We start from the raw sequence: 237,553 nt of genomic DNA on the forward strand, positions 1-237,553 counted from the left end.
ATTGACATTCCCCAATCCAGATTATATTTTGTGATCTGTAACTAGAAGCAGCCTTTTTTTTGTTGATTTTAGTATTTTGACCAGAGAATGAAAAAAAAAATTAGGATTCAATTTCAGATGACCCCTATGGGACAATCTGTAAACTCTTGCCATGTATTATAAATTTAGCTGTGAATAAAATTTCATAGTCATATATTTTATGCAGTATAAATCTTTATTGCTACTTTGGCTGAACAAGTAATCAAAAATACAGATGGATCCTCCAGAATCTATAGCAGCATCTTTAAGAAACATCTTCTGGTATCTAAGGGAACCAATGAACCACATAAATCCTATCTTCAGTTCTCCAAAGTGCTTCAGATCTGTACAATGATGTGCACAGAGAAACAAATACACTAATAACAGAACAGGATTTCATTATTACATTTTATGCACAACTCTGCATGCTAAAATACATATACATTAAAATATTTTATATATTTCAGTCCTGATTGAACCATGTGCAAAATGACCACTGCATGAATTAAAATTACATAAATTACAATCACAGTAGCATTAATTGCATGCCCCACTTGTGTAAATTTCCAGGATAATAGCCACATGAAGGCAAAGTGTACTGAGAACAAAGAATATATTTTTAAAGAAATTTCCCATGAAATCAAAAATCAAAAATTATCTTATACACTGAGCAGTATACAAATAAATAAAAGCAATGTGGTAAATAACTTTACCTGTACTGTAAAAAATGAATAACTGATATATTCATGTGTTTATATATAAAAGTCTGAGTATTTGAATTGTTCCAAAACTGAGGGTAAGAGGAGGTGGTGGTCAACAAGTTCTGCTCAGTGCAGGACAGCAAAAAGCATTTGCCTGAAGCAGCATCAATGACGTTTAATTCTATTAAGTATATATTACATTATTTAGCTGACCACATTAGAAAGCAAGAACTTCACAACTTAAAAGTAGAAACTTAACCTATAGAACTGAAGGATTTTATCTATTCTGTACCGATTTTAATGATAAAAACTAAATTGTGTAATATATACTTAAATGTTACAGAAATATCTTGCTTCCTGCATTATGTATAGATGGCGATTTTACATTTTCTGCAGTTTAGTCATTGTTTTCTCTTAAGCAAACACAAGTAGTACAACTTCAAAAAATGTACCATGAACATTTCCACAGCTGTCGATTAATTTGTTTAATCGCTTCTCCTTTCTGTTGAGTTTAACATTTATCAGAAAATAAAAGGCAAGTTCCCTCTCCTGGTAGCAACTTATTCCTTAAACTGTTATCCTGCTTTCTTCACTGTCACCTTCACCACACAAGAATCTCAGATTTTTTTGACAACTCTGACTGAAACCAAAACTGTATTGAACTACCTCAGCCTGAATCAAGCCTAAAATCCTCATCAGCCTTCAGCTCTTTCCAATCTCTCAAGATCTTTTCACAATCATTTTGTCCGCTAGCATCTCCAGTACCTTTGTCCCCCCCAGTAGAAAATTAAAATTCTCTATGTCACCCTAACATTCATGCTATATTCTTCCTCTCAACTAAATTTGAACTTCACTACCACAACACTAAAATGACCCTAATCCAGGTATAAATGGCATCCTATGAATGTGATCATGGTGTATTTTATCCCCTTTCCTCCCTGAAGTCTATAATTCCCCACTTCTGGCCTGTGTAACTCCCTTTACCTGATTTACCCAATTAAAACCGTAACTTTAATCATCTAAACTTCACACACACTGTGAATGACCTGTCTAAACCTTATCTCCTCCATTTAATCCTCCTGAAAATTCATCTACATGGCCAAGTTTTTATTCACTCCTAATAAATTCTATCTTCTTGTCCAATTATATTTTTATAAAACAACAGATTTTTCTATTTTTAAAGCATTATACAAATGCCAGTAAAAATTTGAATTCAGTGATGTTTTTTTAAAAAAAATCACCATTACCTACCAACTAATAAAACAAACCTTTTACTATAATGTCTACAGCAGCTGTGTGTAAGGCACATTAGTGATAAAAGTAGGTATCTTTAAACTGAGAAAAAGTAAACAAATTGGCACAGTCCCAATATCAAATTATCTGCACAAAATATTACGATTCATGGATGTTGTGTATTTGCTGGATATTTTAAATGAAAGTCAAATTCTGGAGGAATTTTTATATTAATATTCATATTCTTTAATAATTTAAGAACAAATTTGTCTGCAATGGATTAGATAGCAGAGAATTCTCCGATCCAATTGTTTTTCCAACTGAAGTGGGTTTATATACATGGAATCAGGAACAGAAAGCAATACACACAGAATATGGCACTATCAAAATGATGCATTTTAAAATATTACAACAGAAAATTGGCAAGTTGGTATAAATTGTAATCAAAACATTTCTTGCACATTAGCAGGTCATTTTAAAAGTTGATTGAGAAACATGCTTTATTATTTTATTGACAAAGAAAGGAGGACTTGGAAAGTCATTTTACACATCTCTGTTCCAGCAAAAAGTGAAATCTGTGTTCAGAAGTGTCAAAATAATCTATAGCTCCAAGCAATCCAACGTTGCCATAAATCTGTGAATTTTGAGGTTAACCTCTTCATAGTGCAAACCACTTACAAGAAACACTACATGTCAGAACATCCTTCCAAGTACAGTTAATGTATTGTACACATGTTTGTATTGTTCTATAAAGAAATTATCTTATTTTAATGTAAGTTAGCCTTATTATACATAATATCACTGACAGAATCCAAAGGCACTCAGGCCAGATAAATTGAACTGGCAGCTCAAAGGTTCGCAACAGACTTATGACCACCAAAGTGAAATGATAGTGTGATAATTTGTGTTTAATGGACATTAATTATGACTTTTTCCATCACAATTGCCTGCATTTATAAAAACCTTTAACAGTGAAAAACACCAATTGATATAACTTCTCTCTTACATCATACACACAAGTGCAGCAAAATCAGGAGGGTGGACTGGAGGCATGAGATAAAGTGAAATAATTACAAAAAAAATTAACATCTGGTTACTGTTATCTCAGCATCACCAATATAACTGCAAAAAAAAAACATTGCAAAATTTGCTTCATGCCATTTGGTCATCCAAAGTGGTCAAATGTAAGCAGCCTGAAGTTTCTCACCCACAGGGATGCCTTCCCTGAACATTTGTTTAAAGGCTTAATTTTTAAAATTGAGTTCAATCTGCATTGAAATCAAGTGCTAAAGTTTCAGAAGAGAAAGAGTTTTTGAAGAATTAATGTAATTTAAATTGTCAGTTTTTTTAGCTCCTTCAAATACTCGTTTTCTGCATTACTGAGAAAAATTACTAGAAATGATAATTGTGGGCTTCTGTTTAATTTTAGTAAATATGTACTGTTGCAACAGCTTGATATGTGTGCATTTAACCTTGAGTAAACATATTGATCACTTATTAAACTACTGAATAATTTATAGGAATTATTTTAAACCAAGAAGTTATGAAATCAGTACAGAATACTAATTGAGTGGATGGTTGATGTGCTACATCATGGAATTGTCCCCTCATCAACCACTGGTTTACATAACTCTGCACTAGCTATTAGTGGCACAATTATCTAAACCTCCAAAATGCAGCATCTCGCATGTTCACTTTGGAACCAGAAACCCTTCTATCCTTTCATTTGTATCATAACACTACTTCCACTTAACTGGATGCAGTCAGTAAACTTCATCCATACATTTAAAAAATTCATTAAAATTTCAGGTTACTAAGAATACCATTTGTAGGTAATTACTTAAGTATTTCAGTTTGGGATATTTGTACAAAACATTGTCTAAAGAGCAACGTAATTTCTATAGAAATAATTTCAAGAAATCTCCCTAGTAAATGGCAAATTAATTCTTACCCGATCTGATTGTCTCAACTGGAAACATTGTCTGAAGTACTGCTAATTTTCAAAATTAACAATGTACAAATAAACAAAAAGCACTTTTAAAAACGAAAAAGATTTTAACACTTGTTTGGACTGAGCAAAGTGCTGCCTTATTCACAGTAAAATGCTTTTGAATTGGCTACATTCTCTCAGAGAAGATTAGTAAATTTGTGTGACTAAGTCACAATAAATTTAATCACTCCTAGGAGTTATGTTTTTCCTTTCATAGTTTGTACAAAAAATGATTAAGCAGAATGGTTTAAATGTTAATTGTTATTACACACGAAGAAATTAAGGGCCGAACAAAAGCTGTTTTCAATCTTCGATTCTTTCCTGTGAAGCCAAACTTTACATTTTGCATATTTCATTCAATTTGCACATGCATAATATCCTGAAGCATTTTCAGTTCAGTGTCCAGGGAAGAATGAAAGTAAAAATCTGATTAATAAGAGAAACATACTTTAAATTTCACATGATCTGGATAGGAGAAACATCTAGCAGGTTCTGACAGTAAAAGAAAAGGAACAAAGGTCAAAAATAATTGCCTTTGGAGCCAATACTACAAACTTAAACAATACTGAACAAAGCTTCAAAATTGATGAGACTTTCTTCAGACCTAAGAGCTGTTTGGACAAATTAACACATTTTAAAATTAGTACTTAAATTCCAGTGCTTTGTACCATTCTGCAATTCAGTACAAGGACTAAACGTCTACTTCAAAATTGTGAATGACAAACTTAATACATATCATCTTCCTGCTTTGGTTAGCAGAAAGTTTGCTTGAATTAAATACTATTAAATACTGTACCTTATAAATCAATACTCAATATATAATTTATATGGGCATATTCAGTATCATCTGAATATGCTACAATATGTACAAATTAGTTTTAGATACAATAAGATTTGCTGCATAAAAAATTAGAAATTTCATTACATTTTGTGTACTTTGTATTTACAATGAGTTTTGGAATATGCTGTTGCATTACACTTTAATAAAATTGACCATCATTCAATTTGTTTTATAACCCAGTGCTAAACATTTTGTTTCATCGGCAGATTATAATGGGAAAGCTTTTGATTCCTTGATGCTATCAATGTCTATGGTAATGTAAAACACTTCAGACTATAGACTCTCAGTTGTCAAAATAACCTCTCTCTGTGTATACACTTAAGACCCATTGAATAAACTAAGTTTAATGCAATGTATAAGTGAAAATGTTTGTAGGTGCACAGATCTAACCCAGCATATATAATTCCTATGAGGATAGGTAATACAGAGGGTTATAAAGCTACAAATTGGAGTTCATTTGAACCATTAATGTCTTTCCCCCTGCAGAACGTCAAATTATGTGCACTTTAAATAATGGCTATTTTATCCATCAATTAAATTCTTCCTCATCCCAGATCCAAATTTGCCAGATCATCCTACCCTGCACAAGCCATGGTTCCTGCTAGATGCAACATTCAGTGCTGGCAGTCACATATACAGTATAATACCTATGTAAGAAAAAATCTCAGTGCTCAGAACGATTAACAAAAATGAACAAAAGCTTAATTGTCATGAAAAATTTAGATTAAAAATCAAGTAGGTGGGATTTACAAGATCTTGGATTAATACCTATGTTTCAGCCTGCAAATATCACATTAATACAAGACAATATTCATTTCTTAATAATATTGTGCTGCTCTATTTTGTAAGGCAGGCTCTTCAATTTTTTTTCAAGAAGGCAATTGCATCCATTTGATTTGGTCCAACTACCTTTTATATGCCATAGATAGACTCATGGAATTAGACACATTGTGCAAATTTAAACCTCAATGGAAACTTATAAAGGTACCACAACTATAAGTTTCATTAGCATTCACTCTGATTTATTTTATCCTAAATTGTTTCCATAATTTTTCTACTGTAGATGACAAAATGCGATGTCATACCCTATTTATCTGTAGTCTGTTAATTCTTTGATCTTCAGATACAAGTTTGTATATTTTGAATCTGAGGCAGAAGTAAGGTGTCACCAAACTATATCTTCTTACCAGGGGAACTGGTTGAATAGTTATCAAAAGTTGGAAATCAAGGATTTTTTTTCTTCTTAGTTTAGAATAGAGAGACCAATTGTATTTGATTCAGTAAGTACCTGGAACCAAATATTGTCAAATTTTTTTAGGAGGTACATCCATGCAGTTATGCAAGGACTTCATGTAAAGCAGAAGGGGAATGGGACTATGAAATTCTTCTGGTAGGAGCTAACATAGTCCTTATGAGGCAAATAGCCCCCTTCTTTGTTGTCACGAGGAAATTTTACCCTTCAACCAGCTGACTACCCATCTTCCCACATATCTTGGAACTGATGATCATCCTTTTTGGTACTTCCCCTCCTCACTATTGAAATTGTTATCTCAAATGAAAACACTCTTAATGCCTTCATTTAAAACTGAGGTACAAAGAAACTTCTCTGAGGGCAGTGGAAAAAATTCTCTGCCCTGAGGGGTTGCAGAACAGGTGTGTATTTACATATAGTTAAGACTGCAAGCAGCCTCTTTAGGGCATCATATAAAAACCAAATTAATTCCTGCACAGATACTGACAACAGCCCTGGTGCTACCTCACCACCCATTCCCTGAATCCACTCAAAAATTTGTAGAACAAATCATATTAAATGAGCAAAAATTCATAGTAATTAAGGATTAGAAGTTTAAAACAATTCTAGTCTCTCTCTGAGGCCAATTGTTCATAACCATGAATTCTGTTGCACCTTGGTTCAGATTCTGATCATCACGAGGATCTGTTCCTCTGTATGTAAAAGGTCTGTCTTTACATAGTTCAGTTCACCTGCTGCTGAAATCCTTTAAATCTCTCCTGCCCTACCAGTTACCTTTTGGTGAAAAAAAATCAAAAAAATTTAATTTGTGAGAAATTGACAGGAGTTCATGTTCAGAGGACATTGTTTCTGTACACATCAATATGCTGGAATTTGGATACAAATTTATACATTTCATATAGAGGCAGGTTAGACCTGATGATGTGTTATGTAATACAGCTGAACAACTCCTTAAATGTTGGTCTGCATTCCTCAAATCCATTGTGACTGCATGTGTTTCCTTTGGATACGCCAGTTTCCTCCTACATCCCCAAGATATGCTGGTAGGTTAACCGGTTGTTATAAATGACCCTTTAGTATAGGTTAATAGAAATAAATTCAAAGGGGATTTGATGGGCACGTGAGAGAGAACAAATTGCAAATCATGCATGAATTAAAGATTCCCCTGCGACATGAATTTGATATTCACACTCTTGCACCTTGATTTAAGAGGCTTGCATTTTTTTGCAGGTAAGCAGCGCTAATCATAGCATCTGTGTACTTGACTGCTTTATCAATCTACAGTGTGGAGTATGTGGGGGGGGGAGGAATACTCAGCACTGTGCTCCTCTAACTCTAATGACCTTGATTCCCCCCCCTTCCTATTTTCCCTCATCATTTCTTCACAGCTGTGAGCTCAAGGACAAAATCTGGTGCTGCTGCTGCCTAACTGCACCAAAAATGGGTGGAATACTTTTTCAAGGTTTAACTTCTGGCCACTGTCATTTTATTAACATTATAAACTGCAGACAATTCTCAATTTTCTAGATTAAATAATCCTATCAGACTTATTACAGAAGCAAATTAATACCAGAAACAGAAATTAGTTTTGCTCCGTCATTGCTAAGCACCCGGCACATTGTGACAGTAAGTGTCAATTGTTTCTCATTGGTTGGGCATTCAGAGCAAGCAGATCAAAAGGAAGGTCACGTGGGTAGTTTGGCTCTTGCTGGTCTCTTACATATAGGCTAACTATGAACTCCTAATTGCCTGTTCAATGAATTTTCCACTGCACAGCTACTCTGCAGCTGGTTGTCTTTAGTCTCCTACACTGTTCCAATGAAGTACATCTCATCTTCTGGCTGGGCAGATTACAGCTCTCAAGACTCAGTATCAAATCCAGCTAATCAGTTTTTGCAAATTTGTATCTCACTTTACCAGCTGACTTTTCCCTCTTGTAATTTCAGATTTGAGAAGGTTCCTCCAATGTAGACCTCACCACAGATCTTTTGTTACTCCACAGTCTTACCTTGCTCTTTCAGCCAGGATCATCACCACTTCTATCACTTAATCTTCATTTGATCTCTCTTCCCACCCAATTTTCTCTCCAACTTAAACTTTGTTATATTCATGTTTCCTCAGTTCTGATAAAAGGTTATAGACCCAAAATAAAAACAGTACTTCCTGATGTTATTTCACAATCTCATGCACAGTTGGTGTTAAGGATCTCAGCTTTTCCCTGCACGCAAACAAAAACAGCCATTGTATCAATCAGCCCATAAAAGCAAAATTTTACCTTGCTAAAGCAAATTCTCCTGATGTGGAAAACAGAAATAAAATCTGAAAATGCTAAAAGCTTTCACAGCTAAGCTAAAGCTTTCACATGGGCAGTAAAATAAAGTTAACTTTGCTTAAATAACTCTTTGATGATATTGCACAAAAACATCAGATGATGTTGTCACCTACATTAGAAATAAAGTGTTGTCTGAACAAAGTTTAAGTCTTGCTTGCCTAGTTTGAACGTGTAGAAAATAAGATTTAAGTACAATTAAATATAGTAAAGACTATAGTCAAAATGTCTTTGCTCCTCTACCTCAGCATGTTTTAAATAGATTTGTTTAAAATGATTTTAACTGACAAAACCTCTGTGACTCAAGAACATTTCTTACCCTCTGATAAATATATTACAAACTACATGATATGTGCCACCAATTAAATTATGCTTAATTATACAAAGCACATGTGTCTAATCCTCTGAGCAGACCTACAGACTTCCTGACAAATAACGATGAGTAAGAACAATTGCAGTTTCTCTAACATGTAAATTATAGCCAAGTTTTCCTTACCAGCTATAATCAGAGGACAGATTTTTCCAGGAAAATTGTGAGCCAAATTGCACTGATTGGTTGCAATATGAAATAATAAAAACAAAGCATATTCTAAAGCCAATTTGTACACAGATGCTTCTCTGCTCCTGGAAGATGTTTGTATTTTAAATTCAAAGCTGCAGTATTAATGTGCTTCAACTTAGATTTAAGTTTACAAACATTAAGCCCATCTTTCCTAAACCAGGAGGAATGAAAAGGTTGCTCAGTTCTTTGGAGAGCTTAGCAGCAAAAATTATAAGTAGGGCAGAGAGAGCCATGCAACCTTGACAGACATTGCAACCAAACATCTCAAAAGATCTAAGACAGGTTACGGTCATTTTGCATTATTGATTTTAAAATCTGCAGATTTCAAGCTGTTTATTTTGGTTAAAGGTAAACTGCCTACCCGAGATGAAAGGATGCAAGTCTTCTCACCAAAGTGCAAAAAAAACTTAAACCACTGAAAATGTCACTACCTACTTAGGGAAGCTGCTACTCTTTTTTAATTTAACAAAATGGACTTCGATGCAGTTCATTTATAACTCAAGGAAACTTTGTAAACATTTTACACAGGCAACCACAACTATAATTGGATGCCATCTTTTTTAGAAAACTATTTTTAAATACTTGTTCATATTATGAGAAGGATAATGCAGCTTTAATTGAAAATGAAAACCTAAAACCATCACAAGATAACAATCTCAATAGGTCAAAGCCAACACCACACAATAGATTTTGTTTTTTGACGAATGCTGAAGCATCTTGTAATCTATTTTATGTACAATTTAAATAATATTTAGTGATGATGTGATTATATTTTGCACAAATATCTAATATAGTACTATCCTAACCCTCATTTTGACATCAGTGTAATTCCATTGAAAGAATACTGTGTTACAGTGCTGTGTCATAGACCTCCTGTTGAGTAAATCTAGGGTCTCTTTCCGATTCAGCTTCTGAAATAGGATCTTGATGCTGCTTCATTTGCTCTTTCACCTCCTCTTCCAGGTCTGGCGGCACAATTAATTGGTCCTCTGGGTCTGGCTGTGCAGGTGCAGCAAAATATCCAAATTTTTTCTTTGGTGCCTCTGTAGCCACCTCAATAATGTTGTGGCTTTTTTCAAGAGGGACCACAGATCCATTTGAAAATTTCTTACCCTGTAGGTTTGATGCAGATGAAGACTTCTTCATATCACTTCCTTCCTTGTTACTCACTAACAACGACCCACTGTTTATATCATTTTGTTTTTGTACTTTTACATATGACTGCGGACTGTCATCCCCAGAAAGGTTGACAAATAATCCCTCATCATGACCTTGTGAAACGTTGGAGTTTCCTGGAACTTGGAAATGGACACAATGGATATCCACCTCTACTTCCAGCTTACTGCCATTAGAGAATACTCCCTCTACTGGTTGGTCATCATCACTATCAAGGCCATTATCTGAGTGGTTGCTGGAGAATGTTGCACTAGATAGCTGTCGCTGGAAAACACTGGTGGAAGAACTCGGATGGAGGCTGCAGCGACGTTCGGCACGAGGGATTGTAGAAGCTTCCAGGCTTGTGGCTGGCTGCTCATCTGATGCTGTAGACCCCACTTCACTGCTCACTTCAGAAGCAGACATCTCACTGTTGAATTCAGATGCTATCCCACTGCTGGATGATGGGGTGCCAGAAAAATGTGTACCATCTTTTACTGACATGTTAATAGGAGCAAATACAGTTGGACTAGCTAATGGAACTCCTTGAACTTCACATGTACAGTTATCATCCCCAACATTCAAGTACACTACCACAGCACCAACATTATCATGGCAGCCATAGCTCTCAGCGAGGGTGCAAAGTTTTTTGGCTGCAGCTAAAGGATCAGGCACAGTCCTAACAGCTTCTATTGCCTCAGCATAGGACAAATTTTCCCAGAGTGTCTTGTTACCCAAGATAAGGAATTCATCCTGAGCGGTAAGTGATATGGTGCGGACGTGAGGTCTGGGAAGGACCCATGGGAAGAGGTAGGTGCAGCCCAAAAGACGGGTACAAGAAGTAACACCATTCACTTTATTGTCCTAAGGGGAAAATGCATAAATATGTCACTGTAAATGTTTTACTGCTAATAAAACAATTCAACTTCATCAGCTTTCATTTGCTTAGCATCTTCAAAAAAGCAACACATCTTCAAATCCTATACAGAAATATTTCCAAACTAAAATTGACACTGAACCACACTATAAGCTATCAAAGAGATATGTTTTACAGAGCACTTCAAAGAAAGAAGGGAAGATAGAAGGCAGAGAGATTGAAGGATAGCATTCCAGAAGTTAGAGTGCAGGCAGCTAAAGACAAAATAGCAATTGTGTTGCAAGTAAGTTCTGGAATTCTCAAGTCAGAATTCAAAGAGCCAAAAAACTCGAAGTATAAGGCAGAAGGGAAGCTTTGAAAACAAGGATAATAATTTTAAAATTGAGACTGTTTAAAATGTTGCTAGTGTAAGCCAATGATCAAAGGTGTGATGGGCAAACGAGATTTGATGCAAACAACAACAGGAATTCTGCAGATGCTGGAAATTCAAGCAACACACATCAAAGTTGCTGGTGAACGCAGTAGACCAGGCAGCATCTCTAGGAAGAGGTACAGTCGGCGTTTCAGGCCGAGACCCTTCGTCAGGACTAACTGAAGGAAGAGTTCAAATCTCTTACTAACTCTTCCTTCAGTTAGTCCTGACGAAGGGTCTCGGCCTGAAACGTCGACTGCACCTCTTCCTAGAGATGCTGCCTGGCCTGCTGCGTTCACCAGCAACTAAGATTTGATGCAAGATAGTTACACGAGTAGCAGCTATCATTAACCTCAAATTTATGTAGAGCAGAAAGAGACAGGCTAGTCAAGAGTGCAAAGGATGTGGCCAAAAGCAATGACAAGATTTTCAGCTCCAGCTGAGTTGACAGAAAGACGACTAGAGACTATTTAGCACAATTTAAAGGGATATCAGAACCTGTATCAAACAGCATTACATAATACAATGTTTTAGATGTAAATGAAATGCAACACAAATACTGGAATTACTTTCTCTCTCATTTTGATACAGCATCTCCAGCCTGCAACATCAGCTGTTTCTCTTTCTACTGATGTTGCCTAACTGATTAATGCTTCCAGTTTTTCTTTTCTATTTTAGATATTAATGTTAATACAGTACATTATACATATTCCAACATTAGCAAAAGGAAGGCTGCATTAAAAATGTAGCTGTGTCAGGTTAAAAATATTGGAAATATTGAAACTAACCTCAGTTATAATGGCTTTTTGTTGCTTCACTCTTCCAAGTTCCTCAGCACACTGTCCAAGACTGAACAACTTTGAAAGTGGCAGTGGCTGCCCATCTCTGCATAACACTACTTGGCTATTGCCCACATTAGCCACAGTAAGAGTGAAGTAGCTACTGTGGTCACTGGGATCACGACGAATGTGACACAACACAGACGAAGAACTCAACTTCTGTCCCACCATCCCTAGTTTTCTTAAAAATAAAATAAAGCATTACAAGGGGAACTGTAGTAATGTTTGTACAAGATCTCCGATATTAAACAGAAAACGAAATGTAGCTTTGGATTCAGTGGTATATTAGTTATTTAGCTTTGGGATACAATATTGCCCATAATAGGTAGAAACATAAGAGAAAAGAGTCAAAATAAAATCAGTAATAGAAATGATGTGATATAATCTCTAAAAGATTGATTAAATTAACAATGTTTCATCTCCTTACTTAAAGAAATTAAAAGTTAATGTCACACCCTGGAACACCAATTAATGGCACAATGTAATTGAAAAAAATCATTCAGTTCCCAGTTATACTGTAGGTTTAGACTCTGGCTAAGAAACTCAGTAACTCAATTGGTAGCAGCTGGTTTTTAAACACACAACTACATGAAAAGAAAGTAGTTGATACTGTGTTGATTTATATCTGATAAATACATTCTACACTATGGTCTCCCATCATATTTCATAACATGAACTGCTTTGTCTACTACACTGCCACTGTTCAATAGCAAATTCCAGAATTATTCACAGCATCCAACTCATATCTTCAGCACTTTACAGACAGAATGTATCAAATTTATTTCTAAAGGTCAGGAATGAAAAGTATTTTACAATTAAAAGGTTCTCTATTTAAGATACTGTAAATGGAATAGATGGATCTTGATATCAGATGGTGCAAATGCATATTTCTCACCTGTGTGAGACGAGGAATGTGTGAGTCATGTAAACAGTGTCCACGCAGGACTGCTGCAATTCTTCGGCTAATACATCTCCCACAGTGCACTGCAATAAACGAGGAATTTCCATGTTCTTGTCTCCATCAAACAGTCCGTATAATGCTTCTGGGTTATCCCCAAAACTATCCAGGGCAAGAACTGAAAGACAGAGTCTGGAAATACCAAAGTACATGTTTAATAAAAATATTAGTTACTAATCAATAGAGTAGAATAAAATCTTAACACTTCCCAAATACTGATAGAATAAAACTTCCATTACCTGCACCTTTGTTATATTGGTAATTCTGGACAAAACTTTCCAGACTACTGGATGTTTGTGCCATTGAATGTTAGTCGGATTGGTATCCGAACAGATTATTTCATATTAGTGAATTATAAGCATTCCAGATCCCAACTCTACTGAAAAACCATTCATATTACTGATAGTCTGTGTTCCAGATCCCAATCCTAACTGCACTTGGGATTCCTGGCTCACATTACAGACTAATGAGTGAACCAAACCATCAGGATTTATGAACAGTCTGATGTCAAACTGTCAGACTTCTAATATATTTTGGAATATTAATACTAGGTTTTGACACAATTTGATTTCCCATTTCACTGAAAGATTATTCAAAGTTTGATTTATTTGTTTTACTTAAGTTTAATGCCATTAAAGTAACAAAATATATGTACTGTAGAGAAACTAACTGTTCATGCAACTTGAACATGCTGTGTAGTGAGCAACTTATTTGTGACTATAAATTATGAATAAAAATTGTAGTTTCAATTCTTTTGTATCACTGCTTTAAAGTTCCTTCTGATCTTTTGTACTTCACAAGTTTCTGCATATATTATTCGCCTGAACATAAATTCAAAGCATAACCGACCAGCTGAAAGCAAGTAGTGGCTCTTTATGATAGCATTAGACATATAACCTCTGACTATAATGTGTTTTACTCATGCTGCTCTCAATTTTGAGGATGATGTTTTGTAACACACCCCTAATGTATAAGAATATGTTTCTGTTTAACTTCCATATTTTGTCTCAATCTGTTTTATTACTTCATCTGTCCTGACAGAGGCCAGTAATACTTTCCATATATATTGGTACTGAAGGCTGCCTGAACAAATGGACAATGTATCCGAAGACTTGCCTTTGCCGTGAGCATACAGACTAGTTATCAGCTTAGAATGAATAGAACGCATAAAACGTTATCATTTCAACTTTGATTGAAAACCTTTGTACATATTATGCAGGATAAAAATGTTAAAATTTATTAATTTACTTCATTCTTATAAACAAAAATAGTTTTAAAATACAAAGTCACCAAATAAAAAAGTGGGTACACCTGTTAGAATGACAGAAATTGCTCAGGATTACAGAGTCTCTCTTGCCAGAAGACCCACTGGCAGAAGAAATGACTTGTATCTACTCACATTGAGAAAATCCCTCGAAGCTCTGAAGATCTGCTCTAAACTTCTCTGCCAGTGGGTCTTCTGGCAAGAGAGACTCTGTAATCCTGATTAAAAACAATCTGAGCTCCAATCTCTTCATGTATCTGAAAGTTCTGCCTTTATTGGTATCATTCTACAAAAATTTCTTGTTTTCTCTCTCCAAAGCTTCGAGATGCTTACAAATCTGGTGCTCAGTATTATAAACAATAGTCTAAGATAATTTTGAACATGGTTTCCTTGTTTCTAAATTAAATGCTCCTATAAGGCCAAATGTATCATAAATGTTAACAATTTGATCTGCAAATTTTCCAGGATTAGTGAACGAGTACCTTCAGTTCCCTGTTCTCGCTCACCCATTGAAAGCATGCCATTTAAATTAGCTGTCCCTATGCTGTCTTACTGAAATGCATCCATTATCTTATGATATTAAACTGAATATGTAGACAGTAGGTAGATATTGACCTTGAAGAGACTAGGAAGAATAAGGAAATGAAAACTGCAACTTGGGAGGTTTCAGCAGAAGTTTGCAATAGAAAATTGAAAAATGAGGGGGAAAAGAATGTCCCATAGGGCAATGGCAAACAAACCAGCAGTACTGAAAGAGCAAACCGTAACCAAGCTTATTGCTGATGTACTTACTTATTTCGGTGCCCTGCCATTTCAGAATACCCATGATTCCAGAGAGTCGAAAGTCCAACTGAATCATTACATGCAGGAGGCTTCTGATCAATTTTCAGGGTGGTGATATGACTGCAATATCAAAATGTACACTTTTATATCAATTTTTCATTACCATACTTTTCTATACAGCATTCAATACACAATGTTCTTTTGCAGAACATTTCAACAGAAGTCATACATCTGCAAGTTATTGCAGTCAAGGACAAAGTGCAGGTAATTCTAAGTTACCAAAAATACCTGGAGGCCAAACACAAATTTAATAATCCATTCATCTGGTAAACATATCTCTGATTCATTACATTCAAACGTATTGAGTATTTGCTTATTTCAAACATGGAGAAAAAGGAAAAAAAATCTCCACAGTGTTACAATTTTAATTCCAAAATTACTGTAACATTTCTGATTTATTCCAAACACAAATTGGACTAAGCCAAATTTTTAAAACAAATAGATTTAAGGAAAGTAACTCTCCCAAGTGTATCAAACTTGGTTGAAGACAACAAAGGTGTTATCACAGCAACTGAATTACAGATGTGTTAATAAGAGTTGGGGTTTCTTTAATTTCCATCAAATGGTGACTCTGTACAGTATAATAATGGAAAGATTCATCAGGGCTATTCTGAGTGGAATTCAAGTTTGAATTCAAGAAGATTTAAGTTTATACTTATTGAGTCAATCTCTTGGTACTTGGTATATGGTCCGTACCACGATTTTTATGAGTTAAGTATGAGTTCCACACAACGTATGTCCTTTCATTCTCCCCCCTCAGCTAATATATTGTAAACATTTATATATCCTTGAACCTGTTTTATTTCTATAGATGTTACTTAGGTTATGTAATCAATCCCATCCTTTTGCAAATAACAGACTCTCACTTTTTCTGTTTTATGTCTACGCTTTGTTTTGTTTCAAATAACTTTATAGATTTTTTAAAATTCTAATGCTTTTTGGTACTACTGAAAATTCATGAAGATGAAATGTCACCTGCAACCAACTCACTGAATGTTTCCAGACTATATTTTTATTTTTGCTTGAACCTATACTTGGGAATGAAAATTATTACACTTACCTGAATATTTCTAAGGTCTTGTGGTCAAGAACAAGATTTGGGTTGCCAGCCAAGTCCAGTTCCTGCAATGTGGCTGGAAGGGTCTCAGGTATCATTATCTCTGTAAGATCATTGCAACTGAGGTCAACCAACTAAAATGGGATGAAGGAAATTGGATTAAGCAGATTAGTCAGGACGTTTGTACCAGATTTGAGCAAATAATAATGTTTGCTTAACCAACTAGTCACAGAGCAGCAAGAGAATGAATGACCAACAGACAAGCTTGGCACCTATTTAATACAAGTTCAGACATCCCACCTCTCCCGGAACTTCCGGGAGTCTCCCGCATATTAATAGTGGCTCCCTGATGCCCGCAAATTATATACAATATCACGGAAATCAATTTTTTTGAGAGCGAGAGAAAAGCAAGAGAGAGCGCGAGAGTGACCACAAGAGAGAGCACATGAGAGAGCGAGAGAGAAAGCAAGTGAGAGTGCGCAAGAGCGAAGGTGAGCGAGAGAGAAAGCAAGCGAGAGCGTGCGAGTGAGAGAGGGAGAGAGAGAGAGCAAGCAAGAAAGCGAGAGCGCTTGAGAGCGCGCCAGTGACAAGAGAGCGAGGGAGAGCACGCGCACACGCCATGGCAGAGTGTTCCAAAAAAATATAAAACGTACGTCACCCCAGACTACACTAAAGTGTACCCCTGCCTAATAGGGGTCAAAATAATGACAGTGTTGCTCGCTATGCTGTTTGCAACAATGACTTTTCTATTGCCCATGGTGGGTTAAGACTGTAAAAGACATGTTGAGGTGAGTTTAACAGGTGTCATTCGTTCATTAGCACAGCTAACGTTATTTAAACTAGCTGGCCAGCTGCTAAGGAGCGACTCTATTGCAGACATCCCACCTCTCCCGGGAGTCTCCTGCAAATTGATGGTGCTACCTCCCTGAAATGAGTTTTTGCAGAGTGGGATGTCTGCAAGTTATTACAAATAAGTAACTTAAAAGGAAAACAAAATAGAATACTTGAGGAATATTGACTTGAAGTGCATATTATTGTAGGCTGTCATGATTATAGTTTTGCTGCCATTTTACCATTTAAATCTTCTGCAGAGAGAGGTGCTTTTAGTTTTCACTTGCATCAGACTGGATAATAATGCAAATGCAAATTATATAAGAATATTATGTCTTTCAGAAAGCCATCATGCACAGTCCTCAACTGTGATGAAAGATTGAAACAGGCAGTAACAATCACCAAGCAGATAATTAGAAACTAGAAGGGATCCAATATTGTGAAGTGTAAGGGAATGCTTTTACCTTTGTGTGTCCAGCTAGCAAACTAAACAATTAGCTTATAATACATGTCTCTTCAATAGAGATAGACTTTGTTAATGGTCAAATGTCATGGTATACAGTACTATGCAAAAGACTTATGCACCCTAGATTTTATTCAATATAAATTTTGTTTCATGTTTATTTTTGCCTTCTGCATTAGCACGTCAGGAGAAAAGAGCAAATTTTACATTTCAAGACATTAATTTTCCAAAAAAATTAAATGTTAAGAGAATTTTTTTGCATTTCAATAAAGAAAGTAACATCTTAAGTAATAGGCCACTTCTCAAATAAAAACTTGACTACTTTGTAGGTATATGGCCCTGTGAAGGTGTGTTTAGACATTTTTAGTCTCTCCCTCTCCCAGTGTAGAGTGCCGTCCTGCTTCAAAACATCCACCATAGTCCCTGTACCTAAAAAGACCAAGGTAACATGTCTGAATGACCAGCATCCTGTCACACTCACCTCAATAATAAGCAAATGCTTTGAGAGGATGATCAAGGACTACATCTGCAGCATGCTACCACCCACACTGGACCCCCTACAATTTGCCTACTGCCACAACCGATCGACAGATGACACACAAGCCACAGCTCAACACACCATCCTTACACATCTGGAGAAGAAGGATGCTTATGTGAAAATGCTGTTCTTGGACTACAGTTCAGCATTCAACACCATAGTTCCCTCCAGGCTCGACAAGAAGCTCCGAGACCTTGGCCTTCACCATGCCTTGTGCAGCTGGATCATGGATTCCTGTCAGATCGCTGGCAGGTGGTAAGAGTGGGCTCTCACCTCCAACCCTCTGACCCTCAACACAGATGCTCCACAGAGCTGTGTCCCAAGCCCCCTCCTTTACTCTCTGTATACCCATAACTGTGTCGCCACCTACAGCTCCAATCTGCTAATTAAGTTTGCTGATGATACATTGATCGGCCTAATCTCAAATAATAACGAGGCGGCTACAGCGAAGAAGTCATCACCCTGACACAGTGGTGTTAAAGGAAACAGCCTCCCCCTCAATGTTGCAAAAACAGAGGAACTGGTTGTGGACTACAGGAGGAATGGAGACAGACTAACTCCTATAGACATCAATGGATCTGGGGTTGAGAGGATGAACAGCTTTAAGTTCCTCGGCGTACACGTCACCGAGGATCTCCCGTGGTCTGTACATACTGGTTTTGTGGTGAAGCATAACAGCACTTCTTTCACCTCAGATGGTTTGAAGAAGTTTGGAATAGGCACCCAAATCCTAAGAACTTTCTACAGGGGCACAATTGAGAGCATCCTGACTGGCTGCATCACTGCCTGGTATGGGAACTGTATCTCCCTTAATCGCAGGAGAGTGGTGCGGACAGCCCAGCACATCTGTGGATCTGAACTTCCCACTATTCAGGACATTTATACACACAGGTGTGTAAAAAGAGCCCGAAGGATCACTGGGGACCTGAGTCACCCCAACCACAAACCATTCCAGCTGCTACCATTCTGGAAATGGTACCTCAGCATAAAAGCCAGGACCAACAGGCTCCAGGACAGCTTCTTCCACCAGGCCATCAGACTGATTAATTCACACTGATACAATTATATTTCTATGTTATATTATCCTGTGGTATATACTATTTATTACAAATGACTAAAAACTGCACATTGCATACTTAGACAGAGATGTAGCTTAAAGATTTTTACTCCTCGTATGTGAAGTATGTAAGTAATAAAGTCAATTTAATTCAATATTGAATGACACGAGTTGAATGAATTAAACTGATTAACTGAAACAGAAACGGGTGTAGGAGGAATCAAACCGGGCAAAGGACTGCTGCAGAAGTAACAGCTTAACTTTCAAATCATCTATTCTTACACCATGACAATAGTGAGCATAGCACCAAGACAAAGTGGTTATTCTGCATCAGCAAGGTCTCTCCAAAACAGAAATTTCAAAGCAGACAGGAGTTTCAAGATGTGCTGTTCAAGCTCTTCTGAAAAAGCACAAAGAAACACGCAGGGTTGAGAATCTGAAATGTGGCAGTCAGCCATGGAAACTGAGCACAACAGACAGATACACCAAACTGATGTCCCTTGTAAATCTGAAGTCCAGCACCGCTATTAGTTCTGTGGCAGGTGGAATGCAGTATTGGGAAATGTATGATAATGCATTTGGTAAAAGGAACAAAAGCACAGACTATTATCTAAATGGGGAGAAGATTCAAACATCAGAGGTGCAAAGGGACTTAGGAGTCCTCGTGCAATACTCCCAGAAAGTTAATTCACAGGTTGATTCTGTGGTAAAGGAGGCAAATGCAATGTTGGCATTTATTTCAAGGGGAATAGAATGTAGAAAAACAAGGAGATAATGCTGAAGCTTTATAAGACACTAGTCAGGACACACGTGGAATATTGTCAAGAGTTTTGGGCCCTTTATCTCAAAGGATGTATTGTCATTGGGAAGAGTCCAGAGGAGGTTCACGAGGATGATTCCAGGAATGAGGGGATTAAAATATGTGGAGAGTTTGGCAGCTTTGGGCCTGTACTCACTGGAATTTAGAAGAATACAGGGGGATCTCATTGAAACCTACCGAATGTTGAAAGGACTGGATAAGGTGGATATGGAGAGGATGTTTCCTCTTTTGGGGGCATCCAGAACTAGAGGGCACAGCCTCAAAATTGATGGGCACATGTAAGGAGGAATTTTTTTTTTTAGCCAAAGAGTGGTGAATCTGTGGGATGCTCTACCACAGAATGTGGTGGAGGCCATGTCCATGAGTATATTTAAAGTGAAAGTTGTAGTTTCCTGATTGGTCATGGCATCAGGGGATATGGTGAGAGGGCAGGTGTATGGGGTTGAATGGGATCTGGGATCAGCCATGATGAAATGGCAGAATGGACTCGATGGGCTGAATGGCCTAATTTTCCTCCTATGTCTTATGGTTTTATAAGGAACTACAATATCTTCAGTGAACAGCTTGTATGGCCTCCACAGAGACCTGATCTCAACAGCATTCAGACCTTCTCAGATTAGCTGGAGAGAAAGCAAGCAAGCAAGACAGCCACAGTCTGCAGCAGAAATGTGGCAAGTACCCCAAGATGCTTGGAACAACGTTCCAGCCAATTTTTCTTTATATATAAAACTGCACTAGGCATACCTAAGGGAATTGATGCAGCTTTAAAGGCAAAGGGCGGTCTCACCAAATACTGATTTGATTTAGTTTTTTTTTTAATTGTTTACTGTTCTTTACAGATTTTTTGATATTTAGAAACTTTGTTACTTTTGAAAGCATCTTCACTCTACAGAATTCTTTTACGTTCCTAAGTCTTTTGCACAGTACTGTATATCTACAAATACTGTATAGCTATTAAAAATTCCAGTTTCCAACTTATAAATGCATCTCTGCAATTATATTTAATACATGTTAATATGCCATTATGCATTATAGGCCATTTTTTAACCAAACTTTGGATCCATGATTAGAAAACAACAATGACTATAAAAGAACGTTAAATGATATCTGTGTAAAATTATACCAAGCTCTGGGTAAACAAATAGCCATGGTGGGTTGAATACGGTATCATTAAACACTTGTCAGAACAATTCAAAACATATTTTGCACCTTGATCTCAGGTAATTGTAAGATCTCTGGAAAGACTGCAATGTTATTGGAGTGAACAATGAGTGTGTGCAATCGCTTGCAGTTGGTTATGGTGGTAGGAATAGCCTTCAGTTTGTTCCCACTTAGATTCAGTTCTTCTAGTAACTCTAACTTTGACAGTTTACTATAAGAAAAAAATAGAAGTAGTTAATAGATTTGAATACCACTTTTTTAAAATCATTAAATCATTACCAGCTATTAATGATTTGTAAAGCATAAACTCAAGAGATTTTGCAGATGCTAGAAATCCAGAGTGATACACACAAAATGCTGGAGGAACTTAGCAGGTCAGGCAGCGTCTATGGAGGGAAGTGTCCACACTTTATTTCTCTCCATAGATGCTGCCTGACTTGCTAAGTTCCTCCAGCATTTTGTGTGTGATTAGTAAGTGGTTGCTTTACATTTGAAACTTTACATTGAATTCACCCCAAACAACAAATGAACTTCGTGGTGATTTGTCTCAACTTATTATACCACTAAATATTCTATTTATTATCCACAGAGCTCCTAGCAATAGCAAAGGTGAATACATCCAAGACTGTTGGCAACAAGATTAAGACATCATAACATACAACAGTCAAACCGTTAATGGATATAACAAATTCTTTACAAGCTGCAGTGGCATGTTTCACTACTTGTCAGGAAACACTATATCAAATGCAACACATATCACGGCAAAGAGGATTTAATGAAGACCACGTGTTCGGACATGATATATCTCACCATTCCTAGTGATACACAGCTGACCTTGCGAATACACATTTCTACAGACAAGTCAGGAGATATTGAGGACTTGGTGTATTTTTATATTTATCTTATGCAGGTCTTCAAGCAGCAACTTGATTCATTAAACCAATTTCCATCTTATCAATTAGGCCTGGTCTTCTGGCTGGTAATGGATTAAAGGGATGTATTTAGGAATCTGAGGGAAGTATTGGAGGATATCACAGGAATACTGACGGTAGTCATTCAATGTTCTTTGAATAAAGCAGGGGTGTCAGATGACCAGAGAGTGGCAAATGTTACTCTCTTTTTCCAAAAATAGAGGAAGGATGACCCAGCTTAACTTTACTGGTGGGAAACCTTTAAGAAACATTGATTCTGGACAGGATTATTCACCATAGTGAAGAAAATAGATTAATTAAGGGAAGCTGATATTTATTAAACAACTCATATCATGTTTAACCAATTTGATACAACTTTTTTTTTGATGAGGTAACAGAGTGGATGAGGATAATGCAGGTGTACAAAAATTGCTAGAATACTTTTGGTAAGGTGCTGTTTAGCAGGCTTTTCAGTTAAGTTGAAGTACATGGCATAAACATTGCATGGATGCAGATAAAAGTTGCTTTGAGAAAAACTGAGAGTAACGATGAATAACTGTTTTCCAGACTGGAGAAAGGTGAAAAGAGGTATTTCTCAGGAATGCAAGCCATAAGTTCCAAATTTGCAGATGCCACAAAACCAGGCAGTCGTGTTAGTAACAGAGGACAGCAATAGATTGTAGCAGAATACAGACAGGTTCATCATACGAGCAGATGTGTGAGAGTTGAAGTTTCATGCAGATAAATCTGAAGTGAGGTATTTTGGTGAGAAAATGAGAAGTAATATAGAATAATGGATACATTCCAAAAGATGTGCATGATCAAAAGGAACTTGGGACATTTGGTGCAAATCATTGGAAGTGGCAGGGAGATCAAGAAAGTGGAAAAGCTAGCATAATTCTGGGCTTAATCAACCGATACAAAGAATACAAAAGAGAGAAATGATACCGAATCTTTATTAAGTACTAGTCAGATCTCAGCCTAGTCATTCTCAATTCTAGTCACTTCATTATTGGAGATGTTGGAGAGGATCCAGGGGAAATTTAAGAGAATGTTTCTGGGATGAGAGACTATGATTATAATGACAGATTGGAGAGGCTGGGATTATTTTCTTTGGAAAAGGCAGAGGGGTAATGCGATAGGGTTAAGATGTTATGTTACAACTATACAAGACATTGGTGAGACCACATTTGGAGCATTCGGTGCAGTTCTGGTTGCAAAGCTTCAAGATGAACAATGACAGAACTTCCTTGGGCAGTTCTACACTGTGGGTCACTATCTGCCACTGTGCAACAAACCTGCCCTGTCGCCACTTCCAGGGTATAGCTCAATCTACTTAGCAAGAGGTATTCCAGGATGTAATATAATTGAGAGCAGTATAATGGGACTTCAGCTGCATGAATCATCAAGAGTCATCTCTGGCTTGGTAACGTAGACTGATGTCCAGAATCTATTGGCCCAATAACATACAAGGTCCTGGAATGTTTTCTGCTAAATAAACTCAGCTATGCTCTGGAAACAATTCTATTATCTGTTCAGCTTTATTTGGCATGCTGAAGCTGGGCATATAATTCACTGTCCCCAGCTCACTTCACTGCTCCTTCTCCATCACTCCCTATGATAATTACTATGACAATTTCAATCTCTAACATGTTAATTGTTACATAATCTACACCAGTATAGTCTACCAGTTATTCAGACATGGAAGCTATCAAAACACTGTTATTCAATATTACACAAAATTACATTGAATTTACAGTAATAGTGCTTTAACCCAAATTGTCTATATCAATGTTTATCTTTCAAACAATCAACAGCCACTGTTAATTTGAACCTTACAGCGTGTCATTCTGTTCTTTATTTGTCCCCTCATGTGCATATCATATTATATGAACATTTTTGCTTTGAAGTTACTGATCAGCTACCTATATTCAATAATTTAATTTAATTTCTTTCAGTTAGCTTCCCATAGCCAGGCAGAAAACAACTGGGCTTGAACTAAAGGATTATTGACTAATGACATCCGTATTTGGGAACAGCCTATCCACTCCTTCAAATTGACGCATGTTATTTACTTTATGTTTGGATGAGTTTCAAACCTAAGACTGAGGATTCTGTCAATATTGGTTAAACAGCCACTGAGTGCTGGATGTATGAAGAGAAATAGTGCTTTACCTGGCTGGGAATGACTGAAGTTGGTTGTAAGCCAAATGGAGTACTCGAAGGCGTGGATGTCCAGTCAGTGTTGATACATACTTATCAGTCAAGTTGTTTCCAGTTAAGTAAAGTTCTTGCAGCATACTGAGACTCTCTTCAGTATCACTGCTAACAGGCAGCGATTCCAGATTGTTTGCAGACACGTTGAGACATCGTAAGCTAAAAGAAATAAAATATATATTTTTCAATGGAGTATTAAAGGATGCAGTTAAGTTTATTTTTTATATTATATTATTCTTGGATGTGAACATCCAAGCCTATGAAAAGTGATGATGTGCTGACTTTTGGTACTGCTACATTCCATGTGAAAAAGGTATCCCCATAACTCTGATCGTTAGGGAGTTCTTGGAATTTCCAAGGTAACAATAAAAGAATGATTATTTAAATTCAAGTCAGCTCGTGTTCATTTGGAAGAAAGCATAAAAGTGACAGGGTTCTCGTACAGCTTTTGCCCTTGACCTTTAGTTGGGAAGATAGAAGTTTAGGGAGTACAGAGGAAAAAATCCAAATATTCTGTGGAGCATCTTGCAAACAGGACACAGAGCAACTCTAGTATGTCAGTGGCAGAGAGGGTGGGCATTCAGGTTAGTAATGAAGCAAAAGTAAAATCAACTGTATTTACACTAGATAACATCATTCCTTCTCATGTGAGGTGCCAGTAGACTGGAGGGTACTGAATATTGTGTCTTTATTTAAGAAGGATGGAAAGGGCTATAGGGCTATTAAAACAAAAACTTCACGCCATCTTAAACTTCTTCCCCTGGGCGGTTAATCTGACAAACAATTCTAGTCAGTGCCCTCAAACCCCACTCTAATACTTCAGTTACTGCACCATAAACACTTTAACCCACTTCTTATAATGTTGTTTACATTGTAAATACATGCTGCTATTCATGTATTTATGCACATTTTATTCCATATCTGTATTTTAACCTTAATTTTTAATGTATTTCTTTGTTCTGTATAATTGTTGAATGTTGTTTTTTGTTGTGTATTGTGCCAACACATCACAACAAATTCCTAATACATTAAATGTACATGGCACATAAAGTTGATCCTTCATCCTTGATCCAAAGAAAAACCTGGGAACTATAGATGAGTAGGAACATGGAACAAACATTACAGCACAGTACAGGTGATTCAGCTATGATGTTGTACCAACATTTTAACCTATTCTAAGATCAGTCACAATCCTTTCCCTCTCACAGAGCCCACCATTTTTCCATCATCCATGTGCCTTCCTAAATGTCTTTTAAATGTCCTAATGCATCTGCCTCTACCACCACTGCAAGCAGTGCATTCCACACACCCACCACGCTGTGTGTAAAAAAAATCTACCTCTGAAAACCCCCTTTATTTTCCTCCAATTACCTTAGAATTATGCCCCCTCGTATGAGCCATTTCCTCTCTGGGATAAAGTCTCTGGCCATCCACTTGACCTATGCCTCTTATTATCTTGTGCACCTCTATCAAATCACCTCTCATCCTCCTTTGCTCCAATTAGCTCCAGCTCATTTAGCCTGTCCTCATAGTCAGGCTCTCCATTCCAGGTAGCTTCCTGATAAATCTCCTCTGCACCACATTCTTCCTATAAGGAGGCGACCAAAACTGAACACAACATTCCAAGTGTGATATAACCAGGATTTTAGAGCTGCAACATTATCTTGCAGCTCTTGAACTAAATCCCCCAACTAATGAATGCCAATATCACCATACACCTCAACAACCTTATCAACTTTGAGGAAGCTATGGACACAGACCCCAAGATCCCTCTGTTCCTCCACAATGTCAATAATCCTCCCATTAACCCTGCATTCGGTTTTTAAATTCCATCTTCCAAACTGAATCACTTCACATTTTTCAAGGTTGAACTCATGTGATAGATGGATATAAAGGAAAGACCCCTGGAAAGATAGGTAGTCAGCATGGCTTTGTACATGGGAGGGTTGTCCGATGAACTTGATTGAGATTTTTGATGATGTGACCAAGATCATGAGAGCACGGCAGTGGATGCGATTTATATGGGCTTCAGTAATGCCTTTGATAAGGTTCTATATGGGAAGCGTCTCTGGAAGGTTAAATCATATGGAGCAGAGATGAGTTGGCTAACTGGATACACAACTCGCTTCATGGTAAAACACAGAGGGTGATTCTTGGATTGAAAGTGCATGAGTGTGTGCCTCTGGAGCTGAGGTTAGGCTCATGGTAATTGGCCTTCTGTGGAGAGGATGTTTCCTAAGGGGAGAGTCTAGGACCAGAGGACACAGCCTCAGAACAGAGGGACATCCTTTTAGAATGGAGATGAGGAGGAATTTCTTTAGCCAGAAAGTGGTGAACCTGTGGAATTCTTTGCCATAGGCAGCTGTGGAGGCCAAGTCTTTATGTATATTTAAGGCAGAGGTTGATAGATTCTTGATTCTTCAGGGCATGGTGGGATATGGCAGGAGATTGGGCGCCGAGAGGAAAATTAGATCAACCATGATGAAGTTGTGTAGCAGACTCGATGGGCTAAATGGTCTAATTCTGCTCCTCTATCTTATGGTCTTATATCAATGATTTAGGTAGGAATGTACAGAGCATGGTCAGCAAGTTTGCAAATTACAGTAAAGTAGGCAGTACAGTGGACAATGAAGGTGGTTATCAAAACTACGTGGGAATCTTGATCAGCTGAGTAGGTGAGCCGAGGAATGGCAAATGGAGTTTAATTCATGTAATATGTGGTGTTGCATTTTGAAAAGTCAAACTCAGGTGGAAAAAGTCAATTTCCACAGTGAACAGCAGGATCCTGGGAAGTGTTGTAGCACAGAGGGAACTTGGAGTACAAGTACAAAGCTCCCTCAAAGTGGAGTCACAGGTAGACAGTGTGGTGGAGGTAGTTTTTGGCATACTGGACTTCATAAGTCAGGTAGTAAATAGAAAAGCTAAGAGGTTATGCTGCAGTTGCACAGGATGCTAGTGGACTCATGCATTTGGAGTTTTGTGTTCAGATTTTTTGAAATTTTGATTCAGAAATATGTCTTTGCACTGTGGGAGAAAACCAGCACCCGTGTATTTCCAGGGAGAACGCACAATTCCTTGCAGAGGATGACAGAATTGAACTCCAAAATCTTGACACCCCAAACTGTAATAAACTTCACGCTCACTGCTACGCTTTGGTTGTCCTGTTATAGAAGGGATGTTATGGGTGTAGACAGAGTAGAGCAGTGGGCTAAGCACACATCCTTGAGGTGCACCAGTATTGATTCTCAGCAAAGAGACGTTATTTCCGATCCGCACAGACTGTGGTCTTCTGGTGAGGAAGTCAAGGATCCAGTTGCAGAGGAAGGTACAAAGGCCTGGTTTTTGGAGATTTTCAATCAGAACTGTAGGAATGATTGCATTCCAGTGACTTGGCCTCCACAGGCATCTGCAGCAATGACTTCCATAGGTTCACCACCCTCTGGTCCTCTGCTCTTCCACCATTAGAAAATCCTCACCACATTAACCCTATCTAGGCCTTTCAAAATTTGGTAGGTTTTGAGGCCCCCTTATGCTTCTAAACTTGAGCGTACAGGCCTAAAGCCATCAAACGCTCCGTATACGTAAATCCTTTCATTCCCAGCATTATTCTCATAAATCCCCTCTAGATTTTCTACAATGCCAGCACATCCTTTCTTAGATAAGACACCCAAACAGCTCACAGTACTCCAAGCACGGTCTGACCAATGCCTTATAAAGGCCTCACCATTACATCCTTGCCCTTATATTCTAATTCTCTCGAAATGAATGCTAACATCGCAATTGCTTCCCTTACCACTGACTCAGCGTGCAAGTTAACCTTTAACCTGTACCAGTATTCCCAAGTCCCTTTACACCTCCAATTTCTGAATTTGTTCCCTGTTAAGCAAATAATCTACACATTTATTTCTTCTACAAAGTGTATGACTATACACTTCTCTACACCGTTTTACATCTGCCACTTTTTTGTCTAATTCTCCTAATTTGTCCAATTCTCTCCACAGAGCCCCTGCTTCCTCAACTCTGCTTGGTCCTCCACCTACATTTGCATCACCTGCAAATCTGGCCACAAAGCCATCAATTCCATCATCCAGATCATTAATATATGATGTGAAAACCAACTTTGAGGCTTGCCACCAGCAGCCAATCAGAAAGAATTCACTTTACTTCCACTCTGTCTTCTGCCAGTCAGCTACTAGTATCTTTCCTGTAATACCCACAGGCTCTTTTGTTGTTTAGCAGCCTCATGTGTGGACACCTTGTCAAAGGTCTTCTGAAAATCTGAGTAAACGATATCCAATGAATAAAAATAAGTTACCCTAAAAACAAGATGTACAAGATTTACAAGTTAAAGATTACAAGATCACTTCCCTGGCTATAGGCTGATCACTATAGTGCCTGATAGCCGAGGGTAAGAACGACATGGCTAAACAGTCTGCTTCCGTATTGTAGAACTCTATGAGTGATGAAATTCTACAATACCAATGCAGAAATTAGATTATCCACACTAGGATGATTTTAGACTAGGATGCTTAATTCAGTTTTCAAATTGGGATTGTTTAAATCATAAATAACTACTGTTGGACTGTCACTCTGGAAGCAAGTTATTTTTAAAAACAATTCCGTGCAAATGAATTTCTAGACCTACATACTGTAGAAATGCTAAATAATTCACGACAGACAGTGAGCAAATCTATTACAGATGGGAGCCTGTATTCATATCTGTTTACTTCATTGATCTGAGGAATTTGTAGAGAACTAGCCTTTAAAAAAAAACAGCTGTAGCATTTAGCCAGTTGAACAGCTAGATGCTGGAGTTATGCCCCAGATCTAAAACTATCATGTAGCGAAGTCACATACCAACAAACTGACTCAATTTGGCACTTCATATTTACAAGCATGAAAAATATTCATTTTAATAAGCAAGACAATCTCATTTTCATTATTTATGCTGTTGGTACATATTTTAGAAGGAAAAAATATGAAGAAATGTCTCATGGGAACACATGTTAAAAGTCCAGAAAAGGAAATTAAATTTTAATTACTTTTATTAGAATTAATATTTTACTTACGCACTTACAAAGGCAAGAAATGATACCAGTCATGCAGTCCATTGAAGTTTACTACATTACACTACAGAACAACAGGTCACAGGCTCATTGTGGGGATCCTTCAGATAATAAGGATTTATGACTTTAGCCAAGCCACACTCGCTCTTGTAAGACTTCTTGAAAAGAGGTACTGATGAGCTGTGCTGTGACCCGTGGAACTAAATTGCCAATAAATTTCTTCAGGAAAGATCATGTTGGAGGGTGAAAAGAAACTTCTGGTTCTTTCAGGAACAGTAATTTTATAGACTTTTTTTTAAAAAAGGAAACTGCTGAAGAGGATGCATTATGCTATGCAGCAGTTTTCTTGTCATTTAGAACAGTCCATTTATTTCCAACCTATTCTTAATTATTTTTAAAGTATTCCCATGCTTTGAGTTTTTTCCAAAGCAAAAATATCCAAAATGAACAATTATTGTTCATATTACTCTATCCCAACCAACCAAAAGTTTCTAATAGCCAATGAGCTATGCATTTTACAGTGAATGTTATTAGTCTTATTAAAATTTTCTAGATTTGAGAAACCAACTCAGTGGAATAAGCAGATGTTTTCTTATTATTCTATTAAGAAGAATCATAATTGCACTATCAGGATACACAAGTTAAAATTTCCACCTTCAGTACTGGGGGAAAAAATAGCAACCCAGACTGAAACATTTAAACTTCGTAGAAATGGGCCAGGCTGGAAAAGAAAACGTCATAGAACTCAGAACCTACTCTGCAATTATTCTAACCCTTTCCTCCTACACAGTCTATAACTCTCCATTTTTCTTACATACATGTGCCTATTTAAAAGTCCCTTAAATGTCCCTATTGTATCAGTCTCTATGACCATCCCTGGTAGTGTGTTCCAGGTACATATCATACCCTGTGCAAAAAAGAAAACTAGCTCTGACATCTCCCCACTCATTTTAAATGGATGTCCCCTGGTATTGGCCATTGCCACCTTAGGAAAAAGATGCTGGCTGTCCACTCTATCTATGCCTTGCAATCTTATACACCTCTATCAAGTTGTCTCTCATCTTCCATCACTCCGAGGAGAAAAACCCGAGATCGCTCAATCTTTCCTCATAGGATGTGTTCTCTAATCCAGGCAGCATCCTGGTAAATGTACTCTGCACCTCTCTAGAGTTTCCACGACCTTCCAATAAATGAAGTGAGCAGAACTAAACACAATACTCTAAATGTGGTTTAACCAAAATTTTATAGAGCTGCAACATTACCTCATGGCTCTTGAACTCAATGATGGCCAATCTCATTTACCTTCTTAATCACTCTATTAACCTGTGTAACAATTTTGAGGGATCTATGGATTTGACCTCAAAATACATGCAAGAACTTTAAAAAAAGCTCCACAGTTCTGTTTGCCTCTCCTTTTTTCATATCCTTAACATTGTTAAAGTTTTCAATCAGTATTAAATAAACAATTTACAGTGTGTTCACCTAGAGCACATAACCTACAATTACTCAAACATTTTTCAGCAAAAAACAAACCACCGGAGCAATTCATCATCTGTGGAGGCAAAGGGATAGTTAAGTCTACGTGTTGGGTTGAAGTCCCTACATATGGTACTGATGCAGGATCTCAATCTGAAATGTCAACTAACTTTTGCTTCCACACATGCTGCCTGACCCACTGAATTCCTACAGTAGTTTGTCCATATTCCAGCATCTGGAGTCTCTTGAGTTTCCATCCAAATATACTTACTTTAAAGCCTTAAGGAAAAGGCATTCTGGAAGCTCATTGAGCTGATTGTGTTGTACGTCAAAAACCTCCAGAGGTATGTGCTCCAACTGATTTGGCAGACTGTGAAGATGATTATGTCCAACGAACAGTTTCTGTAGGCTCAAGCTGCACAATAATCTGTGATACACAATGGAGAAAAATAAAATTATTTTTAATTTGTTGCACAGAAGATGCAAACGGCTATGTTGTTCCTGAGCTGATCACATCCAATTTTTAGCTTTAAGATATTGGATTCATGTGTCAATACAGTTTTATGGTCTGTGTTGCCCTATGACTTGCAAGATAACATATGCATAAGGGCAAGTCCAGTGAGTAATAACCAATACTAAAATATATCATAGTACTCTGCAATAGGTAGTGTAAGAAGCCAAAGTCTGCTTTGCCTTCTGGCTTCACACTTTAGCTGCTATGTATGCATGAAACATCTTTTTTTTGTTCGGATTTTAAGATGATCCCAGGGAACAGGGGTAGCAAGCCATAAGGCCCATGGAATTTACACCACCTTTCAGTGAGATCATGCTGAATTTTAAGTCAATTTGGCTTTCTCACTGAGTTTAAACAAATCTGACAGGAGGGTGGGACCCAAAGCAGTAGTGACCACAAGTACACTAGAAGGACAGATAGGAACAGGACAGACAGCAAGGAAGGTTTGATACACTAAACCACATTTATTTTAAAGTAAAAAAAAACCTGACAAGTAAGGCAGATTAAGTCAGTCTCCCCAATAGTCAGCAGGAATTAGAGGAGCAAAAATGTAGGGAGTCTGCAGATAGCTATATGAATAATAAGGCTGTAAGAGTAAGTGATTTTAACTATCCTAATACTGACTGACACTGCCATGATGCTAAGGCTTGGAAGGGGCAGAATTTGTTTACTATGTCCAGGAACAGTTTCTCAGCAATATGCAGATGGTCCTACCGGAGAAAAGGCAACACTGGACCTCAAATTGGGAAATAAGCCAGGGCAAGTGACTGAAGCTTCACTGGGGGAGCACTTCAGAACCAGTGACTATCATTATAATTCTTTTTAAATAGTTCTGGAAAAAGATAGAACAGGGGGAGGAATTGAAAGGGAAGTTGTTAAGGGGGGAGTACAAGTATGCCAAACAGATGAGAGTATTAATGTGGGGGAAACCGGTTGGATCTTTGTCTCAAAAAAACTCAGAGACTTTGCACTTTGTCCTCTTATTGGTCACTGCTACAAATCTCAAAACAGCTTAAACTGGAACACTGAAATATTCAGTACTACATTAATTACAGCCTGCCAATTGAAAATGGTTCATTTATTGCCACTTTTATTTTCTGTTCGCTAGCTAATGTTCAAGCTATGCTAATCTTTTAAATCTTAATTTGTGTAATCCATGAGGCACTACATCAAATGCTTTTATGAAAATCCAAACATGTGACATCTGATCCTGTTATTTTATCCAATGTCATTGGCCTGCAAAATTTGCAACATACTTGTAAGTTCATGCTTCATTTGAAAGACATCACATACAAAATGCTCTTTCCCATTAAAGGATAGCTAGATTATGACTTCATGTTCTATACCTGTCTGAAATTGCAGTAGGTTTCATGTGCAAAATGAATGAAAAATTCTAAGAAGGCAGTATTGGCAAAGCTAGTTAGAACTTAGCTTTCAAGGTCAAAACACTGTTCACAAAACTAATTGCAGAATCTTAACAAGGGGAAAAAATGTGGTTCATCACCTCAGAACTGAAAATTTGTCAATCCCACAAACTATGCATCAGCAATAAGATCTCAAATCTACTAATCTTCCCCACCTCATAGGTAATTCTGTAATCTGGTTATGACTGACATCCAGAAATTCGAGTTTCTTGGCATCACAGACCCAATCAGGTACAGCTTCCAATTTGTTTCTATTAAAGTAAAACAATATGATTATAATAAAATAAAAAATTACTTGAATAAAATGTTTTGTGAAATAATTTAATAATAAGTAACCCAGTTTTCTGTGATATTTTACCTTTATGGGTATAGTATACAGTACATATTGTGACTGTTTTTAGTTTTACAAGCACAGTATATGAATTAGAATTAGAAGTTCATTTCTTACATTCATCTCACAATGTGAAAGAGTAAAAATATTTATGTTGCATCTCCGTCGCTATGTGCAAGCAATAAGGAAGGGAAATGTGGGAGTATCTATTATTGTTTTTCTGTCCAGGTACATATAATTAGATACCTGCCTACCTTGAGAGATCAATGTGAACCAGTTGTCCAGGAAGTGGATATATGCTCAATGTTGTCAACTCTAAACAAACACCCAAAATAAATTATTAGGACATGGCATCTTTAAGAAGAAATCCTGATCGATCTCAGGGATAAGTATGAATTTAAATATACAGCTATTATTTTCAATCATACTGATCCAATAAAAATGATGTACAACAGCACATAGCCTGTCCTTTACCACTCATCTTTCTTTCTGATATCTGAATTTTCACTGATTCAATTAACATTTTTAAACACTTGATTCACTAACTTTCTTGTTAAAATTAGATAATTTATTTTCAAAATAATTATTTAAGGAAGAAATATATACATTTCCCCATTTTCTCTTGGTAGGTTGACCTGCACAGTAGGGTGGAGTTACAATAGTGCTCGAAAGCAAATCCAAGTTCATCAGCAGAAACAACTTAATGTCTCTCTTTTGTTTTTTCAGGGAGAATGGATTCTGTTGAAGAAACTAACCTGGGGTTACACTCAGACTTCTGTTCTTTGTGGTGGTGGGACCTGAGACAGGAGTGGGGGCGCGAGACAGGGGAGAGGGAGAGTGCGGTATGTCGAATTGTAGAAAGAATGATTTGTTTTTGTTGTACTGCAGATCATGGTCTCTCTTGGGGCCTTTGCTATTGCTTGCTTGGTGGGTGGAGAATGCCGACACTTTTTGCTGAAGTAGGTGGGGAAGGGTTGTTGCTTTGCTGCTGTTTATGTATGGGAGGGATGAGTAAGGGGGGCTTTGAGGTTTTTATTATCACTCACTCTTCTGTTTTCATGGATGTCTGCGAAGAACAAGAATTTCAGGATGCACATTGCAAACATTTCTGATATTAAATGTAATTATTGAAACAATGCTTCTCTGTACTTCAGATATGGCCGTTTTACTACCAATCTTGCCCCCTAGAGATGTCATGTTTTATTTCATCCTTCATGTCTCAGGTACAATTTCTCAAAGACAACAGTCATTCCAGATGCCAGTGTATCCTTTGCAAAACATAAATTGAATGGCTTTTTTCCCTAAATTACCTCAGTTTGGTAAGCACTAAATTGCAATATAATTGCATACTATTCACATCATAACCATCAATTTAGGCTATAGAAGGAAATGTCAATTTACAGGAAGTGACCAAAAACCTGTTTACTTACGGTTGGAGCCAACATATAATGTCCTCAGAGAAAAGCCACTTAAAGTAAGGGAGGACAGATTGTTACGTTCACAATGCAGATGTTCAATACTTGCAAACACACTCAAGTCAAGTTCAGTCAGGAGATTGTCACGCAGATCCAGATAAGTTACATGGTTAATAGCTTCCAGGTTGCCCATCATCACTGACTCAATTGAATTCAACCTAATAAAGAAACAAACATAGATTAGAGCCCAATTGAACAAATGCACAGTTATTAGTACACCAACTAGTAAAACTTGAAACACAAAGTGAAAACTCTTTGCCTGCATATAACAATTACTAAAGAGAAATAAATGTCTAAATTACAAATAATAAATTGCACTAATTGACAAAAAAATTAGTTTATGAAGACATTAGCATGGCAATAAAATATCCACTATTTCTTTAAAAAAATCAAAATTCTGTAAGTTCTGCGTGATTAAAACAAACAGCGGAATACGAGAATAAGAAAGAATCTGAAGAAATTTAAAATTGGCAATACAATTTCAGTAGAGAAAGAGTTACGTGGAATTCTTTTACTAATCAGTACTTAATTTTACACTTTCCATTTTGCTAATACCTTAGATAGGGAGGGAAAACACATAAATCCTTTCCAACTTCTTAAGGTTGATAGATAGACAATTTGAAACCATTGATATTCAACTGGAAAGTAGTAAAATTATTTAAACTTTCTCATTAACCTTTGCTGAGCTCACTTGTAGTTCAGATATTTTCTATAACGATGAATAATTTAGTAGAATATTGGCATTAAAAAGACTTACATCAGATATACTGCCAGATAATATCTTCACAAACAGCATATTATCTTTGAAATGTAATGATTGTAGGCAGGTGATTTGTAGAATGTAAAGTTATCCAAGGCAGCTAACGAACAAGCTGTCAGTTTGTTTTTGATAATGAACAATTAAGAGGACACCAGAGAGACGACTCTAATGGAAATAGCTATCCTCTGCTTACCGGCTTGGGCTGGTTGCCAGAATTTAGAAGATCGCAGGTTCAATTTCATACCTTATTTGAAAAACACCCTTAGAAACACATCCTTAAATATCCTCACAAAGTCTTTTGTGAACAGCTATAGGCCTGGTGATGGCATTCACAGTCTCGTATCAGGGAAGTAGTTTCAGGATTTTGACGCATCAATGATCAAGGAAGAGCTTTACATGCCCAAATGAAGATAGTGTAAAACTTGGAGGGGTACATGTAAGTGTCAAAATTTCCTTTTGCCTGCTAAACCTGTCCTATTTAGTGGTAGAGACTGTCAATTTTGGAGGTGCTGTTAAGTTTCCTTGGAAAGCAACTGAAGATCTGTAAAAGATAATGAAATCAAGTGGCACACACAAAATGCTGGTGAATCACAGCAGGCCAGGCAGCATCTATAGGAAGAAGCACAGTCGACGTTTAGGGTCGAGACCATTCGTCAGGACTAATGGAAAAAAGAGATAGTAAGAGATTAGAAAGTGGGAAGGGGAGGGCGAGACCCAAAATGATAGGAGAAGACAGGAGGGGGAGGGATGAAGCTAAGAGCTGGGAAGTTGATTGGCACAAGGGATACAAGGCTGGAGAAGAGGGAGTATCATAGGAGGAAATCAAGTGGGCTGTTTTGTCCTGGATGGAATTGTATTAAAGAGCGGTACAGCACAAGAATAGACCCTTCGGCCTATCCAGCCCATGCCCAACTGTTATTTTACCCAATGACCTGAACCAGGACCACACATGGCCTCAATACTCCTCCCATCAACGTACTTATCCAAACTTCTCTTAAATGTTGCAACTGAACACACATCCATAACATCTGCTGGCAGCTCCTTCCACATTCTCACCGTGCTTGTGAAAAAGGTTCCTGCCAGAGTCTCCTTAAATATTTCACCTTTCACTCTTAACCTGTGACCTTTACTTCTAGTCTCACTCCACTTCAATAAAAAAACCCTGCTTGCATTTACCCTTTCTACACCCCACATAATTTTGTATCATCCTTCTATTATGACAGAGATGATCATAGTCTTTCCATGACCATGATTGTTCTTGGCAAATTTTCTACAGAAGTGGTTTGCCATTGCCTTCTTCTGGGCAGTGTCTTTACAAGGCAGGTGACCCGAGCCATTATCAATACTCTTTTAGAGATTATCTGCCTGGCATCAATGGTCGCAAAGCCAGGACTTGTGATATGCACCAGCTGCTCATACGACTGCCCTTCACCTGCTCCCATGGCTCCACGTGAACCTGATCGGGGGTGGGGAAGGTGTGCTAAGCAGGTGCTACACCTTGTCCAAGGTTGACATGCAGAGGAAAGAAGTGCCTTGCACCTCCTTTGGTAAACTTTGATACTTATCTCCACCTCATCACCCACATTTTGTATATCTCTATCAAATCTCCCCTCATTCTCCTACACCTCAGGGAATAAAGTCTTGATCTTTTCAACCTTTTCCTATAACTCAGATACTCAAATCCCAGCAGCATCCTTGTTAATCTTCTCTGTACTCTTTCAATCTTATTAATAATCTTTCCTACAGGAGAAATATTTCCTTTATTGATGGTACTGCCCACATCCAAACAAGTTGCAAGTATTTCTCCAGGTCCTGACCTATCCCTTTAAGAGATGGATAGTAAAATGAGTGACTTGCTGCATGGCACCCACTGTCTGACTTGCTCTTGTAGCCATAGTATTTATGTGACTGGTCCCAATGCATTTCTGGTTAACAGTGACCCTCAGGTATTGATGGTCTTGAACTTCAAGAGGGGAAAGAAGTTAGGAAGACTTGGACAAAGAACATGGGAAGTATTCTACAATGCCAAAATGGTTATTTTGATAATCACTTACAAATTAGACAAAGTAGTGCTACTTACTTCAGAACTGTGCAACTGAAAATACACTTTTCGTGAAGTGGAATGTGTTAACGACTATATCTAGATCACCATGCTTCATTTAGAAATTTATCTACTCTTTCTGGCATTATCCAAGCTTGCACAGTTGATGGAATTTTTTCATCAGATGTGCATTAAATATCCATTTTCTAAGCCATATTGACTTAGATTGCAGTATTAGGTTTAGACTCAATTAATGGAAGTCTCAAAGTCAAAGTTGAGTTTATTATCATACACAAGTACAAGCATGCACAGGTGCAATGAAAAACTTACTAGCAGCAACACCACAGGCATAAGGACTGAGTCTTCAGGCTCCCACCATTGACATCCCCTCTGAGCCGAACTGTGCGTGACACCCAGAACCACTATCTTAACCTCCTAGAATCAACATCTTACCTCCTGATCAGCTCTACAATTCCTGACGTAACAATCTCTTGTAGGTCACACTGTTCACCCACTCCACAGCCACAACCACATTACTCCTGACCTAATCCCACAACCCTCATCAGGATCACCAGCACTGAAACCCATCACAGCCTGCTACTTATCTCACCGAGACGCGAGGAACACAATGTTCAGTGATTACAATCGCGGCCTGAATTAAATCTTAGGCAGACAAGTGGTTGAGGCAGGGGAGAAGGTGAGCATCATTAACTCCAGCAAGAGATGAAAAGTCATGTTCCTCATCAAGTGATGAGGCAGAATTATAAGTGCATGAGGAAGGTAGAATAATCAGAGTCAGAAGAGAACAGTGGTTGTAATGTATTAGAACCTGAGCCAGATAGAGGGGAGTTCAGTGCTCCCCAATCCCCCCTCTCCTGACCCCCATGGAGTGGGAGATCCAGTAGATTAAAGCATGTCATGGACCTTGCACTACCTGAGGTCTAGTCTACTGCTAAATTTTGAAAGCCCAGTCTCTCCTGGAATGCCCAATGATGACCTCTCAGGGTCCTGGAATGACCACAGCACAAGAGGAGAAGGTTTGTAAATGTGTTTGCAGTAGCAGGATTGAAACCATAATGTTTATATTATGCATAATCATCAGAGCATACTAGAATTTCTAAGCCTGTTGGATAGTTGGGGAGTGGAGTGGGGTCAGAGGTAAAAGGGGGTGAAAAGAGAGGAAAATGTGCATTTGTATTACTTGACACAAACAGTTTGAAAATGATGAAAAATATTTCATTGGATATACATACACCCTGACAACTGGATATCATTTTGGATTAACTTATTTCTCCCACAAAAATATTCAACCCTAAAGATGCTCCTCCAAGACCACACTGTTACTTGCTGAGGGTCTTACTGCCATCTTTTGGTGACCTGTGGTATCATAATACATTTCCCATCATGCTGGAAATCAATTCTTTCGTGCATCTGAAATAGAAACAGAAAATGCTGGAAGTTCTCACTAGATTTGCCAGAATTTACACAGAGAGCAAAACAATTATTGCTTCGGGTTAATGACCTTCCATTAATATTAACTACTCTGCCTTTCTGTCTTAGGCATTCTGCCTGACCTGCTGAGTGTGTCCAGCATTTTCTATTTCCATTTCAGAATTCCAGCATCTGCCATTTTTTGCTTTTCATCTGTACACCTACTGCATTCAACAGTCACCAGACTTTGAAGCATTCCACAGCAACAAACTACATTCATGCAGAAAGTATAATGTACCAAAATACCCTGTTGAAGTGCTATCTACAGAATTTAACACTACCACAAAATGAGATTTTTAAACAGTTGAATTTTATGGTACTTTAAGGGCATGTGGGGGAGAAACTTGTACAATGATTTTAAATGGCAGAGTTCAACAGACACAACACCAATGTGGTAAGTTCAAGAACGTACAGGAAGCACAAATTATGAGTGCAGCGATCTCAAAGGTCATTGTGCTGGAGGAAGTTTCAGAGCACTGGCTAACAGCAAGGCCATGGAGGAGATTAAAAAGATTGATGCAATCTACAAATAATGGCAATTGCTAGCAACATTCAAAATCCAAACAATCTACAGTACAGTGAATCAGATCTGGCATGGGGAAGTGGGAGGGGGGAGGGGCAAACAAGGACAGATTAAAAGAGAAACCAATGGCCAAGTTTTTCTGCACAGAAGATAGTGGATGTATGGATTTGTTCTTTCCAGAGGAAGTGGTAGAGGAAAATACAAATACATAGTTTAAAATACGTCTGCAAACAACAGAAAATCTGCAGATACTGGAAATCCACGCAACACACACAAAATGCTGGAGGAACTTAGGGCCAGGAAAAAAAAAAGACAAGTAGATTTAAAAGGTGAGGTGAGGGGAGAGAGAAACACAAGGTGATAGGTGAAACTGGAAGGGGAGAGAAAGTGAAGAGCTGGGAAGTTGATTGGTGAAAGAGATACAGGGCTGGAGAAGGGGGAGTCTCATAGGAGAGGACAGAAGGCCATGGAAGAAAGAAAAGGGGGGAGGAGCACCAGCAGGAGGTGATGGGTGGGCAAGGAGATAAGGTGAGAGAGTGGTGGGGGGTCGGTGGGCATTACCGGAAGTTCTGGAAATTGACGTTCATGCCATCAGGTTGGAGGCTACTCAGACTGAATACTGTATGAGGTGTTGTTCTTCCAACACGAGTGTGGCCTCATCGCGACAGTAGGGGAGGCTGTGGGTTGACATATCGGAACATGAATGGGAAGTGGAATTATAATGGGTTGGGGGGGGGAGAAGAGGAAGAGGTGTGTTTGGTGGTGGGATCCCGTTACAGAGAATTACATATATTGTGATGGGTTTGAGTACTGGTGATTCTGATGAGGATTGTGGGATGAGGTCAGGAGTCAATAATGTGATTGTGGCCGTGGAGTGGGTGAACAAGAGATTGTAATGTCAGGAGCTGCAGACCTGATCAGGAAGTAGGATGGTGATTCTGGGAGGTGAGAAGGCCGTTCTGGGATGCTAGGCACAGGTCCACTCAGAGGAGACGTCAATGGTGGGAGCCTGCACTTAATTCTGAGATTAAGTGCTTACGCCTGTGCAGTTGCTGCTCATAAGAGAAACCCTTATAAAGGAATAAAACAAAAGCTGCTTAAACTGATGAGAAGCCAGCAATGTTGTCAAGTATCTGATATGCCACAAACACATCACTGAAATCAAAACGACACATCATTCCTCAGGTCAAAGTGCCTCATCGACCTCTCTGATGATCCAGCAAAAAAAAAAATTGGAAAAGTACAGTATGCCCAGTACCATGATGTCCCAACTCTTGTACTTAACATCCAATGCTGCTGCTGCCTGGAGCACTCCTAGGACCAAAGAGCTGAGAACTACCTTAACCTCCACAGAGGTTATCCAAGTATGCAGTGGCATGCAAAAGTTTGGGCACCCCTGGTCAAAATTTCTGCTACTGTGTATAGCTAAGCGAGTAAAAGATCAACTGATTTCCAAAAGGCAAATGGACTACCTCAAGAGGCGCAAGCTGAAGGTTTTGCCATGGCCCTCACAGTCCCCTGACCTAAACATCATCGAGAATCTGTGGATAGCCCTCAAAAGAGCAGTACATGAAAAACAGCCCAAAGATCTCACAGAACTAGAAGCCTTTTCAAGGAAGAATGGGCGAAAATCCCCCAAACAAGAATTAAAAGACACTTAGCTAGCTACAAAAAGCGTTTACAAGCTGTGATACTTGCCAAAGGGGGCGTTACTAAGTACTGACCATGCAGGGTGCCCAAACTTTTGCTTCGGGCCCTTTTCCTTTTCTGTTATTTTGAAACCGTAAAAGATGGAAATAAGTAAGTTTTCTTGCTTAAAATATTAAAGAAATGTGTCATCATTAACTTTATGCCTTTTGGAAATCAGTTTATCTTTTACTTGCTTACCTATTCACAGTAACAGAAATTTTGACCGGGGTGCCCAAACTTTTGCATGCCACTGTAAGCACATAGCCAAAGGTTGCCCTTTGTTCTCACTGACATCTTCCAACATCTCCCTGACCAGCACCATCGTCCCTACGTGCTTCAAGGCTGCCACCATCGTCCCCGTACCAAAGAAGTCTTCAGTGTCCTGCCTCAATGACTACCGCCCGTTGCTATCACATCCATCATCATGAAATGTTTCAAAAGGCTCATTATGAGGCACATCAAGACCCTGCTGACCCCTCACTGGACCCCCTGCAGTTCACGTATCGTCCCAACCGCTCAACAGATGACGCCATTACCATCACCCTCCACCTGGCCAAAAAAGACATACAAGTTCGAGTGCTGTTCATAGACTTCAGTTCAGCATTCAACACAATCATTCCTCGGCACCTGATTGTAAAGCTGAAACTGCTGGGCCTGAACAACCTCCCTCTGCAACTAACTGGGAGACCTCAGTCAGTCTGGATCGGGAGCAACATCTCCAACACCATCACACTGAGCACGGGGGCCCCCCAGGGCTGTGTGCTCAGCCCACTGCTGTTCACTCTGCTGACCCACGACGGTGCTGCAACACACAGCTCGAACCACATCATTAAGTTCGCTGATGCCACAACCGTGGTGGGTCTCATCAGCAAGAACGACGAGTCAGCGTACAGAGAGGAGGTGCAGTGGCTAACAGACTGGTGCAGAGCCATCAACCTGTCTCTGAATGTGAACAAAACAAAAGAGATGGTTGTTGACTTCAGGAGGACACGGAACGACCACTCTCCGCTGAACATTGACGGCTCCTCCATTGAGATCGTTAAGAGCACCAAATTTCTTGGTGTTCACCTGGCAGAGAATCTCACCCGGTCCCTCAACACCAGCTCCATAGCAAAGAAAGCACAGCAGCGTCTCTACTTTCTGCAAAGGCTGAGAAAAATCCATCTCCCACCCCCCATCCTCATCACATTCTGTAGAAGATGTATCGAGAGCATCCTGAGCAGCTGCATCACTGCCTGGTTCGAAAATTGCACTGTCTCGGATCGCAAGACCCTGCAGCGGATAGTGAGGTCAGCTGAGAAGATCATCAGGGTCTCTCTTCCTGCCATTACAGACATTTACACCACACGTTGCATCCGTAAAGCCAACAGCATTGTGAAGGATCCCACGCACCCCTCATATAAACTCTCCTCAGTCCTGCCATCTGGCAAAAGGTACCGAAGCATTCGGGCTCTCATGACCAGACTGTGCAACAGTTTCTCCCCCAAGCCATCAGATTCCTTAATACCCAGGTTCCAGACTGACATCTACATCATTTATTATATTGTAATTTGTCCTCTACTGTGCCTATTGTCTTGTTTATTAATTATTGTGCTGCCCTGCACTGTTTTGTGCAATTTATGTAGTCCTGTGCAGGTCTGTAGTCTAATGCAGTTTTTCTGTTGTTTTACATCGTCTAGTGTAGCCTTATGCTGTCTCACATAGTCTAGTGTAGTTTTGTGTTGTTTCATGTAGCATCAGGGTCCTGCAGGAACGTTGTTCCATTTTTACTGTATACTGTACCAGCAGCTTATGGTCAAAATGACAATAAACTTGACTTGAACTTGAACGAAATTAATATTTTAAAAGATTGCTCCTGAAGTGTTCTCTCTACAGAGGCTACCTGTTCAGTTAAACATTAAACAGTCTCGACATGTATGTACATGCATCTATCTCCAAACTTCTGCAGATATGTCATCTTAGTTTTGACCAACTATTAAATATTTCTGTAAATTTCATAACAAATCCTACCAAAAATATTTAAGATACTACTTCCGAAGTGACCACAAGAATCAGAAATACAGCAGCAATATTACATTTCTTAATTTCAACAGCACATATTTACAGAAAAACACCATACATGTGCAATCAGGCACGTTCATTTCCATTCTCATCAAATAAATCAAAGATAGCGTGCAACAGAGATGATAGAAAGGACAGCAGGAGATGAGGCATACTCTCAGCCAGTGGGATGAGTTACAGGGCAATAGAGGCATGGTTCAGTTAAAACAGAAAGCAACAAATACCGGACTGTAAGTGTTATATTTGAATGTATGCAGTATAAGAAATAAAGTGGACGATCTTGAAATTCAGCTACAGATTGGCAAGTATGACATTGTGGCCATCTCTGAAACTTGGCTAAGGGATGGCTATCATTGGGAGCTGAACGTCCAAGGATATACGGTGTATCAGAAAGACTGGTTAGTAGACAGAGGGGGTGGTGGGGTCCTTTCTATCAGAAATAATATTAAATCATTAGAAAGGGATGACATAGGATCGGAAGATGTAGAGTCTCTATGGGTTGAGTTAAGAAATGGCAAGGGTAAAAGGACTCTAATGCCAGTTGTATATAGGCCTCCAAACAGCAGCCCGGATGTGGATTACAAATTACAGCAGGAGATAGAAAAGGCGTGTCAGAAGGGCAATGTCATGATAATCATTGGGGATTTTAACATGAAAGTGGAAAACAAGGTCAGTACTGGACCTCAAGAGAGAGAATTTGTAGAATGTCTAAGAAATGGCTTTTTAGAACAGCTTGCTGTTGAGCCCACTAGGGGATCGGCTGTGCTTTATTGGGTGTTCAGCAGTGACCTGGAGGTGATAAGAGAGCTTAATGTTAAGGAACCCTGAGGGAACAGTGATCACAATATGATTGAGTTCGCTTTCAAATTTGAGGAGGAGAAGCTAAATTCCAACGTGTCAGTATTTCAGTGGAATAAAAGAAATTACAATGGCATGAAAGGAGAACTAGCCAAAGTTGACTGGAAAGGGACACTAGCAGGAAGGACAGTAGAGCAGCAACGGCTGGAGTTTCTGCAAAAAATGAGGGAAGTGCAAGACGGATATATTACAAATAAGAAGAAATTTTTGAATGGAAGGAGGACACTACCACAGCTGGCTGATAAGTGAAGTCAGAGCCAAAGTAAAAGCAAAGAGAGAGCATACAAGGAAGCCAAAGCTAGTTTAAGATAAGATAAGCTTTTAAAAACTTGTGAAAGAAAACTAAGAAGGTAATTAGGAAGGAAAAGATGAATTATGCAAGGAAGCTGGTGACCAATATTAAAGAAGATACCTAAAGCTTTTTGAAGTATATAGAGGGTAAAAGACAGTTGAGGGTAAATATAGGACCAATAGAAAATGACGCTGGAGATATTGTAATGAGAGGCGCAGAGATGGCAGAGGAACTGAATGTGCATTTTTCATCAGTCTTCACAGTGGAAGATGTCTGCAGTATACTGGACATTCAAGAGTATCAGGGAAGTGAAATATGAGCAGTAAAAATTACAACTGAGAAGGTGCTCAGGAAGTTTAATGGTCTGAGGATGGATAAATCTCCTGGACCTGATGAAATGCACCCTCGGGTTCTGAAGGCAGTAGCTGCAGAGATTGCAGAGGCATGAACAATGATCTCTCAAGAGGGATAGATTCTGGGATTGCACCAGATGGCTGGAAAATTGCAAATGTTACTCCGCTATTTAAGAAGGGTGGGAGGCAGCAGAAGAGAAACTATAGACCTGTGATAGCCTGACATCAGTGGTTGGGAAGTTGTTGGAATTGATTATTAGGGATGAGATTACAGAATACCTGGAGGCACATGACAAGATAGGCCAAAGCCAGCATGGTTTCTTGAAAGGAAAATCCTGCCTGACTAAACTACTGCAATTTTTTGAGGAAATTACAAGCAGGGTAGACAATGGAGATGCAGTGTACTTGGATTTTTCAGAAGGCCTTTGACAAGGTGCTACACATGAGGCTGCTTGGCAAGATAAGAGCTCATGGAATTACAGGGAAGTTACTAGCATGGGTGGAGCATTGGCTGATCAGCAAAAAACAGAGTGGGAATAAAGGGATCTGGCTGGTTGCCGGTTACCAGTGGAGTTCCACAAGGGTCGGTGTTGGGACTGCTGCTTTTTAAATGTATGTCAATGATTTGGACTGTGGGATTAATGGATTTGTGGCCAAATTTGCTGATGATACAAAGATAGGTGGAAGAGTGGGTAGTGTTGAGGAAACAGAGAGCCTGCAGAGAGACTTAGATAGTTGAGGGGAATGGGCAAAGTAGTAGCAAATGAAATACAATTTGGAAAGTGTATGGTCATGCACTTTGGTGGAAGAAATAAACAGGCAGACTATTATTTAGATGGGGAGAGAATTCAAAATGCAGAGGTGCAAAGGGACTTGGGAATCTTTGTGCAAGATACCCTACAGGTTAACCTGCAGGTTGAGTCAGTTGTGAAGGCGGCGAATGCAATGTTGGCATTCATTTCTAGAGGTATAGAATATAGAAACATAGAAAATAGGTGCAGGAGTAGGCCATTCGGCCCTTCGAGCCTGCACCGCCATTTATTATGATCATGGCTGATCATCCAACTCAGAACCCCACCCCAGCCTTCCCTCCATACCCCCTAACCCCCGTAGCCACAAGGGCCATATCTAACTCCCCCTTAAATATAGCCAATGAACTGGCCTCAACTGTTTCCTGTGGCAGAGAATTCCACAGATTCACCACTCTCTGTGTGAAGAAGTTTTTCCTAATCTCGGTCCTAAAAGGCTTCCCCTCTATCCTCAAACTGTGACCCCTCGTTCTGGACTTCCCCAACATCGGGAACAATCTTCCTGCATCTAGCCTGTCCAATCCCTTTAGGATCTTATACGTTTCAATTAGATCCCCCCTCAATCTTCTAAATTCCAACGAGTACAAGCCCAGTTCATCCAGTCTTTCTTCATATGAAAGTCCTGCCATCCCAGGAATCAATCTGGTGAACCTTCTCTGTACTCCCTCTATGGCAAGGATGTCTTTCCTCAGATTAGGGGACCAAAACTGCACACAATACTCCAGGTGTGGTCTCACCAAGGCCTTGTACAACTGCAGTAGTACCTCCCTGCTCCTGTACTCGAATCCTCTTGCTATAAATGCCAGCATACCATTCGCCTTTTTCACCGCCTGCTGTACCTGCATGCCCACTTTCAATGACTGGTGTATAATGACACCCAGGTCTCGATGCATCTCCCCTTTTCCTAATCGGCCGCCATTCAGATAATAATCTGTTTTCCTATTTTTGCCACCAAAGTGGATAACTTCACATTTATCCACATTAAATTGCATCTGCCATGAATTTGCCCACTCACCCAACCTATCCAAGTCACCCTGCATCCTCTTAGCATCCTCCTCACAGCTAACACTGCCGCCCAGCTTCGTGTCATCCGCAAACTTGGAGATGCTGCATTTAATTCCCTCATCTAAGTCATTAATATATATTGTAAACAACTGGGGTCCCAGCACTGAGCCTTGCGGTACCCCACTAGTCACCGCCTGCCATTCTGAAAAGGTCCCGTTTATTCCCACTCTTTGCTTCCTGTCTGCTAACCAACTCTCCACCCACACCAATACCTTACTCCCAATACTGTGTGCTTTAAGTTTGCACACTAATCTCCTGTGTGGGACCTTGTCAAAAGCCTTCTGAAAATCCAAATATACCACATCCACTGGTTCTCCCCTATCCACTCTACTAGTTACATCCTCAAAAAATTCTATGAGATTCGTCAGACATGATTTTCCTTTCACAAATCCATGCTGACTTTGTCCGATCATTTCACCGCTTTCCAAATGTGCTGTTATCAGATCCTTGATAACTGACTCCAGCAGTTTCCCCACCACCGACGTTAGGCTAACCGGTCTATAATTCCCCTGTTTCTCTCTCCCTCCTTTTTTAAAAAGTGGAGTTACATTAGCCACCCTCCAATCCTCAGGAACTAGTCCAGAATCTAATGAGTTTTGAAAAATTATCACTAATGCATCCACTATTTCTTGGGCTACTTCCTTAAGCACCCTGGGATGCAGACCATCTGGCCCTGGGGATTTATCTGCCTTCAATCCCTTCAATTTACCTAACACCACTTCCCTACTAACATGTATTTCGCTCAGTTCCTCCATCTCACTGGACCCTGTGTCCCCTACTATTTCTGGAAGATTATTTATGTCCTCCTTAGTGAAGACAGAACCAAAGTAATTATTCAATTGGTCTGCCATGTCCTTGCTCCCCATAATCAATTCACCTGTTTCTGTCTGCAGGGGACCTACATTTGTTTTTACCAGTCTTTTCCTTTTTACATATCTATAAAAGCTTTTAAAGTCCGTTTTAATGTTGCCTGCCAGTTTCCTCTCATAATCTTTTTTCCCCTTCCTAATTAAGCCCTTTGTCCTCCTCTGCTGAACTCTGAATTTCTCCCAGTCCTCAGGTGAGCCACTTTCTCTGGCTAATTTGTATACTTCTTCTTTGGAATTGATACTATCCCTAATTTCTCTTGTCAGCCACGGGTGCACTACCTTCCTTGATTTATTCTTTTGCCAAACTGGGATGAACATTTGTTGCAGTTCATCCATGCAACCTTTAAATGCTTGCCATTGCGTATCCACCGTCAATCCTTTAAGTGTCATTTGCCAGTCTATCTTAGCTAATTCACGTCTCATACCTTCAAAGTTACCCCTCTTTAAGTTCAGAACCTTTGTTTCTGAATTAACTATGTCACTCTCCATCTTAATGAAGAATTCCACCATATTATGGTCACTCTTACCCAAGGGGCCTCTCACGACAAGATTGCTAATTAACCCTTCCTCATTGCTCAAAACCCAGTCCGGAATAGCCTGCTCTCTAGTCGGTTCCTCGACATGTTGGTTCAAAAAACCATCCCGCATACATTCCAAGAAATCCTCTTCCTCAGCACCTTTACCAATTTGGTTCACCCAATCTACATGTAGATTGAAGTCACCCATTATAACTGCTGTTCCTTTATTGCACACATTTCTAATTTCCTGTTTAATACCATCTCCGACCTCACTACTACTGTTAGGTGGCCTGTACGCAACTCCCACCAGCGTCTTCTGCCCCTTAGTGTTACGCAGCTCTACCCATATCGATTATAAGAGCAGGAATGTGATGTTGAGGCTCTATAAGGCACTCGTGAGACCACACTTGGAGTATTGTGTGCAGTTTTGGGCTCCCTATTTTAGAAAGGATATACTGACATTGGAGAGGGTTCAGAAAAGATACACAAGAATGATTCCAGGAATGAAAGGTTTACTGTATGAGGAATGCCCGGCAGCTCTTGGACTGTATTCCCTGGAGTTCAGGAGAATGGGGCGGATCTCATAGAAACATTCCGAATGTTAAAAGGTCTGAACAGATTAGATATGACAAAGTTATTTCCCATGGTAGGGGAGTCTAGGACAAGAGAACACAACTTCAGGATTTAAGTACATCCTTTTAAAAGAGATGCAGAGAAATTACTTTAGTCAAAGGGTAGTAAATCTGTGGAATTTGTTGCCACAAGTGGCTGTGGACGTCAAGTCATTGGTGTATTTCAGACAGAGATAGATGGGTTCTCAATTAGTCAGGGCATCAAAGGGAATGGGGAAAAGGCAGGGGAGTGGGGATGACTGGAAGAACTGGATCAGAATGGTGGGCAGACTCGATGAACTGAATGGCCTACTGCTGCTCCTTTACCTTATGGTCTAACATCTAAAAACACAATTCATTATGCAACTTCCACAGAGGATGCAAAACTGTTATAAATGTAATCTAGTGGATCTGCAAGATTCATCCAGTGGTCACATGGAAGAAATTGCACAAGTGTGCAAAACCATAGTTATTTGCCGTGGATAGGCAGATAAATACATAGCTTTTCAGTGGATGATAATAGGGTATTTTAGGCATTACAATACAAAACATACGCTGATTTATATAAACATACATGGGGATTTCAGTAAATCTGGAATTAATTACATACTTAACTAAGTTCCTAAACTTGTGACTTCAACATCACATTCAGTCTGCACAAACAGTCCATTCCTTCGAAAATAATAGAAAAAGGCATGCCCTAAGATCGACAAGTCCGGTTTTCAGAAACTTGAGAAAATTATCTTTAATTCAAAGCATAATGATATGTAATTTAGTTATTAGTAGATTAAATTACTGCAAATTCATTTGAGTATAAACTGAACCCTTTTTGATTATATTTGGTTATAGATTAGTTCTCAGTGATCTTAATACACTGAGTATTTGTTTGTTTGATGATGTGCCAAACCAAATTGCAGAGACTGTGTCAGTTAAGTGAATTCACAGAGCCCCAGGCTTCGACTTTAATAAATCCTTACCTAAGATCCAGGTGCTTAATATGAGTCATCTGTCCCAGTGTTTCCAATGTTAAAGTCTGCAAATGGTTTCCAGCCATGCTAAGTTTATCTATAGCTGTCAAAATCATACACACTGCTGGGATCACTTTGAAGTCATTGAAGGACAGGCCAAGATGAATTAGCTGTTGCACAGTTCCCAATTCTGAGGGCAAACTCTGAAGACAATTCCCATCCAGAATAAAAGTCTGTAGACTGGGAAAGAAAAGAAATTATACATTTTCTCTATAAATTTACATTAAATAACACCCTAACTTGTTGAAAAGCACAAATGCTGATACAGTTCAGAAAACACCGGCGTGAGGGGTGGGGTGGGGGGAGGGGAAGAAGAAACACCTGAAGCGCTGGTTTAAAAAAAATTAGTAACGGGTTCCTTTTAATCAAGAACAGTTTCAAAACTGAGTGAAAATAGATAAAGGTATTGGTAACATTTTAAATTAAAATAAACAGAAGGCAAGACAATAAAGATCTATATGAAATACTTCCACTTTTGAGGGTATCTAAAAGTACAAGCTGGATCATGCTCAGCATTACCCATGAGATCCCTACGGACGTGGTGTGGCCCTGAGATAGTATTAAAAAATTGAAATAGATTTCTAAAAAAATAAATGAAAATCAAAAAATTGTTAATTCAAAACATGTACAAAAATTTAATTCAAAACATTGATATGAGTTTAAACTACAAAAAAAGAAACCACCTATTTTTCACATCTAGGTCAAACGAATGGAAGTGTGTTGAGTAAGCCAGTTAAAGGGCCACAAAAGACAGGCCCATCTCGAAATTCAGTGCTGCAACCAGCAGCACTGCAGGATCACAATTTGTTCAATAACTCCATGGTGCAATGTGTAATGCTGTTTTCCAGAGGTTCCCTCCAGAACCACTGGCTGAAGCAGTGCATATCCTGGCCAATACAAAATATTCAACAAGTCATTACTATATGTGGATGACACAAATATAAGTGCTGTTGCAAGTAGTGTATAAGATTATAAAAAATTACATTGGGATCTTGATCAGCTGGGTATATGGGCTGAGGATGGACAAATGGCTTTTAATCCAGATATATGTCCAGATATATATTAATCCGGTTACCAGTGGTGTTCCACAGGGGTCCGTGTTGGGACCGCTTCTTTTTACATTGTACATCAATGATTTGGATTATGGAATAGATGGCTTTGTGGCTAAGTTTGCTGATGATACGAAGATAGGTGGAGGGGCCGGTAGTGCTGAGGAAACGGAGAGTCTGCAGAGAGACTTGGATAGATTGGAAGAATGAGCAAAGAAGTGGCAAATGAAATACAATGTTGGAAAGTGTATGGTTATGCACTTTGGCAGAAGAAATAAACGGGCAGACTATTATTTAAATGGGGAGAGAATTCAAAGTTCTGAGATGCAACAGGACTTGAGAGTCCTCGTGCAGGATACCCTTAAGGTTAACCTCCAGGTTGAGTCGGTGTTGAAGAAGGTGAATGCAATGTTGGCATTCATTTCTAGAGGAATAGAGTATAGGAGCAGGGATGTGATGTTGAGGCTCTATAAGGCGCTGGTGAGACCTCACTTGGAGTACTGTGGGCAGTTTTGGTCTCCTTATTTAAGAAAGGATGTGCTGACGTTGGAGAGAGTACAGAGAAAATTCACTAGAATGATTCCAGGAATGAGAGGGTTAACATATGAGGAACGTTTGTCCACCCTTGGACTGTATTCCTTGGAGTTTAGAAGAATGAGGGGAGACCTCATAGAAACATTTCGAATGTTGAAAGGCATAGACAGAGTGGATGTGGCAAAGTTGTTTCCCATGATGGGGGAGTCTAGTACGAGAGGGCATGACTTAAAGGATTGAAGGGCACCCATTCAGAACAGAAATGCGAAGAAATTTTTTTTAAGTCAGAGGGTGGTAAATCTATGGAATTTGCTGCCATGGGCGGCAGTGGAGACCAAGTCATTGGGTGTATTTAAGGCAGAGATTGACAGGTATCTGAGTAGCCAGGGCATCAAAGGTTATGGTGAGAAGGCAGGGGAGTGGGACTAAATGGGAGAATGGATTAGTTCATGATAAAATGGCGAAGCAGACTCGATGGGCCGAATGGCTAACTTCTGCTCCTTTGTCTTATGGTCTTATGTGAGGTATTGCTTTTAGATCAAACCAGGGGAGTACTTATAAAAAACAAGAGATTCTGCAGATGCTGGAAATCCAGAGCAACACACACAAAATGCAGGGCGAACTTACCAGGTCAGGCAGCATCTATTGAAATAAATAAGCAATGTTTCAGGCTAAGACTATACCTCTTCCCACCCTGTCTCCTGTAAAACTGCCATTTCCTCGTCACTGTCACATCTGTTCCCAGACTGAGGTATCCTTTTCAGGACACTGCAGATATCATCCTCCTCCTTCAAAGAACAGGGTTTCCCTTCACTCACCACTGATGTTGCCCTTGCCTACATCTCCTCCATTTCCCAGACATCGAGCTCACCCCATCGTCCGCTGCCTTAACAGGGATAGAGTTCCTCCTGTCCTCAGTTACCATTCCATGAACCTCTGCATCCAATACATCATTCTCCACAACTTCCGCCATCTTCAACAGACCCTAACTGCAAACACACCTTTACCTCCCTCCAACTCTTCATTTTCCTCAGGGATCGTTCCCTATGTGATCCCTTTGTCCATGTGTCCCTCCTCAATAATCGCCCTCTTGGCACTTATTCTTGCAATGACAGAAGTACTATATCTGCCTATTCACCTCCTCCCTCACCTCCACTCAGGGCCACAAGTAGTCTGGGGAGGGGGGAGGGGGGCTCTTTGTCAAGCACCTCTGCTCTATCTGCAAAAACTGAATTTCCCAAAGGCCAACCATTTTAATTCTTATCACCATTCCTGTTCTGACATGTTGGTTCATGGCTGCCTCTTCAGCCATGATAAAGCCACTCTTAGGTTGCAGGAGCAACCTTTACATTCCATCTAGGTAGCCTCCAACCTAATGGCATGAAGATTTCTAATGGTTGAAGATTTCTCCAACTTCTGGTAATTTTTTTTTATCTCCGTTCCCTTCTTTTTTCTTCAACTTCCTACTCTGGCTTCTTACCTCTTCTCCTCACCTGCCTACCACCGTCCCATGGAGCCTCTCCTCCTTTCTTTTCTCTCGTGGTCCACTCTCCTCTATCAGATTCCTTCTTCTCTAGCTCTTTGCCTATCCACCTCTCACCTCCCAACTTCATACTTCACTACCCCCCCCCCACCCATCTGACTTTACCTATCAACTTTCTAGCCTGTCCTCCTCCTCCCCACCACCACCACCACCTTCTTATTCTGGTATCCTCCCACTTCCTTTCCAGTCCTGATGAAAGGTCCTGGTCCAAAATGTCAACTATTTATTCACTTCCATAGATGCTGTCTGACCCGTCGAGTTGCTACAGCATTTTGTGTGTATTGCTCAAGGTAGTACTTATGCAGTGAATGATAGGATCCTGGGGAGCTATGGAACAGATGGACCTAGGAGTCACGGGTACGTAGAGAGGGTGGTGAAGGTGGCAGGCCGGTCTTCTTCATTTGGAGCTCTGACAATAGGAGTTGGGAAATTATGAGCTATACAAGATGTTGTCAGGGCTGCATCTAGAGTATTGCGTACAGTTATGGTAACTTGTTATAGGAAAAATGCAGAAAGTATTTACCAGGATGTTGCCTGGATTTGGGGCCTTGAGTTGCCAGAAGAGGTCTAGGACTTTATTCCCTTGAATGTAGGGGCATAGGGTGAAAGCACAGTCCTTTTCCCAAGGGGATGTGCTAAAAACAAGAGGGCATAGGTTTAAGATCAGCAGTAATGAATTTATAAGGGATATCAGTGCAGCTTTTTCACATAAAGGGTGGTATCTATTTGGAAATGAGCCGCTAGTAGTGTTTGAAGCAAGTACATCAACAACATTTAAAAGCTACATGGATGGAGAGGTTCAGAGGGCTATGGTCAAATGAGAGCAGATGGGACATTGGGCAACACTGGGCTAGAACATTTCTTTCCATGCAATACAATTTGATGACTCTTAGTAAATCCAATAGCAAATTAAGCAGCTTTCCTAATAGGTGGTCCACTGCAGAATGTGCCATCACAAAATAGTTGAGGGAATCAAAAGAAGGGAGGCTAATAAATACATAAAATCAACTTAAAGATCCATTGAGAGTGGTGGTTAAAAAAAGAGATTATGTGAAATCTATATTTAAATTGTGCATTTATTTATTTAGAACTACAGAGCTGAATGGGCCCTTGCGACCCAACAATGCCTAGCAGCCCACCTAAACACTAGCCTAAAAACAGGACAATTTACAATGACCAATTTAACCTACTAACTGGTACCAGAGCATCTGGAGCAGGGGTGGCCAACATTTTACATTCCGTGCGTCAATTTTTTCACACACAAATTCAGATGTGATTTTTTCACGCACCAGTTCTATATTAACATATTTTTAGATTGAATGGGGGTACAAGGGTTGTATGGCGCATCTGAACTCGTGAGTGAAAAAATTGACACATGGAGTGTAAAAGGTTGGCTATCCCTGATCTGGAGGAAACCTATGTGGTCATGGGGAGAATGTACAAACTCCTTACAGATGGAGCTGTAATTGAACTCCAAAACTGCTACCCTATCACGGCACCAAGAATGATAGAATGGCCTTTTTCTGTCATAATCGTATAATTCTTAAAAAAATAAAAATAAATATCAGTAACTCAGTATCAATTACAGAAAAAAGCTGAACAATAGACATAAAACTGGTAGATTCTGTTTCTTGTTTTGGGCTCAATAAATTTAAGATATTACAAAGATAAAAGAAGAGAAATTGATGTTTGAACATGTATGTGGTTATGCACTACTGGATGACTTATGCAAACATTTCATAGGCTTTGAAAATTTAGATAACCATAAATTGAGGAATAAAAAATACAGTGGCTTGAAAAAAGTATTCCGCCCCCACAACTACTTACACATTTTACTGTCTCATTTTCTAAATTTAAAATACATTGAAGTAGGGTTTTTTGCGCTAATCTACAAAACATTGTGCATTATGTAGAATCAAGAGAAAAATTCCAATTTAGTAAATGTCAACAATTTACTAAAAATTAAAAACCAAAATTGAGGCGCTGAAAAAATATTCATCCTCTTTGTAATTACTATATTTACTTTCCTCAGGTGCAATACTGTATATTACCTTACAAAACTCACACAATATGTTGATGTAGAAAATTGGAGGAACATCTGAATAAGTACCCCCTTTCTCTGTAAGGTCCAATAGTATGGTAGATTTTCAACAGATCAAACCAAAATGAAGACAAAAGAGCATTCAAGACAACTCAGGGAAATGATAATAGAGGAACACAAATCTGGGGAAGAGTACAAGGCCATCAGAAAGGCACTGAACATACCTCAGAGTTTGGTGCAGTACCTCATGAAAAAGTGAAAAAAACATGAAACCACGGCCACATAGCCCAGGTCAGACCGTCACTCTACACTTAGAGGGAATGTTAGCACCACAGTAGCCTCTCCTACTATTGCCATTGTTCTCCACAAACTGACTGAGCTGCACAAGTCAGTGGCCGCATCTGGAGATAAGTTTTGTGGCTCCACAATCTCCAAGGCCATGCACAAAAAGGATATTTATGGAACGTTTTGGCATCAACACTAAGCAGTATGTGTGACACAAATCTAACAACATACATCAGCCAACTAACACCATTCCTGGCAGCATCATGATATGGGGACGCTTTTCAGCAGCAGGGACTGGAAATCTGCTCAGGTTTGAAGGGAAGATGAATGCTGCGAGATCCTGGATAAAAACTGAGAAAGTTTTCTACCCAAGTGGCTTCAAACAAAGAAAATTTATGTCCTTGAGTAGCTTTGTCACAGTCCTGACCTCAACCCAATCCAACATCTGGCAAGACCTCAAGATTTCTGTTGACTGTCGCTCCCCAAATAAGTTGGCACAGCTTAAGCAATTTTGTAGGGAGGAATCTTGCTCCATCATGCTGTGCAAAGCTAATAGACTTACAGTACCAAAAAAGACTACTGTGTGTAATAGCAGCAAGAGGTGGTTCAACTAAGTACTGAGCAAAGAGGGATGCATACTTTTGAAGTGACATTTCAGCTTTTGAATTTTTAGTTTCTCATACTTTACAATTTTCCCTGTTTTTTGGGTTCTACAGTGAAAACAAGAGCATGTGATTCAAAAATAAAAGCTCTCAGTTAAATTAATCAAAATTCCTGATTGTAATATCCACTTATGTGAACAAAGGGCTGAATACTTTTAGAAGGCACTGTAACTGTTTTCATCAGAAGTTAAACCAAGATGTGAATTAGCATATAAAACAAATTATCTAACTTCTATATGTGAATTATTTTACAATACTTACTTCTTTAAGTTTCCAATCTCTTCGGGAATGTCATGTATCCTGTTACAGGAGAGGTTGACTTCGGTAAGAGTTGCAATTTCACATAAGGATGCTGGAAATTTTGTCAGTTTATTATTCGACAGATTCAGGCTTTTCAGTTGAGTGAATCTACATTAAAAAAAAATTGAAGGACTTAGACCCTAGAATATTCCAACAGTCCACACTTACTTCTTGCTACTCTATCATTTTAATCACATACTTTTAATTGCTCTATGACATGGCTCCAAAACTCAAATCAATATGGAGGGTTGTGCCATACATGAAAGTAGTGTACTGACAGTTAAGATCTCCTAAAGCCTGATTTATTGTGTAGGGAGTCAACGTGGAATTTCCCAAATATTTGAATAAACTGGCTCTACAATTTCCCCTTTGGCTATTTGTTTCACATTGAAGTATGATTGGATAATGGCTAAATGGTAAGGGTGTCATTCTCATCTGTATGGAAGAAATCTTCTTCCGCCTTTTAACTTTAGTATGTTAAGATACATCACACATTCTGTTGGAGATCAAGACAATACAGTCAAAATAGTAGCACACTGTTCAGTCGTTATGTGCTGTGTTATATAATGTGGGAGATCATGGTCTTGCCATGACCATGATTGTTCTTGGCAAATTTTTCTACACAAGTGATTTGCCATTGCCTTCTTCTGGGCAGTGTGTTTATAAGATGGGCAACCCCAGCCATTATCAATACTCTTCAAAGATTGTATGACTGGCGTCAGTGGTCGTATACAGTACTTGTGATATGCACAGCTGCTCATACGACTATTGATCACCTGCTCCCATGGCTTCACGTGACCTTGATCGAAGGGCGAAGCAGGTGCTACACCTTGTCCAAGGGTGACCTGCAGTCTAGCAGAGGAAAGAAGTGCTTCGCACCTCCTTTGGTAAAGACTTAACTCCACCCTGCCACCCAAACGGTAGTATTACAAAGGCATTTAATTTTAATACTACCTTTATAGTATATCTGAAATCACATGAATTAATCAGCCAGTTTGAGCCCTTTGCAAAATGCCAGAGGATCCCTTAACAGCAGTCACTGCAAAAGCAGAGGATCTCACCACAGTAATCATTATCAAGGACCATGGGAAACATCATTACTTCACTTCTGACTGCAAACACTGGGCCTCAGTTCAATTCAGAATCGAACAACGGGACTCATTATTTTTCACTGCACCTGTACCTTATGTGTACACGTACAAAAAACATTAAATTCAGCTTGAATTGTTTTTATGATCAGGGCATGTTCAATTTTCAAATACAGTACATAGTTTTCCTCAGAGTAGCTGTACAAAATTATATTTTGAATAAATATTATACCCTAATAATACATGATGGCTCTCATCATTATACATACTTTAATCAGATTACACCATCCCCCACTCACCAATGCTCCAGAGAAAACAAAACAAGTTTGCTGAGCCTCTCCTTAAGACTAATACTCTCTTAATCCAAGCAATATCCTGGTGAGCCTCATCTGCATTCTCTTCAGAGCTTCCACATCAGTCTTGATGCCAGAATTGCATACAATACCCCAACTGCAACCGAACCAAAGTTTATACAACTGCAATGTGACTTCCCAACTTTTGTACTCAACACCTCAATCAATGAAGACAAGTCTGCTGAACACCTTCTTTACCAATATCTGCTTGTGTTGCCATTTTTAGAGATCTTGCACCCCAAGATCCCTCTGCACATTAACGATCCTTAGTGTCTTAAATTTACTGTATAGCTTCCTCTTACATTTGATCTGCCAAAGTGAAACACATCACATTTGCTCTGATTAAACTCTCTCTGCCATTTCTGTCTACACTTCCAACTGGTGAACATCCTGCTGAATCCTCGGACGTGCATTTGAAGTATCTACAACTGGCTCACCACACTAAAGGAAGGACAGGATTACACTGAAGACAATGCAGAGGAAATTTGTAAGGATGAAGCTTTTCAGTTAGGAGAGATGTTGGCTTTGTTTTCGTTAGAGTGGAGAAGGCTGAAGGTGAATTAATAGGGAAATACAAATTTATGAGGACAAAGACTGGATAGATGGTTGGAAACTTTTTCCCACAGCAGACTGTTAAAAACTAGAAGACGTAGGTTCAGGGCAAAGACTGACAAATTTGAAGGGGATGTGAGGAAGAACTTTTTCACCCAGTTGATGGTCAAAATATGGAATGCACTGCCTGAATAGATGCTAGAGGCAGGTCCAACATCTAACAAGCATCTAGATAGGTATTTGAATCACTAAAGAATAGAAGGCTCCAGACCATGTGCTGGTAAACTGGGTTAATATAGATAAATACCTGATGGCTGGGCTCAATATCTTGTTTCATGCAATGTTGTAAGTTCTGCTTCATGATAAACTCAGAACAATTCTGATCAATTGTCAATTAGATCAGATCCTGTACCTTCAAACGCTGTTAAGACCAGAAAATTAGGCTGATATGAGGTTTGTTTCAGAAGAAGGTAGCACCATCAAGATCTGAAATGTACACCACTTTGAAAAATAAAATACATGCCAACGTATTGCGGAAGAACGCAGATCCAGCAATCTACCTCTTATGCAGTGATACTGTCGTGAGGTCCTAAAAACTGAAGAAAATCCAGTGGGGATTCAAATGGAAAATATGCTCCCAATATACCACGAACTTGATTGATCATTCTTCATTCCCAATGCTGTCACTCAAAAATGTAGTTTAAAGCTTAAAGTCGCTCTTTTAATCAGGTTTAGAAAATAAAAATTATTTGATTCATTATATCCAGGATTGTGCCACGTTAAAATGATCCAAACTTCTTTCACTACTGTTCATCTCCTTACCCCTTTATTTATAGCATTGTTGGTGGGGAGTTTTCAGGTTTAAGTCCAGTAACAATAAAAGGATGGTGATATATATTTAGCATGCACTCTGGAAGGAAACCTGCAGGTGGCAGCATTCCCTGGTGCCTGTTGTTGACAAAGATTGCTGGTTCGGTTGGTATTGCTGAGGAATACAAAAAGCATTCTGCGATTTCACACTGCAGCCTGATTTCCTGGAGGGAATAATGATCATGGTGGTAAACAGAATGTCAAGGCCATTTTCCCTGAATGATGTTCACCTCCTTGGGATGGTTAGAGCTGCACTCATCAAGGTAAATGAAGGGTAGCATGGTAGTTAGCACGTCGTTTTACAGCCACAGCTGTAAGATAGGGATCCGATACCCGCCACTGTCTGCAAGAGGTTGGTATGCTCTCCCCGTGACCATCCGTGTTTCTTCCCACATTCCAAAGATGAATGGTGAGGATTAGTGAGTTTATAGGCATGCTATGATGATGCTGGAATCGTAGTGACATTTGCAGACTGCCCAGCACAATCCTTAATGATTTGATTCAAACAATTCATTTCATTGTATGCTTCGATGTACGTGTGACTTTAAAAAGCTGATCCTTCTTGCTTTTAATGTTTTCATTCATTTAATCACTGCCGTCTTCTGGTTTGTAGACGGTGGAATGAGTACATGGAATCATGCAGTGAATCACTCACAGCTGCTTCTGACCAGTTGTTACAGCCAGAACAGTTATATCATCAATGTTGATGTTGAAGGGAGTGGTAGGTGATGAACTCAGTGTTGCTAATAAATGTGTCGACTAGTTTGACAGATGCATTCTGCTTGGAGATAGTTACTGCCTAGTATTTGCATGATGCAAAGATTACTTGCTGTGTAGGTTTTGCTACCTGGAGGAATCAGTTGCTTCATTTTCTGAGGAGTTACAAATAAAACCGAACATTTTGCGGTGAATAATGAACAGCACCACTTATATTAGGTCACTGATGATGAAAATGGCACAGCTGAAAATGGCACATCCCTAGGACTCCACTCCAAAGTGTTTCTATAATAATGGCAGTAATTAGCCAGATTTGATTTGTCCTGTCTTATGTGAACACAACACATATTTGCAATGTTTGACTTTGTAATGCAGATGTGTCAGAGTTGTAGCTATAATGAAACAGTTTAAATGGTGCATATCTTCATGCACTAAAATTGGAACATTGTCAAATCCCATTACCATCACTACATCCAGCCTATTCTAGAGTTTCTTAAATAACACACAGACTGGAAATTAGCTTCTATGATGATGAGGACCTCCTCAGAAAAAAGTTAGGGGAAGAGGCTGCAAGTGCTTTAATCTTTCATTGGCTCTCTTGTGCCGACTTCCAACATAGTTAAGCAAAGGAATGGTCTTAGGGACCTTTCTTCCAATTAACTGTTTAATTGTTCGCTATTTATGACTTTGTTGAACTCTTATCCAATCTGATCAATCACTTACCCACAGCTTACCACACATGCAGTCTTGTGTTGTAGCTTTGCCAAGTTGATATCTAATTCTTAGGTTTACCTTTCTATACTCATTGATCCAAGGTTGGCTTGATGGCAAGGGGAGCGCAAGGGATGTGCCTGAACTAGCAATTTGTAGCGGAAGACTGTCCTACTCTTCCACTTCCTTTCCAGTCCTGATAAAGGGTCTTGGCCTGAAACATTGACTCTTTATTCATTTCCATAGACGCCACCAGACCTGCCAAGGTCATCCAGCATTTGCAGAATCTCTGAAACTGAAACTATGCAATCTAGCTCAACAGGCTAGAAGGCGTCCAATATATGGAGATAAGACTTTGTCTCTAAAACAACAGGTGCAGTGTTCACATTTCTGAGATTTTCAACGTTGGCTGATGAGAAGATCAAGTAAAATTACCTTCATTGTGGTTCACACAGCAGTTCCAATCTGGAAGCTATACCCTTCGATATTCACCCACCTCAATGTGACATTGTTTTTCCTCTGTGCCTTGCGGTGGGTGCATCAGGCGACAACCTTGCCATTTGTTTGTTCTTTAACATGGCTGGGTTGTTAACTCTATGCTTAATCCAGCACGGATGGAAAGCGTTCAACGAGCCAGCTGGATTTGAACCTGGGACCACTCAGCTCGAAGCCCAGTAATGCCACTGAACCACCGGCCGGAAATAAGTGATATTGGTACAAAATTAATCAATTGAAAGTCTCCATCCAGAATACATTCTGTATGCTTGCCACTCTCAGTGATTCTTCGAATGCTATTCAACATGCACCAACTAGTATGAACAGATAAAATGAGACAAATGCCATCTTCCCCGAGCTAGGAAAACTCCTGTTGATGAATACTTGCCATTTCTTGCGATGTATGACCTGCTGTTATGGGATCCCAAGTCAAAGATGTTGACTGCCAGTGTAACTCCTTCCTGATTATGCAATACTATGCCTGGTGATTCTGAACAGTCACTCGAACAGGAGATGTTCAGGTTTACAATGGAGGAATCTGCCATGTTGACTGAGGGTTAATCATCTTTCAGTATAACTTTACTGAGCTGTTTCTGTGGGACAGCTCTCCAAATTTAAACACCAGCCCTGAGAAATTTGTGAGGAGAAAATTGGTCTAAGATGTAGGGAACTTTAGAGTGGAACTGATTTTGGTGCATCTCCATTCAGCAGAAAAACAGATTTTGGAATACAAAGTAAATAGCAAAATTCTGTCATTAACAAAATTAAGTTTAGTGGTACATGCATAACATATGGTAGAAAGCCAGAAGTATTGCTCATGCAATGGACATTGAAGATACACTCCAGTTAAACAAGATTCGTAATCAGCAAATCTAAGTGGGTTTTTGTTCTATACCTTGAAAAAAAAGGAAACCATTTAAACTATCGAGTCCAGGTTGACTGCCAACAAGGCAATCCCATCAATCCTACTCCCTGCCTCCTGAATTCACGGCAACATTGCAATTTATTCTTAGTCACATGTAGACTTATTAGCTTTGAATCTTTTTGCTACTCACTAAAGGATAATTTAAAATTACTCAATTTACATGTCTTTCGAAATGTGGGAAGAAACAGTAGCACATAACAGAAAATCATGCAAACTTCAGACAGCATCCAAAGTGAGGATTAAACTGAAGCTCTGGGTGAACATCACTAACCAATGCATCACTATGACTGTCACTGACCAAAATAAAACTTTAAAATTCCATTATTTTCCTAAATGTTTGCATATTTTATATAAAATTTGTTCAGAACCACCTTCAATAATTAATGACCAAACAATAAATTTACATCATTTTTAGAAGTTTTTTCCCCAATGGATAATTTCTTTGCATACTGGAAAATTGATATTAAGATAAAACAAATAGTATAAAATTGTTCTCTTAAGACATTATTACAAAATTGAAGAGCTGTAGTATCTACAGTTTGAGATTTTAAAAAATGAAAATCAATTTAAGATCTTTCCTTATAATGAGAAATATTCTGTGTTTTTTCTTCACTCAGTGGTTAAGTAAAGTAACATTTTTCCCAACTACAAGAAAATCACCTTTGATAAATTTGCTAGAGCTGTTCCATAATGTAACAAGCAGACATCCAGAGTACATTTGATAAGGTGCCAAATAAAAGGATCTTTCTCCAGCTGGAACGATGCAGCCAGAGGACTACCGCAAGGATTGGGTCAAGACCCACACTAATGGCTTGGAGGAGCAGAAAGAGTGTAAGTTGCTCAAAAATGTGACAACATGAAAACAGACGAGAAAGTATACAGTGATGAGGATAAGTGGACTCTGCAACAGGGGACAGAATGGCTGAGTGAGCTGCTAGAACTTGGCAAATGTAATTTAACTTTGCAGAAGTGTGAGGTCTTGCACTCCAGTGGGAGGAATAGGAAAGCAGATTATTTTCTGAAGAAGAGAATTGCAAATGAGTGGAATACAGATGGATCCAAATGTTCTTATTAATGTGTCAGTGCAGCAAGTGGTTGGAAAGACAAATAGCACATTGGTGTTCATTATAAGGTGGCTAAAGTTCAACACTAGAGAAGGATTATTCCAATCATAAAGGTTATTTGTGAGGTCACACCTGGAGTAGGTACTAGTACTGTGTACAGTTCTGGCTCGCTGATTTAAGAAAGAATATATTAGCGTGGAGGTTACCCAGAAAATACTCAAGGATAACTCCTGTGTTGTCCTACCACAAGCAGCTAAAAAAATATGTAGGGAGGGTATGGCAGGGCAGATTCCAGATGTTTCAACTAGTGAGAGGGGCCTGAATGAGGGGACATTAAAAAAAAAGATAAGGGATTGGTCATTTAAAATTGATATGTACAGAATTTTCATCTTAAGGACAGTAGCAAAACTCTGAAATGCTCTATCCCAGAGAATTATGGAGGGTGAACACTGGTAGTACTTAAAGAGGAGGTAGATAAGTTTCAGCAAATCGTCGACTAAATGGATCTGACACAGAAGGGGAGTTGAGGTTTGAGTAAGGTCAGTTGTGATAATACAGAAGAGTGATGCAGTATTATTAGACGATAGACCATATGATACAGGAGCAGAATTAGGCCATCTGGCACATTGAGTCTGCTCCACCATTCAATCGCGGCTGATCCTTTTGTTTCTCCTCCTCACCCCAGTTCCTGCCCTTCTCCCCATAACCTTTGATGCCATGTCCAATCAAGAACCTATCAATAGCTACCATAAATATGCCCAATGACCTGGCTTCCACAGCTGCATGTGGCAACAAATTCCACAAATTCACCACCCTTTGGCTAGAGAAATTTCTCCACATCTGTTTTGAAAGGACACCCCTCTATGCTGAGGCTGTGCCCCCTTGTCCTAGACTCTCCCTCCATGGGAAACATCCTTTCCATATCTACTCTGCCTAGGCCTTTCAACATTCGAAAGGTTTCAATGAGATCCCCCCTCATCTTTCTGAATTCCAGCGAGTACAGATCCAGAGCCATCAAACGTTCCTCGTATGATAACCCTTTTATTCCTGGAATCATCCTTGTGAATCTCCTCTGGATCCTCTCCAATACCAGAACATCTTTTCTAAGATGAGGGGCCCAAAACAGTTCAAAATACTCAAGGTGAGGCCTCACCAGTGCATTATAAAGCCCCAGCATCACAAACTTGCTCATGTATTCTACACCTCTTGAAATGAATGCTAACATGGCATTTGCGTTCCTCACCATGGACTCGACCTGCAAGTTAACCTTCAGAGTGTTCTGCACAAGGACTCCCAAGTCCCTTTGCATCTCAGATTTTTGGATTTTCTCCCCTTTTAGAAAATAGTCCACACGTTTATTTCTACTACCACAGTGCATGACCATGCATTTTCCAACATTGTATTTCATTTGCCACTTTCTTGCCCATTCTCCTAACCTAAGTCTTTCTGCAGCCTACCTGTTTCTTCAACACTATCTGCCCCTCCACCAATCTTTGTATCATCTGCAAACTTGGCAACAAAACCATCTATTCCATCATCTAAATCATTTATATACAGCATAAAAAGAAGTGGTCCCAACACTGACCCCTGTGGAACACTACTAGTCACCGACAGCCAATCAGAAAAGGATACTTTTATTCCCACTCACTGCCTCCTACCAATCAGCCAATGCTCTAACCATGTTAGTAACTTGCCTGTAATACCATGGGCTCTTAACTTAGTAAGCAGCCTTGTGTGTGGCACCTTGTCAAAGGCCTTATGAAAGTCCAAATATACAACATCCACTGCATCCCCGTTATCTATCCTACTTGTAATCTCCTCAAAGAAATCTAATAGGTTCGTCAGGCAGGATTTTCCCTGAAGGAAAACATGCTGACTTTGTCCTATCTTGGCCTGTGTCACCAAGTACTCCATCACCTCATCCTTAACAATTGACTCTAACATCTCCCCAACACTGAGCTCAGGCTAATTGGTCTATAATAGTCATACTTTATTGATCCCAGGGGAAATTGGTTTTTGTTACAGTTGCACCGTAAATAATAAATAGTAATAAAACCATAAATAGTTTAATAGTAATATGTAAATTATGCCAGGAAATAAGTCCAGGACCAGTCTATTGGCTCAGGGTGTCTGACCCTCCAGGGAGGAGTTGTAGAGTTTGATGGCCACAGGCAGGAATGACTTCCTATGACGCTCTGCGTTGCATCTCGGTGGAATGAGTCTCTGGCTGAATGTACTCGTGTGCCCAACCAGTACATTATGTAGTGGATGGGAGACAGTGTCCAAGATGGCATGCAACTTGGACAGCATCCTCTTTTCAGACACCACCGTCAGAGAGTCCAGTTCCATCCCCACAACATCACTGGCCTTACGAATGAGTTTGTTGATTCTGTTGGTGTCTGCTACCCTCAGCCTGCTGCCCCAGCACACAACAGCAAACATGATAGCACTGGCCACCACAGACTCGTAGAACATCCTCAGCATCGTCCAGCAGATGTTAAAGGACCCCAGTCTCCTCAGGAAATAGAGACGGCTCTGACCCTTCTTGTAGACAGCCTCAGTGATCTTTGACCAGTCCAGTTTATTATCAATTCGTATCCCCAGGCATTTGTAATCGTCCACCATGTCCACACTGACCCCCTGGATGGAAACAGGGGTCACCGGTACCTTAGCTCTCCTCAGGTCTACCACCAGCTCCTTAGTCTTTTTCACATTAAGCTGCAGATAATTCTGCTCACACCATGTGACAAAGTTTCCTACCGTAGCCCTGTACTCAGCCTCATCTCCCTTGCTGATGCATCCAACTATGACAGAGTCATCAGAAAACTTCTGAAGATGACAAGACTCTGTGCAGTAGTTGAAGTCCGAGGTGTAAATGGTGAAGAGAAAGGGAGACAAGACAGTCCATTGTGGAGCCCCAGTGCTGCTGATCACTCTGTCGGACGCACAGTGAACAAGCACATGTACTGTGGTCTGCCAGTCAGGTAATCAAGAATCCATGACACCAGGAAAGCATCCACCTGCATCACTGTCAGCTTCTCCCCCAGCAGAACAGGGCGGTTGGTGTTGAATGCACTGGAGAAGTCAAAAAACATGACCCTCACAGTGCTCGCTGGCTTGTCCAGGTGGGCATAGACACGGTTCAGCAGGTAGACGATGGCATCCTCAACTCCTAGTCGGGGTTGGTAGGTGAACTGGAGGGGATCTAAGTGTGGCCTGGACATAAGCCGGAGCAGCTCCAGAACAAGTCTCTCCAGGGTCTTCATGATGTGGGAAGTCAATGCCACCGGTCTGTAGTCATTGAGGCCGCTGGGGTGCAGCATCTTCGGCATAGGGACAAGGCACAGGAACCCTCCGGAGCCTCAGGACTTCCTTTCTGCTGTCTTCCTCCTTTCTTAAAGACTGGAGTGACATTTGCAATTTTCCAGTCCTCTGGCACCATGCCAGAGTCCAATAATTTTTGAAAGGTCATTTCTAATGCCACCACAACCTCTAATGCTACCTCTTTCAGAACCGAAGGGTGCAGTTCATTTGGTCCGGGTGACTTGTGTACCTTAAGGTCTTTCAGCTTTTTGAGCATCTCCTCTCTTGTAATAGTAATTGCACCCACTTCTCTTCCTTCACACACATCAGACATACTGTTAGTATCTTCCATAGTGAAGACTGATGCAAAATACTTATGTAGTTCATCAGTCATCTCCTTGTCCCTCGTTATTTCTCCTGCCTCATTTTCTAGCAGTCCTATATCCACTCTCATTTCTCTTACTTTTAACATACTTGAAAAATTTTTACTGTCCACTTTGATATTATTTGCTAGCTTGCTTTCATATTTCATCTTTTCCTTTCTAATGATTTTTTTTTAGTTGCTCTCTGTAGGTTTTCAAAAACTTCCCAATCTTCTATCTTCCCACTAAATTTTGCTTTGTTGTATGCCCTTTCTTTTGCTTTTACAATAGCTTTGACTTCCCTTGTGAGCCATGGTTGTACTATTTTACCATTTGAGTATTTCTTCATTTTTGGAATACATATGTCCTGCACCTTCCTCATTTTTCCCAGAAATGCACGCCATTGCTGCCCTGCCAGCAGCTCCTTCCAATTTACTTTGGCCAACTCCTGTCTCATACCATTGCAATTTCCGTTACTCCACTGAAATACTGCTACATCAAACTTTACTTTTTCCCCTATCAAATTTCAAATTATTAAGCCTACTTATTCTTCAGTTTTTTATGCTAATGCTTCAATGGCCTCATGTTTCAGGTGAAATTTGCGCCAAAGTCCAAAAATATAAAGGCATTTAAGACGCCAATAATTTATCAAACATTTGCAGGAATATATGGCATTTTAAAAATAAGGCCTAAAATGCTCATTATTCCATTAAATTTACATTTTGCTAAAACATTTTCAGAACTTGTTTACTTAAATTTGAAAAGAATTATTCAACAAAGTATAATCATACAAATTAGAGTGTAGAATACTACTCAAATTGGCAGAAGTGCACAGCAGGTTACAGACATGTCTTTTTCTGATTACTCGTATTGATTATGATAACCAGTCAGTCATAAAAGTTAATTAGCTGAACTTCAAGAAGGTGGGGTGGGGACACCTGACATATTTGATGTTCGTACTTTTCAAATGTAATGCAAATCCTCACGAGTTTAATACGTTTACTTCTCCTTGTAGTCCTTGTATGTCCTACAATGGTGTACCAACCTTTTAACTTACTCCAAGATCAATCTAACCCTTCTTTCCAACATAACCCTTCATTTTTCTTTCAACCATATGCCTAACCAAGCAGCTTTTAAACGTCTGTAATGTACCTGCCATTACCACCACACTGGCACAAACTTACCCTTATTTTTGGGGGAAAACTACCTGTTACATCCCCCTTATACTTTCCTCCAAACAGCTTAAAATTATTCCCTCTTGTATTCGCCATTGCTGCCCTGGGGAAAAGGTTTTGGCTGTCCACTTTGTCTATGCATCTTATACACCTTTATCAAGTCACCCCTCATCCCCCTTCACTCCAAAGAGAGAAAGTCCCAGCTCACTGAACCTCCCCTCATAAAGCATGATCTCTGATCCTGGCAGCATCCTGATATCTCCTCTGCATCCTCTTTAAAGCTTCCACATCCATCTTGGTCCATGCTTGAACCAAGGCCATGATGAAGTCTGTTTTAACACATGAATTAATGAATCACTTAAGAACATAGGATCTGGTATCTTTGCACTAACTACAGGACTTATTTTGTTGATTTTGTGCTTTCCTTTTATTTTCAGCTAAATACAGAGTTTTCATTTGCATTAAATGTATAACTTAATATTAATTTAGATGTTACGAGTCCAAACTGATTCTTGCTTCAAATCACTACAAAGCCACATTAAAATTTCTATTTATTTTTTACAAACAGAAAATGCTGCCCAATTATTTTTAGTATTTTTATTTACAAACTAATTAGCTGTCTTCCAACCATCCAATAATTAATTTTGGAACCTCCCAAAAGCAAAGAAAGTGCACCCAAAGAATCTTCATTTTTGTTTTGAAGAAGAAAGTCACTTGCAGGCCTTATCAGTAATGAAGTTCACCAGACTAGTAATTCATAACCACCTTTTTATTACACCAACATACATCCTGATTTATCTGTTGTTTATGCATGTGGGTTCAACTTTTTGGTTAAATACAGAAAATGTTAACCATTCTATTTGCCACTTCATAAAAGAGCTGGATTTTTTTTTTAAAAAGGCAGATAATTAAAAAGTAAACCACTTTATAATGTCTTTCTAAATTCTCAAACAGAAAACAAAAATTTTGACCAGCTCTTATTGTAATCTCTAAGCACAAATTGGGACAGCACAGTGAAGTAATTCACACTTAACAGTTGACTTAGCCAGCAGTTCCTTACCACATCTTGCCAAAAGGTGCAAAATATTAAGATTGGCAAAGAAATGCTGATTGGAATATCATAATGGGATAACTTAAAAAAAACCCACTGAAATGTTTAGATACCTGTTAAGGTTGCAGAGACCAGTGTCAGCATGCATAAAATTATGCCGTAGATTAAGATGTGTGATATCTTGACTGAAGTAGAGATATTCAGGAAGCTCCTCAAGGCTGTAACATGACAGATCAACTGTACCAATTCGCTGTGAGACCACCTGCAAGTAAACCAACTGTTACTGAGCTGGTACAAATTGGAATGGCAGCTAATACAAGAAATTGGACAAACAGTTCAACAGAGGAATGCAAGTCTAATAGGAATCCTTATTTCTAATTGGACAAGGCTGTGTGCTTTGACCCCTGCTCTACTCATTTTGTACTTATAACTGAGAGGCTAAGCACATCTCCAGTTCTTCATCAGCAGATTCAAAGGTGGTGACGAATCAGCATATAGGAGGGAGATTGAGAATCCGTCTGAGTGATGCCACAACAACAATCTCCCACTCAATGTCAGCAAGACCAAGGAGCTGATTATTGACTTCAGCAGGAAAGTGGAGGTCCATAAACTGTCCTCATTGGAATCAGAGGTGAAGTGGGTCAGCAACTTTAAATTCCTCAGGGTTATAATTTCAGAGGATACGTCTTGGACCCAGCACGCAAGTGCAATTATGAAGAAAGCATGGAAGTGCATCTACTTCCTTAGAAGGTTGCGAAGATTCAGCATGACAGCTAAAACTCTGACAAACTTCCATTGACGTGTGGTGGAGAGTGTACTGACTGTTGCATCACGGCCTGGTAAGGAAACACCAATGCCCTTGAATGAAACATCCTACAAAAAGTGGTGGATACAAACCAGTCCTTCACAGCTAAAGCCTGCCCCATTATTGAGCACATCTACATGAAGCACTATCACAGGAAAGCAGCACTTATTGTCAAGGACCACCAACACCCAGACCATGCTCTCTTCAAGAAGGAGATAAAGGAGCCTCAGAACTTACACCACCAGTTTGAAAGACAGTCATTACCCCCCCAACCATCAGGCTCTTGAACAAGAGGGACACTCCACTCGCCGCATCACTGACCTGTTCCCACAACCTACTGACTGACTTTTAAGGACGTTTCATCTCATGTTCTCTTACGTAAGTGTCCAGTTTGTTACCCTTTGCATATTGATTGTTTGTCCGTCTGGCTGGGTGGTTTTTTCATTGATTTTATTGTGTTACTTGGATTTACTGTGTATGACCGCAAGAAATCAAATCTCAGGGTTGTATATGGTAACATAAATCTACTTTGTTAATAAATTTACTTTGAACAAGTAACAAAGACACATCAAATGAAGTGGACAAAAGAGCAAAAAGGAATACAAATGGTAAAGCTAGCCATATCCAATCCTGCAGAAAAAGCTAACAAGTCAAATGTTGTTGCATGACTCCTTGTGCTGTGTGACTTTCATTGTTGTGATGGGGTAGCAAACTCTTGATAGGTAGGATTGGAAACACAAACAGTGTCTGCATTCAAGCTTCCAAAATATTGATCAGATGAAGACACTGAATACGGTGTGAATATTGATATTCTTCACGTTTATGTATATAATAAAAACTGAAAATGTTGCAGGGCTCATGATGTGATTCAATTAATTGTGGGGAGAAACAAATTTAATAAAGTTGTTAGGTTTCATTGGACTTGCCATAAGCTTTTGAAAAGTCAGTGATCTAAAAATTTTTAACTCCTTCCCTCCTTACAGATGATGTCAGACGAGCTGAATATTCAGTACAGCACAGCACAGGCCCTTTGGCATAATTCCATAATTTTCTGCATTTATTTCAGAATTTCAGCACCCTCACAACTGTACATTTACAACTATAACTATTTGACTAGTTAAGTGGCTTCAGATTGGTGCCTTTCTAATCGCAGAGCACCATGCCAATAACTCTTTCAATTGCAGACCCACAGCATTTGAGCTGACTTAATAGGCATTGCAATCGTTGCAAATTCAAACATGCTGTGCTGGTGCAAAACCAAGTCCAGCTGAGATTAAAGCAGAGAGGTAGGGGAAAAAAGCCAGTAGTCAAAGGCTCCATAAAGCCACAGAAATAGTGGGAGAGTGGTTATATTTTAGGGTCAAATCAGCATTCAGTTAAGAGGAAGAAATCAGAAATTACTGGTAACACTTGAAAGGTCAAGCAGCATCTATGGAAAGAGACCTTTCATCAGAACTAAAATTAATAATCCAGTATGTTTATGTTGCAGAGTAAGTGGGAAGGTAGAAAGAACGAAGTGAATGTCTGTGAAAGGGTGGAGATCAAGAGGGATGCAAAAAAATGGTGGTGCTGGCTTGTTAATTGCAGAGATGAGATGCGAAATAGAAGAATACGAATGAGAATAATGAAGGAAAAAAATGGGGTAGTGGGAGTGGAGGAACGGTGTGCTGGAACTGTGAGATACAAAATAAATATTGCAGCTCCCGCAAGTATGAACTAAAATGAATGCTGAAATACTAAGACAAATAAGACTAAGCTAATATTACCAGCTCTGACAAAGGGTCCTTGACCCAAAACATCGACTCACTTTCTCTTTTCACGATTTTGTTTACTGTTTTAGACTTCAGCATTTGCAGTTTTTATTTTCATTTAATGTTACGCTCTACAGATTCACTCAACTTTCTTCCAAATTAATGCTCTTCCCTTGTTGAGTATTTGTTGGGATTGAGATGACTTGGTCCTACTCCAGTTGAGTTCTGACGTGAATAACGTGGAAACTACAGGCCCTTCTGCAAATGGGAAAGTGCTCAACAAAGCAGGCTGGTACAGCTCAACTTGTTCACTCCTTTCACCATCTATGCAAGATTTCTGTGTACTTAAAGCACATTGACTTAAGGTTCTTAATTCCATCTCAAATGTTCATTCTGCACTTTGATTATAGACTAACATCTCCCAGAAGATATTAGAATATAGCTTTCAACACATCACTGAATCTTATCCTCTGACAAATACCAGATATTAATGTGATTAAGGAATGGTCTTGTATGCTGCTCTCTGCACTTCTCTTGGAGTTGTAGTGCATTGAAGATTATGTCCATCATGCCCCTTTATAGATGGTATCCAACTTTGAGAAGGAAAAGCAGCCCTTCAGTGGGAGAAGCCAGTGAAGACAATCTTTGACTTTCCCTGCAGCAGACATCATATGGACCCCTCAGTAACACACAAAATGCTGGAGGAACTCAGCAAGTCAGGCAGCATCTCTGGAAGGTAATAAACAATTGACCTTTCAAGTCAAGACTATTCATCAGGACCAGAAAGGAAAAGGGATGAAGCCAGAATAAATTGTGGGGAGGGGAACTTAATCCAGAACACTTAAATTCATGGTTAATTAGCTTTTTGATCTCCTGATCATTCTCATCATGGCACCTTCCTGGCAGGCAGCCATGTCTGTCCCAGATTCCAATTATGCTGGACTTCAGGGCACACTTTACCTGTCTATACTTTATGACCCTTGTTAGCTGGGAATGAAAAGGTTTCCTGTGAGGCACTGTCTGAGAAGAGTCACCTTTATGCATCCTTGAATATTTCAACATTTCAAAGCTGAAAGTTCAAAGTAAATTTCTCATCAAAATACATGTCACCATCTACAACCCTGAGATTTGTTTTCTTGCAAGCATGCTCAGTAAATCCAAGAACCATAATAGAACCAATGAAAGTCTGCACCCAACCAGATGGACAAACAACCAATGTACAAAAGACAAACTGTGGAAATACACAGGAAAAAAAAGCAATATTACTAACATGAAATGAAGAGTACTTGAAAGTGAACAGCCATATTTCTGTGGATGGAGAAAATAGGGGTGACTAGGTGGTCAGTCCAGCAGTCAACAGTACAGCCATGGCACAGGTGATGAAGTACCTTTACTGTCACTTGTTTGATAAAACAGCCAGGGCTTTGCGCTTGACCACTAGACACAAGACCATGCTCCAAACATTTTACTGCATTAGGAGGAAGACTCTGTTGGAGTTGCCATTCTTCACACCTTCCAAGCCAACTGCATCTTTTCCAACCTTAGTAGTGAAGATTCCAGAGAACAATTTGTCTCCCAATGAGATGCTATGACTCATGAAAGCATCCTAAATTGGGGCATACACTCTGAAGACCCAAAATGTGCTGGTTCCTTGTTAGAGACCCTAATTCTGGAGGGGTGTTGCTGAGAACAATAACTAGCTATTTCATGTCAAAGGCTACCCTGTGAAGAGAACATTACTCCTTTGGTTTGCTACTCAGAGAATGTGTACCCACTGCCTTGCCTTTAAATTGCCCTCTCTTGCCTATCATGTCTCACTCAGAGAAACTTTGGCAACAATGTACCATGAGCAATTGCAACAGTACCACATTCAGATCTGTTATTACTGTTATTATGCATGAGCAACCTGACAACAATAGTCTCAAATTTTATGTTGTAAGGAGAACGATACTTTTGCATGCTTCTTTTAAGGTGTGGACTTGACAGAGTGAAATAATGGTATAACGGGGAAGGGAAACCAAGATGACTAGAGTTCAGGCTCTGCTGCAAGGTTGTGAACAATAACACAAAGGCAAGCACATACTTGGCTGCCCTTTCTTCTCATAACTTTCATCCACAATCTCAGCTATACTTCTGTCTGCATCTCTCCTTCTTACTTTTTTTTTTTTCTTTTTTCCCCCCAAAAATACTTTATTCAGAAATATTACAAAACAAAGTTATTCTCTCCTCCTTGGTCTCTCACCAATGGTATCATGGGGGTGCGGGGAGGAGGAGTGCAAGGCGACCAGAAGGAAAATGAGGTAGACATAGAACTTACCATTGTGTGGCTTTCAGTACGTTCTATCTTGCAAAGACCTAGTTGCCTTGGAAATGCTTAGCAACAGTCATCACCAAGACAATGGGGATGACTTTCCCCAATGAATTACATAATTTTATAACATAGTACAGCACTAGAGAGGTCATTTAGCCCATGATGTTGTGCTGTACCTGAAATGGAAATTGTGATAGATGTGCAAGGGTAAATCACATTGAGATACTCAAATGAGTTTCCAGTTGAAGAAAAACAACCTAGAAGTTATTCTCCTGTTTCACTGTGACATATGTTTTAAATCTGGTATTGCTGAAATAACAGTAATTTTTATCCTAAATGGTACAAGACAAAGATTACTTTAATCACTTTGCATGCAAGATATGTAGATTGATTTTGTTGCATTAATACAGCAAAGTAACATTGTACCTACACTACCAAATTGACTTGGCAATATAAGGCAAACAGCTGCAAATCCTTCTGAAAGATACAGTCTTCTACAAATAAAAAGTGTGTTTCAGTAAACTGGCACCTTTCTCCTATATGCCTAATACTCTGTACTTAATCTCTTCCTTTCAAATAAACAGCTGTTTTGCAGATACGAACACTTATGGAATGGGAATCACCAAAATTAAACTCTCCTCGTTTCCTCAAACATCTCTCATAGCATCTAATAATGCCTTGAATAATGTTCATGTTTTAGTTCAACAACATAGCTTAGATTTCTATCCCCAAACACCTATCACTGTATTTTCACTCGTTTTCATGAGATTCTTCTGGTCTTACAATGCTGAACTATTTTAAAGCAATAATTTCTGTCATTTTATCGTTTTACACAGTTGCAAGAAAAAGTTGTGAACCTGATTTTCTGAATTACTCAAAATGTAGTCTGATCTTCATCTAAGTCACAAGTATAGACAAACATAAATCTGCCTTAAACTAATAACACACAAACATTTGTACTACGTTCCGTCAATACTTAGTACATCATTTAAACAATTACAGTCTAGGTTCAAAAAAGTATGTGAACCTCTGGGGTAATGCCTTCAACAAAAGCTATTTGAAGTCAGATGTTCCAACCAATGAGATGAGATTGGAGGTGTAGGTTGCAAAGATGCCCTGCCCTATAAAAAAGACACACAAAGTCAGGTTACTGACAGAGCCTGCTCTTCTCAAGAAAGGTCTGTTTATGAGCACCATGCCTCAACCAAATCAACTTCCAGAGGACCCTATACAAAGAATTGTAGAGATACATGAACCTGAAAAAGGCCATAAAAGAATTTCTAAAGACTTAAGTATTCATCAGTCCACATTAAGAGAAGTTGTCTACAAATGGAGGAAATTTAGTACTGTTAATACTCTTCCTCAATGTTGGCATTCTGCAAAGATCAAACCAAGAACACAATGTGCAATGCTGAAGGAGGTGAAAAAGAGCCCAAGGGGAACAAAAGACCTGCACAAATCTCTGAAACTTGCTAAAGTCTCTGTAAATGTGTCCACTGTAAGCAAACCACTGAAGAAGAAAGGTGTTCATCGAAGAACACCACAGAGGAAGCCACTCCTCTCCAAAAAAAAATTGCTACATGTCTCAAGTTTGCAAAAGAGCACCTGGATGTTCCACAGACCTTCTGGGACAATGTTCTGTGGACAGATGAGACAAACGTTGAACTTTTTGGCAGAAATGCACACCATGTTTGGAGAAAAAAGGGCACTGCACACAACACCAAAACTTCATCCCAACAGTGAAACATGGTGGAAGCAGCATCATGGTTTGGGGTGCTTTGCTGCCTCGAGGCCTGGACAGCTTGCAATCATTGAGGGAACAATTAATTTTAAATTGCATTAAGACATTTTACAGGTGAATGTCAGGGTAGTGGTCTGTCACTTGAAGCTTAATAGAAGTTGGATGATGCAATAAGACAATGATCCAAAACACAAGAATAAATCAAAAACAGAATGGTTTAAAAAGAAGAAAATTTGTGTTTTGAAATGACCAAATCAGAGTCTAGACCTTAACCCAATTGAGATGCTGTGGCATGACCTGAAGAGGGCTGTTCATGCAAGGTATCCCAGAAATATTGATGAACTGAAACAGTTTTGCATGGAAGAATGATCTAACATTCCTCCTCATCGATGTACAAGTCTGATCAGCAGCTGCAGGAAATGTTTGGTGGAGGTTACTGCTGCTAAAGGAAGTTCTACCAGTTACTAAATACAAGGGTTCTCATACCTTTTCCAGCCTGGACTGTGAATGATTAATCAACATGTTCAATAAAGGCATGGAACGTACAATTGTTTATGTGTTATTAGTTTAGGCAGATTGTATTTGTCTATTATTGTGACTTTGATGAAGATCAGATCACATTTTTGAGTACTTAATGCAGAAAACCAGGTATTGGAAAGGGTTAAAAAACTTTTTCTTGCAATTGTATATTTCAATTACATTGCTTCTAAACTACCAGAAGCCTCAATTGCAAACCCAATGTTTCCCCAATTGCTCCTCACTAGGATTTTCTTTAGCATTTCCTTGGAACAATATTTCTTGCATCCTCCTGCACTCTTTCTTGGGGCAAAAAGCACATACTGTGAGGGCAAAATAGTGTGGTCTTGCCAGTGCCACTTATTTAAGGCTATATGTTAATGCATCTGAAGCATTTAAGGAAAAAATTCACTAATATCTAACATGGCTAACTATCATAAACAGAAAGACTGGAAGAGATGAACCTTGAGAGATCTTGACAGGGGGAATGTGGAGAGGATGCTTCAACTTGTGGGATAATCTAAAACTAGGAGTCACTGTTTCAAGATAACTGGATAGGAGACATTCATTTAAGACAGAGATTCTCTCACAGTAGTGCCTCTATTGTTTATGATGCATATAAATAATGTGGATGAAAAACTAAATGGGTGGGTTAGTAATTTTGGAGACAATACAAAAATTGGTGGAGTTGTTGACAATGTGGTGGGCTGTCAAAGCATATAAAAGTTAAAGATATGGGTTGAGAAATGGCAGATGGAATTTAATCCAAGCAAGTCAGAGTTGTATACTTTGGCAGGTCAAATCTAAGGGGAAGCTATACAGTTAATAGCAGGACCCTTAAGAGCATTGACATACGGAAGGATATTGGGGTCAATAAATAGCTCACCAAAAATGGTCAAAAATAGATAATTAGATAGGGTGGTTGACAAACAAAGAGTATTGTATGCTTGCCTATGCTTGCAGGGACTGAATACAAGAATGGAGAAGTCATATTACAGCTATATAATACTTTGGCTAGGCCATAGTTTGAGGACTGTGCACATTTCTAGTTGTCCTATTATAGGAAGGATGTGGATGATTGGAAAAAGTGTAGAAGAGTATTCACCCCACACAGGAATACAAAATAATGAGGGATATAAAGAGGGCAAGATATACAAAATCACGAGAGGTATAGATAGGGTAAATGCAAGTAGGCTTTTTTGGCTGAGCTTGGGGGAGGCTAGAACTAGAGGTCATAAATTAAGGGTGAAAGATGAAATATTTGAGGGGAGCCTTAAGGTGGCGTGAGTGTGGAATGAACTATCAGTGAAGGTAGTGAATTCAAGTTTGACTGCAACCTTTAAGAGAAGTTTGGATAAGTGTATGGATGTAAGGGGTATAGCATGCTATAGTCCAGGTGTGGGTTGATGGACCCAGGCAAAATAACAGTTTGTCATGGACTAGATGGACTAAAGCACTTGTTTCTGTGCTGAAGTGCTATAATGATTAACAGATTTGCTACAATGCTGCGTAGATTAGAGGGTATGTGCTATAGTGAGAGGTTGGGCAAACTTGGGATGCTTTCTCTGAAGCGTCAGAGGCTGAAAGGAGACCTGATTGAAGTCCATAAAGTGATGAGAGAAATAGATGGGGTAGACAGTCAGAATCCTTTCTCCCTCTAGGGTAAAACTATCAAGTATTAGAGAACATATATTTAAGATACACATTGTCATAATACAACACAATTCACCTTGGATGCCTGTCTGAACCACCGTAAACATTCTGGATATGAATCAAAGGTCACATAGTATGTTTGTCCTTGCTGCCCAGCAGAACTGAACATGAGGCAGTATTGTCTTCTTTTTACTTCTTCCACCTACACAGGATATTAGAAAAGAAAATAATTTCATTTCTTCAATGAAAAAAATTACTATATCATTTTCAGTTTAGATGACATTGTTCAACTCTGAAGACACTGGTGATGCCCATTGCACTGGGAAAATTAATCTTTGCACACTGGTATTTTAATTCCAACCACTATCATTGCCCACACCACAGCACTAGAGGTACAACTTATCTTATTTTAGTGCATATATTTATTGACAGAAGCTAAATGAGATTCATGTGTTACCAGCAAATCCAATTACATAGCAGGGACCAAAACTGATATCAAAGTTAGCAGATTTCTTGAGAGAACAGAGTGAAAGATGGAAAAAGAGTGGAAAGCCTGATACAGCACTGAGCATTTTGACAGACGTTCAGATGCACTATCTATTCACTTAACCCCGACTCAGAAGAACATTCAATGCACAGGATCTGCATTGTCGAGAAATATATCATCTCCATTCTACTAAATATTTATCAGAAAAATAAGTATGCACTGAATGTGTGGGGATGGGGGCAGGAATGTGATGATATTAGGCTATGTTGCAATCTCAACAAAAAATGTAATATGATCTCTAAGAAATCATTAGGTTTATTGAACGCCATCAAGTTGGAATCCAGCCTCTAATAAATTATACTCATACACTATTCTGAATTTGGGATCGGTGGTTTGAGATTTCGCTGTGATACAGTATAAACCCATTTCAACATCCTACAGTATCCTTACAGTAGAATTTCAAACAAAAGCAAATCCTGTGTCCATCAAACATTGTTTTTGCTGAAATACCATATACAATCAATCTTGTACCCTTGAATAATCCATATTTCATGTACATTTGAATAACCCTACACCTTGCATAATTTAACTAATTTGTTCACATTATGACAGACTAAACTGGCCTTAAGTAGTAGAGACTTCAGAAGACCAGCTTCTTCAGAATAGACAATTTCTTACCTTGCCTCCAGTGAGAGGAAGTACATGCATTTTTCCCATCTGGCACTCCTTTACTGAAGACACAATTAGGCAGGTACCACAGAGAATGACTTGGCGTTCTGACCACTTGTGCAACTGCGTTTTCCCTTTCCGTACACTGAACACACCAGAGAGAAGGATCTGATCCAGTTGCTCTATGCTACTTGGCTTTCCTTAAGTGATACAGAGAAAAAAATGTTTTTATTATCTTACAAAATTATGAAGGGAATAAATGGTATAGAATATGCAGCTTATTGCCAAAAGACTGATAAAAACAAACATTAAACCTTAATAGATTTCACAGACATATACCAAGATCAGATTGTTGTTAGCTTTCATTAAAAAAAAATCAGGATCCAAATGTTTCGTGAACTGCAGCATGGTTATTAAGTTCATTAAAAACCTGACAATCATAGAAATCTCAAATTAATTAACAGCCTCAGATGAAAAGCTTTGACCTAGATTATTAACATTTCATCTTTACACATGGAAACTTTTGTGGTGAACTAATAACATCCCCTGGTGAGTCACGATCTCATGTACTCAAACCTAAACTGGCACTTCAATGTAGTTAAAAAAAAATCTCACTCCACATCCACTGGCCTGTTTCCGTACTGTAATTGTTATATGGTTATATTGGGCTAAGTGCAGGTTGGTGGGACTAGGTGAGATTAAGAGTTCGGCACGGACTAGAAGGGCCAAGATGGCCTGTTTCTGTGCTGTTATTGTTATATGGTTACATTATACAAAAATCTCTCTTTAAAATTAGTGATGCAGTACTAATCTACTTTGACAATATTTAAAATTTGCACAGCAGCTTAGTAAAACATAATTCCTGTGCCAGATTTCAAGTCTCTTAACTTTTATTTAAGCTGGGCCTAGTGACCAACTATATTAACTAGTGCATTTTCATTGTAATACTATGATTCCAGAGTTCACAATTTCTTTTTCATTTAAAAGATACATAATCCCTGGGAAAGCCAACATCTATTGCCTGTCCCTCACTGCCTTTGTACCACTGTAATCCTTCAACTGTATGTATTACCATAGCCACACTGGGTGGGAAGTTTTAGGATTTAGGTCCAATGGAAAAAATATTGTAATTTGTATTCAGGTGCTGGGGATCACTTTCCACGTTCTTCTTTATAGTATAAGATATAGGCTTGTTGTGTCACTACAGTATATTTTACAGTGGTAATATTTTAGCCATAATGCTAGAGGTAGTATGACTGAATATTTATGGCTCCTAGTCCAATACTAATCAAGTGGGCTGCTTCGTCCTGAAAGGCTCCTGGGTAATCTGAAGGTGCACTCTCCAAGCAAGGAGAGTGTGTACTACAGTAGTACACACCGGACATACGCCTTGTAAAGGCTTTAAAGTCAGAGGCAACACTCAACCTCACATCTGCTCTGAAAAAAGCTCTACTATGTTTGTGGTACAGTTCAATTTCTGGTTAATAGTGACAACCAGCCCACTCCCAATTGCCAGGATGACAATGCAAGAAATTCACTAATAGGAATTCTGTTAAATGTCAACAAATGATCAGACTCCCTCCTGTTTGAACTAACATTGCCTGGCATTCGTGTGATGTAAATACTATTTGTCACTTAGCAGCTGAGGACTGAATACTGCCTATGTGCATGTCTTCTTGCATGCTGGCATTGGCTGCTTCATTTTCTGAAGAGTTTTCAATAGAGTTGGGGAGAGGTGGGATGGAAGAAGAGAGGGAGGTGGTGGGGGAAGAGGGGAGAGAACATTGAACTGTACTGCACAATGCAGGCTCTTTGGCCCATTATATTGTGCAACCTTTTATCCTACATCAAGGTGAATCTAATGCTTCTCTCTCACATAGCTCTTTTTCCTTTCATCCACGCGTCTAAGAGTCTCGAATCTCCTGAATGTATCCCCGTCTCTCACCATCCCTGGCAGTGCATTCCATGCACTTACCATTCTCTGCTTACAAAAACCTACCTCTTGACATCACCCTACACTTTCCTCTGGTCACTTTAAATTACACCCTCTCACATTAGCCATTTCTGCCTTGAGAAGAAAGCACTGGCTATCCACTCCATCTAAGAACCTCTATAAAGTCGTCTCTCATTCTCCTCCTCTCCAAAAAGAAAGCCTCAGCTTGCTCAACCTCTCCTCATTAGATGATCTCTAATCCGGGTAGCACCCTGGTATATCTCCTCTGCACCCTCTTGAAACCTTCCACACCTTTCCTATAATGAGGTGACCAGAACGGAACACAATACTCCAAATGTAGTCTAACCAGTCTTACAGAGCTGCAACATTATGTTGTGGTTCTTGAACTCAAGCCCTTGACAAATGAAGGTCAACACATTACACACCCTCTTAACCACCCTATCAATTGAGCAGCAACTTTGAGGGATCTGTGGAGGTGCACCCCAAGATCCCACTGTTCCGCCACACTGCCAAGAATCCGGCCATTAATCTTGTACTCTGCCTTCAAGATAAACCTTATCACTTTATACTTATCCTGACTGAACTCCATCTGCCACTTTTCAGCCCAGCTCTGCATCCTGTCACCGCCCTGTTGTAACCTACAACCTTCTATACCTTCTATACTATCCAGAACACCACCAATCTTCGTGTCATCTACAAACTTATGAAGCTTCTACTTCCTTATCCAAGTCATTTATATAAAAAAAAATCACAAAAAGCAGAGGTTCCACAACAGATTACTGTGGGACATCACTGGTTACTGCTAAGCAGAATACACTCCATCTACTCCCAACCACAGTGCTCTGTGAGCAAGCCAAAAGAGAGATCTTAGGAGTGATCTAGTTTCCTTTCATATAATGAACAGCAGCTGTCATGGACACTACTTTTGGAACTCCACAGGTGCTGCCTAAATACACTCTCAATATGCAGTTTGATTTGTTTTCATTTGATACACACAGACACCATAATATCCACATTTGATATTTATGGTTTGATATGTTTGATCTTAATCATGGTGCAGGCAACAGACATGCAATTCACTATCTAATTAAAGGAGATAATACATGTTTTTAGTATTTTGGGTCTCTGACTAGATTAATTTCCAAGTTACTTGAAACATTATCTATTCAATTTCATTTCATAAATTTTAGTTAAATCCACATACTTTAAAAACATATACTTTGTAAAATATAATAGGATTTCATAGTTTTTAAAAAATAAGGAACCTGTTTGATTTCATAACATCTGTTAAAAATACTGTAAACAATGACCCTGACAGTACAAATCTTAGCCACCATAAATATGTAATTTAACAGGCCTCCATTAAAAGCCTCTCAAGTCTAAATAAAAGCTTGAGGTGCTTAGTTTTACTAAGTCTTATTCTCCAACAGTGAAAGGAGTTTACCTGAACTAATATTTATCGAGTAGAGCATGTTCCAAACAATTAACACACAAAATGTTGCCTCCATTTGTTAGTGAAAATGGGTACACCCTCCATTTCTTTTAAACCCCATTCTCACTAATTGCCAGCATTTTCCACATATTTTACAACTCATAATAGAGGTTCTTATGAGATGTTTGGGTCAAACTTGCACCCATGATGCTATGTGCCAGTTGTCAAGTCACATTCCCATGGATTTCTTTATTTCAAAATTTGCAAAAAGGTCTGCACCTGTACTGTTGCAAAAGAATCACAAAAGGGATCATGACTATGTGCGTTGCTGTTTAACATGTGGAAATGTGAAGTTATCCAATCAAATATGAGGAGAGACAAAAAAACACTGCTGTATAGCATCTGGACAACTATAGATTGTATTACCCTATGAGCTAACTGTTAATGAAATCAATTACATAGAATCAATTAAGAAAACATAAGATTGTGGGGTACAATAGATTAGCAACTTACCCTTTTAGAATGTCACTTCTTCATAGATTAACAAATCTGGCATCAAATTGGTTTAGTAAATTTTATTTTTGATTTGGATCACAAGTCAAATTGCAAATAACAGCAATATCTGAAGACCACAGATGCATTCATCAAAATGTGAAATGTCCCAGATGCTAACTGAAATGCATTCTTATGCAAATTTGTTACAGACACTTTAACACAGAACCACTGATGCCAAAAATACAGAAAAAGTGATTATCAATAAACTATTGAACTCTGAAGGAACGATGCCATACTTAACTTGAAAGGACATATCATCATCATCAGGTGCTGTGCCCAGTTTGAGCTTTGACTGCCATGGCCCACACACTCCTGTTTCGGGTCAAGTGGATCAATTCATTGGTATTCATTTCCAGTTCTCTGACTGCTGTCTCTATCATTTGTCTTTGCTTTCCTCTTGCTTTCTTCCCTTCAATCTTTCCCATAATTACCGTGTATTCTAACTCCTCTTTCTTTATCACATGTCCAATGAAGTCACGTTGCCTTTTCATGATCTCATACATTATTTCTCTTTTTGTGTTTGCTCTGTTCATGACATCCTCATTAGATATTCGTTTCATCCATGATATTCTTTGCATCCTCCTCAAAAACCACATCTCTGCTGCTTCAATTCATTTCCTCATGTTACTAGATATTGCCCAACATTCTGAACCATATAACATAACTGGATAAATATAACATTTCAGAGCTCTGAGTTGGGTTGTCATACCTAGCTTAGTGTTGGTCAGTATACTCTTCATTCTCGTAAAGGTGTCTTTTGCCATCCCTATTCTTCTTTTGATGTCCATGTCGCACCTGCCATCTGATGTCACCCAGCTTCCTAAGTAGCAAAAGTTCTGTACTTGTTTTATGTCTTCCCCGTTTATTCTCAGCCTGCAGATAGGATTCTCCTTCTTTTTGGATATCACCATACATTGTCTTTTTGCAATTGATAGTGCAAAAATGGGTCTATCTTTCTTCAACAACTATATCAATTCAGTTTTGTAGTTCTTCCTCTGTACTTGCAATTAACAGTGCATCCGCATATCTAAAATTATTGATATTTTCACCACCAACTTTGATTCCCAAGATGTCTCTTATTTTTTGTAATATTGTTTCACCGTACACATTAAATAAATTAGGGGAGAAAACACAACCTTGTCTAACGAATCTCTTGATTTTCGTAAACTGACTCACTTCTCCATCTATTCTTATAGTGGCAGTTTGTTCCCAGTACAGATTTCTGATTCGGCGGAGGTCTTTCGAATCTATATCTAGAGTTTCCTGTAATATTTTGAATAACTTATTGTGCTTCACTTTATCAAATGCTTTTGTGCAGTCGATAAAACAAACAAATCTTCTTCCACTTGAATAGCTCGTTCTGATAGTATCCTTAACATCAATATCGCGTTTCCTGTACCTTTGTCTTTCACAAAACTACATTGTTCTTTACCTATTTCAGCTTCCATCTTACTTTTAGCTCTTGTCATCAAAATTCTTAGAAGTACCTTAGTGATAAGACTCATTAAGCTTATGATCCTATGTAATTCACATTCTATTGCTCCAGGTTTCTTAGGAAGAGTGATAAATAATGATTTTTTTCATCTCTTCTGGTATTGTTCCAGTCTCATAAATGTCATTGATTAAAAGGCACATAGGTAACAATTTTGGCTGATTTTCCTCATTTGCATTACAAGAGTGGTGCAGAGCAGGTGCTTATTCACAGAAACAGGACATCTTTGTACTCAGTGATCAACCTGGGATTCAGTTAAATAGCTGAGAAACATTCTTAGGTGGTTCTGAATGTTACTATGTTTAATGTAAGTTTATTCTTTCTTGATTGTTTTCTTTACATCACATGCTCCATTAACCGAGTTCTGAAAATCGGACAAAAATATCTGAAAGCTATTACTTGACCAGATGATTTTTGGAGCAACAATCTACTAGAGGAATATATTAATCCTGATGCATGGTTTCAAAGTGAAACATTGACAGTTCCTTTCCCCCATAGATACTGCTCAACCCTCTGAGCTCCAATAGCAGACTGTTTGTTGATCCAGATCCAGCATCTGCAGCCTCGTGTCTCCTGATTATTTTCAGAGTTTTCTATTTTTATTTCTGATTTTCATCTTCTGGGGTACCTAAGCTGTTATTTTATTTCAAGGTATCTAAAACTAAGAAACTAGCATAAACTGGGAGTGTACAGATTAATCAACCATCAATGTTATTCCTCAATCTGATGACAAGGTCAACCAGGAAGAAGCTAAACTTAATCCCCTCTCCTAGAGCATACTATTATGCATAGCACAGCAGTAAGATTATAGGAGTGGAATGTAGAGGTCTGTTCCTGTGATTCAGAGCACAAGTTTGAATCCTATCACAGTAGCTCAAGAGCAATCATTGGATTGTGATATACAAAAACATCTTGTTCACTAACATCCTGCTAGCAAAGAAATCTGCCATCCTTATTCAATCTGCCCTACAAATGACTCGACCCTTACAATAGTGTGTGTTTCTTTTTAACAGTCCCCTGAAATGATTTAATACGTTCCAAAGGCAATTTAGGATGAGCAGTAAATAGTGGTCTCACCAGCATTGCCCGCATCCCAAACAACAAATTAAGGACTCTACAGTGGTAACATCTTTTTCTAAAAGATGTTTCAGTGAACCAACAAAGAAATAACTCATCTACAATAGGCAAACAATCTCTACAGACCAACACTTAGCAATTAAACTCCAAGCATGTTGTTAAAGATTATGTGTTCTACTACTGAATCAAGTTACAGGAATACTTGTACACAATCAACCACTGACTGGTCTACTTTGTATTTTTTTTAAAACAGCAAAAATGAGCCCACGCATTTTGCTCTTTAGAAAATTAAATCTTACCATGAAAATATCTGATCATGCAGCTCAAATCAGCAATAGCAGCTTCCTCTTGTATTCGAAGCGGGTCCTGAAAACCTAATCCAGATAGATAATCATAAAGGATTTGCAGAGGCCTCTCATCTGGATTCAGTCTCCTGTAACAGATGAAGTGCTCAATATCAGAATCAAGAATATTTATAATTTAATGACAGGCAAAAACAAAGTTTAGAAAGGAACCACTATACAGATCCAAGAAAATCTTAAATGCAATTTCTTGGGAGAAAGAAATTCATTTCCAGTAATCGCAGATGAGGCACTTGTTCTTTTCAAAGACTGTATAAATTGCATGTGCATAAAAGTTGCTCTATTACAAAAGAATTCAATTTCTGGAAAATGATTTTTTTTTAAAATCCCTATTACATAAACACTTCTAAAGAATTTTCCAATGGTAGAAAAAGTGGGAAAACTTGTCCAGACTGCAAGCTTGCTTACAACGGAAAGAATGATGCTTGTGTCCTTAACAGAGTACCCACAAATAAAGCAACTAGAGAGGAGAGGCAGGTCCAACATCTAGGCAACAGTGCAAACCCAATGTGCCCAAGCGGATTTAGAAAACAGTAGGTTGGGAAGACACAGCATTATAAATATTAGCATATGTGCAAGTTACTCCTTGTGTGGATGCTTCTCCCTTCCAACAATATCCTTATGATTTTGTGCTACAATAGTGACAGTGTTTGAACTACCGTACTAGTAATCCAGATACCAGAGGTCAAATCCCACAATGGCAGCTGTTAATTTTAAACTTAATTAATAATTTGAAATTTAAAGAAACAAATTAGTCAGTAATAAATTACCATCAAACTAGCAAATTGACATTAAAAAATTATTTGATTCACTAATGAACTTCAGGTGAAGCAATTTATCAACTCCTACTTGAGGAGCAATTTGGAACTGCTCCAGTTTACCAACTGCGACAACAGGTCACAGCTGATGCCATTTCACTGGCTCTTCACTCAAGCCTTGAACATTCATAGTCATACTTTATTGATCCCAGGGAAAATTGGTTTTCGTTACAGCTGCACCATAAATAATTAAATAGTAATAAAACCATAAATAGTTAAATAGTAATATGTAAATTATGCCAGGAAATAAGTCCAGGACCAGCTTATTGGTGCAGGGTATCTGACCCTCCAAGGGAGGAGTTGTAAAGTTTGATGGCCACAGGCAGGAATGACTTCCTATGACGCTCTATGTTGCATCTCGGTGGAATGAGTCTCTGGCTGAATGTACTCCTGTGCCCAACCAGTACATTACGTAGTGGATAGGAGACATTGACCAAGATGGCATGCAACTTGGACAGCAACCTCTTTTCAGACACCACCGTCAGAGAGTCCAGTTCCATCCCCACAACATCACTGGCCTTACGAACGAGTTTGTCGATACTGTTGGTGTCTGCTACCCTCAGCCTGCTGCCCCAGCACACAACAGCAAACATGATAGCACTAGCCACCACAGACTCGTAGAACATCCTCAGCATCGTCCAGCAGATGTTAAGGGACCTCAGTCTCCTCAGGAAATAGAGACGGCTCTGACCCTTCTTGTAGACAGCCTCAGTGTTCTTTGACCAGTCCAGTTTATTCTCAATTCGTATCCCCAGGTATCTGTAATCCTCCACCATGTCCACACAGACTCCCTGGATGGAAACAGGGGTCACCGGTACCTTAGCTCTCCTCAGGTCTACCACCAGCTCCTTAGTCTTTTTCACATTATGCTGCAGATAATTCTGCTCACACCATGTGACAAAGTTTCCTACCATAGACCTGTACTCAGCCTCAACTCCCTTGCTGATGCATCTAACTATGGTAGAGTCATCAGAAAACTTCTGAAGATGACAAGACTCTGTGCAGTAGTTGAAGTCCGAGGTGTAAATGGTGAAGAGAAAGGGAGACAAGACAGTCCCCTGTGGAGCCCCAGTGCTGCTGATCACTCTGTCGGACACACAGTGTTGCAAGCACACGTACTGTGGTCTGCCAATCAGGTAATAAGAATCCATGACACCAGGAAAGCATCCACCAGCATCGCTGTCAGCTTCTCCCCCAGCAGAGCAGGGAAAGGAACAGTGAAGATGCTTTTCATTGACTACAGCTCTGCATTCAATACCATCGTCCCCTAAAAACTGATAAGCACTAAGACCTAGGCCTCAATATCTCCTTGTGCAAATAGATCCTTGATTTCCTAACCTGCAGATTCCAGTCCATTCAGGTTGAGCAGCCGCCAATCGGAGATTGGAAGCATGAGAAGATGTAACCCACATAGGTTCTCCAACTGAGTAGAAAAGGGATCAACTTGCGACAGTTTGGTGTTTTGAGCAGAGACCAATCAGTGCTCTGGATTGATTTGCAAGAACAAATTAAAATAAGACAAGGGCAAGCAGAGTGGCCATTGTTGGATTGGACAGAGTTAGAGTGGGTTTTTAAAAAAATTTTAAACTCTTTCAGGCTGCAGCAAGGAGAGGGATGATTGAAAGAAAGCAAAAAGTTGGAAGGAGATTTTATTCCCCAGTGTTTGTTTATTGTTCTTCCTTTATATTTGGTCAGTTACAACAGTAGGGATGCCAAGCAAGATTGTTGAATGCTCCTTTTATGGGATGAGGGAAGGCAGGAAGACCACCAATGTCCCTGACGACTATACCTGTGAGAATTGCATCCAGCTGTTAAAGGAGTTGGAGCTGGAGCTGGATGAACTCTGGATCATTCAGGAGGCTGACGGGGTGATAGATGGGACATTCAGAGAGGAAGATATACTCAAGGCGGAAGACACAGAAAACTGGGTGACAGGAAGGGGAAAGGGGTTAAATAGCCATTGCAGTGTACCCTTGAGGCCATCCCCCTCAACAGCAGGTATACCACTTTAGATACTGTTTTTTGGGGGGGGGGGTGAAGAAAGGGAGGCATGACTTAGCAAAAGAATATCAGCGATCAGGATTGGCACTGGGTCTGGCTCTGTGACTTGGAAGGGAAGGGAGAGAGAGGCATACTGTGATGATAGGAGATTTGTTAGTTAGGGGAACAGAAAGGAGGTTCTGCAGGTGAGAATGAGATTCCTAGATGGTATGTCGTCTCCTTGGTGCCAGGGTTCGGGACATCTCGGATTGAGTCCTTAGCATTCTTAAGTGGGAGGGTGAGCAGCCAGACCGTGGTCCATTTAGGTACCAACAACATAGGTAGGAAGAGTGACAAGGTTCTGCAAAGTGAAATCAAGGAGTTAGGTGCTAAGTTAAAGGGTAGGACCTCTAGGATTGCCACCCATGTCACATTCTACTGAGGCCAGAAAGTGGAAAATTATACAGTTTAACATCTGGCTAAGGAATTGGTGTAGGAGGGAAGGCATAAGATTTTTGGATCATTTGGCTCTCTTCTAGGGAAGGTAGAAGATTTTTGGATGATTGGGCTCTCTTCTAGATGGGAATCAGAGTACCAGAGGTTGTGGAGACAGATGTTGTTCAGACCTCAAAGTCAGGAATCAAAAGGTTTAGCTTGGTATGACTAATGCCCTGAGCTGCATATATAGCAAGTAGTATTGTAGGAAAGGCAGATGAGCTCAGGGCATGGATCAACACATGGAATGATGATATTATAGTCATTACTGAGACTTGGTTGCAGGAGAAGCAGGATTGGCAGCTCAGTATTCCAGGGTTCTATTGTTTTAGAGCAACAGAGCAGGAGGGATTAAAGGAGGAGGGGTGGCATTACTAGTCAGGAAAAATGTCAGTGTTCAGTCAGAACAGACCGGAGAACTCATCTAGTGAGGCATTATGGGTACAACTGAGAAATAAGAAAGGGATGATCACATTAATGGGGCTACATCCAACAATCCGAGGGATTTAGAGGAACAAATCTGTAGAGAGATTGTAGACTGTCGCAAGAGACATAAGGTTGTTGTAATAGATGACTTTAACTTTCCACGTGTTGACTGGGACTTCCATAATGTAAAAGAACTAAATGGGATGGAGTTTGTCAAATATGTTCAGAAAAGTTTTCTTAACCAGTATGTACAATTCACAACAAGTGTGAGATACTCGATCTGCAATTAGAGAATGAGGTAGGGCAGGTGACAGAAGTTTGTGTACAGAACACTTTGCATCTAGTGATCATAATGATTATGATTATGAGGACACATAATTATAACATACAGTTACAACAGTGTAAAGCAATACCATAATTTGATAAGAACAGACCATGGCACAGTAAAAGTCTCAAAGTCTCTCGGAAGTCCCATCATCTCACACAGATGGTAAACCTCCAGCGCCGCCAACTTGTCAATGCAGCATCCTGGAAGCATCCGACCGCAGTCCGACTCCAAGTCTGCCCAAAAACTCCGAGTCTCCGATCACCTCTTCGACACCGAGCACCATCTCTGCCAAGTGCTTCGACCCCGGCAACAGGCGATAGGCAAAGCCGAGGATTTGGGACCTTCGTCTCCGGAGATTCTCGATCACACAGTAGCAGCGGCAGCGAAGCAGGCATTTTCACAAGTTACTCCAGATGTTCCTCTGCCCTTCTCACGGCTGACTCCATCAAATCCAGATTGTGCATGGCCCCTAGTTACACATAATCGATATTCATTCGGAACGGCAGTGCACGATGTGTCACATCGCCATCGTAATGCTACTCGTTTCAAAGTAAATATGGAAAAACATAAATCTGATCCACGGGTTGAGGTTCTGAATTGGAGAAAGGCCAATTTTGATGGTGACAGAAAGGGTCTGGCAAGTGTGGACTGCGACAGGCTGTTTCCTGGCAAGGATTTATTTGGCAAGTGGGAGGCCTTCAAAATTGAAGCTTTGAGAGTACAAGGCTTGAACGTGCCTGTCAGAATAAAAGGTAAAGATAACAAGTTTAGGGAACCTTTGTTTTCAAGAGATACTGAGGAACTAGTTAAAAAAAAGGCAGTGCACAGCAGGCACGAACAAATGAAATGCTTATGGTGTATAAGAAATGCAAGACAACACTTAAGAAATCAGTAGGGCTAAAAGAAGGCATGAGGTTGCTCTAGTAGACATGAAGGAAATTGCAACGGATTCTACAGATATGTTAAGATCAAAAGGATTCCGAGGGACAAAGCTGGTAATCCATGTGTGGAAACAAAAAAGATGGGGGAGATGATTCGTTTTCATTTGCACGTAATGCCCTGATTAAGTTATTTACTGCTAGATTTTTATTTTAGTAGTTTTCTGCAAAAGCAGTGTGCCCTGCTAGTAAGTGTATTGGCTTTGGTTAAAGATAAGAAGCCATGTTGTCCAACTTAGGAATGTTGTGTCAGTCAACCAGGATTGTCGTAGTACATGTTGTAACTTCCTTTAGTTTTCTCAGGAAGTAAAGGCGCTGGTGGGCCTTCTTGGCAGTGAACTGTGCTTGGTTGGACCAAGTCAGGTCATTTGTGATATTGACCCCAAGGAACTTAAAGCTTTTGAGCTGTTCCACTTGCGCACCACCGATGTAAATTGGGTCGTGCAGTCCGCTACTCCTTCTGAAGTCAACAACCAATTCCTTCATCTTGCTGACGTTGAGGGATAGGTTATTGTCTTCGCACCATGCCACCGGGTTCTTAATTTCCTCTCTGTACTCAAACTCATCATTACCCGAGATACGGCCTACAATTGTTGTATCATCAGCAAACTTATATATTGAGTTTGATGGAAACTTGGCTACACAATCATGGGTGTACACTGAGTACAGCAGGGGGCTGAGTACACAGCCTTGTAGGGCACCGGTGCTCAGAGTGATAGTAGAGGAGAGCTTGTCCCCTATTTTTACAGCCTGGATCCTGTCTGTGAGGAAGTTGAAGATCCAGCTGCAGATCTGAGTGCTAAGGCCCAGCTTCCGGAGCTTAGAAATCAGTTTATTTGGAATGATGGTATTAAAGGCAGAGCTGTAGTCAATGAAAAGGAGCCTTATGTATACGACTTTATTCTCTAGGTGTTCTAAGGAGAAATGTAGGGCCAGAGAGATGGCATCTGCCGTTGACCTGTTGCTCCGGTAGGCGAATTGCAAAGCGTCCAGGTTGACCGGTAGGCTGTAGTTGATGTGTGCCATAACCAATCGCTCGAAGCACTTCATAGCAATTGATGTCAGAGCCACGGGTCGATAGTCATTCAGGCACGCCACCTTGCTCTTCTTCGGCACTGGGATTATCGTTGCCTTCTTAAAACACAAGGGGGTTTAAGGGGAACATGAGGGGAAACTTCTTTACTCAGAAGATCGTGAGAGTGTTAAATGAGCTGCCAGTGCAAGTGGTACATGCAAGCTTGATTTCGATGTTTAAGAGTAGTTTGGATGGATGGTAGGAGTATGGAGGCCTATGGTCCTGGTGCAGGTTAATGGGAGTAGGCAGTTTAAATGGTTCAGCAGGACTAGATGGGCAGAATGGCTGTTTTTGTGTTGTATTTTTCTATGACTACCTCCTCCACAATCACCATCACCACAAGTGCACCACAATGCTGTGTTTAACCCCCGCTCAACTTGCTTTACACTTATGTAATACTATGTTATACTAAGCACAGCCACCTCCAATGCCATATTTATGCTGGCTGATGACACCACTGTTGTTGGCAGAATCAAGGATAGTGATGAATCAGCATGTAGAAGGGAGACTGAAAACCTAAGTAGTGCCACAACAACAACCTCTCACTCAATGTCAGCAAGAGGCAGTCCTCTGCTTTCTTCGATGTGTGCAAAGATTCGGCGTGTCATCTAAAACTTAGACAAACCTTCAAAAGATGTGCAGTGGAGAGTGTACTGACTGGTTGCATCACGGCTGGTATGGAAACACCAATCTGCTTGAATGGAAAAGCCAAAAAAAGTAGTGGTTACAGCCTAGTCCATCATGGGCAAAACCCTCCACACTATTGAGCACATCTGCAAGGTGCAATTTTGCAAGAAAGCAGTATCCATCATCAAGGACCCCACCATGCTCTTTTCTCAAGTGCTGCCATCTGGAAGGAGGTACAGGAGCCTCAGGACCAGCACCACCAGGTTCACAATTATTACCCCTCAACCTATCAGGCTCTTGAACCAGAAGGGTAATTTCACCCAACTACATGCACCCCAACACTAAACTGTTCCCGCAACCTTTGGACCCACTTTCAATGACTCTTAATCTCATGTTCTTGAGATTTATTGCTTATTTATTATTTTTTTCTTTTTGTTTTTGCACAGCTTGTCGTCTTTTGTACATTGGTTACTTGTTCCTCTTGTATGTGGCTTTTCATTGATTCTATTGTGTTTCTTTTTGTATTTACTGGGAATGACTGCCAGAAAATGAATCCCAGAGTTGCATATGGTGACATGTGCACTTTGATAGTAAATTCTGGTTAATTGGTACAATAGGGATAATTGGGATCAGTACATTTTGGCCCAATTAAGTGGCTACCACGATTAGCTGAAGTTTCATGGAAATAGTTAAAAAGATATAAAATAGACAACTACCATTTAACTGAGGAACAAATTATGTATTTAAATACAGAATGAATTAGAACACTACTAATACTACTACAGTACATAATATAAAACTGTGTACGAGTTCCTATTAGTTATCGGAGGAATTTATCCAGTGTATGCTGCCATATTCGTTTGATTGGCTGTAAATGAATAAAATCAGCACAGACACCTGGTGCACACAATAGACTGCCCTTATACAATGACAGCTGCATACTGCAAATCACAAACAAGAGAAAATCTGCAGATGCTGGAAATCCTGCCGAAGGGAATCGGCCCAAACTGTTGACTGTGCTTTTTTCCATACCTGCTGCCTGGCTTGCTGAGTTCCTCCAGCATTTTGTGCGTATTGCATCCTGCAAATCTTCATTTGCATTGTAACGTTCAAGATGATTGCCAATACCCTCAAATTCTTTGTAGTTCCTAACTAGTTGAATTAGTGAAATTATTTCATTTTCACCCCTGGCTGTTTCTGGCATCTCCAAGCCTGAATGCTGGAGCAAAACAGTTCTGAATCACTGCTTAAATGCTTACTGCTTATTTGTCACCAACTATTAGTGACAAAAATCACCACTTTTTGAAGACACACAACTGACACCATTTAAAAACTGTTATCCCTAAAGCAGGGTGTAGTGTCTAACGGCCACGTAAGCGCAAGCGCCTGATGCTAGTTAGAAACTGTTTGACAACAGTCACCTGTTCTAATTAAGCAGCATAATGTCCCAAACAAACCAAGAGAATGCTGGCTATTTTCTTGAGTAGCTTTTGTTCTTTACCAGTTGTCCCACATAAGTAGCTGCCCTAATTATCCAAAATCAACTGCATACACATCTTATTGTAATTCATAATTTGTTTTTATGTAGTACTGTAGTGACAGATCAACAAATTTCACGACATATGTCAGTGATATTAAAACTGATTCTAATCCTATCATGCAGGTTTCATTGAGGGCTGATTAACAGGAGCATTCATTTACTATTTTACTCTGCATTGTTACAATGGTAGAGAATGAGAATTTCCACACCTGATAATTGGTCTCAATGGTCTTGAAACACTTTGAATTATCCAGCTGCTCCTATTCCATAATTCTGATGTCCCAAATAATCGGCAACACTATGCCGTATAGCAGTACAACCATGCCGAATAGAATGTACTTAGAACAAATCTGTCAGTTTTAAACTGAGCACCATACATCACCAGCTTAGTGGAAGCATATATCATTACAATCTGCAACCTCACAGAGTGCCACTTCCCTCATTTTACTATTATTAGCTTGGTTCAATGATGAATGCAATAAAGCACACTGGAGTAGAACCAGCCTGACCTAAAAATGAAGGACAACACAAGACTACATGCATGCTAAAATGCAAAAATAGCATGTCAACAGACAGAATTATGCAATTTTGCAATCAATACACAGATTAAAGTTGTACAGTTCTCAGAGCTTGCATTAAGTTGTGAATGATGGTGGTCAATTAAAAAGCTAAAGGAAGAGGAAGAACATCCCCATTCTCAAAGGTAGAATCACAAAATGGGAGAACTGAAGCCAAAGCTGACATACACTCAGCCACTTTATGAGGTACACCTGCTCATTCATGCAGATATCTACACAGCCAATCATGAGGCAGCAACTCAATGCATAAAAGCATACAGACATGGTCAAAAGTTCAAACCAAACTTGGGATTTTCGCATAAGAGTCTCTAATGCTTACAGAACGGTGCAATAAACTAAAAAAAAATCCAATGTGCGGCAGATCCATGGGCAAAACGTCTTGTTTATATAAGAGGTCAGAGGAGAACGGTCAGACTGATTCAAGCTGACAGGAAGGTGACAGTAACTCAAATAACCATGTATTACAACAACAGTATGCAGAACAGCATCTCTGAACACACAACACATTGCACCTTGAAGTGGATGAGCAACACCAGAAGACTACACTCCTGTACCTAATAAAGTGGTCACTGAATGTCCATCATTCCTACACTGTCTCTAGGTCAAAACCCTAAAACTCTCTTCCTAAGAGCTTCTCCCCAAACTCAAAGACTACAATGGTTCAAGAACGCAGCTGACCATCACTTTTTCAAGGGCAATTAAGGATGGGCAATTAAAGCCTGTGAAGCCCACGTTCCTTGAATGAATAGAACAGCAGTTGGATTCATACCATGCACAATGGAAGTTGGCCATGGTTTTTGAAAGTCAATCATCCCAGTCCCGGGAATAAAGCTCCACAAAGCAATGCCTTGATACTAACCACAACTCTCTTTCCATCATAAGGTTATTGCACAATGTTTAATCTCATGCATAACTTCTCAGCAAATGAAGGAGGCTACACATGCATGCAGCAAGATTTCAATAACTTTCAGGCATGGAATCGTAAGAGATGAGCAACAGAACTTCAGACACAGGAATACCAACAGCTGCATATTCCCCACCAAATTTCACACTATTTACTAATACGTACTACACCTTCAGTAGATGCAAATCCTCAACTTCCTACCCAACAGTATTGTGGAGTACCTTCAAAGGATAGTAGCAATTCAATACAGCACCTCACAACTTCATGGCCAATTCAGATTAATTTATCACATGTACATATCACTTTACATATCAAATAGGAATCAGCAAAAAGTGCTGGCCATGCAGTGATAATGTAGTCCTTTGAAACAAATTTGGGCAAGTAGTAAGACTAAGTGGAGACTTTGGGGGAACAATGAAGTTCATGTTCAAAGTAAATTTGTACGAGATTCATTTTCTTGCGGCCATTCACAGTAAATACAAGAAACACAATAGAATCAATAAAAATCCCACCCAACAAGATAAACAAAGTGCAAAAGACATTAAACTGCAAATTCAATACAGAAAAAATAATAAATAAGCAATAAATATGAAGAACATGCGATGGAAACTCCTTGAAAGTGAATCTATAGGTAGTGGTAACAGTTCAGTGACTGGGCAAGTGAAGTTATCCCCCTCTGGATCAAGAACCTGATGGTTGAGGGGTAATAATAGCCCCTGAACCTGGTTGTGCGGTCCCAAGGCTCCTTTACCTCCTTCCTGATGACAGCAGCAAGAGGAGTTCATGGTCTGGGTGGTGAGGGACCTCGATGGATTCTGCTTTTGCTGTGGAAGCACTCCATGTAGGTGTGCTCAATGGTGTGGGAGGCTTTACCCATGATGGACTAGGATGCATCCACTACTTTTCTGTAGGCTTTTCCACTCAAGTGCATTGGTATTTCTATACCAGGCCATGATGCAACCGGTCAATATATTCTTCACCGCACATCTATAAAGTTTTAAGTTTCAGATGACATACCGAACCTTTGTAAGCTTCTAAGAAATTAGAAGTGCTGCCATGCTTTCTTCATAATGGCACTAACTGGTGCCAGCTGCCAACTTGTGAAGCTGGTTAACACACAAATATTCTAAATCCATCTGATAAATTCTGAATTCTCTAATCCAAGCTAGGCTATCATCCAGGGCAGTCAATTTGATCTCTACAGACCATTGACTTCTGCATATCTGAAGGAAGGGGAAAACAGACAAGGTATTAATACCCAACTGTCAACGAGTGATCTTTGCTATAGGTGCAATTAGCCTTTTTTTGTTATTAATAGGTTTCATTATTTTTAGATATGTAACATTTTCATTGTGATGCTATAATGATGCTAGAATTTTACTAACATGTTCAATTACTGTTTGAATCAGAATGTGTACAGCTCAGGTTTTGATTACTTAATTAACATCCAGTAGTTTATTTGACTTCCTGTAGTTTATTGAAGGAATGGTGCATCACCCATAAACAACTATACTGATGGGAAGTCAAGAGAAACTCTCTCAGTTTTTACTTGGACCAGGAGTTGGATCAGCAATAAACCACCCTGACAATTTTAACTGCAAAGCCTCACTTGACTGATCCAAACTAGCAGGAAGTTGTAACCAGAAAGCACATGGGGATGCAATGTCTGGCTGCAGAAGTCCGTCACCATGGATCAAATAGGAAGAGCTGGCAGAGCTAAGCCTTGGCAAGGATGTTTCAAGGGAACTGCACAGCTCAGGTTATCAGCAGTCTAATGTGGTACAGAACAGCTCTTAAGGTATTATTACAGAATGACAATTTTCCCATGAAAACAAACAAAAGAGGTGGAATGCAATCTAGAATTTACAAGACTATCAACTCCTTTAAGCGAAGTAGATGGTGACATTACCACCCTGTTCAACACAAATGTCTAAGAGGAATGTTGTAAACCTTTTGTCTGGGTAGTCTTCAACCTAATGCACGAATATCGATTTCTCCTTCCTGGAGAAAAAAAAATACTCCCATTCTCTTCTATTCTCCACTCTGGCCTCTTATTTCTCAACTGCCTCTAACCCCTCCCACTCTCCTATGATCCACTCAATCTGATTCCACTCCCCCCGCTCTTTACTTTTCCTACCCACCTGGCTTCACCTATCACCTTCTAGCTATCCCCCTTCCCTCCTGCCACCCTTTTATTCTGGCACCTTCCCCCTTCCTCCACAGTCCTGAAGAAGGGGCTCGGCCCAAAATATTGTCTGTTTATTCATTTCCATAAATAATGCCTGACCTGCTGAGTTCTTCCAGTATTTTGAGAGTGTTGGTTTGAATTTCCAGCATCTGCAGAATTTCTTGTGCTCAGAAAATGATTCTTTTGAGTTGACAACTCTGCCACTTCCTCCACCCAGTTTTTACTCTCAGTGGAGGCAGGAATTTTAAGGGGTTCTCAGATGAAAATGATGCTACAAATATTAGTTGATGGCACACATGGAAAAAAGTGCCAAATTTCCTAACTTAGAAGAATGGGAAACGCTTGCTTTAGAGCAAAGTGTGAACAAATAGTCTAGTCTAAATAAAGACAATTGCTCTTATGTGTGAATGAATGTACTAATGCCCACCTTGAAGAAAGTCATATTTTCAAATTGTGGTCAAATTTCAGGATTCTGTATTAAACTTTCTTTTCACTGTTTCATTAAAAAAATGTCATACAATGTCTGTAGTTACAGACATCTTGGTCCACTGCGCTTGCATTACTCCTGGGACCTTGTTATACAGTGCCAACCACAACATACCCCACCTAGAAGTGTCCCTATTGCTTGAACACAATATTGTCAAACCCACTAATAACTTTTTACCTAGAATTTCCTTATGGCAGACTCAGAGGAATACTACTACTATACAGGGTTTTTTTTTTAAGAAACAGGGTTAAGATTATGTTTTTCTGTATTCTCTTCTTGGCCCTGTATCTGTTTCCTGCCACACGAGCCCGGAGGAAAAGTCACATTGCTTTGCAAGTCTGAACCAATATCAAAATAACAATTAAGAGCACAATGCATCCACCCATTCCTTTGTACCCTTTGTGAAGCAATGAAAACTTGACAGCTTTTAGAATATGGGCATCTTCACTACGGCATATACAACACATACCAAGCCAAAATAATCTCCTAAATACTTGAACCACCGATAAACTATGTATAAAACATTCCTTATTTGAAAATAAAATTGACAAAATTTGTTTCAGCTTCCATGAAACAATCTAACATCTTAAAATGCAATAATAATCAAGTATGAACATGACTGGTAGCCTAATGGTTTTTGCTACATTGTATTGCAGTTAAAGATTTTATTATCACCAAGAAACACTCAAACAACTGTGCTCAGACTACCTAAAAATTACAAACATATTTCTGATAACACAGTATATATTGTTGCAATACTTGATTTTTTAATTTGAAAAAGGTCTAGCTGCACCAATCATATGAAAAAGCTTTCGCTGACTGCTTTTTGGAATAATCATAAATCCATTAAGTATACAAAAAATCATTACACTGTGCAATAAAGAAATGCTATTTCATTTCAGATAATGATGAATGCATAAGATTCCAATTGCTACGCGTAAATTATCAAATTTGTGTTCTTTTTTCTCTAGAAAGTGCTATTCTATAAGGTTATAATTCAATGCCTGCACTCAGATAACTTATTCAAATAAACATTCTCAATATGCTGAAACAAAACAGTAAATGATACTTATTTGATATCATTACCCACTCTAATCCTGTGTTTGGACAATATTTACACAGACCATTTACACTACATCTTGATTAATAATTTTCCTTTCATCATCCAGCATTCTAAGACCAGTTATCTTGATCCCACAGACACCCAATTCTACTCAGCATAAAAAGGAATAGCTCAAACATCTTCTTGGTCGTAATACATCAAAAGAAATTCCATTATTAAGTCAGTGAAGGACAAAATTTTAGCCACTAAAATTTTGAAAGGTAAATTGAAAGTAAACTCAGCATCTTATTAAACTCAAACAGCATTGTCCATACCATGCATAGCAATTACCAGCAAAGCAGAGAATGTCAAGCATTATACCTAGAATATAAATAATCAAAATTATGCAGTTTTTTTTTCAAACCATTCCATAATATACACTTTGTGGTTCCTCTCGCTAAGGATACATTCAAATGCTGAATAGCTACAAGGTTAATTCTTCCGCATAACATCAGAAGAACACAACCTATTCTTGCAAGGACAAAAGTAATTACTTCTGAGGAACACCCACACCTCATTTATCAAGCCAGGCACTGATACTTTGAACAGGTGGCAGCATGTCTGATAGAAATATTTGCTTGAAAACTTCTTGGCAATTTCAGTTTTTGATTCTACCAGCATTTGATATGTCATTTTACAAATTAAACAGCCCTTTGCAATTTATACCTACGGAACTGGCATTATTTACTCTTATTATTTTAATTATTCCAATTTTCTCTCCAAATTATATTCAGTGACTTGCATCTAATTTTATTTTTATCCACTTCTTCATACATGACAGGACTAAATGAATTTCAGTAAAATACATTCCATGCATATCTGATTTCAAACTGGATGTATTTTTCTAATCCCTGTGGAATTTTTAAACCAACAGATTAAATGCCACTTTTTACCACTGTTTCTGTCAAAACTTGTCTAAAATTTAAGTGTTGTATTTGAGGAGGTCAAATGTAAGTTTTTCTAGCAGCCCAACTGAATTGGGAGCGAGAGAAGGCAGTTCATAGGTCCATGAGTGAGATTTTAAAAAGCAGCACTCGGAGGCTTTCGGCATTTTTCTGGTGGCCCAATCAAATTGGGAGTGTGAGAGAAGGCAACACACAGGTCTGTGAGAGATTTTTAAAAAGCAGCGTTCATGAGCTTTCAGCATTTTCTGGAGGCCCAATCAACTAACAATTTTAGCAAGGGTAAATAAACATAAGGAAGGGACAAGCGGAACAGCTATTGTGCGAGTGGACGAGTGTCAGAGTGAAGAGGCTTCGGCAAGAACAGGCTTGGACAAGGTGTGCATCTAGGACATTTCTTCTTCATTCTTAATTTTATGTCTGTTAATCCATAGTTAGAGCAGTGGAGATGGCTACGGGGCTGTGTTCTGTTCTTGGTATGAGATGAGGGAACTCTGGGAGATCTTCACACTCCAGATAGCCACATCTGCACTGAGCTGCGGCTCCTCAGAGAATGTGGTAAGAACTGGAGTTGCAGCTTGATGAACTTCGGCTCATACAGGAAATTGAAGAAGTGATAGATGGGAATTACAGGTAGGTATTCACCCGTAAGTTACAGGAGGCAAGTACCTAGGTGACTGCCAAGGGAAGGGAAGGAAATGTTTCGCAAGTGCAGAGTACCTTGTGGCCTTTTCCTTTAATAATGTATGCCACTTTAGATACTGTGGGGGGGGGGGGGGTGAAACAAACTACCAGGGAGAAGCTGCAGCAACAGTTTCTCTGGCACTGAGTCTGGCATTGTGGCTCAGAAGAGAAGTTGAGGGGGGAAGAAGAGGACTGCAGAAGTGGTATGGGATTCCATAGTTAGAGCAATAGACACAAGATCCTGTGGATAGAGACACCCAGATAGTGCGTTGCCTCTTTGATGCCAAGGTCCATGGCATTCCAAGGGGGACGGTGAGCAACCAGAAGTCTTGGTATATACTGGCACCAATGACATAGGTAGGAAAAGGGAGGAGGTCCTGAAGAGAGATTTTAGGGAGCCAGGTGAAATCTGAAAAGCAGGACCTCCAGGGCAGTAATCTCTGGATTGCTGCCCATGCCACTTGCCAGTGAGGGCAAGAATAGGACGATTTGGCAGATGAATGTGTAGCTAAGGAACTGGTGCAGGGAGCAGGGTTTCAGATTTCTGGATCATTGGGATCTCTTTTTGGGGAAGGTATGACCCATACAAAAGGAACACACATCAAAGTTCCTGGTGAACGCAGCAGGCCAGGCAGCATCTCTAGGAAGATCTCCCCCTCCCACTTTCAAATCTCTTACTAGCTCTTCCTTCAGTTAGTCCTGACGAAGGGTCTCGGCCCGAAACGTCAACTGTACCTCTTCCTAGAGATGCTGCCTGGCCTGCTGCGTTCACCAGCAACTTTGATGTGTGTTGCTTGAAATTCCAGCATCTGCAGATTTCCTCGTGTTTGCACCTGTACAAAAGGGATGGGTTACACCTGAACCCGAGGACGAAGAAAATCCTTGCGGACAGGTTTCCTAGAACGGTTTGGGAGGATTTAAACTAAGTTTGCAGAAGGATGGGAAGCTGAGGATGGGGCAGTTGGTATACAGGCAGAGGCACTCTGTGGTGAAACTGTCAAGTTGTTCAGGCAGATAATAGGGCAAGATTTCAGACACTGGGATGAGCTACAGTGCAAGCGAGGGACAAAATCAAAAAGGATGACAAATACAGCACTGAAGGTGCTATATTTGAATGCATGCAGTATACAGAATAAGGGAGATGATTTTGTAGTGCAGTTAGAGCTTGGCAGGTATGACGTTGTGGGCATCACTGAGTCATGGCTGAAAGAAGATTATAGTTGGGAGCTTAACATCCAAGGATACACATTGTATTGAAAGGACAGGCAGGTAGGCCGAGGGGGTGGGGTGGCTCTGTTGGTAAAGAATTAAATTAAATCATTAGAAGGAGGTGACGTAGGATCAGAAGATGTAGAATCCTTATGGGTAAGGTTAAGAAACTGCAAAGATAAAAAGACTCTGATGGGAGTTATATACAGGCCTCTGAACAGTAGCCAGGATGTGGGCTACAAATTCCCATGGGAGACAGGAAATGATGTCAAAAGGACAATGTTACAATAGTCATGGGAGATTTCAATAAGCAGATAGATTGGGAAAATCAGGTGCTGATTTTGAATTCTAAGACAGAGAACTTGTAGAATGCCTATGAGATGGCGTTTTAGAGCCACTGGTGGTTGAACCCACTAGGGGATCAGCTATTCTGTAAGAATAATGAACCAGATTATGAATATAACCCTACAATTTGAGGAGCTAAAGTCAAATGTATCAGTATTACAGTGGAATAAGGAGGCATGAGAGGGGAGCTGACCAAAGCGAAGATGAACAAGCAGGGATGGCAGCAGAGCAATGGCTGGAGTTTCTGGAAGCAATTGGGAAGGCGCAGGATAGATGCATCCCAAAATAGTAGTATTCTAAAGGCATAATGACACAACCTTGGCTGACAAGGGAAGTCAAAGCCAACATATGAAGGAGGACATTTAATATGAGAAAAATTAGTGGGAAGTTAGAGGGTTGGGAAGCTTTTAAAAACCAAAAGGCAACTAAATATCTATAAAGAGGGAAAAGATGAAATATGAAGACAAGCTAAATAAAGCCAAAAGATTTTTTCCAGATATATAAAGAGTAAAAGAGAAGCAAGAGTAGATATCACAACTAGAAAATGATGCTGGAGAGGTAGCGGGGGTGGGGGGGGGGGAGAGACAAGGAAATGGTGGACGAACTGAATAAGTATTTTGCTCCAGTTAAGGATGAGGTTTCTAGGTACTTGGAGGCATATGGTAAAATAGGTCAAAATCAGCATGGTTTCCTTCAGGGGAAATCTTGTCTGACAAATCTGTTGGAGTTCTTTGAAGAAATAACAAGCAGGATAGACAGAGGAGAATCGGTAGATGTTGTGTACTTTCATTTTCAGAAAGTCCTTGACAAGGTGCCACAAATGAGGCTGCTTAGCAATTTAAGACCCTATAGTATTGAAGAAAATATACTAGCATTGGCTGATTTACAGGAGGCAAAAATGAAGCCTTTTCTGATTGGCTATCAGTAACGAGTGGTGTTCCGCAGGGGTTGGTGTTGGGGCTGCTTCTTTTCAAATTGTTAGCCAATGTATTGACATTGGAGAGGTTTCAAAGGAGGCTCACGAAAATAATTTTGGGAATGAAAGACTTATCAAATGAGGAGTGTTTGGACACACTGGGTCTTTACTTGCTGAAATTTTGAAGAATGGTGGGAGGGGATCTCATTGAAATCCATCAAATGTTCAAATGTTGAAAGGCCTAAATAAAGCAGATGTGAAAAGAATGTTTCCTATCGAGGGGTTGTATAGGACCAGAGGGCACAACCTCAAAATAAAGAGAAGTCGCTTTAGAACAGAGATGGAGGAATTTCTTTATCCAGAGGATGGTGAATCTGTGGAATTCGTTGCCCTAGGCGGCTGTGGAGGCCAGTTCATTGGGTGTATTTGAGGCAGAGGTTGGTAGATTCTTGATAAATCAGGGCATGAAAGGTTACAGGGAGAAGGCAGGGCAATGGGGTTGAGGGGGAAATGGACCAGCCATGATTAAATGGTGGAACAGACTCAACAGGCCAAATAGCCTAATTCTGCTCCTATGTCTCTTGGTCTTAAGATCTAGTACACAGTAAATATGGAGCATTAGTTATACAGAAGGAACTTAACATACAATTCCATAGCTCCGTCAAAGTGGCAACAAAAATACATAGGGAGGTGGCACTTGCTTTTATTGGTCAGAGCACTGAGTATAAAATATGAGAAGACATGTTGCAGCTTTATAAAACTTCAGTTAGATCACATTTGGAATATTGTGTGCAGTTCTGGATATCATTACAGAAAAGATGCGGACACTTTAGAGAGAGTGCAGAAGAGCTCTACCAGAAAGTTGCCTAGATTAGAGAGTACCAGTTACAAGGCTAGGAAGCAACACTAAAAATGGCACTTAGACAAGCATGTGAACAGGCAGGAGTTGGAGGGATACAGACCATGTAAGGCACGTTTTAATTTGGCGTCATGGTCAGCATGGACTCTGAGGGTTGAAGGGTGTGTTCTATGATGTATTGTTCCATGTACTGCATATTTTTTTTAAAAAATAAGGGATCAGAGCTGAGATAAAACATTCACTTAGAAGTTCACAAATCTTGGGAATTCTCTTCTTCAGAAGGTAATGGAAACAGAGTCTTCACAGCTAAACAGTAACACAGGATAGAGTTTACAATGTGATCAGCCATATTCTTATTAAATGAAGTAGGCTTCTGGGTCTGAGTGGCCCTACTGCCCATCCTAATTTTGGAATAAACCAGAAAAAGCAATAAATACTCATCAAATACATCACATAGATACATACAAGAACAGTGAAAACCATCATCAGATACCCAGAACAAAGGCGCTCTGACACAAGCCACTGAACAAACAAGAATACCAACCCTTTAAGATAAGCCATTTTGGGTTAACTTGATGCAGGGGAACTATAATGGTGTCACCCTGAAAAATAAAGCAGCTACAAATGAGTATGAGAAATGAAAACTCAGGACATCTGAGAGGAATCTCCAGAGCTTTCTCATACTGATAGAGAGCATGTCGTGTCTCTAAAAATGTTTAAAGATCAAAACATAGAACTATAAAGTTATAGAACACAGAAAACCTACAGCACAATACAGACCCTTCGGCCCACAAAGCTGTGCTGAACATGTCCTTACCTTAGAACTACCTAAGCTTACTCATAGCCCTCTATTTTCCTAAGCTCTATGTATCCATCCAGGAGTCTTGGCTGGCATAAGGGCAGAAATAGCTGCTTGATGTTCTAAGTTTAGATATTTTGAAAGGGAAAGGAGGTAAAAAGAGGTTGAGAAGTGACATTGCTATCAAGGATAGTACCACATCTCTAGAAAGGAGGACACTGTGCAGGGATAATTTACCAAGTCAGTGTGGGTGGAAGTCAGAAACAAGAAAGGAGCAATCACTCTACTGGAACTATTCCGTAAGTCCTCTGATAGCAACAGGAAGATTGGGGAGCAGATCAGTAGGCAAATTTTGGAATGGTGCAAAAATAACAGAGTTGATGTCATGGGTGACTTCAACCTCCCCAATATTGATTGGCACCCAAGTCAAAAAGTTGAGATGAGGCAGAATTAGGCAGGTGTGTTCAGGAAGGATTCCTGTCACGGTATATGGACAGGTATGTGAACAAGCCCACAGGAGGAGAGGCCATTCTGGATCTAGTACGAAGCAATGAACATAGTCAGGTGACAGATCTCTTGGTGGGTGATCATTTAGGAGATAGTGATCACAACTGTTACTATGGCCATGGACAAGGATAGGAGCAAACAATAAGGAAAAATATTTAGTTACAGAGCTAATTACAGTGCTATGTAGCAAAAATTTAGAAGTGTAAGTTGGGAATAGAAGTTTTCTGGGAAATGCACAGAAATGTGGAGGTTATTTAGGGATGGAGTTCTGAACAGGTCTGTCCCATTGAGACAGGGAAAGGATGATTGGTTGAACTTGACATGAGAGGTGGAACATTTAGTCAAGAGGAAGGAGGAATCATATTTAAGATGAGGAAACAAAAATCAAAGCCGGCTCTTCAGAGTTTTCAGGTAGCCAGGAAGGAGAGTTGGGAGACATGGGAAGACCTTGACGAGTAGGATTAAGGAAAAGCCCAAGACAATCTACATGTATCTTAAGAACAGGATGATGACTAGAGCAGTGGTAGTATGACTCTGAAATAAAGGAGGAAACGTAATGCCTGGAGTCAGAGATGGTAAGGGACGACCTTAATGAACATTTTGCTTCAATGTTGACCAGCGAGAAGGGCCTTGACAAACGTTACGTCAGCATAGGACAAGTTAACACGCTACAGCCGCCAAGGTTGAGAAAGACGCAGTGTTGAAGCTTTTGAAAAACATTACCATAGACAAGTCTCCAGGGCTGGACAGGATATACCCCTGATTACTACAAGAAGTGAGGGAGGACATTGCTGGGTGTAAACGATGATCTCTGCATCCTTACTGGCCACAGAAGTAGCACCAGAAGATTGGAGGTCGGCAAATGCTGTTCATTTGTTCAAGAAAGGTAATGCGGATATTCCTGGAAATTAAAGACTAGCGAATCTTATGTCAGTGGTGGAAAGGATTGGAAACTAACGGAAAGGATTCTTAGAAAGAACATTTATCATTTGGAGAAGTATTGTCTTATTAGGGACAGTTAGCTTTGCTAGGGGCAGGTCGTGCATCACAAGCTTGGCTCAATTTTTCAAGGAAGAGACAAAACAAATTGGAGGTAGAGCAGCAGATGTGGTGTAAAAGGATTTTTTTTAAGATGTTTGACAAAGTTCCCCATGATAGTCTCGTTCAGAAAGTGATGAGGTAGGCAATCCACGGAAAATTGGCAGAGTATATTGACTTGCTCACAGAATTCAGAGAGTTGTAGTAGACAAAACAATCTGCCTCGAGATCAGTGACTTGTAGTGGTCTGCAGGGATCTCTTCTGGGAGCCCTACTCCTAATTTTTGAAAATTACTTGTTTAAGGAAGTGGAAGGGAAGGTTAGTAATTTTGTATATGACACAAAGGTTGGTAGTGTTGTGAATAGTGTGGAACGTCATAGGTTACAACGGGACATAGGATGCAAAGCTGAGCAGAGAAGGGGCAGATGGAATTCAATCCATGAAAGTGTGAAGTGAGCTACTTTGTAAGGTTGGATTTGAAGGCAGAATACAGGATAATGGAAGGATTCTCAGCAGTGTAGAGAAACAGAAGAATCTTGAGGTTCAAGTTCGTGGATCCATCAAAGCTACTATGCAAGCAGATAGGGTGGTTAAGGAGGTGTGTTGGCCTTCATTAGCCAAGGGACTCAGTTCAAGAACCACAGGATAACGCTGCAGCTCTAAAACCTAGTTAGATCACACTTGGAGTATCGTGTTCAGTTCTGGCCACCTCGTTATAGGAAAGACATGCAAGTTTTAGAGGGTGCAGAGGAGATTTACCAGGATGCTGACTGAACAGAAAACATGTCTTTCAAGGAAAGGCTGAACAAGCTAAAGCTTTTCCCTTTGGAGTGAAGGAGAATGAGAGGTGACTTGATAGAGGTGTACAAGATGATGAGGCATAGAGTGGACAGACAGTACTACCCTCCCCCGGCCCCCCCGGGGCAGCAATGGCTATTACCAGAGGACATCCTTTTAAGTAGATGGGAGGAAAGTTTGCAAAGATGTCAGAGATAGTTTTTTTTAAATATATACAGAATGGTAGGAACATACAAAAGACTCAGGCATATAGATGAAAGAAAAATGGATGGTTATGGACAGTGTAGGAGGGAAGGGTCAGCTTGATCTTGGAGAATGCTAAAAGGCTGGCACAACATTGTGGGCTAGAGCCCTTACTGTGCTATATTGTTCTATAATCTCAGCAAACCACATCAGGACCAGAATGGCTATCCTGGGAGCAAACTACAACGTCAGCAGATTGAGTTGGATGGGTGATAGAAAGTGAAATCCACAAACAAGAAAATCACTATGTGGCAGACAGACTAAAGGCAATTGTTTCAAATGTGGTTAACAAACTCTCTGGCTTGAGGTTGCTGCAATAGAATAGGTAGAGGAATTTAGGAACTGTGGAAAACTGGGGCACACAAATAGAACAGAAAAGGGAGTAAAAATGACTCACTGGACTCTGAGGACGTGGGCATTCTCATACATGATGCAGGGAGTAGAACCTATCAGGAAATGATTTACACAAATAATACTTTAAAAGCCAAATGGCACTAAAATTATTGGTATAGCATACAGGAATCTAAATTTAGTTTGTGTGGGAGTGTCATGTTTGCCAGGGCAATCCTTGTGCAAAAATTCATTTTTAATATCTAATGTTGAAGGAGTAGACAATAATGAATTGAGCGTCCAAAAGCCATAAAGCCTTTGTAGCCTTATCTTTTTCATTGCAATTGTTCATTTCTGAACCAAAAAATTTAATTTATATTTTTATTAATCTGTCATGATAATGGCTTTTAACTGATTTAAATAGAATTATTACAACTCAGGTTCATGACTTCAGGTAATATTCAAATGTTGGCAAGCTTTTGAACTCCTAACTCATTACTTTCTAAATTGTACAATGAGAAGGACTTTTCCTTACTTTTAAGGCAGTAGACACACCCTTGAAAGAAATTTTAAACCAAAGACTAATAATAGTTAGAATTGCAGACATCAGTATCTTTCCTCTTAACCAATGGCTGTCTTGTCCACCAGGGGAAATAAGGCAGTAGACCATGAAGACAAAATTTAAAGTTACAATATCTGATTTAAGTCAATGGAACATTTTTTAAAAAACATTTTAACTTGCTTACAGTTAAGAAAAGACTTGCCCTTCATGCAGGTTAAATTAAAAATAAGTGGTAGAATTAGCACCCGGACAATCAGTACCGGTGTCCCCCAGGGATGTGTGCTCTCCACACTGCTCTTCTCCCTTTACACTAATGACTACACCTCACAGGATCCATCTGTTAAACTCCTGAAGTTTGCAGACGACACAACTGTCACTGGCCTTATCCGAGACGGTGATGAGTCTGCATACAGACGGGTGGTGGAACGGCTAGCCCTCTGGTGTGGTCAGAACAATCTGGAGCTAAATATGCTCAAGACAGTGGAGATGACAGTGGACTTCAGGAGGAGCCCCCCCAATACTCCCCCAAATCACTATACTCAACAGTATTGTGTCTGCTGTGGAGACCTTCAGGTTTCTGGGTGTCACAATCTCCCAGGACCTGAAGTGGACATCCAACGCGGACACTCTTATCAAAAAGGCTCAGCAGAGGTTGTATTTCTTACGTCAACTCAGGAAGTACAACCTGCCTCAGGAGCTGCTAATTCAATTCTATTCAGGAATAATCCAGTCTGTTCTCTGTTCGTCCATCACTGTCTGGTTTGGATCAGCTACCAAACAAGACAAGAACAGACTCCAAAGAACCGTCAGGGCTGCGGAAAGGATTATTGGTGTGAAGCTGCCCTCGATCCAGGACTTACAGGCATCTGGAGTCAGGAAGCCAGCAAGCAGCATCATTGTAGACCCCATCACACCCTGGACATCACCTGTTCCAACTCCTTCCTTCTGGTAGGCACTTTAGATCACTGTATGCCAGGACAAATAGGTATAAGAACAGTTTCTTTCCATATGCCATCATTAGTTTATTATAAACTAAGTCCACCTGTACATACACAGGTATAACTCATTGTATATAGTTCACGATTATTTGCACTATTGTTTTGTTTGCTTTTTGATTCTGTACAGCGAGAGCTCAGGGAAACAGGCATCAAATTCCCTGTATGTGTCCACATACTTGGTGATAATAAAGGATACTGATTCTGATTCAGGTATTAATTCCAAAATATTATTGAAGTGCAATTAAATTCAACTACCACAAGTCTAAGCACTAGATTTGTGATTGACTACTCCCATATGCACAGACAGAGGTTTTGTCAATGAGAAACCATTAACTTGAATAAAAAGGAATTAATTCAAGGTGACAAACATAGAATAAGGAAAAGATTCTGCTCTTTCCCGGTTTTGGTACCATTATCAGTAATTGTTTTTCCCAGGTTTTTTTTCTGCTGATTATTTTTCTCAATGAGCTAAGGAAATCCAAGAGCCCCTGATAAAAAAAAAGACATGCTGTAATTTACTGAATTTGTTCACAAGCTTTCCACATCTCCAGTTCAGTTTTTGGTCTCGTGTTCTGGCTTTATCAATTGAGTAATGATCTGAAAACTGAATGATTAAGGATTTGATTTCCACAATGTACCAACGGAATTTGTTACAATATTGCAAATTATGGTCAATTATGGATATGAAATTACAATATATAAAAATGGCAGCTGCAAATTCTCATTTTGGGGAATCGTTTGGGAACTGAGATGCAATTTCACATATCATCTTTCTTAATAAATATTTTATTTCCTTTGGTTAACAATAAAATTAGTTATGATTTAGAATGCCCTGTTCAATTTTGTATTCTTAAGATAGACTATGTGAGTTTAACAGTCAACAGTATTTGAAATAAACAGCTTATTGCAATTTTTGTTGGATGAAATGCTGCCAGTCTGGACAGGTTTAAAATGAAGTTAACTCTTCCACAAGTGGCTCTTTTGTTCAAGTTCTATCATTTTAAATTGTTATTTTTCTGACATTGTTAAATTACACAGAGCTACAAAGGACTCTGTTCTATCCTTTAAACAATTGACGAGCTGCAATAGATCCAGCTGAAGATCCAGTGCCCGCAACAACTTGAGAACTTTTCTGCAAACCTCAGACACAGCACAAATATATTTTGGACTTCAGGCTGTACTCGTCAGAGGACAACTTTATACAGCATTGGTTACCCACAACTGGAATACGTGTGCAGTTCTGATTTCCATGCTAGAGGAAGGACATGATTCCACCGGAGAGGGAGCAGAAGATATTTGCCAGGATATTACGCGGCAGGCCAGGCAGCATCTATAGGAAGAGGTACAGTCGACGTTTCGGGCCAAGACCCTTCATGACGAAGGGTCCCGGCCCGAAACGTCGACTGTACCTCTTCCTAGATGCTGCCTGGCCTGCTGCATTCACCAGCATTTTTTGTGCGTGTTGTTTAAATTTCCAGCATCTGCAGATTTCCTCGTGTTTGCCAGGATATTGTTAGGTATGTAATGTTTCAGTTAAGAGGAAAGGACAGGCTGGGTTTGTTTTCCTTGAAGCAAAGGAAGCTGGGAGGTGGAGGGGGTGTGGTGGGTGGGGGGGGGGATCTTCATGGAGGTAGACAAACTGGATTTGCATTTAAAAGCCTCACATTAAAAAAAGTTTTTAAAAATGTGGTAAAACATAGTTTAATCAGGATTTTTCTGGGACTTAAATAATCAGTATTAGTAACTTAATATTTTAAATGGTGTACTTAGTATTGATGAAAAGTACAATTGTTTGTGTGTTATTAGTTTAGGCAGATTTTTTTCATCTATTATTGTGACATAGATGAAGATCAGATCACATTTTATGAGTAATTAACGCAGAAAACCAGGTAATTGCAAAGGGTTCACAATCTTTTTCTTGCAATTGTACAACATTGGATGATAGCGTCAAAAAAAACAAATTGGTAATTTTAAAACCACACACACACACACAAAATGCTGGAGACTCTGTAGGTCAGGCAGCATCGATGGAAATGAATTTCCATTTCAGGCCGAGAGCCTTCTTCAGGACTAGAAAGGAAGGGGGAAGATGCCAGAATGAAAAGGCTGGGGGAGGGGAAGGAAGGAAGAAGCCAGGTGGGTAGAAAAGGTAAAGGGCTGGTGAGGAAGGAATCTGATAGGAGAGTGGACCATAGGAAAAAGGGAAAATGACGACACACGGGGAGGTGATAGGCAGATGAGAAGAGGTAAGAGGCAGAATGGGGAATTGAAGAGGGGAAGAGAAGAGAAAAATGTTTTTAACAGAAGGAGAAATCGATAATCATGCCATCAGGTTAGGGGCTACGCAGAAGGAATGTAAGGTGTCGCTCCTCTATTATGAGGCTGCCCTCATCACGGCACAAGAGGATGTCATGGGCCGACAGGTCAGAAAGGGAATGAGAATCAGAATTAAAATGCTTGGCCACTGGAAAATACCACTTTTGGCAGATGGAGTAGAGGTGCTCAACAAAGCGGTCCCCCAATTTATGATGGATCTCACCAATGTAGAGGACACCACATCAGGAGCACCACACACAATAAATGACCCTAGCAGATTTGCAGGTGAAGTTTTGCCTCACCTGAAAGGTCTGCTTGGGGTCCTGAATGGTGGTGAGGGAGGAAGTAAATGGGCTTACAGGGATAAGTGTCAGGAGAGAGATTAGTAGGGACGGATGAACAAACAAGGGAATCACAAAAGGAATGATCCTTGCAGAAAGTGGTGGGGGGGGCAGGGGGAGGAGGTAAAGACATGTTTGGTGGTAGGATCCCATTGGAGGTGACAGAAGTTGTGAAGGATCATTGGGTAGTAGGCATGGACAAGAGGGAAGTGGAGGCTCATGGATAGCAGGTAATTTCAATGATATCCTCAATGACAACATCTTTCACCAAATGGATAACTTTCCCAAATTGTTTTAAATGAGATAAAATTATATTACATTTTGATGTTCCAGATAAGAAAGATGAAGTCAGGTACAGTTAGTTAATGACTTTCTCTTGGAGAAGTTTGTGTCCTTGTCTATGACCATAGATTGTTTATGAGTAATGCAATAAGCCTGCAGAAAAACATGGAAAACTTGCAATGAAGCATAGCTCTCACATGTGCAATAACACACCATTCAGAAATATCCAAACCCCTTGTATTTGCTGCTACCTCAAATTAAATTTGCATGCTTACAAAAACAGTAATGATTTCCAACAAAGGATACATATAACTGCTTCTAAGAGAGGTCAAATGCACCAGCTATAGTGACTAAGCCTACTCTAAGTTGAGTTGGACAGCATTACAATATCTAGAAAAGTAGTAACAAAGCTACAAAAGGTACAGGGAGGTAAAAGTTATTAAGGACCTAACGCTCACAATGTGGGAAAAAAAAATCAAATAATTTCTGGACCATCCTGAAACTGAAAATCCTGCTGGTAACTTGTAATCACTGTTGTCAGATATAGGTTTCCAGGGTCAAACAGGAAAGACTGATGTTAAAACATAAAGTTATTGAAGTTTAGTAATTTTGTCTGGGTTAATATGACTAGTCAAGTGAAAGTTGTTTTGTCTTTGAGATGAGTTCTCAGCATACTTATAAGACAAAGGTGCACAAGACACAAAGACATTGGACAAATAAGAAGAGAGTCTAGCCAGTCTCACCAATTGCTAATACGTAGACTTACTGTAAATTATGTTCCATTGCCTTTGGTATGCTTTCCTCTGCATGTTTGCAGTAATGAATGTGGCTTCAGCTTGCTCTGATTCCGTGTATTATCATCCCACAGCAACTCCCTATAACTAGCCTTTGCAAATTGTCCACATGCACACAAGCTTAAGACGGAACAAATCTAAGCTAGACTGCCACTTTCTCCCGCAAAGTCCATGCACAAATCCCCTATTGTTTAATGTCCTGGCTCATTGGTGAAATTCAGCTGTTTTATGAATAATCAAAATGGCTGTTGATAGTTATTGAATCATATCCTTGAATCAATCAACACCTTAAAAGGAAAAAAGTAATTATAAACTATATTGCATCTCATCTCTTCAAAATATTCTCAATCAGACTTCATTTTGCTAAAATGGTAATTAATCAGTCACAGACTTCTTGAATCATCCAGCAAAAGGCAGGCCTCAAGAGGCTTATAAAGGATAGACGTTTCTGTGTTACCAGTACAAAAAAAAGGTCAATATGCTGATAGCCAATGATAAACCCTGCCTCCTTTCCGCCAGAAATAGTCGTCAGAAAGGTTGGGTCCTTCAAAATGCCCATCAAAAAGATAATTCACACAGTACTTTGCAAAATATTCTATTTAGGATTATTCCAATAGAAACATAGAAAATAGGTGCAGGAGGAGGCCATTTGGCCCTTCGAGCCTACACCACCATTCAGTACGATCATGGCTGATCATCCAACTCAGAACCCTGTACCTGCCTTCTCTCCATACCCCCTGATCCCTTTAACCACAAGGGCCATATCTAACTCCCTCTTAAATATAGCCAATGAACTGGCCTCAACTGTTTCCTGTGGCAGAGAATTCCACAGATTCACCACTCTCTGTGTGAAGACATTTTTCCTCATCTCGGTCCTAAAAGGCTTCCCCTTTATCCTCAAACTGTGACCCCTCGTTCTGGACTTCCCCAACATCGGGAACAATCTTCCTGCATTTAGCCTGTCCAATCCCTTTAGAATTTTATACATTTCAATCAGATCCCCCCCCTCAATCTTCTAAATTCCAGAGAGTATAAGCCTAGTCGATCCAGTCTTTCATCATATGAAAGCCCTGCCATCCCAGGAATCAATCTGGTGACAACAGGAATTCTGCAGATGCTGGAAATTCAAGCAACACACATCAAAGTTGCTGGTGAACGCAGCAGGCCAGGCAGCATCTGTAGGAAGAGGTGCAGTCGACGTTTCAGCCGAGACCCTTCGTCAGGACTAAATAGGACTAAATGAAGGAAGAGTGAGTAAGGGATTTGAAAGTTGGAGGGGGAGATCCAAAGTGATAGGAGAAGACAGGAGGGGGAGAGATAGAGCCAAGAGCTGGACAGGTGATAGGCAAAAGGGGATACGAGAGGACCATGGGACAGGAGGTCCGGGAAGAAAGACGGGGGGGGGGGGGGGGGAAGAACCCAGAGGATGGGCAAGAGGTATATTCAGAGGGACAGAGGGAGAAAAAGGAGAGTGAGAGAAAGAATGTGTGCATAAAAATAAGTAACAGATGGGGTACGAGGGGGAGGTGGGGCCTTAGCGGAAGTTAGAGAAGTCGATGTTCATGCCATCAGGCTGGAGGCTACCCAGATGGAATATAAGGTGTTGTTCCTCCAACCTGAGTGTGGCTTCATCTTTACAGTAGAGGAGGCTGTGGATAGACATGTCAGAATGGGAATGGGACGTGGAATTAAAATGTGCGGCCACTGGGAGATCCTGCTTTCTCTGGCAGACAGAGCGTAGATGTTCAGCAAAGCGGTCTCCCAGTCTGCGTCGGGTCTCGCCAATATATAAAAGGCCACATCGGGAGCACCGGACGCAGTATATCACCCCAGTCGACTCACAGGTGAAGTGTTGCCTCACCTGGAAGGACTGTTTGGGGCCCTGAATGGTGGTAAGGGAGGAAGTGTAAGGGCATGTGTAGCACTTGTTCTGTTTACACGGATAAGTGCCAGGAGGGAGATCAGTGGGGAGGGATGGGGGGGACAAATGGACAAGGGAGTCGCGTAGGGAGAGATCCCTGCGGAATGCAGAGAGAGGTGGGGAGGGAAAGATGTGCTTAGTGGTGGGATCCCGTTGGAGGTGGCGGAAGTTACGGAGAATAATATGTTGGACCTGGAGGCTGGTGGGGTGGTAGGTGAGGACCAGGGGAACCCTATTCCTAGTGGGGTGGCGGGAGGATGGAGTGAGAGCAGATGTACGTGAAATGAGGGAGATGCGTTTAAGAGCAGAGTTGACAGTGGAGGAAGGGAAGCCCCTTTCTTTAAAAAAGGAAGACATCTCCCTCGTCCTAGAATGAAAAGCCTCATCCTGAGAGCAGATGCGGCGGAGACGGAGGAATTGCGAGAAGGGGATGGCGTTTTTGCAAGAGACAGGGTGAGAAGAGGAATAGTCCAGATAACTGTGAGAGTCAGTAGGCTTATAGTAGACATCAGTGGATAAGCTGTCTCCAGAAACAGAGACAGAAAGATCTAGAAAGGGGAGGGAGGTGTCGGAAATGGACCAGTTAAACTTGAGGGCAGGGTGAAAGTTGGAGGCAAAGTTAATAAAGTCAACGAGTTCTGCATGCGTGCAGGAAGCAGCGCCAATGCAGTCGTCGATGTAGCGAAGGAAAAGTGGGGGACAGATACCAGAATAGGCACGGAACATAGATTGTTCCACAAACCCAACAAAAAGGCAGGCATAGCTAGGACCCATACGGGTGCCCATAGCTACACCTTTAGTTTGGAGGAAGTGGGAGGAGCCAAAGGAGAAATTATTAAGAGTAAGGACTAATTCCGCTAGACAGAGCAGAGTGGTGGTAGAGGGGAACTGATTAGGTCTGGAATCCAAAAAGCGTAGAGCTTTGAGACCTTCCTGATGGGGGATGGAAGTATATAAGGACTGGACATCCATGGTGAAAATAAAGCAGTGGGGGCCAGGGAACTTAAAATCATCCAAAAGTTTAAGAGTGTGAGAAGTGTCACGAACATAGGTCGGAAGGGATTGAACAAGGGGTGACAAAACAGTGTCGAGGTATGCAGAAATGAGTTCAATCTGGTGAACCTTCTTTGTACTCCCTCTATGGCAAGAATGTCTTTCCTTGTACAACTGCAGTAGTACCTCCCTGCTCCCGTACTCGAATCCTCTTGCTATGAATGCCAATGTTCCAGTCAGTCAGCTATCTGGTTAGATCTATCAATTAATGATAAATCAACATTTGTAGATCAGAAAGACTCCAAAAATTCGACTCTTATCATAAGATACACTTGTCATAAACAAAGTGCAATGAAGATTTACCAAAATGGTTCCAAGGGTAGTATGTTTCCTCATGTAGAGAAATTGAGAAGACCTTTAACTAAGTATAAAGGAATGTGAGGTGATCTCATTAAATCTTACAGCATATTTTGTAGGGGTCAAAAGGATGGATTCAGGAAGGATAAGTCCCCTCAATGGAGGATCTGGAACAGTGGGGGTGGGAGAAATCATTGAATAAGGAATAAGCTATTTAGAACTGAAATAAAAGAAATTACTTTACTCAGAGGGCGGTAGGCTTTTTAAGAATTCCTTTCAGTCATTGTCCATTCAAAATGAAGAGAATCAAGGGAAACTGCAATGGTGTAGGAAAATGAAGCCAAGGTAGAAGATCAGTTAGCACTTGACTGATGGAAGCTCAATCCTGCTCCTAATTCTTGTGTTGGTATGCTCATTGTTACTAATTACCATCTACACCTTCCCATTTAGCCTGCTGAACTATTACAAATGATTGGCTCTCCTGAACAGTAAAAAGCAATACTGTAAAATTATCCAAGGATATAATACAACTCAAAGATAATGATCACATTATGTTGGAAAAGGGGGAAATACATCCATTGGTAAACATAGGAGCAAGACCAAATGTAAAAAACAAACCTCTATAATTTTCTAAATCCGATTGCATAATAACTTATATGATCTGTATTCAAAATAATGCTTTTCTATCCTGGAGAGTTTGATTTTACACTTCGGTTCATGCTCTTGAAATATCTAGTGTTCTTAACATTCATTTTGTTCTTAGAAATCTAACAATGCTATTTAGGGATAGGATTACTGCGACTTGATGGGGCACTGACACAAAGTGCTGCAGAGGTTCTAATACAATGGTGCACATGTCATGTACAAATACTGCCTAGCAGCTATTATATAGTTTATCCAATTTTAAACAGTATACTGTATTAGCCTTAAAGCTAACAGTGAATTAAAACGGAGTTCAACAATCAATCATTTACACCCTGAGGACCTTTTTCCTCATATGCAAGAACATCAAATGGGACTTTTGAACTCTGAGACAAGAATCCAAAGTGCCATTAAGTAGATGAACTTTGAGCACGGATAGCAGAAGATAAGAGAGAAAAGCAACAATAAACAAGATTTGTAGGATAACCAAGAAAATAAAGAAAACAAAGGTTATAACCAAGGAGACAATTAATGCCTGAATCAGTAAACTTGTCATGGGTAAGGGGACTCTCTGTTGAGCCAAGAATATCAAGGCAGAGGAACCAACTGAAATGGGGAACTTCAGAACAAAGCCATTATTCAGCAATGCAATCTTGTATTATGCTTAGGAAGGCAAAACACTTAAGGTCATCTAAAAAGTTCTTTTTTTTTGAGTTGTAAGGAACATTAAATAAAACGAATAATGGAATTTAAATCAATGATGGCTGGTTCCTAACTCTGAGTCACACCGAAACCTGAACAGACCTATAGATACTAGCCAATAGTTTGGACAACTGTAAACCCTGTTAATTCACTTAGTTTAAACAGTACAATATGCATGTAATCCACAATTTGGAGCAAGAGGACTTTGCACTGTGCTCATGATCAAATTCAATATGTTTCAAAGATGACGGGTAATAAAGATAGCAGGGAGGAAAAATATTCTGTTTTCATATATAATCAATACTCAAGAAACAATTCTGGAGATGTTAGAGAAGAAACACCGTAACACGATTTAAAATATCTTTGCAAGAAACCTTAGTTGGGCCTCACCTAGAATAGAATGACCACTAATTGTGAATGTTTTGTGAAAAAGCACCTTAGCTTATCATGGGCTCAGGGAGCTGGCTCTCATTGGCTCTGCCCTGCTGCAAGCAATTATGGATTGCTTAATTTCCTGAGTTAGGTAAGGAAGTGAATACTGTATAATCTGCAGTTAACACCCTCCGACCCTATAGTGGAAGGAGGTAATTGATGAAACAACTGAAAATGTTTAGTTTGAGGTTTGAATTACAAATACATGTTGATTAACTCTTCTCACCATTCTTACCTTCTCAGTCAAAAATAACTCTGTCCTTCATTAAAATTCATAGCCCCACAAATGATCTGTTGTCAAAATGCTATCACTGATTCCTCCAAACAGCTAGCACGTAAAAAATACACAATGATAAAATTCAGTGGACTATCTGCCAAACCACTGCATTTCCTTAGAGGTTTGTTCCTACCTGATGAAATCACCATGGAGCTGCAGATACAAATCATCACTATCCTGAGTGCACAGCTCTGCTGTCGTTGTTTCAGTGCTGCAGAGTACCAACTGAAGATCTGGGCCAGATGATGAGGAAGTGGATGATAGCGAAGTACCAGACGAAGAGGTGGAGGAAGAAACATTTGCTGATACCATCTCCTTTCCATGAATATATATGCAACCTCTTCTTATATCTCCTTTGAGCCACTCTCTCTCCCGTAAACCCAAATTACTTTTCTTTCCAAGGCAACTCCTACTGGCATTGCGCTTCATGTTCCTCTAAGGAAGGAAAGATGGATAAATTCTATCAGAATACAAGTGAACAATTTTTGAAGACAGAAACACGCAAAGCTCAAATGAACATGGCAAAATCATGTACGTACAGAATGAGAAAAGTTAAATGCATTCAGAGTTTACTAAAGGTATAAAAGTTGAATTGTGAAATATTGAATAGAAGTGGCATAACAGTGTAAACATTTAAGTGAAATATAATTCATATGAGCTGTCAGGTAAAATAACTTATTTTCAGTAATGAAATTTAAGGGGTCAAAGATGAGTAGGGAAAATAAATAGTTTTCAGGATTTTAAAATGCATGAAGCATAAAATGCATATATTCTAGCTATTCAAAAGAAATTTCAGTGCACCTCAAATGTTCTATAATGACATCTTTAAAATGTTAAAATCTACAAATCTTATTCATCCTCGCTATAGAAGCAAAAATGATCTTTACTTCAAGTAAATGTTTACAAAGTTTTAAGTGCTCAAAGTTAAAACAAACATTTTCTCAAAGATTTTTCTTTCATAAAAAATGGTGTCTTTAAAAATAAGATTGTGAAATCTTGGTAGGAATCAATAGAATAATCTGGAACAAAAATTACACCACAGAACCAAGTCTCCAAGAATCTCTAAGAGTTTCCAATCAACAGAAATTTGTTTTAAACCTGAATTGATCATAGTTTATTTTAAAAATGTGAAAGTCATGCAGGCAAAACACCCAGATAGTTCTCTTTACAGCTCACACACTGTGCATTAACACATCAATTGGTCAAATAAACAACTACAACAACAAAACTCTTTTGTCCTTCTGGCAAAACTGAAGTGTTAATTTTGCAGAGCAGTTTAATTTCATTACAGCATAGTATTTAACAAATCCAACAATTCCACATAACTTCAGTTAACAAAATTCTTTAAATACGACAGCATTCCTGCAAGTTAAGAATCATTATGCAGGACACATTGACCTACATTGAAATAAATGTAAAGCACATTCCATTTTACAAGGACATTAAAGGTGCATTTCAGGCTGCTCAGCAACTGCTTTCTGCACTGTGGCTAAATAAATACAAAAGCTCAGGCAAACAAAACATGCTTCATGGTAGATGTCAATACATAAAGTCACTGACCATTCTCTGATCTTTAGATTCAAAGTAATCCTGATCAATTGACAAGTGCAACTTTCTGCTGACACCAAAGGTCAAAGATAGTGTGTCAAGCATATAGTAAACATGGTAGTGCATTTTAGTTTATATAATATCTACCTTCACAAATCCAAAATTCAGTGTGTCAGAATTAAATCAATGGCGAACATGGTTTTACTCATCTAGTGTAACACAAGAGGTCACCATTGGGTCAACTGGCCCCATATCAGCTTCCAGCAGAGCTATCCCAACAGTCCTATCAACAAGCCTCATTCAAAACCTGGGCCTCTGTGTCCTCCTCTGCAACTGGAATAATAAAACTGATTCTGAGATCCTTGACTTTCTTATCAGGAGACCAGTCAGTGCAGTTTAGTAATACCATCTCCTCACCGACAATCAACACAGGCACGCCTCAAGGATATGTGCCAATTATTCTACGCTCAATACACTCATGACTAAGGCCAGGCACAGCTGATACAGCATAATTCACTGATGCTACGGTTGTTGGCAGAATCTCAGATGGTGACAAGGAGACATACAGGAGTGAGATAAATTGGCTGGTTGAGCGGTGTCACGACAACAACAAGCACACACTCTGAGCAAGACCAAGGATTTGATTGTGGGCTTCAGAAAAGGGAAGTCAGGAGAACACACCCGTCGTCATTGAAGGGTCAGTGGTGGAAAGGGTGAACAGCTTCAAGATCCAGGCCATCAACATCTTGGAAGGTCTATCATGGGCCCAACACATTAAAGCAATCATGAAAGTGGAACTCCAGTAGCTATACTTCATTATGAGTTTGTGGAGATTTGGTATGTCACCTAATGCTCCTGTAAATTTCTATAGATGTACGGTGGAGAGCATTATGACTGGTTCTATCACAGCCTGGTATCAGGGCTCCAATATCCAGAATCGATAAAGACTGCAGAGGACTGTAGATTCAGCCAGTTCCATCACAGACAACCTTCCCCACCAATGAGGACATCTTCAGGAGCTGGTACCTCAAGAAAACAGCATCCATCATCAAGGACCCTCATTATCTGGGACATGTCCTCTCCTTCGCATTACCATCAGGAAGAGGAAAGGGGTGGGAAGTTCAAGGGGGATATTAGAGGAAGGTTTTTTACTCAGAGGGTGGTTGGTGCGTGGAATGCACTGCCTGAGTCAGTGGTGGAGGCAGATACACTACTGAAATTTAAGAGACTACTAGACAGGTATATGGAGGAACTTAAGGTGGGGGGGTTATATGGGAGGCAGGGTTTAAGGGTTGGCACAACATTGTGGGCCGAAGGGCCTGTACTGTGCTGCACTATGTTCTATGTTAAGACCCACACTCAATGTTCTAGAAACAGCTTTTATCCCTTCTGCCATTAGATTTCTGACACTATCACTTTATTCTTCTCCCACACTATTTATTAAAAATTTTTAAGTCTTGCACTGTACTGTTTCAGCAAAATAACAAATTTCACAACACACTTCAGTGATAATAAACCTGATTCAAATTCTATTCCTCCTCCCCTTAATCACACAGTAGCCCCACCACTTTTATTCTCTCTCACATGCCAATCAACCCCCCCCTTCCCCCTCCCAACCTCCACACAGAGAGACTCAAGGTCAGGTTCCAATCCAAGTCACTGTAGCTACAAGGCAGCAGCACTACCTACTGTGCCAATGTGCTGAATAAAAGTTATGTCATTCTTTATTATACTGGAAATCCAACTTTCAGCTAGCTTTCAGTGCCGCTAGAACCCTCATCATAATGATGTCATTGTGGGAGACCATACACATTATTTGAAGTTTGTTCAGTCGCAAGGCAACATAAAAAATCACAAGAAAAATGGTGATGAAGAAAAGGAATGAGGGAGCAATGAATACTAGTCCAGCACAAGCTTTCAATCCACAGAATATTCAATAGTGGCAATAGTGCAACTCCTTGAAACATTCCAATAAAACTCGCCAGGCTTTAATGAAATAATCCTAGCACTACATTGCCTGAATCTCTTTGCTACCACACCAATCACAAGAATAACATTTTAGCACACATTTTAAGTCAGAAACAAATCAGAAATATTACACAACATTCCATAGTTCTTAAGGACTCCATGAATAGATGAGCTTTAAATAAACAAAACACTAAGTAAGTAACAGGCCAATATAAATCTGAAATAAAATAGAAAATGCTGGATATTCACTGTGGGCCAAGCACCATCTAAGGAAACAGCTGATGTTTCAGCCCACTGACCCCTAACCAACGCTAACTTTTCAGCTTTCCTGAAGTGGGCCTTAGGAGCTGCCAGAGGAAATGGTTGCGGCAGATACAAATTACATTTAAAAGACATTTGGACAGGTACATGAATGGTAAAGGTTTCGAGGGACATGGTTCAAAAGTAGGCAAATGGAACTAGCTCAGATGGGCTGGGCATCTTGGTCGGCACTAGCAACTTGGGCTAGAGGGCCTATCTCCACGCTGCATGATTCCGTGACTTTATAAATTGTAATCTGTTCGTCACAGATACATCAATACCCCAAATATATATTCCGAAGTGTTTTGTAAGGTACTACATATACAGTTTTTAAAATGACAGATAAACGTTCCTGCGCATCTTGGACATCTGATAACCTAGTCATTGGGTGGTTCCTACAGGTTTCGCTGTTCAGCAAGACATTAGATAACATTAGGAGATTTGTATAAAAGTGTCCAGGCAATAGCATTTACTTTAAAATTATTTTAGTATCAGTATTTGTGCAATAAGTTATATGGAAATAAACCCAATTTGGAAATGATATTCATTTTAGTATTGCAGATCTGTATTTCTAATATTCAAAAGACTATTAACAGTTAAATTAAAGGTAGCGCGATCGCAAATTTTCGCTGCGTTTTCTCTGTTCAAAGACTTGATATCAGCAGCACTGCAAACGCAATATTTTGAAATAGTGCGGCATAATCACTATTTAGGCTAATTATGCCTTAATAACTTTACAGAAATATTTAAAAGCAAAGCACGTTTCTTTTAAAGGCATGAGATCAAAAGGAATTTTTTTAACCAGCTATCAATAAACCCCGGCCATAGTTTAAAAAATACCTTTAAGACGCGCACTCCCCTCCCTGCAACCGCCGAGCCCGAGCTGCATGCGGTGCCGGGCTTTGCTTGAGGGCAGAGCGGCTCCATCACCACTGCGGCGCCGGCAGCCGGAGCGTTTGCGAGCTGGCACTTGGACTCCACATCTCCGACCAGCCCCGCCGAGCAGGGAGCTCGCTTTCCCGCCTCCGTCTCTGCTGCCGGCGACGATACCTCAGCCATTGCGGTTAGAGCCGCATCCAAAATAAGATGAGGAAGAGCCAAGAACGTCAGCGTGAGGAGACGGGCAGTGTGGAGTGATGCAGTTTCCAAGGGCTCCTCAGCTTGCGCCCGTCGCCATGATGACAGCGTTGCGCCGGAGAGAGGCCGTCGCGTCGCCTCAGCGCTAATCTGAATATGCCTCATGCATTATTCATCAGATCGTGCGTTATTTGCATAGTAACCCGTGTTTTTCGCTCCTTGCTTTCACAGTGCGTCATTGAGCGAACACGGGAACACCCCAATCTGAATTAGCTTGAATGTGTAGTGCAATGATACTGTTCTTAACGGAGTTTTGGTCATAGCTGGCTTTCGATATTTGCTATGATCAAGCTTGATCTGTAGGGATGCGAATTTAACAAAAATAGGTTATGGTCTCGTCAACGTTATGGGTAGGCTGATCTCTTCTGCTTGATGGATTCTGGGTGCACCCCGAGATTAATACTGAAAATTCCAGTGACTAAATTGGTGAAGATTTGAAGCCATTTTTCAAATTCAGTTTTTTCTTGTATTAAAGGATGACGTCGAAGCTTTTCTTCATTGTAACTACTCCATCACTCCTATTATTAAAAATAGAATATGCTGGAAAGTCAGTGACTGGTAAGCCAACGTGGGAACCATAGACCTCCACCAATACAAATACAGAAATTGAAACGTGATGCATTTGAAAAGGGCCCTGAGACAGTATCTGGTAGTATCGTGTACGGGTTTAGTTTTATCTCTAAGCAAGGGTATATTTGTGACAGAGGGAGTGAAGCAAAGGTTTGTCAGATTGATGGGCTGTTTGTTATATGAGAACATCAACAGACTAGACCTATGCACTCAAAAACAGCTGCTCAGAATCTATCAATCTCAATCTACTCAGCCACTGAGCATCCAGAGAATTCAAAGAATTCACAATGCTCAGAAGAAAATGCTTGGTGTTGTGAATGGCCCATTCATTAAGCTACAACCAAGCTGACCATTTCCAAATTCTCCAGTCTCAGCATCTAAACCAGTAATTTCCAAAGTAAGCAATATCACCGCCCTGGGGCTAGTGGGAGTGTGTAAGGGAGCGATGAAGTCAAAGGGGTGATGAGGGCACTCAGTGGCAAGGGGGCAGCTGAGGGATTACAGGCTTAATTTAAGAAATGATTTATTTGATTCTCAGTGCTTCATAATGATCACGTAATCATCTTTTACTAACTCACTGTTCTTAGACCTTGCTTTTCAGCAACTATAACACACTTGGAGCAATGTGACTCTTCTATATTTGGCATATCAAGAGAAATCTGGATTGAAGAAATCGTGATATTTCTACACATTATCGCTGCTCACTATTGTACTACAGTGTTAGCTAGTTTGATTTCCATACTCTAATCACACAGTGACGCAATTCCTGAGGGCTTAGGGTATGACATTCAATGACGTAAAGTTCAGAATCTAACCTTCTGAATGGTCTTGGCCGCATTTCTCTCACCCACTGCCAAACCAAGATATCGCTGCCTCACTTTATGTAAGTTTGCCGTAGCTATGATGACATGATAACTTTCCACTTTATGGATCTTAAATAGGTGATTGATTATGATCATTAATCCATAATGAAAATGGCAGAAGCAGACCAAATGAAAAAGCATAAAAAGTATAGAGTATGAAATATGGATTTATACCAGTACCAAGTGACCAACAGCAGCCAATGGATCTGTTGTGTGAAAGATCTTTTTCCCCCCCAATGAGGCAACAAAATCGTCCAGGCTCCTTGAACACTTGAAGAGAATACATTGATAAATCAAATAAAAACTTGACTTATTTTCAGATACTTCATGAAGATTTTCAGAAACAGAAAGCATTTTAAGAACATGCTTGCCAGCACTTCACAACAAAACAGTGATGGTTTGCGAGCTTCAGGCAACATTTCATTGCTAAATCTGGAAAGCCCCATACAACTGAAGAACTGATAAAGCCGGTAGTAAGGGAGGATCTGAGTATGGTTTTGCATCAGTCACCAAACCAAATTATGAATGTGATTCCACGCAGCGACAACTCTGTTCAAAGATGAATAGATGAAATGTCTGGGAACGTGGAAGATGCACTGTGTAACATACTTAGGACAACAGAATTTGCTCTGCAGTTAAATGAGTCAACTTTGCCAGGCAACAAATGTTTGCTTCTTGGTTATGTTGGCTTCATGAAAGCATGGTTCAAGAGATGTTATTTGCAAGGGAACAAGAAATAAATGTGAAGGAGTCAATATTTCACATTGTTGAGCAGCTTTTCAAAAAGAAGGACATTCCACTCACCAACATTCTTGCATATGCAACAGTTGGGGCACCGTCAATGACAGGACCCCACATGGAGTTGTTACTTGCTGGGGAAAAAAGCTGTACCTAACGTTTTTACCATTCACTGTGTAATTCACACTGGTAACATCTGCTTGCGAAAAAAGCTAAGGGTTATTGGTTGCACAAAGCACTAAATACTGTAATCACAGTGGTAAATAAAATCAAGTCCCATGCTCTCAATTCTTGACTATTTCAAGAGCTTTGTGTTGAGACTAATGAACACTTCGAATGCTTGCTGTCGTACACAGAGATCAGATGGCTCTCAAAAGGAAATTCCTGAGACACTGCATTTTTTGAAACTGATAAAATTCTTTGGAGATTCAAATGCTTCATTCGATAATCTGCTCAAGAATATTAGGCATGACATTGCTTATTTGCCAGAATTATTTGTAAAGTTTGATGAAATGAATCTTCAATTGCAAGGTATAAATAAATCTTGCTTCCTCTTGTTCTCCAACATCGTTCGAATGTCAGCATTTGCCTTCATAAATTCCTTTAGCCCATGACTCAGCACACTGAGTTCCATCTGAACATTGATAGTTATTTGGTTGTCAGAATTTGAATCTTAGTTCTGCCTAAAGTGAATATCATCTCATTTTCCCCACATTATACCCCACCTGTTGCCTTCCCACCCACTTAGTTAACTTTTCAATGTCCTTCTACAACCATTTCACATGTTCCCCATTGTTCACTTTCCAATCCAGTTTTGTGTTAGAACTATTGATGCATTATAGAGCCTGGGTCCAACTAATTGATACATATTCTGAACAGGCAAGGTACGTAGCAGTGCACATTTGGTTCAAAGATGGCATAATTAAAGAGATACTCATTTCTTGCTGCTCAGATGGGAATCAAATATTCCTGCTCAAGATTACTACAGCTCAAGTCCACAGTCACAGGCATGGGTACTTAACATCGTTTTAAGTAGTTTTTTAAAAAAAATGCACTGATACCCAAAATCAATTGATTCCAGACTGCAGACTCAGGTCGCGAGTCCCTTTAAGGATAAGGAAGGGAAATATGCTGGGCTGCAAGTAAGATTGAAATGCAGAGGCTTTAGACTCCCACTCCCAACTATCCTTCTGGAGAATGTACAGTCTCTGGAAAATAAAATTGAAGACTTCAGAACGAGATTGTTGTACCAGAGGGACATTAGGGACTACTGTGTACTTTTCTTCATGGAAACATGGCTCAAACCCACCATATTGGACATAGCACTGCAGCACAATGGCTTCGCCATTCACCATAAAGATAGGACAACTCAGTCTATTAAAAGCAGAGGGGGTGGAATATGCTTCATAATTAGTTTATCATGGTCCAGCTCACTTGACCTGGAACATCCGGTGGTTAAGTGTCATCCACTTTATATATCAAGGGAATTTTCCATCATCATCCTGGTAGCAGTGCACATTCCATCTCAGGCCAGCGTCAGGCACTGGAGGAGCCAAGTTCTGTAATCAGCAGGCACAAAGCAGCACACCTGATGCCTTCCCTGTCATTGTGGGGAGGATTTAAACCAGGCCAGACTGAAGAAATCTCTCAACAACTACCACCATATTATCTGTGGAACCAGAGGAGCCAACACATTGACCACTGTTATACCACCATCAACAACGCTGACTGTCCCACTCTATGTCTACACTTCAGAAAGTTCGATCACCTGGCTGTAATTCTACTCCCAGTGTACAGGCAGAGACTAAGGACTACAGCACCAGTGGTGAGGACAAAGGAGGTATGGTCAAGTGAGGTTGAGCAGCATTTTCAGGACAGTTTTGAGTTGCTGGAATGGACAATATTTAGGGATTCATCAAGTCTGAATGGATACACCAGTTATTGCCAACTTCATCAAAACCTGTGTGGATGAGTGTGTGCCTTCAAGAACATAACAGGCATGCCCAAAGAACCATGGGTGAACCAGGAGATTCATAGTTTGCTGGTCGCCTATCCAGAACTATACAAGTAGTCCAGTTACGAGCTACGGAAGGCTACCTTAAGAGCAACTAAACAATTCAAATTGACGTGAGAGATGGAATTGGAGGCACGTCAGCTCTGGCAGGGTTTGCAGGCCATTACTTCCTATAAAGCGAAATCTAACATCATGAATGACAGTGATGCTTCACTCCTATATAAGCTCAATGCCTTTTATGCACGCTTTGAAAGGGAGAATAAAACTACATCTGTGCGAATCTCTACAGCAGCTGGTGACACTGTGATCTCTGTCTCGGAGGCTGACATAAAAACAACTTTCAAGAGGGCAAAGCATCAGGGCCTGATGATGCACCTGGCAGAGCTCTGCAAACCTGTGCCGACCAACTGGTAGGAGTTTCCGAGAACATCTTCAATCTCTCACTGCTGCAGTTGGAGGTCCCCACCTGCTTCAAAAGGGAGAAATCATACCAGTGTCTAAGAGCAGGGTGATCTGCCTTAACGGTTACCACCCAGTGGCACTCACGTCCACTGTGATGAAATGTTTTGAGAGGTTGATCATGGTTAGACCTAAGTCCTGCTTAACCAAGGACTTAGATCCACTGCAATTTGCCTATTGCCACAATAGGTCTTCAGCCTGTGCAATGAGTTGTTAATAGTGGGATTTTCCCTAGCAGGCTGGTCTTTGGTGAAAAATCTAATTATTATGAAGGATATACAGTGTAGGTACTATACCCAGAACACATCACAAACTCCTGGAGTTTAACCAGTTTTGTTTAAGCTGCAAGTAAAAAGAAACCTTTTTTTTTTTGGTACTACTATCCAAATGTCCGCAATCCATTAGTCTTTGATCATTTCTGGAATTCCAAAGCCTGATAAGACTTGCTTGCTTTGAAATTTACCAATTGAACGAGTTTAATAAGGATGACTTCTCATTTGCCTTTATTAAGATCCAGTTACCACAGATTTGCCTCATCCCTCAATATTTTAAACTTTACAAGTCTAATTCTTCCATTCAACCTTTATTTAATCCATGAATAAATGCATATATAGCTTTACATAATTGTTTATAATACCTGAATCAGCATTATCGATGTTTCACAACAAAACTGTATCCGATGCTTACATTGTCCATGCTTGTCAAAACTTCACCTTCTGTGTTCAAAACTTTGAGATGGAAGCTATCCAGTGCCAAAAATGTTGACACTTTTGTGCCATTATTTTGCTTATATTAATTTTGGCAACACCTCAATCTTATTTTAATCCACCTAATCAAAACTTACCTTTCGCTGGCAGATCATTCAGCATCAAATCCAGCAGCAACGTACTTGTGTGCTGAGAGCAGGTGCCCAGTACACTTCACAATCTTGTCTTTTCAGCTCCTTGCCATGATTTGCTGCTGCAAGTATTGCAACTCTTCATTTGAGTGTCATAATTGATCTGTGGGCGAAAAAAAAATCAAGGCAGTTGTGTGTCAAAGGCTGTTGAAATTTTCGCAGGAAAATCTCAACAATGTACTGCCTGTGGCTTATTTGCCTTTCTGAGCCCACTATGTACCCTTGTTCCTGAAATAGCCAAGTGAGCATGTTACTAGCGACCTACCTGCTACTGATGATCCAGCCCACTATCAATTTTCTTGGTGCATCTTGGATTTTGTCCTCTATTTTTTCCACTGTAAATACTGATGTTAGAGTTATTTAACACGATGAAGGAGCTCCACACTTCTCCGATCACTGTTTCTCAAAATGTATTCATCTTGACATCCATTATTTCTTTTTTACTTTGCATCTCATTGTTACCAGGTTCTGTGCTACTTTTTTTTGCCTGTTTGTGCGCTGACTTTATTTTACTTTATCCCTTTAGGAGCCAATTCCAAACTCCCAGCTCTCTGGCCACTGGTCCACAGGTCACAGCTTTAAGTAAACATCCAAGTGTTAGTTAAATGCATTGAGGGGTTCTTCATCTAATTTTCGATCAGGCAGAATTCCAGACCCCAACACTTGCTGGTATAAAGACCACAAGACATAAGAGCAGAATTAGGCCATTTGGCCCATCGGGTCTTCTCTGCCATTTCATCATGGCTGGTCCAATTTTCCTCTCAGCCCCAATCTCCTGCTTTCTCCCTGTATACCTTCATGCCCTGACTAATCAAGAATCTATGAACCTCTGCCTTAAATACTCATACAGTCTTGGCCTCCATAGCTGCCTGTGGCAATGAATTCCACAGGTTCACCTCTCGCTGGCTAAAAAGATTCCTCATCATTTCTGTTCTAAAAGGAAGCCCCTCTATTCTGAGGCTGTGTTCTCTGGTCTTGGACTCTTTTGCCATAGGAAACATCTTCTCCACATCCACTCTATTAAAGGGGAATAATATGGTGTAAAGATGACTGAAATATGTAACATATTAATAGCCAAGAACACACTTCTGTTTTGCTTTTCATTTAGAAATATACATGATATCAATACATCAGAGAAAAATTCAGTCGTTGATGAAATGTGTCCATCTCCCCCCAAGTATTTTTGTCCTTTCCTATTAATCTTTCCTCTTGACATCTAGTATTTAAGGCATTAGAAAATGAAATAGGACTGATGCCTAGTTTTCCAATAAAACATTTGAAATTTCTGTTGATAACACTATGCCAGCTACAAGCCCAACTTCACCATTCCACAGTGCCCCACCAAACTGTGTTCATCACTGTCACTACACATGGTCTCACAAGTCTTAAATTCTCTCATCAAAGGTCATGACAACTGTCTCCCTCACCAGATTGTACATTATCCAATCATCCTATTAGCAACATTACTCAATGACCTGGTTATATCCACACAATCTCGCCATGCCTGTTTGTATTCTAGTTTACAAATTATTCAAAAGTAATATTTTAGAGGAAGCCAAAAAATGCAAATAGCAATGTATAGCATGCATTTAATGTAAATAATGTAAAAAATAGTACATGGAAATAATTATTACTTTCAAACATTAAATACAAAATATCAGCCATTCAGCCAGAGACTCATTCCACTGAGATGCAACACAGAGCGTCATAGGAAGTCATTCCTGCCTGTGGCCATCAAACTTTACAACTCCTCCCTTGGGGGGTCAGACACCCTGAGCCAATAGGCTGGTCCTGGACTTATTTCCTGGCATAATTTACATATTACTATTTAATTATTTATGGTTTTATCACTATTTAATTATTTAAGGTGCAACTGTAATGAAAACCAATTTCCCTCGGGATCAATAAAGTATGACTATGATTAAATAAGTAGTGTATGGGAATGGCTATTAGATTTTAAAACCATTATGTACAGAAACAAAAACAATCCATTCAACATTTTGTAACTCACTGAATGTTGTTTTATAAAGATTAGAACAACTTGCTTTGAACAATGTCATGGAAGATTTGCTAGTTTCTATAAACACAAATAAATAATCATATGAGATCACTGTACCTTAGAAATAGTAGCAACTGTAGCAGAAAATGGTCAGAGCACCAATGTGAGCAGAGCAGTCAGGATCTCAAAATGCAGCATTCTCCCTCTTGCTTTCCACCCAATCCAAATAATATACTGCAAGCAAGGAACAAGTTTACCATTCCAGAATGCCCTACCAAATTGTATACATGTTCTTTTACCATATCTGGGCTAATACATGTCCTAAACTCTTAAAGACTCCACAGGTCATGGCATCAGTTTCTTCACCAGAATCCTTTATCCAATCTGTCTTCCCAGTTGCAGCTCTCTAATGACCTGGTCCCTAACTTCAGTACCAGACCCACACAGTATGATCTTTTACAAATTTCTCAAATGATAACATTTTAGAGCTGAAAGAGAACTGCTTCATCAAAATAAATTTCACTGAAAGTAACTCACCCGAACCCCAAGTACTTCCATATTTAATGTTCAATTGGTGTTCCAGCCCAGATATCGCACTATTTACATCTTAAATCTCAGTCCAGTGAGATACATTTCACAGATATTTTCCTCACAAAAGTTTATAATAAAACTTAATATTGTGAATATTAAACAGTATTTAAAATGCAGATACAAATTTAACTGTAGAACAGAAAAGATCCCAGTGGACACTTGTCACTCTCAACTAAAATCAGTGCAAAGTATAATAGGTTGGCATTAATGGAAACACAATGTAATAGCATTTTATAAGTGGAAAGTAAGATGGCTTAGCAATAAGATTAAAAATAAGCTTTCCTATGGTTCAAACAGAATGTTGCCGAATTGCATTGTAGGAGCTGTGGAATTAAATGGGAATACAATGATATAACTTCCTTGATACGCTTCCCTTCATCTGGTTCAATTTTAAACGTGGAGTACAAGAGGTGAAGCACACGCAAGCCTGTTTGCTGCTCTCCACATGAATCTGCAGCTTGCCTACACATCTTGTGGCTCTTCAACCAGGTTTCAAAATTGGCAACCACAAGCTTTCTGATGATCTTTTTTAAATCATTGCTTTGGTTTTCTGTCATGTTTCCATTTCAACTTTGAAATGTTACTGGAGTAATCTATAAATAAGATCATAAAAGATTACACAGAGGCCATGTGAATGTTGCATTAAAGCAGTAACAAGGTCATTGCAGAGCTGTGTCATTAGCAATTGGAAGAGGGGGATTATGTGCAGCATGATTTCCTTTAAATAGTTTACTGAAAGTATATTTAATGATAATAACATTTTGAAAAGGAAAGTTATTATCTATGTAGCCCCCTTCATGCCTTCTGAATATCCAAAAATGTTACAATAATAAATGCAGAAAGTACCAAAAATATCTCAACATATTAGGCAGTTTCTGTGGAGAACAGAATATTTTCAGCCAACGGCCTTTAATTCAAACACAGTACATCAGAAGTTGTTTTATTACAGATTCCCAGCATCTTTTTATTTTCAATTGCAATCATTAAATCTCAGTGAGTATTTAAGTTTTTCTAAGGATCATACAGAAAATATATTTATAGTACAGTACTATGCTTTGATGACAAAAGACATTCAAATGACATTTAAAGACAAAACATATAGTCACTGCTCCGAAACCACAAAATTATACAAATTCACTTTTTTCTCCCAAAAGAATTCTGCAGTTTCTCCAAGGCTACAATATTATGTATATGCAAATCACAAGAGCAAAATATTGCAACTGGATATCTCAAAGAAAAAGATTGAAAGCAGGGCCGGCAGTACCTACGGAGAGAGTGGACATTACAAATTGATAACTTTTAATCAGAATCATTAGGATGTAAACAAAAGGTAGAAGCAATTCACACTGACACAAACAAGTGCAGAGTTTTTGTTAAACTATCACCAAAAGAAAATGAAAGTAGCATTGTACCATGAGAAGATGAGATGAGGATTGTAGGTGAGAAAATTAGCTTATTTTAACCTCAGTTTAACACTGGTGAGAAGAAGAACTCATGTAGCAATAGCAAACCAATTAAGTTGATTTCCAGTGACAGTTTGTGAATGACTGAATGGACAGCTGAGGGTGGTTATGACTATTTTTAGATTAATATTAAAGTTTTGCCACCATCATGTGTCTTCCTGTAAATCCAGAAAATCTATGTAAGGCATTTCCAGAATTACAAACCCCACAAACTCAAATCTGGAAAGATAAGTTGAGGTATTTTCCCCCAAGTTCAAATTTCAAATTCATTTCAAAACAGAAGAAAAAATTCTAGGATTGCATTAAAATGAAACTTTTGCTCTAATGACCTGAATTTAGAGGCTTGGTTGTTACTATATAATATAGGACAATGTTAACAAAAGGAACATTAATCTTCAGTTATTCTCTCACTGATTCCTTTTTAATGGAATAGTGAATGCCTCCTGCTCAATACTTAGAACAGGTTAAAAACTGAGGTAATAATTTATATTTTGCTATAAATAGAGATGGTATTTTAGGTTTCCTATGACCAAGAACACATACGAGTAGATAAAAATTAGTCTAAGATGAAAGATGGTAAAGATTTTGACTGATTTCCAAATTAAATACTTGTTTGATTTGCTGTTAAAAAATCCTTATGATCTGCTTTCTGAGATCATTCTACACTTTACTAAAATGTAGATGTACTTCCCATCCTGCAGTCTTCAATGGATTCAGTTCTAAGATTTATGATCTTGAATATGTTATTAGAATCCAATTATCTCTTTTGAAATCTTGGAGAATGTGGTACCTATTCATAACATACATCAATGTAGATCTTAATATGTTTGAATAATATTCAATTATTTTTGCTTTACATTTTTAACACTTAATGTTGCAGCTATTGGGCACTCCATTGGTTGGGGTCACCCATGGATTTTACGTCCCAGCTGTTTACATGATATGTAAGCCAGGGCAGTATGATATGGAAAGCAGGCTGTTGCCCATGTAGCAAGTTCCCCCTCTCCACGTAGCTGATGAATCCAAAGGAATGGCAGAGACCAATATAGCTTGGCACCAACGGCGCCACTGGAGTTGCCAGTCAGCATTGACCTCAATGTAGGACTGCCCAAGTGAATCAAGCTCGAGTCTTTTCCTTGTGGTTTGCTCCTGAAGCCTTCCCCAGGTAGCTGAGGTTTGAGATCAGTTTTTTTTCCTCCTAGATGATCTGTCAACCATGGCTGATGAGCTCCATCTGCCCAAAGTAACTGGTTTTAAGGCGCCGTTAATCCCCCCTTTCTCCTGTCAGTAAAAACTGTTCCGCTGGGCTTAGTAGCTAAGCCACACATGAAAGCCAGGAGCTGGATTTGGTTGTCAGAGGCCATTTGAGACGTATGCCATTGATAGCATTTAATAGATAATGGGAGCTTATCCCCAGAACCACCCCCGGCTAGAACAAAATTAAGGAACTGCAACATTTGGAAAGCAGCAAAAATTGCACAATACGTACTCACAGTACTTTAAACATTCTATTCAATTCAATCTTATGTATTTAAATTATTCTTAGCTTTCAACAGGTTTTTTTAAATTATAGTCACAAGGAAAACAACAGTGATAACACCAACTATTCAACACACTTGTTACTAGTACAATTGTAGTGGCAGCATCTCATTGAAAGTTAATTCTCCTGGACCCTTCTGTTTTTTTTAAAACCTAACTTGCATCTTCAGTACAGCAATCTACTTTAGCATGAGTTTAAACATGATTGATGAGATTCGACAGTGAAAGCATTACTGATCTACTCTTTCAACCCCAAGATGGAACAGAAAATTAAAACTTAATATTTTTGATTTTTTTTATATAAGTAGCTAAATGATTCTGAACCATTGAAATGTATTGAGAGTTTACTGAACTCAGAACTCTGGATATTTACTCTTAATTTGAAGACATAGCTGAAATACCAAATGGAGAACATGTTTATGTGGACTATTTGGACTTCCAGAACATTCAATGAAGTTGGAGCTCATGGAATTAAGATAACTTATTGATCGATTTAGGAAATTGGGCGAGCAGCAGAAAACAAAGTCAGGATAATGGACAAAGTTCTCCAAAAGCCAGATGTTCATTGTGGCATCTCAAAAGGATCCATTTTACACCCTCAGCTTCTAAATTAATTTAATAACATAGGCAATATTTTATCCACATTTGCCCACAACAAAGGCGGCAATAATAATCAGTGAAAGTGAATGCAAAAAGTTAAAGATAGTAACAGAACGTTCAAAACAGGTAAGCAAGCACAACCCGGTGGCAAGAACATTGATTTCTCCAACTTCTGGTACTCCCTCCACCCTTTACCTCTTCTCCTCACGTCTTTCACCTCCCCTTGATGTCTCACTCCTTCCCTTTCTTCCAATATCCACTCTGTTCCATTAAATTCCTCCTTCTCCTGCCCTTTCCCTTTTCTACTACTTACCTCCCAGCTTATTTCATTCCTCCTCCCCAACCATCTGACTTGTCACCTTCTAGCTTCCTCTCCCCCCACTTTGTTATTCTAGGATCTTCCTCCTTCCTTTGCAGTCCTGATGAAGGGTGTCGGCCCAAGATATTGACTGTTTATTCATTTCCATAGATGCAGCTGAGCTACTGAGCTCCGGGGAAGGGGGAGGGGGTAGGAGGAGTTCCATATCAACCTTTGATTCAAAAATAAAAGATCTTCTTTCTGCACCTAAATTCAAAGATGATCTTGTTTGCTGTATTTGTTATTGTGATTAATAGTATGAGAATTGGAATTAAACAGATGCCCTTCCCAGATTGCCCTGATATATATACACATGCATGATGTCACTTTAGCAGCTCTGGCAATGCTGTTCAACCTGTAGAGGCCAGGGTCTTTGATCTGGTGCTCCTACTAAATGCCACACTTTGCACTAAAAGGTTATGCATTTACTTATTTATTGTGATACAGTGCAGAATAGGCCCTTCTAGCCCCTTGTGCTGCACCACCCAGCAACCCCCAATTTACAATGAACACTTAGCCTAGCAACAGATATGTCTTTGGACTGTAGGAAGAAACCAGAGCACCCAGAGGAAACCCACACTGCCATGGGGAGAACGTACAAACTCTTAATCGGCAGCTGCAGGAATTGAATCTGGGTTGCCAGTACTGTAAAGCGTAGTCTTAACCACCACGCTACTATGCCGCACCAGTATTTTGAAATATTACACAGAAATCATATTTTAAGAAATCCATTTTCATTCAATATTGTTAAAGAAATTAGGTCATTCATTGAATAATACATCTTGCAATGCACTCAGAAACATCATCATTGATGTAACCCAGGGTCACAAGGTGTTTCGGGTCTTTCAACATCAGACACCCTTGCCTGGGCGAGGGTGCAATTCATGAAGGCAGTGTACAATATTTCAACTGCATTTTAATTTCATTAGGCAACTAGTTCTTCGGCACATCCCTCAGCCAATCCCTCAGTCATTTATGTAAATAAATGAATTCTTTTAAACAGGTCAAGGATGGCCTGTAGAATAATACATATAATCCAAGTTTAGATATGACATAGGAGTTTGCAGCTTCGTCAGAGTCATAACCATTTGATAACACTCCCTAAATCTCATATCATCGAGAGGCAATGTGGATTCGGTGTAATTAACTGGCATACTTGAATTCAACCTCATAATACATCTAAGATGGCCTAAACAGGTATTTTAAGACTGTATAGATGGAGGAGAAGTTTCCACCCCATTAAATAAATTTAGATTTGTATATATAATTTAGATTTGGATATAGACTCTAGAGAGCTTCAAATGCTAAATTTATTTAATACATGTTACTGGGCAAAAGATTATTACATAAATAATAGTGCCTTTACTGGTTTAAATATTTCTTCACAATTTGTGCAACGGAATCTTTTATTAACATTCCTGTTAGGAATTGCCATTGTGTTAGTAAATGATAAGCTCAGTCAAATTTAAGCGAGATGTTCAAAGGTGATTTTTTTTTAAAAACACATTTACCTGCTGAGCAAGTTTCATTTAACAACTGATAAGCCAACTCATAGCTTAAAATAACCCACTTCTATTAAGTGCTTCAATTTAACAATCTTTATTCTATACATAAGCTCTGACAAAGTCCACACACTATATTTCTGAAGTATCATTAGCCTGAAATGTTAACTTCTTTTTCCAGTTGTTGACTGATGTGCTGAATACTTCCAGCATTTTTTTTAAAACTTCAAATAACTGCATTTTTATTTTCAGCTTCACAATTACATTTAGTTGTCAAGAGTGGACATCAGTAACAAATTTTCACGCATAACTTTGGCAACTTTTTTCACAAAAGGGTATTAATTAATACTTCTTAAGATCATGGATTGACAGGAATATTTGTGATGGTAGAAATGAGGCACCAGAATTAGTGTTGGAATTCCATAGGACTTCATGGATGTTACATTTGGAACTACCACTAGTTTTTCCCCCTTTACATATAGCCAATGAAATTTGACATTGTCAAAATGAGCCATGCAAAATAATTGGAGGACTTGAATCACTCAAACAAGTTAGCTGTTATCTGATTTTTGGATGTTTTGTGGGTGAATCTTCCAAGCAGGAGAAAATAAAGTAGATAGGAGAGTAAGAGAGTGAGATTAGGAACAAAGGTGTGAGTGTGATGAATGTGAGTGATAGAAATCATGGATAAGTACCAACCTCAGGAATGGAGAGACACCCAGGGTTGCAGCTGCATGTATATAATAAGACCCTAAGACATAGGAGCAGAATTAGGCCATTTGACCCATTGAGTCTGCCTCACCATTTCATCATGGCTGGTCCATTTTCCCCTCTCAGTCCCAATCTCCTGTCTTCACTCTGTATACCTTCATGCCCTGACCGAACAAGAATCTATCAACCTCTGCCTTAAATATACATAAAGACTTGGCCTCCGCAGCTGCCTGTGGCAAAGAATTCCAGATTCACCACTCTCTGGCTAAAGAAATTCCTCCTCATTTTCATTCTAAAGGGACACCCTTCTAAATTGAGGCTGTGTCCTCTGGTCTTAGACTCTCCCACCATAGGAAATATCCTCTCCACATCCACTCTATCAAGGCCTTTCACCATACCATTCAATAGGTTTCAATTAGGTCACCCCCATTCTTCTGAATTCCAGTAAATACAGGCCCAGAGCCATCAAACACTCTTCATACATTTTTCATGAACCTCCTTTGAACTTTCTCCAATTTCAGAACATCCTTTCGAAGATAAGGGGTTCAAAACTACTCACAATACTCCAAGTGAGGCCTCACCAGTGCTTTTTAAAGTCTTAACATTACATCCTTGCTTTTATATTCTAGTCTTCTTGAGATAAATGCTAACATCGCATATGCCTTCCTTACCAGACTCCACATGCAAATTAACCTTTAGGTTAATCCTGCACAAGGACTCCCAAGACCATTTACACCTCAGTTTCTTTGTATTTTCTCTCCATTTTGGAAAATAGTCAACCCTTTCATTTCTACCAAAGTGCATGACCGTACATTTGCTGACACTGTATTCCACCTACCACTTCACTGCCCTTTCTCCTGATCTGTCTAGGTCTCTCTGCTTCCTCAAAGCAACCTGACCCTCCATCTCCGTGCCATCTGCAAACTTTGTAAACATCAATTCCATCATCCAAATCATTAACATAGAATGAGAAAAAATCTGTCTCAGTACAGACCCCTAGACACCAGAAATCAACCAGAAAAGGCTCCCTTTATTTCCATTATTTGCCTTCTGCCAGCCAGCCATTGTTTAATCCACGCTAGAATCTTCCTGTAATACCATGGACTCTTAACTTGTTAAGCAGCCTCATGCGTGGTACCTTGTTAAAGGCCTTCTGAAAATCCAAATACGTACACACATCAACCAATTCTCCTTTGTCTATTCTGCTTGTTATTTCTTCAAAGAATTCCAACAGATTTGTCAGGCATGATTTTCCCTTGAGGAAACCATGCTGACTACACCTATTTTTTCATGTGCTTCCAAGTACCCCAAGACCTCATCCTTAAGATTCCACTCTTAAGAAAGGAGGAAGGCAGCAGAAAGGAAAGAAAGAACAGTTAGCCTGACCTCAGTGGTTGGGAAAATGTTAGAGTCAATTATTAAGGATGAGATGATGGAGTACTTGGTGACTCAGGACAAGATAGTAACAAAGTCAGCATGGTTTCCTTCAGGGGAAATCCTGCCTGATGAACCTGTTGGAATTCTTTCTGGAGATTACAAGTAGGATAGATAATGGGGATGTAGTGGATGTTGTATATTTGGACTTTCAGAAGACCTTTGACAAGGTGCCACACCCAAGGCTGCTTACCAGGTTAAGAGCCCATGGCATTACTAACATGGTTAGAGCATTAGCTGATTGGTAGGAGGCAGCGAGTGGGAATAAAAGGATCCTTTTCTGGTTGGCTGCCAGTGACTAGTGGTGCTCCATAGCAGTCGGTGTTGGGCCCACTTCTTTTTTCGGCTGTATATAAATTATTTAATGATGTAATAGATGGCCTTGTTGCCAAGTTTGCAGGTGATACAAAGATTGGTGAAGGGGCAGGTAGTGTTGAGAAAACAGGAAGGATGCAGAAGGACTTAAACAGATTAGGAGAATGGGCAAGAAAGTAGCAAATGGAATATAATGTTGGAAAATGCACGGTCATGCACTTTGGTAGTAGAAATAAATGTGTGGACTATTTTCTAAAAGGGGAGAAAATCCAAAAATCTGAGATGCAAAGATCTTGGGAGTCCTTGTGCAGAACACCCTGAAGGTTAACTTGCAGGTCGAGTCAGTGATGAGGAAGGCAAATGCAATGTTAGCATTCATTTCAGGAGGTCTAGAATACAAGAACAAGGATGTGATGCTGAGGCTGTATAAGGCACTGGTGACACCTCACCCTGAGTATTGTGAACAGTTTTGGGCCCCTCATCTTAGAAAAGATCTTTTGGCACTGGAGAGGGTCCAGAGGAGGTTCACAAGGATGATTCCAGAAATGAAAGGGTTATCATACGAGGAACATTTGATGGCTCTGGGACTGATGTTAACAACTTAACATTTGTCATTTGACTTTTTATCTTGCTGGATCTTATTCTCAATCATTTTGATCATCCAGGGACCAGACATTTTTAATGTCCCTTCATTGCTACCATGAACGGATACACTCAGACCTCATCTGAAAGCTCTCCATCTTCAAAGACTTGCAATTGACAGTTTTATTTGGCAAGTTCAATTCCTACTTTCCTGTACCTGTCTTGTTCTCAATATGTTGTATATCAGTGATTTAGATGATGGAATAGATGGCATTGTGGCCAAGTTTGCAGATGATATGAAGATCGGTGAAGGGGCAGGTAGTGTTGAGGAAACAGATAGGATGAAGGACATAGACGGATTTGGAGAATGGGCAAGAAAGTAGCAAGTGAAATACAACATTTTAAAATGCATGGTGATGCACTTTGGTAGTTAAAAAAAATGTGCTATTTTCTAACTGGGCAGAAAATCCAAAAATCTGAGCTATAAAGGGACTCGCGTGTCCTCCTAAAAGTTGACTTGCAGCTTGAGTTGATGGTGAGGAAGGTAAATGCAATGTTAGCTTTCATTTCAAGAGATCTTGAATACAAGAGCAGGGATGTGATGCTGAGGCTTTATAAGGCACTGGAAAGGCCTCACCTTGAGTATTGTGTACAGTTTTGAACTCATCGAAGAAAAGATGTGCTGGCATTGGAGAGGGTCCAGAGGCTATGCACAAGGATGATTCCGGCAATGAAAGAGTTATCATACAAGGAACATTTGATGGCTCTGGGTTTGTACTCACAGGAATTTAGAAGGATGGGGGGGGGGGGATATCACTGAAACCTTTCAAATGTTGAAAGGCCTAGACAGAGTAGATGTGGAAAGGATGTTTCCCATGTTGGGAAGTCTAGCACAAGAGGGCACAGCCTCAGAACAGAGCCCTTTCAAAACAGATGCAGATTAATTTCTTTAGCCAAAGGGTAGTGAATTTGTGAAATTTATTGCCATATGCAGCTGTGGAGGCCAGGTCATTGTGAGTATTTGAGGCAGAGATTGACAGGTTCTTCATTAAAATGGCATCAAAGGCTACAGGGAGGCTGTGAATTGCAGTTGAGGGGGGAAAAAAGCATCAGCTATGATTGAATGTCAGAGCAGACTCGATGGGCCAGATAGCCCAATTCTGCTCCTACATCTTATGGTCTTAATAATCAACTCCAACGTCTTCCCAACCACTGAGGTCAGATTAGCCTATAGTTTCCTTTCTTTTGCCTCTCTCCCTCTTGAAGAGTGGAATGATGTTTGCAATTTTCCAGTCTTCCAGAACCACTCCAGAATCTAGTGATTCTTGAAAGATTATTACTAATGCCTCAAAAATCTCTACAGCCACCACTTTCAGAACCCTGGGGTGTACTCTATTTGGTCCAGGTGGCCTTTCTACCCTCAGACAGAACTTCTCCCTAGTAAAGGTAACTTCACGTGAAACTTCCAATATACTGCTAGTGCGTTCCTCAGTGAAGACTGATGCAAAATACTTAATCAGTTTCTCTACCATTTCCTCTGCCCCCATTACTACCTCTCCAGCATCAGTCTCCAGTGGTCCGATATCCACTCTCGCCTCTTTTACACTTTATACATCTGAAGAATTTTTGGTATCCTTTTGGTAATAGAAGGAACCAGCAGATGAAATGGATCTAGCCAGGAAGCCAAGAATTTCCTACATGAAGTAATTTTCACAAATTACTGATCAATAATTTTCACAAAAAAATGAAGAAAGCAGATAAGCATTTCAATTTATCCAAATTCTGCAATGTTTTTTGAGACAAATATGAGATTATCATTAAAAATTGAAATGGGATTAAATGTATTGAGTATTATACATTTAGGAATATTGAAGTATTTGGGCAGAATTACATCACACTTGCCTGTCTGAAAATTTGCTTTCACTATTTTGTTCTACTATTTAAACGTGCAACACAAGAATACTTTGGTAGACAATATTTACTGTAAAACCCATCTTATGATACACTTCATTACATACCTCCTGCAAGTGCAGATAAAATTCATACACATTATTCTAACTCCACTTCTCATATCTATAAAATTAAGTTAGATTTGTTAAGCACAGAGACAAGAATTTCCTACAGAGTTCAGGAGCAGACCCAATAAGGACCCCCATCAGATACCAACTGCCCTGTTTATATCTATACCGTACCAAGGAGGGAAGAGTCACATTTCCTGAGCATCTTTCATAAAAATATTTACACAATCAAAACTTTTTTTTATCAGAATGCCCAGATTCCCGATGATATAAAAGTGCTCCCCACTACTGGTTTTCCCCTAGGTGAATCACATCTTCAATTTCTTTACTTACTCATCTTCTCTCTAGTAGCCTACTGCTTGGAATAACTTACATGATTGCTGCTCACCCAAACAAAGAAAAGATCCACAACCACAGGAGATCCAACTTTCCGATAAGAGGTATAGATAGGATAAATGCAAGCAGGCCTTTTCCTCACTGAGGTTGAGTGAGAGTACAACTGGAGGTCACGGGTTAAGGGGAACCTGGAGAAAAGCTTCTTCACTCAAAGGGTCATGAGTGTGTGCAAAGTGCGTGTGAATTGATGTCAACATTTAAGTTTGGATAGGGACATGGATGGCAGGGAGTATGCCAGGCTATGGTCTGGGTGCAGGTCAAGGGACTAGCCAGTTTAAATGGTTCGGCACAGACTAAATGGGCTAAAGGGTCTGTTTCTCTCCTGTACCTTTCTGTGACTCTACAAAGTAGTACTATTTTCAAAAGGCTTATGACCATATTTGCTCAATTCCTATAATAGAGCTGGTCAACTTCAATTTGCCATTCCCAGCTGCACACTACAGTAATGGCAGACTTTTTTTTCATCATTTATCATCACTATTTATACAATTGTGTTTGTGATTTCTGAAGTTAATAACTTCCAAGATTTCAGAAAATTTCGTTAATCATTGTAAAGGACTAGAAATTACAGACTTTTTTATTGCATTCTTCTAATACTCAGAATTCTTGCAGAATAATTTAAGCCCATTTCATGCTTTGTGACAATTTTGTTCAAGACTTGCTTTGAATTTTTTTTAATGCTGTGATCATCTGATAAGGTCATTAACAGAATATAATCCTTTGAAATTAACCATCTTCCAAAAAGGATCAGCTAACCACATATATGTGACAATTAAAGTTCTCATCAATTTCCTGGTTATCCCACTAACTATTCAAACAACTACAGTAAGTATAGGAGCAATTTCAAGAGTTGCTCTAAGTGACTTTCTAACTTGAAGACTTCAGGACTACGATGGGAAAAAAATTCTTGACCGAGAGTGATTCCAGCAACTCAAGATAATCCAATACAAAAATGTTTATTAGACTTGCACTTCACCTAAAATGTTATACCCTCTCATAATTGAATAAAGCAGTTCCAGGGTTGTTCCTTAAAAATGCAAATTTATCAGAACACATCACACTCATTCCATGTATCCTGAATAGTAGCAGAGGTTAAAAGGTTGTGTTCATTAGTAATACATCAATAACCTATGGCCATCAGATTTCCAAAGCAAGTGCAATGGCTGTCTGTAAACAGCTTTACGTTGTACTTGTTTTAAAATTCATCAATGCATTAAGTATACAAAAGTGCATGCTTCTCAGAAGACAGACAATAAATATTCCAGGCATTTGATTATTTCCAAATATAAAAAATGTCTCAGATAAATACACCAGCTTAGTTCATAATATTTTTGATAGCGATGAAATGGTTTACAATCTGAATTTTAGGGTAGAGTGTTATGGCTACAAAATTGGCAATTGTATTTCAAGAGACTTGAGCTAAAAGTGTCACCAACTTACAACTAACCTTTTGGTTTAAGTTCTGCAAACAATTTATGTTTTTGCAGTATTCAAATTTAATAATTTTACATTGTTTTGCTAATACATACATTTAAAATAAAACAGTTTTCTCAAATCACAGGCAGAAGGCCACATTAATACTGAAGGGTGATGCCCAATTCTTGAATGTTTTCAGTAAACACCACTTTTTATAAAAACAAAAAATTAAGACATTAAAGCCAGTGGGAAAATTAATATCAATGCTTTAATAAATATATACATTAGTGCTTTTGAGAGGAAGCTGAAGGTGAAACTCAGGCAGTTGAGAAGAGATAAGGTTTCACATGAATGCATCAGCCTTTCATCTTAATTCAGGTGTTTATCACCAACCTTTACTCAAGGGTGAAGTACAGCTCAGAATAACTTGCATCAGCTTGTTTGGATCTTTACACTATCAACTTATGATAAGAAACAACCCAAGCTATTAAAAAACAAAGTAACTTAATTACCTAGCAGTTACAGAGCAACAGTCACAAAATCAAAGTTAATACTTAAATGTCTTGTAAATAATTAAATATGGCTTATTTATAGAATAACGTGCCTCAGAGACAGTTTAGCGTTATTACAGTAAAAATGCATCAGTTGTCTCCCCATGATAATATGAAATCAGTTTGGTCTAGATTGGATGATCTAGGACTTGTTTATACAGCAACAAATTACTGCTATTTGATGACTGGTACAGAGAATAGGTCAAAGTCTTAATCGATCAAAGTCTATCAGCTTGTAGTTTTTACATAATAATGAGCTGCTTAGGATTAACGGCAGTCCTCTTGGATACTGTGTCATGGTGGTACTCGTTCTGCCCTAACAGTCAAACTTCAGTCCTCAATTTCACAGAAGTGTACATATTTGTTCCTTTATCATATTGGTATAGAAACACTTTTCATTAACTTCTCCATGTTAGCAATCTTACCTTTAAGATTTGATTAACATTTCTAATGATCAAGGACTTCTATGTACAGATAGGTTGCATAAATGGTTAAACTACATTGACCAAATTAAGGACAATGGAAATCAATAAACAGATGCCGTTTTTACTAGAAATTAGTACTAGTTTCACACACACATATACACAAGATCATGGAAATCTCTCCTAAAATCAATGAAAATTTGGGACAGACTATCAGACAAGCATATCAAGGAATACAAGAAAGGCCAAGTAAATGAATTCCAGGTACAGATTATAAATTGTTTGTTTTAGATGCATTTCACCTTTCAAACTAGGTCAGTTTTGAGTGGTGAAATACAGGTTGACCTTCACTAATCCGACCACCTGCAATCTGGTTCCTTCGATAATTCGGCACTGATTATGTTTAATGTGATCCTTCTGTAATTCGGCTTTTTCACTAATTCCGCACTCCTCAGGTCCCAATGGTGCCAGATTAGTGAAGGTCAACCTGTACATTCCAAAATAAACTCCGTACTGGATGGCCTTTGAATATTTTGACTCAATTTTGAAAACAACTCCTTTCTACAAATCTATTCAGGATGTGTGCACATAATCTAGGTAGATTATCATAATTCTGTATTAAGGAAATACAGCATTTAATTGCAGCAAAGCCTGAACCAATTGTTAGCTATACTATCCAGTGGGTATGTGAATTTCACTGTAGTATTCAAGAGACAGGATCAGTACGTTCTACTTCACTGTCCAAGACCTCATTTCACATTATGGAATGGGAAAGCAGCTGGCACAATTGCTTACATATGAAGACGTATTTACCATTTTCTTTGGATAGAAATCCTCCTCCATCAAATTTTATCTGAAGTCAAGCCTTCCTGTTTGACTGAGACAATTACAATGTGATGAGTATTACACAAATACATGAAATTATTTTATTCAACCTAAATGAATGAGAAATGCCTGTTTAAGGTTGCTTTGTATCAAGCTTACCTTTAGTAACTTTCTTCTTGGTCGTCTGCAGTTGGTAACTGGTTTCTTCCTGGCCAGCTGCAGACTGCTACTCAGTTCAGCTCATGGTTGAATATGGAAGCCTGAAGCATGTCAATAGTCAGAAGCCAGCACAGTGACTTGCTAAGGGGTCAGGTGCACTTGACATCAACCTGAACAATTGAACAGCTAGATTGTTTGGAAAAGAATTATGACACCAGTCATTTGTATAATGTCACTCATTCTCTGGGAAAAGATAAAATGGATGCATGTACTTTATTTATGTTGGTTAACATTAACCTAGCACTTTAAAGTTTAACTGATTTTTTAAAATAGATTAATTAAATGCTTTTCTAAGACTTAAAATGTTTCAATATCCCTTGATCTATTTTAAAGTTGTTAAAATGTTCTGGTTGAGGGCCTCAAGACCTCGTGCCAGCAGAAGTGTAGATCAGGGTACAAGTTTCTGAGTGACTATCTTGTCTGCCTTCCATCTGCAACAGACAGGGTGCAGAATGATCTTGCCCTATTTTCTGTAGTACTCAGCCAAGTACTGCTTCCTCTGCATTCTATCAGTTAGTAATGTGCACACTAATTAAGATCCTGTCATAAATAAGTCTAGTATAGCACTTCTGAAGCCGAAGAAAATTTGTCCTTACTTTTGTAATGTGAACAATATCCCAAAGCCCTTCAAAAGTAAATGTTAGGTATAGCATTTGAAGATCAGGGCCAAAATACATTCTCAAAGTTAAGGGATATTGAAGCAATAAAGAAAGTAAAAACCACGAGTAGGAAAGTTAGTGTTGAGTATTAAGGGAATCCCAAGCTATCAATGTCCCGCTGTAACCTCTGACAGCCCTCCACATTATCCACACCTCCTCCAACCTTTGTGTGTCATCAGCAAATTTACTATCCCATCCCTCCACTTCCTCATCCAGGTCATTTATAAAAATCACAAAGAGTTAGGGTCCCAGAACAGATCTGCAGATTACGCAGAGAAAAAAAGCTGTACTAACCTCAATACATGAATAACACAGAGAGTAAGTCATTTTAATCCAACAAAATATCTGTTTCAAGTAGCTTTGAACAGGCAAGTTTTAATGATTGTTGGAAGACAATGTAATAAAAAAACAGGAATATGTTTCAATAGTGATGACAGATTTTAAAATCAGAAAGGAGTTATCAGAAGGATTTAGTTTTTTTTAAAAAAAGCTGATGATAGTTGTCATGAGTGAAGAACAAAAAAAGTCGTCCAACAAATTTAGGCCCTTAAGAGCCAGCAAGCTGTATGAGCATCAAGGGAAGGTAACTCTGGAATGACTGCAGTTTGGCAAAGAGCCAGAAGATGATACCACTAAACTTTCTGGGAAATCTCTTATAGATATTACTTTACCTTTCAATTTCACTTTGTAATTGTTTTAAAATCCAATTGTCAGATGAGAAAAATGAACAAACACCTGCTGTTTTAGCTCATCTCTAACCACTATCCAGGTACCAGAACTGCCATTCCAGGTAAAACAAATTTGTACTTCCAATTCAGTCTACTGCATTCAGTGTTCATGATGTGGTCTTCACCTGTCCATAACAGTTTTGGAAGAAAACAGAAAAATCGTTCTATTCACCTTCTTGCAACTTAAAACTTTCCCAATAATGATCAAAGGCCCTTAATTTAAGACATTGCGGCGACCCATTTTCTAGCACCCACGAACCAGCTCACGAAACAGCACGCGCAGGCAGAGGGCCAGCCCCAAAAAGGGCGTCAGGCCATCTTCACCAGCAGGGGGAAAAACCCGCGCGTGGAAAGGGTCTGGGAATATGCATTCCCCACAGCAGTCCCGCCGACTTGTTAAGTGCTTATCATATTGTTTTTCCAAATGGCCATCACAGCAGATTTACTCCCATATATGAAACATCCAATAAATAGAAATGCAAAGACCTGAAATTAACCCTTAGTATTTTTCAACTCAAGCGTTAAGACTATAAAATACATAATGGGAAAGACCATGAATTAAAGGCAACTGAGGAAATCACAGTGCAAAGTTCTAAACTTTAACGTAAAACCAACAAATGAAATACTGAAGAATTGTAACAATGCTCTCTAATCATCAACATCCTAGTAATAAAACACTGGAAAAATTAACTATGGACTTTTCCATTTATTTTATTAGTCAATGATCAATTTTTGCAACCCAAAAGACAAAACATACAAATCTAAAATGACCGTTACTTTTATGTCCCATTCACTTCAAGATCAATGGACATCATTTTGTACAATATCTCAAAAATAAGCTTGTAGTAATTGTTTATTTTCCCAATGATAGACGTATTTCATAAAACTTACAATATAGTTAAGGATAAAGAATCACAGGCGAGGCACATCTTATGAAATGGAAAATGTGAAAAAATTTGATGCACTTGAAGACCTAGTTCCCCGTCTCCGTATCATATGGTACAGTAACAAAGCAATCTTAAAGAATGGAATGCCAGCTTTCAAAACTGCAGGCTCAGTTTCACCAGTAAAATTTGCAGTAATGCATCAGGTAATTGAAATCAAATATAAGGCTATTTACACATTAATTCATGCATCCTGACAGTTTAAGAGGTATGGATTAGATTGTAATAGTTCAAACAATTCCCAAACTTAGACAACTCTTACCTGTATTTTATACATTGTTTCAGATCAAGTCAACTTTTATCCCCAAACATAGCTTCCCTAAACATTTACCCCTCAGTATTTATAATGCTACTGAAAATTTTCTCCAGGAAAGAATAGCAGGCCAATGGAGCACACTCCTCCATAAACCTGACAACCATATTTTCTTTATTTAGAAAGAAAAGATACACCCACTAGAAGGAATACCAATTTGCACAATTCTCAGATTTGGGTATGTTACACATCAAAACAAAACTCCTTCCCAAGCCAAATATGTAGCACGTTAGCAAAGTCTATTGCATGAAATTGTCTCCAATGAGGAATCATCTTTGTGAAAGAAATTTTCTGCACTGATTTAGCCTTTTTAATCAACTTAAGGAGATGAACTACTGGCAGTAATTAAGGTGCTGGCAGATAATGTAAGACTCTAAGAACTATTAATTTGTGTATATTAACTAATACTTAACCCAATTCACAATTCTTGAATGCAACCATAGAATTTAATAAAGCAGTCCCACAATAGAAGTGAACATTTACACCTATGAATACAAGCCATGATTTTAAAAAATCTCTTCAGTCCTCAAAACACTTTTGTCCATGATCCAGCAACAAAAGGAAAGCTGAACGAATAGTGCTTTGAAATTAATGTGATAAAGCAAATCTCTGGGTTCAAAAATGAAGGCTGTACAGCATCAGAAAGGTGCAAGTGCAGAAACAGCAATCTTTTGCTCTCAGCACAAAGATTCAAAGCAATAAAAACAGATGTTAGTAGATCAACATAAAACCATAAAACTTGCTGACCCACATTTTTACTTTATTGCACAGTGTACGAAGTGAATTTAATCAGTAGTCAAAATGTCTGCTTTCTCACTCTTATCCACCTGTTTCATTTTTAAAAATTCACCAGCAGACTTCAATAATACAAATATTTAATTAAATTGCCCCCCAAATATTATTAGACACTATGCATTTCTAGAATACATTCATATGAAAGTCTCTATACAACAGCATGGGAGTGCTCACATCTCCTTTCCACTCATTTGAATATTTACACCTGCCAGTGCTTGGAGCCTCAAACCACCATGATTTTTAAAAACATTTGCTATGATGAATTTGAATAATAGCATAATAATTTGAAAAAGATTAACAGTTAGTGGCTTTGCTTTGTAGGAATGTATTGATTTTTTTTAATGTACATGTTTCTTGTTGGTTTACCTACAATTCAAAACACATTAAAATCATATCCAGACAGTATTATTTTAAACAATTTGGATAAAATGTCATGTTTTCTTTTAAAGGATAACTAATAACTTTGTTAATGATATAAAAATGGTTGGAGTGGACATGTTCAATTTCTGATTCACTTTCAGTTGACCAATCAGGTAGGAGTAAAACAAAATGATTAAAAGCACACAAATTCATGAACAAACTCAGTTATTTAACTATTTCTGACAGATGCTCATTAACTTATGACAGTGAAGGTTCCAGCATATACCAAATGATGAAGAAAGATATATATGCTGCACTGAGTAATACAAAAATACCTGGACTATCTAAACTATACAAAAATAAAAGATTTGAAAACATGACATTAATATCCTTGGTGTGGACCAAAAGTATTTGAATCCCTGCCAAACAGAAAACAATTAAATGATAGTATAACCAAACATTTTTTTCAGATCAATGACCTCAATCAGGAGTTATGACAGATCACAGCTCTAAAATTTCCCATCTCCTGCTCAATCAGCTGAATATTTCCCATATTTTCTATTTAATTTCCAGCTAAAGCAAATTTTTAGTTTGACTTTAAGCTTTATTTTAATAGATACTCTGCTCTACAATACACTAGAAAATAATTACTAAAAAGTGCTGAAGTATTTGTAATCAATATTTAACATAACTGCCAGCATGCTGTAAATATCTATAATAAGGTCATCGTTGATATCTTAATGGAAAATCCTTCAACCATAGCTAGACTTCTAAGAGCCCAAAACAAAAATTAATCAACGAACTTGGGGAGAGGGAAGTGAATTTATTGTTAATACGTATTTCTTTGCTTAATTATTTTTCTTGCACAGTAGCAATTATTTAATGGCAAATCAATCACTACCATTTCCATTAGATCAATTGAAATCAATGGACAATGGATAGTTTACCATATTAATTACATAAACTATTTCCATCTAACTGGGAAACTATTTCATGTATTTTTAAAAATGCAAATTTACAGTGCCCCATTGGTTATTAAATATTATGAATTTACTAATGGCCTGTTAAATTATTGATTTATTCCTTTTTATAGAAAGTTATACATATTTTTAAAATGCAGATGGCACAGGCACACCTATTAAATTATGGTACTGAACTAATGAAATCAGCTCAAACTGTTAATTAACATGGAAATGAAATATGGAGATAGTAACAATCCATAATTACAAACCGGTAAGCAATATCCTGTAATCAATACTCTGGCACAAATATCTAAACACAATTGCGTTAAATAAGGCATCCCCAGAAATTTACACATTTTCTTTACTTTTGATCAAAATGAACAAGTGGAAAACATTATGATTTCAAGTACTCAACTAGATTAACAGCAGAGAAACCACTCCAATTCTGTTAATTACTGGGTTTTATATGAAGAATGTAGACTGTAGTGATAATGCTTCATTTACCAGAGTAACCAGTTTCCTGAATGATCATTTCATATTGTGCTTACAAAAACATACTGTAGCTTGTATACACTATGTGCTAAACAGTTTCATATTAATCCTCTGACAACCAAGAGCAACTTTCATCTTTTATGGCAAGCTAAATTTAAAAACTTTAAACCATCCTTGCTTGAACATTTACTGAAATAGTTACACTTTATGGATGCAGGCATCAAGGATAAGAGCATCAAGTAGATATACCATCAACTGCTCAAATACATTCAGGATTTGCCAAAATCTATCCAATGTTTCTATCTGATATAAAATAAATAACCTTTTTTTGTCTACCAAACCCCACCCTACCAAACAAAAGATCAAATAAAATGGCAGGCAGAAGTAACATTTTCAGAGCAGGTGACCTGTTCTGTTTGGTTAATTAAACCTTTATTAAACTAATGTTAAGCCACTTTAAATTTCACACCAAAAGCAAGGTCATGATTTTTGTTTATTAAGCATTTTGCTTTAATACTTGTTATCTTTTGGGGTAAAGACTTGAAATTGCAATAACTCATTTAGAGAGCCATTACAAAATATTCTAAATATATTACTTAAACCCAGTTGTTTTATTATTTAGTCAATGCATCTATTTGCAAATATATCAAAAACCATTCTGCAAGTCCATAAAATTGAAAACCCAATCGAATTCATTTTCAAAGGATTTGGGGATTAGAATTTGTGGGATACCAATTAATAAATAACAATTAAAATATCCAAAAGAAATTGTTTTTGCCATTATTGAAGTCAATTACTCCAAAATAATTGTTACATAATACCAACACAATGGCATTTCATGATACACATAAAGCTGTCCAAGAAACACAAAACTTTGTCATTTGAATTTAAATGGATCAGACTTTGAGGTTGAAATGTTGGCTAAGGTGTATTTGTTGACAAAAATAATCAACTTCCAACAAAAGAGAAATATCAATCAAATTCCAGTTCAAAAAGGTGAAAAAAATTTACCATCTCTGTGCAAACCAAATTATCTACTTTATGCAGACTACTTTTAGCTATTAAAACAGGTTTTTGAAAAAAGTACTGTTTTTCATATCAGGAGAATAATAATTCACTTCAGATTCATTGTTTACCACTAACTGGAATATCACAGACATTTAAAGCTCATTATAAAAAATAAAGAAAATGAATCAAGTTACTGAGCATTAGCGATCCTCCCACTACTGATTCTACCTAGACTATAAACAGCCCATACATAAGAATGAGTGCTTAGGAGACTGACAGTACAGATTTGCTGGTTGCTGTGGGATTGCAGGCGTCTTCTGTTGCCTGGGAACTCAGCTGGTGGCTGCAATGGCGATTTCAGAACTGTTCAGGTTACGAACAATTCACAGGAAAAAAACTACCATAACCTGGGGACGACTTGTACAAATGCATTTTTGGTTGAGTGTCATCATCCAATTTTTACTGTTCAACTAGTAAATGCTAAAAGGGCAAAAATGCATTGAACATTTTATGAAAGAACCATTCCAAAATGGATTGCAAATCATTACCGTATAGGACCTACAATCAATTTATAATGCTGTTTAATGCAGTTCCCAAAGTATTAATGACAAAAAATAAACAAAAAGGTTTCTTGATATCTTGACTCTGAAATCTTGTAAAGTTGCAGAACTCTTACTGACTCTAGGGTAGCACTGACTGGATCACAACTCCTGTGTAATTGTTCCAAGTTCTACAAAGATCAGTAGGGTAAAGCAGAAACAATGTGTAGTGCATACCACGAGCTGATACTCCATTGATGAGCACGATGTTGATAGAGACTAACATGGACATGTTTTGAAAAAGGAATAGCAATTGTAGGCAGATGTTCTTCATAATTGGTCATTATTTTTGCATCCCACATTCCAAACATTAAGCTGTGGATGTAGGCACACGCAGGATACAATCTTCCCAATGATTTACTAAAATCCACTGGTTGAAAAGAGGGGTGTTGCCTCCCAAAAACAAAAAAAATTAAGAATCACTGCCATGATTGAGGAGGGAAGTTATTTACTTCTGCTAAATCTTGCACTGGTGATCCATTGAGGCTGTACGTAATCTTGATTCTCATACGGAGTTGTTGCTATAAAAGACAAAATTGACCAGGATTACCAGACAGTTGTGAACTAAGTAGTAGTGACAGGCACTTCATCCGCAACCCAGAGGGTGATTAATTACCAAAAGGACCAAGTGCAAAATTGAACAATGAGGATTGGTAACCTTTAGACAAGAATAATAAATTACCACAGGCACCCTGGTTATCTGTAACAAAGGAGACTGAGACTGCAGATGCTGGAAGTTGGAGCAAAAATAATCTGCTGGAAGAGCTCAACAGGTCAGACAACATCCGTGGAGGGAAATAGACTGCTGATTTTTGGATCAAGACATGAAGGATCTCAGCCTAAAACATCAACAACTGCCCATTTACCTCCACAGATGCCGCAAGACCTGTTTCGTTCCTCCAACAGCTTTTTAAAAAATCTATTAACAAATACTGATTGGGAACTTCCAATGGCTACCTATTGTGATTGAGACATTATTAACCCTGCTATAAATACTTGGATTCTTCAAGTAGCTTTGCAACTAGAAACGGGTGATAACTGCAACGTGCCAGTGCTGTCCACAGCACAGTAGTAGAAAAAGATCCACAAATTTGACAGACAATTGTGAAAAATAGATCCTTAATCAGGGTTCATAAATTTAAGATCTTGCTTCAAGAAAAGTCATATTTAAAAAAAAATCAGAGGGAATTAGGACTTAAATAGGAAAGAGAAATTCAAAATAAGATTTGTATTTTTATGCATAGAATTCTTGGAAAAATCATTTGGAGGTTTTAAAATGAAATCTTCCAAATCAGTGAAGTACATCTACATTGTGGCATGTCAGAATTGTTCAACATTGTTAGAATGCCTCAGCAAAATATTGCAGCTTGGAACTTATGAGCTACGCAAGAGCACCACCATCTGAGCCAAAGCCAACACTGATTCCTCAGGATGTTTTTAAAACACAGGAGGGCAGTATTTGCACCACTCTCTGTAGCTAAAATTACAGTTATATTTTTCATATTATATTGAATGCTGCAGTAAACCCAAACTTGATCATTTCTGGGAAACAATCAAATTCTGTCGATGTGATATACAACATTCCTATCTCCTAGCCCATTGGCTGTTTTATTTTCAATTCAACCATCAATGCTTACTCTCAATTACATTTACCAGTCAAAATGCATTAAAAATATTTTGTCAATTGTGTCATCTTGAGGGAAAGACAATTCCTCTCGGTACAGTGATGGAAGTCCATGCAGTCATCATTTTAGAAGGCTGCAATTTGGCCCAGTGGGTCCCGGGGAGAAATTTATTCTCATATATCCATCAATGGCCTTCAATTTATCTGCCATTAACTTACAGCACATGATAAAAAGCCGATTAACATCAGAGGGTCTTTGAGATATGGGTGGAAACCTGAGTACCTAGACATTTACAAGGCCATAGAAAGAAAATGTTAAGTATGTCGAGACCCTGGAGCTGCAGAGTACCAGCACTTATTGCTGCACTTGTAACCCTGGCTGGATTACTGGTAAGTACTACAAGAATATCAGTCAAGAGATTACGTTCTAAATGACGTTCCCCTATACGGAGGTTGTGCACTCTTGGCCGAGATTCACCCACTATAGGAAACATCCTCTCCGCATCCACTATCAATATAAGCCTTTCAATATGTGATAGGTTTCAGTGAGGTCCCCTTTTCTTCTGAACTCCCGCAAGTACAGACCTGGAGACATCAGTCTTCGTATGTTAACCCTTTCATTTTTGGAATAATTTGTGAACCTCCTCTGGACCCTCTTCAATGCCAGCACATCTTTTCTTAGATAAGGAGCCCAAACTACTCACAATGCTCCAAGTGCAACCTTATAAAGCCCCAACATTACATCCTTGCTCTTTTATTCTAGTCCTCTCGAAACGAATGCTAATATCATATTTGCCGTCCATACCACTGACTCATTGAAGGCCAGTGGCGTAGTGGTGTTCACACTGGACTTCGAGGCAAGTGGTCCCAGGCTTGAATGTGGTTGGCTCCTTGCACACACTCCATCTGTGCAGGGTTGAGCATCAAGCTCGTAACCCAGCCTCATAAAACACAGACAGAAGAACAGCAAGGTTGTTGACTGATGCACCACAAGGTGTGGAGAGGAGCAACAACCACTGACACAATCCCTGCCCCCCCCCCTTTTTTTTAACCAACTCCATTTTCACATCAACTCTCCTACAGCAGAAGCAATTTACAAGGCAAAGTAACCTACCCAAGGACATGCAGGTTGCATGTAGAGAAAACACATGGTTAAAATGTACAAATACCACACAGACAACACTTAAAGTCAGGAATGAATTTGGGCCTCTGGCACTATGAGGCAGTAGCTCTACTAATTGTAGTGTCCCTTCCATCTTGCCATAACATGTAAATTCTGGTACAAGACCAGGAAATTTTGGGGGTGTCTGACCAATTGGGCAGCATCCATGGGAAAACTGAATGGATTTGCATTTTGGGTTACTGACTTTTTATAGAGTTTGTGGACTGAGGAATCTTCAAATCATGATGCTGGCCCTCTTTCTCATGTCATGTCTGTTTGCTTGGCCCATTAAGAGTACCTCTTGTATTTTTTCCATTTTTGTTTCAGATCTCTGCAGTATTTTACTTCTCAATCCTTGCCTGGTCAGTTCTGAAACAGGTGCCCGTCCTGGCTTTCCCAATATTTTCTTTCATGTCAGATTAACAGAAACTGATACATTCGGTATTCATACTTAATTTTTATATTTTTTCCCCTCTGCTCTCTTTCAAACAGATCAACAGACAAAAAGCAAGGCTTCGCCACCTTCTCAGTCAGCACCAATCTGTTGTTAATCTTCACTTGGTTTCTGCCCTAAAATAGACACCCCCTTTGTTCTTGCCATCCATTTTCACTGTTCTCACAAAGGGACGTTAAACTGAAATGCTGACTAGTTCTTTCTCCATATATATATATATATATATATCTAACATTTGCAGATGTTTGCTGAATCGTGTCAGCTCAGGTTACACTTGGAAGGCAGCAAAAATTTGTTAAAACACTTAAGAACTTGTGTACCTTCTGCGGATTGAGCACTTTAATGACCTGTGTGACAGCTCCTGCATTTCGTGCTGGAATTATGTTATTACTTGGAGAAAGAAGCTGCAGTTGAAACGTCTGCAAAAATAAAGCAAACAAGAAGTTGATAAGTATTCTGACCTGATATGAGATATGGCCTTAATACTACAATAAGCAGTATTTATTCTCTTGAAATGAATACACTCTTCATCCATCATAAAAATCAATCAAAGCTTACATGCAGTAATCAGAAATTCTGATAGCATGTCTTAAACAAATCTACTATTGATTCCAAGTGCTATTTGATGGAAACACACACAATCCTCACTTGAAAATATATTGTTACTTTAACATTCCCACTGGATCAAAACCCTCAACTTGCTTTGAGGTTGCAGATTGCACACTCTTTAAGTGCAGCAATCAAAAATTTGTTAAACATGGATGGTTGGTGAAATGACCAAGTGGCATTATTGGTGTTCTGTTTTAAAGCAAAAGGATCCACAAGAAAATGGGCAAAATGAGCAGCTTATAGTGGCAGTCTTCTCTTTATGCATAGCATGAACTCTCATAACATCTTTGAAGAATCAAATAGCACAAGCAAATGCACTTGCATGGAACTCCATTGCTTTGTCCAATAATGCTGAGGACCCCCAAGCAGATAAGGCCTAGAATCAATATCCACATTCAAATGAATGAGAGTTCTTGAGATGATCATTAGGAAAAAAAAATCAAGCTGAGTTATTAATTTTTTAGAAAACTTATTTTTACTCTACAATTACAAATAGTTTAAATAATGTTTTATAGTTGAGATGTTTAATTATCAAAGCATGGATATACAAGGATACATCTTCTAGGAGGTAGTAACTTAACAGCTGAAACTAATGCAGTCTGAGAAGGGATGGGCAATGTATGAATAAAATGGAGTTTCCATCTCATCATTCTTCTTGAAGGGGTATTGAATAATTTCACTGAGAGGGCTTAAACCAGTTGGTTAACAAGGTGACAGATGTGTTTAAAAATAAAAGCCAGAAAATCATGTGGCAGGATTCATCAACCCTTCCAGGCAGCATCAGGCAACTGTGACCCACTGACATGAGACAGATTTGGTTGAATGATATTCTTGTAGGAGACTCAGGGTTGTCTGGACCAGGCCACAGACTTCAGGTAGTTGCAGATGGAGGTAATGAATAAAGGTGGACCATCATGACACAGCAAGAGAATGGCCTGATGGTAGCTGTGAACCAGAGATAGGTGTAGGCAAGGGATGTAGAAACGAAGGGGTGAGACAAGGTAAGGGTAGAGACAGATGGATGTTTAGAACAGGGATATTGAGGGTGATTATTAAATGGAAGGGGTGGCATAGGGAATGAGTGAATCTGGAGAAAGGTGAGACATGGAATAAAGAATACATGTTTCAGTCTATCTACATAAATTGCCTGGTGGCTTTAAATGTGCACACGCTTATGCAAGGTCAGGCCCATTTGTGCTGCGTAAAAATAGGTGTGTTTACGTGTTTATTATTTATTGAGTGTCACAGCGTGGAGTAGGGCCTTCCAACCCTTTGAGCCAAACTGCCCCAAGCAACCTCTGACAAGCCCAATTAACCGTAACCTAATCACAGAACAATTTACATATCCATACATATAAGAAAACCAAAATATCTCTGATACTTCAATTAAGTCTTTCATAGCACCTATGCATACATTTACTTGTCCATATACCAAAGTCAACTGAAAATTGTATGAATCACCACTGTTCACATCTGCTTACACTTGCAATTCTGGTCACTACACCATGGGAAAGATGTGATAGTAGCATAAAACATGCAAAGAATATTTACAAAGTTGTTTCTTTGGACAATGATTGACATGTAATGTTATCCACAGGAAAGACCCACTTTGGATGATGACTAAAGGCTGATTTATACTTCTGCGTCAACTTGATGCTGTAAGTACGGCGTTGCCGCGAACCTTAAGCAGATCCCTACCTCTCGCAAAATGTAACTACGCATCGCGGCAACGCAGGCCAAACAACTGTGATTGGTTCGCTTGGTAGCATCGCATTTCTTCCTATGCTGCAATAGCTTCCCATTGGGCAACTGAAGGGCAGGGAAGGAACTTTGGCTGCAATGCTTTCCATAAAGCTTTACAGACCTCCGAAATTATGGAGGGGACATTTCACTTTTACGAAAAAAGATGCTTGCTTTAAACTTGTTTACCCCGGGAAAGACTACCATGACCATGAAGCCTTGCGCGGGCAGGTGTGTACACATGCACGACAAGCCCGAATTGCAGAGCGATGCAGAGACATGAACGCACAAGTATAAATGCTCACAACGCGCGTAGGCCACTTGCGTAGGTTACGGCGTCGAGTTGACGCACAAGTATAAATCAGCCTTAAGAGCCAGAGATAGGATAGAATTTGAGGGATTAGAGGAGTTTACACACTTCTCACAATGAGTAAAGAAGGTCTGGAACTTAATGCCTGGGAAAGGGATAGTTTAAAAAAAACCTTTTCTTTTGAGGAAACCCAAACTTTAAGCTATGGGCCAAGAACTGGGAGAGATTAATCTGAAGTCCACTTGTACCACCATGCACCTGGATAAAATAGTCCCCGTGTGATGTAAATTTTTAACATCACTATCAGCAGAACAGCAGACATTTCAGTAAGTAGACTTGTAGCAGTTCTAAGTGGCCAAACACAATCTTAAAATCCCATTTATAATGGGATTGGCTGCATAACCAATACTCCACATATATTTACAATATTTTCTTGAAAATACTTCAAAACACTGTAAAGTGTTTTTTTTTGGCCAAATTGTGACTTTCTGAAATCACAGTTCCAATTGATCATCCTCTACTGTTACCATAAAACTCTTAAGTTGCAGCAATGTGACGAAGATATCAAACATCCATGACCTTAGTCTAGTAGTCTAAAACTGACAAATACCTTTGGTACCGCAGCTTGAAATACAAAGTCCGTCATATCTACTTCTGTGGAGTTAGTAGCGTTTATTGTAACAACAGTTACATTAGGATTCGTATTGGAACGTTCAAAATTAAAATCAATTTTTAAACCACCTTTGCTGTATGCTGTAACTGAAGGAATTCCTGTGGGGAAAAACAGTAGATTTAATGACTGTAGTTTTCACAATTTAACAATTTCCAGCTCTATGACATTAAATCTTTTATTATGGACATCGAATGTATGAACACTCATAGTATTGAATAATGCAATTTTAAATCATCCTTAAGCGCACAAATCCCTAGAGGCTAGAGACAGATTCAGCCTTCAACTTTAATCTTGCCCAGTTCCTCAGGTTGTGTTTTTCCACATCTCAAGATCTGTACATCTACAATTAGCTTTGACCAATTATTGACAACTACATGAGCTACAGTCAAAAATAGTGGATTCTGGTTAATTGGGTCATTGGTTAATCAGGGCAGCAGCTTATTTGGGACAACTCTTAAAGAGCAAAAACTGAGAAAATAGCCCAGATTATGTTTATTTGGGATACTATGTCTCTTATTTGGGACAAGAGACTGTTGCCAAACAGTTTCTAAATAGTGTCAGTCTTGTGCACTTTTGTGGTTGTTAAACAGTACACCATGCTTAGAGGGAGCAGTTTTAAATAGACTGTGTTCAAGAAAAGTGTGATTTTTTTCACTGATAGTCAGCGAAAAAGCAGATAGACAATTTGGAACTGTTCTGCTCACAGCGATTTCAAGCATTCAGGCTTGGAGATGCCAGAAATGGACGAGATTGAAAACAAAACGATTTCACTACTTCAACAAGTTAGAAACTATGAAAAATTTGAAAGTATTGACCATCAAAAATGTAGCAATGAAAATGAAGATTTGGAGGATGAAATCATTGAAAAAATTGTATAAAAGCAATCCATTATCTACATTAGGCATAGGCTGATTTTGTTCACTGACAGTCAAAAGAACAATACAGCGTACACTGCATTGATACCCACTGCATTGATACTGCATTGATACAAGACACAGAGGATGTCCTGGTCATCCTCTGCGCCCAGTCCCATCTCCAGCCGTCTCGACTCTGTCTTGCCACTGGATCCAGATGGGAATTGGGAAGAGAGTGTGAGGCTGACACTGCGCAACTCTCCCTCACTTAAATCCAAATCACGCACTAGTCTCGACACCATCATTATGGTGTCGAGGTCCTCATTGACGTCAACGATGGACGAACAACATTCCCATTAGGGACCAATGCAGTTTTACAGTAGTAGTATTGACATTGTTCTAATTTGTTCTGTTTTTCATTTAAATAATTTGTTACCTAATTAAACTGCAGTTTGTCTTTTTCTAATAACTTTTTAACTATTTCCATGGCCTAATTGGGGCAGCCACTTAATTGGTCCGAAATATATTGATCCCAATGTGCCTCAATTAACCAGACTCCAATGTACTTGGTTACAACAACTGACAGGAATGCCAGACAATTTCACTTGACATTCCAAAACAAGAGACCAACATAGTCTGGGCAACGCTTTTGACAGAAAACCGTGAGTTATCCTTGAGTAACACACATCAAAGTTGCTGGTGAACACAGCAGGCCAAGCAGCATCTGTAGGAAGAGGTGCAGTCGACATATTATTCTCCGTAACTTCCGCCACCTCCAACGGGATCCCACCACTAAGCACATCTTTCCCTCCCCCCCCCCCTGCATTCCGCAGGGATCACTCCCTACACAACTCCCTTGTCCATTCGTCCCCCCCATCCCTCCCCACTGATCTCCCTCCTGGCACTTATCCGTGTAAGCGGAACAAGTGCTACACATGCCCTTACACTTCCTCCCTTACCACCATTCAGGGCCCCAAACAGTCCTTCCAGGTGAGGCAACACTTCACCTGTGAGTCGACTGGGGTGATGTACTGCGTCCGGTGCTCCCGATATGGCCTTTTATATATTGGTGAGACCCGACGCAGACTGGGAGACCGCTTTGCTGAACATCTACGCTCTGCCCGCCAGAGAAAGCAGGATCTCCCAGTGGCCACACATTTTAATTCCACATCCCATTCCCATTCTGACATGTCTATCCACAGCCTCCTCTACTGTAAAGATGAAGCCACACTCAGGTTGGAGGAATAACACCTTATATTCCATCTGGGTAGCCTCCAACCTGATGGCATGAACATCAACTTCTCTAACTTCCGCTAAGGCCCCACCTCCCCCTCGTACCCCATCTGTTACTTATTTTTATGCACACATTCTTTCTCTCACTCTCCTTTTTCTCCCTCTGTCCCTCTGAATATACCTCTTGTCCATCCTCGGGTCCCCCCCCCCCCCACCCCTTGTCTTTCTTCCCGGACCTCCTGTCCCATGATCCTCTCGTATCCCCTTTTGCCTATCACCTGTCCAGCTCTTGGCTCTATCCCTCCCCCTCCTGTCTTCTTCTATCATTTTGGATCTCCCCCTCCCTCTCCAACTTTCAAATCCCTTACTCACTCTTCCTTCATTTAGTCCTATTTAGTCCTGACGAAGGGTCTTGGCCTGAAACGTCGACTGCACCTCTTCCTACAGATGCTGCTTGGACTGCTGCGTTCACCAGCAACTTTGATGTGTGTTGCTTGAATTTCCAGCATCTGCAGAATTCCTGTTGTTTGAGTTATCCTTGAGTAATGTGCATGTCACTCAAGAATATTTATTCTGATTTTTCAGTGAACAATTTGCTGTAGTGAAGTTCCAGAGAGGATTAGATGACAACTGTAAAAAAAAAATCCTGTCTGCAACTTCCAATTTACTCAAATCTACTGTTTAATAACTAAAGGAAACTAAGTATTTGCCTTTTGAAGAATTTAACATTTCACGCATTAGAAATGAAAGTCAGATGTAACATCTGGTTGGTCATCCTCAATACCCTTCCTCATTTGTTGAATAGAAAAGTCATATCAATTACAAAAGACCTCAGCACAATGCACATATTGTGGACAAACTGCAGCTCTTATTGTTGAAAATGATAGCTTTTCTCAGGTAATGTCTCCAAGAAAGCCCAGCTTTGTGGGGTTCATAAAGGGCTTCAACATAAATTTCTTTTGTAGCAATCTTACTGATGATATTGATCTTTTGGAGTCAGTTTGAAAGAAATAATTGAGGTCAGGCAACTGTCAGTTATCTGTCATTACACACCTGATTGGATATCTCTGCGTAGCCTTGTTTGGATGATATAATGCAAATGACGTTAGTACTCCACTAAGGTACTTATGCCGTCATATTGTCCAGGCCTCTGAAGTCTTGTGTTTGTCTGCTTGTGAGAGCAGGTGTTGATTATGTTACCAAATCTACTGCAGATATCACTACTGTTTAACATTTTTGCTCACAATTCAACACAGAGTAACTTAAGAGGGGTTAAAAACATAAGCATGGGCAATGGTCAATCCACTCCATCCAACAGAGGGGAAAACTATAATTTTTTTTTACTGCTATAAAAGGTTGATTAATTGCATTATATAAAGAAAAAAAACCTTTGACATTTTGCCAGGGTACATGGTGCAGAAAGAAAACACGCAATGCACACACTTGCAATGTCACTCACTGCAAGCCCAAGGTCCAGACCCCACTTACTTCTTATTTTTCATATTACAATCTTAATATGGAGATGAACAATTTTAGATCTTAACTATCACTGCCATTTATCCTTTCACATCAGATACTGGTAATAAAAAAGGAAACTGATTGGAAAACATTTTTTTCAGGTAATCCCTAACATCTGAGGTTCTTTGCTAGATCAGAACCTCTCACCATTCCCAACTACCCCTAAACTGAGTAGGATAGTGAAATAGTAACAAATAAAACTTGACCGTCTTTTTGAAATCTAAAAATGTCTTACCCGAACTTAAATCATTGAAGACTGGCTGAGACGCTAAACCATCCAACAGGAGTGGTGTCTGTGAAAATTGTGGAGCTTGGGCATTTAATGGCATGGTACCACCTGCAAGTAAAAACAATTCAGCTGACCTAGAGACAAATTAGATTTGTTGGTAACAACAATATAATGACAAGAAAATTAGGGAGAGCTGATGGACATGTAAGAACATGTTATTGAAAAACAAGTGGGGAAAATGGGACTGATGGCAATGCTCAGAAAACCAGTATGTGATCTGAATGATTTCCCATAGCTTGAAAAATACTAGATTAATGATATAAAGTACATGTTTTAAGATACACAGTAATAACCCCTTCCAAGCTAACGAGCCTTGCTGACCAATTACATCCATGTGACCAATTAACCTATTAACCCATATGGCTTTAGAACGTAGCAGGAGATTGGGAGCAACTGCAAGAAACATAAACAGTCACGGGGAGAATGTACAAACCCATTACAGGCAGCAGTGGAATTGAACCCAGGTTACAGGCACTTTAATGGCGTTATGCTAACCACTATGCTACCAGCCCACCCCGAAATGAAACAGTTGCCCATACCTTTTGTGGAGTATCACCACGGCCTTCAACTTCGCTGAAGTCTCTGACTCCACCAATTTGAAGGGGAATTAGACACATTCAGATATGGCTTACAGAAATTTACCTACATTTGTTTCACAATAGCTGCCTTAATGCTGCTGCAAATGAGGTTTTTCATAGCATCTGTGTATACATGTACTTCAGCATATGACAATAAAACTTGATACTAAGTCTCTTCTAGAACCAATTTCAATGAAGACAGCTTTCAAACAAGGTTGCATCATTGTCACTTTTCCCAATCTTCCTCACTGCAAATTTACACCACACTTACAAACTACCTATAGGAATGGTGCTAATTTTCTGAATTTGTGGGGAACTGTTCAAACTAAGGCAATAACATCCTAGAGCTGAAGTCAGTTGACCTATAGTCTGCAGGAAAGTTAAATTCATCTGTGTAGACTTACAGGTCAAGAGAAGCTGAGAAGATGGGCCTTGCACATGAGACCCACAAGACCAAATCTACTGCCAACCTGCCTCTGCTGTGCCACACTGCTCCAACAAATAAGGTTCCTGGTGAGACATGATCAAACTTCTTATCGTGGGGTTTAGCATCTCAGCCAGTCCTCAAAGTATAAGCACAACTGAGGAAACTGGTGAGGGCCAAGGTATGGTTAAGGAAGATGAAGAGCACTTATAGGACTGCTTTGAATCAGTGAACTGGACAATATTCAGTGATTCATCTTTGAATCTGAACAAATATGCCACAGTTGTCACCGACTTCATCCAGGCCTGTTTGGATGAGTGTATGCCTTCAAGAACATACCAGATATAGCCAAACCAATACCATGAGTAAACCAGGAGAGGTTAATCTGAGGGCTAATTCTGTGGCATTCAACACCAGTGATCCAGAACTATACAAGTAGTCCAGGTATGATCTACAGAAGGCTATTTTAAGAGAGAAAAAACAATGAGACACAGAATCAGGTGCATGTTAGCTCTTGCAGGGTTTGCAGGCCATTATACCCTAGAAGGTGAAACTTAACATCATGAACGGCTTTGATACTTCACTCTCAGATGAGCTCAGCACATTTTATACACGCTTTGAAAGGGAGAATAAAACTACACCTCTGTGAATCCCTGCAACATCTGGTTACCCTGTTATTTCTGTCTCTTGGTTCCAATGTCAGAACATCTTTCATGAGGGTGAACCCTCACAAGACGTCAGGCCCTAATGGTGTACCTGGTAGGGCACTGAAAACCCGGTGGGAGTGTCAAGGACATCTTCAATTTCTCACTGCCATCTGTCTCAAAAAGGGTACAAGAGCAGGGTGAGCTGCCTCAACAACTATCGCCCAGTTGCACTCACATCTACTGTGAAGTGCTTAGAGAGGTTGGTTATGGCCAGAATCAATTCCTGTCCAAGGACCAGTGCAATTTGCCTTTCGCCACAATAGGTCTACAGCAAAAGCAATCTCACTGGCTCTCCACTTGGCTTTGGATCACTGGACAATAGCAATACCTATGTGAGGCTGCTATTTATTGATTACAGCTGAGCATTCAACACAATTATGCCCTCAGTAGTAATCAACAAGCTCTAAATCCTGGGCCTCTGCAACTGGATCGTTGACTTCCCCAAGGGGAGACTACAGTCTGTGCACATCTAAAGTAACATTTCCTCACTGACAATCAACATAGATGCACAAGGATGTATTCAGCCCATTGCTCTACTCTCTCTCTCTACCCACAACTGTGCAGCAGGACACAGTTCAAACCCCAACTGTAAATTTGCCGATGACACAACTATCATTGACAGCATTTCAGATGGTGACGCGGAGGCGTACAGGAGTGAGATAGATCAACTGGTTGAGTGGTGTTCCAACAATAACCTGGCACTCAATGCTAGTAAGACCAGGGAACTGATAGTGGACTTTAGGAAGATAAGTCGAGAGAACACACACCATTCCCCACATAAGGATCAGCAGTGGAAAGCATGATAAGTTTCAAATTCCTGGTGTAAGTATCTCTATCCTGGGCCCAACATACTGATCCAATTACGAAGGCAGCACAACAGCAGCTATATTTCACTAAGAGTTTGAGGAGAGTAGGTAAAAGACTTGTACTGGAGCCTACCAGAGAGAACACAATTCTAGATTTAGTGTTGTGCAATGAACCGGATTTGATCAGGGACCTCAAGGTAAAGGAGCCATTAGGAGGTAGTGACCATAATATAATAAGTTTTAATCTACAATTTGAGAGGGAGAAGGGAAACTCGGAAGTGTCAGTATTACAGTTGAACAAATGGAACTATGGTGCTATGAGGGAGGAGCTGGCCGAAGTTCAATGGAACAATACCCCAGCAGGGATGACAGTGGAACACAGTTTAAGAACTAGGGGTAGGCCACTTAGAATGGAGTTGAGGAAAAACTTTTTCACCCAGAGAGTGGTGGATATATGGAATGCTCTGCCCCAGAAGGATGTGGAGGCCAAGTCTCTGGATGCTTTCAAAAAAAAGAGATGGAGAGAGCTCTTAAAGATAGTGGAATCAAAGGTTATGGGGATAAGGCAGGAACTGGATACTGACAGTGGATGATCAGCCATGATCACAGTGAATGACGGTGCTGGCTCGAAGGGCCGAATGGCCTACTCCTGCACCTATTGTCTATTGTAAGTCATAAGACCTGCAAATTGCTATAGAGGTACTGCATTCTTACTGGTTGCATCACCATCTGGTATGGAGAGACCAGTGCACAGGATTGGAAAAGACTGCAGAAAGTTGCAACTTCATCCAGCTCTATTATGGACACTAGCCTCACTGGCATACAGGACACTTTCAAAACAGGATACCTCAAAAAGGCGGCATCTATCATCAAGGACCCTCTCCCCCATCACCCAGGACATACCCTCTTTTCATTGCTCATCAAGGTGGTGATACAAGAGTATGAAGACACATACTTGATGCTTTATGAACAGCTTCTTCCCCTCTAAATAAAGATTTCTGAATGGACAATGAACCTATGTATACCACTGCACTTTCCCCCTCTTTTTGCACTTATTATATACATTTCTTACTGTAATTTACAGCTTTTATGTATTGCAATGTACTGCTACTGCAAAACAAATTTCACAACATATGCCAGTGATATTAAAGATGGCATTTGAAGATACAGATCAAGCCTGACAGCCTAATGTTTCTAACTACCTTGAGAAGGAATCTTAAGGAGTCTCCTAGCAAAATACCACAAAGGCTTCACAAAAACCTCCAAATTGAATGGAAGATAATGAATACAATGTCAATCCTCTTCCTGCCATTAAGAACCTGGTTACTCTCTGGGCAAGCATCTTCCTTCATATGCCAGACACGAGGCACCTGAAACACACAACTACCTTGAGAGTTGTCATGGAAGGAGATCATCCAGTGTATGGATGAGCTCAAAGCTTCCATGAAGTGCAGTGTCACAGAAGAACAATGGGAATTTCTAGTTTGTATGCAGTAGGATCCAATAATCAGGATTTTCCTCAATAATCTGAATAAAACTATGCATCTTCTCTCCAATTTTCTGCACACTTTACTCATGATTTAAAATAGGGCACTTCTCTTGGAAAACGTTACAAGTTCCCCATTATGTTCGTGTTTTCTCCTGCCATATTCACTTTCAACTGAAACATACAATTGTATTCAAAATGTTAATTCATTCTGATGAGGATCTTTCGGTCACTTGTTTATTTCCTCTATCTAACTTCACACTTTGCACATCATCTCCCACTACATTCAGCTCATCTATAAGCCTCAGTTTCTTTATCTTTAGCTTAAAAGTAGTACAATTCAAATGATCTATTTATTTCTGCATTATCTAAGATGATTAAATTATTTGTAGTAACTTTTTAAACCTGTTCACGCAAAATGTCAAAGTTCTTTGGGTCTTACACTTGGCTAGAAAAAATTCGCATGAGGCTAACCTGATAAATCCAGCCCTCCTAGCAGATCTAGAAGTTCTCCACCAGCTGAGTTTGGTTTACTGGGTGGGAGAGTCTGAATCACTGGTGTCACATCACTTCCCCCAAGCAAATCCAATAAGTCATTAGCCTGAAAAAGAAATCATATTGAACACATCTTCATGTTCAGAATTAGGTAATTAATTTGATTGTAATGCTTCCAAACTGCAGAATAGTGGTCCACTGAGATGATGAATATGGGTATCAAATTCCTTCAACACCCAGATCACAGTCCATTTCAAGGTTTAATATATTTGTGCCTCTGCTAGTTCAAAGCGTTACTTTTAATTAACTGCAGAACTCACACCATGAGACAGTCGAGTCGTCGACATCACTGGTCAATTACAAAGATCACGATGCAAACTTAAACATGTCTTAAAATTAATACTGCAAAATGCCAAAGGGTTCAAGTTCTTAGTCAGAATAGTACATTTGAAAAGCTTTCGCAACCAAAAGGAACTACAAATTCTGTTTGACTTTACTTTTTAAGAGTCATATGGCACTACAGTACAGAAAGATGGCCCTATGGCCCATTCAGTCCATGCTAGCCTGGCCCGCCTAGTTCCACCAGCCTACACTCGAACAACAGCACTTTCATCACGTACCTATTCAAACTCCTCTTAAATGTTGTAATTCAGTCCACATCTGCTACTTCTGTAGGTAGCTTGGTCCAACTCGCACCACCCTCTGAGTGTTGCTCCCTCTTAGATTCCCCTTAAATAGATGTTACCAGTTAAGAGTGAAAGTTGAAATATTTTAGTCTCACTAAACCTGAGGGGAAAAAGCCTGCATGCATTCATCCCATCTACACCACTCAATTTTGTAAATGATATCCCCTCATTCTCCTGTTCTCCAGGGTACAAAATCCTAACCTCCCTATAACGCAAGTCCCAGCAACATCATTGTAAGCTTAATCTATACTCTTTCAAGCTTATCAATATTGTTCCCGTAGGTAGGTGACCAGAACTGCGTGCACACTTGAAATTCAGCCTCAACATCTCATATAACTTCAATTTGTGTACTCAGTGGCCTGATTTTTAAAGGCCAATGTGTCAAAGCCCTCATTACCACACTATCCATCTGTGATGCCACTTTCAAAGACCGATGGATCTGTATTCTCAGAACCTTTTGTTTAGAACTTTACTATTCACTGCACAAATCTTATTCTGGTTTTCCCTTCCAAAGTGCCACTCCTCACACTTATTTGCATTAAATTTCACCTACCATTTTTCAGCCCATTTTTCCATCTGGCCCGGATCACACTGAAAGCTTTAATAGCCTTCCTCACTGTTCGCTACACCCCCAATCTTGGTCTCATTTGCAAATTTGTTAATGCAGTTTACCACGTTATCTAAATCATTAATATAGACAATAAACAATGGACCCAAAAACGACCCCTGTGGGACACCACTAGTCACAGAAACAGTCCCTGGATTTTCCTACGAAGCCAATGTTGAATTCAACTGACTATTTCATCCTGGATGCCAAGCAACTTAACCTTCTGGACCATCCTCTAATGTGGAACTTTGTCAAAGGGCTTGGAAAAGTCCATGTGGACAACGTCCACCAACTTTTCTTCTTCAACCTTCTTCACAACCTGCTCAAAAAGCTACAATATTAATTAGACGTGACCTTCCACACATAAAGTCAGATTGACTATGCACAATCAGGACACATTTATCCAAATACATGATATCTTGTGTCCTTTAGATTGCCTTCCATAATTTACTCAAACAGCAAGTTACATTTTACAATACTTCAAGTGAACCTGTACTCACCCAAAATGGAGAAAGCTATAACTTCTCTAAAGTTAGCTAATGTTTCATTAAATTTCAAAATGAACTTTATGGTACTAATAATGTAGTTTTCATTAAAGATAAAAATTCACATAACTAAGTTTGTTGCAAATCAGAAAAACAAAAAAAATTCCCTATATAATTTAATCAAGTTCAAGTTCAGTTGTTATTCAACCATACATGAATACCCATGAATACAGCCAAATAAAACAGTATTATTCTGGGGCCAAGGTGCAAAACCCAGCACAAACAATCATACACAGCACAAGACACACATAGTCGTCTGCCCCTATCATTCACCCCAAAATCAGTGGATCAAATTTGCAGCATTCTACATTAAGAAAGTCCCAACAGGATCTTGCAATCACAAGTGACTAGGACAATTACTCGCTGCTAGACTGTACACCTCCTTCGCGTACCGACTCCTGAACACAGACAGCAACATAATCCACACCTAATCCAGCTCCTTCAATTTCTCCGTCAATAAGCAATTTGCTGATGGGGTAGACCTGTAGCAGTTTGAAGTTCTTGATGTCCAGCAGGGACTTGTGATCGTAAAAAATAAGTTTAAGACAACACCACCTTTGGTTGGCCCCACAGAACTTGCTGCATGAGCATGCAGCCATCTTACTGGAAGTCAAGTTAAGATCATAGAAGCCAAGTGTTCACATCCAATGCCCACCCCAATCCTGAAATGTAGAGTTACACTCGCTAATAAAAAGTGAGGTTACATTAAAGTTTGGGTAGTAATTATCAGATCACTGTAAACACAAATACTTGGGAGTGCACATCTCACATAACCTCAGAACACATCCTATACAATCAAGAAAGCTCACTAACAACTCTACTTTGAGGCAGTAGAGAGCTAGACTAGGCATATCAATACTCATGACCTTCTACAGACGCACAGTAGAACATCCTGAGAAGCTGTATCACTGCTCGGTATGGAAACTGCACTACGGCAGACAGAAAGGATCTGTAATGGGTAGTCAAAACTGCCCAACGTAACACTGGCATCAACCTACCCACCATCAAGGACATATCTAAGGAAAGGTAGCAGGAAAAGGCCAGCACAATATCATGAATCACCCACCCTGCTGATGGACTGTTTGTCCCACTCCCATCAGGGAGGAAGCTACATAATATCAATGCCAGGATCAGATTCAAAAACAGTTACTTTCCCCATGCAATAAGGCTGACGAACACTTCCATTCACTAACCCACCCACCACCACTACTTTAACATTTCCTGTCAGTCACCTGACATAGACACTCCTGTAGTGAGCATCACTTTATGTACAATCAATCTAGGTATACAAACTGTCTTGTGTATTTCAATCTATTACTTTTTATTCTTGTGGTCTTATGTTTCTTGTGCTGAATCAGATCCAGAGTAACAATTATTTTGTTTTCCTTTACACTTGTGTACAACATTAAACAATCTTAAATCCTGATATCCCCTCATGCCCAACCGTGCTGCAGCCACTTCCAAATAGCTCATCTGAACTTTGTAAAACAGACTTTTATATGTTGAATCTTACCCTTGTGCCAAGGATCATTCATCTCACTACAAGAATCCATCTCAAGATGGAAATTAATAAAATAGGAAAACCTGACTCTCTTGAGCATTGCATTGCTCTGACCATAAATAACATGAAAAACATCTCAGATGTTAAATCTTAAAAGTGTCTGATGTACAAGAAAAAATTTAGCTTGTTTTTCTCTGGTTATGTGTTGAAATCAACCTTCACCTTCTGAACCGCCACTTAAATTCATCACCTTAAATAGATCAAATTATGTCAAATGTAGTTTTATACCTACAGAAAAATATACAATATGACATGCTATACTTTAAAAAGTGCATTTAAAGTAAGTCAAAATATTACATTTTGTTGCTGCCACTTTGATGCCATGCAGAGCATTTCAATGTTTAGAAATACTGACATGAAAGGCATTATCAAAATACAAATAGATTCCACAAGTACAACTATAAGAACAAAATATAAACGCACACACTCAAGCTTTTGTTGTACCTGGCTAGAAGGCTGAGTGGTGCTAGGTGCCAATTTAGTATCCACTATTATTGGTTCAGCCTCTCCATTAGTTTGTGCAATTTCTGTAGGCCCGTTAGTTGTTATCTTCTCCATTATAGGCATGCGCTCCAGCAGTGCAGATCTGTTGTGCACAAATTTTTAGAATTTCAAGTTAATTACACAGCATTGCACAATTCCTCACAATTATCATCAACTATGTACTATGTATGACTACATGAAGTATACATACTATATACAGTATGGTAACAGAAAATTTGCCCTAAAATGAAAAATTAAGATTGTACTATAATTTACCAATATGCAGTTAGTCTCAATAAGTCATTACTTTCTGATCAAATATCTACATTATATATAGTCTAAGGATCAAATTTAGAAAGGTATTTGATGCAATAGCACATTCATTACAATATGCAACCAACTTGGCAATATAACTTTTCTGATGTGGGGATGATGTTCTGAATTTAGAACAACTTGGAAGAAACATAACTAATTTAATGGATAACAAAGACTGCGCACTAAGTTTTAAGAATGTTACAGAATGGCATTAAAGATATATCCCGAAAATATACATTACATAAAAGAAAGAAAAATATCTATAGAGCCGAGGAAAGAACAGTATCAACTCAATTGCTTAACAAGGCCTTCTTGCTGTATTGCATCAAGTCGAAATAAAGTCGGTGTAGAAATCCAGTGACTTTAGTTTCTCCGTAAAATTTCTTGAAACTCTTCCTTACACTAAGACTAAAGTCATATGAAATTATGCCTTGTGCACAAGATGCTCACAAATATAGTTTTGACTGATGACTAATTCATCCACATTTTAGTTTTGGTTCCATTCATGTATAGGCTACATCTGTGATCAACCACCTTGGCCAGAAAGTAGCTCTGTGTTTTTTTTCCCCATCTTCCCAGGGCTTAATAAGATGTAGATCAACTTGCACTGAGTAAACATTCAGATATATTTGGTTCTGCATATTTGTAAAAATGAATGCCAGTTGAGTTTTTAATGTACTTCACCATTTCTTCTCAATTAAGCCACTTTTATGACTTTCATCAGCTCCTGACACTAGGGTCAATTATATTACCAGATTTGACATGTCTTTGGGATGTGGGAGGAAATCAAAGCAGCTGTGGGAACCCATGGACAGACAAGAAGAGAGAACAAAGGTCTCTAAAGATATAACACAAGAGTGATTACCACTATTCATACACTTTACATACTGTTATCCTGTAACCAAGGTGGCAGTACAGATAAATGATGAAGATAAACAAAATACAGAAGGGTTTTTACAAAAACAAAAGCAGAGACTGTTCTCCTTGGTGGTTTTAAGAACTACACAAAATGAAAATAAAAGCTAATATGAGGATTTCTTTTTAAAAATAGTGAGTGGTTAAAGTCAGGAATGCATAGCCAGGAGGAGGAGTAGTGAAAGCAGAATGAAGCATTCAAAGGGGAGTTGGATAACCAACTGAAAAGAAATAAACTGCAGGATTATGGAACGAGCTAGACTGTTTTTTTTTATATATAGTTTTGCTTTGTTAATTATTTGAAACTTAACTAGTTACCCAAGTAGATTTGGACATTAATTGTATGTGGTTTAGGGCCAGAAGGACCTATTCCATGCTGCATCTCAATAAGTAAATAAACAAACTGTTGGATCAACATAGACACTAGTGGGAATGTTGTTATTCATTCTGAACTTTAACAGTTTTTTTGCCTCAGTAAGCAATTTACTTGCTACAAAAAATTGAATATGATGTTCAAACTATATCAACTAAGCATTCCAACTCATCCAATTACTTGCAGACTTACACATACCTCATATGATCAAATTTTTTGAAAAGTGCATTATATTCAACAGCTCTTTGCTGAAGTTCCACATCTATGCTGCTTCCATAGATAGATATTATCTTCTTGATTCGACTGGAAAATATGATTTGCTATATTAGACCTATATACACAGCTTGCAAACAAAGCTGGATCATTTAAATACTTATAAATACTAATTTTCCTCACCATTTGTATACTTTTACCAGTAAGTTACTTACTTCACATTTACAGTAAATCTTGTGCTTAGTTTCATAATTGCAGTGAGAGCATAGCCCCTTGTTACAGACGTTGACATGTTAGACTGTAGTACATTTTCTAAAACATCCATAACTTCATCTTCTGTCACCTGTTGGGGGAAAATTCACTGAGAGATTCACTCTAAACAAACTCTAACACAAGTTGGAATAGTGCATTAATGTGTATTGCTATTCTTTCCCCCAATCAAAATTAATCTAATAAACAAAACTATGCTATATCTAAGTGAAAGAACAAAGATAACAGGAGTAAGAGTCCAAATTGGATTAAGAACAATTTTACAGGATTAAATTCATTTGACAAATTCAGAACCAAATGAACGAAATGACGCATAGAAGATGAGATAGAGCAAACAAATCTTACGTCAGATGCTTTCACATATTGGAAAGCAGGGAAGACATGGACAACAGGTGGGAAATGAAGAGGATATTAGAAAAACAGAGAAAGGTTATTAAAAAAAAACTAAGTTGAATTAAGTCAAAGTAACACTCTCAATGCTGGATGAACACAGCAGGTCAGGCAGTATCTGTGGAAGGAAATGTATTGCTGAAGTTTTGGGCTGACACTTTCATAAGGAAATATGAAACGTTGACTGTTCATTTTCCTCATAGGTGCTGCGTGACCTGCTGAGGTCCTCCAGCATTTTGTAGGCGTTACTTTAGATTTTCAGCATCTGCAGAGTCTCGCATATACAAGTGAACTGGAACAAAGCTATTTTTGAACATATGCGAAACTTCAATGAGGTGAACACAGAAAATGTGACGAATTAAGGAGTCCATCATCTTTTAAAATAAACACCTTGGAATAGACAAAATGCATCCCTGGCAGGCTGATAAGGAAAGAGGGGAAACAGGACTGACTCCAATTTTTCAATTCTTTCTGGCTAGAGATGACAGCAAAGATTGCTAATGTTGCACAATTGTTTAAGAGAGAAGGAATAATAGGCAAGTTTAAGTTGGGTAATGGATAAACTACTAGAAGCCATTTTAGAAAAACAGAATTTTGTCCGCAGTAAGACAGATCAATCAAGAACTCACATTTGTTAAAGACAATACTTGAGTAAATTGTTCACCTTTTGAGCAGGTAACAAGGAGAGCACTGCATTTGGTTTAGTAGATTTTTGTCATACCATTTTATAAATTACTATATGGCTGGCTGGTAACCAAAATGGAAATCTATAGAATCCAAAAGAATGACAACCTGGATCCAAAGCTAGTTCAATGGAATGAGGCAAAAGCTAAAAAGGGCACATTTGTGGCTGGAAGGCTATCAGTAAAGCTCAATAGATAGTCCTCAGCTTTGACTCCTAGCCATTAACAATTTAGATCTAAACAAAAGACTCAATTTAAAAAAAAATCAGATGATATAAGAATCTTCAGACTGCAAAAATATTGGACAAAACAGCAACAAGAATTTGCTCTAGAAAAGCATGAAGCAATGCATTTGGGAAACTGCAGTGTTAAGTGAATATAGAACTAATGGGAAGCTAGTGAATGGACTAGAGTGAAAGTGACCATGAGTGTATATCTACAAAACATTCGTGTCATTCACCACCTCAAAGGATTGCAGAGACATATTCATCACATTTAACAAGTATTAGAATGTGCACTTGAAGTGCTATAACATAAAGGACTGAGCCCCTGTTGGAAGGTGTGTTTAGGTTGAATAAGTCTTTTGGTCAAATTGCCCAGGTCATACATTTTTTGTTATTCAAGTATCTACAGGGTCTATGAAAAAATTAAGAACATTTAAAATTTAGTTTATGCAATCTGGAAGCTAGTTTACCACCTCGTTCAAAGTTTTTTAGATTTTTGCTGCAGGGATTCCAATATGAAATCACAAAAATGACTGAACAGTCACCATTTCTACTACCAAATAGGACAAGGCTCTCGTAATGTACTTCAGAAACACACCAGGAATTCAATTTGCTGTGCATTTCTAACTTATAATCTTGCTTCCATTTTTAATTAGGCCACGTGGCTGCTACTCGGCATTTCAGAATGCTCTTATGTTACTTCCAAGCTCAATGATTCATATGAAATTTATTTGAATAGCTGCTTTGAAATAGTGTTACCTGAATAGGTTCCTCTTCTTCACATTGGCCAGATATTAAAAGGTCACCATACTCTCCCATGCACCAAGCACCCACTTGTACAAGAGGTTGCTGTTGTAAAATAATGTTAATAAAACTTGAATATACTTAAAAATTGAAACTAAAACCATTTCTAGTCACAATGTTAATTTATTAAATGCCAAATTAAGATCAATCAACTTCAGCACCTTTTCAGATACAATAAACTATGCATCAAATCTAAAGAGCATACAGTAACATAGAATACCTACAAATATAAAGTAAATATTGAACAAGAATTGGTCACAATATTCATAACCAGGTGAACAGGAATACATGATGAAAGCAACCTCACCTAAAGTTACATCAGAATAGCTGCCCTCTTCTCATTACTACCATCAGGGTGGAGAATCAGGAACCTGAAGACCCACTTCAATATTTTAGGAGAATTTTTTTCTGCTCGCCATCAGACTTCCGAATGGTTCATGAGCCCTACCACACTATTCCTCTTTACACCTTTTTTTAAATCTTAGAGTAACTTTTATGCTTTGCTGTATTGTTGCCACAAAATAATTTCATGACATAAACCTGATTCTGAGAAAAGATTCCAATACCAAATATTTTAAAATAAGTCACAAGATTCAACTGCACTACAATACAAATGATGCAATAATCCCATGCTATGATTTTTAACAGTAAAGTAACTTCTAATAGTTTGAATTATACATATCCATGAAACACATTAAGCAAAGCAAATTTAATAGTCATTTATTAACCTCCAAGACCACCACAACTTTGTCATGGTTTGGAGGCCTGTGTGGCTCAATGACCCAGAGAGCAATGCTGGCTGGAGTCAAGGTTTTATGGTTTGGTCCTTGGCAGGGTCACCCATGCCAAACAGGTCAAACATTAGGGGCCATACAGAGTGGTCCATCAGACTTCCAGTTCGGGGGTTCAGCTCAGTGCTAACAACCCTGATTGGTGAAACAAAATTGTTACGGAAACTGCAAAGAAGAATCCTTTTCTATCTGAGTGGAATGGTATTCCTGAGTCTGCACCCAGGACTTGCATGACTGACAGTACTTAAAACTGAGAGGAAGCTACTGAAATGATGAAGGAAACCCTGAACACCACCAGATATGGAGCACCTTCATTGCTGTCCTAACCATTAACACATAATGGGCAGTAAGTATTAAACTAGAATCTCTGCAAAATTTAGTCACCGTTTACTTAGATCAACATTTCAAATTTAAAGCTGACTGAAACTAACTGAATGATAAATCGAATTCAATTCTCGTTACTAGTCACAGGCTCCTTCACCTAACAACTTAAGCAGACTGAAATTTCTACTTGACAACAACCATTATACCAGGGAGAAAAGCATTCCAATTTTTATAGAAATCTTGACAACATATAGATAATTTAGGCTTTCAAAACGCCTTGGCAAGCCTCCATTTGCAAGCATGGAGCTAAAGATAAACAAAATGTGATCTACATGAAAAACCAATGGGAAAATAGGAAGCAGAATATTTGCAAGGAATCACCAAGTGATTATGAAGTGAAAACACAAGTAAAGATCTTCATGTACACCATTAACCAGCCTGCCAAAGCTTACTGGAATGAAGTGAAATATTCTGATGATAGAAATAAAATCAGCAATGTACAGGGAATGTAGTCAATACCTGTAGAAAAGATTTAATAGATAAAAGCAGAATTTATGAAAAATGTCTCAACCAAAGTAGTTCTGAAATTCAGCGGCTTAACAATTTCAGTAATTTGGCTTCCAACGGCCAAATGGTTATGCCTAGTAATTCAATTCAGAGCATTATAGAAATATGAAGGCGTTACAAAACTTCCATCCTAGCACTGAAGTATACCATTTTAGAGTTTTATTAATCAGTCTATACACAAAAATCAGAGTGGTTATCTGCACATTAATAACTAGCATAGAGTTAGATGGGAGGAGTAGGGAAGAGAAAAATTATCAATTGTTGGAAGATTACAAGAAAAAAATGAACAATGATAAGCTATGATGAATAATTAGGTAGTTGGAAATTAGTAGTTAGTAATTAAGATACTAGTGAGTAGTGAAAATGCAACTCAAGCACATTAATACAAGCATATTAAATTGCAGCAAAGCTTGCTCAACCAGCACTTAAGATAGAACATTTCTACTGAACCCTGGAGCACAGAAAAAAGGCCACACTCTTTGACTCACTACTGTCAGGAAGGAGGTACAGGAACATCAGGACTAGGACTGTCAGACTGGGTAACAGCTTCTTCCCTCAGGCTGTGAGACTAATGAATACAACCAAGGTCACTAGGACAGCAAGCTGTTTCCTATACTGATAACCTGTATTGCACATTGCATGCACTTTGAATATTTTATTAATGTGTTTGTAGTAATATTTTGTGTTATGTGCTGTGTGTGACATATGCTTTGTAGGTGCACCATGGTCTGGTGGAATATAGTTTCATTTGATTGTATAGATGACAATAAACTTGAACGTGAATATCAGGTTAGCCAGCACGTATGATTAACCGATACCGGTGCATCCCAGATAAGAGCTATTACCGTACATTTTCAAAACTGAAATCCCACAATCTAAATAGAAATTTAAGACTAATTTAATTAAGTTAATCATAAATGTTGACAAAATAGCAGAGAGTTAAAGTGGATTGATACATTTTTAGATATTGGGGAAAATAAGCATTGTATTAAAAACAGGAAAGTGACCCTGAGGTCAAGCTAAAAGGCAAACCATGTGCGAGGGAGGGGAGAATCTAAAGTCAGGGGTTCCTAGCCTGAGGCCCATCGACCCCTTGCTTAATGGTATTGGTCCATGGCATAAACAGGTTGGGAATCCCTGACCTAAACCTACTTTATTTTTCTCAATGTTCCTTTTTTAATATAACTGAGTGCTACGAAGGAAGAATTCAGTTGAAACCTACTGGGCAAAGCTATTTGAATCTCATTCTGTTGCATGATAGAATTTAAAATTTGAAGACAAAGCAGCCAAAGCTTTACTATTAGAGTGCCTAAATGTCAAACTTTAGCTCTCTGTAGCAATTTAACCTATCATAATGGGGTAAAGTATAGAAATGAGAGACAGAATAACTACAAGATTTAAAAAAAAACTATTTCCCCTTGCAAAAATAAAACACCCAAGTTTGCTTCAATCAGTAACGCAAGTTAGTTTTTACATTGTACCTGAGAGATATCTTCCAAGACGGCTTTGTAAAGTTTCTGTACTGTATATGCATGCATTTCAACACTGTTGGTTATCAACTGGATCAAGTTAGGCACCGCATCATCTCTTACATAACTTCCAGCCTAAAATCAAAGAAAGAATACCAAAGCATTTTACAGTTCTGGTAGCACATTCTTCATACAAGCTGTACTTCAAACTTAAAACGTTGAGAGAAAAAAAAACATTATACACAAAATAAAAGTTACAGATATAGAAGCATTATTCTGTCCTGAATGAAACCACAGTCATGTACATACTTACCTTAAAATTCATGGTAATTTATTTCAATTTAAAACTTTCACTGACACACTGAATGCATGATATTTTTAACCACCTCAAGCCTAAGAACAGGTGTACTTCCAGCACTGATAGTGTGTTTGTCCAACTCTCAACAAGATCATAACTTTGGGAATTCTTTCCCTACGCTTCTCTAGCTTGTTCTTTAATACGCTCTTCTCATTCATTCTACAGTTAACTTATGAAAGGAAAGAGTTTCATGTCACTTAAACTCTCCTTCCTACTCTGACTTCTATTTTTGGCCTCTTACAAACAAACCTCAATGCAAGCTCAAGGAACAGAACAACATCTTCCATCTAGGCACCTTGTGGCCCCTGGGGGCCCAATCTTGCATTTAATGATTTCATTTTGTGTCAGATCTGGACAGTCATCTATCTTAACTCAGTTTTTCTCTGTACAGTTGCTTAATAAGCAATTCCTTTACTTGAAATCTTCTACCTTTTAATGATTTGAAGTACCTGACATCAGCAAGATTTGCATGATCTGTGGTGGCATAGCAGGTAGTGAAATTGCTGTGTGACACCATTCCAATTCTGGTACTCTATCAGTCTTTAGTGTGCTATGTAGATAATCATTAGATAAGTATGACTGTGGAACTTCAGGGTTTAAGCATTGACAAAAAAGTGGGATCATTTAAATAAAATTTCCTTCTAGATGCAGTTGAGCTCTTCACACATGACATAAGCCGATAGTTGAACCTAAATCAGAAACGTGTCCCCTCTCCCCCACACCCTCTGCTGAAGTGGGGAAATAATATCAACTAACCATTTCCTTTTTTTTCCAGGATGTCACAAGCAAGGAATTGTCCTTTTTCAAATTTTGTAACATACATTATTTTCTTGCAAATTAGTAGATCACTTAGCCCATCATGTTATGCCATCTGAGCTTTTCCCATCAGTCTCAGTTATGTAATCTCTTCACATCCCTCAATTTCCCTCCCACTCATTTACACTAAGAGGTTTTTAAAGCTGTCAGCTATATCAGCATGTCTTTGGAAATGGGAGAAAACCTGAGCATCCAGTGAACACACACGATCATAGGGAGGACGAGCAAACTCCATAGACAGCATCCTAGATCAGGATTTAATCTAAACTGCAGGAGTCATACAACAATATCACCTACTGGTCAACATAGATATGAAAACTTCACAGAGACAGGACCTGAGATCAAGACTATACCCAGGTCACTAAAGCTACAATCCATTACATCACATTCCAGAACTTGAAAAGCAAACTGTTATCAAATGTAAATCTTGTAATCTATTCATTCATCACTAAACATGTTACTAAAAATCTTTTTATTCTACCCTTACTTGGTTTGCTGTCATTGTTAGTTTACATAAATACTAGGCATATTATGAACTTCATATCACTTTCTTCAAATGCTGAAAATTCAATTTACCCAACTTTAGCAGTTTCGGCATTTATGTTGTAGCAATAAAAAAAATTGTGGGCAGCTTGGACAAACTAAGCATTAGAATTTGAGAATGATAACTGTGAATCTTCGCAAACAAATGTGGAAAACTAGCCAAGCTTACAGTGACATCCATGTTACAGACTCTCAGGTCATGGAAGTTCACCCCCTTTCAGATTCACAGATCACTACCCATTAATTTGAAATATGGAATAAATTCGCTCTTTGGGAATTTGTCTGTACAATAAATATGTTTTTAAATGTTTTCATGTTTTTGACACATGCGCAGATGGTGTGGCTTTATATTAACGTAAAACAAAACAGACGTTTCTAGGAACATATCCTCCCTTTCCCTGGTTTAAGCCAAGATCACACTTACCGTTGTTAAGACTTTCATTATTGTGTCTATGTGCCATCTCTTTGATGGTGCATACCTAATTGAGAAAAGTAATATGAATTTTCCTTGCCAACAGAATCAACAGTTATTTGAATTGCTAATCAATATTCCAAATATGCTTGCCTATTTAAAATAAAGACGAATTACCTCACCTATAATGGGTAGTCACTAAACCCCAAGTTGCTGTTCAAAAAGCAACAGTTAAGAGACCTGGAGAAACAAGAGAATGCAGATGCTGGAATCCAGAGCAAAAATAAATCAATGGAAGAACAGCAGGTCAAGCAGCTCTGAGAAGGCAAAAAGGAATAGGCAATGTTTTGGGTCAAGATCCTACATCAGAACTGATGAGGAAGGAAAGAGGATCAATGTTAAAAGTGCAGGGGGAGGGGAGCTGGTAGTGTAGGGAAAAAGTTAGGTGACTGAAGGAGAGTTTCAGAGTTGGAGCCACATGCACACTTTGCAGATGGTGAAAGACTTGGGCTGCATCACCTGTTGATGAATGCGAATGAGCATTCTGTGCATCACCAGCACACCCCACCCGTGACATGATAAAAGGAAGACCACTGAAGCAACTAATGTCAGGAGCGTGGACAATACTAAGGAACTTCTATAATCAGGTTTTGAGTTCCACAATCACCCATTTTTGTGCATGGTATGACTCAACTGCTCAACTGGTTTCTCTTGCATCCATTAACTTGAATTTGCCATATTTAGTCAAATACTATCCTGACACAAAAGACAGTAACTCTCACTTTACCTTGGAATTCAGCTTTTATAGAACAGTACATCACAGTACAGGTCTTTCAACCCATGATGTTGTGTAGACCTTTTAATGAACTCCAAGATCAATCTAACTCTTCCCTTCCAAGTAACCCTCTATGTGCCCATCTCAGTCTCTTAAATGTCCCTAATGTATCTGCCTGTACTGCCAACCCTAGTAGTGTGTTCCATGAGTTACCACTATGTAAAAGAATTAAAAAGGCATCTCCCCATACTTTCCTCCAATCACCTTAAAATTATGTCTTTTTGTATTAGTCACTGTACTCTGGGTAAAATGTGCTGTCCGTCCACTCTAAGCACCTATCTTATGCACCTATCTTATACACCTTTATCAAGTCAACTCTCATCCTGCACAGAGAAAAGCAGTAGCTCGCTCAATCTTTTTTAATAAGACGCTCTCTCTAATCCAGGCAGATTCCTGATAAATCTCCTCTACACCCTCTCTAAAGCTGCCACATTCATTTTGGTCCATGTTTGGACCCAGGTTATGAGGAGGTCTGGAGAAACAGGTAGCAAGTGCTCCTTGAGAGCATTGTTGATGATAGTTCCCATAGTATGCTGAAGCTTGGATCATTTTTATGAGCAAAACCTTAGCAATTATACATATTACTGGACAGACACCAGTGTTGGATCTGTACTGGAACAGCTTAGTTAGAGACGTGGCTAGCTCTTGGACACAAGGCTGTTGTTGTGTTCCCGGTGCTCCATTTCTTGACACCATGCAATGCAAATCAAAGGAGGTTAAGACCATCATCTGTGATCTCAGTAGGATGTCAAGATGGATCATCTATTCGGTACAAATATCTTAGAAGGAAGGAAATCTGACATCCTATTCAGTTTGGTATTTTTGTAATTCCAGACTTTACCAAAGTGGTTGAGTCTTAACTGCCTTTTGAATTGGCCAGGCTGGATTGCTATTGCTACCTTCAAACAGAATAAAACTAGATGGATCACCGAGAAACAATCTGGGCTCTGAATTGGAATTAAACTATCCTCCAACCTCAGTTGATCGTACAGAGTCCTCAAAAACATTTGGGGATTTGTGTCTAAGTTGGAAGAGCTTTCCCAGAGATAAGTCAAATAGCAGCTAAATGACCATACTCCTCCATCAAAATCCCCAAATGCATCCTGTCTCATCAAAGTTGCAGGGGTACAGGCAGAAGGGAATAGCTCTTGACTTTTTTGACACTGACTTGATGCTAGGAGACAATGGGATCTTAAATTGGGCAAGGAAATTACTGGATTTCATTAAGTTCCGAGGCTCACTTGACAATACAATTTTATCTTGTACAACATTATTACTAAGATTGGTTGCTCCTTTTTTCCCCTCCCACATTTCAGAATAGTAACTGAACTTAAATTCCAGTTGCCCTGATGGAATGTAAACTTACATCTCCGGATTGTAACCTGGCCCCAAAATTAATAGCTTGGTAACTTAACCTTTGTGCCATCAGTGCAACTCAAGTGGGCAAGAATCACAAGATCCAGTTCACCATCTCCCATTTTGGGCTGCACATTTTAGGAACAAGGTGAAGGTCCCCAAGATATTCGAGAAGAGAATTATTATAATTGTTCCAGGTTTGGTTACGCAGAAATGCATGTATTATTCTCCTTTCAGCTTAGCAGATCAATAGATTATATATGTTTTGAACACATGAACAATAAGAAACTATATCCAATTGACTGAACCATTGATAACAAGAATGTAGAGAAGTCGGACAAATGGCAAAGAACCAGATGGAATATGAAGAAACAATGATCATGGTGAGAGGTTAGGATCTGGAATGCATTGACTTCTACTCATTGAATAGTGTTCAAAATAGGGTTGGATGATTACTTCAAGGCATTTGTTAAAAAAAAAAAATCAGATGAGGCTAATCAGTTTATACTTCAGAGAGCTGGCATAGAATCAACACTCAAATTTCCTTAAGTGACTTTTTTTAAAATAAGAATTGCTTTCATATTTTAATGACAATTAGTTTAGGTACAGACAAGATGTCAAGCGTAAATTTTTTTTTAAAACGCAGAGAGTGGTGAGTGCGTGGAATGGGCTGCCAGCAACGGTGGTGGAGACGGATACCATAGAATCTTTTAAGAAACTCCTGGATAGGTACATGGAGCTTAGAAAAATAGAGGGCCATGGGTAACCCTTGGTAATTTCTAAAGTAAGTACATGTTCAGCACAGCTTTGTGGGCTGAAGGGCCTGTATTGTGCTGTAGGTTTTCTATGCTTCTATGTTTCTAATTAATAATGGGGGACAAGGAGGTGACAGGTGAACTAAACTAGTATTTTGCATCAGTCTTCCCTGTGGAAAACACTAGTAGTGTACAAGATGTTGAAGGATGTGAGGGAAGAGAAATGAGTGCAGTTAGAAGTTACAAGGGAGAAGGTGCTCAAAAAGCTGAAAGACCCAAGGGTACGGAAATCACTTGAGCCAGATGAAGTACATCCTAAGGTTCTGAAAGAGCTAGTGGTAGAGATAGTGGAGGCATTAGTAATGATTTTTTAAAAAATCATTGGACTCTGCCATGGTTCCAGAAGACTGGAAAATGGCAAATGTCACTCCACTCTTGAAGGAGAGAGGCAGTAGAACGGAAATTATCGACAGCCTGACCTCAGTGGTTGGGAAGATGTTGGAATCAATCATTAAGGATGAGGTTATTAAGTACTTGGTGACACAGGACAAGATAGAACAAAATTAGCGTGGTTTCCTCAAAGGAAAATCTTGCCTGACGAATTTGTTGGAATTCTTTGAGAGTACAAGTAGGATAGATAAAGGGGATGCAGTAAATGTTGTATATTTGGATTTTCAGAAGGTCTTTGACAAGGTGCCACGCAAGAGGCTGCTTACCATGGTATTACAGGAAAGTTATCAACATGGTTAGAGCATTGGCTGATTGGTAGGAGGCAGCAAGTCAGAATAAAAGGATCCTTTTCCAGCTGGCTTCCAGAGACTAGTGGTGTTCTGCAGGGGTCAGTGTTGGGACAGCTACTTTTTTATGCTATATATTAATGACTTAGATGATGGAATAGACAGCTTTGTTGCCAAGTTTGCAGATAATATGAAGATTGGTGGAGGGGCAGGTAGTGTTGAGGAAATAGGAAAGCAGAAGGACTTAGACAGGTGGGGAGAATGGGCAAGAAAGAGACAAATGAAATACAATGTTGGAAAATGCAAGGTCATGCACTTTGGCAGAAGAAATAAATATGCTGATATTTTTTTAAAAACAGGGAGAAGATCCAAAAAATGATGCTAAGGGACTTGGGAGTGCAGAACACCTTACAAGTCAACTTGCAGGTTGAGTCAGAGGTGAAGGCGGCAAATGCAATGTTAACATTCATTTCAAGAGGTCTAGAATACAAGAACAGAGAAGCAATACTGAGGCTTTATGAGGCACCAGTGTGGCCTCACCTTGAGTATTGTGAACAGTTTTGGGTTCCTTATCTAAAAGATATGCTGGCATTGGAAAGGATTCAAAGGAGGTTCACAGGGATTATTCTGGGAATGAAAGGGTTATTATAAGGAACATTTGATGGTTCTGGGCCTGTACTTGCTGGAAGTCAGAAGGATGTGGGGGGTGGGGGTGGAATCTCATTGAAATCTTTTGGATGTTGAAAGGCCTAAACAAAGTAGATGTGGAAAAGATGGCTCCCATGGTGGGGGAGCCTAGGACAAGAATGCCCTGCTGCAGGATAGAGGGGCATCCATTTAAAACAAAGTTGCGGAGAAATTTCTTAAGCTCGAGGTGGTGAATTTCTGGAATTTGTTACCACAGGCAGCTGGAGGCCAAGTCATTGAGTATACTTAAGGTGGAGATTGATAGGTTTTTGATTGGCCACAGCATCAACAATTAGAAACACAGAAAACCAACAGCACCCTTCGGCCCACAAAACTGTGCTGAACATGTCTCTACCTCAGAAATTACCTAGAGGGTTACCCATAGCCCTTTATTTTTCTAAGCTCCATATACCTGTCCAGGAGTCTCTTAAAAGACCCCATCCGCATCCACCACCATCGCCAGCAGCCCATTCCATGCATACACCACTCTCTCTAAAAAAACATACCCCTGATATCTCCTCTGCACCTACTTCCAAGCACCTTAAAACTGTGCCCTCTCGTGCTGGCCATTTCAGCCCTGGGAAAAAGCCTCCAACTATCCACACGATCAATGCCTCTCATCATCTTATACATCTCTATTAGGTCACCTCTCATCCTCCATCGCTCCAAGGAAAACAGGCCGAGCTCATTCAACTTATTCTCATAAGGCATGCTCCCCAATCCAGGCAACATCCTTGTAAATCTCCTCTGCACTCTTTCTATGGTTTCCACATCCTTCCTATAGTGAGGCGACCAGAACTGAGCACAGTACTCCAAGTAGGGTCTGACCAGGGTCCTATAGAACTGCAGCATTACCTCTTGACTTCTAAACTCAATGCCACGATTGATGAAGGCCAGTGCACCGTATGCTTTCTTAACCACACAGTCAATCTGCGCAGCAGCCTTGAGTGTCCTATGGACTTGGACTCCAAGATCCCTCTGATCCTCCACACTGCCAAGAGTCTTACCATTAATGCTATATTCTGTCATCAAATTTGACCTTCCAAAATGAACCACCTCACACTTATCTGGGTTGAACTCCATCTGCCACTTCTCAGCCTAGTTTTGCATCCTATCAATATCCTGCTGTAACCTCTGACAGCCCTCCACACTATCCACAACACCTCCAATCTTTGTATCATCAGCAAATTTACTAACCCATCCCTCCACCTCCTCATCCAGTTCATTTATAAAAATCACGAAGAGTAGAGGTCTCAGAACAGGTCCCTGAGGCACACCATTGGTCACCGACCTCCATGCAGAATATGACCCGTCTACAACCACTGTTTGCCTTCTGTGGGCAAGCCAATTCTGGATCCCATGCCTCCTTAATTTCTCAATAAGCCTTGCATGGGGTACCTTGTCAAATGCCTTGCTGAAATCCACATACACTACATCTACTGCTCTACCACCAATGTGTTTAGTCACATCCTCAAAAAATTCAATCAGGAGAAGGCCGGGGAGTGTGGCTGAGGAAGGGAGAAAAGGATCAGCTATGACTGAATGGCAGAGCGGACTCGATGGGCCAAGTGGGCTAATTCTGCTCCCATGTCATATTGTCATAACATGGCTTACACGCCAGTCTGCAATCTTACATTATCCTTGAAGACAGAAAATTTTTTTTAAATCACTAAATTACACTTGTATGCTATAAGTTTATACTTCTTAAAGCAACACAAGTACTCAACTTGCTGCTTCAAAATAAACTTATGGATGCCTAATATTTGTACTTAATCCATTATAAACTAAGAGTGCATTTGTATAGCACACAGAATTTCAAGCCTTACTTTTCTGCTGCAAGAAAGATGCCGGATGCACAATCCGCTTTGAATTCGGGATCACATAAATCCAGGAAATAGAGCAATTCCTTCATCATTCCTCTAATGTTATTTCCATTTACAAGAGCAAAGCTCAGCTCCATTGCACGCCTAAACAAGTGAGTGAATAAAAAACACCAAGGTTTATCTTTGTTTATTGAAGCAGAATATCAAGTTTCTCACAATGGAACTGTTTAAATTATAACCTGATAGCTAGTCCCACTCACAAGCCATATCTTTAGAAATAGGATTCTAAAGTTATTATAAAAAATAAATTAAAATTTAGGTATAGTTATTGATGAAACTACAGATGGTGAAATGCTAGCAACAGCAAAATGCTAAACTTAGTTATTCTCGCTATACAGTGTGCAAGTCCAGAATATTAAAATCTCTAGCATACAGTCATTTTACTCAATAAACCATATTTTGAAAAGTGATACCATAAGAACTGCATAAGTTAATTCTGCAAATTTTCTTGATATTGTTTTCATTACCATAGCCAAGTCACTTAAAGCTAATAATATTGAATTGTAGTTGTTCTACAAATGTAGGAAAGTTGAAGGATACAATTTGCAACTGCCCAATATAGTTATGATTACCTTTTAATTGATACATCCAAGTCCTTCAAACAATCCACTATTGTACTTCTATGCCTTTGGACTGCATTATGATCTGTTTGGACAGTTTTGAGCAGCGATGTTAGTGCCACATACCTTATGATGGTGGAAAAGAAAAATTACAGAAGTTTAAAACATCCAGTAATAACCATACACTTCAAGAGGTCAGACAATGATGCAAACACCAACACAATTCAAAATGAACATATAACGGTTGCAGAAAGAATATAGTTCAGGACGTTGAGTGAATAAAAATGCAATAACCATGATTAACACATTTAATAACAATCAAAGATCTAACTGCAGAAATAATAATTGCCCATCAAGTTTTTGTGAAACTGAAAAAAATGTCTTCAGTTAAGACAACACTCAGGTTGGAGGAACAACACCTTATATTCCGTCTGGGTAGCCTCCAACCTGATGGCATGAACATCGACTTCTCTAACTTCCGCTAATGCCCCACCTCCCCCTCGTACCCCATCCGTTATTTATTTTTATACACACATTCTTTCTCTCACTCTCCTTTTTCTCCCTCTGACTATACCCCTGTTGTCGATCCTCTGGGGTTCCCCCCCCCCTTCTCCCTAGGCCTCCTGTCCCTTGATCCTCTCATATCCCTTTTGCCAATCACCTGTCCAGCTCTTGGCTCCATCCCACCCCCTCCTGTCTTCTCCTATCATTTTGGATCCCCCCCCCCCACTTTCAAATTTCTTACTAACTCTTCCTTCAGTTAGTCCTGATGAAGGGTCTCGGCCTGAAACGTCGACTGTACCGCTTCCTAGAGATGCTGCCTGGCCTGCTGCGTTCACCAGCAACTTTGATGTGTGTTGCTTCAATTAAGACAATATGGTTTGCCTTAACCTTCAATATCACTTCAAATTATAATGTTCGAATCCTCTAAGCACATTCCAATATTTGTATGCTTCACTCTCATATCTCTCAAATTCACATTCCTCCAATTTCTATTTTGCTTCTCTGTTTTTTCTCTTCCTACCACCTTGAACAATAAAGGGAAAAGCAGAAGGGATTCTGTACACTTCATTTCTATATACAAACTGCATATACAAAGTGCTAACTTTGCTAAGTATTCCAAGGTGTTACGTAAGTGTGTCTTTAAGCGACGTCTCATTCAGAATCATTCAAGATTTGGAGAGGTTATCAAACTATAGGAGGTAGGATTTAAGTAACATTTCAAGGCAGAGAAAAAGACAGATTTAAAGACTATTTCCAATTATTACTGTTTAGGCAATTGAAGACATGTTCACCATCTAGTCAGAAATGGAGAAGTTCAATTCTAGGAAGACAGAATCCATAACAAACATTATAGTAATGGAAAAGGAAAAGATTGTAGGGGGCGGGAGGTATTATTTTAATATACAAGCAGACTTTGAAGAAATGATGGGAAACTAAACAATGCAAATTTTATAAAGGCAGGAAACTATTAGACCATTTACTCTGTGTTGTTACAACTTGTTTAAGTTTATCGAGAATGAAAGATTGGGGGGAGGTGGTGGGGAGCTAAGCAGAAGGCCAATGGAACATTCAAGTCAGGAGAGAACAAAGACACAGATGAGGCTTACAGAAGCAGATGAGCCAAGGCAGGTCTGAAAGGTGGTATTTGAGGTGCAAGTAGCCAGTGCTGACGATGGAACAGATATGGCTTTGGAAGGTCACCAGTGGAACTGAAAGGATACTAAAAATAATGACGACCCTTTTAGTTTCAGGTAACTACTAGGGAGAGAGATGCACGGGTGGCCTAGAATTAATATTAACTCCAATCCTTTTGGTGCAAGTAATCGGTGTTCATTCAGTTTTGGATGTATGTGGTAGTGAAGAACTCAAATGTACATACCACTATAGCGTATTCAAGCCTTCAGGACATACAACAGCATTTTTTAAAAAAAATTATACACCTCTTGGAGAGGAACTTCATTTGCAAATTGCACATTAAATGTTTACTTTAAAAAACATTGATTGCATTTTAGTCAAGCTAAACTTGGTATATTTAATTTACTTAAGCAAAAAAAAAGTTTGGTAAAAAATGTTTAATTTATCTTTATCCACATCACAGTTAACTTCAAATCTATGAATTCAACCTTTAAGAATAAAACTTAGAAAAACAGTGTTTACAAAGAGGCACTCAAGTCTGTCTTTGAGCAGTGATAATACTAATGCATGAATTCCTCAGTATTACTCGATCTCAAGTGAAAATATTCCACAATCAATAAATGATGCAATCAGTACTTCACCTGAATGGTAACCATGGATTTAATTGTGGTTTTTTAAGATTAAAAACATTGAAAGCATGTTATCAAGAATATTTTAAAAACTTGTTTTAATTATGGATTGGAAATAGTGAAGAAATCTAATTAAGCCTTCAAGTACACAGTGAAATACACCATGATATCAGGATGCAGTTACTTTATACATAAAATTATACATGAAAGTGAACTTCTCCTACTTCATATTACTTTTGTATTCTAAATTCAAGTTAAAAAGAGCAAGTTATCCCACTGAAAATAACTCTAAAGAGTTATAATACCTGAATAAATGCCATAATTTGTGCCGAAGAATCCTGATCACAAGGCAGCTGATCTGGATTCCTACCCACAGCTTTTTATCATAATATGGGATAGTGTCACAGAGCTTATGGAAATGGTCGGCACAATGAGCAGTCTACATGTAAGGCAAGGTGGCCGATTGAATGCAGCCCACAGATTTTGACACCTTCAGCTAATGCTGTGACCCCATATATTCATTAGCTTCAACCTAGGCCCCACAGACTCTTGGCTTAATGGTACTGGTCCATGGCAGAAGGCTGGGAACCCCTGGAATAAAGGATCAACTTCTATCCCACCTGTCTATACCCAAGGCAACCTATTTTATATACAAACCGTAGTTTTGCTTCCCCACTCGTTAACATATTTTGCTTTTGACAATATATGAGTTTAATAAAACTATTTAAGCTTACAAACATACCGAATATTTTTGTCATTGTTTAGCAAGAATCGCCCCAAGATATTGATGGCTAAAACCTGTAATGAATCAAATAGCATGACATTTATATTGAGTTGATCAACTTAAAATAATATATACAGAGTCAACTCACTGCATTATTAAAAGTCTCCACAGTTGTGACATTTACACTTTTTTTGCCAATGCCAACTAAGTGATCACTCTTCACTTTCTTTGGGAGAAGAATTATCTCTGTACAAGTGTATTATATCTTATCAATTTATTTTAATACCAAATAATCACAAGTTTGCAATTATAAGCATAGCATAGATATTTTGATCGAACAATACAATATTTCCATAGAATCCTCATATATGCTTCTTTCCAATCACAACCAAGTTAGTTAACAAATGAAATGAATAGACCATAATGCCCTTTCAGCATGCTGTAGTAAACATCATAACTAATCTTGTGCGAAATACACTTTACAGTCTATACAATGCGTCTTCTGCTGATAATTTTAGTTGATTATATTCAACTGAGCATCCAGAGGCTCAATGTGAAAAGTCTGTAACCTGCATACAGAAACATCTCCTCACACCACAATCCATTACCTGAGACTAGGCCCTATATCACAACACTTACCAGCAAGATGAAACTGCCTGGTATCATCCCTGCTATTAAATATCCTCATTCACTCCCCTGGAGCAATTTCTTTGTTCCAGGATTCAGTCTAATGATTCTACAAAATGATGTTAACAGTGTAAGAAATAAGAATAAGCTATGTAGTTTCTCTAACTATTGAGAACTGATTTTTGGTTCAATTATATTTTCTTACCTGATGGTAAGATGGTAATGGTTAATTGTCTTATAATTCAAAATCTCACACTGGATTTTACTTAAATCAACATCCTTATCTCTCAAGGTAGTGAATTCCAAAAACTTACAACCCTCCAAGAAATTTCTCATCTTAATCATGTAGTCTGAACTATTACCCTAAATAATATCATCCAGCTCGCTTCCAGGGATGTGAAGTCACCTTAGAATACGCTCAATGTTCCAAAGAATAAAGCCTTTATCTGCTCAATCTTCCTTCTGACATATTTCTTCTTAGCTTCTCATTGTGATTTCCCCCACTAAAAGACTAACTTCCTATTTACCCATTATACCATCTGTTTGCCTGCTTAACCATAATCCGCTAGCACACTTCGCTTCCTCCTGACTTCCCAACCTTCTAAGACATGCCATGACCAGGTGAACTTTACCATTCTATTCCCATTTAACACCACAGACACCAAGACAATGGGAAAAGTTTCTTAACAACGTCTCTTAATTATGCTCTCTCTGAACACCAAGGCCTGCCTCAGCTTCCTCCCTCTAAAGAAACAAATAGTGAATCCAGTCTCACCTCAACTGAAAAGTTTCACTTTAGTCTTACATTCTGGTAATTCCCCTCTACTCTATGACCTTCCGAGAGTACGACAACTAAAAAATGAACACAGTACTCCATGTTTAACGAACATTTTACTAGGTTGCATCATGGCCTCAGTGCACTTAGGTGCACTGCTTAAAGGTCAAAGTTCAAGTAAAAAATTATCAGAGCACATGCATCACCATGTCTGTGGACATACTTAGCAAATCTATAGAACATGAAGGAAAATGCCCTATATGTTTTCACCAGACATAGAAGATTATAGAGATGCTGGAAATTTTGAGCAATATATACAAAATGAAACGATATTTAGCCATTAGTGAGACTTGGTTGCAGGAGGGGAAGTACCAGTAAGCTCAAAGTCCTGAGATTTATTGTTTTAGACAAAATAAGAGCTGGAGGGATTACAGTGAAGGGGTGGGATTACTAGTCAGGAAAAATATCACGGCAGTGCCTAGATAGGACAAACTGGAGAGCTTGTCTACTGAGGCTATATAGATAGAACTCAGGAATTAGAAAGGGATAACAACGTTAATGGGTTATCAAGACCACCAACTGTCAGCAGGAGTTAGAGGAGCAAATTTGTAGAACGATTACAGATTGTTACAAGTAACACAAGATCATGAGGTACTTGAGTATAAGAAATCCAAGAGAACATTTAAGGAAAAATTTAGAAGGACTACGAGAAGGTTTGAGATTGCACTAGCAGTCAAGGTGAAGGAGAATCCCAAAGGCTTCCACAGATATGTTAAGAGCAAAAGGAAAGCAAGGGACAAAATTGAATGAATGGAGCTGAAAGTGTTGAGAAAGATCTTAAATGGATCTTTTGCATCTGCATTTACTCAAGAAACAGGTTCTATAGAAGTGAGGCAAAACAGCAGTGAGATCATGAACCATATACAGATTACACATCCCAGTGAGACAGACATTGGTAGTAGATAAATTATTGCAAGGTATTTAAAGGGACAAGCTAAGTATTTGGATAGATAGGGACTGATTAGGGATGGTCAACATAGTTTTGTGTGTGGTAGATAGGGGTCTAACCAATCTTAGTCTTTTGAGGAAGTTACCAGGAAAGTTAATGGAGTTGTAGATGTTGTCAGCATGAAGTTTAGCAAGGTCTTTGACAATGTCTCACATGGAAGGTTGGTCAAGCTTCAGTCACTTGGCATTCAGGATGAGATATTAAATGGGATTTGACATTCGCTTCGCAGGAGAAGCCACAGAGAGTGGTAGTTGATGGATGCCTCTCTAATTGGAGACTTGTGACTAATGGTGTGTTGCAGGAATTGGCACTGGGTTTGTTGTTGATACATCTACAGTTGCAAGTTGTGAATCCTTTGCAATTACCTTGTTTTCTGCATTAATTACTCATAAAATGTGGTCTGACCTTCATCTAAGTCACAGTAATAGACAAACACAATTTGCCTAAACCGATAGCACACAATAAACTATTTACCATGTCTTTATTGAACACATTCTTTAATCATTTACAATCCAGGCTGGAAAAAGTATGTGTACCCTTGTATTTAATAACTGGTAGAACCTTCTTTAGCAGCAATAACCTCCACCAAATGTTTTCTGGAGCTGCTGATCAGACTTGTGCAACGTCGAGGTGGAACTTTAGATCATTCCTCCATACAAAACCGTTTCCGTTCATCAATATTTCTGGGATATCTTGCATGAACAGCCCTCTCCAGGTCATGCCACAGCATTTCAATTGGGTTAAGGTCTGGACTCCGACTTGGCCATTCCAAAATACAAATTTTCATTTTTTTGAACTATTCTGTTGTTGATTTCCTCTTGTGTTTCAGATCATTGTTTTGTTGCATCATTCAACTTCTGTAAAGCTTCAGGTGATGGATCATTACCCTGACATTCTTCTGTAAAATGTCTTAAAATTTATTTTAAATTCATAGTTCCCTCAATGATTGCAAGCTGTCCAAGCCCTGAGGCAGCAAAGCAGCTCCAAACCATGATACTCCTTTCACCAGATGTGCTGTTGAACATCCAGGTGTGTTTTCTTACTGCAGACTTGTGACAAGCAGCAATGTTTTGTTTTGAGAACAGTGGTTTCCTCCACGGTGTCCTTCTATGAACACCATTCTCGATCAGTATTTGTCTTATAGTGGACACATGAGCAGAGACTTTAGCAAGTTCCAGAGATTTCTGCAGGTCTTTTGCTGTTACCCTTGGGTTCTTTTTCACCTCCTTCGGCATTGCACGTTGTGCTCTTGGTGGGATCTTTGCAGGATGCCCACTCCTAGGGAGAGTAGCGACAGTAACAATATTTCCTCTATTTCTCTTACTGTGGACTGACGAACACTCAGGTCTTTAAAAATGCTTTTGTATCCTTTTCCAGCTTCATGCACCTCTACAATTCTTCCAAGGTCCTCTGAAAAGATGTTTTGATCAAGGCATGGTGCACATAAACAGATCTTTCTTGAGGAGAGCAGGCTTTGTCAGTAACTTGACTTTGTATGTCTTTTTTTTTCTTTATATAGAGCAAGGCACCTCTACAACCCACACCTCCAATCTTATCTCACTGACTAGAACACCTGACTCCAAATAGCTTCTGTAGAAGGCATTACCCTAGAGATACACATACACTTTTGAAATTAGACTGGGATTATTTAAATGGTGTACTCAGTATTGACGAGAAGTAGTACAATAGTTTGTGTTATTTGTTTAGGTAGATTATGTTTTCTCTATTATTGTGACTTCAACGAATATCAGACCACATTTTATGAGTTATTAATGCAGAAAGCCAGATAATTGCAAAAGGTTCACACACTTTTTCTTGCAACTGTCAATCAATTATCTGGATGATGTAGGAAACTGGACCAGCAAATTTGCGAACTGGGGTCATAGTACACAGCAAGGAAGGTCATCAAATCTTGCAGCTGCATCTGGACCAGCTGGAAAAATGGCAGACGGAATTTATTGCAGACAAGTGTGAGACATTACTCTTTGGGAGGTCACACTGGGCAGGACTTACACAGCTCGTGGTCGGGAGTGCAGGAGAACAGAGGGATCTGGGGATATGGATTCACAAGTCCTTGAAGTGGCTTTACAAGTCATTAAGAGTCGGAAAGAGAGCTTTTGGCACACTGACCTTCATAAATCAGTGTATTGAATATAGTAGTTGGGATGTTACATTGAAGTTGTCTAAGACATTGTTGAGACCTAATTTGGAGTACTATGTCTAGTTCTGGTCACCTACCTACAGGAAAGATATCAATAAGAGTGAAGGAGTACAGAGTAAATTTACAAGGATGTTGCCAGGACTTGAGGACCTGAGTAATACAGAAAGGTTGAATAGTTTAGGACTGCATTCCTTGGAGCATAGGACAATGAGGGGAGATTTGATTCAGGTACACAAATTATGAGGGGTAGATAAGGTAAATGCAAGCAGGCTTTTTCATTGAGGTTGGGTGAAACTAGAACTAAAAGTCATGGGTTAAGGGTGAAAGGTGAAATGATTAAGGCAAACTTCACTCAGGTGGTGGTGAGAGTGTGGAACAAGCTGACAGTAGAAGCGGTGGATTCGTGTTCTATTTCAATATTTAAGAGAAATTTGGGTGGTACATGGATGGGAGGGGTATGATGGGCTATGGTCCAAGAGCAGATCAATGGGACTAGGAAAACTAATAGTTTGGTATGGACAAGATGGGCCAAAGGGCCTGTTTGTGTTGCAGCGTTATCCAACTCTATTGACTCTAGAGTGCTTGAGGAACTCAGGATGGTCAACATCTATGGTGAAATGGGTCTCCATCCAAAAGGTCGACTGTTTGTTTCCGTCCATAGAATCTGCCTGACCTGCTGAGCTCTCCAGCATTGTGCGTGTAATGCCTTCACCACCATTTTCCTGTGCTGCAGCCGTAAGGGATCCTTGGACTTTACAGCAAAGTCCTGCTGTTCCTCAATTCTCTAAGATTCTACCATTCATTAGCCTTATTAACCCTTCCATCATGCATTATTTGGATTAAACTTTAACTGCTACTGCTCAGCCTGTCTTACCAACTATTCAATATCATCTTGTAGACCAAAGTTACTCTTCCCACTATAAACAAATTTGTGAATTTAATCACAACTCTATTCACTTGCAACTATTGTGTACAATGTAAAGACCCAAGCACCAGTCCCTGCGATACACCACTAATCACCATCTTCCAATGTAAAAACAAATCTCCACCATTCTCTCGTTATTTCGGGATCCCATGAGCTCTAAAGTTTTGGACCAGTTTCTCATGTAGCAGTTTGTAAAAGTAACCTTACCCCTCAAAATATTTCCAATTATTTCCCTACTAATGTAGTTAGGCTGACCCACCTGTAAATTACCTGGCTTATTCCTACTGCCTTTCCTGATAAGAACATTACATTCAATGTCTTCCAGTCATCCGGTATCTCACTTGCGGTCTGTCAGGGCTCCAACAATCATCTTTCTTCTCTCAGTAATTTGTGACAAAATTCAATCTATGGTGATTTATCCACTTAAGTGAGCTGACCAATACCTCCTTTCTAAATGGTAATTTAGATTAAATGTGAAAGGCCAAGGGCCCAGTCTTATTCTAATGACAATCAACAGTTGCATCTGCTAACCAGAAAAAAAAATCTAAGTTGCTGGTGAACGCAGCAGGCCAGGCAGCATCTCTAGGAAGAGGTACAGTCGACGTTTCGAGCCGAGACCCTTCATCAGGACTGAAACGTCGACTGTACCTCTGCCTAGAGATGCTGCCTGGCCTGCTGCATTCACCAACAACTTTGATGTGTGTTGCTTGAATTTCCAGCATTTGCAGAATTCCTCGTGTTTGCAAGAAAAAAAATCTACAATTTTTCCCTGTTCTTTAACCAATCTTCTGTGCTATAAAAAGTTACTCCCAACTTCATGTTTATTGTCAATCCTCACAGCCTCCTGAATAAAGTAGTCTGCTGGACCACTTTACTGGACAATTACACAACTGACCTGCTCCATGGGTCAAAAGGGATAGGGATAGCAGACTTCCTTCCCAAAAGACAGGTATCATTTCACAACAATCCAGTTGTTCATAATGAACAATGCTAACTTTTCAAATTCAAGGCTTACTTATCATAAATTCCTTAAATCATGAGGATTGCACATTATGTTCAGATCAAGTATCCAGACCAATGACTAATAGTTAGCTACCCCTCCCAAACCCTGAAAAGAGAAATTCCTGCAATTTCCATATTCTGACAATGTGTCTAAGCTCTGGAAAGAGCAGTATACCCAAAAGGGTTTCAAGCAAGAACAAATGTTGATACTCTAAATTGTTTGTACATTTAATATAATATGGGAATGTTGTATGAAAGAATGCTCATGAATCAGAGCACGAATGTAATGTAAGGTTACTCTGACTGCCCCCGCCCAATAAGTTGCAAATTCAAAGCTGTCAATTCTTCACCCACCATCTGGATAACAATGGACTGGTTAATTAGTTCAACAGTAATAAATCATTTCAAGTTTTGAAATACTATTTTGATACACTTCACAATATTTAGCTACACAATATACAATTAAATATCACATGCTGCAGCAATAAAAGCAAGTTGTTTTGGATGAAATGAATTTCACACATCCAATTGCCCAGTAAAGCTGATGATATTTAAGTAATCATCTACAGCAAACAATACGGCAGTGCAGAATGATGCAAAATACAATTTCTTAGCCACCTTTTTTGAAAAAGGCCTTGTCTGTCCACGCCAACATAACAGCTAGAATAAAATCAGAGGTTACCACAGCTGAAATCACACCATAATTATTCTGATAAGGTCAATTGTGCATTTTATAAACCAGACTATATATATATATATATATATATATATATCTATCTATCGATTTTCATGCACTACTTTAAAGCTTAAAAGGTTTTGGAACCTGTTCCACTTATGTAATGAAAAATGGCAAACTTGTGCACAGTTTCAGAATTTCATGACTGTCAGTTTACTGGTTAGATATTGTCTCAGATAGCTGATGATCAGCACAGTTCCAGAAAACTCTGCCAGTGGATCACTCAATGGTTTCATCATCTGACAACACCAGGAAGAAAACTCAAATAGCTTCCACAAGGAAATTGGACTTGTCGTTTTTCTATCAAAATTGCTAGGGAGTTTAGTGGCACTTTCTCTTTTTCCCTGACAAATTTTGAACTACAGATTTAACTTTGTAATTAAGATGGCTAAAGCAGGTAACATTTATGCTACATACCCTCAGTCCACTCTCTGACTTGATGTCCATAATCGTCAAAACAGTTTCATATAAAATTGCATTACCCACATTTTTGCTTGTTTCTGTGTTTGTTGCAACCTAGGAAATTAAAATACACAGTAAGAATCTCATCGTCCTCAAACTAGCATGCAGTCAGTTGTTCTTTTCAAAATCCAGATTGATCTCATCTTTAAAATTCTTGTTGGATCCATTTCTCAGATCATAATGAATGATCCCTTAAATGTAAATTTTTTGCAGAATTACATCCATTTCTTTTAACATTCAGTACACAGTGCAGATCTATGATACAGACAAAATTTAATTCGTAACACAAGACGGTGTGTTAACTTTAGGGCAGCAAACTTATATTGGCAATACATCCAAAATCCTGAAATAACTATGACAATAATTGTCAGAAGAAAACTGTCCACATTATTTCATGTGTGCACGTAAATACCGGTATATTCAAACAATAAAGCTCAAAGTGACTTCTAGAAAATTGAAAATGACAACCACACTGTAGTTAGCAAGAATCATCTCATTTTCCAACCTTAAAAATTCATGCTATACAGATAACAGAATTGGTCAGAATTAAATTGTATTATCTAGAGAATTTAAAGGCATGTAGAAATACGGTCAGACACCAGACAACTAAAGAGTCTAAAAACAGATCTTCAGTTCTTACATAACTTCACAATATTAGTAATTTGAATGAATGCTCTGTTGTACTCACTTGTGCAAGAATGTCGTTCATAGCTTCACTTGAGTCATCATCATTTCTGCCTAACATTCGTAATAACCGCAATATTCGAACCTAAAATTACAATGTAAAAGCTGCATGAGTGACTTGTTGTGGTTAAAAGAGGGCATGTTAACTGAAATTTTCTGTTATAAAACCTTTTATACTTTCACTGGTGTTGAAAATGCTTCTTTTGTGCTATTTAGCATTATGCTTTCCTTTGCTGTCAACACCACTTTTCAGTTCAGTTTACCAATACACATTACAATTCCACAAATCAGTAACTCCAAGGATTCTATTCCATAATTTTACAGCAGTTACAATTTGTCTCTTTTACAGTTTCAGAATTATTTGCTTATATCCATCCACTGGTCATTTATTCAAAGCCTTTCCAATTTAAAACAAAAAGTTACAAATTTTAGATAATCAGATGAGGTAGCTTCTGTGGACACAAACAGTTGATCTTTCGGCTCAACAACCTCTATTAATGAAGGTCATTAGCCTGAAATTTAAACAAATTTCTTATTTTCCAGAAGCTGCCTGGCTCAAGTATTTTCAACATTTTCTTGTCTCTACTTTGGATTTCCAGCTTTCAGAATATTTGCCTGTTCTCCTTTATCTACTTCTATTTACATATCAAATTCAATCTCAGTCACTGTTGCACATCAAACCCCAACAAGTCACATGCAAAGCAACACAATATCTGTTATTGGTTGTTGACTTAGATAACGCCGTTTTACCAACCAAAGTCTAAATAAACCTAAATATCTTCAGATTTTTTTTGTTTAAGAACTGAGGTTCCTTTCACATCTTATTACACTTTTTTCTACAGAATACCATAAAGAAATTATTTGCTTCTGTTCCATGAGCTAACTATACCACCACTGTATGTCATGTAGCAGACTGAAACTGGAACTTGTTCATTTCCAAAACTCTTCATATTCACCAAGTTATTCCCCGAATCACGTAGCTATAGAAAGCATGGAACAGAGAATTGCAATAACATGGAAATTCCGAAGAATCTCGCCTCATTAGCTTGTTGAAATTTTCACCTTTGTCCAACAATTTCATAACTTGTTCTCCAAATACTGCACTGCAAGTATATTTGAAATGAATACCAATTTCCAACTCAACAGACCACAAGTTCACCTTCTTCACTGTACCCCAATTTCATCTTCCCATTGATACAGGGCACTACTTTGCTTATTAGCCAGCCAAGATTGTCAAGCAATCTAACTCAATTTAAACATTATGCCCCCTGGCTATCCCTACATTTTGAAACAAACTTTTTTTCTTAAAGCAGATTAATTGAGGCCATAATCAATACTCTGAAAACAAAGCAGATATTTCAGTAAACTTTCATTATACAGAATATACTAAATTTCAAGTCGTAAACTCATAAGGACCATGAAATAAAAAGATGCAGAATGTCTGAAATAACAAAATGCTAGAAAATCTCAGGTCAGGTAGCAACTGTGGGAAGAGAAACAAAGTTAACCTTTCAAGTCCTAGATCCTTTGTCAGAACTGGGAAAAGACCTTGGTCGTGAAACATTAATTGCTTCACTTTCCACTTATGCTGCCTGACCTGAGTGTTTTTAGAATTTCTTTTATGCAAATATTACTTAGCTCATTGAGCATAAGACAAAAGCCAATAACTAAAAGGCTTACACTCATTTAAACACCATATTTTTAAACTATAAGGGGTGCATCTTTGCACAGGAATAATTGAGCAAAGCTAAACTATATTCAGCCTTTAGTATCAGATCCATGAACTATAAATAATGACATTTAACTTCCATGGTTAATATAGATAATTCCCAAAATGAAACTTTTAAAAATTCACCAAGGGCATCCTTAAATCCAAGTTTTGTATTTTTAAATTCACCAGCATAATATTGAGACAATTAAAATACAATGCCACAGAATAAAAATGTTCTATCACAATACACAGTTTATTCCTAATGAAGATACAAAATTAATCTTAATGGGTTATTAATCTTGTGTCAAGCTCTTTCATCAGAGAATATATTAATTGTTTCAGGAAGGCCACACTGCATTTATAAATCATGTTGAATTATTCTTCCAAATACAATCAAAGCATACTGTCACCAACAGATAATGGTTTTAATAAACTACCCGGCTGAAGATAAAGACGACATTCAATGACATTGAATTATGTCACTCTCAGTAATATTTAAACAACAAATCTTATTAAATGATTCAAGAAGCACAACAACTGACCTGAAGGAAAGGATCACTAATGCCAGAGACATCATGTTCTGGTGAATAGCCAGACATGATAAGGTTTTTCAGGATCCGAACAAGTTGAGGAACCAACTGAAAAAAATGGATTAAATCTCAGAACTCATTAACAATATAAAATATATTAATGAATATAATACAAAGAAAAACATTAAAATTAAAGCCTTCACAGACAATAGAACCATACTGACATAAACAGGGCCAGGCCAGTGATTTAAAATCTCAGCTAAACGGATAAATGCAATGCAGTTTATGGTTTACATCTTAATTTGTGTAACAAGCAAATCATTCTTCTCTGCATCAGAATACAACTTCTTATAAACATATTTTGATGCATTTATTTGGACATTTTTAACATTTAAGAAAGTGACTTCCATTAATTACACTGGCCTTGAACAAAAAAATCTTTCCAACCATCATGCAGGGTGTAGTTCTCATTTTCAGAATGAAATCTTACCTTTTCATTCTAGAATCATGTAGGATTTGCAACGAGAGGAATAAAAAATTACATACTTGTGAGAATATTGGGAAACATATTGAAAGAAAAAAATCAATTCTAACAAGTAGCAGTCTACGTTTTTTTTCGGAAGATCAAAGTCTACCAAAAAAGCAAAAGCAAACCTATAAGTAACCTTTTCCCAACCATATGAAACAGAATTTCGGACCCCATCTTTAAATATTCAAGAATGCAAGAAATGTGCAGCTAGTTTCATCAATATGACTGATCACAAGAAAATATTAGTGGCAATGGGTTACGATGACCTATCAAGCCTGCCCTGTAATTCAATACAATCATGGCTAAATGTTCCAGGCCTCATCCTCTTCTATATCAGCTTTTGAGCAAATTTTCAGATTTAAAAAAAATTGCTCTCCCTCTTCAATCAGCTCCAATACTGAAGCATCCATGATTCTTAGGGTAGAGAATTCCAGAGATTTGTTAACCTGTGCAAGAAATTTCTATGCATCCCTATTTCAAATGATTCATCTTCTAATGCTGTCCCTTGACTTGGACTCTTTCACAAGTAGCAGCAGCGTTTTATCATCTACTCTATCAAGCCCCTTGGGATCTTGCTCAGAATCAAAGAACCAATTAACTATACAACATAAAAACATGCCCCCTCAGTCCGCCTTGCTCATGCTAACCATGACGCCTTTTTACACTAATTTCACTCGTCCACATTAGACCCTTAGCTCCCTTACAGCTTCCCTACCCAAGTACCTAACCAGGCTTCATAACATTTGAAACATTCAAAATATGTTTCACAAAGAGTTCAGCCCTGTTTCTTCCAAACTCCATAATGAATAGAATCATTCTTGCTAGAGCAAAACTTTCATGCCAAGTCATCCAGGCCACCTAGATTGCCTAACAGAACCAGTTCATTTGCCTGCATGGGGCCCCATCTCTCTCTAAGCTTTTCATATTCCTGTACTTGTCCAGTCGTCTTTCAAATGTTTGAAGTTTAGCTACCTCGATAGCATTCTCTGGCAGCTCATTCCATATACACACCACCCTCTGTGTGAACAACTTGACCCACAAGGCCTCTTTAAATCTTCCCCTACTTGAAACAAACTAATTTGAAAGACAATTCTTGATGGAAATCTGGAAAATATTTTTATGTGAAAGCAATTGACCTCATAGGCTTTTCTCTTCCTAGGTTTCTTTATCTTTTTAATATACAGTGTTAAAACAGGAGTGGTGTGATGTGCTATGTTTTGGAATTGTGTTTGGTGGATTTACTGGACTTTAAAATAATGGGGTTTCACAAGGTATGGGTACAAATGGCAGTGTACAAATGTTCTCTATCAGGGTGTTAGTCACTTACTTCTAAACTTTTCTAAATTTATTAAACATGCTGTTATAATCAGGGAATTTCCATTAGGCACGTTTCATGACAACAATTTCTCCTACAAAACTTCCCAGATAAAATTTAATCTCAAGACAAGGGAACCGAGGGATAAATCAAGAAGCCATATGGAGATAAATCTAAATTCAACAACATGCAAGGGCCAAAGCAAGCAAATATGAGAATGAGAGCGCAATAATGGTGTGCAGATCACTGAAAAAAAATACAGATAAGAATGGACAAAGGAGTGCCAAAATTGATAAATTAGCACTTTTGTTTATGCAGTTAAACAAAAGTACAAAATAACACTCCAATGAACTAAATTGAATCAGGATTGGAGAGGAGGAGTCCCATCCCACTTATTGTCAGATTTTTAAAGCACAATAGTGATGGAGAAAACAACAGTGCAAATCTCCAGTTCTCATTGTTTCTATCTAGGGTATACTCCTAAACAGCAAAGCATTCTAGATTCATGAATCATGTCACTGCACTGGAAAATTTCCACTGTTACTTGGTTATTTAGAGAATACATAAACACCTGCAGATCTTCCACTGTAACATCAGATGTTGGAAAATAAATGGAATGAACCATCAGGAACTGTACACCTCTGTGCACTTTTATGTCAAAGAATCAAAGTACTGCATGAATTTGTGAAGGGTAGGCCATACTAACTAATCTAATTGAAATCTGAGGTCAAAGGTATAATAAGAGAACCCATTGGCTATTATAACACAAATTAGTACGCCAGCAGGCTCCTCAAACCTGCCGTACTATTCATGGCTGATCCATGCTAGCCTCAACTTTGCTGTACTAGTCCTCCATAACCCTCAATCTTTCAAATGTTTACCTATCTCAAACTTGAATATATTTAAGGAAATTGCATCCACCACCCTGGAGAGATGGCAGAAAATACCAGATTAAATACACCATTTGGAAGGCATTTAGAGAAATTCTGCATTATGCATAGAACCAGCAATAATCCCACATCATGGAAAATGGTTGAGCTGATGCAGTATTAGATTTACACTACTTATACCACTTAGTGTTGCGACCAGAAAGTTCCACTTTTGTCTTATCCAACCACAAGAGACCTTCTTTCACATCTTTACAGTATCTTCTAAGTGACACTTCACAAAGTCCTTAGGGGCAAGGGTGTGCTTTTTTTTTGAGCTAGAGCTTTGTCCATGCTTCTCTTCCATAAATAACTTTTTTGTCTAAGGCCTCAAGAGATTGTGCAGCCAGGAGCTTCACTTCCAGTTGCAGCAACTGACTTCTGCAGCTCTCTTTTAAGTACCATTCTCCTCCTGCGACTGAGTTTAGAGGGGTGGACTGACCGAGGCAGTGTGTGTGGTTTCATATTTTTTCCACTTTTTCCATGATGGACTGCACTGAGCTCTGAGGTAGGTTCAGTGCCTTTGAGATAGTCTTGTCTTGAATGCTCTTTTATCTTCATTTTGGTTTGGTCTGTTGAAAATCTAGCATACTGTTGGACCTTATGGGGGGCAGGGGGGGATATTTATTCTTATGATTGAAAGCAGGTGATCTTCTAATTTTCTACATCAACAAGTTGGGTGAGTGGTAAGGTAATACAGTAAATTCAGAAAGTTAGCATAGTAAATTACAAAGAGGAAAATACTTTTTCAGCCTCAATTTTGGTTTTTAATGTTTCGTAAATTGTTGACAAGTGTTAGATTTGACATGATGCACAATGCTTTGTAGACTAGCTCAGAAAATCCTAGTTCAATATAGTAGGTTCAATTCCTGCTGCTGCCTGTTAAGGAGTTTGTCCTTCTCCCTGTGACCGCGTGGGTTGCCTCCAGGTACTCCAATTTCCTCCCACAGTCCAAAGACTGTGGTATGTTAATTGGTAATTATAAATTGTAATTAGGCTAGGACTGAATTGGGGGATTGCTGGGTGGTATAGCTCAAAGACCAAGCAAGCAAGCATTCAATATAAACTTTGCCCAGGTTGAAGTAAGCCTTTGGAGGTGGTGGTAAACCACGCATTTAAACTGCAGAACTTCTTGTTAAGGTGCTCTACGGTGCTTTGGGTAGGAAATTGAAGGATTTGGACCCAGCAACAATGAAACATGGATGAAATACTTTCAAGTCAGGTTGTTATGTATCTTGGGGGAAATATGCAAATAGCAGTGGTTGCAACTTTCTCAGTGAGAAGTCTCTGCTTTGCGAGAGGCTATTGAAATGGCATGGGCAATTACAGGAGTGTATGGCTAGATGGCATGCCAGTGGTGGTGGTGGCAATTAATGTGGTGGATGAGGCGCCAATCAAAGGGACTGATTTGTCCAGAATAGTCTTTCATTGGAAGTGCATCCATCCCAGAAAATGGGAGGCATAATTACACTGATGGATCAGCAACATCCCAAAATAAATAATAAGTAAATGATCTTAAAATAAAAGTATTTGATAACAGTTTGTAGGGAATTGAAATTCCATTAGACTGTAAGACATGGGAGCAGAAATAGGCCATTCAACCCATCATATCTGCTCTGCCATTACACCATGGCTGATTTATTAACCCTCTTAACCTCATTTTTCTGCCTTCTCTCCATAGCCTTTGACACTCTGATTAATCAAGAACCTAGAGACCGCCACGTTAAATATACCCAAGGACTTGGCCTGCACAGCCATTTGTAGCAATGAATTCCACAGGTTCATCACTCTAGCTCAAGAAACTCCTCATCTCTGTTCTAAATACCAATCTATTCTGAGACTGTGCCCTCTGGTCCTCGACTCTGCTACTATAGGAAACATCCTCTCCACATGCACTTTATCTAGGCCTTTTAACATTCAATTGTTTTCAATGAGATCCACCTCCCCCACCTCCCCCCCCCCCATTCATCGAAACTCAAGCACGTACAGGCTTAAAGGCATCAAACACCCTTTCATTCTTGGGATCATTCTTGTGAATTTCCTCTGGACCCTCTCCAATGTCAGCATGTTTTCTTAGGCCCAATTGCTTACAATGCTCTAAATGCAGTCTGACCAATGCCTAATAAAGCCTAAGCATTACATCCTTGCTTTTCTATTCTAGTCCTCTTGAAATGAATGCACACATTGCATTTGCCTTCCTTACCACTGATTAAACATGCAAGTTAACCTTCAGGGAATTCTGCACAAGGATTCTCAAGTCCCTTTGTACCTCCGATTTTTGAATTCTCTCATTTACAATAATCCACTCTTTTTTTCATCCTTCTGCCAAAATGCATGACCATGTACATCATATTTAATCTGCCACCTATTCTCCCAATCGAAGTTCTTCTTGCAGACATCTTGCTTCCTCAGCACTACCTATCCCTCCATCTAGTTTCGTATCATCCTCAAAATTGGAAATAAAACCATCAATTCCTCCATTCAAATCATCGACAAATAATGTGAAAAGTCGTCCCAACACCGACCACTGTAGAAAACCGCTATTCATCGGCAGCTAACCACAAAAGGCTCCTTTATTCTTTGCTTCCTGCCAGTCAGAAAATCTATCCATGCTGGTACCTTTCACTTAATATCATGGCGTCTTATCTTGTTAAGCAGCCTCATGTACAGTACATTGTCAAATGTCTTCTGAAAATCCAGTAAACTACATCCTTTCCTTTGTCTATCCTGTTATTTCCACAAAGAATTCCAACAGATTTGTCAGGCAAGATTTCCCTTTAAGGAAACCATGCTGATTTTAGCCTATTTTGTCATGTGCCTTCGAGTACTGTATCCCCAAACCTCATCCTTACTAATAGACTATAACATCTTTCCAACCAACTGAAGTCACTCTAACTGGCGTATAATTTCCTTTCTTCCGTCTCCCTCCCTCTAAAAGACTGGAGCGCCTTTTGTAATTTTCCAGCTCTCTGTAACTATTCCAGAATCTAGTGATTCTTGAAAGATCCTTCCTAATGCCTCCATAATCTCTTCAGCTACAGTACGTCTTTCAGAAACCTGGGGAAGAGTCCATCTAGTCCAGGGGACTTGGCTACCTTCATATTTGCAGCCTCCCAAGCACCTTCTCCTTAATAATAGCAACAACACTCACTTCTGCCCCAACACACTTGCATTTCTGGCATTCTGTTAGTGTCTTCCATAGTGAAGACTGACACAAAATATTTATTCAGTTTGTCCACTATTTCTTTGTCTCCCATTACTACCTCTACAGCATCATTTTCCAGCAGTCAAGTATCCACTCTCAATACTTTTACTCTATATTTCTGAAAAACCTTTAATATCTGTTTATATTATTGTTCATCTTAACTTCATATTTCACCTTTTCTCTCTTTCTGGCTTTTTTTTTTTAGTTACTTTGTTTGTTTTTAAAAGCTTCCAAATCCTCTACTTTCCCATTAGTTTTTGCTACATAATACACCCTCTCTTTTGCTTTTATGCTGTCTTTGACTTCACTTGTCAGTCAACAGTTGCCTCATCAACAATCCTATAGCGTACTTCATCTTTGGGATGTATCTTTTCTGTGCCTTCCAAATTGCTCCAGAAACTATTGCCATTGCTGTTCTGCTGTCATGCCTGCTAATATCCCCTTCCAATCCACTTTGGCTAGCTCCTCTCACATGCCTCTGTAGTTCCCTTTACTCCACCAATACATTTGACTTTAGCTTCTCCATTTCAAATTGCAGGATGAATTCTATCATATGATCACTGCCTCCTAAAGGTTCCTTTACCTTGAAGTCCCTAATCAAATCTGGTTAATTGCACAACACACAACCCAGAATTACCTTTCCCCTCGTGGGTTTGACCACAGCTGTTCTAAAAAAAAAATTAATAGGCATTGTACAAACTCCGCCTCTTGGGGTTCAGCACAAAACTGATTTTCCCCAATCTACCTGTATATTGAAATTCCCCATGACTATCACAATATTGCTCTTTTTACATGCCTTTTGAATCTCTCATTCTAATTTATAGCCCACATACTCTTCAGAGGCCTGTATCTAATTCAGGGAGTGGTTACTTTTATAGTTTCTTAACTTAACAAAAAGGATTCTACATCTTCCAATCCATATTCAACCCATATTGTAATAATTAAGCATTTTAATTTCACAACCATAAACTATTTGGTAACTTAAAATTTGACCTTGCATGTATACTTCTAGGTGCAATTTATTGGTTTGTACTAAACGATCAATGAATTCAACTTGCAGTGAATGACATTTTAGCCAGAGTGCAAGCTTGTACAGCAGTATAATGCGTAATTATTTGTTAATGCACTGTATAATTAAATCTTCAACCACTTCTGCAAAAGTGTTCAATCATATTAAAAACCAAATTAAAAAGAATGAGGAACACAGAAATATGGTAACTTACTTTCCTGAAGTGTGCCAACATGTCAGGACTTCGTTCACACATTTCAGTGAGAAGTACAACCGATGTGTGAAGGACACCTGGGATAAGGAAGAATAAATATTATAGCACAAAATGAGTTTACAATTAGTAGTTGTGAATGTATTGTGGATTAAATATAACCACATTGCAGAAACGTTCAATTTTTTTAAATATAAAGTTTTGTCCAGTTTCTTTCTTCCTCATGTAGGTCTTTTTTTATTACTTTTCAAATAATGGAGTCATTATTCAAAGGAATACTTTTTTTCTTTCAGGCACCAAATCTGCAAAAGCCTTATGCTGCCCAGTTGGATAGATAACATCTATTTATTTTGCACTACAAATTTACATTATTTTTAATTTCAGCACCACTATAATAGTTGAGTACTACATTACAGGTCCTCTAGGCCCTGAAACGATTCCAATGAGACAATAACATTAAATTGCATTAAAGAGGAGCACAGGTAACCATCACCTCTATGGAATCCCACCTATTAAAATCTACTTTTAAATTCCTTATTAAGAGTCAAATATCCAACATTTCTGTGATTCCTAGGTTGTGTTATGTTTACTTTACTTTCACACAGTACATCAAACAAGAAACAGCTGGATTTATATAAGCAATAGCAATTAGCAATATATCTGGAAAATAAGACATGTACAGGAAACAAAAACATTGTCATTGCCTATAAGGTTTTTAGGTGCAATGCTACTCATGGATTAGAGAAGGTAGAACATAGAACAGTCCCTCTGACCCACAATGTTGTGCCGAACCAATTAAATTAATCAAATGGCTAACTAATCCCTTCTGCCTATATCCTTCATTTCCCTCATTAATATAACTATCTAAACATCTCTTAGAAGTCCTAATATCTCTGCCTCTCCCACAGATATTGTTAAAACAGAAAAATCTTGCATCTCTTTTCCTCTTGCTGCTACTCACATTGCAGGGTAAAGACAATCAGAGCTAATGTTGCAATCTTGGAGAGCAATTGCAATGGATGTCAAGAAGGGAATGTCAAGAAATTAATCAAGAAGTAGTGGTGGAAGGGGAGGGATCAGCATACAGAGAAGAGATCAGAAATTTTCAAGCAAGAGAACAAGCTTTCCTACAGAGGGTGATGGTTATGCAAAATTATCTGTCAGAGGAACTGGTAGAGGAAAGTATAATTACAGTGCTTAAAGCCATTTGGAGATGCGCTTGAATCAGAAAGCAGTAGAATGAAACAGGCCTAATGCAGGAATATAGGACTAGTACAGATAGGCATCACAGTTGACGAGGACAAGTTTGCCGAAAAAAGTGTTTCTGTGCCCCACAACTCAAAACCAACTAAGGAGACATCTCCTAAGCTCTGATATGACATGACTGGTCAAAATGGCCAAAGTTACAAATCTTCTATTTCTTATTAGCATGCAATAAATCAAAATAATATATAGTAGTGCTATAAAGTTTGTGAACTCTGCAGAATTTTTCTATTTCTGCATAAATATGACCTAAAATATGATCAGATCTTCACCCAAATCCTAAAACTAGATAGAGAACCTAATTAAATTTTTAAAAATATATACTTGTTTATTAATTATTGAGAAAAATTATCCACTATTAGATGTATTTGTTGGGAAAAGTATGTGAACCTCTGGGGTAATGCCTTCTACAAAAGCTATTTGGACCCAGGAGTTCCACTCAATGAAATGAGATTGGAGGTGTAGGTTGTAGAGGTGATCTGCCCTATATAAAAAAAGACACAAAATCAGGTTAATGACAGAGCCTGCTCTTCTCAAGAAAGATCCGTTTTTTATGCACGGTACCTCAATCAAAACAATTTTCAGAAGACCTTTAAAAAAAAAAAATTGTAGGGATGCATGCAGCTGGAAAAGGCTACAACAGCATTTCTAAAGACCTGAGTGTTCATCAGTCCACAGTAAGAGAAATTGTCTACAAATGGAGGAAACTCAGTACCGCTGCTACTCTCCCTAGGAGTGGGCATCCTGCAAAGAGCAAGAGCACAACATGCAATGCGAAAGGAGGTGAAAAGGAACCCAAGGGTAATAGAGAAAGACCTGCAGAGATCTCTAGAACTTGCTAAAGTCTTTGTTTATGTGCCCACTACAAGAAAAACACTGAACAAGAATGGTGTTCATGGAAGGAAACCGGAGGAAACCACTGCTCTCTAAAAAAACATTGCTGCACATCACAGGTTTGCAAAAGACCACCAGGATGTTCTTCAAATCTTCTGGCACATTGTTCTGTTGTTGGATGAGACAAAAGTTGAACTTTTTGGCAGAAATACACATTGCTTTGTTTGGAGGAAAAAGGGCACTGCACACCACCAAAACCTCATCCTAACTGTGAAACATGGTGGAAGGAGCATTACGGTTTGGGGCTGCTTTAGGGCCTGGACAGCTTGCAGTAGTTCAGGGAACAGTGAATTCAAAAATTGTATAAAGAAGAATGTCCATCAACTGAAGCTTAATGGAAGTTGAATAACGCAACAGGGCAATGATCCTAAAGACAGAGTAAATTAACAACAGAATGGTTTAAAAAGAAGAAAATTTGTGTTTTGGAATGGCCGAGTCAAAGACCTGATCTTAATCCTACAGAAATGTTGTGAAAAGACCTGAAGCAAGCAGTTCATGCAAAGAAGCCCACCAACATTCCAGAATTGAAGCAGTTTCGTAAGGAGGAATGGCCTAAAACTCCTCCAAGCTGATGTACAGAACTGATCAAGTTACAAAAGTTTGAAGTTATTGCTATACAATGGGGTTAGACCAGCTACTGAGAGCAAAGGCTCACATTCCTTTTCCAACAAATACATGTAATACTGGATTATTTTTCTCAATAAATAAATGAACAAGTTTATTTATTTGTGTTATTTATTTAACAGGGCTCTCTCGCTAGTTTTGTGACGTGTGAAGATCCCAGGATTCCCATAATTCAGGACATTTACAAAGATAGGTATGAAAAGAAAGGCCCGAAGGATCATTGGGGACCCGAGTCACTCCAATCACAATCTATTCCAGCCGCTACCATCCGGGAAACGGCATCACAGCATAAAAGCCAGGACCAACAGGCTCCGGGACAGCTTCTTCCACCAAGCCATCAGACTGATTAACTCACGTTGATTTAAGCGTATTTCTATGTTACAATGACTGCACTATTTATTATAAATTACTGCCTGGGCAGGGTGAAAAGCATTATCAAGAATGCATCTCACCCTAACCATAGACATTTTACTCTCCTCCCATCCGGTAGGAGCTACAGGAGCCTCCGCTTCTTCCTTGAGGCTGTGACCCTGCTGAACCTCACATCACAGCACTAAGCAGTATTGCACCCATACTATACCGTCTCAGTACTTTTATATTTGTGTGCTATAGCACTTACTTTTTATTCACAGTTGTTTTGTAAATAACACTATTCTTTGCATTTCTGGTCAGATGCTAACTACATTTCATTGGCTTTGTATCTGTACTCAGCACAATGACAATAAAGTTGAATCTAATCTAATGATTGCACATTTAGACGGAGACATAAAAAAGATTTTTACTCCATGTATGTGAAGAATGTAAGAAATAAAGTCAATTTAATTCAGAATCTGATCACATTTTAGGTCATATTTATGCAGAAATAGAGAAAATTCTACGAACTTTCTAGCACCACTGTACATGTTAATGTGACTACTCTGAGAGCATACAACAGAGGTAACTTCATTAGCAGCAACTCAGATTTTAATTACATATTTACTAAATCAAATGGCACTATATGACAAGCAAACAACTTTCAACCATTAATATAATTTACTACATAACAACATGTTTAAAGTGGAAAATTTACCATGATTTTTTTCATTCAGCAGATTTTTCGTAGCTGGCAGAAACATTTCCATGAGTTCAGGCACTTTCCTAATTACATGCACTGCACATAATGCTGCCTGAAAAAAGAATGTAAATAATCTAAAACAATGCAAACATTTTAAATATAAACAAACTGGTTCACACACAACTTGCTGTAGATAGTTAAGCAATTATATTGCATTTATTTAATTACTGCAATACACCTTTCAAAAGGTCTCCTATGTCTTATGGTGTTATTAATCAGGGCATCAAAGGTTACGGGGAGAAGGCAGGAGAATGGGGTAAAGGATTTTAAAAAATCAGCCATGATAGAATGGCAGAGTAGACTCAATGGGTCAAATAGATTAATTCTGTCCTATACCATGGTCTGAACGTATCCTTAAAAAAACACATGAATACATAAATCTTAATAAATTGTTTCCTTTCTTGCTGGCTATCTGTACTTTCTTGCTAATGCCATCTTGGACAATGTCTCCCATCCACTACATAATGTACTGGTTGGGCACAGTACATTCAGCCAGAGACTCATTCCACCGAGATGCAACACAGAGCGTCATAGGTCATTCCTGCCTGTGGCCATCAAACTTTACAACTCCTCCCTTGGAGGGTCAGACACCCTGAGCCAATAGGCTGGTCCTGGACTTAATTCCTGGCATAATTTACATATTACTATTTAAATATTTATGGTTTTATTACTATTTAATTATTTATGGTGCAACTGTAATGAAAACCAATTTCCCCTGGGATCAATAAAGTGTGACTATGACTGCTACTTACATTGAAGGGTGGCAGGAATCAGAGCCACAACCTGCAATCTGGAATTCAGCAGAAAAAATAAAGCCGACATCAAGGAGAGAACATGGGTTAATCCTCTTGGAAAACAGGCACAAGCTCGGATGGAAAGCATGCACAGGGCCGACCAGATTCAAACTCGGGGCCACTTGCCTCAAAACCTGGTACGAATGCCACTATACTTTTGAAACAGTAATAATGGGCCAAAATGCTGGCTGTACCAGTTGATAAATCCAGGGAACCAAAATATTCATTATGAAAACTAGGATGGGTAATAAAAAGATTGAAAAAGAAAACTAGGATGGGTTACAGCAAAAGAACAATTAGGCCTGGAGATGGGGGTGCGAAGGCTGCACGGGATGGACACCAAGGGACCAGGAAGGAGGTAAAAGGTAGAAGTAACATTTAGGTGCAGATCAAAATTTAATTAGTTAATAGTTTAGAGAATTTGCACATGTTTCTGGTTTGCATGATGTAACTATGAAATGGCACAGTAATAGGCTTTGAGAACATCAGCTTTTTAACCACATGACATGGATGAACATTGATGGTTTAATTGCTAAATTTGCTTATGATACAAAGATAATAGGAATTGATTATGAAGTGGATATAAAACAATATAGATAGATAAAATGAATGAGCAAGTGATCCTGAAAATGATGTTGGAAAATATGAAGAGATTACAGTGCTTGAGATGCAGAATAATCTGGGTGGGCCAGTGCACACAAAGGCTAGGAAGCAGACAGCACATAATTGTAAGACCGCAAGACACAGGAGGAGAATTAGGCCATTCTGCCCAGTCTGGTCCACCATTCAGTCATGGCTGATTTATTTTCCCCCTCAGCCCTATTCTCCTACCTTTGTTGCCCTTACTAATCAAGAAACAATTTAAACATACCCAATGACTTCACAGCAATAAATTCCACAGATTCACCGCCTTCTGGCTAAAGAAATTCCTCATTTGTTCAAAAGGGACATCCTTCTGTCCCCAGGCTGTGCCCTAAACTCACCCACTATTGGAAATATCGTCTCCATGTCCACTAGGCCTTTCAGTTTTCAGTAGGTTTCAAAGTGAACCACCCTAATACTTTTAAACTCCAGCCATCAAATATACAATAATGCTTTCATTCCTTTGATCATTCTCGTAAACCTCCTCTGGACATTCCCCAATGCCAACACATCTTTCGTTGGACAGAGGCCTGAAACTGCTCATAATATTCTAAATGTCATCTGACCAATGCCTTATAGTGCCTCAGCATTACATCTTTGTTTTTATAATAGTTCTCTCAAAATGAATGTTAACATTGCATTGGCCTTATTAAGATCAACTCAACCTACTAGCCAACTTTTAGAAAATCGTGCACTAGGACTCCGAAGTCCCTTTGCATCACCAGACCTGTATGAATTTGCTCCCAGTTTAGAAAATAGTCTGTTTTTATTCCTTCTGCCAAAGTCTATGATCAAATGCTTTCCAACAATATCCCATTTGCCACTTCTTTGCCTACTTCTCCAAATCTACTATTAAGTAACAATGTAGTGAGGTCATATTCCGCTTAGACTAAATTACCCACACCCGGACCATAGTCCTCCATATCAGACTGAAGGTACAGATCCCATAGCATCAGGTCAGGTACACTTACTACCCTACAACCATCTGGCTCCAGAACTGGCCTGGATCACTTCAATCACACTACTCTGAACTGGTTCGATGGCCAACATTCTTCTTTTTAAGGACTCTTCACAACTCATGTTCTGAGTATTAATTTTTATTTGCACAGTCTGTCTTTCTGCACGAGTTGTTTATCAGCTTGTCTGTTTATGTATAGTTTTTCGTAAAATTTACAGTGTTTCCTTTTCTTGTAAATACCCGCAAAAAAAATCTCAAGGTAGCAAATGATAACATAGGAACTTTGATAATAAATTTACTTTGAACTATGCTCTTAACCTTGCTATTCATGGGCAAAAAAATTGCCAAGCTTCCTCATTGTCCTTTTTACTAATAACTGATATTTTCTGGCATTTGTTACTTCCATCTTTATGCCAATCAAGTAGCTATGTTTGCATTTATATGGGACAACCCACAGATTGATTAAAGAATGTTTGCATAAATTAAGTTTTTTTTTAAAAAGTAATTAAAATCTGTTTCAGAGCTAACACTGCAGTAAGAACCAAAAATTGTTACCTTTTTCCTTAAGTAGGAGTTGGATGTCTTTAGCAGTTTTTCCACTTCTCCTGCAAGATCTCTACACATCTCTGATGATCCCATGCAGCCAAGTGTGCAGAGTGCCAGACCTTGGACATACTGAGTACTATGATTCAAGTCACTGCATAACAAAATTAAAATTAAATGGTTCAATTGTAGAATTATGAGTCAGTTGAACTTAATACTCCGGTTATTCTTTCCTTTCATTTGTATGGAAAATTGCAGCTTTCAAATAGCAAATACACAGACATATACTTAACATTATATACCAAATTTAACTGTATAAAAGTCAGTACTCACTTTTTAATACAATTTGTCATGAGCAAGTGGACATCTTGCCTCTCATCGAGCAGCAACATTGCACCTAGATAACCAATCCGCTTGTCTGTAAATTTCTGTGAGGCTATCAGTTTTAGGCACTCCAACTGCAATAAACAAAATATTGCTCAATACACATCTCAAATAAATTTATCATTAAAAGGAAACTTAACTGTTTAAGCAACACACATCAAAGTTACTGGTGAATGCAGCAGGCCAGGCAGCATCTCTAGGAAGAGGTATAGTCGACGTTTCAGGCCGAGACCCTTCGTCGGGACTAACTGAAGGAAGAGTTAGTAAGAGATTTGGAAGTGGGAGGGGGAGGGGGAGATCCAGAATGATAGGAGAAGACAGGAGGGGGAGGGATGGAGCCAAGAGCTGGACAGGTGACTGTTTAAGTTACTTTACCAAATTCCAGCAAAACTAAAAATTTTAGGCCCCAGACTCTGCAATCCAACAACTGAAATGTTGATTACAAATGAACTTGTTTTTATAAACTGCAGTACACCAGAAAGTCTTTCCCCAGTATTAAGGGCCTGGACAGAGAGGAATATTTGAAATGTAATAATACAAGAAATTGGAGCCAGTAGAGACTGCTCTGCCATTATATAAGATCATGGCTGATATGGCCATGAACTCAGGTTCACCTACCTGCCTTTTCCCAAAACCCTTGTTATAAAAAAATCTTTTGTCTTAAATATATTTAATAAGATAGCCTGTTTCCCTGGACAAAGAACTCCACAGATTCACTATTCTCATCTCAATCCTAAATCTGTTCCCCAACTCTTGAGGCTATGACCCTTGGTTCTGGTCTCACTGGTGGAAAACAACTTTGTCTCTATCTTTCCTATTCCTTTTATAATTTTATATATTTAAGATACCCTCTCATTCTTCTGAATTCCAGGGAGTATTGTCCTACAGGACTATTTCTCCTCAAAAGCTAACCCGCTCATCTTTGGAATCAACCTGGTGAACCTCCTCTGTACTGCCTCCAAAGCCACTATAGCATTCCTCAAGTAAGGAGACGAGAACTGAGTGCAGTACTCCAGGTACAAATGTGTCAGAATCCTGTACAGTTGCAGCATAACCTCCTGCTCTTAAGTTCAAACCTTCCAGCAATGAAGGCCACATTCCATTTGCTTCTTAGTAACCTGTTGCACCTGCAAAAAAAACCTTTTATATTTCGTGAACATGCATTCACAAGTCCCTCTGCATGACAACATGCTGCAATCTTTCACCGTTTAAATAACAATCTGATCTATTGTTTCTCTCCAAAGTGGAATACCTAGCATTTACCAATGTTGTACTCCCATCTGCCAGACCCTTAGTCATTCGCTTATCTACATCTCTCTGCAGACTGTGCATCCACTGCATAATTTGCCAACCAGAAACACACATTTATCCCAACTCTCTGCCTTCTATTGGATAACTAATCCAATGTGCTAATACATTACTCAGCTCCACACATTCTTATCTCATGGGCAAGTCTTATGCTACACCTTATTGAACATTTTCTGGAAATTCACCTGTTCCCTTCTATCTACCGCATGCATTATATCCTCAAAGAACTCCAATAAGTTTGCCAAATGGTACCCGTCCTTCATGAATCCTTACTGTGTCTGCCCGTTATCAAATTTCTCACTATTACTTTAGTTACCCAAATCTGGCTCTTGCCACCTTTACTGTCCTTGTTTTAACTGAAATATACTTTTGTTGAACACTGAAAAAATCTCTTTGAAAGTCTTCCTCAATACGTCCACAATATAGCCTGTGTTCCCAGTAAATGCAAGCCAGTTCCTGTCATTCTGTTGGAATATCCCTCGTTCGGGCATAATACACTGGTTTTAGTTCCAACTATTGCACCATCTATTTGCATGAAAAAAAAACTTTCAGAAAGCAGTAAGCAAAACATTTTTTTAAATAGAAGAGAAACATACTTAAAACTTATGAATGTTTCCCCATGAGATTTCTCCTCTTCACGTTCCAGATTTGCAAGGCTATATTTCACTAGTTAACAGATTAAATGCCATTTTTTTAGCACTAAAACCCATCTATTATCAACATGCAGGTAACCCAAATCCTAAAATGGGTCTCCAAACATGAAACATAAGAAAGGGATAGGAGTTTTTCAATTCCATACCTGAAAATAATCTATACAATTAGTATCAATCCAGTATTTATGCCATGTACATTCCTGCAGCTACCCTGGCCTGTATCTCTCTCTTTTAAAAGAAGTTTTAAACATTTAATTAACAGTGACATTTCATAAATCTAGAAGAGCAATTTAAAGATCAACACAAGTAGAAAACTGTTTACTCAAATGTTCACTGCTTACTAATCAGAACAAAATATTTGATAAACTAATAGAACCACATCCTCTCTTTTTCAAAGTACCCTGGATTACCTGTCCAAAGTGTGCAGGATATCCTAGCATATGCATGTACAATAGTTTTGCCACATTTCGACATCGGTAGGTGTTATCTTCTTCTCTGAATGAAGAACGAATTGAAGCACATTCCTTCTGTATCATTTCTCGTTCCTCAGCCTGAGTCCGGGCTGTCCGGATAGTCCGGATTAGCTCCCTCAACCTGATGGGGGCTGGCATCCTCTGGGGTTTAAAAAAACAGATACAGCATATAATAATTTTTTTTGTTGATTCAAACCACTTAAACCAGATAAGTAAGCTTTTAAAATAGTACACCAAGCTGAATGCCAGATACTTGGGACAATTTAAAACATTCATGGAAGCTCAACAAGGCTTCATTATTAAAGTTGCTTGACAAGAATGCATTCAGTGGCAGTCAAAACTTAATAACATTTGTACACAAATCTACCTGCATCCAAATATCTACAATACAATACAAAAAATTACACCTTTCATTTACTGAAACTGCATAACTCAGGAAAACATCTTTGAAATAATTCTGTAAATACACAGACTTTGCTGTAGAATTTTTTTATACATTTGTGTTCAAAATATCTTGTACATCAAAAGCTTTATGTCTTCAAAGTTCAAAGGATTACTGTAATATTCATAAAACAAAAGGCACATAGAGGTCAGGATCTATGTAAACATTAACACCAGAAACTATTGTCAAGAAAGATCTAAGTAACAGTGTAGAAGCTTTTAAAGATTTCTATACTTCATTCAGAGTTTGAGGAGATTTGGTATGTCAAAGACTCTACAAATGTACATTGGAGAGAATTCTGACTGGGTGCACACCACCTGGAGAGATTCCAATGCACGGGAATGAAAGAAGCTACAGAGGGTCGTAGACTCAGCTGGTCCAATCACAGGCACAAGTCGCCCCACCAGAGAACATCTTCAAAAAGCCGATGCCTAAAGGCGACAGCATCCATCATTAAGGACTCACCACCCAGGACATTCACTCTTGCTACCATCAGGGAGGTGGCACAGGAGCCTGAAGACAAACAGCCAATGTTTAAGGAACAGCTTCTTCCCCTCTACCATCAGATTTCTGAACAGTCCATAGACACTACCCCGCTATTCAACTTTTACCACAAAACAACAAATTTCATGACATGTCAGTTATAATAAACTTGAATCTGATTCTAAAGCAATTAAATGAGGGGGAAAAAAAGTAAATCTTAGTGAGAACTTTCCTTCCACCCCCCCCCCAAAAAAAACTTCTCAAACACAAATAGGATCTAAAGTTTTACTTCAGAAGGGCTGGTAATGGGGCTCAAGGTGATAGCAAATCTGTGCAGCCCTGCTTTTAAGGCTGGGAAACAGATTCAAGTACCATTTTCAAAAAACATACAAGATAAAATTTACAGTGCCACTAAATGACCTCCTCTTTTACATCATTCTATGGACTGCTGTTTGCATCTTTAATTAGGGTAGCATTTTCAGAAATATTTTGAACCCTCCTTCAGCAAGTAGTTTTTAGCACAAATAGGCCCTTCAGCCCACGATGTTGTGCCAACTTTATAACCTAACCTGAGATCAATTTAATCTTTCCCTCCTACATAGTCCTCTATTATTCTGTCACCCATGTGTCCAAGGGCTTCTTAATTGATCCTAATGCATCTGCCTCTGCCACTACTCTTTACAGAGTGTTCCATGCTCCCACCACTGTGTAAAACAACTCACAGCTGACATCCCCTCCCCCATACTTTCTTCCAATGACCTTAAAATTATGCCCCCTCATATAAGACTGCCACCCTGGGAAAGTCTCTGGCTACCCACTCAATCTGTGTCTTTTATCATCTTTTATATCTCCATCAAGTCACCTCTCATCCTCTACTCCAAAAAGAAAAGCTCCAACTTACTCAAGCTATCCTGAAAGCACAAGATTAAGAATTATATTTAGCCAAAGACACACCTGCAAACAAAAATCAAGAGACAGGTGCTAAGGGGAGAGGAAATTTGAATGCAGCAATTATATGTAACGTACAAATCCTCAACCTTTTATAATGGGTATCTGATAAGTAAATTAGATTCATAATGAGAGCTACTATATAGGTGTTCGGAGCAGGAAAGATTAAATCTACACATACACTTTGCAGTGAGATGCAAATCTCCAGTAAGTTCAATGCTTAATTTCAATTTCATTCTAATTACAGGTGTCCCCTGCTTTTCAAAACCTTGCTGTTACAAAAGACCTACATTAGTTACCTGTTTTCACTAACAGGTGTTTTCACTGTTACGGAAAAAGGCAGCACGCGCCCCGAGCAACCAAGCTCCTCCCCCGGAACTGTATTAGACAACAGACAATAGGTGCAGGAGTAGGCCATTCGGCCCTTCCAGCCAGCATCACCATTCACTGCGATCATGGCTGATCATCCACAATCAGTATCCAGTTCCTGCCTTATCCCCATGACCTTTGATTCCACTATCTTTAAGAGCTCTATCCATCTCCTTCTTGAAAGCATCCAGAGACTTGGTCTCCACAGCCTTCTGGGGCAGAGCATTCCATATATCCACCACTCTCTGGGTGAAAAGGTTTTTCCTCAACTCCATTCTAAATGGCCTACCCCTTATTCTTAAACTGTGGCCTCTGGCTCTGGACTCACCCATCAGCAGGAACATGCTTCCTGCCTCCAGCGTGTCCAATCCCTTAATAATCTTATATGTTTCAACAAGATCTCCTCTCAGCCTTCTAAATTCCAGAGTATACAAGCCCAGTTGCTCCAATCTTTCAACATATGACAATCCCACCATCCCGGGAACTAACCTTGTGAACCTACGCTGCACCCCCTCAATAGCAAGAATGTCCTTCCCCAAATTTGGAGACCAAAACTGCACACGGTACTCCAGGTGTGGTCTCACCAGGGCCCTGCACAGCTGCAGAAGGACCGCTTTGATCTTATACTCAATTCCCCTTGTTATGAAGGCCAGCATGCCATTAGTTTTCTTCACTGCCTGCTGCACTTGCATGCTTGCTTTCAGTGACTGATGTACAAGAACACCTAGATCTCATTCTGCTTCCTCTTTTCCTAACTTGACTCCATTTAGATAATAATCTGCTTTCCCGTTCTTACCACCAAAGTGGATAACCTCACATTTATCCACATTAAACTGCATCTGCCATACGTTTGCCCACTCACCCAGCCTGTCCAAGTCACCCTGCATTCTCATAACATCCTCCTCACATTTCACACTGCCACCTAGCTTTGTGTCATCGGCAAATTTGCTAATGTTACTTTTAGTTCCCTCATCTAAATCATTAATATATATATTGTAAACAGCTGCGGTCCCAGCACTGAACCCTGCGGTACCCCACTGGTCACTGCCTGCCATTCCGAAAGGGATCCGTTAATCGTTACTCTTTGTTTTCTGTCAGCCAGCCAATTTTCAATCCATGTCAGTATTCTGCCCCCAATACCATGTGCCCTAATTTTGCCCACTAATCTCCTATGTGGGACTTTATCAAAGGCTTTCTGAAAGTCCAGGTACACTACGTCCACTGGCTCTCCCTTGTCCATTTTCATAGTTACATCCTCAAAAAATTCCAGAAGATTAGTCAAGCACGATTTCCTCTTCATAAATCCATGCTGACTCGGACCACTCCTGTTACTACTATCCAGATGTGTCATAATTTCATCTTTTATAATTGACTCCAGCATCTTTCCCACCACCGACGTCAGGCTAACCTGTTTTCTCTCTTCCTCCCTTCTTGAAGAGAGGGACAACATTAGCCACCCTCCAATCCACAGGAACCGATCCTGAATCTATAGAACATTGGAAAATGATTACCAATGCGTCCACGATTTCTAAATCCACCTCCTTAAGTACCCTGGGATGCAGACCATCAGGTCCCAGGGACTTATCAGCCTTCAGACCCAACAGCCTATCCAACACCATTTCCTGCCTAATATAAATTTCCTTCAGTTCATCCATTACCCTAGGTCCTTTGGCCACTATTACATCTGGGAGATTGTTTGTGTCTTCCCTAGTGAAGACAGATCCAAAGTACCTGTTCAACTCGTCTGCCATTTCCTTGTTCCCCATAATAAATTCACCCACTTCTGTCTTCAAGGGCCCAATTTTGGTCTTAACTATTTTTTTTTCTCTTTTCACATACCTAAAGAAGCTTTTACTATTCTCTTTTATATTCTTGGCTAGTTTACCTTTGTACCTCATTTTTTCTCCGCGTATTGCCTTTTTAAGTTACCTTCTGTTACTCTTTAAAAGTTTCCCAATCCTCCAGCTTTCCACTCGCCTTTGCTATGTTATACCTCTTCTCTTTTATTTTTATACTGTCCATTACTTCCCTTGTCAGCCACAGCCTCCCCTTACACCCCTTAGGATCCTTCTTCCTCTTTGGAATGAACTGATCCTGCACCTTCCGCATTATTCCCAGAAACACCTGCCATTGCTGTTCCACTGTCATCCCTGCTAGGGTATTGTTCCATTGACCTTTGGCCAGCTCCTCCCTCATAGCCCCATAGTTCCCTTTGTTCAACTGTAATACTGACACTTCCGTGTTTCCCTTCTCCCTTTCAAATTGTAGATTAAAACTTATCATATTATGGTCACTACCTCCTAATGGCTCCTTTACCTCGAGGTCCCTGATCAAATCCGGTTCATTGCACAACACTAAATCTAGAATTGTGTTCTCTCTGGTAGGCTCCAGTACAAGCTGTTCTAAGAATCCATCTCGGAGGGACTCCACAAACTCCCTTTCTTGGGGTCCAGCACCAACCTGATTCCTCCAGTCTACCTGCATGTTGAAATCCCCCATAGCAACTGTAGCATTACCTTTGCGACATGCTAATTTTAACTCTTGATTCAACTTACACCCTACATCCAGACTACTGTTTGGGGACCTGTAGATAACTCCCATTAGGGTCTTTCTACCCTTACAATTTCTCAGTTCTATCCATACTGACTCTACGTCTCCTGATTCTATGTCCCCCCTCGCAAGGGACTGAATATCATTCCTCACCAACAGAGCCACCCCACCCCCTCTGCCCATCAGTCTGTCCTTTCAATAGGACGTATATCCTTGAATATTCATTTCCCAGGCCCTGTCCACTTGAAGCCATGTCTCTGTTATTCCCAGAACATCATACTTACCAATTTCCAACTGTGCCTCAAGCTCATCTACTTTATTTCTTATACTCCGTGCATTCATATACAATACTTTTAATTCATTACTCCCCTCACCTCCCATATCAATTCCTATTTCACTTGGCCATACTGTATAATCCCTTCTTGAGCTTTCTGCTCTGTTGATTCTGCTGTCTTTCTTAACTTTTCTTATTCTCACTTTCCCTTTATCTCCATCCTTATGTTTCCAGTTCGTCCCCTCCCTCCCTCCCCACTTAGTTTGAACACACCCGTGTTGCAGAGGCAAACCTGCCTGCCAGAATGCTGGTGCCCCGCTTATTAAGGTGCAATCCATCCCTATTCTAGCCAGCATTGGTTAAATACATGCCTGTGGGCAGCCGTTAGCAAGATGAGTTCTAAGGTATTGGAAAAGTCTAAAAGAGCTCGAAAGGATGTTACACTTAGCATAAAACTAGACATAATTAAGCGTTTCGATCGTGGTGAACGAAGTAAGGACAAAGTGAGTTTGGCTTGTGGAAGTTGACGAAGATGATGTTGAAGAGGTTTTGGCATCCCATGACCAAGAACTGATAGGTGAAAAGCTGATGCAATTGGAAGAGGAAAGGATAACAATCGAAACCGAATACAGTAGCGAACAGACTGAAAGTGACGTCGTCCAGGAACTGAACGTGAAGCAACTGCATGAGATTTTCGCTGCAATTATTGCAGAAAAGTACGACTTTAATTTTGAATGGGTACGAAGCTTCAGGGAATATTTGCAAGATGGTTTGAGTGCTTACAAAGAACTGTATGATAGAAAATTGCGCGAGGCTAAGCAGTCAAGCATACTGTTGTTTTTCAAGCCTTCCACATCAGCCGACGAACCTCGACCTTCAACATTGAGGCAGGCCAACATAGAAGATGACTTGCGTGCCCTGATGGAAACAGACAACGATGAGATGACACCCCAGTGTCCCACCACCCCAATCCCCGGGCCATGCCTCTGATCTGGGCCGACATTTACGTGCCGGGTGGCACCTAATTAATTAGCTTGTTTATTTCGGCTTTTTTCTTAAAGATGTGCTGGGTGCACCCCGGCTACCGTTGCATTCTTCGCGGATCAGTATCGGTTCGCTGCCTGGAGGTTGGGGACCACTGCACCACCCCAACCTCCAACGACTCAGCCTAACACACCATCATCAGTGTGCTCAGCGCTGACTTCTTGATTCCGGTAAGGGATACTACACTGTACATACATTATTTCTACTTTATATAGGCTATGTATTTTTATGTGTTATTTGGTATGGTTTGGCAGCTTCATAGCTTAAAGCTTACTGAAGAGAGTGCTTCTACCGAGAGCGCTTGCGCTGTGTTTCTGCCAAGAGCGCCTGCATGAGATTTTCGCTACGGAGAACAGTGTGGCAATGATTGTAGGAAAGTATTTCTACTTTATATAGGCTGTGTATTTATCATATCATTGCTTTTACTATATGTTACTGTTATTTTAGGTTTTATGTGTTATTTGGCATGATTTGGTAGGTTATTTTTTGGGTCTGCAAACGTTCACAAATTTTTCCCATATAAATAAATGGTAATTGCTTCTTCACTTTATGTCATTCCAGCTTACGAACCGTTTCATAGGAACGCTCTACCTTCGGATGGCGGGGGAAACCTGTACTTTTTTTTAATCCTCCAAATATCCTTGACAGAACTGAATTGGAGAAGCAGAGTAGGCATAACTTGCAATATGAAGGCTGGGTACAATTCTCTTCCACTTGCATAAAATAGATCCCAAAAAAAGCACTAAAAAATACACGTATTACCAATGTTCAAAGACCTTACATAAACTAAAAAGCTCAATTAACCCAGTGATACCAATAACAATAGATTTTTTTTAAGCTGTCTTGACCTAGTGGGGGTGTGACTTGTGGGATGGGGAGAAGGGCAAGAACAGGATGACATTCAAGGTTCAAATGTTAATTTATTATTAAAGCATGTATCCACACATGAAATTTGTCTTCTCCAAATAGTCACAAAACAAAGAAAGAGAAACATCAAACCCACCCCACTACCTGCACAAAAAAGAATGGCATCCTGATCACCAACTCCCAAAACCCCCTCTCGCCACACAAAACCAAACATGGACAGCCAAAAAAACTAAGAACACAACAGAACCTCAACCCCTAAACACCCTCTCCTCGCGTAACAAAACGGAAAAGGAACAAGCGATAAAAAGCACAATATAAAAACCATAAATCTGAAAAAATCCACAGTCCATAAGCGCAACAGTCTAATCCATAAACACAGAACCATGATACCATCTTACAATATCACTATCATTTATCAAAAAGAGAATTTAATATAAAATCAGAGAGGAGCATCCATGCCAGGACCACCAAAGTTACTTTCCCCAGGCAGCAAGCCTGATCAACACTTACACCCACGAGGTCCACCACTACTTTGCTATCTCTCAGCAACCACCCTACCGAAACTTTATGGAAATAATCAATGTATATAAGCTGCCTTAAGTATTTATATTTGTGTTTTTGTTATTAGTGTTATCTTTTGTGATAAATTTTGTGCTGCATTGGATCCAGAGTAACAATTATTTCATTCTCCTTTACACTTGTGTACAAGAAATGGCATTAAACAACCTTGAATAATGATTTCTCTCAATTCCTCATGACAACTTTGTGACTTTGATTCATAGTTTTCAGTTTGTTGTACGGTGTATCTAATTCAAGTTTGTCATTCAACTGTACACGTGTATTTCACCAAATGAGACAACATTCCTTCAAACCAAAGTGCACAATACGATACATAATTCAGACATAACACAAAGTAATATTACGACATATAAATTAACAATAAGGTACACATATGATAAAAGCTGAAAAGTTAATACACGATGAGAGCTGGGTAGTGGCAGGGAGTCCAATAATTTTAAGGACGGGGAAGAATCTGGTTCTCATCCTAAAAGTTCATGTCCTATTGACAAAGTTATTGTCATTAGGATCAAAGAGATGGTTGGACGGATGGGAAGGATCTTTGAAGAATTCTGATCTCTTCTGGGACAGAGATGACCAGTACAAGAGGACAGATTATACCTGAATCGGAGGGAACCATTATCATGGGCAGCAAATTTGCCAGTATAACTAGAGAGAGTTTGAAGTAGACATGCAGGAGCTGAGATCCCAAGCATCAGGAAGGAGTATGGGAGGCTGGAAAGTTATGCAGGAACCAGTGACAGCAAGCTGAATGAGTGTGACAGGCAGGAAAATGGCAAGGAGCAAGGAAAGTCAATTAGATTAAATTGCAGTTATTTCAGTGCAAGAGAACTGACAGATAAGTCAAATGGACTTGGGGGGCGGGGGGAGGAGAGTGGATAGTTGCATAGGACTGAGATGAGATGTTATAGCCATTACAGAAACATGGCTAAGTAAAGGACACGACAGGGATGCAGATGCTTTGGGTGGAACAGAGGCAGAGAAAAGAAGTGGACGTTGAATTTTTGTTTAAGGGGAATGTCACAGCAGTAGTCAGAGGGTTCATCCAGTGAAGCTTTATGGGCGGAGCTGAGAAATAAGAGGATGATCAAGAAGTTGGAAATGCATTATAGGCTCCCAAATAAATTAACTGGAATTAGAAGAACAAATACACAGGAAGATTGTGGAGAGTTGAAAGAATAATAGATTGTTATTGAAGGGACGTTCCTGACAGACTAACAGACTTACTGTTAAGACCAAGATGGGTAGAATTCAATTGTATTCAGGAAAGTTTCTTTGGGCAATACAGAAAGGAGCTCTATTAGGAAGAGGTCAAAACTCGATCTACTCTTGGGTAATAGGGCAGGGCAGATGACATTGGGGTAGCACTTCTGAGACCTCTGCCAATAGTTCCATTTGTTTTATAATAAATATGGAAAGGGACAGAACCCCCCCCGCCCCCACAAGTTCAAGCTCTAAATCAGAAGCAAGGCAAACTCTGATGGTATGAGACAGGAACTTCCAAAAATTAATTATTCCAGCGAAGAGGAAAGCTGGTAGGAGTAGAGAACCCTCAAAAATGAAGGATATTCAGGCAAAAAGAGGCAGCATACATAGGCCAGGAATAGGCAGCTGGGATCAAGTGAATCCTTGGAAGAACAATGATGCAGGACGCATTCAACGAGGAAATCAGTAGGACAAAGACAGCACGAGATACCTTTGACAAAACAGGTAACCTTCTCAATCAAACACGAGAAAATCTGCAGATGCTGGAAATTCAAGCAACACACACAAAATGCTGGTGGAACGCAGCAGGCCAAGCAGCATCTTCGGAAGAAGTACAGTCAATGTTTTGGGTCGAGACCTTTTGTCAGGACTAACGGGAAAAAGAGATAGTAAGAGATTTGAAAGTGGGAGGGGGAGACTAGAAATGATAGGAGAAGACAGGAGAGGGAGGGATGAAGCCAAGAGCTGGGAAGTTGATTGGCAAAAGGGATACAAGGCTGAAGAAGGGGGAGTATCATGGGACGGAAGGCCTTGGAAGAAAGAAAGGGGCAGGGGAGCACCAGAGGAAGATGGAGAACAGGCAAGGAGTTATTGAGAGAGGGAAAGAGAAAATAAATAACTAAGGGATGGGGTAAGAAGGGCAGGAGGGGTGTTAACGGAAGTTAGAGAAATCAATGTTCATGCCTTCTCAATCAACCTTCTAACTGTCACTCACAAACTTCCTGATTATTCCTTGTGTTCATATTCAAATAATTCATATGAATAATGAATAACAAGGGTCGCAAGACTGAACCCTGTAGCACATAACTATTAACTGGCTTCCATTCTGAGAAACAACCTTCAGCCATCATCCTTCATTTCCTAACTCTAAGCCAATTTTGAATCCAGCTAACCAGCTCTTCCAGGATTCTATGGGACCTAATCTTCCAGACCAGCTTACCATGTTTTACCCATACGAATGATGCCCCAAGAAAAAGTTTATGAAGGTAGACAAGGGCCAGGGCTCCAGAGCCCGGGCAGGTATATCCAAATACACTGTGGAAGGTTAGAAAAGCAATAGCAGGATTGCTGGCTGAGGTATTTACATTATCATCAGCCAAGGGTGGGGTGGCAGTAAATTAGAGAGTAGTAATGTTGTAACGTTATTTAAGAAAGTATAACGAAGTAAAACCTAAGAGTTTGATTCAGATTAGAGCAAAGTGTTGAATTTTGTAAAATCAAATCCAGGTAGGACATTCACAGTGAATGGCAGGTCCTGGGGGTGCTGCAGAACAGAGCATGGCTCATTGAAAGTGGAGTCACAGATAGACAGGGTGGTGAAGGTGGCTTTTGGCATGCTAGCTTTCTTAAGCCAGGACATTGAGTATAAAAGTTGGAAGATCATGGAGTGGTTGCACAATACATTGATAAGGTTGCACTTGGGAATATCATGTCAGTTTTGGTCACCTTGCTATAAGCAAGATGTTATTAAACTGGAAAAAATGCAAAAAGATTTGCAAGAATTTTGCCAGGACTTGAAGTATTAAGTAATGGGGAGAGGGTGGACAGGCTAAGCCTTTTCTCCTTAGTGCACAGAAGGAAAGGTGATCTTACAAAGATGTGTAAAAGCATGAAAGGCATATACAGGGCAAATGCACTCAGCCTGCAGGATGAAGGATCGAGAACTAGGGGACGTGCATAGAAAGAGAAGATTTAAGAGGAACTTGAGAGGCTTTTTTTAAAAAAAACATAGTATTTTCTGGAATGAGTTGCAAGAGGAAGTGGTTGTGCAAGTGCAATAACTGGCGCATGAACTGGGAAGGTTTAGAAAGTTATGGGTCAAACATTGAATGGGAAATGGGAAAAGCTTGGATCGGGCACCTTGGCCAGCGTGGAGCAGTTGAGTGGAAGGACCCATTTCCATGCTGTGTAACTAATGCACGCTACCTCATGAAAAGCTTGAACACTGACGTTTCTTAAGCACAAAGCTTCATAATGACTGAGGTAATTTGACATACATGGCAAAGAATGAAGAACCATAAATACTGGAGAATTGCTCATAAAACAAACTAAATATACACCACCTCAGCATAGATTAGTTTAAAAAATGCAAATTATTGAGCATTTCCCCTGGATTAAAAAGTGAAATTTATTCATTTATTGAGATACAGTACGGAATAGGCCCTTCAAGCCGCACTGCCCAGGAACCCGACTTAATCCTAACCTAATTATGGGACAATTTACAACGTCCAATTCACCTAACAACCAATATGCCTCTGGACTGTGGGAGCACCCAGAGGAAACCCACATTGTCATGGGGAGAAGTAGAAATGGGATTGAACCCGTGTCGTTGGTACTGTAAAGCGATGTGCCAACCACTACACAATCACACCACTATGACCCACCAACGACTGCTGTGGGGATTGGTTAATTAGCAAGCGGAACCATTTACAATTTTACCCACCCTGTCAACACATTTTAAAACTCAAAGATCAAAAGAGGTAAAGGGTTCCAGTTTGAGGATCTAATATTAAATTTGAAGTGGACCAAATTAGTCAGTGCCACAGCCAGTGATTTGTACAATCCTGGTGTCTTGGTCTATTGCATCTCCACAAGCTTGGGTGGCAGATTTAGAGTTCCCATTTCCAAACCAACCCAACAGCTTTAGTATTGTTTTTTTTAAAAAGTCAACGTTCAAAATTACTTAAAAATAAAAGTTAAAAGATTTAAATAGCATTTAACAAAATAAAAATCACATCCTTTCAATCCAGGATGACAACCTGCAAATGTATGGCGCTGGTGTTAACAAGGCAAACAGTGTAAATTTGAGGCGACAGGAAGCATTTTGATCTTTATACTTTGCCTCTGTACTCCATGCAGTGCAGTAAGTGGTGAAATGCATTACCACCTCACCTCAGTTCAAGTTGCACGATACAGTAGTGAACTGACCCACAAGACAACTGGTTGAAAGTTCTGTAGGCGATCGCATCTCCAGCCAGCGTCTTAAAGTAAATGCAACTGAACTTTAACCTCATATCAAGAAATATTCCCTACTTTCAATATAAACAGAAAAAAGAACTGCAACTTGAACCAAATACTACAGGTCATCAAAGAAACCAATATTGAAACAAAGTGAAATTTAACTTTCAGCGTATATTTTCCTTAATTGTGCTTTATATTCCTTGGCATCATGGGCAAATTAATTCTGGTTTAGTACCAATGCTAAACAGAGCATGTAAATTTGGAGTGCAAACCTGACTGCACTTCAGAAGCAATAGAAGTGTAATAAGATTTGATGGGTAATCTAGCCAGGTCATTTCCATTAAATTCAACGTGCTTTCAAATCTGACATTTAAGAAAAAATTAAATAAGGGCCTTTCTCTTGAATTGCAATTTCCAACCATTTGTGGAGACCTCACTAGTTCCTCCAAGTCACATTAATATCAAACAGCAATTCAAAAATAATTGCTGACTTGCAAATTTTTCCCCTCTCCATTGTACTCCAAAAAAATAAAAACTTAATTAGAACAAGATGTGCACTTTTAATTAAAAATGGTCACAAGGTAATCTTCTCAGGTTTAGGCACCTTACATGAACAGACATATCAAATTGAGGATAACACAAGAATAATTTCTCTGCTGTTACAACTACAAACAAGCATTACTTCAGCAATATGGTATTATTCCCCAATTTTCCAAATCACTCACCTTGTAGCCAAAACCAAAGTATAAATACTTAGTATCAAGAAGCAGGGAACTGCACCAAGCCTGTCAGAATTTCGATTCCATTAGACTATACTGGATCTGAATCCAGGTATTAGGAGAGACACCAAATTGTCACTGGCAATATTCATCAAATATAACAATTTTCTTACTCTTTCCATTTTGCCACAAAAATTACTGTTCTATATAACTCATAATATATACAATAACTTCACTGACTTGTCAATACTGTCATTGCCAAATTAATGCCTCAGTTGGGACCTGAAGCTTCAAGTTTTGGGACACAAGGCAGTGAAACTGAGCTAATAAATACACAAGCAACACACATCAAAGTTGCTGGTGAACGCAGCAGGCCAGGCAGCATCTCTAGGAAGAGGTGCAGTCGACGTTTCAGGCCCAGACCCTTCGTCAGGACTAACTGAAGGAAGAGTGAGTAAGGGATTTGAAAGTTGGAGGGGGAGGGGGAGATCCAAAAATATACAATTAGTGCTGAAAGTAAAAGATGTCATTACGTAGAAACTAATCAAGGATATTGTAACAATGTACAAAAGCAGCAAGTGAAAAAAAAGATGCACTTAAAAAAAAACAATTTTGACCCAATATTGAGAATCTTCTGAATTTATAAACTGCAGACACATTGAATGCTAAAGATACAGGAGAGAGTAAACAGAATGGTAGTTTGGGGCAGGGGTGGGAGGGGCACATGATATATGTATATAAACATAGCTATACAAATTTCCACAATTAAAACCAGAGAGCACAGTTTAAGATGAAGAGTAACAGGAATAGAGGGGATCGAGGATTTACTCGTCCCCCTCCCAAGAAGGAAGTGGTTGCCATCTGGAATACTGTACACTGCTGGCGACAATATAGGTATTCTCACAACATTTTTAAAATGGTCAAGAGCTTGAATTGTCAAGGTAGAGGAGGATACAGACCAAATGCTGTTAAACCGGATCAGTAAGATTGGAGAGTTGACGGTTAATGTAAATATAGTGAGCTGAAGGGCCCGCTTCTATGCTGTATCCTTGATAACTCAAACAGCAAGCAACATTCATGCAACACAATGCCAACCAATAATCATTTCCAGCAAGAGAAGGTCCAACAACCTCTCAATAATAATCAGTACTTGCAATGATGAATGCAATTCCAGTATTCAAAAAGCTCAACAGTATACAAGACATGACCATAGTGGTTGGCTCCATATTCATCATCCTTAAACATTCAATCCTTCCACCATCATTGCGGTTAAATACCTAACCTACATTGATGATACAACTCAAAACCTCAATTTTTAACATTAAGGACAAGAAGGCAGTCAGCTAGTAGGGCTGCTGCATCATAACTGAGGAAAATCAGGTTCAAAGTAAATTTATTATCAAAGTACATATATGTCACCATATACAACTCTGAGATACATTTTTGTGCAGGTAATGAAATCAGTGAAAGACCATGACCAACAGGAAAGAGAAACAACCAATGTGCAAAGACAACAAACTGCAAATACAAAAGAAATAATAAATAAGCAATATTGAGAGCATAAAATGAAGAGTCCTTGAAAGTGAGTTCATAGGCTGACAGAACAGTTCAGTGATGGGGCACGGGAAGTAATCCCCACTGATTCAACAGCCTGGTGGTTGAGGCATAACTGTTCCTGAAGCTGGCGGTGAGAGTCCTGAAGCTCCTGTACTTCTTCCTGATGGTAGTAGCAAAGAGAGCATGACCTGGGTGGTGGGGATCCCTGATCATGGATGCTGCTTTCCTCTGATAGCACACCCTGTTGAATCCTGACCTCATGTCTGCATAGTTTGCATGTTTCCCTGGAGGCTCCAGTCTGCTCTCACAGCCAAAGATAAACCTATGGTATATACGCATCAATGAATGCTGTTTTAACACCTTGAAGACTCACTACAACTCGCATCATTGCACTTTGGTTTGAATGTACTGAATCCTAAAAATGTATTTCAGGAGTTCCAAATTTTTCTTTCACTATATTCAAAATAAAATTTAAAAATGGGGATGGAGAAGGTGAATGGGTACACAGGAATTTCACAATTTTAAAGCTCTCCTCCATATCGTCTTTTATCACTGCGTGATGATACTACTCTTCCAAAAAGTACGGGTGGGAAATTATCTTCACCACATTGTCACCTGCACAAGGATAATTGGGCATGGCAATAAAATGTTAGGTTCCTTGGTTTTAACCAGATCCCATAAAATGATTAAAGCCACATAACCAGAGGAGGCACAGGATGCAAAATTCATAACAGACTGCTTCTGCAAATTGGTTAAGTAAATAATTAATATTCTGTCATGGATCAATGACCTTTTATTAGAATGGGGAACAAACTGAGGAGGACTTGTAGATCACAACTGATCTCTCTGAGGATGCTGAGTGAGGGCAACAGAGAGAAAACAGTGTAACTGCGAGATGCAAAAGGATGTGATAATATGGAGGGTGTGTAGAGGACATTCACCAGGATGTTACCTGGTAGGGAACATTTCACATGAGGTTCTGAATACACATGCCTGAGGTATATAAAGCAAACTAAAGGAAACTTTCACCTTAAGAGGCAAAGAAGCCTAGAGGATATAAATTTAGGGCAAGGGGTAAGAGATTTCAAGAGCATCTGAGGGATCCATTTCCCCACCCAGAGAGTGGCAATTACCTGGAATACACTGTCTGAGAGTGCACCAGAAGAGTCGCTGTTAGTACCTTAGTGTCTGAATGAGCACTCAAATAATCTAGCATTGAAAGGGTCAAACCAGGTGGTGGAAGAAACAAATATGTATGCGATCCCACTGCCCTGCCTAGACATGGTGGGCCAAATGGCCTGTTTCCATGATACACTATATGACACAAAAATCATGGAGCAATTGAGTATGGAAACAAGTTCTTTGGCCTAACTCTTCCATGCCAACTAAAATGCCCACAAGCTAGTCACTTTGGCCACATTTGACCTATGGAGATGGAAAGATACTATTAACTTAGTATAACTAAAATTTCTTACCAGAATTTGAGCTATAATGGCCATATATAAACTTGTTTGTTGACGCCCAAGATCTTGTAACTTGGATCTATGGCTCCCAAATCTCTTCATCAGTGGAGCTTTTCATAAGTGAAAGGAATTTCAGACTCACCCTGAGTTGTTTGAAAGAAGTACCTATAGTGGCTTAGTATCCCATCATTCTTGGTAAACCCATAGTTTTTCTATACCTACCCGGATAAATTCTTTAAACACAGTGCACACTAATCTTTCATACTTCAAAAGAAATGCAAGCAGTGTACACAACCAGGAACAATTTGAGAACGTTAGAAGTGAACTACCGACCACAGTATTTATATTTCCAGCTGGTAATTTTTTTAAAAATTCTTTAGAAATCTTGAGACCCAACTTTTTCCAAATTCAATACACCAACAAGCTGCACAAAGGAGAAATAAACATCAGATCAAAACTGTCACCTGTCCAGGACAACAGAAATAAGATCAGAAAATGCTGATGACCTCTTTAAAAAAAAATTATCATGAAAGGTTATTGACCTAAATGGTCATTGTTTTTTCAATCTGCAAATTTCTTCAAAAAGTATTAACTATAAGCTGCATTGTATGAAGATATCACACTTCCTATTTGAAATGTAACAATCAAGTTCTACAATATTTTGTAACAAACTAAATTCTTGATAACTGCAGCAGACGGGGAGGGTGGTTGGTGACAAACAGGTTCATATGGGTGTTAAAGCCCCAGAAGGCAATAAGAATAACAGTAGCAATTTAAAAGCACTCTTGCAGGTGACTTAACCAGCCAATACTACATAGTCAAAGTTTAGGTCTTAAAATTAGGTTTACTATATATATTTTACAAGAATCAAAATCTGTCCTGTTAAGCCAAATTGAATTACCGCACATAATGTGGCTGACATTTGTTTCATCAAACATTACAAATATTATTTTTAGCTATTCTGACCTTCTAGTTAAGATTCATCAACATCAAAATGAAAAGACTGATTATAGGCTGCAACTGTATGAAGTACAGAGAGATCTAGATGTTCTAGTGCATAAATCACAAAAAAGTTAGCAGGCAGGTCTGACAAGCAGGCAGCAAACAGCATTTTGACCTTCAATGCAAGGGGGGTTTGGTTTTAAAAACAGGGAAGCTTTGCTGCAATTCCAGTGTTGGCGAGGTCTCACCTTGAATCTGCATAAGCTTTGGTCCCCTCACCCAAAGGGTATGGTAACTTATGAAAGCAAGACAAAGGAACTTCACCAGCCTAGGCTGAGAGGGGTTTGAATTAAATACTTTGGGCTTGTATTCATTGAAATTTAGAAGGATGAGGGGCAACCTTATTCAAATATACAAGACCTGAAGAGGGCTCAACAGGATAGATGCAGGAATGGTTTCACTAGTGGGAGAGTTCTGAACAAAGGATTAAGCTGAGGTGTGTAGAAATCTCTTCTTGCAGACCATGACGATTCGCTGCCACAGCATGTGATAGAAGTTGCACAATTAGAAGTATTTAAAATAGAAATGCATAAATATTTGAAAGATCAGGGATATAGATCAGCCGTAATCATAATAAACAGCAGTAAAGGTTTGAGGGACCCAAAGTTCCTACTCCTACTTTCCAGGATTTTCTTATATTCTTTGTACTTTGGGATTTACAGCTTTTTGATACTGGGATTAATAGCTTGTCTTCATATAACATTTTTATATCTTTAGAACCAATTAATTGTCTTGCATATTGTGTTTGTTGGCAATAGCCCGAGAAATCAACTGAATGGGAGTTAATAATCCACAGTAAAATGCAAACAATTCTGTATGTAACCTATGAATAAGCAATCTCCAAAGAAAGGAGGCTTGATTTTGGATCTTCTGACTTTAAAGGGTCTTTTCTTTACAATTAATTCAATGTTTAAAAGACTCTACAAACATATCCATTTAATCAAACACACAAAATGCTGGAGGAACTCAGAGGCCAGTCGCACTGAAGAATCTCGGCTCAAAACATCAACTGTACTTTTTCCCCACAGATGCTGCCTGGCCTGCTGAGTTCCTCCAGCATCTTGCGTGTGTTGGTTGGATTTCCAACATCTGCAGATTTTCTCGTTTGTGATTTCCATTTGATCAATCACATTAGTTCACACAAGTGAGCTGTCTAGTTTTTTAAAAAATTATTAAAAAGGTCATTTCTTCTAACCTTAATTTGTTTTTTGCAACCATTCACTAATCCCAGTTTTTGCAATTCACCCAATGGACTATCCCTATCAATAGTAAAATAATTCCAAAGGATAAAATCACATGTGCCTACAAGTAAGATATTATCTCAATTAGCATACATGGTGTTAGCTTAAAAATTGTGACTAACTTCGTGTCATACACTAAAACTTAGAAAAATTCATAAGGGCAGGAATAATAAGCCAGCTCAACTCAAAATAATTAAATACAAAAGTACACAGATGCACAACACAAAGAAACAATGTTAGGTTTAAAATGTGCACTTTCATAAATTGCATATTCACACTCTCAAACCTGTAAACAACTGAAGTATATTAAGGAGCTAGCTTACAACTAACCTGACCCAATAACCTCTAAATTAAATCTTTTAAATAATTTGTTGCATTGTTAAATACAACTTTTCTAATAGCAATGGTTTACATGCACTTGTAAAATTATATTTAGTTTAGTAGCACCAAAAATCCATAGCCTTAAACTATTTCTTGGTCTAGAATGTAGAGCCAAAGATCTTGTCTTTAGAATAACCATTATTAATATTCTAAATAACAATCAGTAGACTATGACAGCCTACTAAAATGTTTGGTTTAACTATCTCAATGAAAGTCACTGCTCCTCTTGTGACAACTGACATTACTATATTTTATAATCTTTTATCATAAATATCCAAATAAAAATTCTCTCCCTGAAACTGTGGACATGAATTACAAATAAAATCTTTCAAAATAATCCGACAGATCACTTGGTAGTATCAGAGTGTACTTCATCACAGCATATCCATAAACTCCTACTCCCGAGATGGTCATGCCATCTGACGAAAAGTGCAATAAAGTGGAACTCGGACAGCATTCAATTTTTCACGTAAAACTACTCCGGAATAATAAATGAAGAAGAAACATCACACCATAAGGAACTTGTTTGATCCAATCTGGAGAACCAGTACTTTGAGAATGCGGGTGACTACAATTGAGAAGGTGGCACGGACAAGAAGAGATGGAGCTGCAGAATGAAACCAATCGAGTCACGGGAATCAGCGAGGCCGCGCTCACCGGCCTCAGTCTCCCAGTTTAAAAAAAAACTTCAACAACAAGGCAGGGGAAAGAGGCGAAGGAAGAGTGTACTGCCGTGGTCGAGAGCAAAGCATTTCAACCGCTGAGAGGAGGCCTGAAGGCCAGGTGATTCCCCGGGGAGGTCCGGTCACCTACCAGCCGAAGCGATCGCACCGACGGCTGCAACTCGTCCGGGCACCGGCAGCTCCAGCTCACATCCAAAATGGCGGCCTTCCAGCCTCATCACTGTCTACCGGATGCGGAGAGTTACACTGACCTTTTTTCCGGAAAAAAATCCTCGCCGCAAATATCTCCTTTATTTTTATTTTAACATTATTAGAGGAGGAATACACGAGTGTCTTTGAACAAAAATACTTTAAATTATATTCTCGTGGTAAATTAATAAGCTCACCTCGGATGGAGGAGTTGTGTATTTTTTTTCAATGTGGAT

General features: G+C 39.1%; 2 protein-coding genes and 1 non-coding gene across 5 annotated transcripts; all 3 read right to left on the reverse strand.

Annotated features, from left to right (window-relative positions):
• Window positions 1-205: 205 nt before the first annotated feature.
• phlpp2 (PH domain and leucine rich repeat protein phosphatase 2) lies at window positions 206-123,199 on the reverse strand. 2 transcript variants are annotated; one of them, XM_072279715.1, is made up of 19 exons: window positions 122,859-123,199; window positions 118,336-118,637; window positions 85,406-85,539; window positions 78,606-78,796; window positions 77,517-77,642; window positions 68,777-68,925; window positions 55,959-56,105; window positions 49,533-49,763; window positions 34,571-34,773; window positions 33,395-33,455; window positions 32,965-33,060; window positions 31,143-31,298; window positions 24,288-24,488; window positions 21,250-21,412; window positions 16,335-16,465; window positions 15,224-15,334; window positions 13,105-13,299; window positions 12,159-12,390; window positions 206-10,945 (listed from the first exon to the last, which is right to left on the reverse strand). In XM_072279715.1, the coding sequence occupies exons 1-19, from the start codon at window positions 123,075-123,077 to the stop codon at window positions 9,776-9,778; spliced, it is 4,218 nt and encodes a 1,405-aa protein (XP_072135816.1). In that variant the 5' UTR covers window positions 123,078-123,199; the 3' UTR covers window positions 206-9,775. The 2 variants fall into 2 exon arrangements, with proteins under 2 accessions (XP_072135816.1, XP_072135817.1); XM_072279716.1 differs by lacking the exon at window positions 206-10,945 and having other exon boundaries at window positions 12,235-12,382.
• Window positions 123,200-147,730: 24,531 nt separating this feature from the next.
• ap1g1 (adaptor related protein complex 1 subunit gamma 1) lies at window positions 147,731-237,343 on the reverse strand. 2 transcript variants are annotated; one of them, XM_072279714.1, is made up of 23 exons: window positions 237,259-237,343; window positions 218,018-218,221; window positions 215,596-215,720; window positions 215,275-215,416; window positions 212,281-212,377; window positions 208,434-208,510; window positions 201,248-201,343; window positions 198,999-199,079; window positions 198,266-198,364; window positions 190,632-190,687; window positions 187,635-187,748; window positions 187,006-187,146; window positions 180,822-180,876; window positions 178,693-178,815; window positions 175,485-175,574; window positions 173,374-173,501; window positions 173,144-173,248; window positions 171,304-171,445; window positions 167,440-167,566; window positions 162,911-163,012; window positions 159,008-159,168; window positions 156,059-156,157; window positions 147,731-153,019 (listed from the first exon to the last, which is right to left on the reverse strand). In XM_072279714.1, exons 2-23 carry the CDS (start codon window positions 218,216-218,218, stop codon window positions 152,918-152,920), a joined length of 2,463 nt encoding a protein of 820 aa, XP_072135815.1. In that variant the 5' UTR covers window positions 218,219-218,221; window positions 237,259-237,343; the 3' UTR covers window positions 147,731-152,917. The 2 variants fall into 2 exon arrangements, with proteins under 2 accessions (XP_072135815.1, XP_072135814.1); XM_072279713.1 differs by lacking the exon at window positions 237,259-237,343 and adding an exon at window positions 236,958-237,175.
• On the reverse strand, window positions 198,012-198,098 carry LOC140210792 (small nucleolar RNA SNORD71). The gene has a single exon (XR_011889294.1). It is a non-coding gene; the product is annotated as a small nucleolar RNA SNORD71 (small nucleolar RNA).
• Window positions 237,344-237,553: the final 210 nt, after the last annotated feature.

This window comes from Mobula birostris, chromosome 15, assembly GCF_030028105.1.
Source record: "Mobula birostris isolate sMobBir1 chromosome 15, sMobBir1.hap1, whole genome shotgun sequence".
NCBI lineage: Eukaryota > Metazoa > Chordata > Chondrichthyes > Myliobatiformes > Myliobatidae > Mobula > Mobula birostris.

Bases quoted from the DNA above. Each gene is read 5' to 3' on its own strand.
- phlpp2 (XM_072279715.1), bottom strand. From the start codon at position 123,077: ATGGCTGAGGTATCGTCGCCGGCAGCAGAGACGGAGGCGGGAAAGCGA. The intron at 77,643-78,605 runs GTAAGAAATTGT...TATCCTGTGTAG, and splicing joins TTCCTCTCACTGGAGGCAAG to GTGGAAGAAGTAAAAAGAAG. The intron at 31,299-32,964 runs GTGGGGAAGATT...TGTGTATCACAG, and splicing joins ATTACAGAATTACCTATGAG to ATTATTGTGCAGCTTGAGCC.
- ap1g1 (XM_072279713.1), bottom strand. The intron at 198,365-198,998 runs GTGAGTACAACA...TTAATTTCCTAG, and splicing joins TGAACGACATTCTTGCACAA to GTTGCAACAAACACAGAAAC. The intron at 173,249-173,373 runs GTAAGTAACTTA...CATATTTTCCAG, and splicing joins AGATTTACTGTAAATGTGAA to TCGAATCAAGAAGATAATAT.